General features: G+C 39.1%; 1 protein-coding gene across 2 annotated transcripts; it reads left to right on the top strand.

Annotated features, from left to right (window-relative positions):
• The first annotated feature begins 78,902 nt into the window (after positions 1-78,902).
• Positions 78,903-202,382, top strand: LOC136857128 (integrator complex subunit 15). 2 transcript variants are annotated; one of them, XM_067135537.2, is made up of 7 exons: positions 78,903-79,067; positions 113,940-114,049; positions 144,867-145,082; positions 145,169-145,337; positions 166,566-166,710; positions 192,907-193,190; positions 202,227-202,382. In XM_067135537.2, exons 1-7 carry the CDS (start codon positions 78,974-78,976, stop codon positions 202,316-202,318), a joined length of 1,110 nt encoding a protein of 369 aa, XP_066991638.1. In that variant the 5' UTR covers positions 78,903-78,973; the 3' UTR covers positions 202,319-202,382. The 2 variants fall into 2 exon arrangements, with proteins under 2 accessions (XP_066991638.1, XP_066991639.1); XM_067135538.2 differs by having other exon boundaries at positions 78,965-79,294.
• The last annotated feature ends 85,976 nt before the right edge of the window (positions 202,383-288,358 follow it).

The following is a 288,358-nucleotide window of genomic DNA, read 5'->3' as shown; positions in this document are numbered from 1 at the left end:
TAGACAAAGGTGAAGCTAGTAAGACTCTTGGACTCCTCTGGGACTCAGCACAAGATTGCCTTCAGTTTCGAGTTGAGCTGACAAAGCAGTCACCAAGATCCAAAAGAGAAGTCGCCTCCAAAATCGCACAGATTTTTGATCCACTAGGACTCGTGGGTCCAGTACTGATCAAAGGGAAGTTGTTGATGCAACACTTATGGGTAGATGGATTTGAATGGGATCAGCCATTGTCTCGAGAGCACCTTCAGATTTGGAACGAGTACTATACGTCATTAGAAAGACTGAACAACATCAGAATTATGAGAAACATAAATCCTGGGAATTGCTCTGGCTCTTTTGATTTGTTTGGATTTAGTGATGCTTCAGAGAAGGCTTTTGGAGCATGCATTTATGCAGTTTGTCAAACGCAAAGTGGTCTCTACATTTCCAATTTACTTTGTGCGAAGACGAAAGTAGCTCCTTTAAAAACCATTTCGTTGCCAAGACTCGAATTGGAGGCAGCCCTTCTTCTTGCACAACTTGTCAAAACAACAGTGAGTGCTTTGAAAGAAAAAATTGGTCAGATCAGATTATGGAGTGACAGTACAATTGTTTTGGGATGGATCAACACTGAGCCAAGGCTGCTGAAGACATTTGTGGCAAACAGGATTGCAAAGATTCAAGAAGCCACTGATGCAACCACCTGGAAGCATGTTCCTTCGACTGAAAATCCAGCTGATCTTCTCTCAAGAGGAATTACTTCAGCAGAACTAGAAGATAAAGAGCTGTGGTGGAGTGGACCTTCTTGGCTTCGCACACAACGTCAACAACCAGAGCATTCAGAAGAATTTGAAACAGAACTACCAGAGCTGAAGGTCACAGCAGTTACGTTGACAGCAACATCAACCAGCATTCTACTGAATAAATTCTCGTCATTTCCGAAATTATGCCGTATAGTAGCATATTGTCAAAGATTCATTTATAACTGCAAACTCAAACCATCGGAAAGGAAAAAAGGTTCACTAGAAATACAAGAAACTTGTAAAGCAGAGAAGCAGGTAGTCAAATGGACACAATTAGAAGCATTCCCTCAAGTACTACATTGCTTAATTAATAATCAAGACCTCCCAAAGAAGAGTTCTCTAAAGTCACTCAGTCCGTTTCTGGATAGTGACGGATTGATTAAGGTTGGAGGAAGGCTTCGTTTTTCTGAGCTAACATCAGAACAGAGACATCCTGTGCTTCTACCAGCAAATCATCACATCACCAGAATGATCATGGAAAATGAACATCGTCGTCTGAAGCATTGTCCCCCAGAGCAACTGCTACATGCAACTCGACAACGATATTGGCCTATCAGTGGCAGAAGAGAAGCGAAAAGGATTGTCAAGAGGTGTCTGAAGTGCTTTTGTTACCATCCTACAGTTCCAGAGGTACGCATGGCAGATTTACCAAAAGAAAGGGTTACGTTAGTTGTTCGACCCTTTGTTACCACAGGAGTGGACTATGCAGGTCCAATATCTGTAAGAGAAAGCCACAGAAGGGGCCGCATTCATACTTACAAGAGTTACGTAGCTGTATTTACATGCTTCAGTACCAAGGCAGTGCATTTGGAGTTGGTGTCGGAGCTAACGACCGAAGCTTTCTTAGCTGCATTGCAACGCTTTACGGCGAGAAGAGGTTTGTGCAAGCAGCTTTTCTCTGATAATGGGAAGAATTTCATTGGAGCAGCGAACGCACTACAAGATATCCAATCCTTTTTGGAAAAGGGGTCAACGACCATTACCTCCTCACTCGCACAGCAGCAGATACAGTGGAGTTTCATTCCTCCCCGGTCACCCCACTTTGGGGGATTGTGGGAAGCAGCTGTAAAGATGATGAAAAGACATTTGCTGACTGAAACACAGGGACGTGTGCTAACTTTCGAAGAAACCTACACTATTCTTTGCGATATAGAGGCGGTATTAAATTCACGTCCCCTTACTCCCTTGCCAAATGATCCAAATGATTTAGAAGTCTTAACACCAGCACATTTTCTTCTAAGTGACTCGATCGTGCAACCCGTGCAAAGGGATTTGTTGAGAGAACCCGATAACCGCTTGTCACGTTGGCAGCACTTGCAGAAAATTCGGAAGCGGTTGTGGCAGAGATGGCAGCGAGAATACTTGCAGGAATTGCAAAAACGCGTCAAGTGGCATGATACTAATCGACGTATTGATGTTGATTCTTTGGTGCTATTAATTGAGGACAACATCCCTCCTCTAGAGTGGCCCAGAGGTAGGATAGTTCAAGTTCACCCTGGACAAGATGGTGAGGTGAGGGTTGTCACCGTTCGGACGGCTGGTGGAACTTTTACCCGAAGCATCAAGAAAATATGCCCTCTTCCCATTGAAGGGGATGACAAGGAGAACTGAATTCAAGATTTCCTGTGATATCTTTAACTTTGTGTTATTTTTCATCAAAGATATAATTTCAATATTATTTTCTTTTAATGATAAAAATATGTATGTATAGAGTTTTGTATTAATGCATATGTTCAGAATAAGTGTTTTTACAATAGGTATAAGATTACAATGTTACAATAGTTTAGTTGAAAGAACTCCTTTCAAGGGGGGCAAGATGTTATGAAGAGACTTTTCATTTTTGTAAAATTATTTCATTAATTGAAGTTGGCACTTTCTAAGCCTATTTCCGATTGGTCAGATGATTTTGTATTGTTGAAAATGGTTACGCATGCAACAGTCATGTCCGTCATCAAGTTGTGATATCGCATCATTAAGACATATCAAATGCAATAAAGTATTGAAGTACCAAGTTGCTTTACTTCAAAATCAAAAACAAACAATTACTTCTTTGATGGCCTTATAGAGGAAATAAATATTATTAGTGGAAAGTACGAAAAGGATGGACTGATTTTGTTAGGGGACTTAAATGCAAGAAAAGGATGTTCTTGTCCAGAGTATGGTAAAGAGGTAAGGAGAGTAAAAATGGGAGATAGGAAAAGTGAAGATAAAGTGAGAAATTTTTACGGTCAGAAGTTGTTAGAAGTATGTGGGGCGTGTGACTTGTATATTCTAAATGAATGGTGGCATGGCGACAGGGAAGGGAAAATGACTTATATTACATACGAAGGAGGTAGTGTTATTGATCTGATTATGAGTTCGGATGATATGTTGGACAGAATTAATAGGATGGAAGTGGTCGACTGGTTAGAATCCCACCACTCCCCGGTATATATAATCCTAAATAGAGATGAGGTTTCAGGAAGAGAGCGGAGTGTGAGAGGTCGTAGAGTTCCTAAGTATATCTGGCCAAAGGAGGGGAGAGCAATGTTAAGCAAATACCTGGAGGAGGAAGAATTTCGGATCATCAGGGTGGGAATTGAGGTAGCAGTTAAAGGTAATAAAATAGACGGAGCGGTAGAGCTTTTGGAGTATTCCGGGAGGAAAATATCGGAGGAGAAATCATACAGGAATAAGAATAGAGAGGTGGGATAGGGTTGGTTCGATGAGGAATGTAAGGCAAAAAGGAAGGCAGTGTTGAGAGCGTTGGCTGAGTTCAGGAAACATGGTGGGAGGGGGTTAAGGGAAAAATTTGCAGGATGAGGAAAGTAATAAAAGAATGATAAGAGAGAAGAAGAAGGTTTGGCAGGAGGCTCAAACGGAAGCTCTAAATAGGGAGTACAAGAACAGGGAAGGTGATAAGGTGTGGGCGAGGGTTAAAAAATGAATAGGGGGACGAGTAGTGTGACGAAACCGAAAATCGGATGTGGAACATGGCCAGAGTATTTCCGGAAACTATTAGAACAGGAAAGGTGGACAAGGGTCGACGGAGGTGATAAAGTAGATAGGGGGCTAGAGAGGGGCTGCCAAGAGCTGGAAAAGAGAATAACAGGTGAAGAGGTGTCTGGCAACACTCTTCAGCAAGATAATTGAAGGGGCGAAATTCCCTAAAGAATGGCAGAAGGGGATTATATGTCCTATTTATAAAAATAAAGGGGACAGGACTAATCCCAGCAATTATAGAGTTATAATCCTGCTGGACTCCCTGAGCAAGGTGTACACGGGTATTCTAGAAAATAGATTGAGGAAGTGGGCAGAGGATTGCTCAATTCAATCGTGCTTTCAAAATGGATTTAGGAAGGGGAGGATGGCGGCTGATAATTTAATGATCGTGAGAACCATAATTGATATATATGTGAGAAAAGCAGGCGCCAAAGTATTTATCGCCACAGTTGACTTCCAGAAGGCGTTCCATACAGTGAGTAGGGAGGCCCTGTTTGAAAGATTGGGGTGGGTTGGGGTGGAAGAGAAGATGGGAAGAGCGATCAGAAGTATATATGAGAAAGTTTATTGTAGCATCAGGGTGGAAGATGGGGTGGTGAGTGGAGTGATTGAGTCGAAAGTTGGGTTGAAACAGGGATGTAAATTGTCGCCAATCCTTTTCCTATTGTTTATAAACGACCTACTAGGTGGCCATGTAGAAAGAAAATGGGCTTACCCTGTCGCGGATTGACATTGGTTATGTCAACATTGAGATATCTATGTATTCTTTGTATTTGTATAGTTGCCTTTTTCACTCCGTGACGTATGTGTTGATAATAATAAATGTGATATTGTGAACACGACGGTGAAGTCCTTTTATAATTCAGTAGTTACGATTTATATAACATAAATTTTGGTGCCGAAACCCGGGAATATTATGAGTTCAACGCGACACGAGAGACCAGAAGAGGATTTTCACACCATGCACAAGGATGTTGAGCGACTTAAATCTCGACATATCTGCGCATCTCTGAGGAGAAGAAAGGATCACCAACGCAGAACTAGCTACAACTTCAAACACAACAGATAAGACGAAACACAATTACAGTATACGTAGTGTTGACCGTAGATTGGTAATTTTTTCTGAACATTTAATGCATAGAAGTTCGAAGGAATTTCAATATTACTCGTAACAAGACATATAACCCCACCTACGTCAAAATATCCGTAATGGCTTCCATTCATTTACACAATAGTGTATGACGCAACGTTGAACCGTGCAATCATTTCACATGTTTATTTTTTGTCTGAATATCTCAAGGAGTAATAGTATTCAGATCAGTGAAGTATTAATTTACTAGCAGGAGACATTATGGAAGGCAGTATAGCGAATCAGCTCACGAAATTGAAACGTAGACGAGTAACTCAACGTTCGAACACTACGTGTTTTATTAATCAGATTCATTCGTTCAATCAATCCACGGACTTAGATGAAATAGAACATATCCGCGACCGTCTACAGGAAACTTTAGCGTCCTTAAATACGTTGAATGACAATATCCAAATTTACTCGATGACGCGGAGTACGAAGACGACGTGGCAGCGTGTGAAGTATATCTGGACAACTCCAAACGGGCGATTAGAAAGGCCACGGGCCTCATGCAACAGAAAAGCGCGAGGAATGAGGGCGACTCTACCACTACGTATCCGAGTGTCCTTGTTCAACCCACGACTACAGCGGAGATAAAGCTTCCTACCAATATACTGCAGTCATTCTCAGGGAACATAGAAGAATGGCCGGGATTCTGGGAGCAGTTCGAGTCCTCCATTGACAAAAATTCGTCGGTGTCCGTCGTAAACAAACACGTGTTTCTCCGTGGGTACTTTTGGAAAATCTCGAAGTTGAGTTTCGGAGGGCCCCGAAGTATTAAACACCACCTACATTGAATACATCGCCGGATACAAGCATTAAGAGCACTAGGTGAAGACGTCGACGCATATGGTCGAATTTTAGCACCCAAACTATTACGAGCCTTTCCAGAGGACATCTCTCGCCGTTGGCTCGTCCACGCTAAAAGACTAGACATACAAAAAGGGGACACTACCCGACTAATGGCGTTCCTTAACGAAGAAGTGGAAGGAGCTCTTAACGCTCAAAGGATACGGGGTGACGCCCCATTAACGACCTCTTCATTACCCACAGCAGCCACTCTTCACGTAAACACAAATCCAAACAAACAAAAGGGGAAGCAGACACCTCGACCAGATCCTTTCTGTGTGTACTGCGAAAACCGAGGTCACTGGGGTCAGGATTGTGAACAGATGAAGGATCCCCAGGTGAGAGTCGAGAGACTGAAATTCACAAACCGGTGCTTTCTTTGCCTACGCCGTGGGCACAACAAGACACAGTGTTTTAAGAAGGGGAAGGCATCCTGCAACAAAAGTCGAGGGTCACACCATGTATTCATTTGTACCGAGGGCAGCAGTCAACACACTTCCGTGGGCAAGGGGTCATCACATCCGATTTCACACACCTGCAAACGGCCCGTGTGTCGATCAAGGGGCCGACAGGGCGAAAAAGACTAACTCGTTGTATCCTGGATGCAGGGAGTCAATCGAGCTTCATCCACAATTCTCTGATTGATGCGCTGCAGCTTAATGTTACTGATCGCAAGACTCTTGAGATAAGCACGTTTGAATCACCCTCCACTATGTATGATATTAGACGGAAGGTTTGTTTTGACATTATGGGCTACTCGACCAGAACTTAAGTATCGATTACCGCCTTTGAAAGTCACAGCTCCTACACTTTTCAACCAACTGCACCCCAAGACATAACCGAGCTAGCATCGCTAAGGAAGATGAAGCTGGCTGATCCGAGTGACGACCGTGACAAAGATCTTCCGATCGAGGTACTTATAATTGCGGATTCATACTGGAAGATAGTAACAATGAAAGAACCTATCAGAGTAACAACATCACTGGTTCTTCTTCATACTATATCCGGATACATTCTCAGCGGAAGTAGATCTGGCACTACGATCAACCAAATAATGGTCCATCATGTCTCACTCACAACGGATCAGATAACTGATGAAAGCGTGCGAAGGTTTTGGGACTTGGAAACTATTGGAATTGTGGATAACCAGGAGCGAAAATTATCCATTAAAGAAAACACTATTTTTCAAGAGTATCAAGACTCTTACCGCATCGAACATGGACGGAGAGTTGTATCATTACCTCAAAAGGTTTGCATTCCCTTAGCTGACAATCGCACCACCGCTGAAAAATGATTCTCTCAATTAGAGGCTAAACTGCAGAGAAAGAAGAACTTGAAACACATCTATTACAACCATATGTAGGACTACATCAGACAAGAGCACGTGGAAGTTGCACCCGAGGACGTCACTCCTAATAATGTTTACTATATGCCACACCACATTGTAAAGAAACAAAGGGGAGACATCACAAAGTAGAGAATTGTCTTCGAGGCGTCGTCACATGAACCAGACTTGCCTATGATAACAGAGATATTCATAAATTTGAATTTTTGTTGCTAAGTCCATATCAGTGCCGAGCTATGAGAAAATGAGTAAACAGAATTTAATGTAAATCAGTATGTAAAGTCTGGCAATAAGGAACTAGAGCCTACGCTATAAATAATTTTATTCACCCTGGCTGAAATGGTAGTTTAGGGGAAGATGCCTAAATTAATTTTTAATTACATATGTTATTGGTTCTGTCGAAAAGTACTACATAAAAATGTTATAGAGAATAAAATTTCCGACCATGCTCTATAGAACACTAATCAGAGAAAAAAATTGAAGGTGTCCGACACTTCGAAGAACGAATGTATCGACCTAAGAAAGACAAGGGCCATGAAGGATGTGAAAATGAAGGAATCCCTGGGCATCCATATGTAATACTGTCGGAGTAAGAACGGAGGATTCACTTTACATTAGTTGCCCTAATATCACAGAGGCGGAAGAAAACTAAATATGAAGGCCTACAATATAGAAAGTTCATGAAATTGATCAACAATAACATTTCATTGACCATTGTTTGTTGTGGTGTACTTTGTGTCTTCTGCTGCCAATCATCTCCGATAGATGGGATTACTGCTGCGTACCGAGTATAACAGCCTGCCTGAATATTGACAGGAAGGAGTTGGATGGCTGTATCTCTTCCTTCTTTAGCATGCCATTCCTCTGGTTCATACATTTTCTTATACCACTGATACGTAAACACACTGGTTCATCATAGCAATCCAGCTATTCAGTCCTTTCGCTGAGGCATTGATTGGAATGAGCAGTGTGCAGACTTACCGGTAACAGAATAATGGCAGAAGAGAATGTGCAGCTGTCTGCAGCCTGGTCATCCAGCTCTGGAACTTTCGACTGTTCGTTAAAAGTGAGAAAATGTGCGGCTTTCCATTTGATTGAGTATTTCACATGAAAGCATTGCTTTTAATCGCGACATTCCTTCTGATGTCATTGTAATGATCCATGTTGACTTCAGTTTGAAAACCACAAAGATGGTCTTTTTGAGAATACCGTACCGAAGTACGGTTACATCAGCTAGTTTTTTCAATAATCTAATAGCAAAAGTTTACTCCTTATAACAGCAGAGAATAATGTGCTCCTGTCTGTCAGGAGTGCTTGTTCTTAGGGACTTACTTTCAGCTGATTGCCTTTTTGTGGCAGGAAGTGTATTTTTGCAGTGACGATTTTAAGATCTGGGGAATCTATCGTATTCATAGACCAAAATAATTGGTTACACACTGTCGTAGATAGGTACTTCACGTGTGAGTGTATTGGGCTCATGACTAAGTATATACTAAGCCCTAATATAAAACTATATTTGAGAGTTTGCTTTTAACTTTTTTAAATGACATGGATGTGAACACTAAACAAAACAGCAGAAACAAGCTACACTCTTTGAATGCTACTCAGGTAATGGATTGCCACGTTGCAAGCATCACGTGGCTGGAAGTGAGAAAGGCATATCAACACACTCGACCAGAATATTTTGCAAATAATACATAGGTCCGAGGACCAGTCTGGATTTCGTTAGAAAGGCATTGGACTTGTCTTATTTTTGTAGAATCTCCAATATTTCACTCTATATAACCTGACCTGTCTGCTTTTTAGAGACAACAATAATATATATACTTAGAGCTTGTCTTGGAGAGAAAGAGATCTCAAAAAATATTTTTGATCTTTTCTGGCTTTTGGAAGGAACCGGAACTCTTCAATTCAGTTGTGGCTATATTGCTTGGAATATTGTCAGTTGCAAGCTGGTAAGGAAGAGATAACCAAAAGCTGTAAATAGAGATACCCTGAATTAGGTTTAATTGAAAATATACCCAACATACCAACTAGATATAGAGATTGCATTTTCCTAACAAGCAGTCAATCATGTTGAGAATTTCTGCATTATCTAGTTTCAGCCACCTCCTACAGTTGCTCATCATTATAGCAGAGCGCTTGGAATCGACATTTGAAGTAGGGTACCACGCACCATTGTAGAGCAATCGTAAATTTGGGATAGACCTCTTTCAGGGAGCACAAAGACTGCAAATGTTGAATGGATAGGTACTGTATGTGACTGGGGCATTTCTTGTTTTGCAACTTTCTGGAAGACTGTGTAGCTCTCAAAGAATGTTTGTGGACTAATTGGAACTGCAGATGACACTTTTCTCGGTTCATTCTCTACACCATCTAGAGTTAGGATCTTGTTGCATCCTTCCTTGCAGGTGAACAGCTTTTGAAGGGCTTAAAAACCGGCCTTTGAAGGATTATCTGCCATCAGCTGACTTAAGTTTCGCTTTACTTGGTGAGAACCAGGGGAACTCACGAAAGCGCCGGCTGTTGGCCACCCACTGTACGGCGCGTGAGCATGAGTGAAGACGAGAGATTCAGCAGCTGGCTTTACCTCCCAAGTGCCGGTTGGCCTTGGCCGTTGCCATGACAACCGTGACGTCACCCGCGTACTTAACTCAGAGCGAAATGTACAAGTGAAGTTGCGGGAAGATCGGAATGTTTTTTCTTCCCTGCGTCATCCTATGTGAAGTACGAGTACTTACGCATCGTGGTTCATTCGTAGTGTTGTGCTGTTTTATTTAAACATGTATCCTGTTTATGACATAGTGTGTATTTTATTAGAAACACCATTTTCACATTGGAGAAACGAAGATCAGAATGAAGTTCTACGTTTTGGTCGCCCTACTGAATCACTGCGAATTTGTGCTACAAAAGAAGTGAAACATTCCGGTAAATCTTAAATCTTAGTTTCAAACGATCGCAGTTTAAGCAATTTCCATGGTTGTGCTCCTCTCCAGCTCTACAGAAGTTGTTTTGTTGGCCCTGCTTGCAGTTTAGAAATAAAGATAACGTTTGGAAAAAAGAAGAATTTTCAGCACTTTTGAACATAACACGTTCTTTACATAAGCACTCAGACACTGCAGAAAATATAAAATGCCAGCTAGATTTGAGGACTTTTGAAAGAAACCAAAATACGATCTCTGATGCCCTGAAGGAAAATGTTAGACTGTACACTTCAATGAAAATGTGCGTTTAAATAGGCTTTTCCTTCAGTTGGTAATTGATGTAGTGCTCTATTTAAGTAAGCAAGAACTAGCTTTTCGTGGTCATGACGAAACATTAAATTCAATAAATCGTGGTAATTTTAAGGAATTGTTAACATTGCTGGTATCAAGCAGCCCTGCAGAAATACAAAACCAGTATTATAAGATAAAAAGTGTGTTTAGTGGCGAATCAAAGAGTATTCAAAATGAGTTAATCGAGTGCATTTCAGAATACATCGATGATTTCGTAAAAACAGAATTGACGAGTGCTGATTTTTTTCTGTTTCAGGTGGACGATACGACAGATATCACACAGGTGTCTCAGTGATCTGTAATTGTGAGGTTTGTTAATTCTGACGGGGCTATAGTAGAACGTTTCTTAGTTTTCCATGACGTAAGTGCTGACAGATCCTCAGATGCTTTGTCTGCTTTATTGGACAAAATTTTGGGACCATTCGATTACGAGCACAAATTAGTAAGACAGTGTTACGATGGTGCTAGCGTGATGTCTGGCCATTTAAATGGACTCCAGAGAAAGATGAAAGAGAAAGCTCCTCTTGCAGTATTTGTACACTGTTTGGCGCACCGATTAAATTTGGTCTTACAGCAGAGTTGTAAAACAATACGAAAGTGTCGTATATTTTTTCATCAATTTCTGGAATACCATCCTTTTTCCATCACTCGGCGAAGAGAACTTATGCCATTTCTGCGGTATCGGGGCCACGCATTCCAACCGCGACTCCTGTCCGCTGGAGCTCGAACTCGAAATTATTGAGTGTAATTGTGGATGACTGGGAAAAGCTGAAAGATGTTTTCGAAAATATAGTTACCAGTGAATAGTCCGGTGACAAATGTATTCTACTTGCCAGAGGCATTCTTCAGGACACGAACAGTTTTGAATTCACTTTTCTGGCAGTAGGGTTTCATGACATTTTTGTTTAACTGATATTATTTATGATATTTTGCAAAAGAAGTCATTGGATGTGAACTATTATATATAAAACATAAGAACATGTGATCTTCTAAGAAACAAGAGGACCGATGAGCATTTTCTAATTATATATGAAAAGGCCAGCAAAATGACGGATATGCGCCAAAAGCGAGAGTATAGCACCCTTACTCAGGACGAATGTGTTCAGATGTATCGAGTTTTATATTTTTAAATTTTGGATAATATTTTGGTGGGAATTGATGAGAGATTTCGCGATTGTGAAAAAAATATTTTTTTTGCTTAGCCGATAACACATAATTTGAAGAATACAACACGTGATTTCCTTCTAGCGCTCTTGAAAACGTGCAAAATTTAATTGGATCTGTGTTTCCCAAGATGCATCGCTTAAGAAATAAACTCTCTATTTTGTATGCCGATGAAAAATACAGACATATTTCTACTGAAAAAATGTTCCAAATGCTTCACAAAGATAACGACATTTTTACGGACGCTTATAAATTGCTCTCCCTTATTCTGTCCATCTCATCTATCACTGCGTCAGTGGAAATAAGCTTTTATTGCCTAAAACGTATAAAAACATACCTTAGAAATGCAATTTCAGAAGAGAGACTTTCCTATTTGGGGAATATTGCTATTCAGAAAGAACTACTTCTGCAGTTAATGAACAAACAACCATTCTATGAAGAGATTACCGACATGGTCTTCAGCTTTAAAGGACCAGAGGATCGACTTGATGCACAAAAAATAGGTGAGTTCAATTATTAATAAAAACAATTAACGTAAATATATATTTTCTTTACTACTATAACATTTTTGGTTTCTAGCGTCAGTAAACAGCTATGCATCGTAAATGAAAATACGACAAAATGTCAAGCTCTTCCTGAAGGTGCCCCGCTTCCATAGTTGTTAGTCTCGCTGTCAGGTATTATCTGTACTTTGCATTGTAGACCAAAGGCCGTCACATGGTTGTCGCGCTGTGACATTACACAGCGCTCCGGTCTGTGTACATTTTGTTCACGTGCCGGACCCTGCGCCAGTGACAGGTATGAGGTACGAGTACAAAACAACACGAAGTTCCTAAATCTGTCGCTCGAAATCGAACGGGTTATAGCTCTTTATTATACTTTACAGCCACGAGCCGCCGAATGATTCTGGTCAGCGGATAATTTTGGCCATTTAAGTTGTTAATTTCATTACATTGCGTCTCATTTCGGACCATTAGGGGCTGATGACCTAGATGTTAGCCCCCCTTTAAACGAGAAGCATTTTCTTAAATGGAATAATGACAAAGGAGTGTTCGCGGCTTCTGCGGCGGGGCCTGTTCCACGAACGAACTTTGAAACTTTTCAACTTTGTACTTTTTAATTCTTGCAAAGTATTTCTGTTCCACCATGATCTAGGTTGCTCTTTTCAATTTCTACGCAAAGTGAAAAGTCTTTGCGAATGAGTGGTCCGATCATGTTTATTCCATGGGCAAGCTGTATAGGCCTAATACTCTAATGGTTTTATTGCTTTATTCTTCGCGGCGAACTTGACGGTATAATTGTGATACCGTTAGTTTTAAAGTTTTTATCATGAGAAAGAAAGGTTATTACAAGAAGCTGGCTGTGATGGAAGTTGCCAAGGAAAAACGGAACATCCTTTTTGACAACTTTAAAAATAACCTCTCAAATGATGACACGCACCAATATTAACGAGATTACCGCCAACACATCCACACACAGAGGGAAATTCACCCTTCATTAGAAATTCCGTCGCCGGGCTGAGTGGCTCAGATGGTTGAGGCGCTGGCCTTCTGACCCCAACTTGGCAGGTTCGATCCTGGCTCAGTCCGATGGTATTTGAAGGTGCTTAAATACGTCAGCCTCGTGTCGGTAGATTTACTGGCACGTAAAAGAACTCCTGCGGGACTAAATTCCGGCACCTCGGCGTCTCCGAAAACCGTAAAAGAGTAGTCAGTGGGACGTAAAGCAAATAGAATTATTATTATTATTATTATTATTATTATTATTATTATTATTATTATTATTATTATTATTATTATTATTATTATTATTATTATAAATCCCGTCTCTATATTTATTGGGTTATCAGGCCAACGTACTATGTTAGGAAATATTATATTTACTGTAACTTCTACCACTTTGGTAACAGTTCTGCAAATAATTGATTTTGGTGTCCCATTAATTGCTGCTACACCGAGCAGCTGGGCACCATTTCCTAACCATTGTAAGCATATAAGAATTTGTTTTTTTTCGGAAAGGGATTGACTTCCTTTTGTTGCATGTTTCAATTAATGACCGATCATTTCAAGAATATAGTCAGCCTGTGTTTGGAGTAACACGAAATCACTCGCGAAATTCCGTTGAAGTAAGGTTATGAAAATTGATCCTGTCTTGGCATGTTCTCTTGTTGGATTTTTCATCACTGTCCTCACTTGATGCTAACAAAAGCTTTCGTCGTAACGTGTTTATATCACTAAACCAAATTCTACGCCGAGAAATTATGGTACATACTTGTTAATTGCCACATGAAAAGGGAATCATCTCTTTGCAAGATTTCTGAAAACTTTTCAATTCATTTCTTTGCACTTTACATTTCTATACCAATGGAGGAACATAACAGGCTTGAAAAGTGAAAAGATTCCTAACATTTCACTTTTCACCTTGCAAGCTAAGTCTGAAAAGTGATGGTGGAACAAAATCTGAACTGAAAAGTGCACATTGCAAAGTAAAAAGTTGCAAAGTTCGTTTGTGGAACAGGCCCCTGGTCATTCTAGCTCTGGAACTTTGAACTGTTAGATCGGCACCGTAGTGCGACGAATAGAAATGAATAGTGTGACGAATCCTCTGAATCACATGTTAACAGATTAAAAGTCCAAGTACGCGCGCTTTTTGTCGGCTGAATATGGAATTGTGTAAAGAGTTCGTGGTATTTTTTCAGTAGTTTTATACGTTCTCCAGTTTTATACGTGCAAAATATCTAGTGTTATCTTTTCATGAACTGAAAAGAGAAAAAGATTAAGCGTTTGAGAAGTAGGACGTATACTTTGGTATATGGATCAATTTATTAACGCATGTGAATATGCCTACAACTTGCTATGTCCCGGGTTGGAAGTCGGGTTACGTTAAACATTCGAATGAAAGCGGCAATTTTTTCACGCTCAAAAGATCCCACTCTATTTTCAATGTGGTCGAAGGCTATCCAACATCAAGATCTGCATTTAAGTGATAGTACCCTTAACATAATTTTTCAGTCAGATTAGAGCTATGGCAGAAGCTGTAGTCAAAGTGAATGCCAAAATCATAAGTACATCTTTAAATAAATGACAGAAATCTTTACATTGAGCAGCCACTATTATCAAGTTGGGAAGATGAACAAATACTTCCTTTCACCAGTTCAAAAATGAATGTTATCACTTCTGTGGGGATACTGTTTAAAATGAAAGCAAAGTGACAGATTTTACAGCATGTATTGGTTCTCTGCTAAACAATGCAGAGGAGTCGGGCTCCATGGCTAAATGGTTAGTGTGCTGGCAGTAGTATAAGTGGACAGCTTGGCGACCTCCAACTCCACCGACCCTCCCCAGAGGCCTCCAACACCTCCACATGCTCCTCCGTAGAGGCCTCCTCCGCCTCCACCTCCACAGGACCCTCCGCAGAGGCCTCCGCCGCAAGCCACTTGCTCTGGTTTGTAAAAAAATCCACGTGCTTTTTGACAGCCACGTACTTTTTCTGACAGCTGTCAACCGCCATCTTGCATCGTTAACCTCAGTGCTGCCCTCTTTACGGTACTAAACCTCATCATAGTGGTGGGTAATTTAAAATCCACGTGATTTTTGACACCTTTCATCCGCCATCTTGTATCCCTAACCTCAGTACTAAACTTAACGAGCGGGTAATTTAAAATCTACGTTCTTTTTGACAGCTGTCATCCGCCATCTGGCACCGCTAACCTTAGTGCTGTCCTCTTTACTGCACTACCTTAGGTTATTGGTGGCAGGCAATTAGAAAAATTCCACCTGCTTTTTGAAACCCATCACCCGCCATATTTAATTAACAGAGCAAACAAAGCCACTGCTTTTCTGCCAGCTGTCATCCACCATCTTGCATCGCAAACCTCAGTGCTGCCATGTTTAGCTACTACCTTTTAAATGTGGTGGCCGACAGTTTGAAAAATTCCACGTGCTCTTGTTTGGAAACAAACCCACGTGCTTTTTAATAGCTGACAATCTGACAGCAGCCATCTTTAATCAACAAAGCACCGAGCTGCTATCTTTACGGCTATTACCTTAAGCACGTAGTAGCGGACAGTTTGAAAATTTCCGTTAGCTATCTTCATTAAAGAGTAAAACTTTGGTGCATTCGCGAAAATAACCTCTTACCTACGATCTAGAAAGAGACTATCCTTAGTTTACGACAAGATGCCCTTCCCAACGTTAATTAAACAAGATAGCGCTTAGAGGCTACTACACAAAATGGCGGCGGCTGTTATGGCCTCCTCCTCCTCACCTCCTCCACCTCCTCTTCCTCTCCTCCTCTGTCAAGGCGTAGCTTTATCGAACATGCATCGCGAAGGCAAGAGTGTGTAGCGATAACATAATTGTGCATGTTTAGACTTGCAGATCACAAGAGAAGTGAATCGAACACTGTACTCGATGTCGTTAACTTCAACATGTGATCAGAACATCGATTGATGTGTTCAGAACACTCAATAAGTGATTAAAATATAACAAGACTAGAATCGAACACTGTACTCGATACAACATGTGTTTAGAACATGTCAGGGGATACCTTTGTTCTAAGAAGATCAGATTACGAAAGAATTGATTGAAACATAACAAGACTAGAATCGAACACTGTACTCGATGTTGTTAACTTCAACATGTGATCAGAACATTGATTGATGTGTGCAAAACACTCAATAAGTGATTAAAACATAACAAGACTAGAATCGAACACTGTAGTCGAAACAACATATGTTTAGATCATGTCATGTGATGCCTTTGTTCTAAGAAGATCAGATTACGAAAGAAGTGATTGAAACATAACAAGACTAGAATCGAACACTGTACTCGATGTCGTTAACTTCAACATGTCATCAGAATATTCATTGATGTGGTCAGAATACTAAATAAGTTATTAAAACATAACAAGACTGGTATAGAACACGATACACGATACAACATGTCTGGGGATACCTTTGTTCTAAGAGAGAAAGTAATAAGGCTAATATTCTGAACAGCTTACGCAAGATAGCGGCTGTTATAACCTCCTTTTCCTCACCTGCTGTGTCAAGGCATAGCTTTATATCTCTATCGAGCATACGACGCGATCTTATGCATAAGGCAGTGCACATATCGCGTAGGCAACTCGCCCAGTAAACGAAAATATGAATATAGGAAAAGTACAACTTCAATGATTTGCCTAGTGCGAATATCAAAAACTACGGAAACCCACTGTGCACATGTCGCGTAGCTAAATAGTTCAGTAAACGATCATATGTATACAGCAATACTACAACTTCAATGATTTGCTTAGTACGAAAATAAAAAGCTATGGAAACACACTGTGCACATATTGCGTAGCTAAATCGCTCAGTTAACCGTAATATGAATATAGAAAAAGTACAACTTCAATGTTTTGCCTAGTGTGTAAATCAGAAACTACGGAAACACGCTGTGCACATATCGCGAAAGTGTCTCGCTCAGTAAACGATCATATGCATACAGCAAAAGTACAACTTAAATGATTTGCCTAGTACGAAAATAAAAACTATAGATACTCACTGTGCACATATCGTGTAGCTAAATCGCTCAGTAAACGATAGTATGAATATATCAAACATACAACTTCAAATGAATCATACCGCGTACCTAACTCGCTCGGTCACACAAACCGCACTGCTAAGACGTCAGTGATTGCAAATACATCACAACACGGATTATCGACTAGAACACTGATATACTGAAACAGGAACGCCCGTACTTCAGTTTTGCGGAGAGCAAACCGCCGACAGGCGAGTACGGTTCTTGCTTTAGAGAGTATGAGAAAAGGGTAGTGAAATAAGTTCATTTTAAAGTGGAACTTTCACTTTATACAAAAGAAATCCATAGAAATTATATCACCTTTTACAGACGAATAGTTAAGAATGCCCTTCAAGATGTGGAGGAGGCGTCGTTCTGCGGCGTCGGCGTCGTCTCTCGTCGTTGTCATCGTCCCACGTCGTCGGTGTTGACCCACAGCTTTTGTCAGCCCTTTATGTTGACGGAGACTCGAACCTGGGGCGGTCTTCTGATGATAATGCAGCGTGGAATAGTTGTTAAGTTTTGTATTCCACAAAATCCACGAAAGGAGCAGAGAAATGTAGAACTTTCGCACAGGATGTCAATGGAATCTGATACGACACTTCTCTACCGCACTGCACTGCGAATTAAGGCGAGACACTGTTAACTGGTCCAATAGGTTCCACATTAAATGGTGTTGGACGTACTTTTGAAAAAAAAAGATGAATTCAAAGTCACAGTTCTGTGAGAATAATGCAATAGACACTATCGAACTTGAAATAATAAGCAATAAAAATAATTTGGAACTTTCTGAGATGCGATAGTTTAGCACTTCACTCAATCTCAAAAGAAAATAAGTTAAGTTCTTTGGCCACAGTCTCTGCACTGTTTGCAATGAGTACGTGCAATGTCCTAGCACACACACTCGTAGAAATAAATTAAAGCTTCTGCGAAGACAGAAAGAAACAGTTTTATGACAGTCTTGTGGAAGAGATCCAAGTTCTGTTACGACTTAGTTTTAACAATATCACGTAATTTCTCAGAGGTAAGGTAATCACTGAGGCACAATATTACACGTAAATTTAGACAGTCTTTATGAGGGGAATTGACATAGTCCCTCGAATGGAAATGAAGGTTCCGTATTCCACAAATCAGCACTGTCCTTGGAAGGAAATATCGGCAGTTTTATAAAAGTAAATATGAGCACAGTTCTGTGAAATGGACTGATACAGTCTTTGAATTAAATGAAGATTGGCACAGTTTTATGCAAGGAAATGTTAACACTGTTTTCACGCGGAGTGATTGACACAGTCTTTGAAAGAAACGTAGGCACTGTTCTTTACGAAATAAAGAGACACTGTCCATAAAAGAATTGTTCAGTCACTAGGGCACAATTCTTACGAAACAGCCTAACACAGTCTCTTGTAGAGGAAACAACTAAAGCACAGTCTTTATTGCCCTAAGCCCTTTAAGCACAGTTTCAAAATGTATAGTCTCTTCAACTACACAGTTCACAAACGAAATGAAGTTACACGGCTCGACAGACTGAGAATAAGCTTTCGCTCACACACGAAGTTAGAGTCCACAGAGAAGGCCTTCAGCACTAGTATTACGTACTTTCGAACCCCGGTCCTCAGCCGGACAGAGTAACGGACGGTATCACATAGCGAGGCGACTGGTTCACGACGATGTGCTTGCTCGCGCACACACACTGAGACATCCAGTGACACACTGACTCACTCAATTTTTTATACGGGGGGCCCCCGTAGCCCGCTCCCCCGCCGTGAGCATCGACTCAATCTACATGGCCTCCGACATGCTATTAATTTCTAAGAAGAAAGAGATAGCAGGGAAGAGTGGGAAAGTGATACAAGGAGTATCTGCCGGTTTCCGAGTAAGACACGCCACCACGGCAAGAGTTTGTATTGGTAAGGTAGTGTTGAGGTGTGGTATTGAAGGGTCAGGGAAAAACCACATAGGCAGAAAGAGAAAGAGCCTACAGGTAAAACCTGACTTTTTGTGATAGCACATGCAAGGATGTGGACTGGGAAAGGTCCAGTGGTAGTGTTAGTTGGGAAGAGGTATCATGCACCAGCTAGCCATGAACCATAGTCTCGCCGTTCCATCTGCCATGGGATCAGTCCGTCTGGGCACTGCCGTGACTAGCGCGGGCCTTGCCTGCTGCGGAGCCATGCTTCGAGTACCACTAGGGCACGCCGCACCGCACCACCTCCTTGGGGTCCCTCGTACCCAGTCTCTGATCCCGGAGAATGAGGCCAAGCCCGCCGAGGCGGGGGCCTCCTGGAAGGAGGTGGGTCGTGACGCCGGGCCTCCTTCCTCTCTGCCCGCGCCATGGCCCTGTAGACTGGGCAACTGCGATGGGAGGCCGGGTGGCCCCCCGCGCATTTGCCGCAAACCGCCGCCTCCTTAAGTGTCGCGCAGGCCGTGTAGTGGTGATCACCCCCACAACGGTTGCACTTCACTTGGAGCCCACAGCTCTCCTGCCGATGGCCCCACCTCAGAAAGCTGAAACACTGCAAGAGCTGCTGAGGGGGACGTTTCCATCTCACCTGGCTGCCGCTACCCGCTGAGGTCCTCTCCTGATTTGTTCCTCGACTGACTGCTGTCCTGGGAGCAGTCGTGGGTTGCGGCTGGGCGGCCCTCTCCTGGTGGGCCGGCGTCGTCTTCTTCTTCTTTCCAGGGGTGGCCCCGGGGTAGCTGGTGGCTCTGCTGCGTCGCCGTCATCTTCCATATCCTGGTTGGCGGCGGCGGCGTCGGTCGGTGCTAACACTCGACTGCGTTCCCTGTCCTGAGGGGCGCATATCGAGGTCTGTAGCTCGACAGACATGCAGGCAGGCTGGGCCTGGGCAGCAGTCTCAGAACGCCAGGGGCCGTCCTTCTCCACTGCTGTGCTGCTGTCCACCATCACGGGCGCGTTCCTGGCTTGCGTCCGGGTAACAGGCCCTTCCTGGTAGGCCTGCGTCTGCGACCACTTCGCCTTGGTAGGTGGTTGACGATCCTGGTTGGCGGCTTTGTTGGTCTGCGTGTACTTCGTAGAGTACAGCCTTCCAACTGGGGTCGCGCCGTCGCGTCGCTCGGGATTGCCGTCGTCGTACTCGGTCCTCGGCTCCGTCTGTATGGCTGCCTCCTGGTAGCCTGAGACGTCCAGATGCTCCCTGAGTCCTGGTAGTCGGGCAACCTGGAACTCCTGGGACGCGCGCTCCTCGTAGACCTTGAAGCTAGCTGCGTCATTAGGGCGAATGATGATCGCCCAGGCAGAGACCATATGGCCTATGATCTGCAGGATTGGCTCCCCGATGTACTCCGCGATCGCGTTGAGGTGGTCGAATACTCTCAGCGTCCCCTGCTGGTTGTCCTCCCCCCACCGGTTGAACACCACCAGCCCCGAGCGTTCGTAGTGGGGGGCTTCCATCGTGTAGAGCGCGTCTTGTAGTTTCTCGAAGGCTGTCTCGTAGTCGTGGTCGACCAGTCTCACTGGTAGGGTCGGCTTCTCCATCCTGGTCCTCCTGAAAATAAAGCTCCTGAAAGAGAAATAGCGAGCACTGAAAAGTGCTCAGCTCTGACAAATGCTCTTTCGAAGATGTACTAACAAGTACAGCTGCCTGACTAGTACTGGGAAAGTACAGAGCGCCTGGCGAGGAGAGAGAAAGCGAGCGAAAGGAACACGTCCTTCCACTACGGCTGTCGAACTCGTCCTCTGACTCACTCAAGGCTGGCGACTTCCTTTTATTGCCGAAGGTCGGACGGCATAACTGTAAATGTGAGCATCTTTAAAAATTCATATCTCGGTCATCCTTCCGCCGAATTTAATTAAATCTTGGCTAGTGGCATTTATTGTCCCGGCCTACCAGGCTTTTGGCGCACAAACTAGTTATTATAAATTGTATACCACCATCTCCCCGAGAATGTAGTATACGACAGTTCGGAGAGGGTAAAACCCGATGCCGACACATAGGCTACTCCTGTCGAATAGCACCAAGGAGCCTGCTCAAAGCTTAACGTTCCCATCCGACAGATAAAACAACATCAACAGCGTTATATGCCCTCACCCTTTTGGAAATTAATGCAGGGTTTTGGCACACACTCCAGTCATTAGAAATTGTATACCACCACCTCCCCTACCCTGCCGGTTAACATTCTGATGTTTCGATCAACGGGACTCGAACCGTGTCAGAGTGTTAACGCCTCCATCCGACGGATGAATCACCATCAACAGCGTTATGCATCACATTTTAGTGTGGCTAGTATTCGGGAGATAGCGGGTTCGAACCCCACTGTCCGCAGCCTTGAAAATAGCAAATCCTATGGGGCCCTTTCTTGCACGGTCTTCCTGACAACATATAATTAAAAGAAACGCCGAAGTTATAAGTACGTTAAGTTAGCAGGATTTAAATCGCAGTATCCATCATTTTATTTCAAACTAAATGTAAGTGTGTGACTTGTGAATGCAGGAACAAGGTAATGTGTATTTTTTGCTGAGATAACATGTCACTTCAGTTCACGTTCGCAAGCGGTAGCAGAAATTCACGGTACTGCTCCCATTTGGTCTTACAACTTGGAAGAGACACCATGCATACAAAAATTTTATGATTTACATTTTTTCCTATTCCCTTTTTACATGTAAGTACCTTAGGTGTAGTTTATTGAGAGAAAGAGTGACGTGTATGCGTATATCAGTGTTCTGGACGATAAACCGTGTTGTGATGTATTTGCAATCACTGAGCGTGTTAGCTTTGCGGCATGTGTGACCGAGAGTTGGCTACGCAGTAAGGTTTTTGATTTTCGAATGATGCGTATACGTATATCAGTGTTCTAGCCGATAATCCGTGTTGTGATGTATTTGCAATCACTGAGCGTCTTAGCAGTGCGGTATGTGTGACCGAGCGAGTTAGCTACGCAGTATGGTTTTTTCTAGTTTTTGATTTTCGTACAAGACAAGGCAAATCATTTGAAGTTGTTTGTTTGATATATTCATATTATCGTTTACTGAGCGAGTTGGCTACACAGTATGGTTTTTCTGTAGTTTTTGATTTTCGCACTAGGCAAATCATTGAAGTTGTACTTTTTCTATATACATATTATGGTTTATTGAGCGATTTAGCTACACGATATGTGCACAGTGAGTTTCTATAGTGTTTTTATTTTCGTACTAGGCAATTCATTTAAGTTGTAGTATTGCTGTATACATATGATCGTTTACTGAGCGAGATAGCTACGCGATATGTGCACAGTGTGTTTCCGTAGTTTCTGGTTTTCACACTAGGCAAAACATTGAAGTTGTACTTTTGCTATATACATATTATCGTTTATGAGCGATTTACCTACGCGATGTGTGCACAGTGTGTTTCCGTAGGTTTTGATTTTCGCACTAGGCAAATCATTGAAGTTGTACTTTTGCTGTATACATATTATCGTTTATTAAGTGAGTTAGCTACGCGATATGTGCTCAGCGTGTTTCCATAGTTTTTGGTTTTTCCACTAGGCAAATCATTGAAGTTGTACTTTTGCGATATTCATATTATCGTTTACTGAGCGAGTTGGCTACGCGATATGTGCACTGCCTTATGCATAGGATCGCGTTGTATGTTCGATAGAGACATAAAACTATGCCTTGACAGAGCAGGCGAGGAAAAGGAGGTTATAACAGCCGCTATCTTGCGTAAGCTGTTCAGAATGCTAGTCTTATTACTTTTCTCTTAGAACAAAGGTATCCCCAGACATGTTGTATCGTGTATCGTGTTCTATTCTAGTCTTGTTATGTTTTAATCACTTATTTAGTGTTCTGAACACATCAATGAATGTTCTGATGACATGTTGAAGTTAACAACATCGAGTACAGTGTTCGATTCTAGTCTTGTTATGTTTCAATCACTTCTTTCGTAATCTGATCTTAGAACAAAGGTATCCCCTGACATGTTCTAAACACATGTTGTATCGAGTACAGTGTTCGATTCTAGTCTTGTTATATTTTAATCACTTATTGAGTGTTCTGAACACATCAATCGATGTTCTGATCACATGTTGAAGTTAACGACATCGAGTACAGTGTTCGATTCACTTCTCTTGTGATCTGCAAGTCTAAACATGCACAATTATGTTATCGCTGCACACTCTTGCCTTCGCGATGCATGTTCGATAAAGCTACGCCTTGACAGAGGAGGAGAGGAAGAGGAGGTGGAGGAGGTGAGGAGGAGGAGGCCATAACAGCCGCCGCCATCTTATGTAGTAGCCTCTAAGCGCTATATTGTGTAATTAGCGTTGGGAAGGGCATCTTGTCGTAAACTAAGGATAGTCTCTTTCAAGATCGTAGATAAGAGGTTAGGTTGGCGAATGCACTAAAGTTTTACTCTTTAATGAAGATAGCTAACGGAAATTTTCAAATTTCCCGCTGCTACGTGCTTAAGGTGGTAGCCGTAATGATAGCAGCTTGGTGCTTTGTTGATTAAAGATGGCTGCTGTCAGATTGTCAGCTGTCAAAAGGCACGTGGGCGTGTTTCCAAAAAAGAGCACGTGGAATTTTTCAAACTGTCGGCCACCACATTTCAAAGGTAGTAGCTAAACATGGCAGCACTGAGGTTTGCGATGCAAGATGGCGAATGGCAGCTGTCAGAAAAGCACGTGGCTTTGTTTGCTCTGTTAATTACAGATGGCGAATGATAGCTGTCAAAAAACACATGGAATGTTTCTAATTGCCTGCCACCACGTACCTAAGGTAGTACCGTTAATAGGCAGCACGAAGGTTAGCGATGCAAGATGACGGATTACAGCTGTCAAAATGCACGTAGATTTTAAATTACCCGCTCGTTAAGTTTAGTACCGTAAAGAGGGCAGCACTGAGGTTAGCGATGCAAGATGGCGGATGACAGCTATCAAAAATCACGTGGATTTTAAATTACCCACCACTACGATGAGGTTAGTACCGTAAAGAGGGCAGCACTGAGGTTAGCGATGCCAGATGATGGATGGCAGCTGTCAAAAAGCACGTGGATTTTAAATTTCCCACCACTACGATGAGGTTTAGTACCGCTGTCGCACGTGGCTTTGTAAAGCATGTGGAATTTTTCAAATTGCCCGCCACCACCTGCCTAAGTTGGTAACCATAAAGTTTAGCCCCGTCAAGATGGTGGCACTGAGGTTAGCGATTCAATATGGTGGATGTCAAGAAAGCACCACATGTCTTTGTTTACAAACAAGAGGACGTTGCTTGTGGCGGAGGCCTCTGCGGAGGGTCCTGTGGAGGTGGAGGTGGAGGCCGCCGAACTGTGCACTTATACTACTGCTGGCATTTGGTCAGTGGGTTACCGGGTTCGATTCCCGGTAGGAAATTAACTACATTTGGTTAATTTCGCTGGCACGGGACTGGGTGTATGCGTCGCCTTCATAATCATTTCAACTTTATAACGACGCGCATGCCGCCTACGGTCGTAAAATCAATATACCTGCATGTGTAGTCCTCGGACACTCCCGGCACTAAAAGCCATCCGCCAGTTTATTTAATACAGAGGAGGCAAAATGCAGTCCAGCTTCAGTCCTAACAAGTCTACCGAAATATAGTATCTCATTCAACTATCCCATTTACCCATCGAATTAATTATTTATGTCTGCTCTTGTAGGGGAAGTGAGAAATTTTAGTATACAAGAAGCATTTTGAGGAGAAATATTTCAAGAATGCCTGGATAGTTTAACTCCAATTACTGTTTATCATGGACTTGGGTGCTGATGCGGATTTTATTTCCGAATAAAAGAAGTATGAAAGAAATGCAAGCTCGTACGACCGCAAAACATACACGGAAAATGTCAACTGACTGATGGGGTAAAGTGCTGACAGGATTCATTATACTAAGCATGTTAATATATTTTTAACTAGTTATATAGGAATTAAATGCGTATGCAATACCGGTACGTAACAATCAGAGTTATAATATGGTTATATTACGTAGCATATACACTAACAGTTGAACATGGGTTTTCAGGGTTATAATTGATAATTGCAACTGAGTACGATTTCGGGGTCAATTAATGAAAGATCACAGCTCTATAAACTCATACATATTTGAGATATTCGTTAAGATACTTACGAATCAATTTCGTAATTAATGTCATTAAATCATTACTAAATGCAAAATATTTCATACGTATTTTTTACTTATTACTTTCAAAACAAGGAACACTATATCTTAATTTCAAAGAAACACATATCGCACATAAACACAGACATCGGCCAGCAAACAGAATACACAGTCCTGAAACATCACAATAATTAACACACGGTTTTAAATCATTTATTTAAACGATAAATTCCGAATTAAATCACATCAGATCTAATTTAGAATCACATGTTCGGGGACAGCTGATCACCTGTAGTGTAGGAACATATCAACCAGCAGAAGTCGTCACACTACGCATTTCTATTCGTTCCGGTAGTACTGTGCCACACAAAGGTCTCCTTGGGTCGCGCCTTTCTATTGTAAGGAGTAGGCTGAACTTTCCCGCTGAAATAAAGCGTCTCGAAGCTGAGTTTGAAAAGTGGGTGTTAATAATGTATCAACTGTCTCTTCATGAGGTGGAGAGGGTAAGATCTCTCGTAATCTAGATGACGTACTTTTCCTGGAACTGGGCTGAAATTAGCCTGCTGACTCTGGTCACCTCACAACGGCTATTGGAAAATTTACTGCATATTATAAATATGCGTGATGTTGAAATACTTTACCCAATAATTTGTTCGTTCAGAATACGTTATAGCCGCGATACAAAGAAATGAAATGATGATTGAAATGGATGATAAAAGCCCTATATATATACATATTAATTTAAAATGACCTATCAGTGATTAAATATATACATATTATCAATTAAATATATAGTTCAATAATTAAAAACATTCAGTGATGTCCCAAACATCACACTATTATTGCATTCTTTGGCGATGTCACTGACAAGAATTCTATACAACGTTTCCTAATGTGACGTAATATTCACTTCTCTTTGACAGATAGCGATCTCTGACCATCTGAAATTGTCAATGCATTTTTCTCTCTCGATTGATTGTTATTCTTTTGCTCTCTCTTGGAGAGGCAACAATGTCTGGTGTGGTAAGGATTGAGATGTTGGACCGCATTGTAAAAATGTACGAGTTTAAATGGTATTTTGTGTGGAATTACTGCCCGACCTACTGGACTCCCTGCCTTGAGTCATTATTGACTACTATGTAGAGCCTACGGGTTCAACTACCGAGCTCGATAGCTGCAGTCGCTTTAGTGCGGCCAGTATCCAGTATTCGGGAAATAGTTGGTTCGAACCCCACTATCGGCAGCCCTGAAGATGGTTTTTAGTGGTTTCCCATTTTCATACCAGGTAAATGCTGGGGGTGTACCTTAATTAAGGCCATGGACCCATCCTTCCCACTCCTAGCCCTCTCCTGTCCCATCGTCGCCATAAGACCTATCTGTGTCGGTCCGACGTAAAGCAACTAGTAGAAAAAAACGGGTTCTGCTCTTCAAAATATAAGATATTTATTACACTTTGGGGTCTGTCATAGTTATCCTGATATTGTGTTTTGATTTTCTGTTCTGCAGACTTTTATGTATTTCGCTCGATTGCGAGCCATATATATATTTTGGTTTACGTGCCATTAATTTTGTGTGTTTTTGTTCTATACGTGAGAACGGAGAGTGATACCGGTTAGCGTAACTGGTGTGCATGCATGTGGCTTCGATCTGAGACCCCTGATTATTTTTCTTCGAATCTTCGGCAGGCTGAGCTTGGTCGATATTGTTTTGGGTTGACGCTAATTCTGTGCATTTCATGTTCACCTTTGAGTTAGGGTGATATGAATTTGACATGTGGTGTGAATTGTGTGTGATGGTTATGATTGTGATTGGATGAGCCTGGGCTATTTTTTCGGCGATCCATTGTCACAGTCTGGGATTTTGTTCAAGCTCAGGTGCCTGCGATCTTGTCTCTCATGCTGTACGGGCATGTGCGTATCGTGTCTTGACACTGATATTATACTGGGTTTGTTTCACCATGGTCTCTATGCTATGCGTGCATGTATGTTTGTGTGTATTGTTTGTGAAGATTTGTGTTATTTTCCATCTCTCACGGGTCCTAATTTACCTCCATAGTTCTTCCTTTATTTACATTTGCTCTCGGCTTTAATTGCCTGATTAGTCATTTATTTTAAAGATTTTTCTTTTCTGTATAGATGTGTCATTTTTAGGAATGCTTGTTAATCTCAGTAACTATGGCAACATCTCATCCTCCTTGCTTTTGTTTTGTGCTATCTACTGGTTTTGTCCTTTATTTGCTCTCTGGGGAATCAGTCGCTTTGGAGCCGATTGTTTTGGCCCGCGCCTTTTGAAATGATGATGGTGGCTCTAGTTTAGCATTACCGTAGGTCCCCTTTTTGCGTGATATTTTCTTTTAGAGTGAGATGTGATCTTTCATGCGAGTACAACTCTTTATTGCGGAGAAAGGAATGCTTTCTGTTACGAAATAATTCGTTGTTCCGGGAAACATTTAGTTTGATTGCTAATGCATTTATCAGGCTTCGTAACGTTACTACAGCAACCTTATCGATGTTTGTTAATACGATGTGTGTGGTCAGAAGGAGAGATGACTGCGTGCATAACACTATCAGGGACTGATTATGTATGTAAGTTGTTTTCTGCATCCACTGTTTCTCTTGTTCTTTATACATTTGCATTTTATTTGTGTTAATATACCTTTTCATTTGATTCAACCTTTCACCGGGGATTTATGCATCTATTACTGCCTTCCTGCACGGGTTCAGTTCGAGGCAGTTTCGGGCCTGTTCCGACCGAGTCCACGGAGGTTAGTTAAATTGGTGAGTACCGTATATATGTGTGTGTTTTATGTTTGTCCGTGTGTGTCCGGTGGAGTACTTTTCTTTAAAAGTGAGAATATGTGCTGTTTCTCATTCTATCGAATATTTCATATGACAGTATTACTTTTAATCGTGACATTCGTACTGTCGTCATTGTAACGATGTGTGTGGATTTTAGTTGGGAAAACTATAAGGACAGCCTTTCTGAGAATTCCGTAGCGAGCACGGATACAACAGTTAGTTATTTGATACAAATAGCATTGCGCTGCGCATAATCGCGCGGGCGCTTGATGCATTTGATGCCATTTTCGGAAGGCTTATCAGAGACCGATCGTCTCACTCACATACTCCCTGTGAGGCAATAGTGATGTGTAATTTTTAGCCTTGTAGTCTCGTATAGCAACATTCGGGCTTTGAGACAATAAGTGTTATTAATATATCATAGTACAGGATTGCGCAAGACATGTAGAATAAGCAATTTTGACCAATTGTTTCTCCTAATTTTTATTTTTGTGAAGTTGGCAGGTATGGGTATGTTATAGTGTAAGATTTGTATTGAAACTGTTTGTTCGAAAGACTGAAGAGCTTTTACGTTACTTTTCAGCTAAGTTCATTGAGGATGCATTCTTGTATATTGCCACAAGGTTAACTTTGTTAGCGCAGCATTGCAGATGATCGAGGCTATCACCAAAAAGACCCCTTAAGGTACTTGCACATGCACCCATATAACGTGCCACATCAAAAATAACTGCCCAAAACAGTGGCGAATTGAACATTGTATGTTCAGGACGTCCACAACACTTTGTGAGTAAATGGTATCCGTGGCTTTATCGAGCACTACACTGGCAGCTAAATACACATCCTGTCTGTTCATTGCTTCCAAATGGTGAAACAACAGATTAAAAGCACAGTTCCCCAACGTGCGTGTAGTTTCGTAGCAATGCTCAAAAAGTTCTTTAATCTTGAACGCGCATCCTCAATCTTGTTCCCTTTTTATACCTTACAATAGCAATGTAATGCTCCCAATCATGCAGTGGGCGGGTGGCTATTCTCCGCTATATTTTATATTCTTTGGTTACCACTCCTGTATGTTTGGGGTTGTCTAACTTCTCAACACTAAACCCAGCACTCAAGAACGCCTCAGTTGTGTCATCAGGGTGTCCCTTTTTTCAAATTCCACCTTTTGTCATAAAATTTACTCATCAATACTCATCCAAGCTGGAATCACTTACCTGTGAATATGCCGTAACACCAGTCTTAGGCATTGCACCCAGACACATTTCTTCTTTTCATTTTCAGTTTAAACATGCCAATCACTGAATTTGTGAATTATTAAACTTAAAAGAACAGCGAGATCTTCTTGGTCTTGGCGAGTGCTGGAGAGCGAGTGGCATGGCACGGGTAGCTGGCGCGAGGGCGAGTACTGGAGAGCAAGTGGCAATGCTGGCGTGGGCAACATTATAGTGTAAACTGTACCGAAAATCGTAACTCATTAGAACAAGCGTTGGAGAATTCCAGTATCTGTTCGGAAAGACGTATTTCTGTTCTTACAGTGATTTAAAACTCCGCTAAATATCAATGTAAACAAAAAAGGAAATTATAAAAGTTATAGCTGAAGAAATAGTTAAATGCAAAAATAAAAAATTCACATTAACGCGTCTCGCCAATTTCATGCATCTCTGGTTGTTTCTTAACGCTTTGAGTATAGGCAGCTTATCATTGTCTTATTGTACATATTTAAATTTGGAATTCCTTGATTACTGCTCTGGATTTTAAAATATGACAGACTACCCTATTTTCAGCAGCATTCCTTGCTTTATTTCATTATTCAAAGTTATCAAGGATCTCAGAGAATTAAAAGGGGTAACTTCTTCGAAGTACATACCACCTCTGGGCTTTACCTGCATATCTAGTAACTTAGATGAATTTTCTCGTGATTTATTGCTACCACTTCTTTTATTTGCACATTAACTTCTTCGATTCCTCTCACTGACCTTCCAGGTATTACAAGATCGTCTACGTAAGTCATTTATTGCCTTGTTCTGCTGAATAGGGTTCTTCCGCCTTCCGAATACTGGGTTAAAGTGGTCTTTTGACAATGCATTTACTTGTCATTAGAAATGCCTCAGCCATCTGCCACCGAATTTCATCTTCACTTCTAGAATTTTCCAATTTGAGTCTTGTGTAAGTTCACCATTTCATTTCGGATGCCAAATTCATTGAAGGTTTTGAGAACATTCTATCCACTGCGTCATATGCCTGCTTAAAATCATAAATAATATAAGTCACGGTGAAATTCAAAAGAAATTCCACACACTATCCATAACATATGTACTACCTATTGTGGATTCTCTTCTCCTAAAACCACATTGGTTGTCCCCTAATACTCTTCTGATATTCTTAGCCTTTCCTTCTTTTGTTTTTGTATTTCCCACTATTCGTCTTGTTCGTATCTAAAATCATCTATATTTTGATGGCATTCTTCACCAAACCACTCATTCCACTTTGTATCCAATTACTTCCTCAGCTTTATTTCTGATTATTTCTTTAATGCCCTTCCAACTACCCTCAGTTTTACGTGTTGATTCCATCTGAAGCATTTGTTCCCAGTGTCTTTTTATATACGGTACCCTACTTATTTTTACATTCTTCAATTTCTTAAAATCACTTCTCGAACCTTATATTCTCTGTATGGTTCTGTATCTTGAGATTCTGTGATGAAATTTTATTTGAATAACAAAATCATCAGAATCGCAATAAGCACTTCTACATCTTTTATCGCCCTGACTCTTCAGGAATGCCTGTCATACACCACAACATGATCTGTCTGGTATCTAGTGCTGCAATCAAGGGATATTTCTTATGCCTATGAATTGTGTTGGAAAATGAACTCTAAATAATCAGATTATTACTAATTGCAAAGTCAGCTGCACACATCCCATTATCATTTGAATTATCATGCAAACTATGTTTTCCTATAATTAGTCTGTAAATTCCTTCTTTCCCAATCTTTACATTGAAGTCCGCTGTAACAACCCTTGTATCATAAGCTAGAATCTGTTGATCTACCAGATTAAATTTGTATTCTTGGCTCTTTCTTCTTTCTCTTCAGTAGGTACACGCATGCAAACTATAGAGGGATTACAGTATTAAGTTTTCTTTTAACCATTAAAACACAGTCATCTAATTGCTGAATTGGTAAATCAATAAAATCTGTTTAACGGTCACCTCTATTTTGGAGTCATCTTAAGAAATGGTCATTTTGCTCTGGAACAGAAAACATTTCCCGCAAGTTCTGTGTACGCGTGTATACTCTCATTTTAGCGGTCACCTTCCGCTGCGATCAGCGATCATACACACCTTTCTTGCTGACCTGTATTTCATGGCCAGACTTGATTTTGTATTGAATGCAAAAATGTATTGTATACCTCTCCGCTCATCCCAAGGAATGGGGCTTGTTCACATTTGACCAATTGAAATTGCGTATGGTTTTTAGTGCCGGGAGTGTCAGAGGATACGTTCGGCTTGCCAGGTGCAGGTTTTTGGATTTGATGCCCGTAGCCGACCTGCGCGTTGTGATGAGGATATGATAATGAAGACAACACATACACATATCCCGCGTGCCAGCGAAATTAAACAGTGATGGTTAAAATTCCGAACTCTGCCGGGAATCAAAACCGGCGACCCCTGTGGCCAAAGGCCAGCACACTAACCGCTTAGCCATGGAGCCGGGAGCACCTAACTACCTGAATTCATGTTGTAGAACTTTCATTTTTGTGTGGTGCAATAAAAGCATTTCCTCATCCTCTCGACTCTTGTCAGCTATCAGAAAACAAAGTTGTAGAATAATATATTGAAAAAGATCGACCTTAGCTGTGATTTAGTGATGGGCAGTCTGAGACAGGGTATTGAGATTTCTAGAGAGTAGCACAAGCACCTGTTTCTCGCGAGAAATGTCGAGAGATCTCTAGTGTTTTCCCCGCATTGTGCGGTGAGCAGGTAGATGTAGCAGAATGTTGTTTATGTCGAGTATGCGAAAAGTCAACTACGGGCCTTCTATAATCCGTAAATACGTGTCAACAAGCGACTAGGCCGCTAATTTCTACCAAGGTCTATTATTGACGCAGTATAACATAAGGATACATATTGTGGCATGACACAAATGGTTATGTTGAGTACAAAACTGAGGGCTACTGCAGATGTACACCGTTATCAGTCATAATTTATCAGACCCTATATTCAAAATGCATTTACCCAGTGCTTGTGTTTACAAACATTTTGGAGATGAAGGCAATAATTCCTTACAATGATATAGAGTATTCGCGTCATAATTAGGTACTTCAGTATATGATGCTGCAATATTTAATTGTGTCTAATTGTTCTTCGAGAAGGCTTCAAGGTGTCTAAAATACAGTGTAAGTCGTTGACATGGGATTATTTTGAAGAGATGTTACATAGCAAAGTCCGCTGTGTTGTTTATACAAAAGAAGTAAAATACGTCAGCAAAATTACTTCTGGGATGATCCGGCACTTAGAAACACACAATATCACTGAAGGGGAATCGTCACAGAGAACATCTCTGGCCCAGTCTGCATCACAAGAAGCTACATTTTTGACAACAATTGCACTGTATCCGAGTAAGTGTACATTCTATCTATAGTTATTAATAAATTATACAGGGTTATTCAGCTAAGATGTCCACCTGAAATAAATTGTGTACCATTTAAGATACTGACATTCTCTTTTAACTTTCGTTAATGGTATTAAGGGGCTCATGTGCGGCCCCGCAGTAAGGGGGCAGCGCGTCCGCCTGTCACCCAGCGGCCCCGAGTTTGATTCCCGGCCGGATCAGGGGTTTTAATTGTGAATGATTAATATCCCTGGCCTGGGGATTTTTTTTTGTGTCGTCCTTAACGTTCCCTTCCTGATATTCAACACTTTACACTTCCGCCATTTACAAAATACAGGCATGTTCCTCACGTATGTTGCAAGTAGGGTCAAACGATCTTTCTAGGTCGACGCACCGAACAAATAGCATTTTTCTTTAAAGAAGAAAAAGGGGCTCATAGTTGAACTTGCAGTATTTTTCCAGGATTTCGACAAAAAATGATCAGTACATGTTTCCATAATATGAGAACGTTATTTCTCGCAATAACTGCTGATGATATGATAACATACTGTCAAGCTTACGCTCGTAGTTACTGGAACGCCGCACAGATCATAAACACAGGAGAATTGGTCTTGATGTTCTCGCGTGAGCATTGCCCATTACTACTATGATTTATATGGTATAGACAACGTCATTTAAGTCTAGAGATTAGAGTTCATTAGTCGGTGAATCTTCTTTTCAGCTACATGTTCAATTAGTCAAGGGCAATTTTTAACATTGGAGGAGGAAAGGAAAGTGATTGCTGAAAGTGAAAAAAGAATTTCTGCAAGGAAACTCATTGAATGTTCAAATATGGTGGAACTCACGTGAATAACATAAGGTTTATTCTTCCAATATAATATTATCTTAATATAGCAGCTACCTGTTCTAACGTCCATTTTCTTGAATGACTAGTGGCCGCTTAAGACAAGTTTCACTGTTCGTCTATTTTATACTTTTCATTTATATTTTCAGTTGTTACAGAGCTCCGGCTTTATATTGTGACCTTTTGCTGGCATGTGTGGCGGCGATCCTCTCGTTGAAATTTGCCTCGGCTGCTGAAAAGAAAAATACTCGCCGCAAACACAGAAACTTACTTCAGGGCTGACCGTCCGTATTTCCTCGAACTAGGGCGAATTGGGGATACAAAAAGCTAATCTACAATAACGTAGCCCAGACCGGTTTAAAACCAAATATTAACATTTGTTAAAAATAATAAAAAGTGAAATCAAACAAAATTTTAAAGTTAATTGAAATTAGGATAATGCAACTGAATAATGAAAATAACCTGAAATCTAGGCCAGATTAAAACAACAACAAAACCGTCACCTAACAGTACTAAGGAATTACTCAATATCAACTTAAATAAAATAATTACACTCAAATAAAATGCTAATAAGAATAATTCAACTGTTAAGGGAGTTGACACAATTAATTCCTAAGACCAACATGAAAAATAAAATGATCATTACAATGATAAACCAATTAATACCAAAGAGTTAGGTAACCTAGCATTGCAGACTGTTAAACGTGTGAAACCAATTCGCCCATGAACACACACTCTTATCTCTAAAATATAATTTATTTTGTTGTTATGATAAACACACACTATTATCAAATGGCTGGTTGTTGCCTTTCATGGCTGTCTTTAATTTTAATACAATGAAAAGTGAAAACAATTTATCAGCAATAAAAAGTATAAAATCGCTCACTGTAGCAGTCATTGGACACTTTAACGTTATTAAATACATGTTGTTCTGCCATTTCCTTTCTATACATAAAGAAATTATACCGCTGCACAGAGGAGTATTTCACCTCGAAACCTGGCCAAAATTATTTACGGGTTTTATTTAGCATAATTTGCAATAAAAAGTGATTTAGTGTAGTTAGTACATAGTTCATATATAACCAAGAAATCTGACCATCAAATACATATTTAGTACTTGTGCACGCTTGTATTATTGATAAATATGAACATATAATACATGACGAGTTTAAGGATGTATGTATGTTCAGTGGAACATATATATATATACAAAGTGCATTTGGAATCCTCTCCGAATTATTTTCGTATAATTTCATATAAAAATTAACACAAATTTTTCATAATCATAAATAATAAACTACAGGAGTTTTCATAATTTACGAAAATAAGCACACATACTTATATCCAGCATCTTCTTTGAATCGGTGTAGTGCCTTTGTGTATAAAATATGACTGTAGAAATGTATCTAATCAAACTCATGACTATCAGTTTCTTCTGTCTCTTCGCACAAGGGCATGAATGAAATTTGAAAGATATTTGCGTCTCTATCCGCACAATTTTGGAACACTGTTTGAATTGTTGCTTTTTTTATTCCATCGCAAGCCATTTGGGCAAGTATTCAAGATTATGTTTTCCTTCCTCATTTAAATTTAAACTTTCCAGAACATCCTTCAGGTATTCGCAGAAACGTAAAGACGTGTGATTTAGGAGCTCCTGGAGATTGATTTCGGCACAGGTTTCGGTCAATGTCATGGACTCTTCTCGCGGGTTACAAGCTTTCTTTGCTTCTTCCGCAAGTGAATAACATGGAAATATACCTTTACTAGAAGCGTGCATAGTACCATATTTTTTCGTCATGTCAGCTTCCACAAAAAATGCTAATTCTGTTGCAGGAGTGTGCTTTTGGATGGCATCTCTGGAAGTAGACGTAAGGTTTTTTCTGTACCTTGTGGCGCTTGTTGGTGATGAGGTCATGTCTTTCTTAATTTTGGAAGCTGACTCATCTGTGCTGCATATGTCAACTGATCATGAGGTTTCTGCTCCCTTAAGTCCTTAGTTTTTCAGCGTTTGCTGCGCGCACTGGACGCTTCAAATTCCTTCGATGGTCGACCTGGTTTTGTGACTTCCATGTAGGTAGTTTAATGCTCGATTTGAGCCGTTGTTCATTTTTCTTCAAAAACCGTTCTTTCTTATTACTGGCGCTGTCCACTTTTGCTTAAAGTGAAACTTTTAAGGGAACCCATCGCACTTTCCGGGCAGTAAGTCATTTCTATAAGCGTATATTCCAAAAATGAAAACTTTTCGTCCGTCTTCCGCTTTGGACATTACTTTAAAATGACGTAAAGTGATTTTCTGGACATCTCTAGAGCCGAAACTGGAAATAATAAAGCGGAATATGTATGATAATCTATATATATGCTTGGTAAACAGTAGACATCATGGCGCCCAATACCAGCAATACTATGTGCAATCCTGGAAAGTGTCGCTCAAGGATGAGCCAGTCCTACGATCTCCGAAAATCGCCCAGACCGGTCAGCAAATATATTAAACAAATGTGGAAGCACATATCACCATAACAGCACAACAAGAAGAAAAAATATAAATAAATAAGAACTTACCATGAACAGTGCAGGTGATAACAAACCGTGGAACGTGTTTACTGTATTAAAACACGCTTAACTACTCCAAGAATAAACACAAGACCATTCAACTGATAAAAATGAATTTATATAAAATATGCAATTAATTTTGAAGCCACTGAACATCCCCAGAAGAAAAATAAATCTTAAGAAAATCATACCCACACAAATGACAGAATCGCCCGATACCCCAAGGATATTTACAGTAAAACTTACAACTACATTAGTAAACCCTACGTGACATCACCATCCTCGATCTTGTACATAATTTCAACATATCTTCATTAAATGGAGTTTACAATTTCACTAATTTTAAACATCATACTCATATTTTGTAAAAAAACTCAAAATTAAATAAATTTAATAAGTTTCAAAACCCACAGCTCGAGGAGTTTCTCACAAGAAAGTCTTTACATCGTACCAGAAGATCAAATTTAAAAATCAGGAGACTCACAACAACATAGAAAAATAGGCAAGAATTAACACAAGAAACGAACAGAATTAACAGAAAGAAATTCATATCAGGTGACACCGCCAAAACAATCACCCCCAAACAATAATCTTCATCAACAAGAAGGGGTGACGCCATAATACACGGTTTACCCAATCACGGAACACAATCGCAACAACGCCGCTAAAAGAGAAACAAAGAAGGAAATGATATAGTAACTCAAAGTTGGTAAAATAAATAAAATTTATATACCAAAGAAACCCGAAAATGATGCAATTACTTAAGTTCTTGTGGGAACTTCCTCACTAAATTACCTTGCCTCGGACAGTTAAAGTGTTACCAAATGAAACGAGGCAAAATCCAAATAACACAATAGAATTATACAGTATTTCAAATTACTAAAGCTGAACAGAAAATTATTAGTTTGATCCCAAAACCTAAACTTGTACAGATACCACTTTTCATAGTTCCAAGAATTTCAGTAACTATTAGAACTCAAGCGAAAGTCAGTTCTTAAAGAAATGAAAAACACGGTTTTGAAACGGATTGTATGTCAAACACAAGTTCTTCCAGATTAAGCCAGCACTATCGCAGTTGAAGAGGCGAGGTATCCAATGTGATGAAACACCATTAATTATAATATCATGCAGAACTTACAATTTCGCTGTCTGGTCGAGGTATTCCATACAGTTGTAGTACTTACGAGGACGAAGTTTGTGAGTCACACAATTCAATCCATGAAAAAAATGGAGGATGTATCAGTTGCTAAAATAAATGAAATCCAAGCAATACTCTTCGGGCCAATAGCCCGTGCATTTGCAATTAGCCGTTATCCATATTAGCACTGAATCTCACGGCGAACAGCCAGCACCGAGCGAAACGATCCTCCATCTTCCAAGGCGGTAAGCAACTCAACTCCTCCCTCCAAGCCACACTTAAACTGCCTGGCCCTGCCGGGGAAGTTGCGCGCGCATTCTGCGCCCTGAATAAGCGATCTGACGGTAAGTTCATAACTGCTCCGAGACCGAGTAGAGGCGATTAGACTCACAAACATTGAAAAAATAAATTTAGTCAATGCTTCGGCGAAAGTTCAGTTTTACAATTTTCTAGGTTAGAAGTACCCAGTCGAAAGGGATAATACAAGAGAGGTTTTTCACTTTAATTCCGTCACAGTCCTCCCTCCCTGAAGCCACACATATTCCCATACGTAATCAGCTTAGTAGGCCAATAGATCAGAAGTAACCCAGATTTAGACGTAGAAACCGAGAAACAACACACACACGCATATATATATGTTTAAAATTACCAAAGTTGAACAGAAAATTATTAATTTGATCCCAAAACCGAAACTTGTCTAGCACGGTGTTCATTGTCCAACACCAACTGAACGCAGAATGTTTTGCCTTTGAATCACTAAAGCACATGCAAACTTGTCCAATACTGTTGGACGCTTTTAACCTGAAATTGATTAGCACTTCACCTTCTTAGTAGAAAGTTCTTTGCACCATGAAGGTGTCAAAATTGAAATTACAAATTACTAAGTTACACTCTTTCAATAAGTGGTATCGCACACTACGATGATCTCTCATTAAGCTCCTCACTTCAAATTAAGATGCAAATACTTGAATAATTCCAAACTGGCGATATTCTTTACAATTTCACATGCGTACGCAATATGAATTTCCAAACTAACAGTGGTAAAGCCACTTACCAGATTTTTAACCCACTAGAATTACAATTCCTGGATTGCAAGCATTACTTTCAAGTGAAGTTATCAAACAATTAGTTTTTAAGGAAATGCACTATCTTGTTTTCTTGGTCCCGGTAAACAGTTAACATCACATCAAGGTGAAGGGAAAACATAGCGCGGAGGAGGAAAGGAAAAAGGGGAAAGGAAGGGGGGTTGTTAGGTGAGTTATAATTTACTGGATCACATAAATCCAAAATTAATCCACAATTTTTTGTTAACACTCGATTTTGCCAGGACCAAAGTATACCACAGAATATACCCTACAAATACATAACATGGACAGAACCTAGGCGGCCAGAACTCAAACACCTAGAACGGCACGCAGGCAAACCATCAACACAGTGAGCTTTTTAAATTTCACAATTACACAAATATAACTAGATTTATTTCATTTCCAACTTAATTTGGCTTATCATTCCACATACACACCATACATTACCTAATTGAACAAGAAGGACAAGCAACAAATACACAATTAATAAGCAATGCTTCAAGCAACCAGACATAGGGTATTAAATATGGAAAATGCAAGGCTAAAAGGGTAAACATATTTAGAGAAAGGGAAGGATTGACTGGACCAGTTGGAGACCTCTTAAAATATCCAGATGGTGGGTTCGCGAACAGTCTGTCATCGACAACAGATCAGCCAAGCAATAGCAAGCAACGAAAATCTTATAGATCGCAACTAACACTTCATTAGACACTCATAAGCAAAATGGAATTAACAGGACAGAAATAGGGATAGAAGAACCTCAGGAGGGACCACAATCTGGAATCAAATAACTAACCTACTACACAGGCTCACTAACACAATTCATTCCACAGCGGGACGTCCAATCAAATTTAAAGGGAATGAAAACCTCAGAACAGAAGACCCAACGGAAAATAACTAGCAATGACCCACGCAGCGTACACTACCCGTTACCCCTTAGGGTCTCGGTATTATCCGGTCTATTAATACGTGGATTTTCTCATCACACTGTCGTTTCACAGCAAAACAGGTGCCTCCTGCTTTTCCCCAGGAGACCAGGCAAATAGAATATAAGCGGCGGAATACGAGGCAAGTCCATGGAAAATGCTCAAAGCGCATTGAAGAAGCCAGTTACGCTGATAATAGCCCCATAAACCATCAGCAGAAAGATTCCAGTACCGGCTAGGGGGTACTAGGTAGTCCCATACCTAACTAGGAAACCCATAGCACGGTAAGATGGTAAATATCCATATCAACAGACACAAAGGGATCCACAGTGGAAAAAAAAACACCATAGAGTGGCAGATAAACATTAAGTGAGCTTTACAGGAGGAAAAATTAAACACTAGACGACGTCAGATCAATAGAAAATGCATGGAGGCGGGAAAAGAAAAAAGAACACACCAAACCAACACATTACTCGTAACAAGATAAACTAATTCCAAGAGTAGCAGATTCGTGTAAGAAGAAATGGCCATATCCACAGGACACGGAGGTAAGTTAAAGACAAGACACTTGCCCATACCAAGGTGCCAACACCACCCAATTAAATAACCCGATAAGAACAACACAACCATGATAAACCCCAACGGACATGTGTCAGCCCAAAAAGGAGATTAAAGGTTCACCGACCATCCTCAACGACATGCCGTGAAGTCGCCATGCCACCCCAAAATATATCCCCAAAACAAACCACGGTACCGTCACAACAGAATCACCCCACATAGGACCAAAGCCATCCCAATTAAGGTTCAAAGAGGCATATACCGCCCCTCGGGCAGAGGATCCTCACTTGCACAGCGCAAGACCACAATAATCAGATATGGTAGAGAATACATGGAACCCACGACTCAAAGGAATTAGATAAATGATAATAGGTTAGCAGAATTTTTCAAAACACACGTTCCAGGTACAAAATGACCACGGCAGTGCACAATACCAACAATACAGAAGACAATCATGCGTAAGAAACACCAGAGCACCACGTAACGTTTACACCAAGATGAAAACAGAACCAATAGCTCAGAAAAGACACGTTAGGTTAATTAATACACAACAGGAAAAATTACGCGTAGGAAAACTTGAGATTGGGAATCGAACCCGGGATCCATGTGACCAAAGGCCAGCACGCTAACCATTTAGCCAAGGAGCCTGACTAAGCCATGCTTACACAAATCTTGTCAATAAATCGGACCCTATCGGAATTGCTTAATTTTATCACCAACTGACACCGGATTACGTAGAACCCTCCTACGAATATAGTTTCATACAATCCTCAGCAAAATTCTCTAGTCTCCTTCAAAATGTCTCCCTCTATGAACTCGACCATCGAAAATATACTAGTCCGGGTAGAGATTATTAAACTTATAAAATGTTGAAGTATCTACCGTCCCACGCTAAGTATACGCTATTAAATAAATTGAACGATATAGTCGATGACCATACAATTCCTATCTATTGGAATTATTTTCAAATCATAGTCGTATAGTGGGATAGCGTTGGGATCCTGTCTTCGTAAAACAGTCCAACGAATTATCTTCCATCGTCTCATATGGTGTTTAGAATATTATAATATACTTTCAATCTATCAGTTTGGTTTTTTGAAAGACAGAAGTACGGCAGACGCCCTTAATATATTCTTTACTGACTTATTACTCGCTAGAAGTTGAAGTGACGTTTTGACAGCTCTGTTTCTTGATATCAAAGGGGCATATGATAATGTGGATATCGGAGTTCTCCTCGCCAAATTACATAAGTGGCATTTTCTATCTAGTTTATTAATATCATAAGACAATTAATAACTAACCGTCACATTTTTGTAAAGTGCAACGGGCAGATTTTCGATTCCAGGTACACTTCGAAACGACTTCGACAAGGCGATATTTTGAGCCCGATCTTGTATCTGTTATACCTTCGAATTGGAGCAGGTGATCACTCAACACGCTAGAATCATACAACACGCCGACGACGTCGTCATTTATTCCATTAAAGAATCGGTAATAAAATCACGCACTGCCATTGAAAATACATTAACGATTCTCCATAGATGGCTTCTACATCATGGTTTAGAAATATAATATAAAAAATTCACTGCAATGATTTTTACGAAGAAATGTAATTATGATCATACGCCAATAAAATCAGGCCCCCTTGGGATTAGTACAAAAATTCGACCAAACATCTAAAATAATGTTATTTGCTTTACGTCCCACTGACTACTTTTACTGTTTTAGCAGACGCCGAAGTGCCGGAATTTAGTCCCACAGGAGTTCTTTTACGTGCCAGTAAATCTACCGACATGCAGCTGACGTATTTTAGCACCTTCAAATACCACCGGATTGAGCCAGGATCGAACCTGCCAAGTTACAATATGTTACAAACCTTAAAACACCCTAAATACTCCATGACCTTCCGAGCTAGTTCATTTAAACCCGACATTATGCACACTATTTTCGAAGACAGTACTTCACCACTAAAAATAGTCACGTTACGACAAGTGTCATTCTCCTAGTTTTAAGCAATCACGAGCAGTATATTACTTTCTAAACGGATGCTTCAAAACATCTATCTCCAAATGGCGTAGGCGCAGCATGTTACTCGCCCCACTAGCTGTGAAAAAAATACACTCTACCACACCTAGCTTCTTCTTTGAGGCCGAAATATTTGCAATCCGTCAGGTCTTATTGTATATAAAATATTCCGGAATATTAAAAGCCCTAAAATGCTCCGATTCATTAAGCACTCTGATGGCATTAGACAACACCGAACATACAAATAACTAGTATATCCAGAATTTACGAAAATTAAGGTATGACTTTTTTCTCCGTAATGTTAAATTAATCTTCACGTGGATTCCAGGACATTCTGGAATCCCAGGCAACATCAAAATAGACACACTAGTAAACGAGGCAGCGATGAGTACCAGACTGAATTATTACGTAGCAGTTCCGCACACAGACTTATGGGAAAACTGTCAACGATTCATCAAATACCAATGGAATGCGGAATGGCGTCGATTCTCACAGACGAAAGGTTAACACCTATTCACTCTTATGAATGACATTCCTAACAAACCGTGGTTCGCTTTTGGAAAATACACTCGCCGTCATATTACTACCATCGGATCCGTTTAAATCATGTATGTACGCCTGAACATCTCTATCGCCTCAATATTATTGAAAGTTATATATGTCTATGTGGACAGGCACTTGGCAGTATTAATCACATCTTTCCATGTCAGACATATGAACATCAACGGCGCGAGTTCATAACTAACCTTCTTAATGCGGGCTACCAACGGCCGTTAAATGTTTCGTGTACCATCCGACAGTTCGCATTGCAGAATTAATAAACAATTTTATAATTGTGTATAACATCCAATTATAACCCTTTCCTTTCAACCAGATATGCACCTTAACATCCCACTCCTTATTTGTCGTCCGGTCTAGTTCGTTTGTAGTAAGCCGTCGTTACGGATCACACACGTGAAGATTGAGAACATTGTGTCCCAGTATTTTGTGTCATGTCCGTATAAGACATTCATAGAAAGCCACTAATTTAATTATTTCTCGATGGGAAATAGCCCCATTGAAAAGGCTCCCTCCTCCTCTTTGCACCCATTTTATTTAAGTTGGCACCTCTAACCCGCTAACCAGTGACTGGACGTAGCGTTTTATTACGAAGTCCAACAACTAAGCAAGGCTGCGTTCACAAAATACGACTCCGAGTAAAGTTGGAGTAGAGTATCGCGGAGTAACTGGTAAGGTTAACTCTGAGTAACGGTATTTCGTGAACGCTTGGAGTGAATACAGAGTAACAGAATATAGTTAATAAATTAAGGAAGGTTATTTGTTTTACCATAACTTCATTTGCGAGGAATTTAATGTATAATTTCCAGGCGAGTTTCTTCATAGTAGCGTGCTATATGCGTTATTACTACTTTCCTCACCAAGTTGTGCCTTAAAACAGTATCCGTTATTCTTTACCTTGTAGAAACAATCTGATTACATTGATGATGAATACTAATACATCGGCTCCACACTGGTGCACGATAAGCCATTTAGGACAACTAACTGTAAAGATTATGTTGTTAACAGCTACGACGAAACTGAATTTAAACAACATTTCCGATTGCCGGATCAGCATTCGAACATCTACTCAGAGTCATTGGCCCTAAACTTTCTAAATCTAAAATCGAGGAACGAGGAAAACAATAATTGCAAGACCCACGAAAAAAACTTCTGGTTGTAATTCGGCTCTTAGCAACTGATTCGTACAGAACTGTTCCGTGAGAGTTATAAATGCACTGTGTGGTATTTCTGATCGTATAATTAAATGGTCTCATTCAGGCCATCTAAAATATTAAAAAGTTACGTATTATACATTTCCCAAGGAGATCTCATAAAGTTGAGGTTAATAAATCAGCTGATTATTCATAACATGAGTATTCTTATAAAAATTCAATCATGTTATTTCCGCCGAACATTAAAATTGACACGGTACCTATTTTTCCTATTTTAAACGAAAATATCCCCTTCCTTATTCAATACATAACGCCCTTCTTTGTCAACAACTATAAAATAATTTGAATTCATTGGCATGTGGATATACTCCCAGTTAATATTTTTCACCGCCACCAATGAATGCATTACTGCGCATGTCGAGTTAAATCAACCCACCTATTTACGCGGAGTAAAAAGAGTATACTCTGAGTTAAATCGAATGCATTTTCTGAACGCCTTGTAGAGTTAACTCTTTACTTTTATGAACGGATAGAGTTAACTCCGAGTTTACTCGGAGTTGGGGAGTAGTATTTTGTGAACGCAACCCAAGGAGAAGAAGATGGTGGTGGTGGTGGTGATTGTTTTAAGAGGAAGTACAACTAGGCAACCATCCTCTATATAACACTAATCAGACGGAAAGAATGGAAGGGATCCGACACTTCGAAATATGAAGATATCGGCCAAAGGAAGACAAGGGCCACGAAGGGCGTGAAAAGGAAAGACTCCCTAGCCCTCGCAAACCTAATAGCGTCGGGGTCGAAAAAAACAAGATTTGACCAAGGGAGGTCGGATAGAATTGATGAAAGTGAGGAGCCTGGCACAAGTAAGTGGAAGCAATGCCATGACTCAGCTGAGGGCCCCGTGGTCGCCAACCCACGCTCCAAAGTTCAGAGCCCCTGGGTGGAAAGAAGACCAGCAGCACACACGGTTGGAATGCATTTTAATTCACAGATCACGCGCAACATTTTTTACATGTTATTCTTGACGCTTATTCTGTGGTACACACTACTTACAAAAAAAAAGTTATACAATTACCGTCTTACTAATAAACGGTGTATAACATTTATACAAGGTTTATACAGTACACCGTTTATGTGAATTTCGTTACTAATAAACCGCGTATAAGCCTTCTGTGTATACATCTGTTATAGTTATTCATTGAATTGCTTATACGGACCAGGACTCTTGTATAAGCGCTGTATAGCAGCGAGTAGCGAAAAAAAACCCGAGTGAGCAGTTTACTTTCGTGGTAGTTATTGTCTACAGTAATATAATCGTGGTGAAATATTCGACTTATCTATATAACATTGGACACACATTGAATGCATGGACGATAACGTTGATGATCTTCACGGTATTTTAAACATAGAAGACATACACCATTCAGAGGTTATGGAGTCTACGTTAACCTGTAACTTACACGGTTGGCTCCCTGGGACCCATGAGTGTTTTCTTTTGTAAGTAATTTTTCACATGTTGGCCGCACTGCGCTTACCCTCCATGTACTCTCCTTTCGTCCTCTACATGACCTTGGCAGGTGCGGACGCGCTGAGGTTTCCTTTTGTCTGTAATTACAGCGTTTGTGTCTCTGGGACCCATGTGTGTAAGGAAAGTAATTCATTTTTGTGTACCCTAAAAAGTTATTTTTGGAATAATATGTCACTAAGTAGTGATAATGTGAGAACTTTGTTAGAAAAAGATTTAAGTGATATATCGGACGCAGAAAGTGAGTTTGAAATTAGCGAACATAATAAAATTCAAGTACTAGTGAACGTGAGGAGGAGGAAGGCTTGTCGTGCATGTGTTAAGTGTCGATTTCCACTGTGCGGGTCTTGTGGAATTGTCATTTGCTTGAAGTGTGCTGAATTATAAAGGCTTAAAGCTTTCTTATGGTGATTAAAAGAGTGATTTTCTCCTTCTTTGAAGGTTTGATCCTATAACTCTTTGCTTGAACTTTATTAGAACAGACTGATACAGACATTTTTTCCCCATTGCAAATCTGTGCAAATGTGACTATTTTGAGAAAATACTTCCGTAAATATGTCAATCGTATTTTTTATGACAGCACTATATAACTATTAATAATATAAAAGCAAAATTTGAGTATGGTTATAGGATATAAAAGTAAGTGATTTTAGAATTTTAATTCTTTTAAATAAATCGATATGAAGAATATTGTACAAGAGGAACTGTGAATTAAATGTATATTTTCATTCAAAATGAGTAGTTAAATCGCGTGCAATTTCATAAAAGTTTCCAAACCTGATACGATATGTGGTAGAAAAAATTATTCACACTTGGGTCCCTTGGACCCATGGGTGTAAGCAACGTAATATTTTTTTCACCGTGCAAGCTACGGGTTAAAGAGACGGAATGACAATGAATGACTATAAAAGAAATGATGGTTGGGCGTATTTTTGTGTAATAATATGTTACTGCTTAATAGACTTTTGAAATTGCGAGTTTATTATACATTATCTGCCTCTACAAAGATCTTTATCACATTTGAGTACCCTAAAAAGGGACATATTCCTCGACATAAAAAAATGGTGTAACTTGAAATCCGTACGAAATATGATTTCCATACTTTGTAGTTGAATACGCAGAAATATGATGTATAAATGCCGAATAGAAACTTTTTTGATCAAACCTTTCTTTTGGCTACAAAACAGGTTTTCATTTCTCCTGAAAAGTAAGGATTTTGGAATGTGTACACTTTTCAACTCTCCGATTCAATTACAATTGCCTACGTTTTCCGTACTATCCCAGTTAGGATCTATTGATCTTTTCTTAAGCTTTCCCATTTATTTTTTGGCGTTCATTACACAAGCAAGCTGAAGAAATGTTGATATCAGTACAAGCCAATTTCCAGCTGTCTCACTTTGTGTTGCCACTGCCTTTTCGATATGCAGTGCTACTGCGCGACTTTCCGGAACGTTTTGCTCGTAGATAACCAGCAGAAGCGATCATAAAGGCGACGAACGTGTGAAAAACGCCAGTGAACTGCAGGAAGAGATTCCTACGCCTTGGAACGAGTGTATACGTGATGTATAGTAATACAATTCGTATACCACGTTTATTAGTAAGAAAAATATAAAACGCTTATACAGGGTTTATTCACTGTATATAACTACAGTCGCTTAAGCGCGGCCAGTATCCAGTATTCAGGAGATAGTAGGTTCGAACCCCACTGTCGGCAGCCCTGAAAATGGTTTTCCGTGGTTTCCCATTTTCACACCAGGCAAATGCTGGGGCTGTACCTTAATTAAGGCCACGGCCGCTTCCTTCCCACTCCTAGCCCTTCCCTGTCTCATCGTCGCCATAAGATCTATCTGTGTCGGTGCGACGTAAAGTAACTAGCAAAAACAAAAAAAAACTATTCACTGTATAACTATACAAGTGTTAAGCAACTGTATAAGGACTTTTATTAGTAAGACGGTTAGATTACAACCCAAGTTTGCATCTGGAATAAAACGTTTCACCTAATCGGCATAATCCTTTTTTCCGATCAGCTGTTCACACCTCTTCTGCCTCTGCAGATACTGGCTCTCGTTATTTGTTTGTGAACAGAAGTTAATGGTCATTACCCTTCTCTAGATATTGGACTCTCCTTTGGAATGTCTCCTTGACCGTCTTTGCTTACAGCTATGTGAATGCTACCGGCTATTCTTATCTTGTACAAACCGTGACGTTAATGAGCTTACCCGTACTGTCTTTAAAATCCTTCCTTCTTTATTTAATTTTGTCACTAGCTAGATTATTATGGCCGCTTCTCTGACAATCTACCTTCAATATTCAGCATTTTTTTAGTTTGTTAAATTAATTATATGACTGCATCCCACATTACTTTTCCAATAATGCAAGTCTGATTAAAGTTTATGGAAGTACCACTTACAAATGTTCGCCGAGTCGGACCCGTCGAAAGGCACTGCTCCACGGAAATCTTGGTATATTTCCTACTCTCTTCCTAGACGTAGTTAATGCTGCGAAGCGACTGATACCAAATAACCGGCAAATCCTGCTGATAAAAAAATCATAGCTGAATGCTGACTGACTGTAAGACGAAGGAATGAATGTAACCCCACGGCACTTTACGCCCTTGAAAGGGCCTTGGCCTGCCAAGCGACCGCTGTTCATCCCAAATGCCTGCAGATTACGAGGGGTCGTGAGGTCAGCACGGCGCATCCTCTCGGCTGTTATTCTGGGGTTTCGAGACTGGGGCCGTCATCTCACTGTCAGATAGCTCCTCAGTTCTAATCACGTAGGCTGAGTGGACCTCGAACCGGCCCTCAGATCGAGAGAAAAATCACCGACCTGGCCAAGAATCTAACCCGGGACCTCCGGGCGATCTACACCACAGGGACCAGCATGAATGTATCACACTGTTAACTTCACGACTTAAGACTGTAAACAGACTGCCTGAGTGTACAGTTCTTTTTTTTGCTAGTTGCTTTACGTCGCACCGACTGAGATAGGTCTTATGGCGACGATGGGACAGGAAATGGCTAGGAGTGGGAAGGAATCGGCCTGGCCTTAATTAAGGTACAGCCCCAGCATTTGCCTGGTGTGAAAATGGGAAACCACGGAAAACCATTTTCAGGGCTGCCGATAGTGTGGTTCGAACCTACTATCTCCCGAATACTGGACACTGGCCGCAATTAAGCGACTGTAGCTATCGAGCTCGGTAGTGTACAGTTTATAACTGACTATTCGTAGCCTGACTTACAGCTCCTTGACTCCTCCTTTCACGGCGTCGTCGGCATATTTTGTGAAATTCTCAAACCACGCCCCGGAACTAGTTTTTGGAGAGGGGGTAGCGGAATGATATGGTCAATTCACGTTGCTATCTCGGATGTCTGCAGCTTAATTAATCAACTAAATAATTATTTTCTATGATTCCAAAACTTGGTGCCATTGCACAGTTCCAAAATGCATGAAAACCGTTCGGGAACATTTAAATAAAATTATAGGCGTCACTGGTGTTATTTCTCCTAGTGGATTTGTAACGGCTTACCGCCATCCGGCGCCTTCCCTTGGACGAATCCACTTCACACATTTTTACGACGTAGTTGCATATAATTAATTATCCACCTTATAGTTTAGCACTTAACTGAATGAATGAATGAACTTATCACAGGCATTATTCGTAATTATATAAAGACATGAGCATTGTATTTTGTCCTTAATTCACCTCTCAATATCGAAAACGAACTGACTGAGATTATTACTTCCGTAGGGCGGTTGAAGTTTCCGATTTTATATTCGGTTGAATAATGCCTACGACACTTATGACGTCGTGCACCTAGGACCAACCACTTTATCAAGGGGCGTCTCTCTGTCCTCTTCTGATATCTTCTTTTCTCGTTTTTCTTCTAGGTGTGACCCTATTGTTCCAACTCCCACTTTCACGTGGGATGATTTCAGCTGGAGTTGTCCACAGTCGGTTCATTAAATTTTATTGGAGGCTTTTATGGGTTTAGAGTTTTACCGAAACGTGCCTATAACCAAATGCAGGGGATATGCTTGGGCAATGGGACTTCTCTTTGTGGCCGTCCAGTGAGATGCCCGAACTGACTTCACTTTATGCGGTATTCTCATATCCCAATCCGCTAAATTGATCAGTTTATCCGTGAGCCTATTCGCTTTATGGGTGCTGTATATACATCGAACTTTCCATGTTGCTAAATCATTGATCTGTTACCGGGAGGACCGGGGACTCTTCTTTTACCCGACCTTAGCAAAGATGTCTCCATTAAAAGGCGTTGCGGACACGCCCTTGGCCCTCCCCACACAAGGATAGGACTATTAGGAAGCACTAGCAGAAATGCTGTTAGTATGTAACCATTTCTTGAGTTTTACCAGACTTATAGACTTGACCTCCCGGAAACCTTTGAGATCAAAATACTGGTCTTTCATCTTCCCAATTATCCGGGCTTGGAACTGGCGCTTGGAAAGGTTGGATTACACCCCAGGTGGCTAGGTTATTATCTGTAAGGGGCGAAATGAATTTGTCTGCTGCAGATTTTTTCAGACATACAACCTGTGACAATAAAGTTCGGTGAATAGTGTTGTACTTTCAACATAGATGAACAATGCACCACAGTGACCTTTTCTGCCTTTCGAAATAGTCCTCCCATAACTATGCACTGCTGAGATCGGCAATGCATGTCCTGGAAACTTTGCAGGAAGGCTTCCTTTGGGATGGTGATCAAAAGCCTCGTCTTGTTTCGTTGGATGTCAGGAATATCGTCAAATCTTTTTCCTTTCAAAGCGATTTTGATGCGTGACTTTTCTGCTCTGACCTTGTTCCGACGAGGGTATCCCGGAGAACGCCATTCTATGCTTTGCCGTTTAGTTTCAGAGTCGTACCTGAGACAGTCGATTTCATCCTCAGTGAGAATACAGTTCAAGAAATTTGGTGTCGCATCCGCCATTTCGACAAAATCCTGCAAAGCCTCTAAACGTGCCTGCTTCTGATCGTCAGTCAAGTGATGTGGCACAAGACGAGAATACATTTTCCTCTTCCCTAACTTCTGAGTAACGATTTGTCGCACGGATTCACGGTTAATCTGCAGTTCATCCGCTATCATGCGCACAGTTAATCGGCGATCGTTCGTGATTAATATCCTCACCTTTTCAATGTTTTCGTCACTGACGGCGGTCGCCGGTCTTCCGCTACGGGGGTTGTCAGAAACACCTTCCCGGCCTCCTCGCAAACGGGCGAACCACTTGTACACACACTTCAAGGACAGTGCTTGATCTTCATAAACACGTACCGGCATCGCATGTGTTCCATTCGGCGTCTTGCCAAGCTTAAAACAAAACCGTACATTGATATTTTGGTCGTTCATATTCCTATTGGCAGTTCAAAACTAACGCACTGTATCAAAGAGGTCTTACACGGCACGCACGCACGCACGCACACACACACACACACACACACACACACACACACACACGATGTTCAACTGAACAACGTTGGGAGCAGGTGGTCAAAACCGGCTGCTACGCAGGTGCAGCGTTGTGTCATCAGTGTTGCCGGATCGACCGTTCTGACTTCATTCACCGAACTTTATTGTCACAGGTTGTATGTAGTATTTGCATATACACTGCTCAAAAGAAAAGAAATTTGGTCACACCTTTAGGAGTTCCCAACATGCATGGATGCATAGTGGGATAGGGGCAAATAAAGTAGACAATACGCGACAATTACGGATTTAGCCTTGTTGAAATGGGAGACAATTCGACGGTGGCGCTCCTAGTGACTTGACCCGAAAAGTCGCACTAAATTAAAATATGAATGGAAATGCATATACGAAAATGGATAAATAAATTACGTCTAGAAAGAAAGTATTATTGAGATATTAACTTCGAAGTTGCTAAAGCAATTCTGGACAAATGAATGAAGAATTATTAAAAGGTTATTATTTAAAGACTGAAATTAGACATATAAACAAGATGTGAAATGGGTTGATCTTTCATTTATGCATTACTTTCTTGCTTTAGCATTCCTGCCTGAACTTTTATGGTTAGATTTGTCTTTTTTGTCATTTAAAAACATTGTATCATCACATTAAGACACTTGTCAATAAAAATATCGGCAATTCCTTACACACATGGTGCAATGAATTAACATTTAAAAGCTGGACAATTTTCCTCTTAACATGAAGCCTACTAACAGAAAGAAAACCTATAAAATCCCGGCTTTAATCCGAGAAGAGGAATAAAAGAAAGAAAAGTATGAAAATGTTGTCGATGTACAATTAGAGTAAAAATGTAACATACCCTTGGCTGTATAGTCGAGGATTTTTAAAGTCTGCTGGCCTGAAAATGATCTGAACAGATCTTATAATTCTTATATAAGCGTAACGTCTCTTCTTTCTTGTACACCTTATCCAAATCACTTTTGTGTTATTTCAAAACCCACAGATCACACCTACAACAGCACATCGGTATTGAAGGTTAACTGCTGCATTAAACAATAAAATATGCGTATTATATTTTAAACCAGTTAAAAGATGGGTCGAACAGGTCAGAAGATTATGAAGTACTATAAAAATCTCTGTCACTAGAAGAATATACGTAGGTGGTTTGAAAAGTTCTCGGAATGTACTAGAATTAAGTATCTTACCTCGGTGAAACTGCTTTTATTTTTCAACATAGTCTCCCTGTAGACTAATGAATTTGGTCCAGCGATGTTCCAATGCCTTGAGTCCATCTCAAAAATGAGATTCCTCCAGGCCTGCAAAATACCTCTCCAATTCGGCTGTCGGTTCTTCCCTTGTAGAAAATCTCCGCCCACCGAGGACAATTTTCAGCTTGGGGAATAGATGAAAGTCTGATGGTGCCAAATCAGGTGAATAAGGTGGATGTGGCAACAATTCGTACCCCAGTTCATGAAGTTTTGCAATGGCAATGACACTTGTGTGCAGCGGAGCGTTGTCCTGATGAAAGATGACTTTATTCCTTGCCAAGCCAGGCCTTGTTTCGCGTATCTTTTCCTGTAGTTGGTCTAGGAGGTTTGCATAGCATTGCCCCGTAATTGTTTGGCCACTAGGAAGATATTCTATCAGCAGAATGCTTTTTGCATCCCAGAAAACTGAGGCCATGACATTTCCGGTCGAACGCACTGCCTTTGCTTTCTTTGGTGGTGGTGAATCAGCATGTTTCCACTGCTTTGACTGCTGTTTTGTCTCCGGGGTATAGTAGTGGACCCAAGTTTCATCTGCAGTCACAAACCGGTGCAAAAAATCTTGTTGGTTGCACTGAAAACGGGCCAGACTTTGTTCGGACATTTCCAATCTGGTGCGTTTATTGTCCAATGTCAAGAGCCGCGGCACCCATCTTGCGGATAATTTTTCCATATCCAATTCTTCGGTTAAAATATAATATTCCCGTTCAGAAGAAATACCTACAGCTTCAGCAATCTCCCGCACTTTGTCGACAATCCTCCATGACCATTTTATGCACTTTTGCGATAAATTCTGGGGTTGTAACACTTTTTGGCCGTCCAGTACACTCATCATCATCATCCAAGCTCTCCCGACCAAATTTAAACTCGCTGGTCCACTTGGCAACAGTTGAAAATGAAGGAGCAGAGTCCCCCAGTGTGTTCTGAAAGTCGGCATGAATTTCCTTTGCTTTCATACCTTTCTTTACAAAGTATTGATCACTGCTCGAATCTCAGTTTTTTCTATTTTCACAAATCACTACGCGGGAACAACAACAAACAGTCGTCACTACCACACTCCTGCAGCTAGAGCACTGACGCGCCATGTGTTCACTCACAAAGGATGTGATTATTGCGCGGGAACCTCGTTGCTCTAGCACTGACATCGAGTGGTGATTCCGAGAACTTTTCAAACCGTCCTCGTATATGCAAACACAATATTACTTACATTTTCTTGTCACGACGGAAGCGAAAGAAAGACCGCGCATTCTTCTCTACTTCATAGTTACTGCAGCCAAACACAGCACATACCTTTCCTTTCATGTTGAGAGGAGATATCAAGGAATGACACACGCTACTATTTAATTATGTCAACTCACTGAAAACGCATAAATAACACCAATAACTTCACACACAAATACACGTGCTCTAATGACAGAATCAGTAGTTCTCAGGTCTACCTGCTAGGGAGAGCTCTAATAGCTGTCCCTCGATATCTCGCTGAGTGTCGCGTACCGTATTGTCTCTACTGTATTTGATAGGGGTTGGACCTATTACGGCAATAACATGTCCTCTTGAATGATATGTTTTCAATGAAAATTTTCACCTTTAAATTTACTCAGAAAGTTTAATAATTAAAACAGAGTTAAAGGAACATGTTTTGTCCCTCTTGCGGACACCATTAACCTTGTGAAGTACAAAAGTTAAATGGTAAAGGTAAAAGCATATTTAAAATGTTGTTACAATACATCCTGTATGTTTTCAATAAACTTAAATTTATTAAGGACTATTCACTATTGAGTCTTTATGTACAATTTAACAACAAAGTGGCAACAGCAATTAAAAATTCACTTGAAAAGTTTAGTCATTACGGTAATTAAAGTATTAAAATATGATTGCCAATACAAATAGGTTAATAATGAAACAATAACTTCTTGTACAGTCTTGATTTTCCTGCTACTATTTATAATAGAATGCGTTCCATTGATAGGTTGATAAAATTAAAAACAGTGCATAGTAAAATCAAACTTATTTATACAGTAGATCACACTCAGTACACAGCACAAGGCCACACAAAGGCTTGCCAAGACGAGGATGGAACAGTGAGGAAATTACTTTTCATACGAGACTGTCTTACCAAGCCTGGCAATTCAAATTCCAACACAGCATGAAAAGTTCTCCAGTGTAAATAAGTTTGATTTTACTACACACTGTTTTTAAATTTATCAACCTATCAATGGAATGCATTATACTACAAATAGTAGCAGGAGAATTAAGACTGTGCAACAAGTTGTTTCGTTAATAACCTATTTGTACTGGCTATAACAAGACTTTTTTTCATATGCGTACTTTGATTAACGGCTGAACTTTTAAGTGGATTTTTAATTACATGTTGCCACTTTGTTGTTAAATGGTATACAAAAAACTCAACATTGAATATACTTTATAGACTTTATGTATTGTAACAACATTTTAAATATGCTTTTATCTTTACCATTTAACTTTTGTTCTTTGCAAGGCTGAAGATGTCCCCAAGAAGGACAAAAGATGTTCCTTAACTTTGTTTTAACTTTCTGAGTACTGTAATGGTGGAACTTCTTATTGATAATATCATAAAACTGTTCAATGTTGACAATATAGCATAAATATTACTTATATTACATGTAACATGTCCTGTTTCCATAACAGAAGAATCCACACTCATCCGCATATTTGGGAGGTGTCTGCGTCACTTGAAAAGAACAAGTGCCTCAATTCGAAGTGTGTTGGTTGGTGTAGTGTGTGGTTTTTCAAGTCGTGGCTCATTGTGTGATCTGTTGTAGGCAACAGGGGAAGCAACAGTCATTGAATGAAGCCACTTGTGCACTTACTCTGCTTCAAGAAGGTTACTCGCATAAGTATGTTGCCAGAATGCTAGGGGTTCCTCGGAATATGACTTGGTATCTGCGGAAATTTTCCCCAGAAAACTAAGTGTTGCCAGCTGTCCTGGCATGGGTTGCCAAAAAAGAAAACAACAAAGAGGACAGGATTGTTGTGTGTCTACAAGTTTTTTTTTTACGTTGCATCAACACAGATAAGTCTTATGGTGACGGTGGGATAGGAAATGGCTAGGAGTGGAAAGGGAGTGGCTGTGGCCTTTATTAAGGTACAGCCTTTGCCTTGTGTGGAAGTAGGAAACCACAGAAAACCATCTTCAGGGCTGCCAACATTGGGGTTCAAACCCACTATCTCCCGATGCAAGCTCACAGCTGCGCGATCCTAACTGCACATTAAACTCGCCTAGTTCTACATGTTCTCTGAAAGTGCCAATTTACAGGATGAGGAATAAAGGTAGACCTATGACAGGCTTCTGGAATACCAGTTAGTGACCAAACAGTCAGAAACAGGCTTTGAGAGGCCAATTTAAGATCCCAACAATCCAATGAAGAAGCTCCATTAGATAGACATCATGACAGGAGAGTGCAGTTTGCTAGACATAAGCTGCACTGGTATCCTGGGCTGTACTCAGATGAACCCCGTTTGGTATTATATTATTCAAATGGTCGTGTGTGAGTCTGGAGTAGATGTAGGGAATGATTTTGTCTGACAGCTGTTCAATCTACCATTGCTTATGGAGGTGAATTTGTTATAATGTGGGCAGGCATAATTCCTGACAGGAAAACTGATATCCTGAGCGTTCACAATGGAACATTAACTCCTCGAAGTGCGCTGATGAGATCTGGGTGCCACATGATTATTCCTCACGTGAGGCACCTTGGAGAAAGTGCAATATTCATGCATGAGGCCAACATCCTTTGGAGATTTCTGCAAGAGCACTGCGAGAAATGAATGGATTGGCCATCCAGAAGTCCCGAATTGAATCTGATCAAACAAGTCTGGGACCAACTGGAGCAATGCACTCAAGTGAGAAATCCACCACCCCAAACACTACAAGCCCTTGAAGACTGCCTTCTAGAAGAGCGAGGACATCGACTTCAACTGAACGCCTGGCACTTCGTGTCGGAAGCATGAGAAGGCATTGTGAAGCCATTATTAATGCAACAGATGACAATACTCCCTATTAAGATGTTTAATGACAGTGCAGCCAGGGACCACATGATTTACGATGTGTTCAACATCTATATCATCTGATGGCCAAGCAGGCATCAATTTTTGGTAAGGAGACAAAGTCTCTCATAGTGCATTGGTACTGCCGGTGGCTCCAAGTAGCCTACGCAGTGATCTCCACAATATGCACTAGCCGTGCGTCTTGGTGGGTGTGCTAAGTACCAACTGATGAGCCCAACTTAGCACACTGTGGTGAAACGCTGGCAGCCAGGAATGAGTTAGATGGAAAATTTATAATGTCCAATAACCGACCAAAAGAAGCCTCCGTGGCTCAGACGGCAGCGCGTCGGCCTCTCACCGCTGGACACCGTGGTTCAAATCCCGGTCACTCCATGTGAGATTTGTGCTGGACAAAGCAGAGGTGGGACAGGTTTTTCTCCGGGTACTCCAGTTTTCCATGTCATCTTTCATTCCAGCAACACTCTCCAATATCATTTCATAGCATCTATAATTCATTAATAATCACTTTGGGAGCGGCGACCCCATCGTACTAACAACCTATATCTGCTTCATTCATTACATTCCTGACCCGGTCAATGACTGGAAAACAGGTTGTCGGTTTTCATTTTCATTTTCAACCAACCAAATTAATGGTTTTCATTTCAGTTGTTGTTGCAAAAAGGAAAGTTTGTTTTCATAGCAAGACTTATATTTACCATGGAGGTATGAACATTATTATAAGTTGTACCATGATTTTTCCCTCTATTGCAGCATGTGTTTCTTGAATGAATACCAGATCAATGTCCTTAACATGCAACAATTTTGATAGGTCACACTTAAGACTAATAAGTGAAGGTACTAAGATCAATTTCAAGGCAGAATGCTGGTTAGGTATTCAATTGTAGGTGGATACATGCATTTGAACTTCTTGTAATCACAGGAAATAATTTTTAAAACATATGGTGTTTGTGGTGATGATAATTATTTTAAGATACAGTACAACTGGGCAAACATTCTCTAAAAATAATACGAGACATGACTACAAATCACTTTCAAGGAATATGACGGTAGAAAGACAAGCAGAGCAATGAAAGATTTACAGAAAATAAAGAAATAAAATTTGTTTATTTTAAGAAATTACAATTATCACAAATCCTTGCTGACGAGGAACACTGGATACAAAAATCAAACTATTTAAGCTTTACCAGTACACAGGCTGATTCTCACACAGATAGTAGCAAAGTCGATAATATGTGATAGAAAATCGCAGCTGCTTCTTATATTACTACCCAATGTTTTACAACAGGGAAGTACATTTTTTTACGTAATCAGCAATAAACTGAGTACATTGTTTTATACAATACCTCCTAATTCACAATTTTAAAAATCCACACCAGGAAAACATGAAGTAGGTCTCAAGAAACTTGCCCAGAACTATTCAACAAAGGAGGTATCCAAATCAATCTTCTCACCAGAGACGTGCTATATCCTATTTACAAAGCAGATAAAAAAAATGTCCATTAAGGGTTCCTGGCCTATTCCCTAAGATGAAAAAAAAAGTCAAAGCTCTTTAGGTAGGAGGAAGTTTATATTTGAGAAGAAGACTGACTAGCAGTACTGAGGCAAAACTGGCATACACAAAGAAATGTTCTGTGCGGTAATTAACTGCTCTATAGCTGTCAATTTAGCCAGCAAATGAATATTGCAAAACTTGGAAACAAGTTACTAATTTCATTTCAAAATCAGATCAGTTCTCTAAGATGTCCTTCATTGTTCATAGCCTCCAAAAGGGAGGGCACACATTATATTGTATAAAACACAGAGAGACCGGCTCTTTGCCCGAGTGGCCTTTGGTTCAGAGGGGTCCCAATTTGATTCCCGGCCATGCTGAGGATTTTTCCTCAACCTGATGGGCTAAGTGTTTGTGTTTGCCTTAATACATATCTTCATTTACAATAATAATAATAATAATAATAATAATTGCGTGGCCTCAGCTACCATTTGCAGACATTTCAATTTGACGCCATCTGGTTGTCTGCTCGTCAATTTCAACGTTCTGTTTTACTCCAGGCCCACTAGATGGCAGACCGAGTAAACCAAAACTCTCTTGGGCGTCTATGGCTGAGATTTAATGAATTTTGTCAGGTAAACACCAAATGTGTCACCAGAGATCTTTTACATGCCGACATCGTACGACATGGAGTGTCGAATGGACTTTTTTCCGCCCTTCAAAAATATGACTACCTCTGCCAGGTTTGAACCCGCCATATTGGGATCCGGAGGCCGACACTACCACTGATCCACAGAGGCAGCTCTTCATTTACGTACAACACATAAATGTGTCCCCAAGTAATTGGGAAAAGGCCAGGAAAGAGAAGATTGTATAGAACTAAAATAAAATCAAATTTTCAAGTCAGCATTCCTCAGTATATTCTCTGTAATCCCTACACTGCCCTGCACCATCAACAACAGTCTGAAAGTGAAATTACAAATTTCTTGAATCAACAGCAATCATAAAGTGTTGGAAAAAAGCTTATGGTCAGCTTTCCTTAAGTTATTTTTGACTGTCAACATTACTTAAAGCTAATCTTCCCACTAGATTTTCATTGAAAATACCAGAGAAATTATTTTGTGTTAGTGGCTTAATGTCATACTATCAAGTAGCAAAGGAACTATCTCTTTTGACATGTATACATTTCTTTCTAATGAGCTGAGCTAGAAACTTTCTGTATATTGTTCTTTTAATGTTATATCAGATAAAAAAACCTTTAACAAGTAAAATATCATAGCCGGAAAAATGTTCAGAAGGTCTAATTAAAACTTCTAACCTTTTAAATAGCCTTGTTATAAATGAAGAGTGCCAAGCTCTCCTCTTGTCATCTTTATTACTACTGTGGAATGTCTAACAGCCTACATGCTCAACCTTTGCACACTCACTGTTTCAAAGGCATACATTTTTGACATTCAAACAATGAGCAATTTTCCCATTTTCTTGCTGACTTAATGTCCTAAATCTATGTGCAAATATTCTTTCTTGTTTTTTTGCTGTGACAGAATGAAAACCTTCTGACAATATTTGTAACACGTCAAATGGATTTTAAGTTACGATTTCTTTTTTCCTGTTAACAAAACCAGAATATAATATTGGATTTTAAAATGTTATAAAAAGTCCCTTTCAATAAGGATTATATATCAAAACAACTTTTTTACATTTTTATCAGAAGATTGGATGTCAATATAAGGTTGACAGTCGCCAAAATTATCTTTCAATGCGTGATCTTAAACTTCATTTACCACTGTTGTATACTCAACTTTTGTACCGTAAAGCTTCTAGTGTTTTACAAGAATTGTTACGTATGTTGAAAATAAAAATTAATGGCCTTTTGAAATGTGTAGTAGTGGTCTTCCTTAAACAGCATCTACTTAATTTACTTGTATACTTCTGCAGACATAAAATCACCCTGTACCAAAGCTGCATCATAACTCAAGTCTTATCACATCTTTGGTTCGCTTTGAGACAATAGTTCGGAAAAAACAAAAACTTAAGATATGAAACCTGAGCTTCAGTCACTTAATTGCACTAAAAACCTACCATTTTATGTATTGCTGTCTTCAATTATTTTATAAAAATAAACAAATAGCTTGATACGACAGTTGATATTGTGCCCATAGCCAAGGGACCTGTAGTTTTTCATGGAATCTGAACTATAGGCCTTTTATTTTAAAAATCACACCTGCATTGGGCAGATTTTGAATCATGACCAGTCTGGTGAGAAGCCAGCAGCAATGTCACTTGGCTATCACACCCCCACATGCGGGCAATGCCTTGAAAGTGCATAAAATAGCTCTTCCAGAGAGTAAATATGACAGTTAAGTACATGCCAATTAATTTCATTTTATTCTATTTTGTTTTTCAAGTCAAACAGAGTATTTTGTATTAGGTTATATTGTAACTAGCAATGAATTCATTCTTTTATTCTTACAAATATAGTTGTAAATTGAATTTTTAATCACTCTTCAAAGGGAGGTATCTGTGCCAATGACTGCAAAAATACATAAACTAACCATTATTTTATCATGTCTGTTTGAGGTTGTGTGTAAAGGGTCGTTTTGACCCAGGAGTGGTCACTCTCATAATGCAACTTAATGCGGCTGCAGAGGATCGCAGTGACCCTTCATTTGTTGGATATTTTAATCCTGCTGATTTATTTTATTTTTGAAAATCCTATTCTGAAAAAAAAAAAAAAAAAAAAACAAACACCTCATTATGTACATATTTCAGTAAGGAAACTTAACGTATACAGGGTCCCTCATATAAACCCAGACTGAGCACACGGTGTTTGCACTCTGCACTACAGCATTGTGGGAGGCACAGGCATAGTTCATGACCTTGCAAGCAGCCTGCACATGTTCGACCTGGCAAGTATGAATCGCCCGTCTGAATCTCAGCTGTTAACATGGTGAGAGACTCATCATTGCAACACCATATTTTCGTATGTAAAAGTTCTGGTTTCATCTTAATGTCGTGTGAATAGTCATTACTCTCGCTATTGGTGTTCAGAAAATCTTAATAGTGTTTATGATACGAAGATTGGTGTTTGGTGTGCTGTTAGTACAAGATGAATGATTGGGTCTATTTTATCGAGACAACAGTAAATGCAGAGAGGGAGCAAGATGACATTTTGATGCCGTTCTTCCATCAGTTAACGGAAGAAGAAAAATCACGTGGGTGGTTCAACAAGATTCAGCCCCTGCTCATGCAGCAGAAGATTCCCTTCTTACAATCTCGGAAGTGTTTGCAGACAGTGATCAGAGCTAGTATATTTCCCCCCCCCCACCTCATTCTCCAGATCTAACAGCGTGTGATTATTACTTGTGGGGTAAACTGAAAGAAAAAGTGTATCAAACAAATCCTCACAAATTGGAGGAACTGAAAGAAAACATTACGAATGAAATCAGAAACATTACAGTGGCAGAACTCACCTGCGTCAGCTGGAATGTGGTTACCAGATACAATGCCTGTATAACCCAGGAAGGACGACACTTCCAGCATCCTTTATAAGGTAAGATTTCATATAAGACTGTATATACGCTTAAAGCACGGCGGCCGCACGTGACATAATTTCGGCTGAGGCAGCTGCAGTAGCACAGAGTACAAACACCATGCGTTCAGTCTTAGTTTATGTGAGAGACCCTGTATACGTTAAGTTTCCTTACCGAAATATGTACATAATGAGGTAATTTTTTTTCAGAAGAGAACTTTCAAAAATAAAATAAATCAGCAGGATTAAAATACGCAACAAATGAAGGGACAATGCGATCCTCTGCAACTGCATTAAGTTGCAATATGAGAGTGACCACTCCTGGATCAAAACGACCCTTTACACACAACCCCAAACAGACACGATAAAATAATGGTTAGTTTATGTATTTCTGCAGTTGTTGGCACAGATACCTCCCTTTGAAGAGAGTTGTTCCTTTTCATGAAATGACACAGCCACACTCTGCTTGCTTTAAAGTGCAAGGTTCTTATTCTGAGTTCCTATGTGATCTCCAGTGCCTTTAAAAATGTAAGCATTTTGTGTGAATCTGAATAGCCATCCTTTCTTAATGTAGTTATAGCTTTTAACAGTTCTTGTTCAGTTTCTACATACTGGCATGATTTTGGTCCCTGAAATGACATGGCTGTCTTATTGACACACTGCAATTGTTCTTTTTCTTTACATTGGGAGTATAGATATGATGGCTCCTAAAACCAAACTCACATGCTGCACCACGATTGCAGTTATTTTCTGCAAACATGATCACTGTTAGCCATCCAGTATCACCAACAGTACTAACAACATTGTGTCAGCTAATCTGGAAAACCTGTGAATGGCAGCAATCAGTGTTCATACCCATTCCAAAGAAAGGCAACTCTAAAGACTGTTCCAATTATTGTACAACTGCTCTTTTACTACATGTCAGTAAAATTCTCCTGAAAATCATACAGAAACATTTGACAATTATCGACAGGGAAGTGACAGAAGTACAAACTGGTTTCTGAAAAGGCTGAGGTACCACAGACCATATTGCCAACCTTCGACAGATAATGGAGAAAGCCAAAGAATATCAGAAAGGTCTTTTATTATGCTTACTTCATTACTCAAAATCCTTTGATGTAAATGAATATGAGAAGGTATAGTACTGTTTGAAACAAATGGGAACACTAGGACATCCGATCATATCACTTTACACCAATCAAGAAGCAACAGTTAGAACACCACTGATCTGCATTTAGCGCTGTCATCCAGGTGGCAGATTCCCTATCAGTTGCTTACCTAGTCTTTTCTTAAATAATTGAAAAGAATTTGGAAGTTTATTAAACATAGCCTACCCTTGGTAAATTATTCCAACCCCTAATTCCTCTTCATATAAACTAATATTTGCCCCAATTTGTCCTCTTGAATTCCAACTTTATCTTCATATTGTGATCTTTTCTACTTTCTGATGATCAGCTATGATACAATTTTACTACTTAAAGTCTATTATTCTTGCTTATCGGTTCATGGCCCCCGTACAGAAAATACACTGATTACTGAAAACTTTTACATAATCATGGCAGGAAAATTAAGCCCCCCTTTTTTTTCCTAAGGAAGGGGAAGGAGGAATTACAAGAGGGGGTGGGTGGTTGGGGGTAATCATGTGCATAAATACGGTAACTTACTGTTTGCTACAAAAGCTAATAACGCACCTCATGGCATGCCAAATTTTATTAAGTTATGACAAATATATATGAACTATTTTATTGCTAGTGGTTTCTTGTAGCACTATATTTACAGATTAATGAGGACAGTAGGATAGGAAAGGGCTAGGACTAGGAAGGTAGCAGTCATAGTCTTAATTAAGGAACAATCTCGGCATTTGGCTGGTGTAAAAATGGGAAACCATAGAAAACCACCTTCACTTCTGTTACCAGTGGGATTGAACCCACCATGTACTGAAAGCAAGCTTACAACCACATGACCCGTACCATATTGCCACTGAGTGGAAGAAAATTCTATTGTTCCCTTTAATATTATCAGTCATTTAATATTACGCACCTACACACATAAACACCCTGTACCATAGCTGGAATGTATTAGTGTGTTTAATCTACTTGGTTTTCTTGGAATCTGTACTTTCTGATTCCTTTTTCTTGTCAGCATCTTCAGCTTTTTCATCCTCATATCCCTTACATGCATACATCAGAATGATGACATTTATGACTACAACAGCTGCCACAACAGACCATGCAGTATTGGCAAATCCTTCTATATGAAATATGCTCTTCAAGAAATGTCTTGTTCCAAAAAATGCCAGGAAGGGTACAGAGAACATCACCATACTATATAGTAAAAAAACTGCCAAAACTCTAACTGAATCTTGTTGGTATCCAGGAGGGGGTTGACTTGGCTCAAAGGAATCAATATCATCAGCAGCACTGGAATCTGGTCTATTGTCATCCATTTTTAGCAGGTATCTGGATAGAGTGGCTGACTATTTTCTTAGGTCTCAGTGCTTTTGACTTTGAATTTGCAGTAGAATGCAGTCTTCTTCACATGCTGCTTGCGACTTCATTCAAGTACCTTCTTGTATAATCTTGCACTGTAATCAACAAAACATTAAATCTGTTAAGTAATACTGAATTGCAGTTATTTCTTAATAGAATACAGGAAATTGTCATTTTCTCTGCAAAGAGAGGCTGCATAAACTCTTATATCAATTCACACATTTAACCAATTATTCCAGGATGCAGAGTCATAATACATGTGATAAGAAAATAACAGTAGAAATCAATGATCAGAGTAACAAAGACAACATGGTTAAAGACACATTTAGACCTATGTTTGGAAACTTTGTTATTTAATCTGAAACTTCTGAGTAAAGTCCAGTGAACTGTTTTGGAACAGTCTCATGAGCATCGATCATCTAGTCCCATCACCTCAGTCTGTTTGTAAAGGTAGGATTCTATGACATCACAGACATTATATCTCTCAAATACACAATAATCCCAGTGTTCAGAAAGTCTTTACATTTCCAACAGAGCTTCTTTTTAGAAAGAAGAAAAGTGCACATTGATGAGATGTAAAGAACAGAACTAAAATTGCCATTCATTGAATTAGCCCCCAATGAGCAACTTTTGCAAACACTATAGTTGTAATGGCAGTAGTGCCAGACCTGTAGTTTGTATCCTTTCCAACAGAACAAATATGACCATAGCCATCATAGCTGAATGCATAAGAGCATCCAACGTGAAATTGGAAGGTTGCGGGTTTGGATCCCACTGGTGACTAGTTTGCCAGTTTCGTTCCATACATAACTCTTTGATATGTACTATATGAACTGAACAAAACCTTGAAAGTTTATTTCAAACACAATATGACCATTTGTGAAAATTAAATATACCGGGCGAGTTGGCCACGTGGTTAGGGGCGTGCAGCTGTAAGCTTTCATCCGGGAGATAGTGGGTTCAAGCCCCACTGTTGGCAGCCCTGAAGATGGTTTTCCATGGTTTCCCATTTTCATAACAGGCAAATGCTGGGGTTGTACCTTAATTAAGGCTACAACCACTTTCTTCCGACTCCCAGCCCTTTCATATCCCACTGTCGCCATAAGACCTATCTGTGTCGGTGCGACATAAAGCCAATTATAATACTAATATAAATGGTCCGTATTGGACATTGTAAATTTTCCAGCTAACTCATTCCTGGTTGCCAGCGTTTCGCTCCAGTGTGCTAAGTTGGGCTCATCGGTTGGTAAACAGCACACCCACCAAGACGCATGGCTAGTGCATTCCCTATGGGAATCAACATCTATATCATTAAGACAATTGTAAAAAAAAAAAAATTCATTACAAGCTCTATTTTGATCTACCATATAATCAGGTAGATCGAAACATAAATTGGTTAATGTAATAATTTCCTGACTGATAATTTTGAAATTGAGAGCTAACATTTAAGTCTATCATCATCATCATCATCATCATCATCATCATCATTTCCCTTTATCCAGCTGTAGCCGGGTAGGGGCAAATATGGTTCCTCTCCATTTTGTTCGGTCTTTCCACCACTCCTCCTCCAACAGTGTCCCAGTCCAGGTTTCTTTCTATAATACTGTGTTGGATGGTATCCTTCCATCTCAATCGTGGTCGTCCACGGCCTCCCCTTCCTTGGACTTGCATTTCCATCACGTTTTTTGGCATTCTTTCGTCGCTCATTCGCTTTATGTGCCCAAACTATTTTAGTCGGCTCTTCTCTATTCTATCATTCTTTTTTTCCACTCCAATTTCTTCCCGGATTTTCTCATTCCTTATTTTGTCTCTTCTACTCTTCTGTATCATACTCCTCAAAAACTTCATTTCGGCTGCCTGTATTCGACTCTCATCCTTCTTTGTCATTGTCCAAGTTTCTGCTCCGTAAGTTGTTATGGGTAAGTAATACATCTTGTACATAGTATCCTTTGCTTCCGTTGGCACATCTTTGTCCCATAACATGTTTCTTACACTATGATAGAAACAACTTCCAGCTTGAATCCTTTTACTAATCTCAGCATCCAGTCGAGCATTCTCCATTAATTCACTCCCCAGGTATTTAAACGTTTACACTACTTCCAGGGACTTGTCTGCAAGTCTAATCTGACCTTTCCCTTCTTTCTCCCCTCTAGCCATAACAAGAGTTTTACTCTTTTCTACACTTATTTTCAATCCACATTCTTCGATCTTCCCATTCACCACATTCAACTTCATCTTGAACCTTCCTGTCATCTTCTCCCCAAATTACAATATCATCTGCAAAAAACATCATGTTCATTTCTCTTCCTCCATATGTTGCTTTTGCGGCGGAGAAGGTGGACTTCAGTATGGCGGAGATGGCGGAAGGGGCATACCCGTAGCGTTTGTACTCCAGAGGAGTGGCTACGAAAGGCGTCTGTATCCATGTTAGGGGCAGCCTAATTTTGAACATGGCAGTAGGTATAAAATGCCTTTGGGTGTGGCGAGCCCATCGTAACAATAGCCTATATGGACAAAGCAGATATGGTGCCTCTAAATTTAAGTCTATATTGAAGAGAAATTAATGTTCTTAATAGCTGTCAAATTCTGTGGAAGACTTATTTTTATACATTCCACTATTTTTTCCATTCATCTTGTTATGGTATTAAGCTACAATTAAGATTTTAAAAGTTTAGAGAAACCCACCCAACCTGATCACTATGAAATCACAATGATGTGATTTTGACAAGTTACTCAGTTAGTACTTGAGCAGATTTTTCATTTTCTGGGTAATATTCTTTATGAAGACAAGACTGTTTTGCATTGGGAAGCTTTAGTGGTAAAAACCATTCCTTCAGCTCCAAGGAGCATAAGGGACTTGTAACCTTGAAATGTTTCCTCTTCCAGTGGATACTGTTCGATAACAGACAATTGATCTTAACCATACAACATCAGGTTGATAGAAATTTCAAGCTGAACTTTACAGAAACAATGATACTTCAATTCTGGATTTTGGTGAAAAGAGAGTCCTCAGTGATATCAGAATATGCCTTATATATACTGTTGCAGTTTTCAATAATATATCCATGCGAACATGGATTTTTGGCACCGAGCAACATTAAAAATAAGAAACTAGATCCATTTTTTACTGAAGGTTAAGTTTTATAGGCCCAGTCTTGAAAACCAAGAATAATGGCCGAGAGGATTCGTCGTGCTGATCACACACCACCTCATAATCTGCATGTCTTCGGGCTGAGCAGCAGTCACTTGGTAGGCCATGGCCCTTCGGGGCTGTTGCGCTATGGGGTTTGGTTTTTAAGTTTTATAGGTATGTTCATCTGCAATTCTTTCTCGTACAGAACAATAAATTGTGCAAAAGTAAATGAAACCACATTTCTCATTGAATTGTAACAATAGTGTAATTATTAACAGAAACATTTTTAGTTTTTCTGCTTGCATTACAATTTTGCATTCTCAGAGGTTAATTAATAACATTACTAAAATATTTCACTTAATACACATGTGCCTGTTTTTAAAGCAATCATACTTTCACAATGTAGTTTTCTTTTTGTGGCACAGGCATATACATGTAATTTTAGTACACAGTAGTGTGCTGTGATACACCCTTTGAGAACCCCTGGTCTCTATCTTCTTCTCTAATCGACAGGAGTATGGAATCCAGTCACTCCAGAATAAAACATATTTTACTTGAAGCAAGTTTTAAAATGAGGTAGAGAAATAAATAAATGGGGGGTGTGATAGACGGGTGGCATAGAAAGTGGGCTTTCACTAACGTGCCTGTGGTGTGAATTCTGGCCAATGTAAGTAGGATTTTAGTGGTTTGATTCCACGTAAAAATGGAGATATCACAAATTAACCGGTCATGTAAAACAATAACTACCCCCAGTTTCATGCCTGTTTGCAGATGATAATTTCTTCTAATTTTGGAAACAAATTTAACATTAGTTAAGTTCCTTTTGTGCTGATCCTAAGTAAGACTTCATTTTAGACTATTAGTACTGATGAGGTCGCCACTCTCACAAATCTGTGTAGCTGTTCCACCGGAGTAGGGATGGGCTTAGCATATATTTTTGGTTAACGATAAGAACTGTTATGGTTACGCAAAAATACCCATTAAAAATAACTACTAGTACACTGGCAGTCCATTATTAAAGGCATATGTACTCGACGTAATAGGGAAATATGGTGCCAACTCTGTGGTGTAGTAGTAGCGTGCCTGCATCTCGTCTGGATGCCCTAGTTTAGATTTTGGGCCAGGTCAGGAATTTTTACGCACCACATTTCACGAACTCACTAACTATTGTGGAAAAACATAGCCACAGAGAACTGAAATTTGCCCTCTCCATAACTTCTGTAATGCAAAAAATAGGTGTTAACAACTCAATTTTTTTTCTTTTATAGTTATGAATTTCATTGGTTCCGTATTGAAGTGGGATTACAGTAAATAATATATAAATTCTTTCAAGGTCCACCTATTCAATACAATGACGTTTTATTGTGATTTAATCACATGTCAAATAGTCAAATGGTACTAGTTTCGGCATCTATGTGCCATCATCAGCCTTGAATACAAATTAAAACAAGATATATATTCCTAAAACATCTAAAACGCATTTTAACTCATTATAAAATAACATACAATTAATGTGGTGATACATGAAATATGATAAAATTATGATACAATTGATGTGATATAAAATTCTTAATTTCCGGCTGTTCGTTACATAATTCAGTCTGTATGCATCCGGGATAAGTGCATTTTTGCAGTTGTATGCTGTCTATGTGAATGGCATTTGTTCCTTTAGATATTAGGTGGTTCCAGGGAAGTTTACTTTGATCATATAAGATCGTGATGTAATTAGAGATGAATTCCCACTTCAATTTGAACCTGAAGGAGAAAATAGCCAAGTTAGACGTTGGAAGCAATGTATGAAAGTTACTAGAAACATTAGAATCGTTGAATGATGATTGACTCACCTTGAGCAGCATGTAAACGTGTTGTTACACAGACGGAGCCGGACAAAGTGTGTGGGCAACGGTAAAGGAGGCGGAGCACTTGCGGGGGAATGGAACTAAGACCTGTAGTTTGTATCATTTCCAACAGAACAAATATGACCATAGCCATCATAGCTGAATGCATAAGAGCATCCAACGTGAAATTGGAAGGTTGCGGGTTTGGATCCCACTGGTGACTAGTTTGCCAGTTTCGTTCCATACATAACTCTTTGATATGTACTATATGAACTGAACAAAACCTTGAAAGTTTATTTCAAACACAATATGACCATTTGTGAAAATTAAATATACCGGGCGAGTTGGCCACGTGGTTAGGGGCGTGCAGCTGTAAGCTTTCATCCGGGAGATAGTGGGTTCAAGCCCCACTGTTGGCAGCCCTGAAGATGGTTTTCCATGGTTTCCCATTTTCATAACAGGCAAATGCTGGGGTTGTACCTTAATTAAGGCTACAACCACTTTCTTCTGACTCCCAGCCCTTTCATATCCCACTGTCGCCATAAGACCTATCTGTGTCGGTGCGACATAAAGCCAATTATAATACTAATATAAATGGTCCGTATTGGACATTGTAAATTTTCCAGCTAACTCATTCCTGGTTGCCAGCGTTTCGCTCCAGTGTGCTAAGTTGGGCTCATCGGTTGGTAAACAGCACACCCACCAAGACGCATGGCTAGTGCATTCCCTATGGGAATCAACATCTATATCATTAAGACAATTGTAAAAAAAAAAAATTCATTACAAGCTCTATTTTGATCTTCCATATAATCAGGTAGATCGAAACATAAATTGGTTAATGTAATAATTTCCTGACTGATAATTTTGAAATTGAGAGCTAACATTTAAGTCTATCATCATCATCATTTCCCTTTATCCAGCTGTAGCCGGGTAGGGGCAAATATGGTTCCTCTTCACTTTCTTCAGTCTTTCCACCACTCCTCCTCCAACAGTGTCCCAGTCCAGGTTTCTTTCTATAATACTGTGTTGGATGGTATCCTTCCATCTCAATCGTGGTCGTCCACGGCCTCTCCTTCCTTGGACTTGCATTTCCATCACCTTTTTTGGCATTCTTTCGTCGCTCATTCGCTTTATGTGCCCAAACTATTTTAGTCGGCTCTTCTCTATTCTATCATTCATTTTTTCCACTCCAATTTCTTCCCAGATTTTCTCATTCCTTATTTTGTCTCTTCTACTCTTCTGTATCATACTCCTCAAAAACTTCATTTCGGCTGCCTGTATTCGACTCTCATTCGACTCTGGGGTAGTGGGGGTAACTGACGGGAGTGTGTATTCTGGATTACTTGGAAAATCAAACTGTTTTCAATAGTTTGGTATTTTTAAGCCAATCGATTAAAAGATCAAAAAGGATATTGGGTTTCTCGTAAATCTCATTTAAATTGTAATTGGGGTTAAAATATTGGTCGCAGTTGATGTAACAACTTTCAATGATATTCATTATGGGTCCCTTGTTTACTGTTTGAAGAACTTCCATATCTTGTTCAATGTCGGTAAATTTGTGATTAGTGTCGTGCATATGTATACCCATGGCGGAGAACTTATTGTGTCTCATGGCGTTGACGTGTTCTGAATATCTAATCATAAAGTTGCGTCCTGTTTGACCTATGTAGGAGCTGCTGCATTCATTGCATTTTAGTCTATATATTGCAGATTTGGAGTAGATACTGGGGGTATTGATTGATGTAGAGTTGTGTAAAATTTCGGAGGTTCTATTGTTAGTTTTGAATAAAATTCTTACATTGTGTTTTCGGAAAAGGTTGGTGATTTTGTGGACGTCATTATTATAAGTGAAGGTGGTTGAGATAGGAGTTTTTTCGTTTTCTTTTATGAGTTTGGTTTTAGGTCGGTACCTATATTTATTTATTATTTGTTCTATAAACATTGCAAATAAAATTGGCCTCAAAATATCATTTGAAACAGAAATTATGCTCCAAAAACCAACACAACTAAAAGAAGTCACCATAAATGGTAATAAAATCAAAATAGTAACTCAGTTTAAATATCTTGGAGAAGTAATAACACGTAACTTAAATGAAAAAATCTCAATCGAAGTAAGAACAAATAGATTAGCTAAAGCACAAAAATTAACATGGGATATCTTCAAAAAGAAATGTCTATCAATAAATACAAAAATAAAACACAACAACACAGTTATAAAACCGGAAGCTACATATGCAGCAGAAACGCTCTTTTACCTGAATAAACAATCAAAGACTGACAGACTTCAGAAAATTGAAAAGAGGATTGGAAGAATCTGTATCAACAAAAAATATCAGAAAGATGGACAGTGGCGGTTAATACCTAACAAAGTCATGTACAAAGAGCTAGAACCCATTACAGATACTATGCGTAAGAGGAGACTGGGATTCTTTGGACATATCATGAGGATGCAGGACTCGAGACTTCTGAAACAACTAGTACAACACAATCTCGTCTCAAAAAATACCACAACAGGATGTAAATGGATCAGAGAAGTTTTTTTTTTGCTAGGGGCTTTATGTCGCACCGACACAGATAGGTCTTATGGCGACGATGCGATAGGAAAGGCCTAGGAGTTGGAAGGAAGCGGCCGTGGCTTTAATTAAGGTACAGCCCTAGCATTTGCCTGGTGTGAAAATGGGAAACCACGGAAAACCATTTTCAGGGCTGCCGATAGTGGGATTCGAACCTACTATCTCCCGGATGCAAGCTCACAGCCGCGCGCCTCTACGCACACGGCCAACTCGCCCGGTGATCAGAGAAGTAAGAGAGGATCTGAAGGAAATAGGCCTTACAACACAAGACACCAAAAATAAGATAAAATTGAATACAAAACTCAAGAATACAAACCTCCGCTTTGCTCTTACACAAAACAAACCAACAACACGCACATTTTCAACTGAGGAAAGGGCACGAAGATCGGAGCGTCTGAAGAAGTACTGGGAGGACCGCAAAGCCTGAACAATCCCTTCAAAGAGACCTGAACGACGGACTGACTAAAGTGATCCTATGTGGTCATAAAATAAGAAGAAGAAGAAAAACTGCCTGTTGTACCCATTGAACTTGGCAATTGCCCTTACGGTATTAAGTTCGTTATTAATAGTTCTCTTAGCAAACTAGAAATACAAGATTTCATTCAGCTTCTAAACCTGGTCATCAACAATAAATTCTTTGTTTTCGACAAAATTATATATCAACAGAATGGACTGGCGATGGGATCACCTTCATCAGGAATTTTGGCTAATATTTATTTAGATAACTTAGAACATACAAAAATCAATAACAACAACTTTCCAAATATTCTCATGTGGGCTAGATATGTGGACGACACATTCGTCATTATGGATGAATCAATCAAGAACGCGGAATCCACTCTTCAAGACTTGAATAGTATTGACCCATACATTAAATTCACACTAGAATCAGAAACCAATAAAGCAATCAATTTTCTAGATATAACCATTATTAGAAATACATCTGGCCTGTCTTACAAAATATACACGAAACCTACACAAACTGCTAACACTATACACAAAGATTCCATACATCCCATAATGCACAAACGTGCAGCACACAATAGCATGGTATATCGAGCCTTCGCCATACCCATGGCAAAGAAAGATCTTAATAACGGCTCCGTCTGTGTAACAACACGTTTACATGCTGCTCAAGGTGAGTCAATCATCATTCAACGATTCTAATGTTTCTAGTAACTTCCATACATTGCTTCCAACGTCTAACTTGGCTATTTTCTCCTTCAGGTTCAAATTGAAGTGGGAATTCATCTCTAATTACATCAAGATCTTATATGATCAAAGTAAACTTCCCTGGAACCACCTAATATCTAAAGGAACAAATGTCATTCACATAGACAGCATACAACTGCAAAAATTCACTTATCCCGGATGCACACAGACTGAATTATGTAACGAACAGCCGGAATTTTAAGAATTTTATATCACACCAATTGTATCATAATTTTATCGTATTTCATGTATCACCACATTAATTGTATGTTATTTTACAATGAGTTAAAATGTGTTTTAGACGTTTTAAGAATATATATCTTGTTTTAATTTGTATTCAAGGCTGATGATGGCACATAGATGCTGAAACTAGTACCATTTGACTATTTGACATGTGATTAAATCACAATAAAACGTCATTGTATTGAATAGGTGGTGGACCTCGAAAGAATTTATATATTATTTACTGTAACAACTCAATACCGTACTGGTTAGTGAAACACGGGTTACTGGATGCAGTTACTGCCAGAGATTACAGCTGAGTACACATGAGTATTGCAGAGTATTTCAGTAATTGGATATCTCCAATAATCGTTCCATACTGTAATCACTACAAACGCGTACTGGTTAAAAATACCGTATTCACGCGAATAACACCCGCATGTTTAAAAAAAAATTTGAGGCACAAAATTGGGTTGCGGTTTTTTTCGTCAAAGTTGACATTTTTTTTTTCAAAATAAGCCTACCTAAAGTTAGGGTGCGGGGATAATGCGGTGGCGGGCATTATTCACGTAAATACGGTATATGTTACGTTATTCACCAACCACCACTACACTGGAGTACAGATGCTACAGATTTGCTTCTTCCACTACCTACACCTTACAAAGCCTACCATCTCCACTGCAGATGCCATTGCGATCTCACTGAAAGGATACAGCAGTCACATTTGAGGGGCAGACAATGGAATAAAGGAGACCACCAAGACAAACATTTGTTGAAATTAAAGTAAAAGGCACAAGACCCAGAAGAAAATGGTTGGAGCAGGTTAACACAGATCTGGGAGGAAGAGCAGGTGTGGAAAGAAGAGTTTGAATAGGAGTGGTAGACAGATAAAAAGCAGATGGAAGTCATTGATCCACAACCTGACCAAACTTAATTAGGGAAAAACAAAAGTTCCTTTCAGTTACTGGTATTAATTTCCCTTCGTGTTGCATTGATACCTACAACCTCTCAAAACTTCACCAATAATAATTCTAACAAACTATTAAGAAGCGTTAGGGAAGAAAGTCACAATTGGGATCCCTGTGGGGATCAACTACATACTTGTTAACCTGCCCCTATTATGATGAAGTTGAAACAGTAGGTAAAAATATGTGATGCAAGACTCCCACAGAACTTAAAAAAATAAAATCCTTTACAAGAGACTGCGTAATGTTTTGCTGGAGAGCTGTTAAGATCGATCGATCGATCAATCAATCAATCAATCAATCAATCAATCAATCAATCAATCAATCAATCAATCAATCAATCAATCAATCAATCAATCAATCAATCAATCAATCAATCAATCAACCACCATGGATCTGCATTTATGGCTGTCACCCATGTGGCACATTTCTTATTAGCTGCTTACCTAGTTTTATCTTAAACAATTTCTAAGAAGTTGGAAATTTATCTGATGTCTCCCTTCGTAAATTACTCCAATCCCTAATTCCTCTCCCTGTAAAAAATATATTTGCCTCAATTTGTCCTCTTGAATTCCAAATTTATCTTCATATTATGATACTTCCTACTTTTAAAAACACCATTCTAGCTTATTCATCTAATATTATTATTTATTTTCCAAAAATTGTTGCTTCCATTTGTGGACAGGAGCCCCACATACACAGAAGTTTCCCCATCTCTGCTAACTAAATATAGGCTACTGTACACAATAAATTCTACAAATTGGTTTACGTTGCACCGACACAGATAGGTGTTATGACGATGATGGGATAGGAAAGAGCTAGGAGTGGGAAGGAATCAAACATAGCCTTAATTATAGACCCAGCATTTGCCTGGTGTGAAAATGGGAAACCATCTTCAGGGCTGTTAACAGCAGGGTTCAAACCCACTATCTCCCGAATGCAAGCTGATAGCTACATGACCCAAACCGCACAGCCACTTACTCGGTACTGAACACAATAAAATCTGTGTATGCTCCAAGCCTTCTCTCCAATGACAGTTTGAAACAAGCTGCTTTGTTGAGCAACTCGTCTTCTTACTCCCCACCTTCAGGGCCCTAAATTTGCTACATTTTCATAACACTACTCATTTGTCGTAAATAACCTAGTACAAATAGTGTTTTCCTTTGGATCTTTTCTACTTCTCGAATCGAGTGATCCTGGTGAGGGTCCCATACACTGCAACCCCACTCTCATTGGAGTCTTACTAGTGACCGCCCTCTACATCTGTAACTACAACACCTAAATACCATTATAATCACGTGAAGAGATTTGTAACCTTCATTTACAACCTCAATGAAAATCTTTCCTTATATAAACACCTAGATACTTACAGTGATCCCCATGAGGTACTTTCAACCCATCGACACAGCAATTAAAACCACCGACAGGACTTTCCCTCTTCTTGGTGAAATTTTGTATGCAAGGTGGTCACTTACACATTTGTGAAGTAATAACCTCACATGTACAGGGAGGAAGTGTATCAGTACTTATATGGGGAGGGGGTGTGACGTGTAGATAACCTCCTCGTGGTGTACCCTGGGCAATGGACTGCTTATGCAGGACGGCTGATAGTGTACACAAATAGGCGACTGAACCAAATAGTGGATCTCTCACGGTCAATCAAAGTTACATCAGAAGATGAAACCTACCAAAGGCACTTATCACAGCCAACTGACAAGGAAGCTTGGAACCAGCGCTCACATTCTACAAATAAATGCAGAAGGCCTGTCAAAGGACAAATGTGAATACCTTAGTAAACTAGCTGATGACCTGAAAATTGACATCCTAACAATACAAGAAACTCGTTTGACACAGGAAGATTTGGAAAGCAGGGGTAAGATTGCAGGATACAAAATTATAGCGAGTCTTTTCTCACCTGTCCATGGATAAATCATGTATGCCAGAAATATTTGCAACATTTCAGAAGTGAATTCCCAAAGAATGAAAGATATAGAAATAATCACTGCCGAACTAGGTCATTTGACTATCGCTCAGTTTACAAACCATCTCACTCCAACTGACCAACTCCACCACTGCCTTCACTGCCCACTCCTTGTATATACGTAGGAGACTTTAACAGCCGTCACACATCCTGGGGCTATCCAAACAATGATGAAAATGGAGAAAAACTGGCTATGTGGTGTGATAGCCAAGGCCTGTATCTCAGTTTTGATGCTAAAGCAGAGAAAACATCCCACTCTGCTAGATGGCAATCTGACACCAACCCTGAACTGGTTACCGTATTGTTTCCACAGATGAAAGAAAACTCCCCCTAGACCACACAAGAAAAGTCCTTCAACATTTTCCAAGAAGCCAACACAGACCCACTCTTATCAATATAGGTCTTGAAACACTAGTTATCAGATCCATACATAAACAAAGATGGAACTTCAATAAGGCAAACTGGGACCAGTACAGATCAGAAGTAGATAGTAATCTGAGATGGATTCCCCCGAAGGCAGAAAATTACAAGAGGTTTCTAGGTGTTGTCATCGGTGCAGCTAAGCAAAACATCGCCCGGGGATTCAGGAAGCAGTATATTCTATACTGGGATAAAACTACCCAAAAAATGTATAATAGTTATCAGAAAAAACTGGAGATCCTGAAATGGGAAAAAGGATATTAGAAGATCTGAGTAAAGGAAGAAAAGAGAAATGGAGAGATCTAACTTCTCAGCTGAACTTTATTCACTCCAGCAGAAAAGCATGGACCCTCCTTAGGAAACTTGGCGCTGCTTCAAACATACGCAAAGAGGAGCCAGGAATAACACCAAATGAAATGGCACTACATATCAAGTGCTGACAAAATTCCAATAGACCCCACTAAAAGAAACACATTGAGAGAGAGATGAAGAAATTGGACAACAGCCTCCAAAATGACTCTACTTTTGCTAATTCATTCAGCCAAAAAGAAATTGAGAAAGCCATCAACATGCTAAGAATGAGGAAGGCCGCAGGTTCGGATGGTATTTTCCCTGAATTCATAAGATATTTTGGAAAGCATGGGAAAATATGGCTCAAGAACTTCTTCAGTGACGTATTAGAGACTGGAATCATTCCCCCAGAGTTGAAGATGGCTCACACCATGGCAATCCTCAAACCAAGAAAACCAGCAGATGACCCCTCAAGCTACCGTCCTATTGCACTACTTAGTGTCTGCTACAAATTGTTGGAACGTCTCATCCTCAACCGAATCCAGGAAATAATAAATTACATAACACCAACATACCAGGCAGGTTTCAGAACCAAACAAAGCTGCTGTGAACGAGTATTAGCATTAACATCATATATTGAGGTAGGATTCCAGAAGAAGCTACTATCTGTGCACCTTTTCTGGATAGCTTTACACCCTAGTGCTGAATTGGTTGACCTCGGCAACCTTCGTGATTCGTACTGGCAACCTATGAAATGCAAACTATGAATCGCTTATGCATCGCTGTGCGACATCTGGCGTACACTTTACGTACTAGTACAGTTGTTATTTACACAGCAAAGCCAAACTATAGAATTCACTCTAGGAATAAGATTTGCATCGATAAATGTTATATAATGTGTGTGTGACACAGTTGTTGGCTTAACATAACAAAGGTTTAGCAAAATTCATATCGATCGATCATATTATCGATTCAATTCAGATTTCATTTCCATTCAGTTGGCAGTACTACTAGAACCGGAATTGCTCCCTCCTTACTCCTCAAACTCGTACACAAATCTATCGATAAAAAGTGCGCAGATAGTAAAGACATCTGTGTCTTTAGTTGACTTGACAGCGGCTTATGATACAGTATGGCTGGATGGACTACTATTCAAAACTGAAAAGCATACATGCTGCCGAAAACTTACAGCCCTTTTGAAGAACATGTTGACAAATCGTTACTTCAAGGTCATCATAGGGCAAAAGACAAGCAAGTCTTTTACAGTAAAAAATGGACTACCTCAAGGGTCTGTATTAGCCCCATTACTTTTCAACTTGTACACCAGTGACATGCCTGACACCATCAGCAAGAAATTCTGCTATGCTGACGACTTAGCCATCGCTGGCCAAACTGTCACATTAGAATAGGGGGGAAAGCATTCTCTCCAATGACTTGGAAACCATGAATGCATACTACACGAAGTGGAGACTTCGCACAAATCCGGCTAAGACAGAAGTATGCTCATTCCATCTGTGTAACCAAATAGCTCACCAAAAGCTCAACGTTGTGTTCTGCCAACAAAGAATTAAACATAATTTCAACCCCAAATACCTTGGCATCACCTTAGACCATTCTTTAACATACAAAAAAACACCTGGAAAATACAAGTCAGAAACTTCAGTTAAGAAACAACATCATGAAGAAACTAGCTGGTTCGACATGGAGAGCTGATGCATCCACACTACTGCCCTCACCATGGTTTATCCAGTGGCTGAATATTGTGCCCCAGTATGGCAACGTAGCGCTCATATTAGGAAGATCGACGTCCATTTGAACGAATGTATGAGAACCATAACAGGCACACTAAAATCCACACCAATCCCGTGGCTACATACTATCAGTAACATACTACCTCTGGAACTGAGACGACAGGAAGCAACCATACGCAAGTGGAAAAAGTTACACCATCCATAGAATCTCCCAATCCATGAGGTCCTTACTAACCTACCTCCTTCTCGTCTTAAATCGAGGAACCCAATATGGCACGACATAACTGGCTTAAATATCCAGGAAAAATGGCGTCAAAACTGGAGCTCTGCATGTGTGAAACACCAAGGCATCCAAGACCCTACAACTGGACTCCCAGGATTTCACCTGAAGAGACACCAATGGTCTAAACTCAACCATTTTAAGAACAGGCCACGCTAGATGTAATGCCATGCTACATAAGTGGGTACTTCGAGAATCCCCTGCCTGTGACTGCGGAGCCCCTTTCCAGTCAGTGCAGCACATTATTGAGTGCCCTCTGAGGAAGTATGGTGGACTAGCCCAAGATATCATCAGTGCTACACCCCCTTCTTAGAATGGCTACAGGAACTGTATATTGATTTGTAAATGTGAACACTACCAACATTCTTGTCCTTGTGTATAGTGTACATTTTCTTTTTCTTTTGTATACTTGCCATACGATAAATAAAAATATATGGGGAGAACTTTTTATCCAATTGACCCAAGCAGATCCTGGTAAGTTCCTTTTTAAGGTTGTACTACAACTATAATACACATTTCGGTACCTTTTCTCTTCCCATATTAGAGTTACTATTATTAGCCTACTACTTTGTACATTTGTGCGATAGACTGTTTAATAATTAGAGTTACTATTATCCCACTCCCTTCAACGATTTATTACAGAAAATGTAGTAATTATAATTCTCCCCTCGAGCAAAGTTATAGGTAGTAAATACCACTGACCACTGAAATGAGAGGAGGCTACGGAAACATCTTTTTCTATACACATCCGGTATTAGTTTTGAAATTCTTGAAATATTCTCATTCTGGAAATTAATTTTATAAATGTTTTTCACCTGAATGTGGCATGCATCTAGATTGTCACCAAATAACCTTAAAAACTGGAGACGTTCACATAAACCTGACATAAACCACACACACTGCTCACTTGGATCAAAGAGATCACGAGCGATGTATTTTGTAAGAGCTCTCACCAAGACTTCCAAATCGCTCTCACGACCTCTATCCTCTTTGCTCACGACACAACCCTTCAACCTCGTTGCCTTCAACGAGGTATGTCAAAAAAGAAAGCGTCCGTCGAGCTAGTGGTTTCTTCTTTTTAAGTAGTTATCTTTGACTTGTTTTGTTTATGATTGTTTATGATAATCTGCCAGCGATTTCGATCCAAACGTACACATGTTGGAAACATTTATATACACGTACACGCATTTTGTTTTGTGGTGATCAGCGGTCGTAAGTGTCCTAAGAAAATGGATTTTTTTTTGTGTTTTGTTTTGGACTGTTCTACTCATTGACGGGTGATCATTAAGTAATTACATGTGGTTATTGTGCAAGGATATAAAATAGTGGATCATCTCATAATTTGGAAAATATAATGGCTATATCAGCCTTAGATTTGAAGCAGTCTCTCCGGAAACTTGAGTTTCCCTTCAGTGCGAGGGAGGCTCTGTCTCGAGTAGGTAAGTGAAGTTATAGAAGTTCTGCAGTAGTCTTATTGTGACAAACCATTTCGGCATCAATGTGCGAATATCCGTATATCTTGTATTCAACTTTTAAGTAAAAGTTAGCGGTAGACTAGTCCGATGCGATTTGTATGAGTGGGAAAGTGAGATAGACGACTTTGTATCATAACATAACCTAATTTTTTATTTCGAGACTTGTTTGCTGGAATTCATTAAATAGAAAAGCGCACAGTGTGCATGTTAAATATTATTACAGTTCTAAAGTGTCATTCACTGCAAAGTTGCTGTATCAAGATAGTCCTTTTGTTGCTTGCTAGAGAATGGTATTTGTCACATGGTCCCCCACACCTTTCACAGTTGTAATCTACAGCTGTACACAGTTTAAAGTGGAAACCACGCACTGCAAAATGAGTAATTGCGTGTTCCAATTCACCCCGCACCCCACCTCTCTCCCATGGCGCAACAGCCCCGAAGGACCATGGCCTACCAAGCGACCATTGCTCAGCCAGAAGGCTTACAGATTACGAGGTGTCGTGGTCAGCACAACGGATCCTCTCGGCCGTTATTCTTGGCTTTCTAGACTGGGGCTGCTATCTCACCGTCAGATAGCTCCTCAATTGTAATCACGTAGGCTTAGTGGACCTCGAACCAGCCATCAGATCCAGATAAAAATCCCTGACCCTGGCCGGGAATCGAACCTGGGGCCTCCAGGTAAGAGGCAGGCACGCTACCCCTATACCACAGGGCCAGATGTGTCTCAATTCATAGTTTGTACTTTTCCATTCATCGGATGTCGTAGCCTCTGTGGCATAGAAGTCCATAGTAATGTTCCTCTTCTTTTCATACAGCGTCTGGAATAATGCTGTGCATATGGCAACATCGTCTAATAAACCAGTTTTTCCTGGGAATGTTTTGAGACACAAATGACTCTTTTTCAGTGAATGTATTTTACACGTTCCAGTTTTACAGGTCACTCTTGTTTAGAAATTCCCAGTGAGTTCTGGTCCATAGGTTACAATTATTGGGACCATCTTGAGCCTGAAAAGTTTAATTTTTTGCAATTCGTTTTACGTCGCACTGTGACAGATAGGTCTTATGGTGACGATGGGACAGGAAGGGGCTAGGAGTAGGGAGGAAGCAGCCGTGGCCTTAAGTTATAACGCCAGCATTTGCCTGGTGTGAAAATGGGAAACCATGTAAAACCATCTTCAGGGCTGCCGACGGTGGGGTTCAAACCCACTGTCACTTGAATACTTGATACTGGCCGCACTTAAGGGACTGAAAAGTTTAATTTCAGTGTCCAACGATAAAAGACTCAGCCGAGGGATGTCACTTATTGCTGTAATTGCTGCTGTGGCCTTAGGTTTGAAGATGAGACGGAAGGAGGAGTTAAATGAGAAAGAAAACTGAATTCCCTCACTGCTTAAGCTGTCACCAACTATCCTCAATGCAAATGTCTTTGGGCTTTACATAAATGACAGAATAAATGCTGCCACAAAAGCCATTAGTGATATAAGGCAGCTCAGTAAATTGTCTGTTATGAAGCTATTTCAGCTGAAGGTCTTGCCTGTTGTGACGTATGATGTAGAAAATATATGGGTTTACCTCACCGTGATACAGATGGAATACTTAGAGAAAATGAAAGCCGCTTCCTTAAGAGAGTTTTATGTCTGTAAAAGTATACACCATCCTGGCATGTACATGAGCTTGCGAGAGAATGTTTTTACATTGTGGAACTCTGTCTGCAGTTCATACTACCTGTCACAACTTAATATAAAATGTTACTTATGAGACTCATGAAAAGAAGCCATACATATGGTGTGATTTTTATGCAACTGATACCATGTTAAGTAAAGAATGGATGGACACAGACTACGAAGTGAGGCATATAGTTATAAGGTTGGCGGTCTGTGGCTTCCACCACTTTGAACTGTAGGTTACAAGATGGTTCCATTAGCTGAGTGGTGAGTGCAAGTGTTTCAAATGTGGTCAATTTTCAAATGATGCCATGTTGTAAAGTGCATTAACAACTTTCTGTTCACAAGACTGACATTACTTTGACTGGTTACATAAACTTCCACCAAGCTCGATAGCTGCAGTCGCTTAATTGCGGCCAGTATCCAGTAATCGGGAGATAGTAGGTTCGAGCTCCACTGTCGGCAGCCCTGAAGATGTTTTTCCGTGGTTTCCCATTTTCACACCAGGCAAATGCCTGGGCTGTACCTTAATTAAGGCCACGGCCATTTCCTTCCACTTTCTAGGCCTTTCCTATGCCATCGTCGCCATAAGACATATCTGCGTCGGTGCGACGTAAAGCAAAAAAAAAAAACTACCATGCAGTTTGTGCACATTTCGTTGTTGTTGTTGTTGCTGTTGTTGTTGTTGTTGTTGTTGAATGAGAAAGGAATTAAGAGTTAATGGCAAGGGTGTAGGAGTCGATAGTTAAAGATTTTTTTCCTTTCCCATTTTTATTAATTCAATAGGTGGAGCTTCCCCTCACTCCTTCCTGCTCAGTCGAACTGGCCTACCAACATTTGCTGTTCTTCTCTGAATCACAATAAAATTATTGGCCTAACTGTGTTCCCTATTCCACCATGTCCTTACTTTCAGCAGTAGGCCTACCTTGGTGAGAACAGACATTTTAATATTCATGTTCAGACTAAAATTTAGACGACCGGGCGAGTTGGCCGTGCGCGTAGAGGCGCGCGGCTGTGAGCTTGCATCCGGGAGATAGTAGGTTCGAATCCCACTATCGGCAGCCCTGAAGATGGTTTTCCGTGGTTTCCCATTTTCACACCAGGCAAATGCTGGGGCTGTACCTTAATTAAGGCCACGGCCGCTTCCTTCCAACTCCTAGGCCTTTCCTATCCCATCGTCGCCATAAGACCTATCTGTGTCGGTGCGACGTAAAGCCCCTAGCAAAAAAAAGAAAAAAAAAAATTTAGACGATTAACTTATTTGAATTTTATCATGTTAGATTAATTAAAGATTCTAATGATATGTAAGCATTGTACAGTATGGGCAGTAAGTGTCAGTACTCATAAGCTACACTTATGCTATATTTATGAATATTATACTGTATTTATTTGTTGATGATGGTTGTCTAACATTTTCAGTATTGGTTTCAAACAAAAGACATTGTTGCTAGGAGAAAGAAAGCAGAGTAATTAATTGTGAATATTGTGCCGGAGGTACAACCGCGCTGTGTATTTCAAACTAGCGCCTTGTAGAAGGCCATCTAGATTGGGAAATCGGAAACTCATTTTGGAAATAGTTGGAACATTTCTCGACAGATGTCACTACTATCAACTTATGTTGCGCCCTCTGGGGTGAAGATGAACTATTAATTTTCAAAGAAATTTTGTGTATGAAGGTTTCCTAAACTGAATTGTTTATAGTTTGTTTTTGGTGATCAAAAGTTATCAACACTTCTATCTCTTTCCGCCAACTTAAGATGTTGGCCAATGAGAAATATTGTATATTTATTTAAGTAACCAAACACATTTTTAAATATTTATTTGGTGGTCCAATGAAAATTGCGGGTGTGTCAGGGTTTCGACCCAGAGAAATCTGGAACCTACCTCTCCGCTATGAAAGCTGGCACATTTCAGACCACGGGGTCTTTGTGATTGCTCCAGTCTAGTGTGTGTACGTAATGGAGGAAGGGGGAAAGGGCTCCCTCGTCCATCTTCGGGAGGTCCACCAGCTCAAGGTAATGGCAGATTTTGCTTAACAGCGCAATTGTCTTTGGAAGCTAGCTCGAGGGGAAGGTTTCAAATTTCTTTCACAATGTAAGTTTAGTTTGTAATGTAAATTCTCAAACAAGCCTAAAGAACTTACTCAGACTTAGGGAATAAAGAGTGAGGAACCCTCTTGTACTCCCTCTCAACTTGATATTGAGGTGACTGATTTTGTAACCTGTAAGATCTATCTAGTAATTTCTGTAACTTAAATATTTTTCTCCAGCTAGTCACCTCCGTAGTACAGGTTTAGCCTCCGTACCGTTGGGCCATAAGCCCAAATAGGGTTTTAAGAATTTCATGTAAATTTCAAGGAGTGCAAGTGTTCGCCTCCGTACCATTTTGATTTTCGGCCAGTAACTTTAAACCTTTGTTTTACTAAATGCCAGGTAGGATGGATACTTGTTACCCCTGTTAGAGTTAACCTAATTCATTTCATTTTAAGGCAATAAGACTGTTGAGCAGTTAAGACAGTGAATACTGTTTAATTTTGTTAAATGTAGGTTGTGTCTTTGATAGGCCTGAAAAGTGTAAATTTGTAGAGCAAAGAAGCTTTTCTACTGATGTAAAAATTGGTCGTGTGTTATAGATGTTGATTCCCATAGGGAACCTGAAATATTTGTCCTGAATGAGTAAATTTATAATACCAGTATGATGGTCTGTTATTGGACATTATAAATTTTCCAGCTAACTCATTCTTGGTTGCCTGCGTTTCGCCCCCCGTGTGCTAAGTTGGGCCAAATACTTTAATATGACAATACCGGACAGCTTGCTGTTTTTAGCGAGAAAACATAGCTTGGTGTGACGTAAATCACACATTTCATATCACACAATTCAAACATACCAGGTATGCCAAGTCAAGAACATGTTTATTTAAGTACACTTTGAAATAGTACATTTCATTTCAAGTATGCATTGCAGCAGGTTCGTATGTTTACATTCATGTCCTTCAGTGTGCACGTGTCTCCACTACACCGAATATTTATAATAATGCTAATAATAATAAATGTTTTCCTGCATTTCAGTGCAGATGTAACTCCATGGGAACCCACCAAATGCTCCGTCATTTGCAGTGAATGTTTGTTTGAAAGAAAGCCAAGTACTATTGAAAATTATCCATCATATATACGATCTCTGTTTCATGAGAGCTATAAGAAGAAACCGAAAAGAGAATGCGATGTATCCGGTTTGAAAGAGCGAGTAAACAAATGAAATGCTGGAATATGCATACATCTTCTAATCAGGAAACTCATGAATTTATTGTGAAAAATCAGTATGAAAAACTACATAAGTCGCTGCAAGCACCATTTGAGATTGAAGCAACGACTTTCAAATTCACTTGTGTTTTAGTGGGAATGATGTAGGCACACAGTGCAACTCAAGCACAGTACCTTCAAGTATTTCGGAGAAGGTGAATAAAAGTTGTGGTCCCAACACCCCCCTGGACATATGCAGAGGATTTCACGGATACCAGAGCATAAAAGTGAGGTACAGTTGAAGGATTTAATAAGTGTTTCATTTAAAACATTCAATTTTTTACTTTCTTTCTTTGTTTCTAAAGTGTCTATAAATATAAGTAATAACAATGTTTGTTTACTCTTTTTAATGAAAATTAAATTGGGTATAACCTTTGCTGCCTTGGCAGTCATATTTGATGTACATCGGACTACTGCTGCGCGGAGTAGTGAAGAAACACACTTCTAATTTTATTTCTAGCCTAGCAAACTATCCATGCAAAACACTTTGCCTCGAGCTTTTAAAACATTTTATCCTGACACACGAGTTATAATAGATTGCACAGAAATGAAATCGGAAATGCCAGCAAGAATATATGAGAGATGTTTCATGTATTCTTCGTACAAGTCATGTTATACATTTAAATTTTTATTAGCTGTGGCCTCAAACGGAACTATTGTTATGTTTCCCCTTGTTATAGTGGAAGAACTAGTGATACTTTTGTTAACAATTCAGGTTTCCTAAATATTTTCAGTGAAGGGGACATTATATTAGCCGACAAAGGATTGCCAGGTATTAAAACATAGTCACCTCATTCTTTACTTGTTATGCCGCCTTTTCTTCACAATGGGAGATTTACAAAAGATGAAGTGTTACAAACTCATAGTGTAGCAAGTGTGCGAATTCATGTTGAAAGATGCATATAGAGGGTGAAAATTTTCAAAATCTTGAAAAATATTCTAAAGATCTGTTTCTGTATATCAGCGACATTGTTTACATAGCTTGTGTGCTAGCAAATTTCTTGCCACCAATAATAAAGAACGTAGAACTGTAAGACACGGCCACTGTCAACTAGTTTCTGCGCTTTATTCACTGTTGACTTGTGACTATTTTGGAAGTGTATGTACTCAAACCCATATTGTATTACAACTTCCATAGCACCACTTCATATCTTGACGACAAGATGCGGCGATATTTTTTGCCGTAACTATGGCGCAAGCCTTCACTTCAGCGGAACGCACTCTCACCGTATTAATTCTCGGGACTCCGCCAGAGTGCTCTGTTACTAGTACCATGCACGCTGCCTATATTAAGAAAATCAATCAAATAGTCTACTGAAATGTTATTGGGACATAAAACCAATAATATTAACAAATATGGAACTCTAGTATACTCAAACTTGAGGGTCCACATTGTTAAACAGTACCATAAAGTTCACAATCAAAAACTTGTGGGCCTGTAGCGTAATGGTTATCGCAGTAGTCTTGAAATTGAAGGCCATGAGTTTCGAATCCAGTCACTTTTTTTTTTTTTTTTTTACTGTAATAAAATAATAATAATAATTTTCTTTACGTCCCACTAAGTACTTTTACGGTTTTTGGAGATGCCTGAATATAGTCCCGCAGGAATTCTTTTACATGCCAGTAAATCTACCTATCTTCCAATGAGTGTTGTGCATTCCTCTCAACTGTAGCATAGACAAGTATGCAGTTCACACCAACATGCTAGATGTCACCACTGTCGCTGTTAACACTCCACTCAATGCTGTTGAGATAGAGCTGTCGGGTATTAGTGTGTTAAAGTATTTGGTTGGGCTCATCAGTTGGTACTTAGCACACCCACCAAGACGCATGGCTAGTGCATACCGTGGAGGCTACTTGAGGCCACCAGCAGTGCCAGTACACTATGAGAGACTTTGTCTCATTTCCAAAAATTGATGCCTGCCTGGCCATCAGATGATATAGATTTTGATTCCCATAGGGAACATGAAATATTTGTCCTGAATAGTGATGGGTAGCTCGTGAATGAGTCGTTCAAAATGAATGCTTCGCTCTTATGAAGTGTGAACTAACCACTCAATTTCAGTGAACTGGTAGTTCAAACACTTCACAGTTCTCAAACTTCATATCATTCACAACTCATTCGATTTGTCTGTCGCTCGCTCCCTCTCTCTCTTCCGTCCTCTGACTAGCTACGTCATTCATTTCGTCCTTTACTCCCAGTCCCATCCTACCTGTCAACTGTGTTATTACACCATTAAAGATATATACGAAGACACTGACAATCCGTCAGAGTGAGCACAGCAGACATGCAAATAAAATGCTTGCCTTGTGAATCTGGAAGTAAAAAGTGCACTGAATCCACAGCCGAAAGAGTATCTTCCTTGCAGGAGTGTTCATCTCATACACAACACTTAATTAATTAAACAAACTGCACTTGGGGAATAGACTAATTAAATAATAAATCCAAATGAACGGACTTTATATCATTTTTAAAGACCTGAAGCTGGAATCGTCTCTTCAAGAGCGCTTTAAGTACAACGATTTAGCTCTTCCACTAGCTTCTCGGCCATCTGTTTCACATCACCATGAATTTCAGAGTTATTGGCAAATCTGCAACACCATCTTTTCAATGACCGAATGAGGAGTATAACTTTTGACGCAGTGACCTGTCTTTCACTGCTCATGTTCTCAGTACAATCTTTGAAAATTTTCAACACTTCGCAGGCTTGTGTTATGATTGCAGTGTTGTCTGCAGAAGCGGTTGTATTGACAATGGATGAGTGGACTTCCATTAAAAATGAGAGCTACTTGTTAGTGACATCACACTATATGAAAGGTGGTGGTGGTGGTGGTGATTATTGTTTTAAGAGGAAGTACAACTAGGCAACCATCCTCTATTAAAACTAATCAGAGGGAAGGGATCCGACCCTTCGAAAAATGAAGGTATCGGCTAAAGGAAGACAAAGGCCACAAAGGGCGTGAAAATGAAGAACTCCCTAGGCCTTGAGTGCTCTAATAACGTCGGGGTCGGAAAAGAACACGAGTTGACCAAGGGAGGTCGGATAGGGTAGATGAAAGTGAGGAGCCTGGCACAAGTAAGTAGAAGCAATGCCAGGGCTCAGCTAAGGGCCCCATAGTCGCTAACCCACGCTACAAAGTTCAGAGCCCCTGGGGCCCCTTCTAGTCACCTCTTACGACAGGCAGGGGGATACCGTGGGGGTTATTCTACCGCCCCTTCCCCCACAGGAGGATAACTATATGAAAGATTCATCAAGGTAGATAAATAGATATTTATGGCAGTGGTAGGTAGTCATATTCGTTCTATTTAGGACTGAATTGTAAGAGGAAAAAATATTACCTATGTTATGATGAATAACGTTCGTAACCCTGGTGTCTTCTGCCAGAGTACAGCTAAAACAGGTATCACATGCCAGATAAAGACACTGTTGAGTGCATTATGCGAATAAGATGACCCTAGATTAAATGTATTTCCTTCTTTCGTTATATCTTTATCTTTTCCCTGTCCCTATCAACCATCATCTAGATGCTGTAAGCAAGCAAGCTATTTGGTCCATAATTACATAGCTCTGCCATCTGTTGGTAATATTATTAAGTATTATGAAGCTTTATTGAGTGAGTGAGATACTGTGAACGAAGTCGCTGCTGAACGACATACTCAGCAGCTTCATCAGGCTTGATTACTTCATGAACAAACTACTTCATTTGAACGGTTCACAGTAAAGAGTGTGAATGAGTGAAGTAGTCCATAGGAATGAACTGGTTCGACCCATCGCTAGTCCTGGATAATACCAATTTAATGGTCCATTATTGGACATTATAAATTTTCCAGCCAACTCATTCTTGGTTGCCTGCGTTTCGCCCCCCGTGTACTAAGTTGAGCTCATCAATTGGTACTTAGCACACCCACCAAGACGCACGGCTAGTGCATACTCTGGAGGCCACTGCATAGGCTACTTGAAGCCACCAGCAGTGCCATTGCACTATGAGAGACTTTGTCTCATTTTCAAAAATTGATGCCTGCCTGGCCATCAGATGTTGATGCCTGCCCGGCCATCAGATGATATAGATGTTGATTCCTATAGTGAACATGAAATATTTGTCCTGAATGAGTAAATTTGTAATACCAATATAATGGTGCGTTATTGGACATTATGAATTTTTCAGCTAACTCATTCTTGGTTGCCTGCGTTTCACCCCCGTGTGTTAAGTTTGGCTCATCAGTTGGTACTTAGCACACGCACCAAGACGCCTGGCTAATGCATACTGTGGACGCTACTGCATAGGTTACTTGAAGCCACCAGCAGTGCCAATGCACTGTGAGAGACTTTGGCTCATTTCCAAAAATTGATGCCTGCCTGGTCCAGCTTAGCACACGCCGGTGAAACGCAGGCAACCAAGAATGAGTTAGCTGGAAAATTTATTTATTTATTTATTTATTTATTTATTTTGTTAGTTGCTTTACATCGCACTGACACAGATAGGTCTTATGGCGACGATGGGACAGGGAAGGGCTGGGAGTGGGAAGGAAGCGGCCGTGGCCTTAATTAAGGTACAGCCCCAGCATTTGCCTGGTGTGAAAATGGGAAACCACGGAAAACCATTTTCAGGGCTGCCGACAGTGGGGTTCGAACCTACTATCTCCTGAATACTGGATACTGGCCGCACTTAAGCGACTGCAGCTATCGAGCTCGGTGGAAAATTTATAATGTCCTATAATGGACCATTATATTGGTATGTTCCGAGCTGTCAGCGGAGAGATGGCGTGGAATGACATTAGTAGACAAATAAGTTTGAGTGGCGTCTTTAGAAGTAGGAAAGATCACAATGTGAAGATAAATTTGGAATTCAGGTGGACAAATTGGGGCAAATATTCATTTATAGGAAGAGGAGTTAGGGATTGGAATAACTTACCAAGGGAGATGTTCAATAAATTTCCAATTTCTTTGAAATCATTTAAGAAAAGGCTAGGAAAACAACAGATAGGGAATCTGCCACCTGGGCGACTGCCCTAAATGCAGATTGGTATTGATTGATTGATTGATTGATTGATTGATTGATTGATTGATTGATTTTAAAAATTTGTAACTAGGGAGCTTCAAGCTCTTGTCGTCAAGTGGTTATTAATTGATTATTCTGATTTTTCCTAACATTGTTACTCTAGCTCACAAGCTAGTTTTATACCTCTTTTGTTATTTGCTTAGCAAGGTGTAAAGTTCAGGGTTATAAATTTCATTATTGGTTCCTGTTGAATTAAGATTACATATAATTTACAAAGTTAATTCTACCCACTCAATACTGTACAATAATTGCAATGTCTATAAATATATTCCAATATGTTATCAAGGGACTAGTTTCAACTCTATGTGGGTCATCATCAGCCTAACTAAGATACACTTATGAATTTGCCGAAGTCCTAAGACAAAATTACATTGTGAAAATAAAATTTAAAATAATGAACTGTGTATGTGATGTGATAATGTACATGTAAAATGGTGGAGTGATGAAATGTTATAGATGAAATAATGTTGTACTGATCATTGACAAATAACATTTTCAGGATTTACATCAATTACAATTAGACTGTAAGAATAGTATCACACAATTTTTACAATAATGATTAAAATATGCCCTGACCCGGTGTGTAGCATCTGGTAAGGGTCCCAGCTCAGGGTTACGAGTGAAGCCCTCAACGGAATCTACAGCAGAGAAGATGGACTTCTGAATGGTGGAGATTGCGGAAGAGGCAGCCCAGTGCTTAGGGAATAATATAAGTACACTTGGCATCAGCAGCGTCTGTTTCCCATGTCAGGGGCGGCTGCAAGGGCGTCTGTTCCCCATGTAAGGGGCGGCCTAAATAATTGCTGGCAGTAGCTCTAAAATGCCTTTGGGAGTGGCGACCCCATTGTAATCAACGCTCCTGAATAAGATTCGGAGTGGCCAACCCTGAAGGCGTTTAGTCTTCACCCCTAGTAAATTTCTTTACTAGTTCGCATACGATGATAAACAACGACGCAGATGTAACTACCCCAGGGAGTATCCAATCTCCCGTCACCAATGGTGGCGCATTCAGGCCTTCGGATTCTGGGGAGCCTGACATCGTGCGGGGAAAGTCGGAGTTCCCCAATATCACCAACCTATTGAGACCCAAAACTGTCACACACTTTGGAACCATCAATATTCAAACCCTCTGTAAGACCGGAAAACTCAAGCAATTGATGGACATCCTGCACAAACGCAAAATTGCAATAACAACAGTCCAAGAAACCCGATTTACTGATGATGTGGCTTTTGAGTCAGAAGGTTATAGAGTAATCAAGGGGAAACCAGCATCTAAGAACACACATGGCTCCAGCGTTTTTGGTACAGCTTTTTTAGTACGACGTGATATAATGGATTCTGTCATCGGATTTACATCAGCTAGCGAACGCATCTCTGTGTTATCTCTAAGATGTGGCAACAAGGGATACTCTATTGTAAATGCACATGCTCCAGTTAATGATGACAATAAGAAGAACCCTGAAAAGGTCGAAAGTTTCTGGCAGATGCTAGAAGACGAGATCGGTAAGATCCCCGGTCACCATGTCAAAATACTCGTAGGTGACTTCAACGCTCAACTGGGAAAAGAACGACAGTACCAAGATATACTGGGGCCTTACACAGCACATAGACAAACAAACACCAACGGCAAGCGCTTAATTGAACTGTGTAGATTACATCAGTTGAAGATCATGTCCACAGTTTTCCCCAGAAAGCCAAAATATCAGACCACCTGGCAATCACCGAACGCAGCTATAGGATCATTTCAAATCGATCATGTTGCAATCAGTGTAAAATGCAGGAAAGAGATCATGAATGTCAGAGTTCGTAAAGGATGGAATGTTGATTCTGACCATTTCTTCACACAAATAAAGACCAGATTACTGCCAAAACGAAATATACCTTCTACCACAGTTCCACCAAGGATTGATCCCCAATTCCTGTCGGAGAATAAAGAACGTTTTGCAACCGACATCTTGCAAAAAGATATGAAAGACTGGAACCAACTGAAGTCCACCATATGCGAAACGACCAATACCTCGGACAACCTCGAAGGAAGAGACGACATAGATGGTGGAATACTGAATGCGATCTTGCAGTTGATGAGCGTGCCGCAGCGTGGACGAAGTGGTACTCGACTAAATGAAAGGAAGATTGGGAGAATTTCAGAATGATGCGGAAACTGTCGAGTAAGACCATCAGACGTGTGAAAAGATCTTACGATCGGTCAAGACTGGAGAAGTTAGATGAAGAATTCAAAATGTACAACACCAGAAACTTTTATCGGGCCTTCAAAGAGGAACTTTCAGGTTATAAACCACAATGTCTTCACTTTAAGAATACAGACGGGGAGTTGGTCACCTGCAACAGCCAGAACGTGGAACTTTTGGCAAACTACTTTGAGCAGCTGCTCAATTGCGAAGATCCCACGGAAAGATTACCTGTTGAAGATCCTCCAGAGATACACCTCCCATCTAACCCACCAACAATGCAGCAAGTTGCTAATGCCATCGGACATCTTAAGAACTGCAAAGCACCCGGGGAAGATGGCATCATTGCGGAAGCTCTAAAAGCAGGTGGAAATAAGATCACAGAGGCCATACACCAGATCTTGATCGATTGCTGGGAGACTGGCAGGATCCCTGATGACTGGAAATCAGCTATCATACACCCTTTACATAAAAAAGGTGACCACAGTGATGTCAACAACTACCGAGGGATATCTCTGCTGTCAGTAGCATACAAAGTGCTGTCAAGGATTTTACTGGACAATGTAGAAAGCCAATGCGATCGAACGATTGGTGAATATCAAGGAGGATATCGGTGGGGACAGTCTTGTACCGAGCAGATATTCAACCTAAAAACCATTCTCCAACTAAAACAAGTAAGGAGTATGAACATCGCTGTGGTTTTCGTCGACTTTAAAAAAGCTTATGATTCCATCGACCGCCAGACACTCTTCTCCGTACTGCAAGAACGAGGTGTTGATTACAACACACGCACCCTCATCCAACAGACTCTTACGGATACAACATCTAAGGTGAAGTTCAGGGGAGAACTATCTCGGACTTTCAAGATAAAAACTGGAGTACGGCAGGGTGATGGCCTCTCACTCATTCTGTTTAATCTAGTGCTTGATAAAGTCATCAAGAACTGGGAATGTACACTGAGGAATCTAGAAATCAAACCAGTTGCCATTGGAGCCGGGACTCGAAAGATTGAGATCAGGTGCCTAGCATTCGCAGATGACATTGCAATCCTAACCAACAACTCTAAGGATGCTGTCATTGCTATTGAAGCCCTGCACGAGATAGCGGTGAAGGCTGGATTACACATATCGTATGACAAAACTAAGTACTTTGAGACTCGGCATCCCGGTAACCCCCCTTTGACGACCATACATGGAACGATTGGGAAAGTCAATCGCTTCCGCTATCTTGGTGAATGGGTCCACCCCAATGGTAGAGACGGTGCATCCATCCTAGAAAGGTGTAACAAACTCAATGCAGCGTACCAACTATCCCACAACCATTATAATAAGAGGTGCATTTCGAAAAATTCTAAGATCTGTCATTACAAAACTGTTGTCAGACCACAGTTTTTGTACGCCTCAGAGACCCTCCTAATGAACAAAAAAGGCACCATGGATGATCTAGAGAAAGCCGAAAGACGTATCCTCAGGAAAATTCATGGACCGAGATTGCTCCCAGATGGAACCTACAGACTTAAATCGAACACTGAGCTGTATCGACAGTTAGAATCAGCCAATACCAGCATGCAACGTAGGAGGCTTAAGTTCTATGGACACCTACAACGAATGGACAGCAACAGGCTTACCAAGAAGATCTTTTCTTTGGTTAAAAGCTACAAGACTGGAAGCTTGTGGCTTAATGAAGTACAGAAGGACTTGGATTCGGCTGGGATTTCAGATATTGATATAGAAGTTCGTTCCAAATTTTGTGCTATGGTACAGTCTTGGACCCCACCACCTAGAGTTCCTAGAAGTCGGAAGCCCCTTTCACAGGAGAGAAAGGAGAAATTATCAGCAGGGCTCAAGAGTTATTGGGAACAAAGAAGAGCATCGAGGAAGAACTAGTCACCAGCGCTCCTTAGTGGGCTTAAATCAATAATAATATGCCCTTGTTAGTGAATACTCTAAAATTGCACTTTAAAAGTGTAATATGCCAGTTGAATGCAAAGTCCAGATACTTCTATTGGGTTCTAAATTTCAAGTGCATCTTCATGTAGAGAATTGAAAGCTGAACATTGGCGCAGAGGGTGTCTGTCTTGCTTGAGGTCCAATATTTCTGATACAGAAATTAAATGTAGATAAAACCATACGACATTCTTATAATATAATGGATTCTTGCCGTGGTGTGAGGAAAATTCCCAATCCAAGTTGGAACCAATAGAACCTTGCGCGCAATGTGAACGACCTGACCGGTAGAGTGCAACTAAGGGAATGAGTACTCACTAACAAGGGCATATTTTAATCATCATTGTAAAAATTGTGTGATACTATTCTTACAGTCTAATTGTAATTGATGTAAATCCTGAAAATTTTATTTGTCATTGATCAGTACAACATTATTTTATCTATAACATTTCATCACTCCACCATTTTATATGTACATTATCGCATCACATACACAGTTCATTCTTTAAAATTTTATTTCCACAATGTAATTTTGTCTTAGGACTTTGGCAAATCCATAAGAGTATCTTAGTTAGGCTGATGATGACCCACATAGGGTCAAAACTAGTCCCTTGATAACATATTGTACAGTATTGAATGGGTGGAATAAACTTTGTAAATTATATGTAAGGCGTAAAGTTTAAACAGAAAAGAAAGAAGAGGAAGAAATATAGCTCAAATTTTAAAGTTTTAAATTAATCTTCTGACTTTCCTATATCCACCCATTCATGCCTGCACCTTTTTTCACCTCTGTAAACCACAGTATCCCCGCAACAAGCAGTAGCAGAGTGTGGTTGAATGGGTCTGGATAACCCCCTTTTGACGGCTACTGATAGGATTCCATACTGAACTCTAAACTTTTTTTCTGTTTGGATTTTTCAAAATTTTGTCAGCTTTTCACTCATGATGTCTGGTTCTCGAGAAGTCCTTGCACCAGGCTACCTGCGCAAGGAGGAATTAATTTACAAACTCTTAATTAGGAATGTCTTGTCTGGTGGCACAGTTGCAGCAGTTATTGTCAAAAAGAATCTATAGAATTTCCCATTTGTATCCCAATATTTGGGGAGAAAGGTATTGATGAGGCTCTGTCGACCATCACTGATAATACCACCAAGCTAGCGTCCGTTGTAAGTTTCTTTGAAGTAAGTGACCCTTCTACCAGTCAGCTTAAGTGCGTTCAAGCTAGACTGTTCCATTTTTACAATAGGGCTAGGGACCCATTGTCTCTAAAAATGAAGGATGATCACGCTAAGAAAGCCTGTAATTTTGTCAAACACCTTTCTGATATGTCGAATAGGGTTAATCAATTGTTGTCCGGGGCTGTTAGTGCTAAAAGCGACCATGTTCCAACTGTAAACTTAACATCAGAAGAGGACTGCTGAGAGTAGGAAATCGGCAGTTACTCAACAAACGTCTGCCCCATCGGAACAAGTTTCTGATCATCTAAAACAACTTCCATCTTTCTTTATTAGCAATGCAGCTTTTGAAACCCTCCAACTCCAATGCCGTCCCCTATTATTTTGCCAGGTTTTAGCACCTTACCCCACCCCTTAGCCATGTTGCTTAAGGGCATCTCCAAATTTTCGATCATTTCAACTAAGGATGTAATTTAATTTCTGGGATTCCTAGTTGAATTTCAGGATCATACCTTCTGTTCACTGGTGTTCGCTCTCTCTCATTCGCAAATTCTTCAAATAATTTACCCATATTCTGTAGGCATCCTCTCGGATAAAATTGCGAAGGCAATAGCTGATAGATGTTCTACTGAAGACTTCCATGCCCATCTCCTGGCTAACTTCATTCTAGCTAGAGCAATGTCATCTCTTACAGAAGTACTACTTCCGAGTTCAGAGGTTGGACGAGAATTTGGGCGACTTCATCCAAGACATAAAATTATACATGCGGGTATTCACTTTCGTTTTCCTGAAGATCAAATTGTACAGACCATTGTTGAAGGAATTTCTCCATTATACAGGTGGTACTTATGTTTTGCTTCTCGACCTCAAACTCTCCCTGAACTTGAGGCAATGGCAGTGTCAGCTGAGGGAGTGAAGTACGCTGACACCTTGTGAGTTGCTAGGGAGCCCCCTCCATCATCCAACAGTTCTCCGCCACCATCTCGCCGAACCTTCCTTCCATACAAGTGTTATGCTTGCAGATCAGCAGAACCTCTTTGCAACAAGTGTCCTCTTATAAAAACTATTGGAACTAGGAACAGAGCTGGCCGCCCAGGGTTGTTTTAAGTGCGGGTCATTCTTCCACTTGGCCAAAAATTGTACTTCAGATAACAGCACACCTTCCTGTTCAACTTTTGGTGCAGCCTCCACTAACTTAGGCGATAGGAGGTGACTAGCGCCGTCGGCTGAGTCACCATCTTCAATTTCCCGAGGTTCAGTCCACGTTAAATCGGGCACTGAAATCTTCAAGGAAGAAACCCCCTCTAAGCTATCATTTGAAGGCCCAAGGGAATGCCTTAGAATTTCTTTTGAGACCTCAGGATTCGTGCCATTTCTTAAAATTGAGGTAAATAATGAACCTGTTACTGCACTGTTAGCTTCAGGAAGCGTTAGCTCCATTATTTCTGAGGAGTAGTACTCTAAGTTGAAAGCCTGCTGTAAATTCCCAGACTATTGTTTGTCTTTTATCAAATGTGTTTCAGCAAATTCTTCACCTTTACAAATTATGGGCTTCATTTTCGCTAAAGTTCGCATTTCAAAATTTACATGGAAAATTAAGTTGTTTGTTGCTAAACACTTGTCTTGCCCTGTGATATTGGAGGCCGATTTCATGTTGAATTCTGGTCTAGTGCTCGATCTTCAGAGCAAGTCGTGCACATTCAAATTTAACATTAATGTAAATATTCCTCTTTTAAAATGTAATTCTGCATCATCTTCATCTATTTCACCTACCCAGAGTGAGATGTCTTTAGATCTTAGGCATCTACCTGAGGACCAGGCTGATGGTATTCGAAGGTTATGTCAATGTAAGAACACTTAGATCATCTTAAGGAAGTTCTAAATCGCCTTTGTAAGGCTGGGTTGACAATTTAGTTACCGAAGGCAACTTTTGCTAAGCCGTCATTTTTAGGGTATATTGTGTTGCCCGATGGAGTTTCTGTCGACCATTCTAGAACGCAAGCAATTTGTGACTTCAAGCCTCCTAAGGACATTAAAGGAATCGCTAGGTTCATTGGCATGGTGAATTTCTTCAGGAAATTTATTTCCAGCTTTGCTAATAGGGCGACGCCCCTAAACCTACTTCGTAGGAAAAAGTGTCAAGTTTGAATGGGGGCCATCGCAGCAAGTTGCGTTTGAAGATCTTAAGTTAGCTCTCTGTAACGCCCAGTATTAGCTATGCCAGATTTCTCTAAGAGATTCGTAGTTCATACCGATGCCTCTTCTTCTGCTGTTGCTGCCGTCCTTCATCAAGAAACTGATCTTGGAAGGTGGCCTATTGCCTATGCGTCTAGGACCTTATTGGCTTAAGAAGCTAAGTACTCCATCTATGAATTAGAAGGATTTGCAGTCCTGTTTGCCTTGGAGAAGTTCCGCCTTTATCTGGAGGAGCATATTAAATTTGAGTTAGAAACTGACAATCAGGCTTTAAGTTGGGTTTTTTTTTTTTTTTTTTGCTACGGGCTTTACGTCGCACCGACACAGATAGGTCTTATGGCGACGATGGGATAGGAAAGGCCTAGGAGTTGGAAGGAAGCGGCCGTGGCCTTAATTAAGGTACAGCCCCAGCATTTGCCTGGTGTGAAAATGGGAAACCACGGAAAACCATCTTCAGGGCTGCCGATAGTGGGATTCGAACCTACTATCTCCCGGATAAGTTGGGTTTTAGCTAGGCGATATAGATATTGATTCCCACAGGGAATCTGAAATATTTGTTCCAAATGAGTAAATTTATAATATCAATATAAATGGTCCGTATTGGACATTATAAATTTTCCAGCCAACTCATTCCTGGTTGCCAGCGTTTCGCCCCCGTGTGCTAGGCTGGGCTCATCAGTTGGTACCTAGCACACCTACCAAGACACATGGCTAGTTCATACCGTGGAGGCCACTGCTTAGGCTAATTGAAACCACCAGCAGTGCCAATGCACTATGGGAGACTTTGTCTCACTACCAAAAACTGATGCCTGCTTGGCCATCAGATGATATAGATGTTGATTCCCATAGGGAATCTGAAATATTTGTTCCGAATGAGTAAATTTATAATACCAATATAAATGGTCCGTATTGGACATTATAAATTTTCCAGCCAACTCATTCCTTGTTGCCAGCGTTTCACTCCCATGTGCTAGGCACGGTATGCACTAGCCATGTGTCTTGGTAGGTGTGCTAGATATCAACTGATGAGCCCAGCCTAGCACACGGGGGCGAAACGCTGGCAACCAGAAATGAGTTGGCTGGAAAATTTATAATGTCCAATACGGACCATTTATATTGGTATTATAAATTTACTCATTTGCAACAAATATTTCAGATTCCCTATGGGAATCAACATCTATATCATCTGATGGCCAAGCAGGCATCAGTTTTTGGTAGTGAGACAAAGTCTCCCATAGTGCATTGGCACTGCTGGTGGTTTCAATTAGCCTAAGCAGTGGCCTCCACGGTATGCACTAGTCATGTGTCTTGGTAGGTGTGCTAGGTACCAACTGATGAGCCCAGCCTAGCACACGGGGGCGAGACGCTGGCAACCAGGAATGAGTTGGCTGGAAAATTTATAATGTCCAATACGGACCATTTATATTGGTATTTTAGCTAGGCCTCGTCGTACAGGACGTATTGCCCGTTGGGCGTATTTCAGCTTTTCAATTCGACATGTGGCACATTAGAGGATCAGAGAATGTGGTTGCAGAAGGATTAAGCCACATGTTTTCTGGTGACATTAAGTCCATTGAACAGGAGGACAGTTCTTCTCCTTCCATTTCTGAACCTTCTTGTGTTAATGCTATTGTGACTGATTCCCTTATGTTATTTCGTGATGTCGAAAAATATCAATGGGAAGATCCAGTGCTGGCTCCTATAATGGAAACCCTTTTCTTCTGGGGTACATGTTGTCCCTTATGTGCTGAGGAATGTGGTTCTGTGATGCCCTTCGAGGTACGATCATAAGATGAAAGTAGTTGTTCCAGGTGTTCTTGTGACCATGATCTTTAAGTACTATCATGAGACCCCATTAGGGCGACATTTAGGCACCTTCAAAACCAGAGACAAAATCAGAGAAATATTCATCTGGAAGAATATGGACGGCAAAATCAGGGAAATGTTTAAAGCCTGCAAATCTTGCTTGCTTAGTAAGCCCACCTTGTCTATTAAGCTAGGGCTATTATCATCTCATCAAGCATCTCACCCTGTGGAGCGTTTGTATTGTACCAGGAATGCCTATGGCCTGGCACATCATTTTTATAATTCATTATTTATTAAAGAACTGCTCAGCTTTAGCATTTGAAACAGCTGTACGGAGAAAGTTCTCGATTCTGCTGCTTGCTGTAGGAGTGAGAGAGAGAGAGCGGGGAACAGGCTGAGCGACGTAATCGCCACATGTTGTCGACCCTCCCCTATGGAATAGTCTGGAAATTTCATAACTTTTAAATGGCTTAAGTTACAGAAATAAGAGCTACACCAGCGTGAAGCCCGCATTTTGAAATGGTAATAGCCGAAATTTGAAGCCAATCCGTTCTGTAACTTCGAAGATATTAAGGTAGAAATTTTGCTGTACAAGACCACTTTTCCATTGCTTGAAGCAGCGAGCCAGTCCACAACGGGTTTATAAGGTCAACGACTCGCCGTGTACACTCAATTGAAATCTACAACTCAACCATGGAAGGCGATAATGCTGTCGGATCGCACTACGCAAAGTCGAAGTGAAAACCATGCTGAAATACTTAGGAGTTCACCATACGAGACCGCGATTCTTAGAAATTTCAACCACGTCATAGACTTGTGAAATATTTCAAAGTGCCTCTAAGTTGAACTCCGTGTATAAAACTTAGGAATTTTTTTTACCGAGTTGTAAACTGTGTGTGATAATTTAAACTTATGATTATTGACGTATTTATGAATTTGGAGACGTTTTGACGTGTGCTTCATCTTTGAATATGACTTCGAACTGGTCAATGTGTTATGATAGTCAAACACTCAGTGATTAGTAAGATTGAATGTGGACAATTTTTCACATATTTAATGAATGTTCGAACTGTGTTAGATACGTATTAGAAAAGAGACTGAACCTTAAGGACATTTTATGTCGGTTATAGGAAATATGGATTCTTGTAAGGCTAACTTACACAGAAAATCTACTTAAGAAGTGTGTTCTAGAATTTTAGAGACTGTTGAATACGTCGTGTATGAACTGAATTTACTTGTGATTTTCCATTAACTGTGACATTCATTCTGAACTTATTACTTGTTTCAAATGTCATGAACTGTGCCCAGTGTTAAAATCTCACGCTACATGAACTGTGCATTTAAAACTCCAGTGACTTAAGAAGTGACAACATTTCTACTGTAAATATTCTAAACAGAGACCTGTGTTTTAGGCTGTGCTACGTTTCGTATTACCGTGTCAATTGAACTTTCCCATGTGTCTATTTATCTCTGACAACACCAGAAATCTTGACAAAGTGTTGAAACCTCGTATTTCTTCAAACATCAAATTCAACACGGGACAGGCTACATTGTTGGAGGAGATGCGTGGTACGTCGAGGTATTTGGAACGTGGTACGCCGCTGTTGGTGCTGAGTTCGACCTCATCGTGGGAGTTCCAGTCACCGATCTGCGGAGCCGCATTTCATGTGTTCCTGTTTGCTGAATTCAGGTGATATAAGTGCACTTTACAATTTTTCTCTGGTGAATAATCTCAGCATAATGCACTAGACAATAACTGACTCATTGCAAAGGCACTTTATCAACCACAATTCTTGAGTGCTACATTAGTCAAGTGCAAGTGCCTAATTCATAAAAAGATTTTATCATGTGAATTTCAATTTTACAACCTAGATAGACTGTAGGAAGTAAATTAGATGAACTCTAGGTCTGTGTATGACAACAAATCAATTTAAAAAGACTTAGGGATTTTCTGAGGCAAGTATGTATTTTATATTTGATCCATTTCAATTTAAATAGACTTTAGGATTTCACAGAAGTGATTTGCAAGATTCAGTGTTTAATTTGAACTTTTGAAACCTTAGTCCATTGATAAATTAATTTCAACTTCAGGTCTTATAAGAAAGGTTCATGAACAAAGTGTTTACTTTGAATCATATTTAATTTTGAATTTATGAGTGGAGATTTAGTTGGACTTTAGGATCAACCTATATGAACTGTAGTGTTTATTTAAGTGAAGTTATTAAGAATAGTAATTGATTTTGGACATTTTCAAACGTCAAGAGAACATATGCGATGAAAGATTATATTTTGTTCAACTTTACCAGCATTTAAGAATTCTGGAATTTAATTTTTATTTGAACATGTTAATGGAAAGACATATTTTCAAGACAGTCTCTAGTATTTAAATGTGAGCCAGAAGCAGGGTGATTTTTATTCAGATCTTGAATACATTTATTAGAAAAAATTATACCATCTATTATTCATCCTGCGAAACTTCCTTCTCTGTACCGGCTCCAAAAGTACCGCACACTACCTGAGATCCTTCCCATGCTCATGAGCCCAACAACTTTTCCTGGTACAGTATATAGATTACGTCGGACCCTTCCCTCAATCTAAGGGAAACGGGAATAAATTCATCCTTGTGTGTGTGTAGATGGTTTCACCAGATTTTCATGGTTATTTCCAACTAAGCTGGCTACCATTCAGTCTACTATTTCTTGCCTTAATACTAACTTCTTTAGGTCTTTGTCAATATATAGTTTCCGATGTGTGTCAGGTCAGGATCACCCTGCTACCGTATGTGACAGTAGATGGTACTACCTGCGACTGTCTGGCTGAGGGTCAGGCGGCCAGTACCAAACCTGGCAAACTAGGGGAGAACCAATGGCTACGGGCGGATGAGCTCTCCCTTAGTAGGTTTGATGAAGCCTTTGTGTAGGAGATGACACATAAATTCATCAAGTTCAGGGCACTCTCTTGCCCTTGGGGTGGAAAACTTCCCCTAAAGGCGGATGAACCATATTTGGTCAGCGGCACATAAAGTCCTCAATGGCGGACCAGGCATAAGGACAGTAGGTCCCTCCTCGGCTGGAATGGCGGACGAAGGCTGCAGTGACTAGGAACCCTTCAATCGTCTTGCATCTGCTTGCCATTGAAAATAGTTCTTAAGTCATCAAGTACAGTGCGTTTGCTGAAGTGCAGCAACACACTCACTCTAAAAGAATCTCACGCACAACCGTCTTCCAACAACGGATTGACACTTCCAAAAGTCCTGCAACGATCAGGAAGTTGCGACGGGGGCAGGATTGTGATGTCTGGAAGCCTCTAGTGATAACTTGGCACGTAGGTGGTAGATGTGTGATTGGTCATCTTGCTTAGGATTGTGGCTGTAGAGCAATTCGGTTGCTGCATCTACGACTGAGCAGTCCCATTTAGAGTCCAATCTGCTCACCTTACATGGGGAAGGGCCTAGAAAAGGTGCCCTAAACATAGTCAGCCATTTCTAGTACCGATTGGATAACCGCGTCCAATGGTATCACCTCAATGCGGTCGAACAAGAAAGAAATTATATTTTGCTATATGGAACGTAAGAACACTTAACGAGAGACCCGAAAGGAGAACAGCCCTTGCAGGTAGAGAGTTATGAAGATACAATATCGGCATATCAGCACTCCAGGAGACCCGTCTTGCTGAAGAAGATCCGTTGAATTAAAACGGAGCAGGATACACTTTCTTCTGGAAGGGTAAACCTACCAGCGAATACCGAACATATGGAGTAGGCTTTGCTATCAAGAATAAGCTTCTCAGAGACCTGCTGGAGCTTCCAACTGGACATTAGGACTTTGATTAAATGGTGACCAGCATGCCACAGTAATTTGCGCATTGACATTAGGACTTTGATTAAATGGTGACCAGCATGCCACAGTAATTTGCGTATATGCCCCCCCATTAGACTCTGATGATGACATCAAAGAAACATTCTATTCAGATCTGGATTACATCCTATCAAACATCAATCACCTAGATAAAATCATCTTGCTTGGCAGTAAAAACTCCAATGGTATTAGACTCCTTTCAAAATGTGCTGAGCATGGGTTGATAATCACCAACACCATCTTTCGCCAAAGGGATTGCTTCAAAACATCGTGGCAGCATCCTAGATCGAAACACTGGCACCTCATTGACTATATAACACTAGCCAACATGATTTTGCGGTAAAATAGAAAATATGTCATTCTTATGGAAATCGCTGCCCTGATTCCGAAAATGATGCTATTTTTTTCCTATCACGTCTAGTTTTGACGCAATTCAGTGTTTTAGTATCTGCATGAATTCGTAAGATGTAATGTTGAGAGATGTTCTTGCGCAACTGTTTTTTAGAATACAATTATGTGAATTGATTTGTTGTTGTTTGCATTTTATTACAGGTTTATTGCTGTCTAAATTTTCATTTTGTAGTTGGGGGTTTCCTGGTAAATTCATAACAAACTCCCCCAGATACACAATAGACCGCGAGGTATGTAGGATTGAAGATAAGACAGTTTCAAAATGTGCTGAGCATGGGTTGATAATCACCAACACCATCTTTCGCCAAAGGGATTGCTTCAAAACATCGTGGCAGCATCCTAGATCGAAACAATCTAAGGGTCTGTTTTAACAGACATGTTAAAAGCACCAGCCCTTCTGCAATGTTTATGATGGACTGATAAAGCAGTTTCCTTGCAAAGATAACAGTCTGAAAGTATTATACTCACGAAGATGAACTTGTATTTTGTACAGATGTTTCAAATCTTCTATGTCATTTGGGAGAGAAAGAGTATGATCCTAGTAACTGGCGTGTTTTTATTGACTCTTCCAAAAGAAGTTTAAAGACTGTTTTGTTTCATAATACAAATATTCTGGTATCCGTACTACCTGCACATTCCACAAAAATGTCTGAAACATACGAGACCTTAAAGTTGGTGCTTAAAAAATTAAATATCACGAGCTTGGATGGCAAATTTGCGGTGATTTGAAGATCATTCGATTGTTGCCGGGACAACAAAAAGGCTATACAAAATTTTCCTGTTTCCTATGCAAGTGGGATAGCAGGGCATGGGATAAACATTGGGATACAGTGAATTGGCCAGAAAGGAAACAACTACAACCAGGATCCAAAAATGTCTTGAATGTAAGTCTTATTGACTATGAAAAAAATTCTACTTCCACCCTTGCACATCAAATTAGGTTTGATGAAACAGTATGTCAAGGCATTAGATAAAAGCAGCCTATGCTTCCAATATTTATCCAATAAATTTCCTTCATTATCAGATGCAAAAATCAAAGAAGGCGTATTTGATGGACCACAGATTCGTAAACTGATGAAGGAAAAAAATTTCACGAACACGATGACCAAAATTAAGAAAGAGGCATGGAACGCATTCAAAGATGTAGTGACTGAATTCCTTGGCAACATTAAGGACCCTCAGTACAAAGAAATTGTAAGGAAAATGTTGGTAAAGTTTAAGGAACTCAGTTGTAATATGAGCCTTAAGCTTCATTTCTTAGCTTCGCATCTGGATTATTTCTCTCCAGATTTAGGAGCTGTCAGTGAAGAACAAGATGAAAGGTTTCACCAGGATCTCAAAGATGCAGAACGACGCTATCAGGTACGTTGGGATGTGAATATGATGGCCGATTACTGTTGGTCAATTGCACGAGACGACCCTTTTAGAGATCATTCGGAACTTCAAAAACCCGGAAATTCCACGGAAAACGGGAAAAGACGGAGGTGTGAATCTAACGTGCACATAATGTAAGTAAAAAAAAACTATGCACGTTTAACCATGTAATTTTTATTCAAGTTACAGTTATATTAATTTAAAAGCAACTGTACAGCCGAAACTAAATAGGCGCTTTATGCTTCAGTTTCACGAATTTCAATATACATTTAAAATATAATACAAACCATCTACTTGCTTACAAAGCAGCATTTATGTGTATTTAATGCATGCAAAATATGATTATGTTTTGCAAGCTGAAATTTACATTAATACATCAAATTTAATCAATACTAAGTATCAACAATTTTACGTAAGAACAAAATAACATTTTGTAAAATTGCCACTAAACCAGATGTGATACGCCAAAACTGATTTTTTCTCGGATTCTGCGTTAAGAAATTCATAAAACCCACCTATTTTCGTTTTTACCGCACAAAAAGTTTTTTGCAGGCTAGTGTAATCGTCCACGAGCAAGATCTACGCGATGCTCTCATCACCAAAGCAATGACGGGAGCTGATGACTGTAGGACAGATCACCGACTTATTAGATCAGTGATGCATTTGTCACTGTCCACCCAGAGGAGGAAACAACAGAAGAGCTTCAGACATACTTTTGACACCGAGAAGTTTGGCAATACAGAAATTACTTCAAAATACAGAGAACTCCTTCATCGGATTTTGCCGAAGGAATATCAGCCTGATGTAACGCAACACTGGGAGAGTCTGAAGACCACTATTCAAAATAGACCTCTCTATATTGCCTTTATTGATCTTACTACGGCATTTGACTCTGTGAACCGAGAAGCTTTGTGGAAAATTTTAGCTCTATGTGGTTTTCTGCAGAAATGTATTGCCATCTGGAAATTGCTCTACACTGATATGATGGCAGCTGTCATTGGCAACGCCTCTATTGGAGTGCCATTCCATATCAATACAGTTGTTAAGCAAAGCTGTGCGATAGCCCCCATGGTTTTCCTTGTATGTTGCTGCTGTCATGGGAACTTGTCAGAGATGATCTCCCCCCAGGAATACATAATATAACTTACAGGATGAATGGTAAACTTTTTAATTTGAGCCGTTTAAAGGCAGAAACTCGGACGTTCTCTGCAGCATTAGTTGAATTACAGTATGCTGATGATAATGCTGTCGTAGCTCAGACACAAGAAGAGCTTGTGATAATCCTGAATGCTTTTTCTGCTGCATACAACAAGATTGGACTCAAACTGAATACCAGCAAAACACAGATCATATACCAACCAGCTCCTGGGGAAGGTCAAAGAGATATCAATGTTTTTGAAGAGGCACACACCACCAGTATAGAACTGATGGTTTTAAGATGCCAGCCACGATGGACAGGGCATGTAGTTCGGATGCCCAATAATTGCATTCCCAAACAAGTGTTTTACTCTGAGCTATCAATAGATAAATGCTGTGTAGGCGGTCAGAGGAAGCAATTTAAAGATGTAAGCAAGACTAACTTGAAGAAATGTAACATTGATGTTGATAACTGGGAGAACTTAGAGCCCTTGACCGTTCATCCTGGAGATCACTAGTCCATTATGGCACACTGTCTTTTGAAGAAAACCGCCGACGTACAGCGAATGGCAAGAGGCAATGTAGGAAAGAAAAAGAAGTGCTGAGGAGACATAGAAATAACATGACTGCTCCACCTGGGACTACCTGTCACCACTGTGGCAAATTGTGTAACTCCTGCATTGGACTGTATAGTCACCTCCGAACGCATAGATGAAGAGGCATCCTGCCTGGAAGACAAACCTACTTGATTACGAGTGTTTGCTATCATCATAGTCTCTGATAATGCTAAGGCTTTCACATCTAATTTAATCTGAAAATTCTGTTTTGACTTATCCATATCCCATGTCACTACTTCTGCTTATTACCCTCAACCATCTGTGGCTGAGCGCATTAATCGTAATTTTTGATCTACTTTGATCGCGTTTCATCATGAAGATCATTCTAGGTGGGATACTTCTCTGCATTAGTTATCTTTTGCTCTAAAATCGGCTGTTCATGAGTCACACAAGTTTACTCCTGCCTCTCTCATGTTTAAGTTTGTTCCCAATATGCCGCTGTCTAATCTAGGGTCCATCAATGAGATTTTGGCAGAGACACTAGATCCCGATAATATTAGGGACCTGTGGAAGAAGACTAAAAGTAACTTTAAGGCATCTCATGAAAAAGTTAAAGAGAGATATGATCGTGGATGGAGACCCACCAATTTAAAGGTCGGAGATCAGGTCATGGTTAAGAATTTTGTACCTGCAGGCAAGCTAGCCCCTAGATTTCATGGACTGTGTATTATTTTGGATTTGTTAATGCTGGCCATTCTTTTGGTGAGCAATCCAGCCACTGAAATAATATTTACGGTTTATTTGTCACAAGTAAAACCCGTATGAAATCTCTGTTTTACAAGTATTTTTTAAAATTTATGTATTTATACTTAGTTGTGAATCTGTGCAAGTGCGATACGGACCATGAAGCTGATTTTATGAAATCTCTGTTTTTCAGTATAAGCTGCTAAGTCATGGCAGTGAGAAAATAGTTATATTTCTTTCCTTAACACCATAGAATCTTTAAATTCTTTAAATTCATAAGTTAGTTTGTAAGTTATGTAGAGGAGGCCTACTGCCCCTCTAAAATACATATAGGGTATTACCTTTTATGTTCCACCTGTGTACAAACCTTCCCCTGTAGTAAGATTTGCTTTTCTTCTGTTGCCCGTCTGCCATTACCTTTCCCCTGCCTCCAAAACTGAGCCTGCATTTCAATGCCGTCAGCCTTATCTGCACCTCCAACGTACATTTAAACAAACTCTCCCTCTCTCCATAAATAAAAGTCACTGTCGTCCAGAAAATTATTGTTTCTGTGCCCTAATTGTCATCTGCGGTCGGGTCACAACAACTGGTGAGTGATGATGGTGCGGGGTAAGGGCCTACCCTGCTCTGGTCCAGTCTCCTTCATTACGGCGAACTTGAGCACCATCTTTAATGGCAAGGGCTGAGGTGCGGTACCACAACCGCCTACTTCTTCATGGGGCAGTACTTCAATATCTGATCTGTGGCAACCATCACCATGGCTACCCCTCTCAAGGTAGCGGGAGAGATATATCTGAGGGTACGGGGGGGGGGGGTTCAGAGGGACCCCACCTGGGTATCGGCAGCGGTGGCCGCTCTTGCCGTCAAACTTGGACTGTACCTTCTGGACTTCTACAGCTTCATGAATACTTCAAGACTTATTTACTGCATAACAACTTACAAATGAACTCTCCATCAAGAAACATTTGACTACAAACTTCAACTTCAAATTTTTATAAAAAGTTAAATTTCTAAACTGTGCCACCTGTGTAAGAACATTAGTGGGTGTATCGGAGGTCTGTTACCTGAAGACGACTCTTTGTTGGTCCAATAAGTGTTGCTGCTTCCAGGCCATACGTCAATATAGGTACCAGATATATTTTGTACAAGCTGATCTTGGAAAATAATGGAAATGTTTCATCCCAAAGTATTTGATGTACAGCGTGATAGAATTTGGAAGCTACACTAAAGAAGGAAAAACCCAACGCCTCCTTATTTTCTACTTTTACCTTTAATAAAGTTACCAGTATCTTCAAGAAACATAACGTAGAAATAGCTTTTAAAACCAACAGTAAGAATGCTGAAATCCTACACAACTCCACATCAGTGAACAAATTTAATAGTTTCTCAAAGTCAGGAGTTTATAGATTAAAATGTAATAGTTGCAATTCTTCGTAAGTGGGGCAGACCGGGCGTAGTTTCAACACTCGATATTTAGAACATGTAAATGCTTTAAAATACAACAAATTCTCAGCGGTTGGGCAACATATGTATGATTACAAATACAGTTTCACTAACATAGAACAGGACATAGAAATCCTTGAGATAATAAACAAAGGATCTCTTCTCAAGATAACAGAAAATTGTTTCATACATTTAGATCAGTACTTGAACATAAACTATAATCTCAATGATATCTCAGAGAAATCCAATAGTTTATTTTACCTCCTCATTAACACTTTTGAAAGTGCATAGCCAAGTTTTAACATCACGGTGACCATCCCTCACAGATAATTTTAATCTTTTTATTTAATCAGTTTAATCCATGCATGTTTTATGTTCTGTGCTTGTACATTGTTTTTGGACTTTTTATGCCTTGTATAATTCAATCAATCAATACTGATCTGCATTTAGGGCAGTCGCCCAGGTGGCAGATTCCCTATCTGTTGCTTTCCTAGCCTTTTCCTAAATGATTTCAAAGAAATTGGAAATTTATTGAACATCTCCCTTGGTAAGTTATTCCAATCCCTAACTCCCCTTCCTATAAATGAATATTTGCCCCAGTTTGTCCTCTTGAATTCCAACTTTATCTTCATATTGTGATCTTTCCTACTTTTATAAACGCCATTCAAACTTATTCGTCTACTAATGTCATTCCACGCCATCTCTCCGCTGACAGCTCGGAACATACCACTTAGTCGAGCAGCTCTTCTTCTTTCTCTCAATTCTTCCCAACCCAAACATTGCAACATTTTTGTAACGCTACTCTTTTGTCGGAAATCACCCAGTACAAATCGAGCTGCTTTTCTTTGGATTTTTTCCAGTTCTTGAATCAGGTAATCCTGGTGAGGGTCCCATACACTGGAACCATACTTTAGTTGGGTTCTTACCAGAGACTTATATGCACTCTCCTTTACATCCTTACTACAACCCCTAAACACCCTCATAACCATGTGCGGAGATCTGTACCCTTTATTTACAATCCCATTTATGTGATTACCCCAATGAAGATCCTTCCTTATATTAACACCTAGATACTTACAATGATCCCCAAAAGGAACTTTCACCCCATCAACGCAGTAATTAAAACTGAGAGGACTTTTCCTACTTGTGAAACTCACAACCTGACTTTTAACCCCGTTTATCAACATACCATTTGCCTGCTGTCCATCTCACAACATTTTCGAGGTCATGTTGCAGTTGCTCACAATCTTGTAACTTATTTATCACTCTATAGAGAATAACATCATCCGCAAAAAGCCTTACCTCCGATTCCACTCCTTTACTCATATCATTTATATATATAAGAAAACATAAAGGTCCGATAATACTGCCTTGAGGAATTCCCCTCTTAATTATTACAGGGTCAGATAAAGCTTCACCTACTCTAATTCTCTGAGATCTATTTTCTAGAAATATAACAACCCATTCAGTCACTCTTTTGTCTAGTCCAATTGCACTCATTTTTGCCAGTAGTCTCCCATGATCCACCCTATCAAATGCTTTAGACAGGTCAGTCGCGATACAGTCCATTTGACCTCCAGAATCCAAGATATCTGCTATATCTTGCTGGAATCCTACAAGTTGAGCTTCAGTGGAATAACCTTTCCTAAAACCGAATTGCCTTCTATCGAACCATTTATTAATTTCACAAACATGTCTAATATAATCAGAATGAATGCCTTCCCAAAGCTTACATACAATGCATGTCAAATTCGTGTCTTTGGCTGATGGTGACCCAGATCTGGAGTCCAAAACTAGTACCATGTATAAACAACTTATAATGTAACCCACATTATAGAACAATTTGTATTGAAAAGGTGGAATCAGTAGAAAATAATTAATTTTTTTAATGTACTCTCAGTTCAATACGGACCGGGCGAGTTGGCCGTGCGTGTAGAGGCGCGCGGCTGTGAGCTTGCATCCGGGAGATAGTAGATTCGAATCCCACTATCGGCAGCCCTGAAAATGGTTTTCCGTGGTTTCCCATTTTCACACCAGGCAAATGCTGGGGCTGTACCTTAATTAAGGCCACGGCCGCTTCCTTCCAACTCCTAGGCCTTTCCTATCCCATTGTCGCCATAAGACCTATCTGTGTCGGTGCGACGTAAAACCCCTAGCAAAAAAAAAAAAAAAAAAAGAAAAGAAAGTTCAATATGGATCAATCAATATGAAATTTATTTCCCTGTATCCACCTGTTCAAGCTCGCACCTTCCTTCACCTCTGTAAACCACAGTATCCTCGTAACAAAAATCATCACATTTCAAGAGTTGGATTATGGTGGATACGAGTATTTTCAGTTTGGAGGAGAAGCTTGTGGCTTCTGTGTGGGTACACTAGCGACCTTATGCCGGAAAAACTATAAGTATGGTCGTGCAGGATTTTAGAGCTTGTTTTGGAAAGGGGCTGCTGAGCAGAAGTAACTTATTTGAAGTGGGAGAGGATAATGAAAAATGACCAGGTTGCTCCTCATACTCATGTAGCCCGTGATATTGTGATGTCTTACCCACAAAACATGACGTTAAAATTAGGATTTACCGAGCTTGATAGCTGCAGTCGCTTAAGTGCGGCCAGTATCCAGTAGTTGGGAGATAGTGGGTTCGAACCCCACTGTTGGCAGCCCTGAAGGTAGTTTTCTGTGGTTTCCCATTTTCACACCAGCCAAATGTTGGGGCTGTACCTTAATTAAGGCCATGGCCGATTCATTTCCATTTCTAGGCCTTTCCTATCCCATTGTCTCCACAAGACATATCTGTGTTGGAGCGACGTAAAGCAAATAGCACCAAAAAAAAATAATTAGGATGTACCCCCATCATTTGACTACAGTGAGTGTGGATTACAGTCCTACTGAAATGAACTAATACTCTCTCCTCAGTTTTGGTGATCTGGAACTGGGGGAGAGGAGTATTCTATTCTATTCTCTGAAGAGATAATGATGGAACTCACATTGATTTTCTAGATGTATAACAGGTGTATTTCCTTTCATATATATATAAAAAATAAGAGGTTTGTCTGTACATTGCTCAGAATTTGAAAATAATGGTATTTCTGTATCAGTCATGTCCACAGTAACAAGAAAATGCACTTTTTTCTTTTCCGTAATTTCTGTCTGTCTGTCTGTCTGTCTGTCTGTCTGTCTGTATGTATGTACACGCATCCCGAGAAAATGGCTGAAGAGAATTTAATGAAAATCGGAATGTAAAGTCGGGTGATGAACCCCTACAATCTAGGCTATAAATTATTATTCACGCTAAGTGAAATGGTAGTTTATGGGAAGGCCTGAAATTTATTCTCAAATATTTATGTTATTAGTGGTCGTGTCTTAATGAAAATCGGTATGCAAAGTTGGGGTAATAAGTCAATATAATATATGCCATAAATAATTGTATTCAGGCTGAGTGAAATGGCAGTTTAGGGGAATGCCTAAAATTTAATTTTCAAATATTTATATTATTAGTGGTCGTATCTTAATTGAAATCGGTAGACAAATATGGGAAATAAGTCGCTACAATATAGGCTATACATAATTGTATTCACGCCGAGGAAAAGGGTAGTTTAGGGGAAGGCCTAAAATTTAATTCTCAAATATTTATTATATTAGTAGTCGTATCTTCACGAGAATTGGTATGCAAAGTCGGGGAATAAGTCCCCATAATCTAGGCCTTCAGTAATTTTATTCACACTGAGTGAAATGGTAGTTTAGGGGAAGGCCTGAAATGTAATTCCCAAATAAGTTATTTATGTTATTAGTGGTCGTATCGATAAATACTACATAACTAACATAACTATACTTAAGTCGTAAGTTAGTAGTAGTTATATAAGAAGTTATTAAATTTCCAATCACTTATGTCTTATACATTGTTACCGTACCGCATATAACCACAGATATATTCATGAATTTGGATTTTTGTTACTAAGTCCATATCAGTGCCAAGTCACGAGAAAATGGGTAAACAGAATTTAGTGAAAATAGGTATGTAAAGTCTGAGAATAAGGAACTACAGTCTACGATATAAATAATTTTGTAAGACGCCCTAATATCACAGAGTCGAAAGAAAACTAATGTGAAGGCCTGCAATATAGAAAGCTCATAAACTTTATCAACAATAACATTACATTGACCATTGTTTGTTGTGATGTGCTTTTTGTCTTCTGTTTCTACTCATTCTCGATAGATAGGATTACTGCAGCGTACCGAGGTTTTTAAAATTTGTTTTACATCGCACCAACACAGGTCTTATGGCCACGTTGGGATAGGAAAGGAATAGGGGTGTGAAGGAAGTGTCCTAGGCTTTAATTAAGGTACAGTCTGGTGTGACTGGTGTGAAAATGGGAAACCACGGAATACCATCTTCAGGGATGCCGGCAGTGGGTTTCGAATCCACTATCTCCCGGATGCAAGCTCACAGCTGCGCACCTCTAACCACACGGCCAACTCGCCTGGTCGTACTGAGTGTAACAGCCTGCCTGTTATATTGGCAGGAAGTAGCTGGAGAGTTAGATAACTTTCTTCTTTAGCATGCCATTCCTCTGGTTTATACATTTTCTGATATTACTGGTGTGTAACACACTGGTTCATCATAGCATTCGAGCTATTCAATCCCTACTCTGAGGCACTGATTGGAATGAGTAGTGTGAATATTTAACGGAATAATGACAGAGGAGTGTTCACGACAGTCTGCGACCTGGTTATTCCAGCTCTGGAACTTTGGACTGTTATATCGACACCGTAGTACTGTTCGTAGAAAGTGAGAAAGTGTGCGGTTTTCATTTGATCGAGTATTTAATATGATAGCATTGCTTTCAATTGCTACATTCCTACTGACATTTTTGTAATGACCTATGTTAATTCAGTTAGGAAACCACCAAGTCAGTCTTTCTGAAAATCCCGTAGCGAAGCACGGGTACATCAGCTAGTATTTAATAAATATGGTTTTATAACAGGTGTGTGAAAACTCACAAATTTTCTGCAGAAATGACACATAGAAGGTCTACAGCAATTTCCGATGAATAGAAAAAATTAGGATTGGAAAGAATGAAAAAGTACTGGACGGATCACAAGAACCAAACAGTAGCCTAAAACCTTCAAAGATAAAGTGAATGCGCAACAACTCATGTGGTTCAATATGGCCAATAAATTTAATAAATAATAATAATAGTAATCATAGGTGTATTGTAGGTGTTCTGGGACTTTTTGCCCATACTGTGAACTTTTAACTTCTGTGCTTATGTAGCAAGTAATGGTCAATCACATGGGCGCCCATATGACAGCTTCTAGAGGGGGTCCCAGACCTGGGGGTACGTAGTAATTTTAATATTTTGGAAGATAAATGGCGATTTGTATTCTGCGCTAGAATAACCCACGGTATCCCCTGCCTGTTGGTGGTGGACGGTACTACCGCTTTTACATAATACTGACTTTTAAATCATTTTCTTGAAAGGAAAACCCGTGACTACACTAGATTTTTGCCTTTTCCGGAGAGCTAGAGGGGGGCCGCGGCCCCACCTTGCCCCCGGGTATGGGCGCCCTTGGTTAATCATTATTGGTGTCTGTTGTTATTTATTGACTTTTTTTTTTCCAACACCACCATCATTCTTAGTTACTGGCTGTGTACATTACCACTAAATTATCATCATCATCATCAATGTCCCACTCCAGTCGCCTGGATGTGGTTATTAAATCATCATAATTCTTGTAATTATTTCCTTTACAGAACAGATTTGTGTCCATCAGGGTGGAGGACGTTTACCTGGTCTTGCTTCAGAAATTATATCTGAATTCATATTTTGCGAGACGGATCGAAGAGGAGGAAGAAAGAGAGCGGTGAGATTACTATCTTTCTTATACATCCTAGGCTGCTCCTGCAAATCTCAATTCAAATTATATATTTTTAAAAAATTCTTCCCTGCATTATATATCTGATTCAAGTATTTGGGCTGGTTGTTTAGTGTGTATAGGTTTAAAGTATCTAAGTCATCACTTCCTGTTTGTAATGTGCATGATATTAATACAGTTATTATTTTACAGTTCCTTATTTTATTAAACATACAATTAAGATCATTAAGATCTTCTCTGATAAAATATGTTTGTGTATATCTGAATACTAACTTAAAAACAAGTTATATACAAAAGAGAGTAAGAAAGGTAAATGAAAAGACTAGTATTATAATATCATTTACTTGATATAGTGTATAATTATATTGTATTGAAAGGTGGACCCTCTTGTCAATTTATTTCTTATAAGAAAGGACTAGTATTCATTATGGTACTGGACAGCAGACCTATTTACTTATTGCAACACAGACAACAACATGTGTATTGTAGGAGTACTGGGAGTTTTTGCCCATACTGTGAACTTATAGCTGGCTCCATGGTGTAGGGGTAGCATGTCTGCCTCTTACCCAGAAGTCTCTGGTTCGATTCCTGGCCAGGTCAGGGATTTTTTGCAGAATCTGAGGGCTGGTTCGAGGTCCACTCAGCCTATTGGTTAGAATTGAGGAGCTATCTGACGGCGAGATAGCGGCCACGGTCTAGAAAGCCAAGAATATCGGCCAAGAGGATTTGTCATGCTGACCACACGACACCTCGTAATCTGCAGGCCTTCGGGCTGAGCAGCTGTTGCTTGGTAGGCCAAGGCCCTTCAGGGCTGTAGTGCCATGGGGTTAAATTAAGTTAGTGAACTTATAACTTCTGTGTCTATGTATAGCTCATTCCATGTTAAGAAAACAGTATTGCTCTTCTGAACCTACAAGGAGTGAACACACCCCCTCTTAGACATCCATAATTCCTCTTGGTTAAGGAATATTATACTGTACTCTGTAATGTATTATGAAAGATGGATGAAAAGGATGAGACAGTTTTGCCCGTGAGTTATTAAAATAACTAGGCCTACATAACATTTCCTTTCTAATAAGTACATTTGTAGGGAGGAAGCACAATGGCGGGAACAGCATCGCTTCGTTGCTTTCCTTCATTTTCCTTCTTCTGTGTTGCCCTGGTACAGGTGTATCATGTAGTCTGTCACTCTGTGAACCGCCGGCAGTTCACTTCTGTAGTGAAATCATCTGCAGCATTTATTTGTTGCTTCTGTGTTTTTAGGCTTTAAATCAGTGCGTACTTGTCTCATGTTGAGTGAGAGTTATGTGATAAGCCTACGTGTTTGATTTCTTTCTTTAACATTAATACTGTGATCTTTTGTAGAGTCATCTACAGTATTTATTTGTTGTGTCTGTTTTCTAGCCTTTATATCACTCTTGTGTTGAGTGAGTGTTCTGTGATAATAGGGCCCGGATTCATATGCACTAAAAACTCCAAAAATATGTATGCACATATTCACTAAAAATGTTTAAAATATGCATTAAAATAAAACAGATACATTTACGAAATGCATTATTTAATTTTAACTCCGTGATAAATTGATGAACATATTTCATTCCTTGGAAAATGATATAGGGCAGTAGGTTTTCAACGGTTTTACAATGTTTACAGGAGCCAATGATTTTCTGTTGCTGAACAAAATTAATTTATACGCTGAAAATGATCGTTCTACGTCGACGGATGTAGCTGGGCAATACATGTACATTGGCATTGCCTGATTCCACTTATGTAGTTGCTTATGGATTGAATCTTCTTCGGTTCTGGTTTTGAATCTAACACTGCACTGAGTTTCCTTTTAACTTTTATCTCCAGTTTAACCAGCGACACCATTTAAAGAACTAATGGTGTTTTGAATTAACTGAAGGGATTCATATAGGGGTGCATCGCGAGTTTCTAGGCCGTTAATCTCCTTCAAAAGTGACAAATAATCCACATGTCAGATCGTATCGAATCCAAGACAGAAGCATGCATTGAAAGTAAATAGTTCTTCCTATGGGTAGATTCATCTGGTGTCTTTTGATTAGCACAACACATTTGCAGCGAAATGTTGCTGCATACAAAAGCTTTACAAATATCAGCGGAAAATGTACTAACTTCACACCGTCTTTCCATGTCGGTTAAAAGTAGCTGTTGCATATTCTTAATCTGTTCTTTTGATTTGAAATGTAAAGTTGTTTTCGAAGGCTGTTCAATTTGAAATTTTTTATCACATTTTACACTCTTGTCACTTGTATAGTCAATATTGCCTGTTTAATTTAAAAAACCTAGAGCTCATATCTTTAGGTATTTTTACAGTTTAATATGCGATAGGCGTTTGGACGCACTGGTAGAAACTTCCTAACCCGATATAATGAACACATAAATGCGGTAAAACACAATAATTTTTCCTCAATAGGCCAACATGTCGTAGACTATAAACACAGTTTCACAAACATCGAGAACGACATGCAAATCCTGAACATAAACCCCAAAGGCCCCCTGCTCAACATAACAGAAGAATTTTACATCACTCCAGATCAGTATACCTATCCAAATTACAACATAAATGAAATTACAGAAGAAACTAACATCAATACAGTTATCCCCGCCCTAAAAAGCTCTTACCTTAAGATAATCAATAAACAGAACACGACACGCGACAGAAAAACATCAAACAACACACCCAGCTCCACCCCCACAACAGCAACTCTCCCTACCCCTCCTTCCCTTCCCCTCACAGCAGCTAGTATGAGCCCTAGAAGAACACGAAGTAGTGCACAACAAGCTCGCATATCAAACACAACTCAGCCACACCAACAACAGTAAGTACATATTCAAATTAGCACCCACAACCCTTAGACATTCCTCCAACATAAATATCACTTGTAGCTCAATCTTATCTTCCACAAATAAATATAACATCACTGCACAGCTACAAATGGGAAAGGAGCCACTACATTGAACCCAATGTCACTCAAATTTTATGGACGTCACAGGACAACATGGTTCGATTTTAACATAAGGCAACAGATTCAACACACAGCAGAGCTGAACATATTTTAGCCTAATTCTATCCATACGTCTGGCACCTTTTTAAAATTGGAAAGTGTTGTATTCTATGTATATACATGAAGACAAAATCATTTACTCATACCATTTTACAAGCAAATCATATCATTTAAACTCCAGGAACAGCAACTAAGTGTACAACTATGTAAATAAGAATTGAACACAGAAGTCAACCGATGAATTGAACAACAAGCAAGACACAAACGTTCATGTGCATGAAGTGTTCCTATATACTGTATTCATCTTATATATATATATAAGTTAGTTTTAAGTAGAGATGTGTTTTACAAACTAATTTTAAGACCTTAAGCATATTATTTTAGACATACAATTGCATTGTTGCACATAGTGACATATACGCCAGTTCACGTTACGACATGCCCCATTTAGATGTGACCAAATGTTTGTTATCATATGGCATTCCTTAGACAATACAATCTTAATCATAGCTTCATCACATATATATGAATGTATGGTTCAGCTGAAGATGACCTTATGTAAGGGGTCGAAACCGGTCCTGTAGCATAATAAGTGCAATAATCAGGTATTGATAGATGGAAATCCTTTTGTATTTCTAATTATGATTAGATTAATACAAGAACTGAGATCTGGTTTTGAGAAAACAAGATCCCAGTTGATTGAACTGACTTCAGCCTCAGGTTCAGTTGCCAGTTGTAAGTGATGACAATGCCAAGTGAACTCCAATTGTAAACAGAACAAAACATCTGACATACTCTTCATGCAACAAAGTAGTCTGTGGAAAATGTTTGCAGAAGGTAAATTGCTTGAACACATCTGTAAACAAATAGGGACTGTCATTTTTATCATCTTATAAGTTTTTGTAAATGCATTCAATAGCATGTATGCCAACATATTTCATTGTTACCTAGTAGAAGTGAAGAAAAATGAGCAATTTAAGTACAGAAAATGTCAATGTGCTCTTGTTGCTGTGCTTTAACGTTGTCAGAGTGCTCCTTCAGCCGAACATCTTCAGACACTGAAGATTTATTTTGCTTTGCCTTGTATCCAGTTCCATAGATACAAGTGCTTATCAACTGGTGCAGTTGAGGAATTTGATGAACTGCTGTTTCAAATCACTGAGAAATCCTTGACCAGTGTGAGAACATATCTGTGAAAGATTTAATTTCGAGCTTTGTAAGTATGGTTTCAGAGTAGTAGGGTGGATGGTAGCTGTTTCGCTTTTCAAATGATTTTCTTGTTGCTGAGGGAATTTAATGTCCGTGATCTTCTTGTTTGTCATTGCAACCAGCTTTTGTCCCAGCTGACAGTTTTCACATTCTTTTGCATCTTGTTCATTTTCAATGTTTTCCTTCAACTTCTGAATCCATTTCTGAATTTTGTTGAGATCTTGCAGAAGTTTGTACAGTTGCTGAGCTAGTTCCATTTCAGTATTGTCTGTTCCATCTTCAATTGCTCATAGTAACTTGTTAATGACCCTAGTTATCGAAGGGGATTTTTCTGCTTCTAAAACGTGTACATATGCTGCTGCTGCTGCTGCTGTCTGAACAGTGGCTGTGTTTACAGTGCAGTCTCCTTAGATGATGTCGTGTTTCACTGATCTTAAATTATGCCATGTAATGCTATGGCATATAGAAATTTACTCTATGAGTACGATGTAAATTTACCTAACAATTGTATAATTTATTCATACATTAAGTGTAACTCTGTTCTTTTGGTTAACCCTAAACCAACTGTAAATAATGACCCCTGTGTTTACAAAGTACAGTCCTGTGCGAATTAATCGAAATGCGGCAATAAAGTACACATTTTTAATTTTTTCATTTATTTACATAATTCGTACCTTGAATACTTTCTAATTTCTAATATGTCCTCCTTTGTGTTTTCATACGATTCGGCATTGATTCCCCAAGCATTGAGAACATATTTTTCAGTTCATCATCATGAAACCACACTTTAATTAGAGATTTTATCATGTGTACTTTGGTGAAATAGTCAAGTTTTGCGAGTCTCTTTTTGGGTTGTGAGTGGAGTGGTTGGGGAGTGAATCTGCATGTTTCTAATGTTTTCCGCAGACATCTGTTAGCTGGAAGGAAAGCTTGCAAACCTGTAAAGAACATGGGAAATGTGCAAGAAACGTCCTTTGTGGGCATGTAGTCATCAGGAATGAACAATAAAACACTGGAACACAGTTCTATTCTCTGATGAGAGTCATTTTCAAGTGCAGGGGTAGAGGGTTCAATATGTACGCCGAGCAAATAATGAGGCAATAACTTCACATCATTTGCAACAGACCGTAAAACACCCTGTGCAGAAGATATTTTGGAGGTGTTTCACACATGAAGGATTGGAATCCTTGGTACCAGTGAAGGGATGAAGAAGTCTGACCAGTACATCCAAATAATGCAAAAAAGAGTTGTTCCTGAGCTGCAGAAGAGGTTTCCAAATGGAGATAGAATTATTCAGCAAGATCTGGCTCCTTGCCATATTTCAAAGAAAGTGAAAAAAAATTTCCATGATAACAATATTCATGTTTTAGAGTGGCCAGGGAATTCTCCTGACATAAATCCCATAGAAAACTTGTGAGCTATTTGCAAAAACAAACCTATTACAGAAAATAAAGAAAGTAGTACACAACAAAAAGTAATAACTAATCTAAAAACTAAAATCAAAAATAATAACTTGATTGTAACTAAAGCAGATAAGGGTAACGTCACAGTTATCATAAATAAAGACGACTACATCCAAAAAACAATTGATTTCATAGAAACAAATGGCATAAAGGAAATAAAGAAGGACCCCACCAAGAACTTAAACACAAAAATAAAAGAAACTCTAAAGGACACACAGTTCATAATAAATGAAAAAGAGAAACAAAAATTAGTCCTGATGAACCCAAGATGCCCAACTTTAAAGTCTCTCCCAAAAATTCACAAAGAGAATTACCCTGTTAGACCTATAATTAATTGTCGTAACAGCCCCACATTTCAATTATCAAAATATTTACTTAAACACTTACAAAACCACATTACACTAGAAAATAGTAATTCAATATCGAATTCTCTGGAAGCTATTTCCAAAATACAATCAACAGAAATAAACGAAGAAACTGTAATGGTATCATATGACGTGACCAACATGTATTCCAATATTCCTATTAAAGAGACCATAAACTTAATAGAAGAAAACTTAAAGAATCAAGATAGACTAAGTCACATAGAAATTAATGAAACGATAAACTTATTAACTCTAATATTAGAAAATAATTACTTTACATTCAACGGGAAGTACTACCAGCAAAACACAGGTTTACCAATGGGCAGCCCACTATCAGGTTTCTTAGCCAATATTTATTTAAATAATCTTGAGAAAACCATTTTGAACATATATCAGAAAGAAATAAAATTATGGGTCCGTTTTGTTGACGACACGGTGGTATTTTTAAATGGAGACCTCATTACTCCCGAAACATTTCTGGGTTGTTTGAATTTGCTTGACAGCAACATTAAATTCACTATGGAGAAAGAAATCGATAAAAAGTTAAATTTCTTGGACCTCACATTAACAAAAAACCAACAATAGGATAGATTTCGATATTTTTAGGAAACCCACACAGGCCATCACTACCATCAATAAAGATTCCAACCACCCAGGAACCCACAAACAATCAGCTTACAACAGCTACATTAGTAGATTACTAAAACTTCCCTTGAGTAATGAAAACAAACTGAAAGAAATTAGAATAATAAAACAAATTGCTAAAGCAAATGGCTACAACCCAGAAATGATAGACAATATTATACGTAAGAAAGAAAATGGAGAAAAAAAGAAAAACCATGAGAAAAGAAAGAAAATCCATGAACATAATAAATGTGTGACATTTACATATTTTGGAAGTCAAGTTTTTAAAATCGCGAATATATTTAAGAAATTTCAACTAAAAACAGCTTTCTGAACCAGAAATAAAATATCAGAACACATATATAATGCACACAGTGTCAATAAAAAAGATATATATACTAATTCGGGAGTATACAGGCTCACTTGTAACAACTGTAAAAAGTTTTATATAGGTAGAACCGGGCGAACCTTAAATCAAAGATATCAAGAACATTTTAAGGCAATAAAGTACAACAAGTATTCAGCTTTTGCGGAACACATTTATAACAATAACCATAGCTTTTTAGGGATCGAAAAGGACATGAAGTTAATTTTTAAAGGTAATTATGGATTTGAATTAAATACACGTGAAAACATTGAGATATTTTTAGCGCAGACTAGGGAACCAGATAAAATTTTAAATGAAACAGCCGCAAGCAACATCTTGTTTACAATCTTGAGTTGACGTAAACATCAGGCGCTCACTACGTAACCTTGAGGTGACGTAACATCATGTGCTTGCAGTGCGGTTCCGTAGTTAAAGCTGAACGCTCGTTAGTACTCGACCAACAGCCTGAGCACGAAGGAAAGCCAGCCTTAACATGTTGATGTCAACAGGGCTACAAATTTAAACTCATTTTTAACTCATTTTGACGACACACTTATGTGAAATTAAATTTAAATATTAACACTGATGATGGACCTTAGTGTCCGAAAACCGGTTATGTTTTAAAAACGTGTGTGCTGATACGACTGTATATATCAATAATAATAATAAAATGTGCATCACCCAAACAGCTGTTCAGAAGGAACCAACAACAACATGATCCGCGAGAATCTTACGTTACATTGTTCTGAAGGAACAAAACTGCGAAATGCAGGAAACACTTATTCATCACGCATTCAGAAGAAATGCCAAGCACTGAAGTTAATAAAAAAGTGGTAAATCACTTGAAAAGTATTATTATCGAACCGATTTTCAGGTTAGAAATGGTTATGTTACGCTTAATAAAATTACCAGTCCACATTGAAAAATACAACAAACTTAAGGAATTCTTTCCTTTGAAAACAATGACTACCATTACAGATCCATCTACTTATTGTTTGTCCCAACACATTACTTACACAGTTAGCACTTAATCGAACTCAACTACATATAAAAATGAAAGAACGACAAAGATTGAAAATAAAAATAATATTACTGGCTGACGAATCAAAACCACATTCGCAACTCAAGTCTCACACTAATACATTGAGCGTCAATATGCACACTATCAAAACGAAACGGATGTCAGAACGACAAAACAGTTAAGTCCATAAAATAAAATAAAATATCGAAGTCATTTAAACTCAACACGCATGGAGATTTACAGTACCATCATCATTCAGAAGAAATCCAATGTTGGGCAACCTTCATTCGCCGATAACGGTCCCATATCTTAGGGAGCACCTTCCAGCTGTTGGAGCTGCGCACAAGTTGGCCTCATTATTACCGATCTAACCCTCTTCAGATTTCGTAGATTACTGTAGATGCTACCTTCGCCCAGGTCACTTCGCAAAAACAAAAAAGCAAAAAAAACATTTAATCTGAGACTTGAGTATGTACAGCTGACATCCCAGACCTATTGTCGGGCTCACTTAAAATCTGTACATCCTAACACTAATCTCTATGTACACAATACCTTCCTTATTCTGTTGTCGAGCGTGAACTAGGACATCTCATCATCAATATACTCCAAGGATAACATGTGACGTCCTAAATCTATTGTCGGGCGGAAAACTGGGTCGTATTACACATCCCCTAGCATATCAGGCGAACTAGCAATTTCAAACAAACTCTGACATATCAATTGTAAACCTGGTCAGACTAATAACACACAATAGAACAACGTCTCTTACTATTAAACAAACGCAAGTCGGAAAATGCAGTAAGTCTCTATCTCGTTACAAAACGTGAGCTCGAAAATAAATATACGTGACGAACAATTCCCCAACTCAAACACGATCTCAGCATGTGCAATGAAGTTTTAGGGAAGAAATAATAATTCCCAACACACGTCTACCATTTAGTGGATGTTGTCCAAAAAAAAAAAACAATAATCATCACTACCGCATTGGACACCCTCAAATTGCCTACCGTCAATTCCAAATATTTATATCTATGACTATCCAGTGAAACGAAATTCAATACAACACCAACCGTGTATCCTAAATGCTCTTTTATCCTTGAGGTCACATTATCTTAATATTCATACTGACTTTACGTAACTAGTCACTTGACTTTTACTACCAAGATTTTAAATCTTTACTAGAATCGATTTCACTTGGGATCTTACTAGAAATCTATGGTGCCTCACACAGTAGTCGTCTCAATTTTCGGATTGTTAGCGGAAAACACTACAGCCTGCCACAATACAGCCGGTCACACAAATCCTTCCTCGGCAAACATAGCCTGTCTCAAAACTCATTCTCCTCGCCTTATCCCAGCAGTATTACTTAAAATCCAGGCTCCCTTTCACCTTCAGTATTCCTATCCCTCTCATCTCCACATATATAAATTCTTCGCTCTCAATCCATCTTACTTATATTTCCAAGACCCTTTTCATATTTCAATCCTCTTGTGAAAACAATAACCATTATAAAATACACCTCTTTATTTTACTGTTACTACAACTTTCGGACCTCGAGAATACAAGAACACACCGCGATTTTCCGTATCATCGACATACACGATGTCACAAAATTTTACTTCCCATGAATAAAACATAACTCTATCGAATTTCACTGGAAATTTTCTAAATGCCTGCGATCCTTGTAAAACATACTTGTTAAATGCACTTCTAACATTGGAAAATTTTTATCCCACGTTAAACATTATTATTATTATTATTATTATTATTATTATTATTATTATTATTATTATTATTATTATTATTATTATTATCATTAATTTTGACACACATTTCTGAATTCAAATGATATTTGAAATTAAGACATTCGCCACGACTACTTTACCATTCAACAATGATAAAGGTGTTTTAATTTATTCCACCTATTCAATACTTATATTATCACGTATAGTTGTTACATAATTAAATTCTTAGTTACATGGGACATGTTTCGCCCTCAATTAAGGGCATCTTCAGCCTAAATACAATAATCAAAAATACAACTAAATTAAAAGTGGAAGTTAAATATAATCATCAAAAATACAACTAAAATAAAAAGTGGAAGTTAAAAGTTTAGTCTGTTCTTAAAATTCAGAACAATAAAATTGTGAAAAATGATAAAATAAAAAGATGCTAATGGAAAACTGTCTTATGATTAAACTATAATCTTGTCGGAGACTAAAACTTCTATTAAAATTCAAATTAAAACAGTTCATATAAAATATTGGAAAATCAAAGTGGTAGTAATAAAAAGCCAACGACATGAGGGCGTGTACACAAGCATAAACTTGATTGTCATGAATACAATCTTTTCAAGGCCGCTGATGAAATTCGTAGTAAGTAAGGCAGAAGCGTCTATTGAAAAATTGTAAGAGGCCGTTATCACCGGTAGGTAATAAAATGGCTGAATCCTTGCCAGAAAATGTCAACAGATGCAGAAATAAGTTTTCTGTAAGAGAAGGAAAAGAAGAAATAAGAAATTGAACGTAAGGAGAGAATTCAGTCTTACATAATTTTGAAACAGATGAGGACTTACATGTAAGTGGAAGTTGTTATTTCTTAACTACTGTTGAGTTGGTTGCTGCCCGTCTGTTGGCTCTAAGTCTGGTGTTATAACTGTGCTGCAGAGGCGGTAGCGAACTCGGAGGGGAAGGAATAGGGGAGTGCGGAAGGGAGGAGAGGATGGGTGGAGTCAAATGTGACGAGGCTGACAAAGGGGCGGAGTCAACTGCATTCCTGGAAGTAGGCCTAATATCTGTAGTTATGGGAGGAGTATTAGGGTTTGAAGAATTAAATATATTAGGTATCCCAAATTTATTCGAACTAACTGACTTTAATAATTTCGGCATTAATTCATGTAACATACTTTTATTGTCCGTGGTTTCATTGAGATTCTTTTGCTTATTGTACGTCTGATCTAAATAGATGTATAAACTTTCTAATTCATTCAGCATTCTTCCTTTTTGTATGTTTCTAATTATCGTTAAGTCTTTCTCTATGGATTCAAATCTGTGGCCAGTCTCCCTCATATGCAAACTCATCGCTGAGTATTTCCTATGTTTTTCCGCGTTAACATGTTCCATGTATCTTGTCATAAAATTTCTCCCAGTCTGTCCAACATATGAAAAATTACACTGAGTACATTTAAGTCTGTATACTCCCGATCCTAAATAACGATTCTTATCATAATTAACTTTTTTATGATTAAAGAATATGGACTGGTTAGTATTAGTAGTTTTAAAAGCTATATTAAAATTATGTTTCTTGAATACGCTAGTAATCTGGTGTATAGCTGGATTATTAAAAGTGAATGTAGCATACTCAGTTTTTTTGGTCTTTTCTGGAATCAGATTCGTAGATAATTTGTTCTTAATTTTATTGATTAATTTGTTGATCATTTCTATTTTGAAACCATTTTGTTTAGCGAGGTATCTAATATAATTTAATTCTTTCTTCAAATTCATGGGAGATAGAGGGATTCTAAATGCTCTATAAATTAGACTGTGAAAAGATGCTTGTTTATGTGAACTCGGGTGTAAAGAGGAATTGTTTATAGTTGTAGATGATTGTGTCGGTTTTCTAAATATTTGGAAATCAAAAGTGTTAACCTTACGCGTAACTGTTATATCTAGAAAATTCAATGAGTTATCGACTTCGTCCTCTTTCGTGAATTTCAAATTAGGTTCGATTTCATTTAATTTATTTAAGATTTCTTGACTATTAGTGACATCTTTGTTTATGATTACAAATGTATCATCTACATATCTCAACCATAAATCTATTCCTTTAATTTTTGCTATTATTTCATTGTGTTCGATTGAATCCATAAATATGTCGGCAAGGATGCCCGATATTGGGTCACCCATTGCTAATCCATTCTGTTTATAAATATTATTGTTAAATGTGAAGTAGTTATTGTCTAATACGAACTTTAACAATCTAGTGAATTCTTCTACTTCCATTTTACTAAGATTACTGTGTTTACAAATATTATCATGAATGATATTAACAGTTTTATCTGTCGGAATATTCGGGAACATATTCACTACGTCATATGAACACATCATCTGGTTTGGAAGTACGCCAAATCCAAGCATAATGTCACACAAGTCAATGGAATTTCTTAATGGTTGTTTATTATTAAAAGTGTAATGTCTTTTCAAAAAATTGTGAATGTATTTGGAGACTTTATACGTGGGAGAATTACGACAATTGATAATCGGACGAATCGGAATATCTTTTTTATGTATTTTGGGCATAGCTCTAGTTTCCGGGAGCCTAGGATTCATATTGACAAGTTTTAATTGTTCTTGTTCAGTAAAGAGAGATGTGGATCTTTTAAGTAAGGCTTTTAAGTTGCGTTGAATTTTAGTTAGCGGATTTTTTTGTTACTAATGTGTATTTATTATTATCAAAAAATCTTCAGTTTTTTTGATATATGTATCTTTATCCATCAAAACGATCGCACCCCCCTTGTCAGCCTTGGTTACTATAATATTGTTATCTTCAATTTTCGATTTCATGTTTTTTATTGTTTTTTGTTGTTTGGGATCAAAATTGGAATAAATTTCTTTAGCCAGTCTGGGTAATTTCTTCTTTAACTCCAATCTTACTTCATCTTGTACATCGCGTGGGAGTTTTGATATGTTCGCCTCCGCTTCTGCAACTGTGTTAATGATATCTATTTCTCTATCTTTATTAGGCCAATTGTATTTTGGACCCCTTTTAAGTAGGTCATTCTCTCCTTCCGTAAATTTTACCTTGGTCAAGTTAACTACCGTGGGAGTGACATTGTCCGATGGGCCCTTAATTTGTTCTTGTTTCATTTGTTTACTACGACGTATTTGTGTGTCTAAAATCAACACAACGTAAGAACATAAGCAATCCAAGCCATAATGTAACCCAAAATAAGGTAAATGAATTATGGCTTAAAAATGAAATCAAGGCATATTACAGGAAGAAGTCCAAATTGAATTTGCAATTATATAACGTTCACTTAGCGGTGACACAGGACTTAGCCCCATTAGAATGGCAGTCTTTTTATCAACACATGGAACACAAATTAACATACGCACTTAGTAAGAAACAGGATACATTGAATAAGAAATTGAATCATTTAATAGACACACAAATACGTCGTAGTAAACAAACGAAACAAGAACAAATTAAGGGCCCATCGGACAATGTCACTCCCACGGTAGTTAACTTGACCAAGGTAAAATTTACGGAAGGAGAGAATGACCTACTTAAAAGGGGTCCAAAATACAATTGGCCTAATAAAGATAGAGAAATAGATATCATTAACACAGTTGCAGAAGCTGAGGCGAACATATCAAAACTCCCACGCGATGTACAAGATGAAGTAAGATTGGAGTTAAAGAAGAAATTACCCAGACTGGCTAAAGAAATTTATTCCAATTTTGATCCCAAACAACAAAAAACAATAAAAAACATGAAATCGAAAATTGAAGATAACAATATTATAGTAACCAAGGCTGACAAGGGGGGTGCGATCGTTTTGATGGATAAAGATACATATATCAAAAAAACTGAAGATTTTTTTGATAATAATAAATACACATTAGTAACAAAAAAATCCGCTAACTAAAATTCAACGCAACTTAAAAGCCTTACTTAAAAGATCCACATCTCTCTTTACTGAACAAGAACAATTAAAACTTGTCAATATGAATCCTAGGCTCCCGGAAACTAGAGCTATGCCCAAAATACATAAAAAAGATATTCCGATTCGTCCGATTATCAATTGTCGTAATTCTCCCACGTATAAAGTCTCCAAATACATTCACAATTTTTTGAAAAGACATTACACTTTTAATAATAAACAACCATTAAGAAATTCCATTGACTTGTGTGACATTATGCTTGGATTTGGCGTACTTCCAAACCAGATGATGTGTTCATATGACGTAGTGAATATGTTCCCGAATATTCCGACAGATAAAACTGTTAATATCATTCATGATAATATTTGTAAACACAGTAATCTTAGTAAAATGGAAGTAGAAGAATTCACTAGATTGTTAAAGTTCGTATTAGACAATAACTACTTCACATTTAACAATAATATTTATAAACAGAATGGATTAGCAATGGGTGACCCAATATCGGGCATCCTTGCCGACATATTTATGGATTCAATCGAACACAATGAAATAATAGCAAAAATTAAAGGAATAGATTTATGGTTGAGATATGTAGATGATACATTTGTAATCATAAACAAAGATGTCACTAATAGTCAAGAAATCTTAAATAAATTAAATGAAATCGAACCTAATTTGAAATTCACGAAAGAGGACGAAGTCGATAACTCATTGAATTTTCTAGATATAACAGTTACGCGTAAAGTTAACACTTTTGATTTCCAAATATTTAGAAAACCGACACAATCATCTACAACTATAAACAATTCCTCTTTACACCCGAGTTCACATAAACAAGCATCTTTTCACAGTCTAATTTATAGAGCATTTAGAATCCCTCTATCTCCCATGAATTTGAAGAAAGAATTAAATTATATTAGATACCTCGCTAAACAAAATGGTTTCAAAATAGAAATGATCAACAAATTAATCAATAAAATTAAGAACAAATTATCTACGAATCTGATTCCAGAAAAGACCAAAAAAACTGAGTATGCTACATTCACTTTTAATAATCCAGCTATACACCAGATTACTAGCGTATTCAAGAAACATAATTTTAATATAGCTTTTAAAACTACTAATACTAACCAGTCCATATTCTTTAATCATAAAAAAGTTAATTATGATAAGAATCGTTATTTAGGATCGGGAGTATACAGACTTAAATGTACTCAGTGTAATTTTTCATATGTTGGACAGGCTGGGAGAAATTTTATGACAAGATACATGGAACATGTTAACGCGGAAAAACATAGGAAATACTCAGCGATGAGTTTGCATATGAGGGAGACTGGCCACAGATTTGAATCCATAGAGAAAGACTTAACGATAATTAGAAACATACAAAAAGGAAGAATGCTGAATGAATTAGAAAGTTTATACATCTATTTAGATCAGACGTACAATAAGCAAAAGAATCTCAATGAAACCACGGACAATAAAAGTATGTTACATGAATTAATGCCGAAATTATTAAAGTCAGTTAGTTCGAATAAATTTGGGATACCTAATATATTTAATTCTTCAAACCCTAATACTCCTCCCATAACTACAGATATTAGGCCTACTTCCAGGAATGCAGTTGACTCCGCCCCTTTGTCAGCCTCGTCACATTTGACTCCACCCATCCTCTCCTCCCTTCCGCACTCCCCTATTCCTTCCCCTCCGAGTTCGCTACCGCCTCTGCAGCACAGTTATAACACCAGACTTAGAGCCAACAGACGGGCAGCAACCAACTCAACAGTAGTTAAGAAATAACAACTTCCACTTACATGTAAGTCCTCATCTGTTTCAAAATTATGTAAGACTGAATTCTCTCCTTACGTTCAATTTCTTATTTCTTCTTTTCCTTCTCTTACAGAAAACTTATTTCTGCATCTGTTGACATTTTCTGGCAAGGATTCAGCCATTTTATTACCTACCGGTGATAACGGCCTCTTACAATTTTTCAATAGACGCTTCTGCCTTACTTACTACGAATTTCATCAGCGGCCTTGAAAAGATTGTATTCATGACAATCAAGTTTATGCTTGTGTACACGCCCTCATGTCGTTGGCTTTTTATTACTACCACTTTGATTTTCCAATATTTTATATGAACTGTTTTAATTTGAATTTTAATAGAAGTTTTAGTCTCCGACAAGATTATAGTTTAATCATAAGACAGTTTTCCATTAGCATCTTTTTATTTTATCATTTTTCACAATTTTATTGTTCTGAATTTTAAGAACAGACTAAACTTTTAACTTCCACTTTTTATTTTAGTTGTATTTTTGATGATTATATTTAACTTCCACTTTTAATTTAGTTGTATTTTTGATTATTGTATTTAGGCTGAAGATGCCCTTAATTGAGGGCGAAACATGTCCCATGTAACTAAGAATTTAATTATGTAACAACTATACGTGATAATATAAGTATTGAATAGGTGGAATAAATTAAAACACCTTTATCATTGTTGAACTGTTAAATTTTCAATACGGACCTAAAATGAGGTTTGTAACATGTAATACTTTACCATTATTGCTTTCCTAATTTTCCTCACTTTGGACAATATCTCATAGAACATTAACACCAGATTTAAACGTCGCATTTACAGTTTCTTGACGTGAAATTTACAAAACTAAAATTTTCACACGCTGATCAAAATTATAACACTTTTCGCCTGATAACTACAAATATCAACCCGACACTCGTCTTGAAAAAAATTGGTTGGGACAAGCAAAAAAAAATCTAACTACAACATAATACAAAATATAGACAGACCTGCAATTGACGTCATCTTCAGTATTCTGGCTACATTTGTCAGCTGACCTCGTGCTTAGCCGCACATTGGTACAGGGAACATCATCTTCTCAAACATATCTATCTTACAAATACTGCCTTTTTCACACGTTATTAAATGACAACACAAATCACGCACTTTCTTCGTTATAATTTGTACACCAAACCTCCTTCATTCTGCAGTCAACTGCGACTGTCTCCCTTCTCCCCAGACTTGGGTTTCTGTCACCCTAATACAACAGGTGTTCAACAGATAACGAAATCAGAACTACTCTGACTAGCTTCCCAACTCCCTTAACACTTTCCAACACACACGAGGTGATACAATAAAAATCTGCTGTGTACTTTAACAGACGCCTATGCTTTCACAGTTTGTCGGCGAAAGTTCAGAAAAATTTCTATCACCTTCCCTTTCTAACAGAAGATGTGGACCTCAGCTACGAACATGTACTAAGTTATTTGTAGATCAATCTTGTACAATTTTCTGCTGACGACGGGCGTAAGCTTCCGCTGCTTCAGAACCCAGATCGACACTGAGAAATATGCATAGGGGGGTTTCTTTTATAGTCTTAGGAGTGACACTACTCACACCACTAAGCTTGATTACGTAATCTGCTAATTTCGCGTCCAATAGACCAATTTTCATTAAACTTGTTCCAGAATTCCGGACAGACTTGTGATTTATTTAGATGTTAATCTTATAATTTTACCACATTCGCAACAGGTGAAATAAATTATTTCTGCCCGGGCGTTTCGCGGGTTTTCTTCATCCATTGACCTTGGCACGTGGAGCTAGTCCTCTGATCTGACGCTGTTTTGTACTTAGGCTTAACTGCATTTATATTTTACCCTGGGGGCTCTGTCTTCACGTAGGATTTAAGAATAATTTAGATTATTTATTTCTGTATTTACTGTGTTGCCAAAATCTCTCGTTACGCAGAATTCCGTGAATTTGAAGAATTGTTGTGTACTCGAAGTCCACCGAGGTGTCACGGTATTTCACGAGCTTGCCGTGGGTGAGATCGTTCCCACGCGACAGCGAGGCTCTGGAAGTGCAACATGGCTGCTCTCAAAAATAAAAGTAGCTTGTTATTTTAAACAAATATATATTGAGAAAAATGAAAAATATTTTTCTCATCATAGATTTATGGGTTCACTGCCAACTAAACTGCTGATGCTCCCTTACGCAGCAGCACATAGGCACTCCGAAAATCATTTCCTGGTGCCCATTATTAAAGTAGCAAGTATTGATTTCAGTTTTTGTCTGTTGATATTTACAAGCTCTGTGATCCCACTGTCTTAACTGTTCAATAACATTTTTTCTCTCTTATTTCTAAGGTCTCTTGAAAACGTTTGGCCTAGCTTATAGATTTGAGATGCTAACTGCTCTTTTCATGGCCTTGAACATCTGCATGAAAGTGTTTGTAATCTTGATGAGCCTTTATCACATAACCGCCAGTTATTCCTCTCTTTTTAAAACTGGTTTGAAAAGAGTACAAAACTTACAAAGCTCTCCCTTCAACATGGGTGAGTATACTAGCCATGAGTACTTTTCTAGCCACATTTTTTGAAAAGGCCTTTTTTTATAGTTTATTCTCATCGATGTCATTTTTGAAATCATGAGACAAATTTAGAGCATGTAGGTTTGTTAGTAACTGATACTTGAGTTCGTCTGACACTGAATTGCCTAAATCAAAGCTGTGATTAACTGCTAATGAATGTAGTTCCTCCAGCTTGACAGTAGTACTGTAGTTGATGGTTAACGTCATCCCACTCAGTCGTGTCAGGAGTAGTGATATCAACTGACGATGTTGAAGACTGGCACAGTTTAAATAAATCAGGCGAATTCTCTTTGACGAATTGACAGCTGACAGAAATCAAACTCAGCAGACTCGGTACTAATGGTAGAAGAACTTTGTGACAATGACACTTCTGATGACTGGCAACGGTAGAGATTCTGCTCGACAGATAATGTGAAGTTAGAAGCTTGTGTTGAGAATAAACTAGAAGTTGTTGTGGGACGCACTTTTAGAGGGAGCTTTTAATGAGTCGTGGGAGTTGCTTTTCTGTGAAGCAGAGATACTTTTTTGTCCAAAGAAATTCCTGATATCCATCTCTGAAATAAATTCAAGGAAATCAGTATCAACATTTAAATACATGTTCAGTACTTAACTTCAGAATATTTAAGAGTTATCCCCTTAGAGGATCTCTAACCTGCCATTGTAAACCTGCTCAATAATTTAGTGTATTTTTTATTAGAAACAATAACACTGTTCAACATTGAAATTTTTACATAAAGGAAAATACCGAATCCTTATAGATTTTGGTATGCTTAATTCGAAAATGAAAATTTTTGTTTTTTACCTCCCTTTCTTTACATAGAGGAAAATACCCAATCTTTACAGATTTTGGTATGCTTTTGTATGTTTTTGTGCTATAGGAAGTTTGTTATGTCCTTATTTCTGATTTTAGCTCTTGTTTTCTTGTCACGTCAGGAATGCTGTGTTTCACACAGTTATAAAATACGCACATTGTAATGTGAGGCGACAACCTTGATCACATCCGCAGATATATCAGTTGGTGAACACATGCTCCATGTGATATTACGTCAGTGTTTTGTTTCTAGCTAACACAGTCTGAGGTTGCTTGCCTTCCGGAGTGCTCCATTGTGTTTTGTGATGTGAGTTTCTGAGTTACTGTGTGGAATCAAAACTGCTGTTATAATGCCCTGGAGATGTGTTAATAACTCCAACAATTTTTGTTACATTTTTGGACAAAGGAAGCAGACATTGTCAGAAGCAGTGAAAAAGCATATTTTCTATATTTCGGGTGCTGTGTTGGGGACCAATCAAAAGCATGGGCTCCTCATGTTTGTTGTACGATATGTTCATCAACTTTAAATGCATGGATGAAAGGAAAGAAGGTTTCCATGCGTTCTGCAGTGCTAACGATTTGATGCGAACCTACAAACCATGCAACAAATTGCTACAAGCGCAGATTGGAAAGTAACGCACAATAATTTTTTCTTCCCTGGTATTGCAGCTGGAATGTTGAAATTTCATGACGATATAGTTTGAAGTTTGCGCTACAGAGGGTATTTTGTTTTCATGTGCAGCTGTACTGAGAGAAGCATGAACTATGGAACAAACATGGCACGTATGTTACTGTCGTCCACGTGTGAAGAGCAGTGAAGTGTAATTCAATATTTATGGGCTAAAGGGCATACACCGAGTGAAATTCAGAGCGACATGTGTGGCGTAGCATTGTCTCCAGATGGTGTGCATTCTTCCAAGAGGGCCGCTTGAACCTTAGTGATTCGCCACGCACCGGGCGGCCAATAACAGCTTCAACTCTGCAGAATTTCTGCGCCATTGAGGCAGCAATTTAAACGACCGGTGTGTACGCCTGCGAATATTATCACAGACGTTCAACATATCCTATGGTGCGGTGTACGTCATTGTTCACGTCACATTGAAATTCCGTCAAGTTAGTGCTCTCTGGGTACCTAAGAACCTAACAGACAACCTCAAGGGCCAGCGAATGATGACAAGCGTGGATCACTTAAGGCGTTATGCTGCAGAAGGGTATGAATTTCTGAAAGGAATTGTCACTGGTGATGAATCGTTGGCATACCACTATACACACAAAGCCAGGTAGGCCTCTATGGAGTAGAAACATGCTGGTTCCCCCGTACGAAAAAAATTCAAAGTGACTCAGTCTGCTAGGGAAGTGCTTGTAACAGTGTTCTGGTACATGTTTGGTGTGTTATTGGTTGACTTTGCTGAACACGTGACCACTGTGAATGCTGCAGACTGTATTAAAACTTTGGTTAAGTTGCATCATGCCCTTCATGACTAACGCCTCAACATTAATGTTGACAGTGTCAAACGTCTTCATGACAATGCCTGTCCCCATGTTGCTGCTCCTGTTTGTGAGAAACTCGCCCAATTTGGGTGGGAGGTGCTCCAGCATTCACCATACAGTCCGGTCCTGGCACCGTCAGACTTTCATCTGTTTGGTCCCATGAAGAAATTCCTTTCTGGCCAAGACTTTGTGACAGATGCAGTAGGAGTGAAATCAGCAGTCCGCAGATGACTATACTCCAACCAAGCGGACGTCTATGAACAGGGCATATTGAAACTGGGAGAAATGTGTTGAGAAACTTGGTAACTAGGTAGAAAAGTAGGTCAAAGATGTAAGTTCTTTCGTGATTTGTTTGGTTTTGGTATATATTAAACTTTTTAGAAAACAATTATTGTGCGCTACTTTCCAATTTGCCCTCATACTTCTGCTTGGTGCCTCTGCTAAGTAAAGGATTTAACAAGACAAAGAAGAGCATTATACAGTATCCTAATATATCAACTGTGATGCAACCAGTGCCTCATGGAATGGGTCTTCCAGTTCTAGATTCTCAAGTAGCCACAACAATAAACTTTTGTATTGACAGTGAAGATGAAGACCTGTCAGATACATGCCATCCTTCCAATCTAACGATCCCACCTTTACACCAACATCATGTAGTGAAATGCACAAAATCACCCAAAGTGAACTCAATGATCTTGTTAGCGACTTGGACCTTCAAAAACATTAAGCCGAAATATTAGCTTCTCGTTTAATGGAGTGGAATCTTCTGGAAGATAAAGCTTGAGTGTGTACTTTTCACCAGTGTCAAAAGCCACTCGAAAGGTTTTTCAACACAACAAATGAAATGACAAACTGTATGGTTGTTGAAAGTTTGATGCAAGAGCTCAATATCTTATACAAACAGGACAATTGGAGACTTTTCATAGATGGTTCGAAACCTAGTTTGAAAGCTGTGCTATTACATAATGGCAATATGCTTTCTTCCATCCCAGTGGCATGCGCAGCCCTTGCAAAGGAAAGTTACATCATGATGAGAGGTATTTTAAACAGCATTGACTGTGATAAGCATTAATGGCTCATATGTGCTGATTTTAATCGGTATGCTCATGGGCCTACAAGGTGGGTACACTAAGTACTCTTGCTACATTTGTAAGTGGGTCAGTTGTGCTAATGATTTACATTACAAGCAGAGGGACTGGTCACGATTACAAGCTTTATTGTCTGGCAAGAAAAATGTCTCATGGGAGCCAGTAAAGCCCTGTTACCACCACCACTACATGTGAAGCTAGGATTGATGAATTCATTTGCAAAAGCAGTGAATACGAGCAACAAATGAATACAAATGAAAGCATTTGAATACTTGCGTGGAAAGCATTTGAATACTTACGTGGAAAATTCCCTGGACTGAGTGCTAAGAAGACCAAGCAAGGAGTATTCATTGGTCCACAAATACATAAGGTCCTTGGAGAGCAGTAATCATTCCCAATTAGCTAAACGCGTGGCAATGATTTTGGAAAGTTACGTCATTGTTCTTGGGCAATAGGAGGGCAGAAAATTATATTGAACTTGTGAATGACCTTATACGAGGACGGTTTGAAAAGTTCTCGGAATCACCGCTAGATGTCAGTGCTAGAGCAACGAGGTTCCCGCGCAATAATCACACATCCTTTGTGAGTGAACACGTGACGCGTCAGTGCTCTAACTGCAGGAGTGTGGTAGTGACAACTCTTTGTTGTTGTTCCTGCGTAGTGATTTGTGACAATGGAAAAATCTGAGTTTCGAGCAGTGATTAAATACTTTGTAAAGAAAGGTTTGAAAACAAAGGAAATTCATGCCGACTTTCAGAACACACTGGGGGACTCTGCTCCTTCATTTTCAACTGTTGCCAAGTGGACCAGCGAGTAAAATTTGGTCAGGAGAGCTTGGATGATGATCCTCGTAGTGGACGGCCAAAAAGTGTTACGACCCCAGAATTTATCGCAAAAGTGCATAAAATGGTCATGGAGGATCGTCGACTGAAAGTGTGGGAGATTGCTGAAGCTGTAGGGATGTCTTCTGAACGGGTATATTATATTTTAACCGAAGAATTGGGTGTGAAAAAATTATCAGCAAGACGGGTGCCGCGGCTCTTGACACTGGACAATAAACGCACCAGATTGGAAATGTCCGAACAAAGTCTGGCCTATTTTCAGTGCAACCAACAAGATTTTTTGCACCGGTTTGTGACTACAGATGAAACTTGGGTCCACTATTATACCCCAGAGATAAAACAGCAGTCAAAGCAGTGGTAACATGCTGATTCACCACCACCAAAGAAAGCAAAGGCAGTGCGTTTGGCCGGAAAGGTGATTTGTGACAATGGAAAAATCTGAGATTCGAGCAGTGATTACTGTAAATACTTTGTAAAGAAAGGTATGAAAGCAAAGGAAATTCAGGGATGCAAAAGGCATTCTGCTGATAGATTATCTTCCTACTGGGCAAACAATTACGGGGCTTACTATGCAAACCTCCTAGACCAACTACAGGAAAAGATATGCGAAACAAGGACTGGTTTGGCAAGGAAAAAGGTCATCTCTCATCAGGACAACGCTCTGCCGCTCACAAGTGTTATTGCCGTGGCAAAACTTCACGAACTGGGGTACGAATTATTGCCACATCCACCTTATTCACTTGATTTGGCACCATCAGACTTTCATCTATTGCCCAAGCTGTAAATTTTCCTCAGTGGACGGAGATTTTCTACAAGGGAAGAACTGACAGCCGAATTGGAGAGGTATTTTGCAGGCCTGGAGGAATCTCATTTTCGGGATGGAACATCGCTGGACCAAATGCGTTAGTCTACAGGGAGACTATTTTGAAAAATAGAATTAGTTCCACTGAGGTAAGATACTTAATTCTAGTACATTCCGAGAACTTTTCAAACCACCTACGTATGTGCCTATGAGAAACTGAAATGTCACTCAAAAATCACTTCATTCACTCACATACCAACGTTTTCCCTGAAGATTGTGGGATATTTTGTGATGAAAATGGTGAGAGGTTTCACCAAGAAATATCTGTAATGGAACATCGATACCAAGGAAGATTCAGTGCATGAATTTTGGCAGATTTCTGCTAGACTTTCCAGAAAGACTCGCATCTTCCCAATAAGCGGCTGGCGAAGAGTAAATGCGTGTTGTAAACAAGGTAGGCCTAGTTGTTAATTGTGTACCGTATCTTTAGTTTAACCAAATTTACTTTAGCATTTCATGTGCTTAGTCTAAAGCACTTTGATTTATTTTTCACATGATTTATAAATACATAGATTTCACTTTACGAGTTAGTTTGCTAGTTTGCACTGTAAAACCAGAGCCTATCTGACAGAAGTGATGTTATATGTGAATCAGCACCATGTAAATTGTATAAATCCATTTAGATATTCTTGTCATAAATTTTTTTTGAATAGAATATGAAAAATATATGTATCAGTGTTTTAGTAAAAATATAAACTTCAACACCCTGTATCTAAAAAAAAAAAAAAAAAGCTAGAGCCATTCTAGAAAAACAGACTTCACATTTTGATCAGTGCATCGAATTAACCCCAAAACCACTGTCAAATGTTTGGTAAGTAAATGTGTATTGGTTAGTGCTATGCTTGTTAGACTATGGCCTAGACTATGTGAAGAACATAAAATTTTCAATAACATCCAAACCTGTGCTAATCTAGATTTTTAATTGTCATTTTCAACTTCAGCATACTCAAATTCGTATAAATCCACTATTTTGGCCTTTGTAAAAAAGAAAAAGTTAAAATTTGTTGTCTAGTGTAATATGCATTATTTTATAAGATAAAATATATCAAACGATTCTTCATTCTTGGGAGAATGCAAAAAGTTTTTTATTATTAAATAACGCCATATTTACTATTTTTTTTATCAACCTGGTGAAAATAATTTCTGTGCATTTCTATTACGAAAAATTATGACATAGTATATATTTCTCACTAAACTATGTATTTTTCTGACACTTGACACAACTCTGTACTTTGTCTTTAGAAAAGTGTAAAAGAGTATATATTTCTACTTTTTCTAGTACAAAAAATTCAAGTATGTACTTAAAATTGTGCATTTCTACATGTTTATTTAAACATTCTGGACCGAGCTCGATAGCTGCAGTTGCTTAAGTGTGGTCAGTATCCAGTATTCGGGAGATAGTAGGTTTGAACCCCACTGTCGGCAGCCTTGAAAATGGTTTTCTGTGGTTTCCCATTTTCACACCAGGCAAATGCTGGCGCTGTACCTTAATTAAGACCATGGCCGCCTCCTTGCCACTCCTAGCCCTTCCCTGTCCCATCGTCGCCATAAGACCTATCTGTGTCGGTGCGACGTAAAGCAACTAGCAAAAAACAAAAAAGAAAAAACAACAACATTCTGGATGTTCAGGTGTTGCTTTTCAGTCAACATCTACATGATGAGTATGATATTGATATCCTGATTTTTCAAGATGACAACAGCAAATTTCATCGTGCTGGAGGCATATGTGACTGATTTTAAGAACACTTCCCATCCTATTACATCTTGATTGGCCTGCAAAATAATCTGACTTGAACCCCATTGAAGATCTGTGGAACATGTTGGAACAGCAGGTGAAACGCGGACATCAGCATCCCCGCAATTTGATGGAATCGCACAGTCAAATCCTCAGCGAGTGGCTTAACTGGATGTGATGTACCTGCACAACCTTGTGGACTTAATTCCTAACGAAATCCAGGCGGATATCAGGTATTAAATGATGCTTGTAATGATTTCTCCAGGCATGACTTAAATTTTTGTCCGGTGAGCTTAGGTTATCTTAGCTGGGCGGTTTGTGAAATTGGCAGGGTGATTCGCCCATTAACCCTCTAAGCACCAACATCTTTTTGAAAGCCCGTTTGGTTTTCATCTAAAAATGCCAACGTCCTTTCAGAAGGACGTTCAGTATTTATATTTTAATATTAAAAGTAACAGTCATTTCCCGTCAGAATTTCCCAATATAGTTAGTTAAAGACTTACTATTTTTGCAATAAACAGCCTCTTTTATATTCAAGGCCATTATTTCAGTATATCAGTCCAATCAGCAGGCATATTTATTGGTGCACTTTACTTGGCGTGGTAACAACACTAGCAGTCTTGCTATGCACCTTGTCCGTTCTATGTCTAGTTGCTCTCGATCTTTTACTTGTTCATTTATTGCTGTGAAAATGATTATATATCCATTGTGCTTGACAAAAACCTAAGTGTGTTTGAGAGGTCGTGGAAAATATACTTGTACTGAACTTGATTATTGTTATTATTATTATTATTATTATTATTATTATTATTATTATTTTTTTTTTTTTTTGTGGTATGTTATGCAAGTGTTGTGTAAAAGAAGTTCGTACCGTATTTCATAAGTATTGACATATAAACCAAACGAGTGTTTGGCTCATTTGGACATGTAAATTAATTATTTTTACTACAGATTCATTTTAGGTGCACAATGAATGACATTTTCATATAGCTTTGTACTAGGTTGTACTGTTCAATAAATATGTTCAAGATGTATTAAAAAAAATTGTTTTACCTAAATTTTATTACTAAACTTTTGTTTTATTTTTAAATAATACTTTTGGGTTTTGGCTGCCAAATGTTTAGTAGTGGTCTTAAATTAACTGAGTAAGGCTTTATTTGTATAGGCAATATTAGTAAAAACAAATATTCAAGTTTCTACCTGCAATAACAGCTGAACTGTGAATGATCAAGCAAAAGCTTGTAAAAAACGGAAACTGGCCTTGGCACTCAGCGGTAGGAAAACCGTAATAGCATGCGGCGCTCAAAAGGTTTAAAAGTTATTTACACTGACTGAATACACTAAACTAAGTACAGACCAGATGTAAGAAACTATTGACCTATATTGAAAAACTCGGTTTTGACACGTTAATAGTAAACATTAATATGACGAAAAAGTTGCAAAACATTGTGCCGTCTGTAAGCACATGCGCCATCTAACTCTGACTAGTCGAAGCCTGTTATGTTGTTGCGTGGGATTGGGGAGGGGGAATGACTCGTCAAGGATGTTGTGCTTGCACGCTCTTTCTCGCTGTGCACCATATCTTGAGACCGCAGCAGCAGCGACTCGTGCTTGAACTCGTATTAAAATATGTATACTCTATATATAAGAAATGGTAATGAGGGAATGGTTTAGAAAATGTCCCCCCAAAATAAAGATTGGCCGAAAAATCAAAACAAATTGCCTGGGTTTTGCTGACGATTTAGCATTACTAGCAGTGGACATAAAAGAAGCAAAAACCCAGATATCAGAACTTCAAAACATTGCAAATAAAATTGGCCTCAAAATATCATTTGAAAAAACAGAAATTATGCCCCCAAAACCAACACAGCTAAAAGAAGTCACCATAAATGGTAATAAAATCAAAATAGTAACTCAGTTTAAATATCTTGGAGAAGTAATAACACATAACTTAAATGAAAAAATCTCAATCCAAGTAAGAACAAATAGATTAGCTAAAGCACAAAAATTAACATGGGATATCTACAAAAAGAAATGTCTATCAATAAATACAAAAATAAAACACTACAACACAGTTATAAAACCGGAAGCTACATATGCAGCAGAAACACTCTTTTACCTGAATAAACAATCAAAGACTGACAGACTTCAGAAAATTGAAAGGAGGATTGGAAGAACCTGTATCAACAAAAAATATCAGAAAGATGGACAGTGGCGGTTAATACCTAACAAAGTCGTGTACAAAGAGCTAGAACCCATTACAGATACTATGCGTAAGAGGAGACTAGGATTCTTTGGACATATCATGAGGATGCAGGACTCGAGACTTCTGAAACAACTAGTACAACACAATCTCGTCTCAAAAAATACCACAACAGGATGTAAATGGATCAGAGAAGTAAGAGAGGATCTGAAGGAAATAGGCCTTACAACAGAAGACACCAAAAATAAGATAAAATTGAATACAAAACTCAAGAATACAAACCTCCGCTTTACCCTTACACAAAACAAACCAACAACACGCACATTTTCAACTGAGGAAAGGGCACGAAGATCGGAGCGTCTGAAGAAGTACTGGGAGGACCGCAAAGCCCGAACAATCCCTTCAAAGAGACCTGAACGACGGACTGACTAAAGTGATCCTATGTGGTCATAAAAGAAGAAGAAGAAGAAAAAATGCTTCATAAAATATACCTTAGTTTTGAACCACTTATATGTAATACCAACTTTTAAATCATTTTCTTGAAAGAAGAACTCCTGACTACCGTATTTTTTTTCCTTTCCCTAAGAGCTATATACTGTGTGATGTATTCATTTGTGATGTGGAAACTGTTGATAGGAAGTAACTAAGCCATTAGGAACAAAAGACAATAATACCATGGCGGGTTGCAGCATGCTGCAGTGGAGCACCTAGCTGCTAGTCTGCTGAGCTGATATCAAAGTTCTACCACATTGTATTATAAACAACTAACTGCAATTATTAGTAATGATTACAATCAATGAATACTCTCTCCCCAATTGCTGGTCATCTGTGATTGGGAGATTCATTCATTCATTTATGTTAGAAGTAAAGCCAGTATAAAAAAAGGATGGGTGTTGAAGAAGTTGATAAATTTTATTGGTTGAATCGCAGTCATGTTGACTTGTTTACAGTGATGATGTGAAAAGGGACTTCTCTAGGTTGTTATATATTATGTACTGACTCCAACATTCTGTTTCTGAATTGCTTGTATGTATTTTATTTTTTTCTGTATTTGAAGTTTTGTATTATTCTAAGATTTGATTTCTTTGTTGAGATAATTGTTAACATTTCACCAGCATGCTATTTGAGATGGACTGCACTTGTGCAGGTTTTAGGTTTCCAAGATGACATAAATTATATAACTGTTGAGAACTCATTATAAGTTAAGTGAAAGAGTGACATGATCAATCTGAAAGAAAAAAAGATGCTTAAGATAGAGCATATTCTGAGTTCTCTTTTTGAATTATGGTGTTGAATTTACTCTAGCTATGTATTAATGAATGTCTCTTATGAGGGAAGTACCCTGGCTCGAACGGTTAAAACTGACAGAAAGTGGGCTTAAAGTATACAGTTGTACCTATGTCAATAGCTATCAAGGCCATTCATCTGTAAAAGTACGTGTTCGGTCGCCAGCGCCATCTGACGATCAGCGCACAGGCTGCGCTGCATTGGAGCTGTACGCGCAATGCCTGTTAGTCAGTTGCAGTTTGTCGTAGTATAGTGCACACACAAACGTCCGACGTGAGTAGGTGGAAGCCAATCCCTATGAATGTTGTGAAGTTGCTGTGCGAAAGGTACGTAGATGCTACACACTGGATAGTGAAGATGTAAGTGGAGTGGAGGATGGGCCATTTGCATGCATGTTATATGATATCATAACACAGAAATACAATGGATCTGTAACAGAACTACATACCGACACATTGGAGAGTAATGGTGACTGTGAGGCAGACGGTGTAGAAGAAACAGCACATGAGTATGAGGGTTCCAACCATACCGACAATTCAGCAATGGAAGGAACTACATGTGACAGTGATTTCGCTCCTTCACCCCAAAAACATGTACGAACAAGTGTGATAAGGAGTATTGATGATCGAACATTGGATAACATGTATGAGGATTATTAAAATTGCGGTTACAATTCTTATCAGAAACTAATAGCTGGATTAGGTCGAAATCAAACTGCAAGGTAATTTTAGATTATGTGACGCGCCAAAGGCAAGACCCAGGTCTGTTCAAGGGCAACAAAACATTAAAATTGAAGGCTTTAAAAGAGTCTGTAAAAGCACAATTTGACAGAGCTAGAGATAATGGATCAGTGGTCCACTATTGGAACATTCAAGCGTGGGCTCTGGAGACCGCTAGAACAGTTTCTGTGGACAATTTTAAAGCGTCGTTGCATTTTTTCAGGGCCTTCAAAGACGAATATATTTCGTCCAGACATATCACTATGTTCATGGCTCGCAAAGAGATTGAAGAAGAGCATGTTATTATACAAACAGCAGAAACATTTGTGGCAGACGTGAACTGTTTATTCAAGACGGGAATATAATGAAGGAATGCGTGTGGAATAGTGATCAGAGCCAATTTTTTTTAATGAACTAATGTCTTCTGGAACACTTTCAAACAGAGGGGAAAAAATCATCAGTTGGTCTGGTACAGTCTGTGCATAGTTCTACGCATAGTTACACAATTGATGTGACTGTGTCCATGAATGGCAAATTAGTGAACAAGCTTTAAATTTGTCTGCAGGAAAAAGATGGAAGGTTTGGTCCGTAGGTTGCAAAGAAACTGACAGCAATATGTGCACGGAACATCCATGTTAAAGTGAGTAAAAGTGGAAAAATGACTAAAGCACATATGAAGAGCTTCTTTAATTCGGTCCTCGCTGAACATGTTTGTGAGAGAGGTCTATTACTTTGCGATTCCTGGTCAGGACACAAAGACTACAGCGTCATTGAAGAATGTTTTCCAAATAAAGATATTACATTAAAGATATTGCCACCAAAGACAACCAAATACTGTCAACCTCTGGATGTATATTTTTTTTAGGCAATACAAGCTCTATGTCAGACGTCTTGTTGATTTTGTACGTTTGCAAGTAGATACCACGTAGGCCACGTTACATGATTGATACTTCATCATCTGTCTTCACTCCGTCATCTACAACCAATTATCTGCACTAAGATACAGACCTATGTTAACATACATATGCCAAAGATCAGGTTATGATGTGCATGTTCCTGTTGCTTCGTTTGATAATGTGATCACCATGGCATTTGAGTTTGGACTATTGCAATGTGGGAACATTGTAAATAATGTAGTATGTCTACATGTTGCCCTCGTTAAGTTGTGTATACTGTTCCATTCCGCTGTGTTTTAATTTCATTGAAACTCCACATTTACACTTCTACATCAAATAAAGGACAACACAGTATCTACTGGTGTGGGAAAGATGACTATGTCAACATGGTACTGCACGTGTTAAGAGTTCTTGTTGCAAGCACGTGTTCAACCTTTTGCCAGATGATACTGCACCACATCTGTTTCTTGTTACTATAATGGTCCGAAGTGCCTGTTGCACGGTAGTTTCTGCTGAGAATTGTGTTTATGCAATCTTTGTACGCCATAACTTCCAAACATTGATTGTACACTAATGCGGGGTTTTACAGATAAGTGCCCTTGATGGGTAGTAGTATGTTAAGCGTACTTCCAGTCGGTTTTAGCCATTTGAGCTGGGGTACTTCCCTTGTTAGAAGGACAGTTACTTATTTCTGTTTATTCCAGTCGACTTTTGTTACTATTTCTAATTTTTTTTTTTTGCAGAGACTTACTTACATACATGAACTCCAATTGTTAGAAGTGCTGTGTGATTACTTTGCATACACTGGTGGAGGGAATGATGCTATTCGGAACATAGTGTTCATGGCTCTCTTTCCTCCTGGACATGTTTCACGATCTCGTCTTCTTGCAAAGCTTGTGTCCATGGCAATATCAACGAAAAATACTCCAGTTCTTACCGCTACGGGAATCTGGATGCAGGTATGTATGTACGTATGTATGTATCTGTAATATATATTTGTATCTGGATGAAATATAATATTAAAACAACATTTAATTATTTTCAGCAATTAGGTTGCACATCCCAAGTGTGTTTGGATCTAGCTCAGGGGCTTGTGAAAGATTACTTTGTGTTAGTTCCTAAAGCTGTGAGTGGATTGCAAGATCTTCCACAATTAGCACCACAGTTTACTGCAAATATCCTGACAGCTGTGGCTGAAATGTTTGGCTGTGATGGTATGTAGATAGAGAACATATTTAGGCCTACTTAAATGTAATTTTTTTCCTTCATGTTAACAGCTATTCCAATATTACAGGGCAGTTTGTGTAACGTGAAAAAGTTAATAATGTGACCATCCTTGCGATTTTGACTTGAATAGTCTGGTTTCTTACAGCTTTGCAGCTGGTAGTACTAAACTGATTTCGCATCATCTTTCCTCTGTCCAGCTGGGCTTTGGTCACAGGGGTCCCGGGTTCGATTCCGGCTGGACCGGGAATTTTAACCATCATTGGTTAATTTTGCTGGAACGGAGACTATGTGTTTGTGTCGTCTTCGTCATCATTTCATTCTCATCACGACGTGCAGGTCGCCTACGGGAGTCAAACCAGAAGACCTGCACCTGGCAAACCGAACATGTCCTCGGACACTCTCGTCAATAAAAGCCATATTTCATTTCATTTATCTTCCCTCTCACTCTCTCCTTACTCCATTGTTCTCCACCTGGTGTGCTGATGGACAATATGGCTGCCAGAATAACTAATACCGTATTTTCTTGCGAAATTAACACACTTTTTTTAACAAAAAATACAGGCGAAAACTACGGATGCGTAAATTATTCAAGGAATTCAGATATTTAAAAATTATTTACAATTCATTTACATTTAAAAGATACGTCAAATAAAATATAAACACAATTGATTCAACTCATTTGCGGTTATCGTCATTTGACGTAAAATTCCGGCGTGATGAGCTGACAGTATGACCTGAAGTGAAATAAACTTGAACGAATAAAAGTACAATTCATGCAAGTACATAATAATGACATACCGGCAAAAAAAAAAAAAAAAACCCTGTCTAACACGAAAAGGGCTGGGCTTCGAAGGAGGGACCCTTTTAAATTTCACCAAACTGTTCGTATCCAATCATGTAGGAGTGACGTGTGTATCCACCTTTTTCTTGGATGCGAATGCGGAAATTTTACTTTAGGCATTGTTTTTCGTTTTAGAACAACGTAAGGTGGAAGCTTTCTGCCATCAGCTGTTACAGCAAGCATTGCAGTACATCATTATTTTTCGCTTCCATTAATGCGTACGATAACACTCGATGTCCCTTTCTTATCAATTGTCCGACTTTGTGGCATGTGGAAACTGATAGGCGCCTGACCTGCGGTTCCTATTTGGGAAGTCAAATATTCTGTACTTTACGCTTTTCAATCACAAAGTGATGAAAATCAATTACTTTTTGGTTAAAATCATTTGGCATTTGTTGGCAGAATAGTGTTCTTCGTCGAAGAGAAACTTCATCTCTCCTCATAAAATTAATCACCCAGTCGCTGCTAACCTTTAAATACAAGACACTGATTCCATGTGCAGCAGCTATTTCTTGTCCTATAAAATACAGCATTTCATGAGAAATGGCATATCCAGCATTGCGTAACGAAATCATGTATGTTAGCAGACACTTCTGTACTTTCGGAAACTTGCCACTTTGAAATGCTTTGCAAAACTTGTTGGTCGCTTGAAGTGCGCTTCTCTGTTACCGTGGTAGTGCAAGTTGCATTTGGACACTGAATACTTGCGGCCCGCTACCCTATGCCCGTATATTTCGGCGTAACTGATCACTGCGAGTTTATATGATGCAGTATTACTCGAATTCTTCCTCACTGTGGATTAACAAACAATTTTGAGATCACAGAAAACGCACGTCCCATACCCGAAACACTCATAAAATAGGTTTGTACCAGTCTGGTGCGCCTCATGGTTACTGTTAGTGATAGATTAAATTCTTGTTGACCGGAAAGCACAGTTAGTGACAAGTTTAGGTTAGAATTTGGTTAGGAGCAACCTGTGGCTCGCACAGGGACTATCACCACTTGTTGACAGTCCTGACAGTGCTTCGTGCCATAGGACACCTGAGTAAAGAGTGGAGGCTGGATGTGATGACATTTTTGTTACTGGCCAACTGTTCTGACTCAATGGTTTGAGATTTATTTTTTCCATTGAGTGTGAACTATCATGGCTGGCCCCGTGGTGTAGGGGTAGCGTGCCTGCCTCTCGCCCGGAGGTCCCAGGTTCGATTCCCGGCCAGGTCAGGGATTTTTCTCTTGACCTGAAGGCTGGTTCGAGGTCCACTCAGCCTACGTGGGTAGAATTGAGGAGCTATCTGACGGTGGGATGGCGGTTCCGGTCTCGAAAACCCAGAATAACGGCCAAGAAGATGCGTCGTGCTGACCACACGACCCCTCGTAATCTGCAGGCCTTCGGGCTGAGCAGCGGTCGCTGGGCAGGCCAAGGCCCTTTCAAGGGTGTTAAGTCCCGTGGGTTTTTTTTTTTTTTGTGAACCATCATGATGGTGGTGACTTTTGTTTTAAGGGGAAGTGCGGACTGTCCTGGCAAAATCAATTATTTCACCAAAACTGGTTGCATTTCCAACTCAAATGTCCTAGCAGCCACCAAAAGATTGTCTTCAACGACAATTGAAACATTCTTAAAAATTACGACGTCATAGTTCCGAGTAAGCTGAAAAAAGATAATGACTCAAAATAAACTTTTAATATATTAGGTCGTGTTCAGTACATACAGTACAGTATGTGCCAAAGAGATGTTAAGTACAGAACAAATATGACCAACCAGACACTAGTGGGATATGAACTGACAACCAACAACCTTCCTATGTCACGTCAGATGCTCTTATCAGTTGAGCTGTGGTGGCCTAGATCATATTTGTTCTGTTGGAAAGGATCTAAGCTACTGGTCCAGCACTACTGTTGTAACCACTCCTACCACTACTGTTGCTATTAATTTCTTTCACACATCATCATCATCATCATCATCATCCTAAACCATCTCCAGTTTCCCGGGTGTGGTATATGAGCCTCCTCCATCTCATCCTGTCCTTGTACCATTCTTCCTCCACCAACTTGTCCTAATCATGACCTCTCAGCAGTACATCGCTCTTAACTAAATCTATCCATTCCTTCGTGGCCTTCCCACGGGTCGTCTTCCTTCTACCTTTCTGTCAAATTCCTTCCTTGCAGTTCTGTTTATTGGCATCCTCTTCATGTGACCAAACCACTTCAGTCTTGATATCTGAATCTTATTGAGGAGAGAATCATCTATTCCTACTTCTTCTCTAATTTTCTCATTCCTAATCTTGTCTTTCCTGGTTTTCTGGATCATAGTGCGTAGGAATTTCATTTCAGCTGCCTGAAGTTTGGAATTATCTCTATTGGTCAGTGTTGTGGTTTCGAGATTGTACGTAAGAATTGGTGTATAATAGGACTTGTACAATGTCATTTTTGTTTTCATGGGTATTTGCTCATCCCACAGCAGGTGTCTTACCTGGTGGTAAAATTGTGTTGCCTTATTGATTCGATTGTTCACCTCATGTTTTGCTAGGTTGTCATTTGATATAACGCTACCCAAGTATTTGAAAACTGGCATGCTGTCCAGTTGAGCTTCATTTAACATGACTATTGGTTCTGCTCCTTCCCCATACACTTTCATCACCACCGTCTTGGTCTTGCTGATGTTTAAACCATATTTCTTAAACTCCTCATTCCAGCTTTGTATTCTCTCTCCCAAATCCTCTTCTGAGTCACTCCAGATCGCAACATCATCTGCAAATGTGAAGGCTTTGATATCTCCATGTTCTTTCCTTTTAATTGATTTCATTACTACATCCATTACAATAACAAATAGAAGTGGTGACAATGAGCTGCCCTGCTGCACTCCTCTCTTTGTTTCAAACCAGTCCGACAAACCACATCCTACTTGAACACAGCTTCTGTTCCCACTATACAACATTTTCACTTTGTCTATGAGGCTGTCTCGCACTTGAAGTTCTTTCATGCATTGCCAAATTCTTTTCCTTGGTACATTATCGTATGCTTTCTCAATGTCCAAAAATATTAGAAATAAAGGCTTGTTCTTCTCCCAGTATTTTTCCATTAGCATCCTAATTGCAAATATAAGGTCTGTAGTTGACCTTCCTGGTCTGAAACCATACTGCTCTTCTTCCAAAATTGGTTCAACAATATCTCTGATTCTGGTCTCTGTTATTTTTTCCAATATTTTCAGGACATGAGACAGTAGTGTGATACCACAGTAATTAGTTCATTTTCGTCGGCTTCCTTTCTTGAACAGAGGTACAATGATGCCCGTCTTCCAGTCCTCAGGAATAGTATTTTCCTCCCATATCTTGTTGAGCATTCTGTAGAGCCATTGGATTCCTGGAATTCCCGCTGCTTTCAGCATATCTGCACTTAGTTCATCTATGCCTACTGCCTTTCCTTTCTTCATGCTCTTGAGCACATTTTCAACCTCAAGCCATGTAATTGGTGGTTCAGTTGTGGTTCCTCGACTTGGCTCTCCTCTATCCGTTGTTATGTTTTCTGTATCTCCATTCAGCAGCTTTTCGAAATAGATCTTGAGTTCTTGTTTAATTTCTCCCTCTTCTTCTGCCAGAGTTCCATCATCACATTCTATTGCTTTTATGGTCTCTTGATCCCTTCACTTGTTTTTCACTACTCTGTATAGCAATTTCATATTTCCTCTACTGTCCTCTTCCAGTTTGTCTGCAAACTCATTCCATTTCTTCTCTTTTTCTTCCCTTACAATGTTCTTTTCAGCAAGTTTCTTGTTCCTGTATACTCCTTGAAGTCTTTGTATTTCTTGTTCTTTTCGTTCTTGTCCCTGTTTTTGTTTTTCGTTGTCCAGTGCCTTCTTTATTTGGTTTCTTTCTTTCACCGCTGTTTTCACTCTATCATTCCACCATGGTGTCTCCTTTTTTTTTTTGGATAGAACTTGTAACTCCACATAGGTTTTTGGCTTCTCCCACAAAGGTGTCTTTGAAGGCCTTCCATTCTTCATTAACGCTGGTTACTTCACACTTCGGCAAACTCTGTTGAATCCTTAGTTTGTATTCTTCCTTTATTTGGACTTCTTGCAACTTCCAAGTTTTAACACAATAGACTTTAAATTAGTTGAGACCGGGCGAGTTGGCCGTGCGTGTAGAGGCGCGCGGCTGTGAGCTTGCATCTGGGAGATAGTAGGTTCGAATCCCACTATCGGCAGCCCTGAAAATGGTTTTCCGTGGTTTCCCATTTTCACACCAGGCAAATGCTGGGGCTGTACCTTAATTAAGGCCATGGCCGCTTCCTTCCAACTCCTAGGCCTTTCCTATCCCATCGTCGCCATAAGACCTATCTGTGTCGGTGCGACGTAAAGCCCCTAGCAAAAAAAAAAAAAAAAAAAATTAGTTGAGTGCCATCCGGAGAGCATGCCTCTTATCTTTATTATTCACAATGCGTGGAGTGATAAACTCACATACCTGGCAATATACAGGAAATGGTGGATCAGGACAAATGTAGATTGTGGTCGCATTTCCACAATTGAGGATTGTACTTGGACATAGAATCTTCTATTATTATTATTATTATTATTATTATTATTATTATTATTATTATTATTATTATTATTATTATTGTTGTTGTTGTTGTTGTTGTTGTTGTTGTAGTTATTATTATTATTATTATTATTATTATTATTATTATTATTATTATTATTATTATTATTATTATTATTATTATTATTAAAAGAAAGCTGAAATCATTACTATCCTTTACACTACAATGAATTTGCATTGCCGTACTTTAATTTAATACTATAAAAAATATACCCTGTGAGATTTGTTGTTACATACACAGAAACGTGATCTAAATTTATGGAAAAGCTATTGGAATTTTACATGAATTAACTGTGATATCGTTGCTGACAAAATTTATCATCATGTTATTTATGCATAACATGTCTGCAGCCACCGCTGTTGAACTTGGTACTCCTGAAAAAAAGTCCGGTTGAAGTTGGAATATAGCAACCCATTCAGTTACTCTTTTGTCTAGTCCAGTTGCTCTCATTTTTGCCAGTAGTCTCCCTTGATCCACCCTATCAAATGCTTTAGAGAGGTCAGTTGCGATATGGTCCATTTGACCTCCTGAATCCAAGATATCTGCTATATCTTGCTGGAATCCTACAAGTTGAGCTACAGCACAGATTTATTCGAAAGGAGTGGCTTCTGCTACATATACATCAACTGGGAATATCAGAGACCATCTGTTTAGACTCTACAGTCGGGAACAAAATTATTTTTAAAAGGTTCAAAAAGACGGGACCTCGTATGCTCTTGATCGCGGTGCATGGCTCAAAGAGAATGAAGCAAGGCTGATGCGACTGATGAGAGATAGCAGTGAAGATGACATCACTTAGAATGCTGACACGCCGGTAGCTAGGCAGGGAAGTTGGTGGCGTAAGGCGATAATTCAAATGAAAGCAGTGATCAGATTTTCTGTGTTGTAGGCCTACTGCTGAACTGACAGGGACAAATGACTGGCCATTAAGTTCTTTTGTATCAATATTTGATTATATGATAACACGATACCCTTATCCATTTCTTCTATGGGATCGAGTATGAAGTGAGACGAATCTTCGTAGTAAGTTTTTATGGCTGTATGCCCTTCCTGATGTCAACCTCACCAGAGGAATTCATGAGATGTAACGAATGACATGATATGAGTAACTAAAACCGACTTTTATATGTACTGTAGGCCTAAAAGTCGTGTTCACCATTTTTTGTCTTTTTACGTTTAGAAATACTGCCTTCCGACGAAAATAGGCAGTATAACTTAAATACATTCTAAGTTTGTTAAATAATAGTATAGAATGTTTACACATACAATTTATAGCTCTTTATAACCTAGAAGTCATGTGTTCGCTGTACAAAATTTTGAGGTTATTGCATATTGTACCCCCTTTATTATTTTTGGCTGTAAAAGTGGGGAGAAAAGGGGTCTAATACGCGAGTAAATAGGTAATTGTATCACAATAAATAATTAAATATTACCTGAATTAAAGCCACTTATTTATTACTAAAACAAAGCCGAGCATTCTGCCAAATTACATTGGCCTTCATCAGGGCATGGAGGGTCTGCTTCTGACAGTGATCATAGAAATTTCGCAAAGAATGTGGAAGTCAGACCATACTATCCACGGTCCTCCCACTAACTGGACTCAGGTATCGTCGCGCTGTGCTGTGGTGGTTGGGAGGGAAGGTACTGATTCACCGCCTTCTATGGACAGTTTTTGGAGTGTGTCGCACTGTGCCATGGTGGTGTTATGCCTGTATTGATGGAGTACAAGTCTCCATGTATTTGATAACTTGAAGTCGTCTTCGCTGTTGAAGTTATTTGGGCACAGCTCTATCTTTATGGCTTCCTTCACAAATCGAGCATAGAAGTCTTTTACAGGCTCAGTGACCTGCCACAAAAGGAAGGAATACTTTTTTTTCTTTTTTCTGTAGTCCTGGCTTGTACTCTCCTGGTTAGGCTCCTTCATGTTCACAGCTCCTAATGTCTCCTAATGTATTACCGTTTTTCTTCATAGATGTTGTCAGTTCTCTATATGCACTCGAGCAGTTATCACTGTCAGTAATGTTATTCATCCCAGTAAATAACATACGAAGGAGAGCTGCCTTTTGGCAGGGGTGGTGGTGTGAGGACTTTTGAAGGTACCTTCAGAATGTGAAGGTTTCTTGTACATTGCATGGCTTAGTGTACCAGCGTTCTTCTTGTACACTAGCACATCAAGAAAAGGTCATTTATTTCCCTTCATTTTCTATTTCCATTGTGAACTTGATCTTCCTATTAATGGAATTTAGATGCTCCAAAAATTCATTTAATGTTTCTCTTCCATGTGGCCAGACCAAAAATGTCATCTATATCACGATAGAAGCACTTAGATTTCAGTGGCGCTGTAGTTAATGCAGCTAACTCAAAGTGTTCCATAAAAATGTTTGCAGGCATTGGTGACAGAGATGACTCCATTGCTGCTCCTTCTGTCTGTTCGTAATAATCCCCTTTGTAGTAGAAGTAAGTAGATACTAAACAAACTGCTGCCAGATTGGTCAAGTCCTCAGACAGGTATTGTCTGATGTAAGCAAGCATTTTTTCTACTGGTATATTAGTAAAAAGTGATGTAACATCATAGCTTACCGGGCTGTCTCCTTCATCCACCCATAGCTCACATAACTTCTGCAAGAAGTGTTTCAAATCTTCAACGTGATGTTCTGTCTTCCCTGTTTCTGGCTGTAACAGTGATGAAATACAGTGGGCTAACTCAAGGGTTGCAGAACCATGGCACTCACGATTGGTCTTAGTGGCACGTCATCTTTTGTATTTTTGGGAGGCCATAAATGACTGGAGATACTGGGTCTGAATTTAGTAAGGTCTTCTGGAAGTCTTGAGTATATTAACCCCTTAACTGGGGAATAGTTTCATAACGTCAACCAACCAGTGGGTAATTATTCAGCGCAATGTGAACTTTTGAAATGGGTACAGTAGTGTGCGGCGGATGTAAATACTCAACAGAAATATATATTTTACTTGATTTATTTAAATTATTGGTGATATAGTAGAAATTCAATAGCATTATTTTATTACCGTTTTTCTTGTAAACTCGTCAATATATACATATATACACAGTATGTTCATAAAAAGTGAATATAAAAAGTGTTCATTTCATTATTATGATGACATTTTTCACGTTTTCAGATATGCATCAATAGGTTTTACATATTTTCTGGTTCATAGGTTATTCAGAAATTGCGCACAGTGTGGTAAATACGGAAGCACGGGCAAGCGCAAAGTGCCACATCACATTCCTCACAGTAGTAGACGGTTTCCCATCGCCTCTGGTTTGACAGGCACACAACACAACGTTTTCTTGAGTGATTCCTACTTCCGGTCGGCGGGTTCTCAGATATGAAGTGATGTGCGGTTAGTCTTTGAACTGGATCTCCAGAAGTTCTCCCTGGACGTTTTGGTTTCACTGTCGAATCACAATACTTTTCTGTCAGTTTTGATACCAGATTGAGACGAAAACTCAGTTGAGAATCAGTCCCACCTTTCTTTTGGAAGGGAACAAAAGAACTGAAAATAGCAATGTCCAATAAGTGCTGGAACATTTTCATGTAGTACTTCTTTAGTCTCCTCCGTGCCAGAGAGTAACTGGTGATGCACTGTTCAGACAAATCGACTCCTCCCATTCCTTTGTTGTACTCTGTACTCAGAGTAGGCTTGAACTTATTATTTCCTCTCTTATCCCGTACAAGTTGAACACCGTTATCATGGACGGTACTGATCATATGAACATCTTTCTTGTCTGCCCACTTCATTATGTTTGTTCTTGTACCAGACTGTAAACTCTCCCTTTTGGAACTTTTGAGTCTTCAGATCTTTGGGTACATGCTTCCTGTTTACACGTAAAGTGCTTGCGGTGTCAGTTTTCTTTTCAACCAACAATTCAAACAGTCGTGGAGAACAATAGTAATTGTCCCTGTATACCATATACCCTTTGCCTAGTAGGTCGCCCATTAGTGACAGCACGACTTGGGAAGGCTTGTCAAGAGTCTTTAGTTCAATACCGTCAACTTCAGCTTGAACCTTTGTAGATTTACCATTGTACACTAGAATGTTCCAGACGAACCCAGAATCAGATTCGCACAAGTAGAAGGACTCCATCCCAAACCGTGCTCTTTTCTTCGGAATAAACCTTTTCCAGCCAAGGCGACCTTTCCACAACAACAGACTCTCGTCATTGGCAATGTCACGTTCAGGGGTGTAGGCTGTTTGAAATCGCTCAACAGTATATTTAAACACAGACCGAATTTTGTAAAGCTTTGGATTAGGCTCACTTTCTGGATCAAAACTTGCATTGTCGCTGAAGTGCAGGAATTTCACTAACAAATGAAATCGTGTAAAAACGGAGTATAAACCAGTTTGTTTTTACTGAAAAACATCCCCATTGTTGGCTTCTGAACTATGCCTTGTAGTAAAAATAGGCCTAAAACAGTTTTATTTTTGAGCTATTAGTAGGTTCCCACTTTTTGTCACGACTTCTATTCTTCATTTTTCCAGCTTGAGTTTTTTGTCTTCAATTGATTGTGTGGCATATACATTTGTTTGATCAGCAATTAGAGTACATAGTTCGTCAGTTAAAAAAATTCAAAAATGTTTAGCGGATCACATTCCAGTACTACGTGTATACCTGCATCTCCAGTGAAAGGAAATCTAGACCTAGGCTTACTTGGAATGTCAGTCCAGACAGTGTCACTTTCCACCACTTCTTCTTCTTCAGGATCGTCGTTTTCTGTGTCACTTTGCCCATCAGTGGACGCGTCACTGTCAGTGTCAGTATCTTGTAATAAATGTTCCACTATTTCATTGTCACCGATATAATTCAACGTCTTTCCTAACCAAGCCATGTTCACATCACACACAATAGTTTACCACCATACACAGACGAATTTATAAAAGTTATCAGAACATGGATAATGGAGTTCGCAGAACAGCTGTATTGTAACAACAAGAACAACGACAACTACTTGCAAATTTAGTAATTTCAATGTATATGTACACATAAATATACTTTATGAACAATTTGGCGTGGACTGCACGAGGTAACACGAGACACTTGTCGGACTGCCGCTTAGGTGTGAACTACCCGACTGACGTGAGACCAGATAAGAATGAATAGGACAGCAATAATCACATCTAATATGAATGGAATTAGTTTCAAATTATGATAGTAGATGGCAGAAGTGATTAAGAATAGCCAGACGCTTATAGGCAGCTAACCCAATGTAAGAACACATTTAGAATTACAAGAACGCCTAAAGACATCAAACCCAATACTCATGCGACAGCTATTCATGCCTTTAGGTGTCAAACCCAGTTAAGGGGTTAATTTTTTAGTGGGATTCCTTACTTTCTTATAAGTTTCTTCTTCTAGTAGGTTGTTCCTTTTTTGTTTTGTAATCAGTTGTATTCATGTTGACTTCTTGTTAGCACCAGGGTGAAAGAACACATCAGGTCAGTCAAAGATGTTACTCTTTCATCCTCCACAGAAAATGCTATCAGCCAGAGTGCTATAGCAGAACATTTCTACAATACAGACCATAGAATCTTCTTTGACCAGGCAATGGTCATCGAGCCTGTAAAAGACTTCTAAGCTCGACTTGTCAGGGAATCCATAGAGATAGAGCTGCGCCCAAATAACTTCAACGGGGAAGGCGGCTTCAAGTTATCAAATACATGGAGACCTGTACTCCATCAATACAGGCATAACACCACCATGGCACAGTGTGACACACTCCAGAAACTGCCGATAGAGGGCAGTGAATCAGTAACTTCACTCCTAACCAGCACAGCACGATGATACCCGAGTCCTTTTAGTGGGGGGGGCATGGATAATATGGTCGTGACTTCCATGTTCTTTGAGTAATTTCTATGATTACTGTCAGAAGCAGACCTTCCATGCTCTGATGAAGGCCAGTGTAATTTGGCAGAAAGCTCGGCTTTGTTTTAGTAATAAATAAGTGGCTCTAATCCAGATAATCATATTTAATTATTTATTTCATATTCTGAGTTGTTTAATTTTGAATGAACTATGAAAGCTAGAAAATGTGGTCCAGCCAGTGCTTGATAATAACATTTTTCAAACATCTTACCTTTTGTGTCATTAATTCCAGATTTCTATAACACTTGTAATTCCTCCAAGTCATACTTTGGATTTTTTTACACTTTCACTGGTTGTCCAGTGGTACAGTCACTTCTTTGGGTTACAGCAAGAGCTGGTGCTATTGGTTTTAACACATTGTCTTCAGCATTTCGTTTTATTTGAAGGTCACTAACCTTTCTCTTAATGGAATTTTGAATCTTGTCTCTATTTTCTTCAGAAATCTTCACAAGCGGTAGCCATTTTTTAATGTAAGATTGAAGGCAGTCAGACAACATATTCCATCAAACTTCCTGAAGCAGGATTAATGATTGTTCTCCTTCACTCCTAAATTTTGCATTGGCAAAATTATTATTGTGGTAGTATTTCACAATTTCTGCTACATGTTCCTTTATGTTAGACCCTAGGAGAGAAGATTCAAGATATGAGCAGAGCAGCCATATGTAATTAAACCGATATATTCCCTTTCTTTCAGAGCACTCCTCAATTTTTCCATATTGCTTACATTGTCTCTACTTTAATTTGCTCTCACAACTTTTTACTGAATTTATTGCAAGTTCAATTAAGTAGTTGTGTGTGTGGTGATTCCCAGATGTATGAACTTTGTTGAACAGATGTACATCCTTGTTTTCACTAGTCACTGTAACCCACACAATGGGCTTATTATGCATATTTGACCATCCATCTAAGCTCATACAAACTGTATTTTCAAATAAATCCTTGAAACACATCTCTCTGTAAATTTGATAAATTTCTTAAAGAAGGGGTTCAGCTACTGCAGCAGATGATGTTGCCTGGTTGCAACATACTTACGAGTCTTCTGAATTCTGAATGATTAATGGAGCAGAAGGAACTGTTGGTAGCATAACCGAATTTTGCAACCCATTTATCTAGATCTTTTTGATTTTTCATTAGTTCGGACAACTAATCTCACTTGCTTAATTTTTAGAGAGGGTCCCTCATTAGATAACTGGTTCATAACTAATGATCTCTTGTTTTGATACTGAAGGTGAAACTACTGGATCTGTCTCTGAAATTCAATCTTCATTGCCAGATTTTACAGTATCAACTTTTTTTCTTGATTATCTTGTGCTGTTACATTTCTGAATATGTAACTTCATTCTAGCAACTAATCCCTGCATTTATTTCTAAACCATATGATTTGCATTTAGCTTTCATGCCCTTTCTACTTGAAGTGGGAAGTTTTTAAAATCTCTGCCTACTGGATCCAGTTTATGTCATGGATTACTCATTTTAAGTTAATTGCAACAGACTCAAGTTTGTTCTTTAATACGTATCTCATCTCCTCTTGATTTTCTAAGGGTAGTTTACCAATAGCCATTTCTGTCTGCTAAAGTAGTGATTAAATTGTATTTAGAGAGGTTGTGCCAGTTACGTTTAGGTGCACTGTTCAGTATTTCAAGATCATCTTTGATATATACAGAAAACCAACTTACACTATCAATACTATAAAGCAAAATTCTTTACACCCAGGCGAGCATAAAAAGGCAGCCTCTAATAGTATGATTGAGAGAGCACGGAAATTCCACTATCTAAGAAAAATCTCATAAAAAGAAATCAGGACCATTCATGAAATAGCCTTGAGTAATGGATTTTCCAGTAATAGGAATTTTATAAATAGATTAATCAACATGTATAAAAATAAACATAAGGCCACACTCTAATTAAAGAATCCAATGCAAAAGAGAAATTCCCACTCTTCATGTTCAGCAATAGCAAAATATATTGAGTCACTAATGCCCTTAAAAACAGAATATCAAAATAGCCTTTAGAACTAGCAACACTAGTACGGGAGTAATCTTCAATTCGCACATGGTAAATAATAATAACAAGAACACTAGAGTCCCGTTAATCCGAACCCCGTTAATCCGAAAGTCCGGTTAATCCGAACTGAAATATTAAATTTTAAAAAAAGTTATACTTATTGAAATCAAAGAACATATTATAGAATGAAGATTTACTTGCATTTTATTAGTCATAATTTACTAGAATATCTTAATGTAAACATAATTACACATCATAATCCATCAATCACTGGTGGTTTATCTTTAAAAAGTCTGTTAGTTTCTTTTGCCGTAGTGATTAGAACCTACTCGAAGATGCAGTGTTAAACCAGCGTCTCATAAACATCACATCAATGGGCGTAGCAGCGGAATGTTGCTCGACGTAGCGTACGGAAAGTTCTAAGGCTGCCGCGGCATCTGAATGTGACGCTAGTTGTTCATTGTGGTCTTCTTCGTCGTCACTCTGTTCCTCATCAACTCCAGATTCTGTCTCCACCATAGCTACAATTTCTTGGTCTGTTTTTAACTTATGGCAGCTTCCATCCACTCGCTAATGTCATTTTCATAGCCGTTTTCTCCTCTACGGGTCTGTACTGTACTGTACTGTATTGTAGAAACTAGTTTCCTCAGACGGTTGAGGCGCTGGCCTTTTGACCCCAACTTGGCGGGTTCGATCTTGGCTCAGTCCGGTGGTATTTGAAGGTGCTCAAATACGCCAGCCTTGTGTAAGTAGATTTACTGGCACGTAAAAGAACTCCTGGGGGAGAAAATCCCGGCATCTCGCCGTCTCCTGAAACCGTAAAAGTAGTTAGCGGGACGTAAAAAGAATAACATTATTATTAGAAAATATTTTCCGGTTAATCCGAAAATTTCGTAATCCGAACAGACTCCGGTCCCAATTAGTTCGGATTAACGAGACTCTACTGTATACTAAATCTAGGATTTCAAACTCGAATGCCAGGTCTGTGAATCAACATAAATTTAGGAGAGACAGGTAGAAACTTTTCAACAAGATATATTGAGCACCGAAACGCTATCAAATACAGTCGCTTCTCGGCCATGAGTAATCATCACAAAGATTACACTCACTGTTACACTACAATAAATCAAGACAAGAATCCTACGACAGGAACAAAAAGCATATTTTAGAGAACATATACATTAATATTGACCAATATAAGAACCTGGCAGGTAATTTAAATGAGATAAATGAAAAAAGAAACATAAAAAAGAAGCATGGCTCAAAAGCTCCAAAGGGCCATGGCCTACCAAGCGACCACTGTTCAACCCGAAGGTCTGCAGATTACGAGGTGTCGTGTGGTTAGCACGGCGGGGCCTCCAGGCGAGAAGCAGGCATGCTACCCCTAATAAACCACAAGGCCAGCTAAAAAGAAAAGAAACATACTGTGGGAAATTTTTATTCCAATTATCTGTGAACAAAATCACAATTGGAATAAGCCCCGCCCTGAGCGCACAAGTTCAGGAGCTTCCCCCACATTCCCGGAAGTTACGCCCTCCCCCTCCACACCAACCCTCTCCAATAGCACTACCTGCACCTCACCTGTAAGAACATGGCAGTGAGAGGGAAACTCCACAATTAGCAGACGCAGGACTGTCACGTCGACATCAGAATGTAAGCAGTTTATCACAAAAATAATTTATTCTATTATCACCACCTATTCCATACAAGCCATGTGCTACGTGGGTGAAATCTACATAATATTATATACACTTCTAAGGGACATGTTTCGCCCCTTGTTAAGGGCATCATCAGCCTGTAGGTAACCTTAAGGTCATATGTCTGAAACGTTATCTTCATACAAGGATTACACTGAAAAATACATTACATATTAGAAATATACAAAAAAAAAATTAAAAAATGCCACATTACACATTAAGAATATTGAGATTTGAATAGGGAACATGCATGATCCGGGGTTTTAATTAAAAATATGCTAATCTGATTCAAAATTGCATGCAGAATTCAAAAATGTGATCAGAATGTACAAATAATAACTCCAAACATTATAAAAATCTACGAAAATGTCACGTCACGCAAGTACGCGATCTCATTGGTCTGACGTCATCGTACAGGTTGACTGAACTAGCAGACGAAATAATACACAATGTGCTGTGAGAAGCAGGATACACTTCGCGTATTTCTACTTTACGTTAGTGTCTAGTATGGTTAAATTCGAGGTCTATACATTGGATAATAATCTGAGTGGTATATTTTAGACTTAAAATGAATCCTGCGCAGACAGTGAGGCAGAAAACTTATAAATGGTGTAGAGTTCCGATGTGCAATAGCACATCGCATACCATACCAAACAAATTGTTTATAAACATTCCAAAGACGCTAAAACTAGGGAGAAATGGATTTTGGCGAGCTGGAGAAATGCTGGTGATATATCGGAAAAGTCTACAGTTTAATTTTTTTGAAGATTTTAACGTAAGATGAATTTGTTGGAATTTTCAAATCACTTTTCCATGTCAGCTGTTCTAGTGGTAAAACTTTAAATTTTAATGTATGATGCTTTATTTAAATGCTTCAATTACATCTTGGAATATGAAAGTAATAAACAGTGCATTAAATAATGCTGATTATTAAAGTATTCTCCAAACCTAACCTATGTTTTGGGTGATCCATGTCACGATAATAAATCAAAGGGGTTATGAACCATTTTGACAGCTTTAATTCTACCAATATATCTTGTCATGGGACAGTTAGGTATGTCTTTATTGAAGAGCTTAATTAGTAAAGAAATTTAGGCTATATCTAAATACTCTATAATGTAACAAAGAATAGGCGTGTACATCATGAAAGGAAACAACGTGAATTTAACAAATGTATAACTCTACACAAAACCAATCCTTGTCTGTTGGGGTCTTATAAGTTAACAATGCTCAATTATAATAATTATAATATTAATGAAATAAATAACATAATTGCACACAGGTGAAAATAGTGATGTAGGTGTTTAAAATATTATCCAACTTAGCCTAAGTTTTAGGTTATACAAGCCAAGTCAATAAACCGAAGGGTAAAAATACCGCGCGAGTTGGCCGTGCGGTTAGGAGCGCGCAGCTGTGAGCTCGCATCCGGGAGATAGTGGGTTTTGAACCCCACTGCCGGCAGCCCTGAAGATGGTTTTCCGTGGTTTCCCATTTTCACACCAGGCAAATGCTGAGGCTGTACCTAAGGCCACGGCCGCTTTGTTCCCATTCCTAGGCCTTTCCTGTCCCATCGTCGCCATAAGACCTATATGTGACGGTGTGACGTAAAGCAAACAGCAAAAAAAAAAAAAAAAAAAGTAAAAGTCACAGCACCCGAAGACATTCCTGTATTGAGCGACTAAAATGTCACCAGGACACTTTTCTTTCCTGATATGCTCAGCTTGTTAAAAGCCAAATGTAATTAATGTTATTGACTTAACGCCCCGCTAACTACTTCTACGATTTTCGGAGATGCCGATGTGCAGGAATTTAGTCCTGCAGGATTTATTTTACGTGCCAGTAAATCTACCGACACGAGGCTGACGTATTTGAGCACCTTCAACTACCACCGGACTGAACCAGGATCTAACCTGCCAGGTTGGGGTCAGAAGGCCAGCACCTCAACAGTCTGAAACACTCAGCCCGACTTGTGAAAACTAGATGAAGTCATATTTATCTTTATCATGTTTAACTTTTTCCCTCCACAAAGATATTTAATTCTCTTTCATGGGCCCCGGAAGTGGGTAGGCCAGTTGTCCCAACCATAAATATATATTTTTTGGGAATGATAGATTATAGCCCTATAGTACAATGATCTTTCTTTCTTTCCTTCTTTCTTTCTTTCTTAATCAGTTTATCCTTCAGGGTTGGTTTTCTCTCGGACTCAGCGAGGGATTTCACCTCTACCACTTCAAGGGCAATGTCCTGGAACGTGAGACTTTGAGTATGGTGATGAAACTGGTAAGGAGGGCCATTACCTCACCCAGGCGGCCTCACCTGTTATGCTCAACAGGGGCCTTGTTGGAGGATGGGAGGATCGGAAGGGATAGACAAAGAAGAGGGAAGGAAACGGCCGTGGCCTTAGGTGCCTGGAGGAGAAGTAGGAAAATACGAAAAACCACTTCAAGGATGGCTGAGGTGGGATTCGAAACCCTTCTATTCAGTTGACCTCCCGAGGCTGAGTAGACCCCGTCCCAGCCCTCGTACTATTTATTTTCAACTTTCATGGCAGAGCCGGGAATCGAAACCGGGCCTCCGGGAGTGGCACACATTAACCACTACACCACAGAAGCGGACTAGTACTATAATGCTACCTATATGTTTATGGTAGTGCTGAAATCCGATTTCTTACTTTACTAATGCTGAAAGCCCGAAAATGTAATGTTATTCTTTAATAGCGGAATCAGTCTAGAAGGAAATGTTGAAAGTGATGTGATATCTATCCAGGTTCGTTGTTATCCTAATACTATGGTTTACAGTACATTGCACGTATATAAAAGACACCACTTACAAACTTGCTTGTTATCCGCGAATTTCTGCGGCCACAAAAGTCACTATTTTTCAAGAATGATGACATTTACACATGATAGATTGTCTGATTGTGCTGTTTTGAACCTTTCTTCTGTCATTTTGAAGTTATTCGCGATCATGAATAATAAACAATCGGCTTTTAGCAACGGCTGATGCACAACGGCTGGTAGAGCTCCGTGCGGTACTGGATCGTGACGTCACAGCGCGCCGCTTACGTCAGAGGCCGTTTCACTCGCCTTGCGGAAAGGCACTATTAAATATTTTTTAATGGTAGAAAACAAGGCAACATACCACAATGTAATACGTTTACGTACTATTTCATTGGTGTACTTTTCAAAAAAAATATTTTTGAAAATGATGCATGTTCCCAATTGTCTATACTCGTGAAAATGAAAAATGAAAACTAAAAAAATTTTTTAGTTGAAAATTAAGAATTTGCAGATCATTGGGTTAGTAACAGACTTGAGTAAAGATTGTAATCTTCTTTGGTTACATTAATCCCGAATGTTCTGTATCTGAACTTGATAAAAACAATGTTTTTTAGTTATAAACAACAGCTGGATATTTAGAAATAAATTAGATAAGTTGAGTGTTTTGATTAAAATGTTGTAAATTTGAAAAATGATCATATGTTTTCTGTCGCGTAAAGCAGTGTCAATTGACATATTAACTACATGAAGTTTCTTGTCTATACACGTGCTTCAAAATACTAATTTTAACTTCTCTTTTAATTCATTATAGACAATATCCCTCTCAAAGGCTAATAATCACATCCATGTACCCAAAGAAGATTGCCATCTTTACTCAAGACTGTTACTATCCCAATGATCTGCAGATTCGTAATTTTCAATTAAATTTTTTATTTTTAAGTTTTCATTTTAATTTTTAATTTTCACGAGTATAGACAATATCAAATCTCAATACTTAATGTGTAATGTGGCATTTTTAAATATTTTTATATATTTTTAATGTGTAATGTATTTTTCAGTATAATCCTTGTATGAAGACATTTGACCTTAAGGTTACCTACAGGCTGATGATGCCTTTAACAAGGAGCAAAACATGTCCCTGAGAAGTGTATATAGTATTATGTAGATTTCACCCACGTAGCACATGGCTTGTATTGAATAGGTGGTGATAATAAAATAAATTATTTTTGTGATAAACTGCTTATAGTCAGCTTCAATACAGACCAATCATGATTGTCTCTTGCAATCAGAACGTAAGTTAATGCAGTTAGCTGAGACGTTTAGCTTTTTGTTACACTTATTTCTAAGTAATTATTTAATTCCATTACAGATTATAGTTATTGATGGTTCCTCTCATGGGAACACATCTATAATTGAGACCTCCGGCCTATTATAGAGACATATGGATGGAAAATATTCAAGTTTTTACTCGTGGACAAGAGGCTGAGCCTCACAGCATTGAGACTGGAACACACAACATGCCCATTTGTACCGTCCCTTTTACTTTATCATGAACGTTTAGCAATATTTTATTTATTTACATTTTATGGCCTTCAAAGAATTTTTCAGTTTCCTGTCAGCCCAGTACTTCTTCATTCTCTCTGATCTTATCATCTTTCTTCATCGGAAATCACCCTTCCTATTGTCTGTTTATTGATTCTGATTTGCAGTCTGGTTTGTTTGTTTCTTGATTTTGTCGGTTTTGTTTCTTAGGTCTTCCACTGTAATTTGTAGTTCATCCATATCTTCCTTGATTTCTGTAATCCACTTAATGTTGCACTTACTATTCAATAATTTTTCTATTATTCTCCTGATGATCCTGTTCTCTGGTGTCCTGATTAGATGTCCAAAAAATGAAATGCGTTTCTTCCTGATTGTGCTCATTACTGGTTCTATTTCCTTGTAGGTTGTTTCATTAGAAGCTACTCTCCAGTGTCCATCTTTTTGGTATGATTTGTTGATGCACGTTCTAATGATTCTTCTCTCTATCTTGAGTATTTTGTCTATTTGTGCAGTGTTAGTTGTTTTGAAGATGGTTTCGCCTGCATATGTTATTTCTGGTTTTAATGTATTAATTTTGTTGCTATTGACAGGCCCTTTTTGTTGTAGGTATTCTTGGTGACATATTGTGCTCTGGTCAGTTCATTTATTCTGTTATGCCATGCTGGCTTTTCATTGGGGTTATATGTTATGATTTCTCCCAGATATTTAAATTTATCTACAATTTTGATTTCTTGGTTTCCTATGGCAATTTTGTTTATGAGTGGTGAGTCAGTAAACATGATTACTGTCTTTTCAAAAGATATTCCAAGACTAATTTTCTGTGCTATTTCCTGTAGTGATATAACTTGTTGTCTGGTTTCCTGAATATTGTTGGACAAGAGAGCAAGGTCATCGGCAAAACCGTTGTCTTTGGGTCTTCCAATTCGGATGTTCTTTGGGTTACTCTTGTACCATTCCCTCATTATATATTCAGAGGCACAGTTGAACAGCAGTGGTGACAAGCAGTCTCCTTGTCTTAAACCTGTTTTTATGATGAATGGCTCAGAGAATTCCCCTTTGAACTTGACTTTTGATGTAGTGTTGGTTAAGGTGAGTTCAATCAATTTGATTAATTTTGGATGGAGGCCAAAATTTCTTAAAATTTTCAACATTGAAGGTCTATGGATACAGTCGTAAGCTTTTTTTAAAGTCCACTAAGGTTATTGCAAGAGGTTTTAATGTATATTCCATAATTTTAATCTCGTAGTGAGTTGAAACATGTCTAATTGACACTCATCTTACAAGATGATACTAATGTATTGTCTTAGGAGGATGATAAATACTGTTTTAGCATTAATGTAAGAGTAACAAGATATACCTCATACCTATGGAATTATCTTCATTCCCACATTTTATATAATAAAATATGTTTCTATTTATTGAAACGTGATCTAAAGATCTTGAGTCCTGTTATAGTGTATGTTACAGTCTGATGCCTCGTGTTCGTACATTTGCTTGCAGCTAATCCTGCTGCACCATCAGTATTGGCATGTTGAAATAGCAAATCCCGTGAAATTTCCACAGTTAAGCAACATTGTGTGTGTTCAGCACTGGGATGAGTTGCTACATACTGTTGGCTAGAGAAGGAGCAAAAAGCAACTGGCCACCTTACCATATGTAAACCCTGGCTCATAATGACTGATCATTAACCTTTGGCGTAGCTGAGAGCACTAGCCAGATCGCCATTGTACATATTTGGATATGGAACTGTTTATTTTCTTCTGCTGCTGCCTAAACATTGTACAGTTTTTTATATGGCTCTTGTGCTTTTTTATTACCATTTTTGTTCCAAGTATGTTGTCAACACTACATATAGTCATTATTTGTTGCAGACAAGAAGCAGATCTTGAATTCTCCTCCAGATGCTCTCTTAGAAGTTATTACACAGTGGGTAGCTGATAACCCAAACCTCTGCCTTGCTGCTCTATTAGTTAATCAGCCAGCAACTCCGGTAACTCCTTTTGTAGGACTTTTTAAGTGAGTATTTGTAATATTTATATGTGTAACTCATGTTGTACAATTTTAGTTGATATTTTTAAGACTATCTTACTGTGTGGAGTCAATTGTAGGTGGTTACCTGAGATCTTATTCATAACCCATAGGCAGTTGACATCCTGTTGTCTTAATGAAGCTTGATTTTAGTCATAGCCATGTAGAGAGTGGGCTTCAAGCATTTTTGTCGTCTTCAGTTTGCTTTTTGCAGCTCCCTCTCATTGGATGTCAAGAAATGTGTCCGGCTCCATGGCTAAATGGTTAGCATGCTGGCCGTTGGTCACAGGGGTCCCGGGTTTGATTCCAGTCATGGTTGGGAATTTTAACCACAATTGGTTAATTCTGCTGGCACGGGTGCTGGGTGTATATGTCATCTGCATCGTCATTTCATCCTCATCATGACTTGCAGGTCACCTGCGGGCATCAGATCAGAGACCTGCACCTGGCGAGCCTAACTTGTCCTCGGACACTCCCGGCACTAAAAGCCATACACCTTTCTTTCTTTCTTTCTTTCTTTCTTTCTTTCTTTCTTTCTTTCTTTCTTCTCCCCGTTCCAGGAATTGTGATCCCAGCACGACAGTTAAGCTTCTCCAGGCCAAAGATATCTTTTGGTGACAAGTGACAAGTGTGATTATAATGTCAACTAGTTTAGCAAATGTAGAATTGTTCCATGCTGACATGCATACTCAACTGCAGAATAACAGTGCGAGAGCAGAGGTTCTCATTGTGCGTGGATGTGCTTCTCATGTTGATTCTGTCATCTTCCGTGTAATATTATTCCCTGATGCCACATCTTGATAGTTGAACGATGTTTCTTCTAGGTGAGACAACAATGTGCATTGTTGTGCAGTGTTTCTTCCCATGTGATCTTTTGAGTCCTAACTACTTCTCACTTCCTCAGATGAAAAGTATAGGTCTGGGGTCTACTGTGGTTTGTTAGCCGATTCTCCGTCTAGTAAGAAGTGAGGTCATTCATGTTAGCTTTAGATTCTTTTTAACAATTTCATCATAGTTGATCTGAGCAGTGATAGCAATCATATGTTTAGATGAAACTGCTTTCCTTTGGGTAACGGCTGGTTGTTGAATTGAACACTGACAGTGCAAGCACTCGTTCCTGAGGTAAACAGTTCTTTACTTCTCCACCTACTTATCTTCCTTCTGTAATTTAACAAAGAATCTTGTTTTCTAGGAGATTTCTATTCATGAAGGTAGGCTGTGATGCTGTAGATTTTCTGCATAATTAGTTCTATGATTTATATACAAGTCTAGGAAACAGATGGAGAGCGGCGACTTGCCATGTAAGACTGCACGGATAGAGTACACACAAAAGAAAAACATAGATCCAAAATTTTTGGCTGCAGTCTTCATCAGTGGAGGATAGAATAATAATGGTCATTATTGGCAAGTAGACACTGTGTGAGGTGAGGTGAGGGGAGGGAGACAGACAGACAAGATAATGGAAAAACGGAACATTTATTTTATTTATGGCATACATGAAAATTATTTATAATTCTACATCAAGATTACAAATGTATTGAAGTGCCTGTGGTGTCTCTAGGAAGAAATCTCTTAATTCACCACTGTAAGATGTTTGTGGGCATTCTTGAACTAAGTCCCTAACAGTCTGTCTTACAGCGCCACACTTGCAACATGATGAAGATCTTTTCCTCCACTTGTACTGTACAAGAGATTCCCACATACACTGTGATTGGTCCAAATTCTATTTAACCCTTTCAAGGTCAGGTTTTTTATACGCTGACATACCCCACAATTTAGGTTTTTACAGGCACATTAATAAACCTCTCTAAAAATAGCAAAATACACTCATGGGACACTATATTCACAAAAATAGATAAAATACAGATGAATAAAATTGAAAATAACAATATCATACAATTTACCTGCTTAAAAGTTTTTTTTTGTATGATATTCCTCAAAGCATGGGGCTGGGCACAGAGTTTTGTTGCAGTCCTTGCACTGGTAAATTGTCCTCCTGGTCTTCTTCTCTCTTCTTGCAGTGTGTGCACACACATGGCACACTCTGGATGGTGGTTTCCCTCCTGGTTGGTTTGGGGGAATAACAGAAAGGAAATGTCGCTGGGTTAACCTTGCAGGTGTATCACCATTTGAAGGTCGGCCTCCAGTAGGTCGTGTGGCTCTTGGAGGAGCATTCTCTGCTAGTGATCGGATGACTTCCATTCTGAACGCCTTATGAGGTCTCTTTAGTCCTTTCAAAACCCTTTCCAAAATGAAGCTGTTCAGAATTACAATCTCCAGCAGGTGGAAGAATAGCTTTTTATACCATTTTATGGATTTTCGTGATGGCTGCACACCCGTAATCATCTGGTCGGGTCTATCAACTGGTCCCATTTTCTGGTTGTAGTCCTGAACAGACACTGGGATAATTCTCCGTTGTCCTGTGGCCCTTTCAGTCTTGCCTGTATCAACCATTCCATTAGTATGAGCAGTTGTGAGCATGTTTACTTCCCTCCTATCCATCCATTTGACAGCAAGCAGATTTGAGGTATGCCTCTCCTCTACCTCACCTCTTCGTAGTTTGGTAGTGGACCCTGGCATTCCCCTTCTGTTTTTCCTCACTGTTCCACAGGCATGAGTACGCTGTGCATGCAGAGCTTCTAGAAGTTCTGGACTGGTGTAAAAATTGTCAATGTAAAGTGTATGTCCCCGATTGAGATATGGTTTCATAAGAGTGAGGACAACAGAAGCAGAAAACCCTATCTTTGAATCTTCAAGTTCTGTTGTGGCTCCAGTATATACAATAATATCTAAAATGTATCCAGTCTCACAGTCACAAAGTACAAATAACTTCACATCAAATCTACTTCTTTTTGAGGGAATGTATTGCTTGAACGCTAAGCGTCCTTTGAACAGAACTAGACTTTCGTCGATGCATAAATCTCTAAAAGGCTGAAATATGGCAGGGAAAGTTTGTTTCAGGTGGTCAATAATAGGCCGGATTTTGTATAGTCTGTCGCCTTGAGGTTGGAAGTTGTTGTCATTGAAATGAAGGAACCGTAGAATTGCTTTATATCGATTACAGGACATGAACTGTGAAAATGCAGGAGTGTGAATGAGAGGATCGGTAGACCAGTACTCTTCGAAGGTGTGTTTGTTTACATGACCCATTAGCATACTTATCGCTAAAAATAAATACATTTCATCGACAGTAACATCGGTCCATTTTGACGCTCGGGATGTGGGAGAAATGACCAAATTTTTCTCTGCGTATTGAGCGTGATACAAGTTCGTTTCTATGACTATTTTTTCCACTAAGGTATGCGGAAAAAGTCTTTTGAAAATGTCTACTTCTGGAGAGTTTTCAGTCAAAGATTGATCCTGGATTCCTGCTAGGTCAGGCTTATAGCCGAAATCAGTAGGTAAAAATTTGTTATTACCTGTTTCTTTTTCCCAGACCCGGTGATCAGTTGATACATTTCGTTTCTGCCTTTTCGCGGTAGCTGGTTGTAATTCTTCATCACTGTCACTTACACCTTCATCGTCGACAGTTGAAACTTCGGGTAAAATATCCTCAACACTTTCTAAATCACTTTCACACAAATCTGAACCCTCACTTTCATCATTCATTAATATTTCAAACACTTTTTCATCACCTTTCAAAACTTCTGCATGCCTGCGAGCTGCCATGTTTATCAGACTGCATTGACTCGCAAGTGTAGTAGACATTCACATTAAAAATTAAAGATAACAGTGCTTCCAAAGAGAATACACATTAGCGCAAGCTTCCGTAATGTAGCCGATAGATGGCAGATACAACAAATTTTTCAATCATTGCTGAAAGTCAAAGAGAAGCGAAGATATGATGCTCGGAATTTCGACACGCAATATATTGCGCCGTAACTGCTGTGTCACTTCCTGCGAGACGCAATATATTGCGCCGTGACCCGGAAAGGGTTAATTTCGACCAGGTTTTTCTAGGCTGAATGAACCCTGGCACCTTCTCAATTATGCAGGACATTTCCGAGCTCTCTGGAGGGGCATACAATTTCCTATCATGAGACCATCTCTCAGCCAGATTGAATTTGTTAGCTACAAGGTTCTCCGGTGTGCAGATAAGTTGATGTCTTGAACGCAATCATTTCACATGTAGTTCGGCAATGTCACCATGAATAGGTAGTTGGTCTGGATTTTCCGATATTCTCTTATCAGAATGTTGTATTGCCGCAAATGAGGTAGAGGGATGTGGCTGAGAATAGGGAGCCATAGTGTGGGAGTTGACATAATTGTTCCTGTAATCATGCACATGGTGTTAGTCAGTTGTACATCTATTAATCTTATATGAGGACTGTTTATCCTCACCGGAGCACAATACTCACAGAATAAACTAAACATAAAGCTGAGCAACGGAGAGTAGTTGCACTGGCACCCCAAGTGGTACCGCATAATTTCCACAGGGTGTTGTTTCTTGTCTTCATTTTGGCAGCAGTCGTTCGTAGATATTCGTTGAATGACAGTGTTGTGTCCAGTGTTGCATCCAAATATTTGGGATGTCTGTACTGGCAAGGGAGGGTGTTATTAAAGTAAACTGCAAGTTCCCTTGTAGCCATTTTATTGTTCAGGTGGAAACAAGCAACTTCGGTCTTAGTTGTAGTTGGCTGAAGTCTCCATTTTCGGAAGTAGTTTCCCAGAACAGAGAGATCATTTGTCAGCATCTCTTATGTTCTCTCAAAACATGGATCTCTAGCAGCAATTGCCCAATCATCAGTGTATCCAAACTTCCTGAATTCTGTAGAGGGTAAATCTGATATATACAGGCTGAACAAGAGTAGGACAAGCACTGATCCTTGAGGAAGTCCATTGTTTAATTTACTTGCCTTGTTGATTTCACTGCCAACGATGACCTGGAAACTTCTATCATTCAACATGTTGCTTCTTCTTTTCTTTTCAATTGGCTTTACGTCACACCGATACAGACAGGTCTTATGGCGACGAAGGGATAGGTAAGGCCTAGGATTGGGAAGGAAGCGGCCGTGGCCTTAATGTACAGTCCCAGCATTTGCCTGGTGTGAAAATGGGAAACACGGAAAACCATCCTCAGGGCTGCCGACAGTGGGGTTCAAACCCACTATCTCCCAGAGGCAAGCTCACAGCCGCGTCCCTAATCACATGGCCAACTTGCCCGGTAACATGTTGCTTACAAGACAAGGCAATGTCTTACAAGGGATAACCTGAAGTAAAATAAAACCCTCTCTCCAAACAGTGTCAAAAGGTTCCTAAGGTCTATGAATGCCACAGATTTTTTTGGCGATTCTGGAACCCTGCCTCAATGTAGGTTGTTATGAGAGTACAGTAGAACCTCGATAATTCAAAATCGATTAATTCAAAATCTCACCTAATTCGAAGCAGCTCTCGTTCCTGGAAACATGAGGTTCGGTTTTGCATGTTATTTAAATCGTTTAATTCAAAATACAGATAATTCGAAGAACAATATCGGTCCCGTTACCGAAATTCAGACTTTTCATTCAAAACTGCCTTTACATTTTGAAAAAAAATAGTATTTTACAGAGTAATTTAAATTCAAAACTTCTCCGCATCTTGCGGAATGTGCAGGGGGTAACTTTGCGCACTTTCACCCTCTTCGGCATGTCTACAGTGTGCTTCTTATCTGCTAAGTTCAAGCGGAATCGTAATTATTTTGTATTCAGCGTTTTAAGGAACGCCACAATATCACGTAGCAGGCAGTGTGCGGAGAGGTAGGATCCGCGAACACTGGCGAAAAAGCGTGGCTTATAGCCTATAATCAATTCGTACGTACCAAACAACATTGTCATTGCCGATGAAACTGCATTCTTTTATTTTTTTAATGCTGAGGCCAAACGAACTTATGGTTTTAAAGGAGAGAACTGCCAGTCAGGAAATGTACTGTGCTGCTATGCAGTGCACACGGAAGCGAGACTTCCTTCCCCCGTCATAGGAAAGTTCAAAAAGCCACAATGTTTTAAGGGCGTTGGGCACTTTCCATTCAAGTACAAGGCATCTAAAAATGCAAATAGTACAGTAATCCAAAAGATAAAGCATTTGTACAGGGGAGTCAGCATCATTTTTTCTCGTCTTTGAATCATGTTTTTCTTCCTTTTGTTATGTGAGGTTATGTTTGCCATTGTTTTATCCAAGTGCATTATTTGAATAATGTAAATGCATCTTGTTGGAGCCATTGTTTTATCCAAGTGCATTATTTGAATAATGTAAATGCACCTTGTTGGATACATTTCTGAAATAGTGTTTTTCATGGCATTTGAAAAGTTTAAGCTGAAAATCAAGGTGATTGCATGCATTAATAGGTCTTAGAAGCGTCATGGCGGGAAATCGTACCAGTATATTCACTGTACTGTTGTAATGTGGACGGAAGTGAGAGACATTCTCCCCTTGTCGTAGGAAAGTTCGATAACCCGTGTTGTTATCAGGGAATGGGGTACTTTCTGTGCAAGCACAAGGTATCTAAAATGCATACAGTACAGTAATCCAGTGAAAAAATGAAATGGCGTATCTCTCTTAGTGTGGGAGTGTCCGAGAACGTGTTCGGCTCGCCAGGTGGAGGTCTTTTGATTTGGCACCCGTAGGCGACCTGTGCATCGTGATGAGGATGAAATGATGATGAAGACGACACATACACACACATACACCCAGCCCCTGTGCCAGCGAAATTAACCAATTATGGTTAAAATTCCCGACCCTGCGGAATCGAACCCGGGACCCCTGTGACCAAAGGCCAGCACGCTAACCATTTAGCCATGGAGCCGGACAGTAATCCAATGAATAAAGCACTAGCACAGGGGAGCAGGTATAGATTTCTCCTCATCTTTGAATCATGTTTTCTTTCTTTTGATTTCATTGCATGAGGTTATGTTTGCCTGTGAGTTATCCAAGTGCATTATTTGAATGCTGTAAATGCACCTTGTTGGACATTTTGGAAATCCTTTTTTTTTTTTTTTCCCATTGCATTTGAGAGGATTAAACAGTAAATCAAGGTTAATTGCATGCAGTAAGGGGTTTTAGAATACATTGTGACGCCGCAAGGGTTGGCATTTCGTAATTGCGTGTTGGCAGTTAATTCAAAATCATGTAATTTGAAGTCTGATTTTTGCATCCCAACGACTTCGAATTAACAAGGTTTTATTGTACTTGGTCCATGCAACTCCGTTGTGGTCTGAATCCTACTTGTTCTGTGGTAATTACCTCAAGCACTTTTGAGACGATTCTGTTCAGGATTATTCTCTTAATTAAGTTGTAGCATACACTCAACAGTGAGATAGGTCTATAGCTGTTTGGTCTGTCACTGGGTTTTCCAGGCTTCAATATGGCAACGATCTTCGTCAATTTAAACAAACGAGGTAGCTTGTCAGTGTGAAGAATATTAGTGGCTAGCTTGGATAGCCAAAGTCGAGCATGTTTACTACAATGTATCAAGAATTCGGGGTGTATTCTGCCAAACCTTGGTGCTTTACTGCTTATGACATCTGTCAGAGCTGTGTCAATGTCCTTGGTGTTGAAAGGTCTAATATATTCTGAACCAGAATTACTTGTGGCTTTTAGGTTGGAGCTGTTATCTAATGTTAAGGCCAGGTGCATCTCTGAACCTGAGCATCAGTTGTTGTCCAACTTCAGATTCTGTAGGGGCGAGAGGGTGGAAAGTCAGGGGTAAATGTTTGAAGACTTCAACTGTGAAACATTCATCAAACTTGGTTTAATGGTACGTGGTGTGAATGGGGACAGGAAGATCTACATTCGAGGATTTTGCAGGTACTGCGGTGGCCACATATACGTTCAGCGTGTTGCTAGTTAAGCCAGTGTAGAAAGCTGGGCAGAGTCTGCATTGAATCTGGTGTTGAAGTACGGTCATAGTGACCTAGTATGGGGGTAAGACTTGTTGGTGATGCTGCTACCAAAAGTAGTGCTAGGTATATGTACACGGTAGGTCTTATAGCATCTGTATTCTGTAATGTTTGATAATAATATGGAGATATAATGCAAACAGATCAAGGAAGCGTGTGAATACTCAGAGGTTCTGAGGTAGGTACATAAAAATGAGAATTGATGACAAGAGTATTTTAAACCAGCAAAATACAAATAGAAAAAAGGAGGAGGACCGACAAGTTGCAAAGAGTGAATAACACACTGATTTTAATGCCTTAAAAGGGAAAGAGCACTGACCATAAAGGGCCACAACAAATTAAATAACAAGCCAGAATTAAACATCAAAACCACCATTTAACAAAATTGAACAAGTCATAACATATGAAAAAGAAAAGAACCCAATAGAATTAAAGGAAAGAAAGGACACAGGCAGGAATGGAAAGCGAAGAATTCATCCGGCGAAGCAAAAACCTGGAATAAAAAGACTACTATCACCACTTGGTGAAAAAGTACATGAAGCAGTGATGGAAAATAATACTTAGAAAATTCCAAGTCAGTCATCACGATGTCTCAGTTTCCAAAGTTTACATTAAATTTTTAAATCACAACACTCGCAACCATTACACAGTGAGAGGACAATATATGATTCCTTGAGTAGAGGCGAGTAACAAGAGCCTGACTGGCTATGAGAATCTAAGTCCCGGCAGTTTAGAAAATCTTTTGCTCACCGAATGTCTTCCTGGAAGTCCAATAATAAAAATGGAAATTGCACGTGACAGCGTAACTGGATCCTCAGTTTTGATGGCCAGGCAAGCATCAATTTTTGAAAATGAGACAAAGTCTCTCATAGTGCATTGGCACTGCCGGTGGCTCCAAGTAGGCTACGCAGTGGCTTCTACGGTATGCACTAGCCATAAGTCTTGGTAGGTGTGCTATTTACCAACTGATGAGCCCAACTTAGCACACTGAGGCCAAACGCTGGCAACCAGGAATGAGTTAGCTGGAAAATTTATAATGTCCCTTAACGGACCAACTATATTGGTATTAAGAGTAAATGATGTAGAATCTTGAATAAACTTTTGGTGGAATGTTATATATTTTCCCCACCAGAAGAAATGTGAAGCATTTGGAGAAAACCATGTCCATGGCTGGAATAGAAGACAGGCGAAGAATATGGAGGAGTCAGTTACCAGTGAGAGGCGCCTTCTGGGAAGAATGACGATCATTCATGAAGAAGAGGAGATGAGAAGAAAAGAAACTGATAATAGGAAACAAATCACTAAGAGAAACAAAGGGGGGAATAGGAAAGAGGAAGGGAGAAACTTAGAAAAGAATGGATCAATCAAGAAAAAAAAGGAGGGGAAGTGTTGAAAAGCTATTACGATATAGTTTACAACAAATGTAGTTAATATTATTTTTAAAAATGTGGCTCCTAATTAAAGAAAAAGATTCTCTTTGAAATATAAGAGTCCCATGAGGCTGTAATTAGCAAAGAAAATTTGGACTGCCCTTACATGGGAGAGTCCAGCTCGAGCCAGTGTGGGTGGAGGTAACAAATGAGCAAAAAAAAAAAAAAAAAAAAAAAAAAAAGAGGAAAATTTACATTAAAGGGAAAATGTCGAGAGAAATGAGCTCTCTTGATTTCAGCAGAATCTGAAATTAACTGAAGCAAGGCAGGACTGGGGTTGGAAAAGAGAGAATACGGTAGTGGCCAAGCCAATGAAGGCAGAGTTTAGCGGAAATGTGGTTCTCTACAGAACTTTGGGGGTGGTTTTTCGAGAGAACCAGGTCCAGTAGTTTAAACTTTGCCGGATGATGCCGTGCCTCACACACCCGCCTATGGGTCTCCCTCGCCTGATGCAGCCTATTTAAGGCCAATTCAAAATCAGAATTGGTAAGTTGATTAGAAGGGGTCTCCAAAAGGGAGGGTAAATTCCAATTAAGAGACAAGTGAGTGTGAAAATCCCTACCTAAAAGTAATTTAGCAGGGGAAAGGAAGTGGAGTTATTTATAGTAGCATTGAGTGCTAAAGAAAAATGAGGAAGTTCAAGATCCCATTAATTTTTTGTCTTGGGAATGAAAAATAGAATGAAGAACATTCAAATTTCTATGATACCACTAAAGTACATTAGCTTGGGGGTGATAAAGTGTGGTACGAATTTTCTTAATGTCATTACAGAAGCAAAAATTATAGAGAGGTGAATATAGTAGGATTGTCAGAAATCAAATATTTGGGTAGACCAGAAATGGGGAAAATTTGATCAGTTGGCAAATTGATGATCTGAGAAGAAATTTTACGTAATGGCTGTATAACAAGAAATTTTGAAAAACCATCCAATAAAGTGAAAATATAAGTAGATTTGGCAAGGGGTCCTATGATATCAATATAGAATTTTTCTGCAGGATATGTAGACGGAGAAGCGGCAAAAGAACCGAAGGGTTGAGCATTAGGAGGCTTATGTTTATGGCATAGTTCACAAGATTTTACTCATGAGCAGATAGACATCTTTGCACATGTTAGGCCAAAAAAATTGAGAGGATTTAGCCATACCAAAGTGTCCACTGGTAGGGGAACCATGAAAGTACTGAAAGACCATAGGTCATAAAACAGAAGGGAGAGGTGGGTTTGAATACAAGTAAGCGGTTAAGAATACGAAAGGGACCAGAATAATCGGGAGAAGCAATTGCAGTTTGTGTTTCCACACAATATGGATCATTAAGCTGATGTTGGCAAGATTGAAATGAAAGTGAAAAATCAATAAGAGAAGAAACTGCATTTACCATATCAGAAAGAATATGATCTAATTCAGAATCATTATCTTATTGATTAGAAAAAGACGAGACAAGGCATCGGCAACAGAATTTTGATAACCAGAAATAAATTTAAGAGAATGTTTAAAGCGAGTGAGTCTTAGTAACCAACGACTAGTTCTACTGATTTTAGGGGCATTATTAAGTAATCAAGAAAGAGCTTGATTATCAGTCTTTACTAAAAATTCCGTATGGTCAAGATAATCAGCAAAGTGTACAATAGTTAGAATCATGGCAAGGGCTTCTCTTTCATAAATAGAATATTTATGTTCGATGGGAGACAGTATGTGGCTAAAGTAAGGTATTGGGAGAGTCTGGCCATTTTTAGTTTGATACAAGATGCCACCAGTAGCTACATCAGATGCATCTGTGGAAATGTTAAAAGTGGCATCAAAATCAGGAATTTGCAAGAGGGGAGCTAGGACTAAAAGAGATTTTGAAGTACGAAAAGCAGTGTCTTGAAGCTCTTCCCAATGAAACTTAACACTTTTACGTTTATTAAGCAAGTTGAGGGGCTCAGAAAGTTGAGAAAAGTGTGGGATATTGCAATGGCCCAAGGACAAATACAGTAAAACAACAACAAAAAAAAACCATTAAAAGACAAAATTACTGACCTTACTTACTTGAGGTGTTGCCTGGTCAATGTGACTATGACTATTAAATGAAGAGACCCAATGAGAATTGGAGTAAAATATTTACTTAATGAATAAGATTTAAATTTCATGAATATTTACAATTGAATTACCTTTTTAACAAAATGAAAATTACAAGAAATTTTTTAACTAATAACTTCAAATAATATAAAATTTTAGCAATTCTATAAAACAATAAGAATACTGAAAGGTCGACTTCTTTCTAGATTATTACTATGAAACTGATACCCTTTTAAAAAAGATTAATATTTAATTTTAAGGTGTACCTTTCTAAAAAAAAAAAAAAAAAAAAAAAATACTGGCCAGTGAGTACAATTAATCTGCTAAAATTGAAGTTTGTTTCACGCACACGAAACTCAAAATGTGACTAGAACACGAATTAAAATTACACGCATAAATAATTAAATGAAATGACAAATAAATTGAAGAAGAATTCCCCACTCAAGTTACAGATTACCAAGGGAAATCAATATTAATGTTACACAATTAACAGAACAATGACACACGAACTGAAGCCTGCAACAAGCCAAACTGTCATTAATTAATAGTAGCGAAGGCCTTCCAAAATTTAAAGCGTATACACGAGATAAGGGATGTGATGCAACAAACAATAAAAGATAAAACCAAAACATGGACATGAATAAGTCAGGTGAGCGTAAACCAAAGAAAGATTTAAGAAATATGAGAAACAAATTACAATTTCCTACAAACCGCAGTGTTGCAAAAAAAAAACAAAAAAATTGGCATTGGTACTGCTGGTGGCTTCAGGTAGCCTATGCAGTGGCCTCTACAGTGTGCACTAGCCTTGCGTCTTGGTAGGTGTGCTAAGTACCAACTGATGAGCCCAACTTAGCACACGAGGCAACCAAGAATGAGTTAGCTGGAAAATTTATAATGTCCAATAACAGACCGTTATATTGGTATTATAAATGTACTCATTCAGGACAAATATTTCATGTTCCCGATGGGAATCAATATCTATAATATATTCTTCTCCAAATAATCCATGGCAGTAGAACAGTTTCAAAACAATTAAAAGGTATCAGTACTTACATCCTTGAGTATTAAAATTAATGTAATCGAATAGCTTACGTTCTTAGGTCATGTTTTGAAGGCACACACACCCGGCAATTCAGAGCTCACATATTCTATGAACACACTAAAGAAAATTATAATTAAAAAATAATATGAAACACAAAATTTAAGGCAATGGCCTTAGTTTACAAGCCACAAATTCTCACATATCTCTTCCCAGGGACATGCCAAGCGACCTCCATGTTGTACAACGGATGAAGGACAAGTCAGCGGCTAGCTGGAAGCTCACAGTTCAGAAACGAGTCATGTGCATGCATGGCAGTATTGATTTTCTTATTGAACGAATAGAATGATCACAGCTCTATGTAATAATGGCAAATTGCAGATTTAAATACATTGACATTGTAGATCACTCCAATGAACAGCCATTCAAACAATGGATGGTAAGGGTCAAAGTCATAGGGTACATCTGTGTTTTGTAGCTAAGAATTGTCCGCCTCGGTAGCATAGGCCTACTGCAGCTCTGATGATGTCGCACAAACAGATGAATAGTTTCTTCTCTGATCTGCTCATTACAAGCACGCATCAGTCACGTACTACATATATGTCTGGGTTTTGTAGTTAAGAATGTCCGCCAGCGTAAGGGTTAACACAATTAGCTGTCGTTCTCGGGAACCTGACCTCGATTCCCAGTACCACATTTCCAGAGATTTATGAATGGCGGGAAGGTTGATGTGCGGTAAAAATGGTACATGCAACTCCCTTCCACTGGGGGTCTGTCTAAAAAGAGTTGCACCACCTCGAGACAAGGAAACGAGTTTACTTTAATTAAGTAATATTCACGATTGTTGCTATTAATATAGCAGGCAAAATCATTAATCATTAACAAAGTGATGTTGAATATCTCGTAACTCGGGCCAATATAGGTTTTTGTTTTGGAGAGAAGTAGGTTTAAAACGTAATAAAAACAATCAATTATTATTATTATTATTATTATTATTTTACGCTAAACAAAACATATTACGGTATGCATTAATAAAAATGGAGACAACGATCATACGAAATTAAACATTATGATAATAAAACGCATTGCCGCCACACCTGTAAATATTGATAAATGCAGCAAACTTTCCTGTTATTTATTTTTAATCTTCCCGTCAGGGAACTGCTGCCACTATGTGGGCACTTGGTAGCATATCTATCCTAAACAGTGCGGGCTCTCTTATCTCATTTACAGCTGTTTAGGAAAATCCTGATGTGATAAATGTGGAGAACAAGCATGAAACATATTTAAAAATAAGGGTTTGGCTTTTAACATCAGCAGTTATCCAAAGAACGCTTCCAGTTACTATGTATTACATTCGGAAGAACAACTCGTAACATACACTTGTTATTGGCTGGTTGTTTGACACGCTTTCTACCAAAGCACGACTTTATTCAGAAGGAGTGGCTTCTGCTACACATACACCAACTGGGAATATCAGGGACCATCTCCGGAAACCAATTTGGAATATATTTTCACTGTTTGGACTCTATAGTCGGGAACAAAACTATGTTTAAAAGTTTAAAAAAAGATGGGACCTCGAATGCTCTCGATGCATGGCTGATGAGATGGCAATGAAGATGACGTCATTTGGAATGCCGACATGCCGGTAGCAGGGAAGTTGGCGGCACGAGACGATAATTCGAATGAAAGCCGTGTTTAGGTTTACTCAGGTTTACTATGTGGTAGGTCTACTGCTCAACTGACAGAGACACATGACTGGCCATTAAGTTCTTTTGTATCAGTATTGCATAATATGATAATACAATACCCTTTTCCCTTTTCTGTACGGGGTCGAGTGTGAAGTGAGATGAATCTTCGTAGCCAGTTTTAACGACCACGTGCCCTTCCTAATGTTAACCTAATCAAATGAATTCATGAGATGAAACAAATGACCTGATAAGAGTAACTAAAACTGACTATATTTACTTTATATGCAGGCCTAAAAGTCGTGTTCACCTCTGTTGTCTTTTTTACATTTAGAAATAGTGCCTTCCAACAAAAATAGTCAGTATAACTCAAATACAGTCATAAGTTTGTTAAAGAATAGTGTAGAATGTTTAAATGTATAATTTATGGCCTAGAAGCCATGTGTTCACTGCACAAAATTTGAGGTTATCACATATTGTACCCCCCCACCCCCTTACTTTTTTGGGCTGTAAAAGTGATAAAAAAAGGGGGGTCTAATATGCGAGTAAATACAGTAATCGATGATCTAGGAGTAGGTGTGGTAATAGTTCTAGTTGTCATGAAGTGGTATGAACAGTAGGTCGATTCCGGTGCTGAATCGATGGAGGGATAGACATGTGGTACGATACATCACCAAGAGAATGAACAGTGTGGGCTTGGGCTATATTATACAACTAGAGCATAGAAGTAGGTGGACTAATTATATTAAAATAACTGATGAAAAGAGGGAATAGCATAAAATTGGACAATAGAAATTAATTCATGTAATTCATGTGTAGTATGTAGTATGTGAAATATTTAAGACATCTAGATATAAGAAATAAACTGACAATACACTATATCAAGTAAATAATATTACATCAGTCTTGGGACTACTTTCAGCCACTTAGTAGCCACCTTCAGCCAAATAAAAATTAAACAGATTATGTAACTAAAACATATGTATACCAGACAAAGACAATGTTGCAGGAATAATTATAACATTAAAATACAAATTATGGTTATGATCTTCTTGTCATAATATGATGTCTTTAAGTTAACTTAGGACCTCAGGCAAAAAAGTAAATCTAGAAATGATAGCCAGAATAAGGAATGAATAAACATAGAGAAAAGAAATTTTAAAAAAAAATTATGAGACTCATCCCTCTAGTGAAATGTACAGTACATCCAATGTCTGATGTAGACATAGAAATATTGCGATAAGGGTTTTGAAAGGATAGATTGGTGTCATCTAATGTCGGAAAGTTATCGGAAAAACAAGCCATTATGAACAACAGAAAAATGGACAGCGAAATGGAAAACATTGACTAGTGCCGTGAACTAACACTGATAAAAGTAACAGAAGTCTACAAAGAAACTTGTAAACTAAAGGTAATAGAAGAAGTGACATGTTCTGCTATCATTCTGTAATGTTTGATAATAATAAGAATAATATGGAGATATCACACATACAGATCAAGGAAGTGTGTGGCTGCTCAGAGGTTCTCTTTTTTTTTTTTTTTTTTGCTAGGGGCTTTACGTCGCGCCGACACAGATAGGTCTTATGGCGACGATGGGACAGGAAAGGCCTAGGAGTTGGAAGGAAGCGGCCGTGGCCTTAATTAAGGTACAGCCCCAGCATTTGCCTGGTGTGAAAATGGGAAACCACGGAAAACCATTTTCAGGGCTGCCGATAGTGGGATTCGAACCTACTATCTCCCGGATGCAAGCTCAGAGGTTCTGAGGTAGGTACATAAAAATGAGAATCTTAAACCAAGATTGATAACAAGTGTATTTTAAACCAGCAAAATACAAATAGAAAAAAGGAGAAGGACTGACAAGTTGCAAAGAGTGAATAACAACACACTGATTTTAATGCCTTAAAAAGTGAAAGAACACTGACCATAAAGAGCCATAAAAATGAAATAACAAACCAGAATTAAACATCAAAACCACCATTTAACAAAATTGAACAAGTCGTAACACCTGAAAAGAACCCAATAGAATTAAAGGAAAGGAAGGACACAGGCAGGAATGGAAAGTGAAGAATTCATCCAGCAAATCAAAAACACGGACTAAAAAGAGAACTATCACCGCTTGGTAAAAAATTACATGAAGCATTGACGGAAAATAATACTTAGAAAATTCCAAGTGTCAGTCATCACGATGTTTCAATTCCCAAAGTTTACATTCAAAATTTTCCATCACAACACTTGCAGTGTAGAGGCGAGCCTGACTAAGCTACGGGAATCTAAGTCCTGATGATTTAGAAAATCTTTTGCTCACCGAATGTCTTTCTGTGAAGTCCATTAATGAAGATGGAAGTAGTGTGTAACCAGCACGCAGCGTAACTGGTTCCACAGCTGTCGACACCACAATCGAACCTAGACTGAGGAATAGGCAGAAAAGCCTTAGTTTATGTGGGGTGTGTGGATGGTGCCAGAAGTATTGCACAGTTTGTTTGAGAAAGTAGACCAGAGATGACGTAGCACTGATGCTGTGAGCAGGTGATAGGAAGCTTGCAATGTTTAGTTGTATGACAACCAGCAGTGTGAGATGTTGGTGAACTGGAGCGATGTAGTAAGTTGACGAGAAAGGTAAATGATGTTGAATCTTGAATAAACGTTTGGAGGAATGTTATAGTTCACAGGGGAACGTGCCGGAAGGGGGTGGATGTTGGTATGGTTCATAGTGAGTGAGTAAGGTTTTTTAGATTAGTTAGCACCTGGATGTGACTGTGGGGCTTTTTGGAAGAAGATCCCAGGTGAAGGGTGAGGATGAGAGATGATAGAATTACATACATACATATCTCCTTCTTCGATGCTTTTCAAAGTATGTCCTCGCTGTTGAATGTCAATCTTCACCATGTCCTTGTAACTGAGTCTTGGTCGCCCTCTTGGTCTTTTGTCTTCAAGTTTTAGATCATACATTTTTTTGGTAATCTGTTATCTCCCATGCGTCGCATATGTCCATACCATCTCAGTCGCTGCGTTGTTATTCTGTCCTGCAGTCTTACAACTCAGGCCTGCTTGCGGATTTCCTCATTACGGACTTTGTCCCTCCGTGTTTTACTGATCATGCTATGGACAAATCTCATTTTCATTATTTCTCATGGTCCATGTTTCGCAACCATAGGTCAGGATTGGTATGTAATAGGTTTCATATTTTGTTGGTATTTTCTTGTTCCATATGATGTTTTCTAACTATTTTTGTAAAAGTTGCTACCTGCCTGAATTCTGTGGGAAATTTCCTTTTCTATAGAACCAGTATCAGAGTTAACACTTCCAAGATATTTGAATTGATGGCTCATCTGTAGCTGTTTCCCCTCCATTTCAATGTGTCCCATTGGTTGTCCGTATCTCTTCATGACCATAACCTCACTTTTCTCTTGGCTGAGGATGAGTCCATATTCTTTAGCAGCTTCTGTCCAGGAGTTTATTTGTCCTTGAAGGTCTTCTTTAGAGTCTCCCCACAAGCATATATCGTCCGCAAACAAGATAATTTTCATTTCCTTACCTACAATGGTCTGGTGAACTTTTCTCTGAATCTTATTCATCACAGTAATGAAAAGAAGAGGAGACAAAACACCACCCTGTCTTAACCCAGATTTTATATCAAAGGTTTCAGTCATTCCTGCAGGTGTTTTGACTTTACTTCGGGTATCTTCATACAAATTCTTGATCCTGTGTATCATGTCATGCTGTATTCCAATTTTCTTCAGTATTTCCCACACCTTCTCTCTGTTCACAGCATCAAATGCTTTCTTGATATCCAGAAAGGCTAACCACAAATCTCGGTTGTGTTCGTAGTATTTTTCCATTAACTGATGGACTGTAAAGATTAAACCAGTTGTTGATCTCCCCTTCCTGAATCCATACTGTTCTTCGAAGAGGTTCTCTTCAATAAGGGGTCTGATTTTACGCTCTATAATTCTTTCACGAAGTTTACCAACTTAAGATGTTAAAAGTGATGCCTCTATAGTTGAAGCATTTCTTTCTATCTCCTTTCTTGTAAATTGGAATTATGATGCCTGTTTTTCAATCGACTGGTATGTCCCCTTCTTTCCAGATCTTACGAAAGAGTCTGTAGATCCAATGTTTTCCAGAAATGCCCATAGCCTTGATCATTTGTCCATTCATTTCATCAGTACCAGCTGATTTTCCAGTTTTGATGTATTTCCAGACATATTCTACATCACTCTATGTTAAGTCTAACCCATTGTCACAGGCAGACTTGCATGAGATAGTTCCAGTACTGTCTTTTTGTGTAGGCTGCATGCAATTCACATTTAGCAATTCATCAAAGTAACTCCTCCAAGTCTCTTTGATCTCATCTTCAGTGATTAGATTTTCATTATCATCTATTAGGTATTTGGTGTGTTCTTTCTCTCTTTTTCTATTTTTCATCATCCCATATAACATGTTCTTATTACCATTAACATCCTCTTTGATCGCTCCACTTGTTCAACCACTTCTCTAGTTCTTCTGTAACAACTTTGTTTACTTGTTTTTTAGCAACCCTGTATAGTTCCTTATTATGGTCAGTCCAGTCCTTGAAATATTTTCTGAACATGTTGTTCTTGTTCAGGACAGCAGTTCTTGTTCTGTCATTCCACCATTGAGTTTCCTTCTGTCTTCTTGTGCCACTGGTTCGTCCACATACCTTCTCAGTTATCATTACTAGATTTTCTTTCATATCCTTCCCAGAAGAAATCAAGCTGCTTTTCTTTGGATTTTTTCCAGTCCGTCAATCAAGTAATCCTGGTGAGGGTCCCATACACTGGAACCATACTCTAGTTGAGTTTTATGCCCTCTCCTTTACATCCTTACTACAACCCCTAAATACCCTCATAACCATGTGCAGAGATCTGTACCCTTTATTTACAATCCCATTTATGTGATTACCCCAATGAGGATCTTTACTTATATTAACACCTAGGTACTTACAATGATCCCCAAAAGGAACTTTCACCCTTTCAATGCAGTAATTAAAACCAAGAGGACTTTTCCTATTTGTGAAACTCACAACCTGACTTTCAACCCTGTTTATCATCATATCATTGCCTACTCTCCATCTCACAACATTATCGAGGTCATTTTGCAGTTTCTCACAATCTTGTAACTTATTTATTACTCTATACAGAATAACATTATCTGCAAAATGCCTTATCTCTGATTCCACTCCATTACTCATATAATTTTTATTGTATAAGAAAACTGAAACAATTAAAGTACAAAACTTACGTGAGAAAGTGATACAATATTGCTACACTGTTATTGTTACAAGTAATAAATTTGTTTAAAACATGAGACCATGAGATTGTAAGTCGTCCATAATAAATTCATCGATCCTGGTTGTTAATCAGTTGAAAATATCCGACCCAGGCAATATTTCGTCCATTCTCTAGCTATTTTACCTCAAGACTGAATCATGGTGGTAGCCTGTTATCTTCTGATCTGTTACAACCTTGAACTCCACTATGCAGAGCCTTTTTGGCATGGCGTGCACACTGGTAATTAGTTTATTGAGTATGCATTGAGTCTCTTAAGTGTTAAATAATCAAGCAACTGCATGTCTTTTATTACTGTTAAGAAAAATATCATTATTAAGGAAGTTCAATAAAATAATTTCTGGGATTGAACAAATATACCCCAAGATATCAATTTCCACATCACTGTGGATTCTGTCCAAAATATTAATTTAAAGTCCGCTTTCTCATGTTAAAAGCTACAACCCAACATCAATTCCTGTTGACTGAAATCCATATGAAACACCATGAAAAGCAAATGGACAGGTCAGTCAGAGTGAACAAGATCAAATGGTTCAAGATGAGAAAGCCAGAAAGTGTGCAGTTTGTGCACACAGCTATGAAATATTCAGACTGTTGTATTGAGCTTGCCAGCAGATCGACTACAAATCATCTGTGGGACACATCGAAGGCCCACTTATTCTAAGCATTAGAAAAGAGGCATGGTTCTGGAACAGCACCATAAAGGAAACAGTTCAGGAGAAAAAACAGGCGGCCCTGCCCCTGTGGGTGGGGGACGCAGACGAAGAATTCACCCAAGTTATCCCCTGCTTGTCGTAAGGGGCGACCAAGGGATGATCAAATTAGAACTATGAAACTACTTCTGATTAGTACCACCATGTGGGGAACACCAGGGGTCGCTTTTACTTGCGTGTAGTACCACTATGTTGGGTATCAACTAGGTTTGTGATTAGTAGCAAATGAGAGCACGACGGCTTTTACAGCACCTGTGATTAGTAGCACTCTATGAGCGACACCATGGGATGAGGGAACCCATGGTTCTGGCTTGCCTATGATATGAGGAACACCATGGGATAGTACGAGTCCCTGTGGTTAGAACCCTTATGTGATGAACACCATAGGTTTGCGTTGCCTGTAAATGGCAAAGTGTGACATACTCGCAAATACTTGGGAATGAGTGATCACAAATTGTGTGAGAAAGTTTGTTCAGACAAAGGTACAAGCTACCCAGTGTGGATTTGTATAGGGAAGTCCACTGTAGATGCAATTCAGATCATGAGGATTCTGATGGAAAAACATAGAGATGCCATAAAGACCTGCACATAGGTTTAATTGATCTTCAGAAGGCATTCAAAGCGTACCGAGAGATCTGATTTAGGCAGCATTACGAGGTCATGATATTCCAGAATCTTATGTGAAAGTGATCCAGGATATGTACAAGGATGCAGTACAGTGCATGTATATGAAAACCTTTTCCAGTTAAAGCTTGTGTACATCAGGGCAGTGTTCTCAGCTCACTTCTTTTTATCATTGTCATGAATTTCCTGACATCAGAAATGATAGATGCACTTCTTGAGACATTACTTGTTGCTGAGGTGGCATTGATCAGCGACAATGTGGTGTTGCTTCGGGAGGTATTTGAAAATTAGCAAAAAGTGCTAGAAGATAATGGACTGAAAGTGAGCTGCTCAAAGACTGAATGTCTTCACTGCACTTACCTGTGGCTTCATTGCCAGATATTTTGCCTGACTCCCAACCACTTCCATAATGGCTCCATGGTAGAAAAACTAGGTGTATGTGATGAGGATGTAAATCACAGGATTGGTGCAGGCTGGCTGAAACACAATCAGAATTTGCCAGTGTTCTGCAAAGTCAGTTGTGGTGAAGGTTCAGTTCAAGTAGGTGACATGGTTCAGGTGAATAAACATGATGAAAACTATGTAGGCAGAAAAGGCCTTAACCTTCAGTTACTAAGGGTAGGAATAAGAGGAAAGCCTAAGAACGGCTGGGTCCAGCAGATGAGGTGACATCAACAGCTTTACAGCTCCACTGATGTTGAAACACAAGTAGCTGCCAACAAGAAAGTGCAACTGTATTCTGCTAACCCTGGAGGACTTGCAACAGCTCCACAACCAGAACATCATCAACGGAGTATGTATGTATGTTGGGTATTCAGCCTGAAGGCTGGTTGGACCCTCAACAGGTTCACCATTAGCTGCCATAGATGGCCTAGGTGTCACTGAAGAGGCGTACTAGGGAATGAGGAGTGAGGTAGTTTCCCTGTTGCTTTCCTCACTGGGCCAGAAGTTGCTATTGCACATCAGTCTGCCAAGCCCACTGGTATGCATGCACCAACCAACCCTATGAGCAACATTTTCACACCATTTATAGCAGGGACTGGCTGCATAAGGAATGGCATTACTAGCGTCACTCATACCTCAGCCACTTTCATATTGTCAAATCCAAGTATAAGACTGAGACAGGTCAATGAAAGTAACAGTTTTATTCTAGCCCATACCAGAAGACATAGTGCACTGTAAACACTACATCTTGCCAGCAAAGGCCTGCAACGGAGTATATCAATAACAAAGTGAACTTGAGCAGTCTTCTTTGCTTTTGGGGAATGTTTGGTTATTAATGGCATTGTAGCATATCTTTGATGTGTTGCATCAGTTTCAACACTTGCAATGTGTAGCTTTTCTCTGACCTGACTCCAGTCTATTGCAGAAAGAGAAGTATTTTTAACCTATGCATTAGTGGATTCAGGATAAGTATCTCCAATAGTTTATAAAGGTGGTATAGAAGCAAAATAGATTGGAAGCTTTTAGGATCATTGTCATCTTTGCTTGGCAGATGTTAGTAACCTTATCCTCTAAGGCACACCTGATGCACGTAGGTCGTAATTCACAAGGTACAGGGCATAATGCTGACAGGACATTGGGATGTAAAATTACTTTCTTATTTTTAGATTATATCCTTCATATTATATGAACGGATATAACACTTGGTACTGTAAGATTTGAGTTTCATCAATAACATTGATTTCCCGAAACTGAAATTTCTCTTCCTACCCTTAACCACTGTCAGCTTGTCTTGATCACCAAGTTTCATCCCAAAGTAAGTATAGTACACGTTCTTCACACAGTCAGTAATGTTTCCTTATTATTTCATTATAACAAAATTTCCACAAATGTAACAGAAGTTATTGGGTGAATTACAAAGGGCACTAGGAAAGTTTTGCAATGTGAGTGAACGCTTTTTCAAAATAATTTCCACCACACTCAATACACTTCTCCATACGTTGAAACCAGTCACTGAACCAACTCTGCCACTTTTCTTCGGTTACATTTTCACACTCTTGATCCCATGCTGCCAGAAGCTCCTCGTCAGATGCAAAACGCTGCCCTTTCAGCCTCATCTTCACTTCTGGGAAGAGTGCAGAGTCACGTGGGGCAGGATCAGGACTTTATGGAGGATGATCAAGCACAGTAAACCCTGACCTGGCAAGAAAATCCATTGTTACATTAGCATGATGTGCTGGAGCATTGTCGTGATGCAAGATCCAAGTGTTGAGCCGTGACCTTGGACGGAGCTGCTTGAGAGTCTGGATGACCTGAGGTAGACAAGTCTCACTGTACCACTTTGCAGTAACTGTCCTTTGTGTTTCTAGCATAACCCAAGTCAGGATGCCCCGTTTAGTGAAGAATACTGCAATCATCCTTTTCTTCACTGACTTTGACTTCCGCACAGTCACAGGAGCACCCTCATTTTCAAACAGCCACACCTTCTTCTGGGATTTTGTAGGGACATGGTAATAATAAAGAAAAGTTTCATCACCTGTAACAATGCTATTGACATTACAGGAAGTCCCATTTTCAAACTGTTTTAGCATTTTTTGGCACCATTTCACTCAATGTGCTCTTTGTTCATCTGAAAGTGAATGGTTTATCCAAAGGGAACAAACCTTTCTAACATGGAGATGGTCATGTAGAATTGAATGAATAGCTGGTGCAGGGATGTGGAGGGTCTCTTCTACCTGCCAATATGTCAACAGCCTCTCTTGCTGCAGCATTTTTCTCACAGCTTCTGTGTTTTCCTCGGTCACTGATTCAGACGGTTGCCCAGAATGAGGATCGTCTTCAACCCCAAAATTTTCCCTCGGGAACTTTTTGTACCAGCAGAAAATTGTTGTCTGATGTGGACAGTCTTTCCCCAGCACAGGAGTCATTTCCTCCAGGCACTGGTCAACAGTTAACAGACTGACATCTTAACTTGCTTTCATTCCCACTGCTTGGTAACAACTGGTGTGAAGGTCGCGTCTTACTGTCTTCTAGACCGGTTTTCACCCCTCTTTTCATCCCTCACCATAACATGGGTGTCCAGCCAACTGTTTTTGCGTATTGCAAAACTTCCGTAGTGCCCTATGTATGATAACTTCTTGCAGCCATGTTGCAAAACTGAAGAAAATAGTTTTAAAAGTTACGTGGCCGGGCTTAGTGGCTCAGACGGTTGAGGCGCTGGCCTTTTGTCCCCAACTTGGCAGGTTCGATCCTGGCTCAGTCCAGTAGTATTTGAAGGTGCTCCAATACATCAGCTTCGTGTCGGTAGATTTTCTGGCATGTGAAAGATCTCCTGCGGGACTAAATTCTGGCACCTCAGCGTCTCCAAAAACCGTAAAAGTAGTTAGTGGGATGTAAAGCCAATAGAGTTAAGTCCTACTGAAATTACACAAACTCTGGAATAAGAGCCGTCCCACACAAAGATCTATATACAACTGAGTCTACAAAGGAACAGTAATTTAATTGTGGCTGTCGAGAAACAACACATCAGGTCATTGTTTTATCATTGTATCAGTAGGAAGAGAACAGCTTCTAAATAGCTTGGGAGTGACATTTACTGGTTCTCTAGTCACTAAGGTTAAAAATGTTGGGTGTATAAAACTATGTCACTGTTTTCTTTTTTACATTTTAGACCTGTAAGTTCATTTGTATTTTGTTCCTATTTGTGTTGCGGACAATCTTTTAATGAACATCACCATTGTTGATGTCCACCTCCTTAGTGCAACATTAATGTTATTACCTGTTGTCGTTGGAGACGTGGGTTCGATTCCTGGTACTGTCAGAAAATTTGAGATTGGCAGGAGGGCTGGTATGTAGTTAAAAAAGGTACATTCAGCTCCCCTTCAGAGGGAATGTGCCTGAAAAGTGCTGCAACACCTCAAGAATTATGAGGACATGAGTGTATTTACCATTGTTGATTGCGCATACAATTACAGTTACCTGGAGTGATTTTTTCCAGTTATATCATCATAAAGAACTAGCTTATTCCTGCAGCTTTGCCTGCATCAACCAGGTTTTGTGAAACTGTTGAGTTTTGTAAAGAAAAACACTAAATGAGTCATAGAGGTGTAGATGTTTTAGCTATTGCAGTGAAATGGATTTTAATAAGCCTAGGGTTAACTTTGCTGTCAGATGATAGATGAAAACTTCTCAGTGGTAACACTTCCAGTGTTGACTAACGTTAAAATATATGCAGCTGTCTTTGTTGGAGTTTGTTTATTTATTAATCAATGACGAATTATTATATTTCTGAAAATATAGAAGTTGGAATGGTATAATTTGCAATTTGTTAATGTTAGCTTTTGTCCTTGTCTTCATTTGTGTGGAAATACAGTAATGATTCTGCCCCCATCATTGTTTTAAAACTAATTTGGGTCACTTGGACGAAGATTCATATTTTGAATGCTGAATAACTAACAAATAGACTAAAGAGCGTTATTATGATTATTACGGCATGAAGTCTGTATGGTCTAATACCATGGTTAACTAGTTCAAATCCCATTGGTGGGGAAAATTTTCACCATCAGAATGTTGGCTGGCAGGATAGGAGAGATCAAAGATTGTGTGTCAAAGGCCTGGATTCAATTCCAAACCTCTCTGCAGTCTCCGTATTGAGTTATCGCATATGGCATTATTGATGGTGATTCGTCTGTCGAGTGAGCTTTAAGCCTTGAGCAGACCTTGATGTTATTCGACAGGAGTAGGCTCTATGCTGACATCAAGTCCCCCACACCTTATCATCATCTTACACCCAGATGCCCAGGTTGCCCATGGGTGTCAAATAGAAAGACCTGCACCAGGCAGGCTGAACATGTACCCACCAGGTGAATTGCCCATGCAGTTTGAACCTCATTCTCGGCCTTCTGAAGATGGTTTTCTGTAGTTTGCCATTTTCACACCAAGCAAATGCTGGAGCTGTACCTTAATAAAGGCCACGGCTGCTTCCTTTCCACTCCTAGCCCTTTCCTATCCCGTCATCACCATTAAGACCTATCTCTGTTGTTGCCACGTAAAAAAAAAAAAAACCCCAACATGTACCCGGGCATTCCGGCATAAAAAAGAGAAAGAAATATAAAAGCCATATGCTGAATAAATCAGAACCACATTTTACTTTTTTCTTTTCTTTTTCCAGATGATCTGCGTGAATGGTACATTATTCTCATCTTCACAACATACATACATACATACATACACATGTGGGTGGGGGAGTATATTCTGTTCATCATAAGAGGCGACTAAAGGGTGACTTTATTACTTTGACCATTTTTACAACCTGTGTTGGTCCATATTGACTAACTACAATCAGGTGTGGGTTTATCAAATGATTTACCTGTTATTGTAAAAAAAAATGTTGATTTTTTTCTCTGTAATGTTATTGTTAAATTTACTTTATTTTTGCATATAAATGGTGCTCTTATTTCTCATTTGCTTCTTGTTCTAAAGTAAGTCTTATAATTTTTTGTGTTTCAGGTGGTGCATTCTGGCACCACTGCAGAATGGTCGTCGACCTGATCCACAACTATATTCTCGTTTACATTTAGGATTACTTGAAAGCCTATTGGAATGCTCCACTATACGGGTGCCAGCTCTCAGAGAGAATGTTATAGCAACTCAGCACTTCACTACACTTGTCAAAGTAGTGGCGCGAATGTGTAAAGGCAGTGGCAGTTCTGATGAAGTTCAGTTGTCCCTGGACAGACTTGCTCAGGCCATTGAAGTTGCTCTTGCTGTACAGTGTACTCAAGGAAATACAGGTGAGTATTCTGTTGGAGAACCAGCATTGTGATTCAAAATGTGAAATCTTATCCAGGATTGGACAAGCAAAAAATATGTTCAATACCATGAGGACCTTATTCACCAGCCGAGAACTCAACCTCCAGCTCAGAGTTCGAATGCTACGTTTTTATGTCTTTCCTTTCCTTCTGTAAGGTTTCGAAGGGTGGACGCTCAGCCCTTTATTGGAGAAGCGGATTGAATCTTTTGAAATGTACTTATACAGAAGAATACTCCAAATATCTTGGGTAGAAAAGAAGACAAATGAAGAAGTCCTCAACATCTTGAACAAGAAGAAAGAGCTTCTCATAATCATCAAGGAGTGTAAGCTCAGCTACCTCGGGCACATCACAAGAGGTGAACGATATGAACTTCTCCGACTGATCATTCAAGGGAAGATTGATGGGAAAAGATCTGTGGGAAGATGGAGAAATTCCTGGCTGAAAGACTTGCGGCAGTGGTATGGACATACGTTGATAGAAATCTTCTGTGCTGCCGTTTCGCGTGTAATCATAATCAATTAGATCGTCAACCTTTTGAGGGAGACAGCATCATAAGGAGAAGAAGAAGAAGGAAAAAGAATCATGTCGGTTATGTTTCCTGTTTCATTGTTTTTATCTTGTGGTAGGTTATCAGTTTGGTCTTGCTCCATACCATCAGTTTCTTCTTTCATTACTACATATAGTATTTGCCCAGAGGTATGCTGATAATTAATCATCACTTTTGTGACATTGAGAAAGTTTGGAAACTCATTTTGTAACTTAAGAGTCACTGTAATTACAAGGTGTTACAATTATAAAGAGAAATGAGATTCATTAGAACTATGAATCAGACTAGTCAGAAGTACAAAATGAGGAATGAAGTTAATAGGAAGGTAGCTGGTACTGAGGTCCTTATTACCTGTGTGATAAATAAAGCTTAGACTTCAGTGGCAAGGGTACATCATGAGAATGAATAGCAAAAGATCTGCCAGAAAATACTTTGACCTTATTATCCAAGGGTCAAGGAAATGCTGGATAGAGACAAAAGCATTAGATGTGAAAGAGAGAGGCCTCAGATTGGAAGATACTCTGGTACAGTAGATGGATAAAGATAGGAGGAGATGCAAGTGCTTGTACATCACACTCGGGGAAACTAGAATTGAAAAATGATGATGATGATGATGATGATGATGATGATATTATAAGTCAAGTGTTCACTTGCTGAAATATGTTTGACAATACCAATGCTATATAGATATATGTGTAATACTGGGAATTTAGTATTTTCCTGTCGCTATGAAACATCTCTGCTGCTAATGCCCACTGTGACAGATCAGTAATAATACATACCATTAAGTTTTCAATTATGTGTAGAATATTTATAGGACAATCATACAAATATCATTCTGAATGGAGATAATTGTTTTCCTATCCTGGGCACTAGAGGGTTAAGGAGTGTGTCCTTAAGGGTAATTTTTTAAACGTTGCTGTGAATTCTTCTTCTTCTTCTTCTTCTTCTTCTTCTTCTTGTGTTGTTCTCTCAGGTTGATGATTATTATGGAGCAATTATTGTTTCTAATTTGTGCTGTGTGTATCAGGATTGCTGCATCGTAATTGTTGAACCACTGTCAGAGATTGCACGCTCAGGATAATCTTCGACTGTGTCCAGATATCAGTTGTGTCAGGCTGTATAAATCACAGCCTGAGCTGATTTTTTGCATTTTACGAGGGTTAAGACTTTGCATGAATTCCTGGTGCGACGGAGCACCTCTTCATTGGTGACTCTGTCTACCCATGAGATCTTCAACATTCTGCATTACATCCCCATTTCAGAGGCCTGCAGTCCATTCGTTGACAATCCTTTAGTGTTTAGTAAAATATAATTACTGTATTAAATTAATGTAGTAATGGTCCACCTTTCAATACTATAATATGTAATATTCGAAATTACATTAATTAATTAGGGACTAGTTTCGGCTGGCGCTGGCCATCTTCAGCCTTAATGTAAAACATCTAATAACTAAACAAATGTACATGCACACAATTGACATAAAACAAATAAAACAAATATATACAAATTGACATTAAAAAATAGGGATGAAATTATGATTAAATTTGAAAATAAACTAGGTTCTAACTTCTTGAGTATGCTCATCATTGAGAATATTTCAAGTGTTAATTTATATACACAGAACATCTAATCATTAATAACACTAGACAACATGATTTTGCGGTAAAATAGAAAATATGTAATTCTTATGGAAATCGCTGTTCTGATTCCGAAAATGATGCTAAATTTTTTCCTATCACGTCTAGTTTTGATGCAATTCAGTGTTTTAGTATCTGCATGAATTCGTAAGATGTAATGTTGAGAGATGTTCTTGCGCAACTGTTTTTTAGAATACAATTATGTGATTTGATTTGTTGTTGTTGTTTGCATTTTATTATAGGTTTATTGCTGTCTAAATTTTCATTTTGTATTTGGGGGTTTCCTGGTAAATTCATAACAAACTCCCCCAGATACGCAATAGACCACGAGGTATGTAGGATTGAAGATAAGACAGTTGAGCGTTTGTCTTTCATCTTAGACCACTTGAATAAACAGACGTGTTAAAAGCCCTAGCCCTTATGCAATGTTTATGATGGACTGATAAAGCAGTTTCCTTGCAAAGATAACAGTCTGAAAGTATTATACTCACGAAGATTAACTTGTATTTTGTACAAATGTTTCAAATCTTCTACGTCAATTGTGAGAGAAAGAGTATGATCCTAGTAACTGGCGTGTTTTTATTGACTCTTCCAAAAGAAGTTTAAAGGCTGTTTTGCTACATAATGCAAATGTTCTGGCATCCGTACTACTTGCACACTCCACAAAAATGTCTGAAACAAACGAGACCTTAAAGTTGGTGCTTGAAAAAATTAAATACCACAAGCATCGGTGGCAAATTTCCGGTGATTTGAAGATCATTGGATTGTTGCTGGGACAACAAAAAGGCTATACAAAATTTCCCTTTTTCCTATGCGAATGGGATAGCAGGGCATGGGATAAACATTGGGATACAGTGAATTGGCCAGAAAGGAAACAACTACAACCAGGATCCAAAAATGTCTTGAATATACTGTAAGTCTTATTGACCGTGAAAAAATTCTAATTCCATCCTTGCACATCAAATTAGGATTGATGAAACAGTATATCAAGGCATTAGATAAAAGTAGCCTATGCTTCCAATATTTATCCACTAAATTTCCCTCATTATCAGATGCAAAAATCAAAGAAGGCGTATGTTGTTGATTGATGATGAATTATAGACCTATCTCTGTCGTTGCCACGTAAAACAAATTGTAAAAAAAAATAAAAAAACAAAAACAAAACATGTGTCCAGGCATTCCGGCATAAAAAAGAGAAAGAAATATAAAAGCCATATGCTGAATAAATCAGAACCACATTTCACCTTTTCTCTTCTTTTTCCAGATGATCTGCGTGAATGGTACATTATTCTCATCTTCACAACATACATACACATGTGGGTGGGGAAGTATATTCTGTTCATCAAAAGAGGCGACTAAAGGGGTGACTTTATTACTTTGACCATTTTTACAACCTGTGTTGGTCCTTATTGACTAACTACAATCAGGTGTGGGTTTATCAAATGATTTGCCTGTTATTGTTGATTGATGATGAAACAACATCTAACAGTTCTCCGTCAGCTAATGGTTATTTACAGCGGTGTCCAATGGCTTGCATATGACAAACACCACTCACATAGATTTGGTGATGAACTACGGGATCAACTTTTACCAGTTCCCATTTACTATTGAATTATTAATGATTAGATGTTGTGTGTATATAAATTAACACTTGAAATATTCTCAATGATGAGCATACTCAAGAAGTTAGAACCTAGTTTATTTTCAAATTTAATAATAATTTCATCCCAATTTTTTAATGTCAATTTGTATATATTTGTTTCATTTGTTTTATGTCAATTGTGTGCATGTACATTTGTTTAGTTATTAGATGTTTTACATTAAGGCTGAAGATGGCCAGCCCCGGCCGAAACTAGTCCATAATTAATTAATGTAATTTAGAATATTACATATTATAGTACTGAAAGGAGGACACTTACTACATTAATTTAATAATTATATTATACTTACAATTCAATACGGATCAGAACCATGACGTTTATAACCTTTAGTGTTTAGCCTTCAACACTTTACAACACTCCAGTGAGTTTCATATTACGTAGAAGTCATGGCTGCACACAAGTATTTTCATTTCAGAAACACACCACACAACTGTCAGAAAAATGTCTTGTACAGATCTAAATTGTTTATAGCCTTCAGTCAGGTGGTTTTAGTTGTGGAATATATCCATAATATCTAGACAGAGTAAGAAAGTGGCTGTAAGATTGTCATTATCTATCGACACGACATGACATACAGATGAGGCTGTCAACTACACGACAGAGATTTTGAACAACTTTGGAGTCACCTGGAGTCCCCTCGAACATCTGAAATTTTGACATAGGCACATTTTCAGATGAATTTTTATGCAGGTAGAGACCTGCTTTCATTAATTATATTACTTTTAACCCTTTAACGCCAAAATTATTTTTTTCGTCCGTTTTCTTTGAAATTCGTCTAAAGCACTTCATGTCCATAGTATAACATAACTACAAAATATTAAGCTCATACTTTTCACGGTTTCATCGTTAGGTGGCGTGTTCATATGATCACGCTAGGCAGATGTGTTAGCATTTCATTCTGTATAGCATTTCTTTGGTATTTATAGATTTTATGTATTGATATTGATAAATTATGAACAAAATACACTAAAATAAACTAAAGATGATAATTTACGAAGAATATACATTAATTACAATATGTACATACATAAATAAAGCAATAAAAATCTCAAGATATTCGTAATATATTACATTCAAGTTATCTAATTCACAGAAATTACCGAATAGGAACAAATATAAGAACTGTATGTTTCACACTGTATGAAATAGGACAAAGCATGGAACACAGAGTCCAACATTACATTTTGTGCACTCGGTGCGAACATTACTGGAGCATTCCTTTCCAGCACAGCGTCGTCGATTGCAGGGCGCTACGAGGTGCCCAATCCCGTCAAGTCATACATCGTCAGTGACACTACTCTGCTGGATACTGTATCTCGATGTGATAGGGCGCCCTCTTTCTACTGGCGTTATTTTGAACTTATGTAGATATGTTTGCACGATGTGGCGACGAAATTCTAGATGTGACAAATCACATCCAGACCTCCTTAGCAGTAACCATGAATATTGTGAATGGATACGTCCAGGAGCCATGTGAATAGCGACCACCACCATTTCTTTCCACGTATGCCTACTCTGTAGTACGACACATTCTGGTCCATCCTATCTCTTCCTGCTGAAACGGGATCATCGTCTGCGCCTCCTATACGATCGTTGCCAGCGAGTACAATTTCTGCCTTAGTTGAAAGCTGGCGACCTGTGAGGTTATCAACCAAACCACCGACATCTTCATCTCCTGAATCTTCATCGGAGTGAATATTAGCTTCCGGAGGTTCAATAAAAATGCTGTTAACCTCTCCAATTGGTTCGTCCGATTCAAGAATATCTAATACTTCTTGGAGCGTAATGTCCCTGTAAAAAGGGAAACAAGGTTTTGTAGCTGCATATATGTTAACAAGTCGCAATTTATTTAAATGTAGAATAAATGACCGTAAATTGAATAAAGTTGTTCAATGAAAATTGATGTATAACAGTAATAGTAATAGGTAGCATAACGTCCACCATCAAATACCCGCACAGGGTGAACAGCTAACACAAGCGCCTAGCGTGATCATACGATCACGCAATGTTTTAAGTGCCTACGGGAGTAATATTTACTGTTAAGTGTAAATTAACTGCATCATAATGTGAACATAGATCACTCCCAAACTTGTTAAGCATATGAGTTGTGTAATCTAAACATAAACATATGTGAAATATCAAACTTACTTGAAGCGCCCCATCATGATTCAGCTGCTGTGACAATGACACAAAACTAAAGTACGCCGAAACAATGAGTAGATATGTATCACGTTACAATATGCTCGCACACAGTTGCCACATGCTTCTTGAATTGATCTACACAGTCAGCAATCAATTCCAGTGCTATACAAAGCACTGAGAGCAATCTAAATGAAGGAATGCAGGCCGTGATCATATGGATACGCACGGCGTTAATGGGTTAATCATTTTAATTATGTATTTAGTTACTTATTTCATATTTACCCGATATTCACCTCATTTACTTAAGATTTTAGGCTACACAAGGATTTTGTTATACCAGCAATAAAACGTGAACCATATTTTCAACTCACTCAGTCTTACATTTTATTATTTCATTTAGAGGAAACATACAGTACCCAAGATAGATAATAATAAACATGCACAGATCTGAAATTTTTAACATTCATCGCCACAGCATTTCACCAATTACACATTGCTGTGTCAAAGAGCAATTCCTTGCTCGAAGAAGTGAAGCTTTCAACGTCATCAACAAACAACTTCTACAAGAATTACCTGGGGTTCTACAAATTTACAAGTCTATTGACACAATATGTAATACAGATGATGCTGTCAACTACACAACAGAGCTTTTGAAAAACTTGGAGTCACCTCGAGTACCCTCGAACATCTTGGAGCGGATGAATGTATCACCGACTCTCCTTCTCAGGGATATGAATCCTGTTTCCTTCTGCAACGGAACACGACTCCCAGTCCAGAAACTTTTGCCGAATATTATTGAAGCCACTCTCATGACTGGACATGCCGTGAGCGAATTAATATTAATTCCCCGGATTCACATAATTCCTTTGGATATATCGATTCAATTTAGATGACTGCAGTTGCCCCGTTTGTTTGAGTTTCGCTATATGCATCAACAAGGCACAAGGGCAATCGCTTAAAGTTGTAGGACTCCATCTTCGAAAATGGTGCTTTTGTCATTGTCAACTGTACGTGGATTGTTCAAGAGTTCGAAAGGCAAACACAATACATTATACATCTTACTTCCAAATGGAAGGACATTAATATAGTTTATCCCGAAGCTCTATAAGAAAACAATATATTTTGTATTATATAACCTGGTCTTTTACATTGTTTTAATATTATTTGTACCATCCATCAACCCGGTTACTTCAGCATTGAAAGCAACAATATAATAAAAATAAAAGAATGTATTTCATGCAGTCAAAACGATGTGAGTTAATAAATATGTTTTAATTTGCTTTTAAATAAATAGTTTAGAAACATCTAACTGTTGAATTAATAAGCGCGGGCAAAGTCGCAGGCGCATGCTAGTAACAAAATATCCTTCCTTTTCAACTGATTCTCATTATGTCAGAGACCTGTCATAGAAACAAGATTAAAATAAACCCTTAGCCCCATTAATGTGTTGCAACTCTTATTATAAGTTCCATATTGTTGTCTTCCCTTTCAGTACCTCGTAGCAATTTGTGATACCTTTCCAAACTCATTTCTGTATAGGAGGTAACTTTGCTTTTTTTTTTTCGGAGGAGTTCTTGCCTCTTAGACATCCTAATTGAATTCTATACATAAGAATTGTACGAAATAAGACCATATTAATAAAATGCTGCATTCATCATTTCATGCTAAGTATGTTATTAAATGCACATGCCAAAATTCTACTTATCTGATATTATCCAAATAGATTTACAATTGTGCATAAAAGGAAAATATGCTTTACTTAAACTTACAAACATAACAGGAGTGATTTTACCACATGGCAGTGGCAGTATGTATAATCTCACAAGTCATGAAAAAATATGACTACAGTACATAGTGCCAACATGCAAGATGAATAGTAACCATAGCACGATGTCGAGTAAGAGATAAATAAAGATGTTCAATAATTAAGTCTTTTATCAAGCTGTAAGAGGAAAAAAACAAAATAAATAACTGCCTTTATTTTGTTATACACATTACTCTAACTGTATTCTTCCAGTGTTTACCAGGTATAAATAATTCAGCTCCGTTCTTGAAATATGCTATTACTTTACAAGTAATCATGCTCATATTGATCCATATTGACTATATAACTTGAGAAAAAGAAAATAGATTAACACACAAGCAAATACAGTAGAACCTCGATATCTCGAACCTTCATTCTCGAATTTTCAATATCTCTAAGTAACTTAAATTTCCTGGTCATTTGTCCTATTCTTCACATATATTTATTCCTCTGTTACTCAAAAATCATTTACATGAATTTCTCGATATTGGCAAGTAGGGTCTCTGAACTCTATGGTTAGCGACAGTGAATTGAACCCAACAGTTGGAAAATAACTATAAATCACTACCTTCAGTATTTTGTAGGGAAGAAAGAGTAAGGTTGTTCCCTCAGTGTATTTGTTTACATGGAGAGTAGTATACACAATGTACTAAGAGATTTTAAGCTTTTGGAGTCTTGAAATCTAATTCACTAACTTTTATACCATATAAATTGGTACAACGGTTTTATGATACTGAACTTCTTGCTTCTGCAGTTGAACAATGACTTGCATTTTGATTTCCACCAGGAAAATTGACCTTGACCACTATGTGATCATCTACCATCAAATGTTATGGCAATATTTATGGTATACCAGTTAGTGTATTTTGACAGAAGTATCAGATTTTAAAAAGTACTTTGGAGCATAGTTTTTCTCTGGGCTGAATATTGGAAGTAGACTAGCGCTAAAAATGTTTGATATCCTCTAAGAGACTGCCATTTGAGAGATCTCATATAAGCGAATGTCATCATTCTACCAGAGAAGCTATTGCATTCTAGGCTAGAAGAATAATTGAGGTTGAAGGTCTGTCTGTATTATGATATTAATATATATATTTACAGTATCTCATACATTAACGTCATTCAGAATAGTTCAGATTCTTGCTGTTATTCTGGTATCCATGATTTGCTTGAACCATCATTTCTGTGATTAACTAATGATTTGTTTTATTTTCTTTGCAGAAGAGCTGATGAATCAACTGGAAAAATTGCCAGAAAATAGACTGATGACTATTCTGATAGATAAGCATAAAAACGTTATAGTGTTGAATTAGTTTATATTGTATGGATTTTGTAAATACAATGTAAATAACAACTATTAGTTTGACACCTCCTCTATCTGTAAAGTTTGGTTTAAGGTATTACATTATTATATTTACAGTGGAATCTGTGATATCAGTTATGATCCATTCTATGTTAATGAAAAGTGTACTGTACCATCCAGTTCTATAGCTTCAAGAACCTCAGCTTATAATGTTGTACCTTGTAGTAACTGACTAGTTTGCAGAATTATGTGAGGAATGATTTTTCCTTATGTAATTATCAGTGGACTATAAAGCAAACTACAGTACATTTATTTCCAAATCGCCTCTTAACATTTCCCATACAGCTGTTTTAAAAGAGTAAATGAAGTAGGATGATTTGTATCTATAGCCAGTGGTAATAATTTGTTTCAAAGCCTTTCATAATCAAGCTGTTGTTGACCACTGTCATCCTTGAAATAGACGTCATCCATCTACACCTATGCTTGAAAAGAAAGTCTGATAATTGTTGCAGTGGTGGTTACTTGCACCAGTTTAATGGGAAACACTAAGAAGATTTCTTTCTTTCCCTCGGTGAGAACAAAGTCACTGCAGAAAAGTATGCCCAGCAGCAAGAAGGTCGTAGTAGACATGATATCTTGAGTGTTTTTACTGTGCAAAAGAAGTGAATAACTGTTGAATTTCTTTACATTTCATTAAGATGTACTGAACAGGATAGGCAAGATGTGAGTTCAGCTGATTCCTTTACAACTTGAGGCTCATGTCAAATGTCTTTAATTGTATATAAATTTTACTGGTGTTATGCACAGCTATTCAGTCTTTATATTAGTGACATGTCAGAAACAGCACCTAAGAAGTTCTGCTGTGACGATGATACTGCCATAGCATTTCAAAGCAGGCACCTCATAGAAGGGGAACGTGGTCTGACACAAGTACAAACTCGATCACTCTTACAGGGTATGGAGATTATGTCCTAAACCAGCAAAAACTGAAGTTACAGCTTTCCATCACAATAACTGCTTAGCGGGCCATCCGTTAAATGTCACTTTTTTTGTGATGAGAGAGTCAAGAACAATCCTCACCCCTAGTACCTGGGAGGAGTAATCCTTGATTGTTCTTTAACATACAAGACACATCTCAAGATGGTTGGAGAAAAGGTGAAAATAAGAAAAAATAGCAGGAACAACTTGAGGAGGACAAGCAGAAACTTTACAGACAGCTGCTCTGGCACTGGTATGTTCTGCTGCAGAATATTGTGCACTACTGTGGTATCAAAGTGCTCGCATTGGGCGAGTCAATGTTTACCTCAACAAAACAGGATAGTATCGGGCCTCTTGAAATTACCCCAATACCTTCACTTCACACCATGACAAATATATCCCCCTCCACAGCTGAGATGCCATCAAGCAGCAATTCATGAATGGGAGAAATGCAGTAACTTGAAGTTCCCGTAACATCTACCCATCCAAGAAACTGAGATCAGTGCACCAGTATTTCACCTCAAGTCATGAAAATCATTCTGGACTGTCAGCCAGCAGAGGGATTTAAGATCGATATGTGTAGAAGACAACATTTAAGAGCATCCCAGACTTCCACCACCAACAGCTTGATGACCCCACATATCTACCAAGACTTGAGTTACCCAGAAGAACTTGGTGCCAATTGAACCATTTGAGGACTGGTCATGCCCAAACTAAGGCAACACTGTGCAAATGGGAAATAACCGACTCCCCAATATATGACTGTGGATTTTCACTACAGACAGTGACCAGCGTTTTTGAAGAAAGCCCTAGGAGACATTTTGAATGTACCATAGCTGGAATGAACTTCTGGATACTACACCAAGAGCAGTAGAATAAAGTCACTGGACACCTTTAGTCTGCTCAGAGATAAATGTATATGTTACCTGTACATTTTGTAAATATATTTCTGTTCATTACTTTGTAAATAGCTGTCATGTTCCATATGAAGAATAATAAGATGAAGGTGAATTTCAGTGAGTATTTTACAAACACTAAATTTGCGCAGGTAGTTCAGTATGCTGTTTATGTTTATGGATATTTATAATTACATAAAGAGTTTTTAAAATTAAATATATTAGGGGTTCTTCTTATTGTTTTATTGGGGCCTCTTTACGGTACCAGTTATGGTTATATATGCCATTCTCTGGAGACTATTTGGTTTGCTGTTGACTTTTCCTTAACTTACCTTCATCCAGACGACTGCTGCATAGGTCATCAGCGATCTAATGATCATTGTGTAAATCCACATTGTGCCATTACCGGCTTTAGACCCCATATCTTCCCGACTGTTCTCCTGTATGCATACACTAGCAAGATACCCGTGCTTCGCTACGGTATTATAATTGAATGCTTAACGTTTTATATATAATCCGCCGAAATTCGCAGTCTAACTCGTTTTCTGAGAGAATCCGCCATAATTCGTGATCTGACTCATTTTCTGAGAGATTACGGCAAAGTTCCTCCCATTTTTCAATCTTTCTTTCCTACAATCAATTTCGTACTTCCCAGGCTAGGTCCAGGTATTCCACCCAGCCCTTTGGGTCCCTAAATCTTTGCCATCTTTTCGTATAAGCATTTTAATATGGATCAAATCCTTGAGGAGATCTGGCATGGTGTCGTCTTGGGTGCCTTGGCGGTACTGAACCCGCGGCCGGACTGCAGTCGTAGTCATTACCCGGCCAGGACCCGTTTCCAGCGCGGTCCAGAACATTATTATTATTGATGGTCTGGAACCCACAGCAAGATGCAAGACCGCTACTTGGCAGTAAATTACATCCTCTGCCATTGTCATTGCTGACAATGTGACCAGCACCATTGTCGCGCGTAGGCAAGTGCGCGAGATTTCTGGCGACACGAATGATATACTTCCGTGAATTATTGACCTTATTATAGAGGTGAACAATTACACGGTCAATATCATTCATATCGTTTATTTCAAGTGTGTTGAAATTTTTATTTATATGCCAGGAGAATCCACTGTAATCTAACTTTATGTACTCCAAAGGAAAAGATAGTTCTTGAAAACGAACCCAGGAAAGATTAAAAATGATCAATTTATGATCAGAATAAGTACATTATGAACAGTAAAATCAATTGGTCTCAACTCCTTTTTCACCCCACCGTTGTTGATTTATCCCCCACCCCCAGTCCAAAAAAAGTTGGCAGGTTTCCTTATGTTTGAAGGAGATTCCAAATACCAATGTTCAAGTCTGTTACCTTCAGTTCTGAGATATAAGTATCCCCATAAAAAGAATTAACTTTTTTTCACTTCCTTTCACAGTCCCCCCCCCCCCCCCCACGTGAATTTCCCGTTAAAAATACTTGTCTCTTTAATAGTAAAGGATCTTCTAAATATCAATTATCACGACTCTAACATCTTCAGTTTTTGAGATATGTGTTCACATAAAAGGAATTCAACTCCCTTTCACCCCCGCCCCCAAAATGATTTCCTTGTTTTTAAAGGAGATCGAAATATCAATTTATACGTCTGTAACAACTTTAATTTTTATTAGATGTAAGTATCCTCATACAATTAATTCAATTAATTTTTCAATTCTTCACCTACCCCCCCCCCCCCTATTGGATTTTCCGAGAATACGGGTTTGTTTAATTTTAAAGCAGATTCCAAATACCAATTTTCACATCTGCAAGATCTTTCGTTTTTGAGGTAATAGTATCCTCATACAAATAATTCAACTAATTTTTCAAATTCCCCCCTCCCTTTAGGCGGATTTCCGAAAACAAAAAAATACGTATTCCTTTATTTTTAAACAAAATTCCAAATACCAAATTTCGCGTCTGTAACATCTTCAGCTTTTGAGATATCAGCATCCTAATTAATTCATCCCCATTTTCAGTCACATTTACCCCTCCACCTAAGTGGTTTTTCAGAAAACAAAATATAACTTACAGGTTTCTTTATGTTCAATAGAAATAAAAAATACAACGGTAACATGTTAAGTTTTTGAGATATACTTTAGAAAGGCTCATTTTAAAATATCACCTCCTTTTTAGTTCCCCTTACGCGGAGTTTCCAAAGACAAATCACCCATGTTTCTTTACTTTTACAGGAGATTCCAAATACCAATTTTACGTCTGTAATATCATCTGTTTCTGAGATATAAGTATCCTCATTTAAGGCATTCAATCCCTTTTTCACCCCTCCTATTGGGATTTTCCGAAAACAAATAATACAGTAGAAGTCCGCTATAGCGAGCACGGCATATAACGAGAACCTCGTTATAACGGTAACTTTTGTCCGTCCCTTCAGAATTCCTATATTAAACTGTGTATTATCCTTCGGTTATAGCGAGAGCCCAAATCACTGACGCATCCGTTATTACGAGCGATTTTGCGCGCTCGATATTTTCCGTTGCCGATATTTAAGCACGCAGTCATTGTACTGCATGCGATCGATCATCTTAACGGTACCGAATCGTTCTCTCGCTATGCCCACCAGCGAGCTCTCTCGTCGACATTCGAAGGCAATGTCGGAGTTTATTAATAATACCCGGCGACTGCTCTTACGCAAGGAAAGTGAAAGAAGAAAACATGTTCTCGTAATAAATGCGTAAATAAGTGTCCGATAAACGCTGTATAAACGATCGCTTAATTTTAATGCTAAATACCGCAATTACGTAAGAATAAGAGAGACCTACACCTCAAGATATGGCAGAGTGCGTCGTTGATTACGAGGTTAGTTTATATTTTCTTGCGTCCCGTAAATTACAGAAAGGCTGTCATCATGTCAAATAGCGAGAAGGTTATAGTTTCTCTACTGGCACTTGAAGTATGTTTTCATCATACATACAGTACAGATAAGTTAGGATAGGTGACGCTATTTGAGTAACAAAACTGAAACGTTTGCCACAAAATGCGATCGATCATCTTCGGTACGGTATAATTTTCGATCTATGTGCATTTGCGAGCTCTCTCGTCAACATTCGAAGGCGATATTGGAGTCGATTAGTAATACCCGTCGACTGCTGTTCTCTAAAGAAAATTCGAAATGAAAGAGGATAACACGTTTTCGTAATAAATGAGTAAAGAACGCGGCCGATAGCAGTTGTTAACTTGTTAAAAATCAGGTCTGAAGTAAACGATCGCTTAATTTTAATGGTATACCGTATACTGAAATTAAGTAAGAATGTGATACACCTCAAGACATCACTAATTTCAGAGGATAATTTATATTTCTTCGCGTTTAGTTAAATTTCGGAAAGCTATTCCCATGTCAATTTTTAGCGAGGAGGTTATCATTTCTCTACATGCGTGTCTAATAAGTTTCCATGATACATATACGGTTAGGTTAGGTGATGCCGTTTGAAGAAGTAAACTGAAATGTTTGCCACAGAAGCCTCTGGAGTGATACCGCATTTCTCCGAATCCAAGACGACTTTTTTCCTCAGAATCTCATGTGAAAAATCAAGCAAGGTTCGCTTTGCATTCGCGGCCGGATAGTAATGAACACCACTGGCAGCTACGATACCGCAGTGACCACGCTGTTTTTTCTTCACTCCCGCGCGCACCAAAAACTCGTCAATAAACGACCGCCTCTTTATCATACATCGCTAGCCGCGGCGAACGGTTGTACAATGCCTTTGTGTAACGAAATAGTGAAGAGAGAACGACATTCTATTATCCTCTAAAAAATATAATAAAATAAAATTCTCAAATCTGCAGAATGGCATCAAAACATACGAGACTTCGAATTCTTAGAATGGCCACGGCTACTCAGTAGCAAAGTTATAACGCGTCTACTGTACTCAACGCTCAGTAAAAGTTAGTTTTGTAGACAGCAAGAATATTTTCGTGATGAATTCGCCGTATTGTAAAGATACGTGGAACAGGTATTGCCGGCAAATTTTCAACGGGTTCTCGTCGATGTTATGATGCCAATTTTAAGTTAATGGCTATTAAACACTCGGAAATGTGTAATTATTGTGCAGCTGCAATAAAATACGGCATAGGCCTAACTAAAGTCAATATTCGGCGTTGCCGTGAAGACAAAGATAGCTTAAAAATGCGTACTGCATAAAAAATGTATTCAGTGACCCGCAGCAAGGACGCTTTAAAGAAGTCGAAGATGTATGTGCACAAAAATGCAAGGGCAGAATTGACATACCGCGGCGCAATAAACTCGTTCGTTGACTTTCCAAGTCCGCGATTAAGACCTATTTGTACATCGTTAGCCGCTGAAGTTGGCCGAATCCGGCAAGCAAGGCGTGCGTGTACCGCCTGAGTGAAAGTAACAGTTTTATAGTAAGCAAGAAAATTCTCCTGATGATCGTCGTATTATAGAGACGCGTGGAATGTGTATTGCCGGCAAACTTTCAACGAGTTCCCTTTGATATTATGATGCCAATTTTAAGTTAATGGTTATTAAACCCGCTGAAATAAACCATAATTGTACGGCCGCAAAAAAAAATATGGCATAACTAAAGCCAATGATCGGCGTCTAGAAATAGTCTAAAATGCGTACTGTATAAGAAAGACATTTATATGATTTTATAAAGCACTTTTTAAGCCTGATTAAATTTTTTTGAAGGAAATAGCGGGGGTCGTCTTGGATTTGCAGAAATGCGGTAATATATATATTTTCAGAATGAAATTAAACACACGCTTTCACTTAGTATCGGATTTCGGAAAACACACAAGTAAGCCGTAGTGTGGATATTATCCGCGAAAACGCAAGTTTTGAACAAACTGATTGCTATTTCATACTGATTTTAATGTGCATCGGGGTTTTCCCGACTTTTACAAAAATCGGATATAACGACAATCAGCTATAACGAGTAAATTTTTCGCCGTTATGAACTCTCGCTATAACGGACTTCTACTGTATGTGTTTCTGTATTTTCAAAGGGGATTCTAAATACCAATTTTTACATCTGTACACTTTAAGAGTTTTGAGATATATATACTCATTTTAAAAATTCACCCACCTTCTCAACCCTCTATTAATTGGATTTTCCAAAAACAAAAAAATATGCATTTCTTTATTTTTAAAGGAGATCCCAAATACCAATTTTTAGGTCCATAATATCTTCACTTTCTGAGATATAAGTATCCTCATTAAAGGCATTCAACCACTTTTTCACCCTTTTCCACCCTTCCCATTGGGATTTTCCAAAAACAAAAAATATGCGTTTTTTGTTTATAAAAGAGATCAAAAGTACCAATTTTCAGGCCTGTAATATCTTCAGTTTCTGAGATATAAGTAGCGGTATCCTGATTAAAGGCATTCAACCCATTTTTCACCCTTTTTCACCCCTCCTATTGGGATTTTCCGAAAACAAAAAAAATACGTGTTTCCTTATTTTTAAAGAAGATTCTAAATACCAATTTTTACATGTGTAAACTTTCAAAGTTTTGAGATATAGATACAATCATTTTAAAATTTCACTCCCCTTTTCACCCCCTTAGTGACGGAATATCCAAAAATCCTCTCTTAGCGAGCACCTACATCTTAATATGAATGTATCCCCAAAATTTCATTTATGTTCAGTAGTTTTGGCTCGGCGATGATGAATCAGTCAGTCAGTACAAGTTATTTTATATATATATTAGGTTCTTGGCCTGGGGTTCTATTTCTTTCATTATGTGGATTCCAGGTTAACTTTCTGTCCAACACTACATTATTTCTCCTTCCTTGTAAAAGGGACTAGAGTAATCTTGCTTGGATTAACTGAGAGTTGCTCTTCCTGACATCAGTTTTCCACAAGGCTGAATGGTCTTTGCATGAGGTCCTGTATGACGCTCATCACCTTACCTCTCACTACAATTACCACATCATCTGCATATCCTTGTGTATAAAATCCCTATGTGGATGGTTTTGTTGACCACAAGGTTTCAGAGAAGAGGAGATAGGAGCACAGCCTCAGTTAGCTCTTACCATTAGCGTCTCTTCAAACAGAGTTGCCTTTATTATTCTCCCGTCTAACATGAACCTAATCAATTTCACGGCAGTTTTGCTCACACCTCTCTTCAATGGCCTTCATCCAAATATGCCATTATCTTTTTTTTATATACATTTTTTATGATATTCAACTAAAGTAATCCTTACAGGTACAGAATTCATACTACATGCATTAAGTGATGTTATTACACTAGCCTGCAAAATAAAACATTTTTTGTGTGGTGAAAACGAAACTAGGTGGGTTTTATGAATTTCTTAACGCAGAATTTGAGAAAAATATTAGTTTTGGCGAATCACGTCTGGTTTGGTGGCAATTTTACAAAATATTTTGTTCTTACGTAAAATTGTTGATACCAGGTATTGATTAAATTTGATGTATTAATGTAAATTTCAGCTTGCAAAACGTAATCATATTTTGCATGCATGCAATACACATAAATGCTGTTTTGTTAGCAAGTAGATAGTATGTATTATATTTTTAATGTATAATGAAATTCGTGAAACTGAATCATAAAGCGCCTATTTAGTTTCGACTGTACAGCTGCTTTTGAATTAATATAACCTACCTTGAATAAAAATTACACGGTTAAAACATATATAGTTTTGTTACTTACATTATGTATGGGTTGATTCACACCTCCGTCTTTTCCCGTATTCCATGGAACTTCCGGGTTAAGTTCTTGAATGATCTCTAGAAGGGTCGTCTCGTGCAATCGACCAACAGTAATCGGCCATCATATTCACATCCCAACGTCCCTGATAGCGTCGTTCTGCATCTTTGAGATCCTGGTGAAACCTTTCACCTTGTTCACTGACAGCTCCTAAATTTAGAGGGAAATAATCCAGATGCGAAGCTAAGAAATGAAGTTTAAGGCTCATATTACAACTGAGTTCCTTAAACTTTACCAACATTTTCCTTACAATTTCTTTGTATTGAGGGTCCTTAATGTTGCCAAGGAATTTAGTCACTACATCTTTGAATGCGTTCCATGCCTCTTTCTCAATTTTGGTCATCATGTCTGTGAAAATTTTATCCTCCATCTCTTTACGAATCTGTGCTCCATCAAATATGCCTTCTTTGATTTTTGCATCTAATAATGAGGGAAATTTAGTGGACAAATATTGGAAACATAGGCTACTTTTATATAATGCCTCGACATACAGTTTCATCAATCCAAATTTGATGTGCAAGGGTGGAAGTAGAATTTTTTCATGGTCAATAAGACTTACATTCAAGACATTTTTGGATTCTGGTTGTAGTTGTTTCCTTTCTGTCCAATTCACTGTATCCCAATGTTTATCCTGTGCCCTGCTATCTCATTCGCATAGGAAAAAGGGAGATTTTGTATAGCCTTTTTGTTGTCCCAGCAACAATCGAATGATCTTCAAATCACCGCAAATTTGCCACCCATGCTCATGATATTTAATTTTTTCAAGCACTAATTTTAAGGTCTCGTACGTTTCAGACATTTTTGTGGAGTGTGCAAGTGGACGGATGCCAGAACATTTGTATTATGAAGCAAAACAGCCTATAAACTTATTTTGGAAGAGTTAATAAAAACACGCCAGTTACTAGGATCATACTATTTCTCTCCCAATCGACGTAGATTTGAAACATCCGTACAAAATACAAGTTCATCTTCTTGAGTATAATACTTTCGGACTGTTATCTTTGAAAGGAAACTGCTTTATCAGTCCATCATAAACATTGCATAAGGGCTGGGGCTTTTAACACGTCTGATTATTCAAGTGGTCTAAGATGAAAGACAAACTCTCAACTGTCTTATCTTCAATCCTACATACCTCGCAGTCTATTGCGTATCTGGGGAAGTTTGTTATGAATTTACCAGGAAATCCCCAACTACAAAATGAATATTTAGACAGCAATAAACCTATAATAAAATGCAAACAATAACAAATCACATAATTGTATTCTAAAAAAGGTGCGCGAGAACATCTCTCAACATTACATCTTACGAATTCATGCAGATACTAAAACACCGAATTGCGTCAAAACTAGATGTGATAGGAAAAAAAATAGCATCATTGTCGGAATCAGGGCGGTGGTTTCCACAAGAATTATATATTTTCTATTTTACCGGAAAATGATGTTGGCTAGTGTTATTTGTATTTGTTTTATTAATATGGGTTGTTAAAGACCTGGTGGGCAGACACTGTGTCTTTAGAAATTAAGATGACTTTTTCTATTTCTTTGGCTATTTTTCAGTTTATACATAACAATAATTTCACATTTGACACTTTTCACTAATATTTGATTATAAAATGTGATTGAGTCAAAATTACTGATCCATATGCTCTAGTACCACGTACCATACATAATAACAAGTTGTGATAGAAGATGTTCTCTTCCTTTGAAAATGTATCTTTACAGTTGTTTGTTTCTGTATCCAGGAAGATTGAGAATTCAGTCAGAATTCTCTTAAGCCCTATGTAATTAAAAAAAAAAAACCACTTAACATACCGTAGAGTGCAATGCCGTCCTTTATACAGGCCTTTGTTGTCTCTTTTTGACAAATAGCACACCGCCATCGTGGTTGCTGCATGACAGTCTGTCTTTTCCCTTCGTACTGACGCAAGTATTATCCAAGGAGTACCTAGGAGGCAATTTGGTCCTGGAAGTGATCTTGGTGAGCCATATTTCATTAGAAGTGACCTTGCAACTTCTGTGCGGAACTTCAACATGTCTGATGAATATCCCATTGATTTTGCCAGTTGAAAGGCATTGTTCTGTGCTATGTCAAACATCCAGGAGATTAAAGGGATATACCACTTCTTTCCTCCGATTGCAGTCGGGTAAGTTAAAATATTGCCATCCATCTGATCAACATCCCCCATGTAGGTGTTGTACGTTTTAGTTACATTTGGTTGATGTACATGTATCTTACTTTTAGTGGCAGCAGAATAGCGTTGCACAGTTCGTAAGGGATGCATGCCAAATTCTCTGGAGAAGAGGATAACAACACTATTGTCTTACCAGCGTACAGCACAAATCTTGTTTGCTTTATCCACACAGCAGTCATAAGAAACTCACTCTAATTTTTTCATGTGTTTTTCATTCATTAGAGGACACTTATTGACACGGTTTACTTGGGCAGTGCCAGTGAACTTGACATCTTTCGATTGCAATAATGAAATCAGTTGAGGTGAACTGAAACTGTTGTCAAGACAGATAGGAAGACACTGGGATAATAATTTTGTATACAGTGAAACCTCGATTCTCCGGTTTTGGAGGGACCACGGGAATCCCCCCCCCCCCACAAAAAAACGTGCAACACAGGAAAACGGAAAATCCGGGAACGAAAGAACCATCAACAATTTGGCTAAACATCACAAAAATGAAATATGTATAATAATCTTACAAACACCCCTAAAACAAACCAAACTACAGCCCCGATGGGCTTTCCGCCTACCAAGTGACTGATGCTCGGTCTGAAGGCTTGCAGATTACGAGGAAAATGGTCAGTGTGACGAATCCTCTAGGCCGTTATTCCTGGTTCTCTAGACCGGGGTCACCATCTTACCATTAAATAGCTCCTCAATTAAAGGTAATCGTAGAACCAAGTGAACCGGGAACCAGCCCTCATATCGAGGTAAAAATGCCTGACCTGACCGGGAATCGAACCCGGGCCCTCCGGGTGAGAGGCAGGAAGTTAGACCACGGGGCCGGCTTCAAAGATTAATTACCGGTACGCGACTTTAAAATCTCGAAACTTCACGTTCAGTTTTACCGGTGAAACTTCGTCAGTCTCCTCTGAAAACTTCTTTCAGTTCAGCAACTTTGATCAGCCAAACTCGTCGAAAGCCGGGCTGAATGGCTCAGACGGTTAAGGCGCTGGCCGTCTAACCCCAACTTGGCAGGTTCGATCCTGGCTCAGTCCGGTGGTATTTGAAGGTGCTCAAATACGACAGCCTCGTGTTGGTAGATTTACTGGCACGTGAAAGAATTCCTGCGGGACTAAATTCCGGCACCTCGGCGTCTCCGAAGACCGTAAAAGTAGTTAGTGGGACGTAAAGCAAGTAACATTTTTATTATTATTAAACTTCGAAAAATCTAATACCGTACCCGTAACGCCAAGCCAAACAACAATCGACCACAAGTAGTTTTTAATTCTCTAATCTAATAAAATAAAGCACATTTGATACAAAAGCGCCCAACATTATGGCGAAATCCCTTTTCTTTCTTCCTTAACTTCCACTGTAATTTGGTCACCGGTATACACTGACTGAGCAAATGTCATGGGATAGCGGAGCACTGACGCGCAGGTGTGTTGTCTGCGCACCACATGCCACCTGTGCCAGCGGCAGTTGTATAGGAGACCTTGCGAGTAGTGGCTGTGCATGTGACAGGTGTAACATGGAACGTCGCCGTGAGCTGACACTGTTCGAACGGGGTATGGTGGTCGGTGCCCGACGGATGGGAAGTGCGATTGAGAAAGTGGTGCGGGAATTCGGCTTCACACGATCAACCGTGTCCAGGGTGTATCGTGAATGGTTGAATGTGGGTGTCACCGTCCAAAACAGACGAACGACCGGCCGTCCAGCCACCCTCGATGACCGAGACCGGCGACATCAGAGACGGATTGTCACTAGTGACAGACGGGCAACCGTGCAACAAATCACGGCTGAATTCAACTCAGGCCATGCTAGACACGTCTCCCAGTGCGCAATCCGTAGGAACATGGGTTCTATGGGGTATGGGAGCCGGCGCCGCACACGGGTGCCACTGTTAACCCAACGTTATTGGGCACAACGACGCGGATTTGTCGCCAGTCATCAGGGATGGACACTGGAACAATGGCGTAACGTAAAGTCAAGCCCACTTATTTTGATTTTAAAGAGCCACAATAACGGCCTCAAGTGATAACACTTTCATTCCATGAAGAAACAAGTTTTAAGAACATAAATACAAAAAGAACCTGAATATTCACAAACATTAAATACCATATATGAGCCTTGTTATTTTATTCACTGCGATTTTTATGACTCAACATGTTATTTTCACCTAAGTGTTCATTTTATCTTAAGTGTGATAATGTGAATTTTTAAATGTTGCAAGCCTTTTTATGTAATATCTTTAAGCTTAGCCTTAAGTCATTCCTACTTCTCAATTTTAACCTTAATGTTAATAATACTCGTAGCATGGCTGATGATGCCTACATTATAGGTGAAACATGTCCCAATTTTAACATGTACTTTAGTTTTTGATTTCTAATGAATCAAAAAACATGGTATTGAAAAGGTGGACTTCCAAGAAACACTGCTTTCATAAGCTAACATGTTCATTGTTGACAATATGCAAAAAGCGAAAGATTTCCTCAAACCTGTTGCATTGTATGGAGTCTGATATCAATTTAACTCCCAATACATAAGTCTCCTTGGTAGAGGTGCAAAAGCTGCTTAGAAGTAGAACATCAATAAATATTTTCACTGGATAAAGTGAAATAGTGGGAATTCTTTGATCCAGCATACACAACACTGTTTTTAACAAACTGCTCTATAATACCAGCATTCATGAATAGTTCAAGAAGGTCTACAGCATCACTTTCTGCTGTTAATGTATGAATTGTTCTCGGCAAAGGAGCAACCCATTCAGTAAAATGCACAATGAATGTCTCACTACAAGTCCACTCTAATGGGAAGGAAAGGGATCGGGGGGGGGGGGGGGGGGGGGTAGTAATGTAGAAGACAGGTGGTTATTGTTTTAAGGGGAAGGACCTTGCAGGCAGAGGGCTCTATTCAGGGTGAGAATTTAGGGCAGGTGTCTGTGATAAATTGGTATGAGTCACTGCAGATAGCACTACAGAGGGAAGATAAGGAACAGGGAACTGTTGCTGAGAAGTGTGGAAGTAGGAGGAAGGGGATATGAGGATATGAAAAGACAGGTGGAACAGGATCATGGGAAGGAGCAAAGGGAGGAAGAAGTAGCTTCTGCCCCTGTGAGGAAAGATAGGGGAGACCAGGAGGGGAGGGTGTTAAATGAGGTGGGTAGGGTTGAGGCTCTGGTCATGGGGGATTCCATTGTTAGACATGTGGGGAAAGTGTGTGGAGGAAAGGGACCAGGGTAGATTGTTATCTAGAAATTAGGTTAAGGCAGATGTTGAGGAAAGTAGAAGAGAAGGAGGAGGGAAAGGAGAAGGTCATAGTGTTTCACTTTAGTACCAACAACGTAAGGTAAGCAGGTACAAGTACTAACATAGTTGGGAATGTGTGTTATCTGGTAAATGCAGCACGAGTGAAGTTTAATAAAGCAGAGATTGTTATCCATGGAATACTGTGCAGGAGGGGTACTGACTGGAAGGTGATTGGGGATTTAAATGAGACTATGGAGTGGGTATGTGGGGAAACTGGGAGTGAGATTTCTAGATAATGGGTGGGAAGGGGATAGGGATCTGCGCTCAGATGCCCTTCACTTAAACCGCAGTGAAAATTTGCTTAGAAGGGTTACAGGGAGGTACATTTAGGGAAACAGGGTGGTCTAGAGAGCAGTGATAAGGGTACAGGGATCTGGAAGTCAAGTAGGGATGACATAAAAGAGTTACTGTTGAACTGTAGAAGTATTATAAAGAAAGGAATAGAATTAAGTAATTTAATAGGTATATACTTATCAGATATGCATCTTGGTAGGTGTGCTATTTACCGACTGATGAGCCTAACTTACCACACTGGGGTAAGAGCCACACTGCTGGCAACCAGGAAAGAGTTAGCTGAAAAATTTATAATGCCCAATAACGGACCAACTATATTGGTATTATAAATTTACTCATTCGGAACAAATATATCAGGTTCCCTATGAGAATCAACATCTTTATCATAAGAGGTATGTTCCGAGCTGTCAGTGGAGAGATGGCATGGAATGACATTAGTCGACAAATAAGTTTGAGTGGTGTCTTTAAAAGTAGGAAAGATCACAATATGAAGATAAAGTTGGAATTCAAGAGGACAAGTTGGGGCAAATATTCATTTATAGGAAGGGGAGTTAAGGATTGGAATACCTTACCAAGGAGATGTTTAATAAATTTCCAAATTCTTTGCAAATTATTTAAGAAAAGACTAGGAAAACAACGATAGGGAATCTGCCACCTGGGCGACTACCCTAAATGCAGATCAGTAGCGACTGATTGTTCCTTAGCAATAACAGTAATGTATATAATCATCGCTGTGCTAAGGAAACCTCGTAACTACTTTGGAGTAAAGTTTACAGAAGCAGTCCAAAACTGAGCGCTCAGCAATGGCCGGAGGACTGTTCCTGGCATTTTCAATTGTTTAATGATAGCCCAATTATTCGACCATTGTAATCTTCTGTTCTCTTCTCAGGCAATACAGCAAGCCTTCACAAGACAGATGGAGAAACGTTGTTTCCTCGTGAGTGGGATAGATGTTTTCATTGCCTCTCTCTCTCTCTCTCTAGTATTATTACTGTTGTATTATATACACTGATACTGAAAAGAAAATGGAATGAGTGGATTTTGAAAAAGAAAGTTAAAACAAGAGCAATGCAGCATAAGCAAGCATTTTCACATACCAAGTCAATGGGAGGTACTAACTGATACATATTTTAGAATTATTAATTCAGAAAGGTGACCCTGTGTAGTGATATACAAAAACACTAAATCAAAACAAGATTTTATTGAAAATGAGCAGGGTCGACTCTTTTCTGAACTTTGTTTGTTCAGTCCGTCAGCACTAATGCTGGTGGGATCATCAACAGCTCTGCCATCAGCTGTCATAGATGGCTTAGGCATCACTGAAGAGGCGTACTAGGGAAATGAGTGAGGTAGTTTCCCGTTGCTTTCCTCACCGAGCCAGAAGTTGCTATTACATATCAGTGCCAAGCCCACTGAAATGCATACATCAACCGACCCTACGAGCAACATTTTCACACCATTCATAGCAGGGACTGGCTGCATAAGGATTGGCATTACTAGCATCGCTCATACCTCAGTCACTTTCATATTGTCAAAGCCAAGGATAAGACAGAGACAGGTCTATGAAAGTAACAAAATTGCTCTAGCCTATACCAGAAGACATAGTGCACAGTAAACACTAGGTCCTGCCAGCAAAGGCATTTTTCTGAACTGCTCACTGAAAACAAGCTACGATAAATTTGCGTATCCCTTGAGACGACACTTTGAATTACCACTGACTCAAACCACGTAGCAACTCACTCTGTACACATATTAGTTTTCTAAAATATTAAGGCCCAGAGTATGTGATGATTAGTCCTTGTGAAAGTTAATAGAAATTTTCACTAAAAGTATCAGTAAATCAGAATAAAGAATGAAACATTTGAACACTCAAGAAAGTGATGCAGAATCTTAAGGAATGCCTCTGACACTTTATTTCGTTCATACTTACCAACAGTCAAGGAGTTCAAATGTAGAGGTTAGGGAAAGGTGAGAGTTTATTCATGTGGCAGGTAAGACTCATTTGCAACTAATTCTGAATACACTTAAATTTATTGTTTCTACAAAAGTGTTATTAAATTATTACAATACAATTGAATCTTTTATTTTGAAAAACAAAACAGTTACTGTACATTAGGTGCAATGTTTATTTTCTAGTTACTATATCTCAGAAACGATGTAGGTATTAATGAAAGAAATAAGTGCTTTTAGCTATCTAATCACATATATAATTTTAAATAAACTCTACTTCACTCAGTAGGTAATACTTAGCAAGTACAGTAAATTACCTTCACAAAGATAAACTTAAGTAGGTACTAATAGCAAGAAGTTTCCATTTAGCAATATGTAGGTCTAGAGAAGACAATCCATGTCTGGAGCACTAGTACTGGCAGATGAAAAGTACATTGGTAGCATATGCAGTAGAGTATGTTGTTTTAAATGATGATTTTTTTAAATTGAGCGCATAAAATAAATTACTGGTAATATTAAAATACCAAAAGGATATTGACGGTGCACAAGCAGTACCTCATATCCCACAGCGCTCTTCCTATCCATTATCCTCCTCAAGACTGGTTACGCCTCCCAACTACACATGGATATGCAGTCCCTCAGAACAATGTTCATTGTGTTCATTTTCCTGTTCTGATGGGTAAAGGAAAACGAACCCTATATGCATTATACTGTAGGAATGTGTAAATACTTAATGAACATATACATTCTTACAGTACAGTACAATAAGGTTCATTTTCCTTTACATGTTGGCATAGGAAAATTAACGCAACAAACCATGATCTGATGGACTGCATATTCATGTATGGCTGGGAGGCATGACCAGTTTTAACAAAAAGAATGGGCAGGAAGAGCATTGTGGAATACGAGGTATTGCATGCGCCGTCAATATAACGTTTTTATCTTCCCATTTTAAAATGGACATTGCTCTAAATATTCCCATTTTAATCTGCCTATTGCATATGAGCACAGACATTGTCTCTTGATTCTTGACTACTTCACAGTCTGTTGGAACTGGTCCACCACATGCTACGTCTCTTGTCAAATTTCCTTCATTAATCTTTACTTGAGTAGCATAAAGTAGCTTTTGAAATAAAGGTACAGTTAGCTGGGCATTTTCTTCCTTCATTTAAACCACAGCTACTACTGGGACTGTGTAGTCAGCAAAGAGAGTGGAAGTACTGGTGATAGTCTTCGTGGATTTACCGTAATCAAGATTCTTTGCAATGTATGATCTTCTAATTCCCAAATTACCTTCTGCAATCACAGTGAATTAATTATTTATGAGGCTTCTAGCAATTTTTTGATTGCTTCAATTTCTGGAGATATATGGTTTTGGATCTACAATGTTCAACCGTTCAAAATTTCTAGAACACCATACATTATAGCTAATTCCATTACAACCAACCATTTTGTCAGACATCTTAACAATCAATCATATCCAGTGGTTGGGATGGTCCAAGACAGCAGGGGTAGAATTCCCCCTCATTTTCCCCTACAAATCGCACACTGGCATTCCTTCACGTTTTTCTGAAGGCTACATGTTCACACTGCTGGGTCTGTAAATACCGTACACACTGACAATACTGTATGCCATAAAATAGAGTGAATAGGGACAAAAAAGAAAAAAATATAATTTAATATTCTAAATGTCAACTAAAATTTCCCCTTAAATGAAAAAAAAAAAAAATCTTAAGTTTTCTCCATTCTTTTATCTTTCAGGAAAGTTTAAGAGTTTATACAAAAACAATTTTTTGTTGGGGTGGCCAGCCTGCAAGACAGCTGATATTTTGGTGCCAATTTTTTGGTTCAGGAAAACTTACGTTGGTGAGCTAATTGCAGAGGCTGAAACAGTTTGTTAGGATTATAATTACATTCAGCGATATTCTTTGAACTACTTCTGAAGTTTCTAGATGATTCCTGTGACTAAACTGTGCATTATTTAATTTTTTTAAGAGACTTCTACCATATAACTTGAAAGTGGGGTGAATAGGGGCAATGGGAGGAAAATATAAGAGAGCCTCATTCAAAAACCCATTTACCTGTGGATGCTGAAATAGTGAAAAGGGCAGTTTTGAAAGTGAAAAGTGGTATGGCAAGACATTCAGCAGCGGAGAAATTCAACATTTCAAAATCTGCTTTACAAAGATATGTTGCTAATGCAGAGATGGAGCCGTAGTGTCTATGAAGAAGAAAGGTGGGCAGGCAAGTTTATCACATGATTTGGAGGAGGAATTGGTAGAGTATATTCTGACATGTTGTGAGTGGGGTTACCCACTGCGTACTTTTGATTATTTAGACAGAGAAGGATCAAACTTTGCTAAATTCAGAGACAATATGCCAGGAATTGATTGGGCCTTCTCATTCCTGTCTTGACATAGCGCTCGCCTTTCCAAAAGAATGTGTCAGATTGTGAAACGTAGCAGAGCAAAGGTGTGGTCAGCAGACATCAGGAAGTATTTTGACGAACTGGAAAAGACTCTTGAATGTGTCCCTCCTGAGGCGATTATCAATTACGGTGAAACCTGTCTTGCTGATGATCCAGGTCGTCGCAAATTGATCTTCAAGAGAGCGTGCAAATATCCTGAATGAATGATGAATGAAAGCAGGTCTAATACATCCGTGATGTTCGCAGCAACTGCCGACAGGACACTTTTACTGCCTTATGACATCTACAAGGCTCAGCATCTGTATAATTTATGGACAGGAGGAGGGCCACACGGAGCTTGATACAACCAAAGCAAATCAGGCTGGATAGAGGGATGCTGCTTTCTTGATTAGTTCGAGAAGATAATTATTCCATACTGTAGGTGCCTGGTTAGGAAGAAGGTGGTTATTGGAGATAATCTAAGCTCTCATTTGTCTCCTGCTGTTATAAAAATATGCAAAGAGAATGACATTTCTTTAGTTTTTCTGCCTGCAAATTCAATGCACATGACCCAGCCTCTAGATTTGGCACTCTTCAGACCACTAAAAAAGTTGCCTGGCGCCAAGTGATGGAGTCATGAAAACTGAAGGGAGGAGGTATTTTGACAAGAAGTAGTTTCTAAGGTTGCTGAAGCAGACTCTTGATAATATGCAGGATAATATGGAAATGAACATTGGGTTTGGGTTCAGCAAATCTGGAATATATCCATTAAACAGGAAGAGAGTTTTGGAAAGACTTTCAGGCTGCGAAGAAGATACTTCTAGCAACCTGGATGTTATGATAGTTTGACAAGTTTCCTCGAAGAAATGCGTTGCAGTGGTGATGAAGGAACTAGTAATTTGCCAGGCAGGTGGAAAAGACTGAAAGTACTGCCTGGAAAAACTGTTTCGGTACAAGACTGACTTCTGATGAAGAGCAAGGAAGTGAGCCAAACAATTCAGTACAAGGAATAGAAGAAGGAAGCTGGGTGAAAGTGATAAACCTGGGATGAAATTACCTATGAATATTTCTGACAGTCTACGAAAGTGTCTGGTATTTATCTGTTCCCAAATGTAGCTGAGGAGTTTGAGTTCGAGCAGACAAAGTTGATGACTATTCTGAAGCTACCATTGTAAGAAGGGGAGATATACTTTCAGTGAATTGTGAAGAATTCTGGTTTGTTTGTGGTGCCAAATATGTAAATGCTGCACCCATAATATTAGCATTGTACATTAAAAGCTGTTTAGAAACATACATTGTGTCCCAATCAACCTAAACACCGGTTAGCAAAGGGACATCCATTTAAAAATACAGTGTCCCTATTGACCCCATCACTGGATTGAATGGGGACAGCCTTTTAAAATAATATATCCAGTTCTACAACTACAGGAGAATATTCTGTGTGTATAAAATATAAATACACAAGTTCCTTTTTAACAGAACAATTTACCCCATTAAACCACTTCCTTCAAAAGTTACTAAGCAAAAACAAAAACAAAAAAACTGTCCCTATCCACCCCATTTTACGGTACTGGTATATAAAACTTTTAATATCATCACAGATAAAATAAGGAATGAATGTGCAACGGCTTTTAAATCAAGCAGTGTTGTCATAATGTATTTACTTGCACATTACAGTGAATACCTTTCTGTGAACATTGTAGAACAGAATAGCAGAATGATGGTGTCTTTTTAAGACTGGTAATAGCTGAAGATATATTTAAAACACAGTATTATCATTTTAATAATAAAATCATCATTTCAAATTTATGTATCATTCTAATATATAAATAGTAATGAATGCAAGAACTGTTCAGAGGAATAGTATTTTACAAGCAATAAAAATACTTGTGTGTGTTATTGTATCATACTAATTCCTCCCACATCAAATACTACATCATCAGCTTATGTATTTACCTGCAACGTACTGAATCAAACTTTATATCCACTTGAATGAATCACCTGAACTAGTACAAGAATTCTATTTAAGCCCTCACATCAAAATGTAAACTAACAAACTGTCACAAAACATATTTGCATTAGCTAGTTTTAGCTTTCCTTTCTTTAAAGGCACTGTTGACAGCTAGGTCTAAATACTACAAAATATTCCAATATCTATTGAATGCTAATTTTCTTACTGTTGGAACCCATTCACATTCCAGTACAGGAGAGTTATTGTGTTAATATTAAAGATATGTAATGATATTCTGTATAGAGATTGCACACACTCATAGCCTGGAATTCTAAACCATGTGTATATGTTACAATGTGAGACAAGATCATAAGAAGCCACAGTTGACATTACAAGGACTGTTTTAGTATCCAAGTTTCTTTGGAAACACAGACAGTTGTTTAATTTTAGTAAATTCACCAAATATAAAGGTTCCACTATCTGAAACTGATTTATTTTTAGTAAAACAATACTGCAACAAATAGGAGAGCACTTACAGACTTTACAATAAAAGAAAAATACAATACGAGTATTACTTTTTTTCTTTTTTACATAGGTGTGTGACATTTTCTCAAATAGTATTTATAGTTTTGAGCTGTTTCTATTAAAAAGATCTCCAAAAGTTCAGTTCATAGCCTTTAATAAATTGTTTCAGACCTCCTCTATATTCTGCCTAACCTTTCAAGATAGGCCTACTGCTGTTTTGAATGTTAGCATATCATTTATTGTATACATGGCAACATTTAAAGAATATTAACATACTTATGCTGATATTTCATTCTACTATTTTACTTTCATAACTGACAATAGTACACTTTTGAATAGGACAATATATTTAGCATCACTCTACTTGAAGTTATAAAAAAATAGATCTATTACACCATTTGTGGATAGATTTATATTTCCCATCTGGATTGTTGAGTACCCCTCAGTCTTCCAAGTTATTTCTTTTGCTATTGGATTTACGGTCACACTGACTAAGAGAGGTCTGATGGCAACGATAGGAAAGGATGGGGAAGGAAACCAATATGGTCTTAGTTACAGTACAGTTGTATTGCCACATCTGCCTGGTGTGAAAATGATAAATTATGAAAATCATCTTCAAGGCTGCCGATAGCAGGGACTGGTCCAACATCTGAAAGCAAGCTAACACTTATATGGCCTGAACTGCATAGCCTAGTCGCTCGGTCCTTAGGTTTGATCATCAAATCCAAGACTTTATAATATCAATTAAGGAATGGTTATTTGATTTGCAGTATGTTCAAGGACTTTCATTCTGGCCTAGGGCTGAAATGGGGTTTGCTCAGCCTTGTGAGGTTAACTGTCGACCTGTTTAATATTAGAAGCAGTGAACCTATTCAGAGAACTAAGCAGTACAGCTAAAGAAATCGTGACACTCCAATATCTGCAGACCAGCTTCACCAAGCCCAAGGCTGTCAATGAGCTTTCAGGCCACAGATTCACCACACGTACCTATGCAATAGTCTTCTTTTAGTTAACCAAAAAATAAGGTGCATAATTTGAGGGAAGAAAATGTTACATCATGAAACTACGTACAATTACAAAGAAACAGTGCATACCATTTAGATTGATTTCTGTTACATTAAGACACAATGACTCGCTGGTCCTTCGGTCATCAATGTCCCCTTCAAGTGAACTAACACTACTCTCCATTAGAGATTCACTTTTGCCATCATTCTGTACGTTATCCTCACTGCCATCCAGGACATTAGAAATTCCCATTTTTAGGAAACTTCTTAATAATGCCTGCTGACACAAAGTCCCATCCTTGTGGCTATGATTGCAATATCAACAGTCACATAAAACTACTAGCTTCCAAGTCCTATCCTCATACTATTCAACTGCATATGGTTTCCATCGATGTTCATCACATCTTTCCCACAGGTGTCTTCTAATGTTCACACTATCTGCCATTCATTGTGCACATACAGGGTGAGTTATAAGTCCACTGACAAACTTCAGGGGGTGATTTCTGACTAAAAATGGAGCATAAACATTCATATTATCACCTTTTGCCCAGAAATGCATAGTTTCCATGATAAATGGCACCAATGACATTTTCTCATAACTTGCTGTGTGTGTAGCAGATAGTGTGATTTAAGTCCGGCTCCATGGCTAAAGGGTTAACATGTTGGCCTTTGGTCACAGGGGTCCCGGGTTTGATTCCTGGTAGGGTTGAGAATTTTTACCATAATTGGTTAATTCCTCTGGCACGGGGACTGGTTGTGTGTGCCGTCTTCATCGTCATTTCATCCTCATCACAATGCACAGGTTGCCTACGGGCGTCAAATAAAACACCTGCACCAGGCCTTTCCTGAGGCCTTACACCACTGTATATAGCAGTGTTCATGTATGGCCAAGCAGGTGAAAACTGTCAAGAGGCAGCACGGGTGTACCAGGCCACGTACCCTGACTGACAGCACCACCCACATCACACAATATTTGGAGCCATTTTTCAACATTTGTGTGAGCATGGGTCCTTTGTGACACAAGAATGTGCAGGGCGGCTGCAGATTGTGCACACACCAGATGTGGAGGAACATGTTCTCCGTGATTTTGAGAACAACTCTTAGTACAAGCTCCAGGCAAGTGGCCCGCCAACATGGTGTAATTACAAGTAACAACTCTCATTATTGTTCCGTATTGAAGATGACGTTAGGCATAGATATCCTTGATATCTATGCCTAACATGGTGTAAACCAAAGGATGGTTATCCGCATCTTACATAACAACCGTTATTATCCCTATCACCTCCAACATGTGCAGGGATTATTACCTGCAAATTTTCCTCCATGGGTAAGATTCTGTCACTGGTTTCTGCAAAAAGACCATCACCATTACAGAATTTCTGCCTTCAATCCTCTTCACCGATGAAGTGACCTTTGGTAGAGATGGAATAATTAACCTACATAATCGTTATCTGTGGGCTACAGAAAATCCTCACGGAATGGTTGAAGAGTCTCAGCAGCAACAGTTCCGCATCAATGTTTGGGAGGGGATAATTGGTGAATGCCTACTTAGATCAGTTCTTCCACAACGTCTGAATGGAGAAACGTATCTGGACTCCCTGCAAAACACTCTGCCTCCATTGGTGGAGAATGTGCCTTTGGCAGTTCGGTAAGGAATGTGGCTGCAGCACGATGGAGTGCCAGCCCACTTCTGCATTACTTTTCGACACCTCAACATCTTCCCCACACGTTGGATAGTACATGGAGGACCTATTGCATGTACTGCTCGATCAATGGATTTTTACTTGTGGGAGTATCTGAAAGGCATTGTGTACGGTGAGCCGGTTCCTGATGTTGAGACCCTTGAACAGCGTGTCCTCGTAGCCTTTGATGCTATTCGGACACAGGCCGGAACATTGGAATGAGTGAGGCAATCCATGATGTGACGTGTGAACGCGTGCATTACATGTTATGGAGGCCACTTTGAACATCTGTTGTGACATGGATGGGATTCAGGCTGTGTACTGTGTGCCAGGGCTTTTTGTGCGATGTCATTCTGCAGTGCCATCTACTGTGGAAACTATGCATTTCTGGGCACTAGGTGATATGAACATTTGTACTCCATTTTCAGTCAGAAATCATCCCATGAAATTTGTTGGTGGACTTAAAACTCACCCTGTATATTCTATATAATTTTGTCTCTGAAAGGCTTCTTCACACACATGTCCAAGAACTGTAACACTGAAGTTAAAACCACCAGAAATTAATGCCACATTACTTTTTATCCATCACATGGTAATGAAAACTGTCCTACACAAGTAGGGATCACGGGTGTAGTAATGCATCATATCAAAATCCATCCACTCTTTCTCCTTAATGTAAATACGAATGCCTGTGAGGAAACCATTTCAGGACTGCTTTTCTTCTAAAAATGACATATGGTGGTTTCTTCTGCCTGCTGTCAAGGTTGGCACCACCATGTACAGCAATTTCTCATAATTGGTCTTGCGTATCAATACAACTTTATCTTCTTTCCCAGCATTTTTTTGAAAACATAGCGAAGAACAAAAGAGTTTGGTTCATGTTACCAATTTGTGATAGCTGAATTGTTCCTTTTTCTCTGTTCAAATATAAATGTCTGAAATTCTAATTATGTTTTCATCAAAATTTTTAAATATGTGTAGACATACTGATATGTATTTCATTAGCAATAACTCTTTCCTCCTCATAAAGAAACTAATCCACTCTTTATTTGCTTTAAATTGTGTAGTACCAATTTCCTTTTCTCTTGTTATAGGAGCATGCTTTGAATCATAATATTTTATATGATGCATGACGCCACTGTTGCTGAAATAGAGTAGACCATTTTCTTGGACAATCAAGTAAACAGCTTCACTTCCGTAGCTCAAAGAGATCATAAGAAATAGCTTGAACTCATTACTAGTCTTATGAAGTATGGTATGCGCAAACTATTCAAGGATTAATTTTTCCAAATATCCTGGTAAGAAATGCACGTGAATTATGTGAGTAAATAAGATAATCGTTTTATTTCACAAAATTCCCAAAATATAGAAATCACAAGAAACCATCTTCAACTTATCCCAGGTATTACTATTGTTGTTGGAACCACTCTGGCTCATCTTGATTTTGGCCAAGAGTTTTAGGCCGGATGCCCTTCATGTTGTCATGTGACTTTTCAGGTGAAAATTCTAGCTAGAGATTTACTGAGATTCGAAACTTAGCTGACCAGGTGGAATACCAGCAGCTAAGCCACTGCATTAATCAATCCCTCCAACGACAGCTACAGTATCTAACCATATCTTCAAGTCTTCATGAATATTGTTAACTACAGTACCGTGCAAATAAATCAGAACAAGGTTCCCCCCCAATGGTTGGCAACAATGTGCTACACATTGCTTATTCTTAGCACTTGCACTCTATGCATTCTGTACAGAATTATTCATAAATAATTAATCTGTGACGATTGTTTTAGGTTAAAAGTGTATTTTGATGTGTCACTTTTGAAGTTTTCTTTTGCAGTTAGTAATACCCATGTCTTAAACAGATACAACTTCCAGGAAGCGTAGTGCGACTATAACATTATCTTGGAATACTTCCATGACACAAAGAGTTGGCTGCTAAATTTGGTGTTTGTGTAGGCACTATAAATATGATTATTGAGTAGCACAAACAGACCGACTTAATTTCACCAAAGAAAAAAGGTAAACTGTGACAGGAAAAATAAAACAACAACGGATGAACGTTTTATCCTCAGAAGCAGCAAATAAAACTCCAGGCTCACTGCTGTGGACTTGGCTCATAAACTGGAGGGGAAGGGGAGAGAATCTGCACATTTGTAATGTTTGATATAGATGTTGATTCCCATAGGGAACCTGAAATATTTTTCCCGAATGAGTACATTTATAAGGTATTATGTATTTGTAATGTTTGTCGTAGACTTCTGACAGCTGGAAGGAAAGCCTGCAAACCTGTACAGAAATATCTCCTAACAGAAGAAGTGTGCAGGAAACGTCCTTTGTAGTCACACAGTCATCAAGATTTGGACGATGGAACACTGGAAGATAATTTTCTCTGATTAAGAGACATTTTGAAGTGCAGGGGCAGAGAGTTCAATATGTGCGCTGAGTGAAGAATGAGCCAACGGCTTCAGTACATTTGCAACAAACGTAAAACACCCTTTGAAGGATGATCTGAGGGTGTTTCATGCATGAAAGACTGGAACTCTTAGTTCTAGTCAATGGGATGATGAAATCTGACCAGTATATCCAAATACTGGAAAGGAGAGTTGTTGATGAGCTGCAGAAGAGGTTTCCAGAATGTGACGGAATTTTTCAGCAAGATTTTACCCTTTGCCATACTTCAATGAAAACAATAGAGTGTGTTTAGGGAATTCCCCTGACATTAATACAATAGAAAACATGTGAGCTATTTCAAAAGGAGACTCGCTTAACTCGACTGTTCCACAAAAATATGTATGACAATCTTGAGATAACGTGTGATTTCATAATGAAGAAATAAATGCTCAAAGCTGGTGAATCCATGCCAAATCATGTAAAGCAACTTATAACACAGAAAGGACATATTAGCAAAGATTAAATGTATGTATTAGGTGAATAAGAATAAAAAGATATAAAATGTGTATGATGTTGTTGTGTTCTGATTAATTCGCACAGGACTGTAGAACATGTTAACAATACTAGCATATTATTGCAGGATCTCATACATACCAAAGTAACAGACTCGTGTCTGGAGGTGTATAATCAATCAATCAATCAATCAATCAATCAATCAATCAATCAATCAATCAATCAATGAATAATAATAATAATAATAATAATAATAATAATTGGAATAATGATAACCTGTTCAGGTAGAGTACTTTCAGGGCCATAGGTAAAAGATTCCTAATCACAGAAGGTGGAAATAAGGTTTAGCAGTCTATTGAAGCTATTAAAAAAAAAAACAGGTATTATTCCATCTGTTGGTCAGGTACATTTTATATCTGAATGAACAGTCAGGCTGAGAAGTACAAAATAGAGTGATGGGCTCTTAGTCTCTTGCCTCAGTTTCACACAGTTCATAGCGTGCAGTACTTAGAAGAAAACTGCAGTTCAATGCTTGCTGCCTACTGTTGCTTCGACATCCACCAAGTCCTCAGCTTAATAAGGAGTTGTGCAATATGTTAGTATTAGCAAATATTGTACTATTTAAACTCTCTAATAAAAAAATTGCGTGCATTTTTGGAAAAAACACACAAACCAAGAATTACCAGACGAGTCTACTTTACATAAGAATTATTTATTGCAGTGCTCTGAAAAAACTAAATAAAATAAGGTGCTTCACTTATAACGTCTGCTACGTAGCGTATACTGTGCCCATTCTCCACTAATGCTACGACACTTGCTGCGTTTCTTTGATGAATGCTCAAGAGCACGCACATGCTTCTTGCGACCACTATGCTGGTCATAGTAAACCATCTTTCAGCCAATATTTTTTAGTTTCACACAGCTTACAATGCTTCCATCAGTAGAAAATACACTGTTACCAAACTCAGCTATGTTTGACAGTTTCTTCTCTGGCTTGATGGCATAAAACATGATAATTTGCTTTTATTTTTTTAAGTGATGCAGCAGCATATACAATATAGTATGAGCAGGTAATTCATTGAAGACACATTACTATAAAATGGTAGATACATACATAGACATAGGGTTTGCGATTAAGTGTGAGGAAATTATCCCAACATGGATAGGCTTGTGGAGAACGTTAAAAAGGTGTACTTAAAAGCCCCCTCACAAATTACAAAATTCAAAGCAGAAGTTCCACACATTGTGTTACTGCCACAATCTAGAATCGCACACTGGGGAACGTGGTTAAATGTGTGCTTGGAAAAATAGTACAGGGTTTTGACTGTGAAGAAGCTCTTCAATACAGTTTGCTCTCTGAACCAAACATAGAGGGCAGTTTGACATTTATTAAGTCATTCGCATTATTGTCGACTATCACTTCACTGGAAAAGAAAGGTGAGGCAATGGTAAATTCCATTTCACTAATTAAACAATTTTAAAAAAAGTTGTTTTTTTTACGTCTCACTAACTACTTTTGATGGTTTTTGGAGACTAATTAAACAGCTCAAGTCCGATATTACTAACACTCGTGGTGAAATTGCTACAGCAATTGCATTTAAACTTAAAAAAGTGCTGGACAGAAATACCAGATATAAAACTTTGTGTCAAATCTAAGACATACTCTGTGGCAAAAACTGCTCCATGCATGAGATTGAGGAAGATTTAACAGCAAACGATCTTCCCCACTTCAAGTATGCTCTAATCTCATCAGCTGATATAGAACATAGCTTTTCAAGGCATAAAAATTTGTTGGTAGATAATTGCACATCTTTCACTTGCCAGAACTTGAAAAAGACGTTTGTCGTTCAGTTAAACTCAGGCTACGGTGAATTTAGAAGAACACATAATGAAATACTTTTATTCTTGTTCTTTCATGTCTATGTTTCTGAATCATATTTATTTTTTCAATCCATATTCATTTTATTGTGTATTCTTTGTCTGTGAGTAGCCTCCAAATAAAAGGCCTATAGTATGTTACTGTATGTACCTTGTAAGTTTGTGTCTAACCTATTATTTTCAGAAGAACTTCTTTTATTTTATTTTAAAGAATTTGCTTTACGTCGCACCGACACAAAGTCTTATGGCGATGCTGGGATAGGAAAGGGCTGGGAGCAGGACACTTTTTAACATTTTACAATGCATTTCCTTAACTTTCAGATCATTTAATAACCATCTTCAACATTTAAAAGTGCAATTTTTTAATGTTCTTTACGTCTTCAAAATCTGGTCCTTATTTAGGACCAATAAAAGCATCCAATTTCAATAATATGTTAAAAGCACTCATTTCAAGTTTCCAGTGGAAATAAGGAAAGGTAAAATTATATGATGTATCATAAACATCCAGACTCTACTTGTCACCAACAATCAGGTCAAAAGTGTTGAAATTTCACTTAGAGGTTTATTACTGAAGTGACAACACATAACTAGTCCATATTTGAAGTTGGTAAACTCTTTTGGTGTTCCTATTCTGCTCATACTTCTTATTGAAGAACAACACAAAGTACTCTGCCTCCTTTCATACTAGTAAGTAAGGTCATAGTGACATGAAGGCTTCAGTTTTTCATTTACAGAGAGATCCCTGGATATTTTTTGTAAGGTAATATACAAAATATGTTCAAAAAATAACTCTCTAGAGTGCTTACATTCCGCCTAAATAACACTCTCCTTTGAAGTGCAACTCTTCTCTATTAACACAACGTTCCCAACACTGTTTCCATTGATGGAAGCAGTCTTGGTATGTAATTTGGGGTATCACACACAGTTCAACCTGCGCTTTGGTCTGAGCTCTTCATTCGACAGAAATCATAGTCATTTCAGAATAAATTTCATTTTGTGGAATAGAATAAAGTCTGCTGGGGTTAGGTGAGGTGAGTGGGCTGGATGATGAAGCAGTTGCGTTCATAAATAATTCACGAATCAACACAATGTTTGAGCCAGTGTGTTGTCATGGTGGAGGGTCCAGGAGTTGTTTCTTGACAAGTCTGGTCTTTTCCTCCCAACATTTTCTCTCTAGCATCTCAAGACTTCAAGACAATACGAGCTGTTCACTGTATGAACTTCTGGTTGGAAAATTTGTGTTGCATAATACTGCTGATGTCAGACAGTGTTAATATTTTCACATTCGACCTGACCTGCCATGCTTTCATCACTGAGATAATTGTGTTTTCGTCTTCATCATTTTGTATGTCTCCGTAAATTTTTTCCCAATTTGAAGCAGAAGAGAATAATTATACCCTGTTCATAAAATTCGGACATCTCGATAATTGCAAAATATATTCAATATACTCACAAACTAACAGCTGTTAAGTGATGACTAATTGTTTCATAAATGCATGGTAAATGGTTAGAGACTAAGAAAGGATGACATTATAAAGCCCTCCTTACAGGAAAAAACAAAGATAAGAAGAATTAACTGCATATGTAAAGTGTAGAACCCCACCAGACTGCATTCGTGATGGCACCGTCCTGCATTGATAAGTTGTTACCACCAGTCAACGGCTGTGGGTCAGACAGTTAAGCAAGAGGTGCAGAGAGAACTACGTACAGTATGAAGCACCCGCGATGCCTCGCAGACGCGTTAGCCTGTCCATCAATTGACAGCATTTGACCTAGGCCGTATAGTGGGACTGCATAAGGCTGGTTGGTCGTATTGTGCAATTACCAGGCATGGGGCCATTCAAATGTCACAGTGGCCCGATGTTGGACTCAATGGGTACATGAGGGCACCCAATCACTTCGTGCAGGTTCGGGTTGACCAAAAAAACACCATCCCGAGGGAGGGCCATCGTATGGTATGCCAACTATTGCAGGATCCCATAACTTCGGCACCCGCCATCCACAAACATGTACTGGAGACTCTACAACATCCTGTAAGTTCCTGCACAGTGTCTTGACGACTCGCATCCACCAGATTGGGGTCTTACCGCTCGATGCGTCGGTTGCCATTGACACCAGAACACCAACGCCTGCGTTTCGAGTGGTGGTATGGACAGAGGACAACTGGCATTGCATCATATTCAGTGATGTGTCTCGCTTCTCCATAACCTCCAATGACAATTGCGTACGGGTTTGGTGGCATCAAGGTAGTGGTGGTGGTGATTTTACTGTAGTTTTAGGAGAAGTACAACTAGGTAATCATCCTCTCTGAACAAATTTAGTGGAAAATAAATTTAAAATAAAACAAAATTATTTATTCAACAAAGGAATTTAGAAATGAAGTATAAAATAAATTAAAAAAAAAAAAAATTGTATAAGCCCAAACGTTCACTAATGAATCCAAAGGGGATGCGAGTTCCCTGAGTAACAGAACACTTGCAATTTACATACCTTTGAATAATCCACTGTTGCACATAAAGTGGATGACGAGATCAGCAGTAGTCATGTCATCGGCTAATATGCGTTCAAGTGTTTTCTGTAGGCCAAGGCTCCATCTTTGGCCAGAGAGACTGGCACACACTGTGAGGATATGGGCCACTGTGAAGTCGGCACCACAAGAACACACTGGAGGATCTTCCCTCGTTAGGAGGTAACAGTGTGTAGATTGTCCGTGACCTATCCTCAGCCTACACAATGCTATGGCCTCTCTCCGGTAAGGCCGAAAAGAGGACCACCACAGGGTAGTTATCTTCTTAATTTCTCTCAGCTTTTTGCGAGTTTGTATAGCTAGCCACTCTGATTCCCAGGATACCAAAATGGTTCGACATAGCTGAGAAAAATATCTTTAGCAGGTACATTAATAGGTCTTTGAGGTAAAAGTGCTGCTTCCTTTGCAGCTTTATCCGCAAGTTTATTTCCCGCAATCCCAACATGGCTTGGAAGCCACGTGAAAGTGATTCTGGTGCCAGTATCACTTAACCTGGCTATAAGGTCATGTATCCGCTGCACCAGTGGGTGTTGCGAGAATCAGGTTTCAATAGACTGTAGAGAACTTAACGAGTCAGTACACGAGAAAATGGTTTCTTTCGCCACTCAGTGCAAACTGCTGAGCTTCTAAGATGGCGCAAAGCTCCGCAGTATACACGCTACATACACTTGGAAGTGAGATCTTCATGCTTATATCATCGGTGACAAAAGAGCAACCAACATTTTCTCCGATTTTAGAACAATCCGTGAAGATATGTCTCACAGCCAGATACTGGTGAACGAAGTCCTGGAAATACCTCCAAATAAACGGAGGAATCCGTGTTCACCTTGGGTCCACGGAGTAGATCTAGGCATATATCTGGTTGTGGAACTAGCCACGGAAGTACCTCGCTGAAGTCTGTTCAAGACAACCACCGATATTTATATTTAATCCACGTCACAATCTATCAATTAGAAACCCGACCAGCCGTGTGGCAATTGGCCGGTCTTTGTACCTCTGGTGGTATTGGGTACTAGTTTGGATGTAGCGGCATTTCATGAATTATAGCAGCGTATGCGAGGAGTAACTGCTGCCTCCTTATTTGTAAAGATGGAACTCCCGCTTCAGCGAGTAGGCTGGGAATGGGGCTAGTACGAAAAGCTCCTGTTGCCAGCCTAACTCTACTATGGTGAACACCGTCTAAAAGGCTCAGCGTAGATTTTGATGCTGAGCCGTACGCTGCACTACCATAGTCCATTCGGGAGAGGACCGTTGACGTGTAAAAATGTAGCAGCACCGCATGGTCAGCCCCCCCACAAAGTGCCGCTGAGAAACTTAGCCATATTTAGTCTCTTCATGCAAGCAACCTTCAGCTGCCACATTAGTCTCTTATCAAAATGGAGACCCAGAAGTCTGCAGGTGTCTACCACTGGTAAGAAACTGTTTCGCAAGCAGAGCTGTGGTTCAGTATGCACAAGCTGACGTAGACAGAAGTGTATAACTGAGATTTTCACAGCTGAAAATTGCAAACCGTGTTGTAGGGCCAATCTGTTGACTCGGTTAATAGCTTGCTGTACCCGTCTCTTAGCAAACGCCACCCTTCCGGAGCTGTAATGTAGAACTGAATTGTCTACATACAGCGATGGAAGGACTGTGGGCCCAGCAGCAGCAACTATGCCATTGATGGCGATTGTGAACAGCATGACACTCGGTACAGATCTCTGTGGTATTTCATTTTGTTTAAACGTAATATTGAGAAAATGCATTCCCTACTTGAACTCAAAAGAGCCGGAAGAACATGTTCTCAAACGTTGACAAATTTCCCCAAAATCCCTACTGGTGTAGTGTGGAGAGAATCCCATATTGCCCGGTAGTATCGTAAGCTTTAAAAAACATGGCGACTAGGTGTTCCTTCCAGAGAAAGGCCTGCTGAATGGTGCTCTCCAGTCTGACCAGATGATCAGTGGCAGACCGATGAGAACAAAATCCAAACCGCTAGTTAGACAAGAGGCCATCCTTTTCCATGGTCCACACAAGACATCGGTTAACCATCCTTTCAAATAGCTTACAAAGGCTTTTTGTACGGCATATTGGCCTGTAACTATCCAGAAGTTTTGGATGTTTACTGGGTTTGGGAATTGGTATCACAATTCCCTGACGCCATTGAGATGGAAACACTCCCTCACTCCATATTCTGTTTAATAGGGTGAGGATATCCTTGAGACATCGGTTGCTCAAATGCTTAAGCATTTGATTGTGGATTTTGTCCAGTCCAGGAGCCATATCTCTGTACAGCGCTAGTGCACTCTGCAACTCCCACTCCTTGAAAGGCATGTTATAGGATTGCAAAGCACTAGAGGCGAAAGAGAAATGGTGTACCTCTGCTTCGCGCTTAATTGGTAGAAAAATGGTCGTATTTCCAGAGCTGGACGTATCTGCGAAATGTGACTCAATGGGGTCTGCAATGACTGAATGAATCGTAATAATATCTCCATTAATGGAGATTCCAGGGACTGAGGGCAAGTTGTGAACTCAGACAATACGGCGGAGTTTTGTCCACACTGTGATGACGGAGTATGTGCTGTCATGGAAGACATATACTTTTCCCACGTAGCTTTCTTACTTTCTCTAATAAAAAAATGTCTGGCCCTTCACCGAGGCCAATCCAGTGGGGGTAATCCTGAGCTGGCACAGCCCTCGGGATCAACAAGCACACAAGCCCCCACACCGACATCAAGGTCATGGTGTCCCTAGGGGGCAGTGTCTAGGGCAGAGGGCAGATCCTGCCCATATTGTGGAAAGACACACAAGTGTAATCCTTGGCATCATGGTGCGGGGAGCCATAGGATATGCATTCAGGTCACTTCTAATAGTGCTTCAGCAGACTTTGATGGCACAGCGATACGTCAAATACATTCTGCATCCACACGTCCTACCCCTTATGGTACAGCATCCTGAAACAGTGTTCCAACAAGATAATGCACGTCCACACACAGCACGTGTGTCTACGGACTACCTAGGGCATGCTGAAGTCCTCCCATGGCCAGCAAGATCCTCGGACCTCTCCATCATTGAACACTTGTGGGATGACTTTGGAAGAGGACTCTGTCCCAGTACCAACGTGTGTGATCTGGAGGGACAGCTGCAACAATTGTGGATGAACTTGCCTCAGAAGAGGATCCAAAGGCTGTTTGACACCATTCCAAACTGCATGAGGGCATGCATTGCAGCCAGGGGAGGTGCAACACCCTACTAACCTGGCGCCAACATTCCACCTATAACTGCCAATGGCCTTGTATCTTTCATACCATATTGTAATCAGTTCAAAAAAGGAACACGGTCTTTCAGCATATGTAGTTTCATTCACTTCCAACCACTCCTTCTGAGTGCTTAACTTATTTATCAGGCAGTGTATGTTAAAGGTAACATTACAAAACTTTTCAGTGAGTGACGTGTTAATATCTAATACCAATATATAAATTTACTCATTCGAGACAAATATTTTGGGTTCCCTATGGGAATCAACATCTACATCAATTGTTAATATCTCTCAACAAATGATTTGTAACAGAAGATAGGAACAGTAAAATGTATTTAAAAAAATAGAAAAGGAACATGAATTGTAATTACAGCAAAACCTGCCTTTAGCGGAACTTTAATGAACTCCAGTTCATATCGGAGAATTTTCCTGGTCCTGCGAATTATGGTTTAACATTCATATGAGTTTACCTGTATTTTGCAGAACTTGTCTGATGCGGAAACAGATGGAAATTTTGTGACTATAATGGAAAAAAAAAAAGCTGAAAATCCTTCTTAACCCTTTTCAGTACATGTGTATTCGAAATGGATATAAGATGACCAATATAACATTCATACAGGAAATGAACTCGGACAGTCTGGTTGTAAAGTGGCAACTCGATCTGTAGACCATGCCAGGGATATTCTGTATGGTTTAGACATTCTTTACTGTAGGAATGTGGAAAGACCAAATGTTGAGGCAGGAAACTTGGGGGGCCTCCTTCATCCCTTATTTAATTTCATCACCATGAGAGTGTGACCTTAATGGGTTTTTGACTAATGGTACGCAGGAATTTGGGGGGGTGGGGGTGGGGACACTACCTGATTAACAATGCAATGCAATTTTCCTAGAAAGGTCACAAATTTAGTGAGCTTACAGTTAGCAACTGCGGAACTTTGTGGTGCAGTTAGTGTAATATTAAAAGTGATGGAAGGAAAGAAACATGTAGTTTTAGTTTGCAACACTAAACTTAAGGTTTTAGGAGGTAGTAAGAAGACAAACTCTGCTAAGCAGATCGTAGCAAAGTTTAAGATTGGAAAAATGCAAGTATATGACATTCTTAAGGGCAGAATTAAATAAAGAGGGGTTACTGGGAAACAAAGCGGTTAAGTGAAAGTTCAGAGTAATTGGGAATGAAGAAATAAACAAAATTGTTAGGGAATGGTTTGTTAGTGCAAGAGAAAGAAAATTGTCCATATCAGAGACAATGCTTCAACATCATGCAAGAGAAGTTGCAGTAAAGGTCGAAAAGGAAGATTTTACCGCTTCCAATGGGTTGTTGGAAAGTTTCAAAAGATAACATCAGATTGATAGTGTTGAAAGAGGTCTGCGGAGAGGCTGGAGAAGTCACTAAGGAAACATTGGCAGATTGGACTTCAAACATTAGCTCTCTAATTAAAGGCTATAAAACCTGGAACATAGCTAATGGTGATGAAACTGACTATCTTTCCGAGCACTACCTAACAAAACATTATCTCTGAAAGGAGAAAGATGTACAGGAGGGAAACTTTCTAAAGAGACAGTTTTTTATGTGGATTTCTTTCTGGGGAACTTGAAAAGCCATTATTTATAGAAAAAGCAGCAAACCCAGATGCTTCAAAAACATTGATGTAAAGAGTCTATGAGTTGATTGGATATCCAATAAGAGGACACGGAAAATGTTACACCTAATGGATGAATGGTTGGTGTCATTCAATTTGAGAATGAAGCAACAAAACAGGAATGTCATTCTATTTCTCGACAATGCTACATGCCATCCAGTGACAGCTTTCTAATGCTGAGTCCACATGGTTCCCTCTGAATACTTCAAGTGTAACTCAGCTAATGGACCATAGCGTCAATTGTTTTGAGATTAATTACAAGAAAACTGATAATGGCATCATTGCTTCCAAACATGGAACCAATGGCCTCTGCCACCAAACTAAGTCCGTCTCTGAACTTGATGCTATAATTTGGATTGCAGAAGCAGTGAAAGGGGTGTTGCCAAATATAGCACGCCTGGGCTTTCACAAATTCAAGTTTGTCTCACACCGTGATGAAGGAACCGTAATAAACGAAAATACCGATGTGCTCCAAGAAACTCTTGAGCAAAATAATTATGGTAATGTCAGTGCAGAAGATTATGTGGCCATTGATCTAGAAGTTGAGACAGGGCCAGCGTTGGTAAACATTGAAGAGTTTGCCACCCATTACCTTTAAAAGAAAACAGAAATGGCGATGATGAAGATGGTTTATGTTAATGTAAAGTCCTTTCGATATGCCCTATCAGCCGTAAAGGACATTCAGTCTTTTTTGAAGGAAAAAATGATCCAGAATTGTTCGATTTGCCGTGCTTGCATTTAATTGAGAACTATGCTACCAGGGATAGTTGTGTCCTGTGTACAATTCTGGATTATCGGAAGAAGTAAATGACAGTACCGACCAGTATTACTATTGGTGTTATTTCTATACAACATGCACTGTGTATTAAATACGTTTATGTATTATACTACTGTGCACTGTGAGGAAGTTCAAAACAAGAGATTTGTGTTAGTGTTGGTGAAGTAGTGATATAAGCGTGCGATTATTGTCATTATTGTATCTACTACCACACAAAATCAGATAAATCTATTGCCGGATTATCTAAGAGGTATGTATTTTATATTTTTATTTCATTTTTTAACCACCTTTATGAATCGGAATACTGCATACAGCGGAAACGTTTTCTGGTCCCTTGGGTTTCCGTTGAGGACAGGTTTTACTGTATTAAGAAATTATTACTATGTGATTCCTAACAATGAAAGCTAACCAGAAAATATGCAGCTGGAACTTAACTTTTAAGAAATTCAATATTTCTAAAATACTTTTATTATTTTACTAGGGAATGGCCTTGTGCTATACCTAAATACGTAACACTGTTTATTTTTACCCAGTCTCATGATTCACACCAGGCTAATCAGCTCTGTATTTCTTTCATTTCTCAAGGCTCCAAAACAAACATCAATTGCATGAGAAACTTGCTAGAAAATTTGTGCACGAAGAACAGTTTCACAGAGAATACGTACTGTATTTTAAATTAGGAGAAAAGTTATATTTAAAGCTTTAAATGATCACAAGCTGAAATTTGTAAGCAGCAACTCAATTGGTAATGTTCCGAGGAATCATTAGTGTGACATGAATTCAATAATGGACATGTGCTGTGACAGAATTATCTTCCATATTTCGAGTCAATACCACAGACGAGACTGTCATACCTGGTGGCATAACAACAGTCACATCTTGTCCGTAGTATCGCAGTATACATTGATACTCATCTATACTCAAACCTGTAATTTCACGAGCTATTCGGAAGACCTCTTCAGGAGGAAGAAATTCATGCTTATCATCGATTGAGAATCTGCGAGGTATGACAATTGGCTGACGATCTGCCCGTGGTATTTCAGGTATCATTTGTTCACCAATACCAACTCGATTTTGGTTCATCACCCATTGTTCAAAGGCTCCAATCAAAAATGATAAAAGTACAGGATTTTGAACATAATTTTCTATAACTATCATACAGAAATGCTTAAATCTCTTGCCCTCAATTTGATAATTTCTGTCAAAATCCTCTTGACAGAAGTTTGAGCGATATAAATTCTTAGCATACTTCAGATCGTCTTGATATTTGCTTTCCATCTTTAATGCAATGTCAAAGACAGCTTCACACACAAATTTGAGAACATCATGGAGCTTGTGTACCCAACGCATCAATCCTGATAATCTCACAGAAAGCTCAATTAAAGCATGATGCAACACTGAATCAAAATGTTTCATTATTTCCTTGAGGATATTCACTTGCTCAAATGAACTGATATTTGAAAATGCTCGTTGCCCATAACTATAGATCTTTTTAGTATTGTTGGCACCAAGAAGTTGGGAAACATCATGTCTAAAACTCTCCGTTGTTTGGGGTTTCAATTGTAGATTATGCTCTTGGGCAATTGGTTGTACTGCTGCCTGGAATTGAGTTTCTGGCCATTTGCCATCAGCAAAATTCTTTGTAGCTTGTAATATAACCTGGCGTTGGTCTTTGCTTATGTTAGAAAATTCCATTGGATGGATAGATAAATTCTGATTAATTTCCACATGGCCTGTTTCTGTAAATACCACTTTACTTTGTGTGCTTTGGAACTGTTTATCAACTCTGACCAATCCAGCAAAGAAATCGTCTGGGTTATCAATGTGCATTAATCCTCTAATCACTTTAGCATTTCCTTCTACTCCCTCTACATCCTTACTGGTGGTGCTGGCTATCTTACGGAACATTTTTCTGTGTCTATTGCTTTTCAAACTTGCCTCATAGTGTTGCAATACACTGCTCTGTGTATCCTTAATGATCCTATCTGCAGTTTTAAGAGTGACTGCAGCATGGGCAAAAAAGAGTATGGATGAGGAGAACTGAAGTACATCTAGCCGTGTAAGTTCATTACGTTTATGTTTATCATGAAGAACAAAGGCACCATTAACAACTCCAATTCCATTGATGGCCAGAGAACTGACATTTAAAGCATTCAGTGCTAAACGACCAGTCTTACCAACTATCTGTCCAGATTGAGCCAACTTTGTAACTGTATTAACAGCCTTCGCGGATGCTGCTCCAACAGCATTTCCTACCAATGAAAGCCAATGGTTGCGTGCTTCCGAATTTTTTATACAAACACACTGTCTATGTTTCTTTCTATCCACTAGTGCACCAGTTGCACGGGCAGCCCCGTACACACCGACTGATATTCCACCCCACACAGAAGCTGCAATGAAAGGTCCTGCAATTGGGACAAAGAGGGAAGCCACAGAAACAGCAGTGGTTCCCACAACCAAGACATTACTGGCATGGTCAAGAACTGCAAGCATTTGCTTTGGTATATTAGATGCTGGAGACCTCCCAAACTCAACCACAACGTTGCCATCACTATCAGCAGTATATATACCATCCTTGGGATAACAATAGTTACAGGAGGGCAGTTCATTATGCCTCAAGAAATCCTTCCAACTTACATACACACGAGCATTAGAATCAACAAACAGCGTTGTTTCCTTAGACTTACTAGAAAACTGAGGGATCCTAAACACAGGGACAGGTTTAACATACGGTTCTTTTCCATATTTTACCGGTATTTCTACACATACAAACACAATTGCCATCCATGTGTCTCCAAAATGCCCTTGGCCATGAATGTCTGCTTGTACAATAGCATCACATACTTCACGTATCTTTTCCAGTTGCTTACGAGTGTAACCACTTCCTTCATGGTCCCCTTTATCTGGGATGCTATCTGGGAGTCCATGCAATGCATAACCTACTCTCTTTTCCAACCAGTCCCGTTCTGTATAATCAAAAGCATCCCAATCACTCTGTCCCAAAGTTTCTAAGAAACTCTGTTGTAAATCTAAAGCTACCTCTCTCCAGCATACTTGTTTACTGCTCTCACCCATCGTCTTCAATATAAGTAGTTTTGTTTATCTTCTGGATTTTACAAATTCCTAAAGGAGGGGAAAAAGAAATATGAAGTTATATTGACAATGAAACCTCACAAAAAATATTATAAATTTCAACAGTATTACCTGTCGTGATCGTTGTTGTTAGGTCACATTGGTTATCTCGAATATTCATAGTTCATGCCATCATTGATAACTAGAACAAAATAAATGAAACACATTAGAGAGTAGGCTATAACATACTAAATTTCAAGATACTGGAAACTTAAAAAAAAATATATAGTCCAAGTAATATTTATAATTCCCAAAGAATACACAAATATGATAAAATGAAATCACATATGCATCTTAACCCTTTCATTCCCAGTGTTGTTCGTAGACAACATCATATTTAAAGCTCTTATATACAGTATTATGTTCATCAATCCTTGAAATCCCCTTGTTGTTGAGGGACAACAAGCTTCTAGTATGGTATTTTGCCACTTGGTGGTGCATGAATCTACTTCAGATGTATTAATCTCTTTGACTTGGATGTCAGGTTAAGTTGCTGTCTAGGGATGGCTTTTTGTGTGGTGTATTTATAATCTTTTATTGTTATTTCAGCAGTGAATTGTTATTTATTTGTTTCTTTGGTGAAGGTTATGCCTGCATTATTGCTGTGACATAGTAATTATCAACTAAATAGTTTATGAAATGATAATACACCTTAATAAACATGTGTGTTGTCCATGAACAACATTGGGACTACAAGGTTACTAATTGTCAATATCAAAATAATACTACATTTTGCTGTTTCGATTGATAAAATGAGTGATAAGCGGAGATTCAATTCTCACAAGTATTCCATTTACTTCATTTCAGGTGGTACTATTACTGGACTACTAGATGGGTTTCAATTATAGGCTAAAACTATGAAAGCTTGTGTATATTTATAACTTTTGGTAAGCTAAAGGCAGTTTTACAATGGAACGTTTGGATTTAGAAAATATGACTATTGAGGAAATTCACGAACTTGTTGAGGGTGTAAATGATGGAAATTTATCTGCAATTAGTGATTTCTCAGATTATATCGATGATGATGAGCTCTTCCGTATATGTGGGCAAAGGTACCTGTGGTGATTTCGGACTTGGCTTTTCTGGGGACATCGTAATGGCACTTTGTCAAGATTTACCCAAAGGACAAAATTTCAAAGTTTTCCTTGATAACTGGTTCTCATCCTTGCAACTGGCAGTAGCACTAAAAGCTAGGAGTATACTCTGCGTTGGCACAATTAGACAGGATAGAATGGGAAAATGTCCTTTGGCAAATGAGCAAGAACTGAAGAAATTGGGGCGTGGTAGTAAAGACTGGAGAGTTGAAACCAAGTCTAACCTTTCCCTGATCCGGTGGTTCGATCGGAAAGCCATCAATTTCATATCATCACATGCTGCCATAGAGCCTGAATCGAAATGCAAAAGGTGGTGAGCTACAGAAAAGAAGGCTATAGAGGTGGATCGACCGTTTGTCGTAAAAGAGTACAACACGTTCATGGGAGGGGTTGATAAAGCTGACATGCTTCTGGAGCCTTATATCATTGACATACGATCGAAGAAGTGGTATATGCGACTGGTATTCTGGTGTCTGGGGGTAGCAGTCGTAAGCAGCTGGCTGTTGTACATGCGATACCAAGAGCAACGAGGGAAAAAGTGTGAGTACTCACTGATGCAATTTCAGGCTGATATATCAACAGGCCTGACAAAGAGTGGGAAAGTCGATGTGAAAAGGAAAGGGGGACCCAGCAGTAGTGAGAAGAATCCAAAGAAGAGGAAGGTGCAAGTATCAACAAATCCAATTGCTGATATCAGATATGACAATATTGGCCATTGGCCAGGATATGATGTGAAGCAAGGCCGGTGCAAACTTTGCCCAAAGGGCTTTGCACATATCATGTGCAGAAAATGTGGTGATCATTTGTGCTTGACAGCAAAAAATAATTGCTTCAGTGACTCTCACAAGAAATAGTCGTTGCATGTTGAAAAACATTGATGTCTTTATTTCGTTTGTAATTGTTTCATAATGTTTGTATTTTATTTTTCATAATTATGTTAATTTTTGTACTTAGTATGATTAAGAGTGAAAATTTCACCAAAGAATGTGTTTACTTATTTCAAAATTTATAATAGTTTCCATCTGTTGTGTTAGTATTATATTTCGCATTTCATTTGACCGTCGAGTCCCATTGTTGTTCCTGAACAACATGATGTAAAAAATAAATTATTTGATAAAAAATATTAAACAACAAATGTTTGTGTTTAGTGCATTGTATTAATACAGAAAATACTGAATAAAAAATTTTCCACAGCTGAATTCATAATGTGGGAATGAAAGGGTTAACAGATCTATTTTCATGCACTTGATTAATATTACCAACACAAATCTCTAAAAATCCCTGTAAATTTCCAATCTAACTGAAATAAATTTATCAAGATACAAAAAGCAAGCAAAGCCATAAAAATAGTACGTTTACGAGTGTTGCTAGTTTTTTTTTTTTTTTTTTTGCTATTTGCTTTAAGTCACACCGACACAGGTAGGTCTTATGGCGACGATGGGGCAGGAGAGACCTAGGAATGGGAAGGAAGCAGCCGTGGCCTTCATTAAGGTACAACTCCAGCATTAGCTGGTGTAAAAATGGGGAAACCATGGAAAACCATCTTCAGGGCTGCCGACAGTGGGGTTCGAACCCACTATCTCCTGGATGCAAGCTCACAGCTGCGCACCCCTAACCGCATGGCCAACTCGCCCAGTGTTGCTAAAGTTACTCTCTACATCTGAGTTACATGTACGGTACAATGTTACACGAGACATTTAAATATTTAGTGGTTAGTATTCATCATAATTATCCAGCTCGAGGACCTGAACACATCAGTCACTTCTTTCTATCTAGCTCTCTCCTTCAAATCATTTAAGACTTGGCCCTGCAATTTCATTCTGTGTCTTCAAACAGGTTTTCTTTCTACAAGGGTGTTATTTAAGAAGTCTTGATTTATTCTCTCAATCTTTGAACTTATACCAGTAATTACTTTTTCAAGATTTTATTACTCATATCTCTGCTGGCCTCTGTATTTGCTTTGCTCTATATTTGCTGTACATACTTCCAAACTTTTTGCAAAGGGGTTTGTTTCTTTTCAATGATTTTCATTTGGTTTCTTTGTTACCCATCAGAGATCACGGGAAATGAGAGCTACCTTATTACAACCCCATTGTTATTTGGAATTACTTTCTTACTTCATCACCATATTATACCACCAGTTGCTCGGTCCCTCCGGTCAACGTTTTGCTAAGTTATTAGGAGGAGAAACATTAGGACATGATTTTTAAAGACCCACTTTATTATAACAGAGAAATAAAGAGACTAAGAAGGAGGTGCAGACTGGAAAGAAATAGAGTTAGAAATGGCTGTGGACGTAATGAGAAATTGAAAGTACTTACCAGGAAATTGAATCTAGCAAAGAAGTCAGCTAAGGATAACTTGATGGCAAGCATAACTGGCAGTCATACAAATTTTAGTGAAAGATGGAAGGGTATGTTTAGGTATTTTAAGGAAGAAACTGGTTCCAAGAAGGACATTCCAGGAATCGTTATTGAAGAAGGGGAGAGAGAGTGCGTGCGTGTGTGTGTGTGTAAGGATCTTCAAAAGGCAGAAGTATTCAGTCCAGAGTATATAAAGATTGTTGGTTACAAGAATAATGTCCAAATAGACTTTTTTTAAATTTGCTTTACGTCGCACTGACACAGATAGGTCTTATGGCGACAATGGGATAGGAAAGATCTAGGAATAGGAAGGAAGTGGCCGTGGCCTTAATTAAGGTACAGCCCCAGCATTCGTCTGGTGTGAAAATGGGAAAGTATGGAAAACCATCTTCAGGGCTGCCGACAGTGGTGTTCGAACCCACTATCTCCCGGATGCAAGCTCACAGCTGCGCGCCCCCAACCGTACGGCCAACTCGGCCGGTAGGAGGAATTACTCAAGGCAGTATTACTGGACCTTATGTTTTCTTATATATTTAAATATGAGTAAAGAAGTGGGATCTGACATAAGGCTTTTACAGATGATGTTATTCTGTATAAAGTAATAAATATGTTACAAGATTTTGAGCGACTGCAAAATGACCTCGATAATGTTGTGAGATGGAGAGTAGGCAATGGTATGATGATAAACGGAATTAAAAGTCAGGTTGTGAGTTTCACAAATTGGAAAAATCCTCCGAGTTGTAATTACTGCGTTGATGGGGTGAAAGTTTCTTATGAGAATCATTGTAAGTACCTAGGTAGGAATTTAAGTCCAGGTGCATTTAATGAAGTACAGACTTGTTCACAAGGAAACTCACAATACATTTGAAATCTGTGGCAACAGGTACACTGCATACCACTCTGACTGTGGCAGTTATATGGGAGACCTCACTTATGGTTGAACACCCAGTTTACACCACAGTCACACTTTGCAACTCTACTTCTAAGAAAGCTTACATGAAATGAATTTCATGTTAAAGCCTATATTGTAGACCATCCGTTAACAAGGTTTCATAAAACTATATTGACACATTTGACTAGAGTGTTAAAGACTAGATCATCATCAAGATTAAGATATATATATATATTTTTACAATTTGCTTTACATCACACTGACACAGATAGGTCTTATGGTGACAATGGGATATGAAAGGCCTAGGAGTGGGAAGGAAGCAGCTGTGGCCTTAATTAAGGTACAGCCCCAGCATTTACCTGGTGTGAAAATGGGAAACCATGGAAAACCATCTTCAGGGCTGCCGACAGTGGAGTTCGAACCTGCTATCTCCCGTACGGCCAACTCGCCCGGTACCAAGATATGTTATTTAAGTAATATGTTAGTATATTTTAATATGTTTGTGTATCTTTGATGTTTGAGATTGTTCCTTTTTATGGCTGAGGATGTCTTAAGAGACGAATCATGTACCATTAATGTTGTCATTCTGAAAGGAATAAAATAAACACAGTATTGTAAAGGTGGAATTTCCTCAAAGAACCATAATACTTGTTCTAAGAATGCGACAAACTTTCAACATAAACGTGAAAAATTGCAACAACCAATTTGGACTTGAGAAGAAGAAATAATAATAAGAAGAAACTTGTACCTAAGCATTACCTAATTAATCCTTCTCTTGACCATCCCTTATAATGCAGTACCTTGAAGAACCCTCCCTCAGAGCACAAGTAAATTCTTCAGTGTTCAGTGGCACCAATCAAAGCCAACCGGCCAATGCCTGCATGTGTTTTATTGCTACTTTGTTAGTGTATGGAGTCTAGAAATTTGCAAAAGCTGTAAATTCAGTTGTCACCTTATTCCAAGAGAAGTGGTGGTGGTGGTGGTGGTGGTGGTGGTGGTGGTGGTGGTGGTGGTGGTCGACATTAACTTGTTTCTAAAACTAAATCACTTATCATTCTAATAACTAGTCCAGTACTGGTTGTATTAATACACGGTGGTTAGAGGCGCGCAGCTGTGAGCTTGCACTCTGGGAGATTGTGGGTTTGAATTCCACCGTCGGCAGCCCTGAAGATGGTTTTCTGTGGTTTCCCATTTTGATGATGATGATGCTTTTTGTTTAAAGGGGCCTAACATCTAAGGCAATCGACCCCAGGTTTCCCATTTTCACACCAGGCAAATGCTGGGGCTGTACCTTAATTAAGGCCACAGCCACTTCCCATTCCAAAGCCTTTCCTATCCCATCATCGCCATAAGACCTATCTGTGTCGGTGCAACATAAAGCAAAAAGTGTTAATACACGAGTTAGGGGCATTTTTTCTATTTTTATTTTTTTTTGCTAGTGGTTTAACGTCATACTAACACGTTGAAAGTTGGCCTGTGTGAAAATGGGACTGCCAACGGTGGGATTCGGACCCCCACGTTCTTCCGAATGCAAGCTTACAGCTACGCGACCCTAACTGCACAGCCACCTCGCTTGGTAAGGAATGAATAAGTTCTTAATCAGAAATATGAAATGGAATGGAGCCATAATGCCAAGATACAAAATGATAGTAAAGTGGAAGTGAAACTAATCTGTGAATAGCCAAACAGTTAATTAATAGGAAAATGGATATCTCTATATTTTTAAGAGAGGAAATCAACCCTGAAAGTAGATGAACATTGTTACTTGGGTTGTAAAATAACTAATGGTGGCAGAAGTAACGAGAGCATAAAATATATATTTTTTACAATTTGTTTTACGTCACACAGACACAGATAGATCTTATGGTGACGATGGGATGGGAAAGGCCTACGAGTGGGAAGAAAGCGGCCGTGACCTTAATTAGGGTACAGCCCCAGCATTTGCCTGGTGTGAAAATGGGAAACAATGGAAAATCATTACATCTCTGTGTTGTTACGCTGTTGTTACTAGCGCACTCACTGTATTATTATCTTTAAATACACTATAGTCTCCCCCACTTAGAAATGTGTTATACACTGAATTTTAAATAAACACTTTGAAGCTGTGAACTTATCAGATAAGGAATATAGACGAATTAAAAAAAGGGAAAACCAGATAATCTATTGAATTTTGAAAAAGGTACTTCACTTCTCACAGAACAGTTGAGCTGAGTTGGTTCACAAAACAAAATCACGAAACCGCACAGGCAGTCGAGTATGTCTTGATGATCTACGGACACGTACATTTGTTGGAACATCGGGATTCTGTCGTGGTGTCACTGCCGTATCTGGGGTTGATGGATTTTCTACTGGAACAGCTGGATCTTGGCGTGGTGCTGTTAAATCAGAATTAACCGAGACATGGCATTCTGGAGCTCTAGGTACGTCGTATGACTGGGCTGGTTCAAATGTAACTGATTTAGGTTGAATCAGTGTCCCACGCATTTGGTCAATATGGCGTTTCAGTGTCCTTCCTGATTCGTCCAAAATAACTAGGTAGTGTCGCTGACCATACTTCTTTACAACCTTTCCAAATTTCCAAGTGTACTTGTTATTGCAAAAGAAGCGCACCTGGACTCTCTCCCCCACATGAAACGATCGTCCTGGTTTGGCTACCGATAATGAAGGTTGAGGTCGGGTAGGGAAGAAAGCATCAAGGCGAATCCTCATTTTTCGGTTCAGGTATAGCTCTGCTGGTGACTTTCCACATGCAAGGGGTGTAGCACGGTATCGAAACAGAATCTTTTGTATTTTCTCGTATATTGGGACATTATCATCAGAGGCAGTACGGAGACGATTCTTCAATATTTGAACATGTCGTTCTGCTAAGCCATTAGTGGCTGGGTGACCAGGTGCAATGAATTTTTGAAAAATTCCATTTGTTGAACAATAGGTGCGAAATTCATTGCTTTGAAAAATGGCTGCATTATCTGAGACAATGCTTGCTGGAAATCCATGAGAAGCAAATATACGGTTTAGCAACATGATTGTGGAGGTACTTGTTGGCGAATCTCGTAAAATTTGCACTTCTGCCCATTTTGATTTAGCGTCCACACAAATCAGAAAGTTGCAGTTCTCAAAAGGTCCTGCATAATCAATATGCACTCTTTCCCAGTTCTCTTTTGGTTCGTCCCATGGATGCACTGGTGATTTCGGTGGATTTGCTCTTGTCAATGCACATGTTTGACATCCTTTTACTAGGCGTTCAATGTCTCGATCAATTCCAGGCCAATAGACGTAGCGACGAGCCAGCTGTTTCATCTTCATGATGCCCAAATGAGTTTCGTGAAGTTCATTTAAAACCTGATCTCTTAGTCTGGAAGGGATAACAACTCTATCTTGTCTAAACAGCACACCATCATTCAGAGTATATTCCGAAACCATCCGTTCATTCTGTAAATCAAAAACAAGTTTACTCAGTTCATGATCTTTACGTGTTTCATCCTGGATGGTGCGAAATGTGATTCGTTCGCTTGAAATTTGAAAAATTAGGTGCGTAAATAACTGGTTAACTTCATCCCCAATTGAGATATCTGTTGAAGAATGGACTTGCTGTAGGGAAGCCCGCGATAAACAGTCAACATTTTGGTTATCTGCACCCTTCTTAAATTGAACTGTGTAATCGAATCCCGACAAGAACGAAGCATATCGTAGTAGACGAGCAGATGTCATCTGTGGTAGAGCTTTGTTTTGCTGAAAAATACGAGTTAGCGGTTCATTGTCAGTCACTAGTGTGAAGTGCCTGCCAAAAACATAGGCGTAAAAGTGGTTGACAGCAAACATTATTGCCAAAGCCTCCCTGTCTAGTTGGCTATAGTTCTGTTCTGATACAGTCAGTGATTGTGATGCATACGCAATCGGCCTTTCTTCTCCATCAATTAGATGGCTAAGGACAGCGGCAACACCTGTTGGACTTGCATCTGACGTTAGAACTATTGGTAATTTTGGATCATATGGCGTTAAGACCCTATCGCTACACAACTCTGCTTTTAACTTGAGGAATGCGGTTTTACATTCCGAAGTCCATATGTAACGTTGGCCTTTGCGGAGCAGGAGCCGTAATGGATATGACATGGTGGAGAAATCTGGTATAAACCTGGAGTAGTATGTGATTAGTCCCAAAAATCTGCGTAGTTCATCAACGCTTGTAGGATGAGGCATGTCATTAACAGCTCTAACTTTTTCTGGGGACTTACTAATGGTATTATGCTGGATAACATGGCCCAAATATTCAATTCTCTCTTCAAAGAAAGAACACTTAGCTCGGTTGATATGCAGATCAAAATCAGATAATCTCTTCAGACATAACCGCAAATTGTGTGTGCACTCCTCCAGAGTTGATCCATGTACGATTAAGTCGTCAAAATAGGCTTCTGTTTTTGGAAGTCCCCTGAGGATTTGTGAAATGATTCGGTTAAATTCGGATGGCGCTGTTTTAATTCCGAAACTTAGACGATTCATTCTATATGTTCCATGATGTGTAGATATAGTCTGGATTGTAGCACTTTCATCATCAACTACCAAGTGTAGAAATGCTTTGAACAAGTCCAGTTTACAAAAATATTTGGAATCACGTAGGCTGTTCAACACATTATCAATTCGCCTTATGGGGTAATTTGCAGCAACAAGTTTCTCATTTACACCACATTTGTAATCAACACATAATCTAACTCCTCCATCTGGCTTGGGAATGACGACCAACGGTGACCCCCAATCACTTGATGATACAGGAGATATGACCCCAGCTGCTTCTAGTGAGTCCAGCTCCCTTTCAACTCGTTCACGAAGTGCATAGGGAACATCCCGTTCTCGTGTAAATACTGGTTTAGCTCCCTCACGTAACTGTAACTTTACTTCAAATTTTGGAACACGTCCAATTCTCTCTTCAAATACATCAGGAAATTCATTAATTATGTCATCAACTGAAAAGATAGCGTTAACTGGATATGACATGAGTGGAGTTTCCTTGCTAGCATCTATTTCCTTTAATTCAATACCAAGTCTCCTAATCCACAATCTTCCAAGTAATGCCGAGTAGCCCTTAGGGACAATATATATATCATCTTGGATTTCCTTGTCTTTATATACAGCTGAGACTGTAACCTTTCCCATAGGTGTGATAATATTGCCTGAATATGAACGAAAGGCAATTCCAGATTGTTGTAAGGGTAAACCTAGATCCAATTCATTAAATGCATCTTCAGGAAGCAAAGTAAAACATGCACCAGAGTCAACTTCAAAACACTGTGTCTTATTGTTTAGTGATACAGTAACCATATATTTATCAGAGTCGGGAGTAACTTCAAATAATTCTACATGTGACGGAGAGAAGGTAGGTTCTGCTTTACTCACACCGTATGAATGATCCTGGGCATCACATGGGATAACTGAAATTGATTTAGTTGAGCTGGAACTATCTGCTTTTGATTTGGAATTTCGCATTAGGCTGGTGATACACACCTTGGCGAGATGACCTTCTCTTCCACAAGAATCACATCTAATATCATACCTACTAACTCGGCATTCTGACACACGATGATTCGGCTTAGCACATCGGAAACAGAGGTTATCAATTCCTAATCTTCTGAAATCAGGTCTGATTCTTCCACTAGAGAGAGAACGTTGACCATATCGGATATTTTGATTCGGTGAACGTGTGTTGCATGAATGGTCAGGGCTCAACAAATTGTTACTCTTGCTATAACTGGGGCTCGGAGAACGATAACGCAAACTGTGATCCCGTCGAGATCGGTGATCTGAGCCAGCAGTAACCTTATATGTATCTCTGTTGTCGAATTCAGATGCCGATGAAAAGGCTTGTCTGGTAAATTCCCTACTTTCTATTCTAGACGTTTCCAATAATGTTGCCTTAGCTAGGATTTCATCAAAAGTGGTGATATTAGATTGCAGTAGCTGTTCGCGTAACCAATTGTCTCGTAAACCTCTTATGAACTGGGCTCTTAGAAATACATCCGAAATTGAAACTGTACGTTGACATTGGCATTTGACTGTGAATTCGCACTCAGCTAAATTACGTTGAAGAGTTGCGACAAAATCGGCGATAGACTGTCCCTCTTTCTGATAGACATTTAAAAAATAATGCTGAGAAATAATGGCACTTTTCTTGGGAACAAGCATTTGGCTGAACAGTTTAACCAGATCTGTAAATGACTGAGTTCTGATCGATTTTTCTGGGCCTAGAAATGCAGATAGACTGTTGTAATGCACAGAACCTATAGAGACGCATAGTAGCTGTGCTTTCTTTTCATCATCTGTGATATTTTTCATTGCTACGTAATTCTCAAACCTCTCCATATAGCATGCAAATTTTTCCTTCCTAGAATCAAAATTTTCAAATGGTTGTATGCTTGAACAGTTACCTGAATGCGACATTTCTCTTCCTGATTCTCTTTGGAATGTTGTTATAAACTGAGTAAGCAGGGTTTGTTGTTGTCGGTTGAAAGCATCTAATAGTTTAGCAAATTGTTCTGAATCCATTCTTCTGAGTGTAACGTAATTGTGTCAAAACGGCGGTAAATATTTTCGGTGGTCGATTGATAGTACTGTGCAGGATATTAGCAATACTTATTTATACTTTCACCTCGTCGCCAACTGTTATGTTCTGAACACTCTACTAAATATACTTATCCAGTACTTAACATTATTTTATTAGGAAAATGCATTTGTCACAGCATTGCGTAACTATTCACTACAAAGAATGTCCCAATGAGAAGAACAGCTGTTCTCTCCAGAGAGTATACATCTCTGTGTTGTTACGCTGTTGTTACTAGCGCACTCACTGTATTATTATCTTTAAATACACTATAATGGATATCTCTATATTTTTAAGAGAGGAAATCAACCCTGAAAGTAGATGAACATTGTTACTTGGGTTGTAAAATAACTAATGGTGGCAGAAGTAACGAGAGCATAAAATATATATTTGTACAATTTGTTTTACGTCACACTGACACAGATAGATCTTATGGTGACGATGGGATGGGAAAGGCCTACGAGTGGGAAGAAAGCGGCCGTGACCTTAATTAGGGTACAGCCCCAGCATTTGCCTGGTGTGAAAATGGGAAACAATGGAAAATCATCTTCAGGCCTGCCAACAGTGGGGTTCGAACCCATTATCTCCCAGATGCAAGCTCACAGCTGTGCGCCCCTAACCGTATGGCCAACTCGCCCGGTAACATAAAATACAGATTAGCACAGCCATAAAAGGCCTTTCAAAAAAAAAAAAAAAAAAAAAAAAAAAAAAAAAAAAAAAAAAAAAAAAAAAAAATTAAAATTGTTCACCTCAAACATTGGTATAGGAATTAGAAAGATGGTTTTGAAATCTTTTGTATAGAGCATAGCATTGCATGGAATTGAAACATGGAGAATAACTAGCTCAGAAAAAAAAAATAGAAGCTTTTAAAATGTGGTGTTACAGAACAATGCTAAAGGTGAGATGGATAAACCGAATGATGAATGAAGAGATACTGAATTGAATTGGTGAGAGGCAATCTATTTGGCTAAATTTGATGAGAGGGAGAGATAGAATGACAGGACACATCTTAAGACTTTGTTGAGGGAAGTGTATGCAGTAAGAGTGGTAGGCGTAGACCAAGTTATGAATATGACAAGCAGATCAGAGAAAATGTAGGATGTAGTAGTTCTGTAGAAATGAACAGACTGACACAGGATAGGGTGACCTGGAAGCTGCATCAAAACAGTCTATGGTCTGATGACTCAAACAACACAACAAGTGTTGTAGAGTTCAGTACAATATTTACGTGCGCTGTATGAAGGTCTACTGTGGCCTTTGAAATGGAATTGTCCCAGCATTTACCTGGAAGTAAAAAGGGGAACTGCCTCTGCTGGCGAGATGTAGTGTTTATAGTGCAGTGTATCTTCTGGTATGGGCTAGAATAAATTTGTTACTTTCATTGACCTGTCTCGGTCTCATCCTTGGCTTTGACAATATGAAAGTGACTGAGGTATGAGTGATGCTAGTAATACCATTCCTTATGCATCCAGTCCGTTGTGAATGGTGTGAAAATATCGCTCATAGGGTCGGTTGGTGCATGCATTTCAGTGGACTTGGCAGACTGATATGTAATAGCAACTGACTCGGCGAGGAAAGCAACGGGAAACTACCTTACTCCTCATTTCCCTAGTACACATCTTCAGTGATGCCTAGGCTATTATGACAACCTTTGGTGGAGCTGTGGAGGATCAAACCAGCCTTCAGGCTGAATACCCAACATACAAAAATGGGAAACCACAGAAAGTCATTCTCAAGACAGCCAACAGGATTCCAAACTCATTTTTCTCCCTAATTCAGTGTGTGCATTATGACAAAAATAAATAAACACATACATACACACATCATCATAATAGACCATTATGCCTTTCAGCGTTCAGTCTGCAAGCCTCTGTGAATTTACTAAATGTCACCACAATCCCCTATTTGCAACTAGTGCTGTAGCTTCATTTAGTTCCATATCTCTTAAGTCTATCTTTAAATTGTTAGAAACTGAGTCTAACCATCATCGTCTTGGTCTCCCTCTACTTCTCTTACCCTCCATAACAGAGTACATTATTCTCCTAGGTAAACTATCCTCCTCCATTCGCCTCACATGCCCCCATCACCAAAGCAGGTTTATGCGTACAGTTTCATCCATCGAGTTCATTCCTAACTTACCATTTATCTTCTCATTCTGAATACCCCCCGCCATTATTCCCACTTGTTTGTACCAGCAATCATTCTTGCTACTTTCATGTCAGTAACTGCTAACTTATGGATAAGATATCCTGATTCCACCCAGCTTTCACTCCCGTAAAGCAAAGTTGTTCTGAAAACAGACCGATGCAAAGATAGTTTAGTCCAGGAGCTGACTTCCTTCTTACAGAATACTGTTGATCGTAAGTGCGAGTTCACTGCATTGGCTTTACTGCATCTTGATTCAAACTCGCTTAATATATTGCCATCCCGGGAGAACACTCATCTTAAATACTGGTACTTGAAATTATCTAACCTGTTCCAGCTTTGTATCACCAATCTGACATTCAGTTCTCTTGGATTTCTTACCTACCGACATCAATTATACTTTGAAAGGCTAATTTTCATACCATACTCATTGAACCTATTTTCAAGTTCCAAGATATTAGATTGCAAGCTTTCGGCACAATCTGCCATTAAGACCAAGTTGTCAGCCTAGCTTACTACATTTCTACCTAACTGGTTCCCTCCCTGCCACTTTATACCTTTCAGCAGATGATCCATGTACACTACGGACAAGGAAGGTGAAAGATTACAGCCCTGTAAGTACCCTGAACCGAGAACTCATCCTGCCATCAATTGTCACTGCAGCCCAATTGTCAACATAAATGCCTTTGATTGATTATAATAATCTACCCTTAATTCCATAGTTCCCCAGTATGGCGAACATCTTTGCCCTCAGTACCCGGTCATATGCTTTCTCTAGATCTATGCAACATAAACATAACAACCGTCTATTCCTCTCGTAGTATTTTTCAATTACCTGGCGCATACTGAAAATCTGATCCTGACAGCCCCTCTGTGGTCTGAACGACACTGGTTTTCATCCAACTTCCTCTCAACCACGGATCAGACCCTCCCTTCCAAGATGCCAGTGAATACTTTACCTGGTATACTAATCAATGAGATACCTTGATAGTTGTTGCAATCCTTCCTGTTCCCTTCCTTCTAGATAGGTGCAATTACTGCTTTTGTCCAATCTGAAGTTTCCTTACCAACACTCCACGCCAACCTTACTACTCTATAAAGCCATTTCAACTCTGCCTTCCCACTATACTTCACCATTTCAGATCTATGCTGCTTTTTGGCAGTGGAGTTTATTTACCATCCTTTCCACTTCCTCAAGCATAATTTCACTAATATCATACTCCTCTTTCCCATGAGCTTGGTTGTTCGCAATGTCACAATTTCCTTTTATGTTGAGAAGATTTTCAAAATATTCCCTCCACCTGCCCAGTGATTCCCTGGGATCTATTATGAGTTCACCTGAACTACCCAAAACACTGTTCATTTCCTTTTTCCCTTCCTTCCTAAGATTATTTATTGCTGTCCAGAAAGGTTTCCCTGCTGCTTGACCTAGCCTTTCCAGGTTATTACCAAAACCTTTTCCCACGACTTCGTTTTGGATTCAAACAAATATTTGTTGCGCTCTGTTTCTTTCATCTACGTACAATTCCCTGTCTGCATCAGCCCTTGTTTGGAGCCATTCCTGATAAGCCTTCTTTTTACGTTTACAAGCTGCTCTCAGTTCATACTTGCACCAAAATGTTCGCTTTTTCCCATCTTTACACCCAGTTGTTCCTAGGCATTCCCTTGCTGTTTCTACTACAGCATCCTTGTATGCCACCCATTCTCTTTCTATACTCTGAACCTGCTCACTGTCAACTGTTCGGAACTTCTCACTAGTCATATCCATGTACTTCTAATTTCCTCGTCCTGGAAATTTTCTACCCTTATTCCCTTGCAGACAAGATTTCACTTTCTCTATCCTAGGCCTAGAGATACTTTGTTCACTACAGATCAGATAGTGGTCTGTATCATCGAAAAATCCCTGGAAAACCCATACATTCCTAACAGATTTCCTGAATTCAAAGTCGGTTAAGATATAGCCTATTATAGATCTGGTACCCCTACCCTTCCATGTGTAGCGGTGAATAGTCTTATGCTTGAAGAATGTATTTGTAACTGCTAAACCTGTATTAGCACAGAAGCCCAGCAAACGCTTCCCATTCCTATTAGCTTCCATATCTTCCCCACATTTACCAATCACCCTTTCGTATCTTTCAGTTCTATTTCCAACTCTCGCATTGAAATCGCGCATTAGCACTATTACCACCATCCTTGCTGTTGACCCTGACTAAGATGTTATTCATGATGATGATGCTTGTTGTTTTAAGTGGCCTACCATAGAAGGCCATTGGCCCCACGATGTTATTCAATGCTTCATAAAACTTATCAATATCATCCTCATCTGCACTCTCACATGATGAATACACTGAGATAATTCTTATCCTAATTTCTCCAACTGCCAAATCTACCCACATCATTCGCTCATTTACATGCCTAACAGAAACTATGTTGCATGCAATAGCACCCCTGATGAACAGCCTTACCCCATACTCTGCCCTTCCCTTTTTAACACCGAACAAGTACACTTTATAATCTCCTATTTCTTCCTTGTTATCTCCCATTACCTGAATATCATTTACTTCTAACACATCCAAATGCATCCTCTTTGCTGACTCAGCCAGTTCTACTTTCTTCCATAAGCTCCATTAATATTGATAGCTCCCCATCAAATTCAATTTGATTTGCTAAGTTGTGCCTCGTGTGTCAAATGTGAGTGGGACTCTGTTACTACCATAGGTCAGAGGCTTGCTTAAAATGTTCTGAGCTTGGTAAATTCATGAAGCAGGATGCTACCCTACTTACACATAGTCCAAGTGAGGATCTCTCCTCTAACAGGTTAGGGACAACAGTGAATTTTATAGTCCTAGCTGCCTGAGCACAAGGAGGGCCATGACTCAGAATATATTCGAGAAGCCCACTCCCATTCTGTAGCAACTGGTACCTCGACTCTCACGACCACTTACTAGGCCACTCAACCGTTGCCCATAGCTCACGAACTAGGACGTGACTACAGTAACCCACACCATGAACCATAAAAAATAAATATAAAAAGAATAAAATATAGGCTGTTAACATGATCACCATCATCATTATGTAACTTTGTAAGTAATAACATCGGCAGCCCTGAAGATGGCTTTCCGTGGTTTCCCATTTTCACACCAGGCAAATGCTGGGGCTGTACCTTAATTAAGGCCACGGCCGCTTCCTTCCAACTCCTAGACCTTTCCTATCCCATCGTCGCCATAAGACCTATCTGTGTCGGTGCGACGTAAAGCCCCTAGCAAAAAAAAAAAGTAATAACATTCTTAATTATAAGTTCGATAATTTTTGTTTCTGCAAACCTTATTCGCTGTACCTTTCTGTGTAATATCGTCCACTAGCTTTCCGCAATTTGCACTATTATAATTTTTCGTTTGCGCCTTTCTGCAACTTAAAAAAAAAAAAAAAAAAAAAAAAAAAAAAAAAAAAAAAAAAAAACATTCTAGCTTAGGCATCATTTCCTGACAGTTGGGAAATTGGTTAAATAGGTTACATTTGGGTTGAAATAGCGGACGTAGTGAAATATGAAGTCATTGTAAGGGTTAGGTTAGGGCAAGATACTTACTGCCAACGACACGTAATTATAATATGCATGTAAACCGGAAATCATTGTCAGTAATATGTGCCTTCTGCTAATTATCTCCAGTAAACAGCCTCAAAAACTTGCTTTAGGCTCGAAAAAGAGCATAATTAAGCATTATACCTAATCCAGCAATTCTCCAATAACACTAAATTACTTCACCCCAGTTCACACAAGAAATTACATCAGAATTACAAAAGACTAGAAACTGACAGTAAAATGTTGTTTACAGTTGTTTAAAACTGGTATCTGGAATTTTGCAGGTAGGAAAACCATGGAACATTTCGTCGCTTAAATATCAAAGAGTTACTTGAGTCGTTGCCTGCGTGCACTGCCTGCTCGATCTGCATCCGATGGCTGCTTAAACTGCCTGCTTCTTCTTCTTCCTGGTTAGTTGTTTGGACATCGTCGTAAGACGCTACGTCCAGTCACTGGTTTGCGGGTTAATTAATATCTGGGATAGGTGCCAACATTAGAAGAAAGTAGTACACTACGAAAGAGGAGGGTTAGCTATGTAATGAAGCTAATTGCAGCAGGTAATGATGAAACTTAGGAAGATACCAATGATATATAGGCTAAACTATCAGGGCATAACACAAAAACACTGAGGCACAGGGTTCTAATTCTTCACGTCTGTGTGGTCTGTCACGACGTCTTACTACAAACAAACAAGACGGGACCACAAATAAGGGTTAGTATGTGCAAGTCCGTACCTAGAGGAAAGGAAAAGGTTACAAATGGATGTTACCTGTAACTAAAAAAAATGATGATCAAGTCTACAACGTGAAAAGTCGGTTAGAACACTAAACACGAAACGTTTAACGGCAGTTGGTAACCCGCATGAAAAAGCTTACCTATGAATTCGCGACGGTGATGTTCATATGTCTGACAGTGAAAAAAGATGGGAGTTACAGTACTGACTGGTCGGCCACATGGACATAAGGTACTTTCAAGAAGAGTAAGGCGATAGAGATGTGTGGGCATACAGATATGATTTAGGCGGAGTCGGATGAGTGTAGAATGCTCCTACAATTCTATTGCAATAGCCGTATGTTTTACTTGGAAGGAGTGGAGTGTCCCAATAAAAGAAGAATCTCATCCTGTAATGACTTTAACCGATGCTTCACTTGGACATTTTGTCCCATGTGTTCTATTAACTCTTCAAATTTCTTAGAGACGTTGCGACATTTGTCGGTAGAAGTAACATTTGAAGTACAGTGTAAAGCCGTGACAGAGGGAGATGCTGATAGTTGTGCGTGGGAATCCGAAGGTTGCCCTTGGGGGCTTGACTTCCGTGTTGTAGATGCAGGCTCGTTAGGAGTAGCAGGTATCAAACGCACTACTGGAGTGCCAGAATGTTCTGGAACCGTCTTCGGATTACTTATCAAATTCAGATATGATGCCCTGTCATAACCTGGTTTAGCGGGTGGGCGGGGAGGGTTACTAACCACCATAGTAAATTTACGCTTTCGAGGGAGAGTTTCTTCCGATTGGGAAGGTCTATTGGGTAAAGGAGGGAAATGTTGTGGCATCAGAAGGGGGTTGGATATGGACTGTAATGGGGCAAATTGTTTTTCACTTCTAAATATGATTTGTTTTCAACACTCATAATGCGTTTAATTTCTTTCTGTTGTTTGTGGATTTCACAATGTTCTGCTCCCGCAGGATGATTTCCGGCACAATTAGCGCATTTAACTAGTTGGTGAGTAAGGGAACATTTTCCACATCTCGGCTCCCTGGAACGACAATTAGCGGTATGTCCATACCGCTGACATCGTTTGCATAATAAAGGAGAGAATATAAAGGCCTGAACCTCTAAAATGACTTTAAAAATGGACACACTTTTCGGAAATCGTTGACTTTCAAATACAACCTTCACAGTACCTGTAGGGATATATTCAGTTTTTCCCTCTTTGGTTGAACGTCTATTTAGACGTTGTACTTTCACTACAGGATATGGTGAGTCTAAATAGGTGAGAATGTCGGATTCGGAAATAGTATTGTCTACTCCCCGTACTACCCCTACTCGATGAATATTCGAGGACGGAATAAAAGCTGTCAATTTCTTTTCTTTAAGAATGGGATGAGAAAGAAAGGCGTTTGCAGCCTTACTAGACATAAAAGTAACTTGGATCCTATTTCTTCCCTTCCTATGGATGGCCTTGACTTCTCTAATTTGCCTCTCGTAGAAAACCCGACCCAGAGTCATAGGGTGAATATGTCCTATTTTATTTTGAGATTCGGTCGATTCGACATATACTATGTAGGGGCCAAGATGAGTGTTAGAATATGTAGATACAGGAACGTGCTGGCGCTGATCCATGTCACGTATTGTATCTTGAGAACTGCCTCGTTGGGTATCAGTATTACTAGCGTCCATGTGTAAGTCCTCACTCACGGCATCATTACCAATATCAGGAGGTCTTCCTAAAGGGCCACCGCCACTATCTACAGACATAGTACTCCGAAAGGGGATTACACTATACTAGCACCGAAACAAACACAAGAGAAGAATTACTAGGATACAAACACAAATATAAAACACTCTACTTATCTACAGACGTGAAAAAGCCGCTGCACCAGTGACCGGAGAGAGACGTGTGCACTGCACAACAGCCGAACAACGAATGAAACTGCCTGCTCATTCCATACTCAAACGTGTAACACGCCTTACAAACAATCTGCCGCTAGATGGCAGCACCAAACGTACCCATTTACCGCGTGAATACAACTAGATAAGCATACCAGCAAAATTTAAAATCTGAAAGTAAGAGAAATATTAAAGAATTTTACGTATAAAGTGGTGCTCTAGAGAGTTATAGCTTCAGCACTTTTCGAGAAAGAGGTTTCGACGAACAAGAAAACCTGGAAACTTTGTCTGTATGGTACTTCCTTACATTACTAAGTAGAGGTTTCACGACTTTGGCCAGCACAGTTTCTGACACAAGTTCCTGGTGCTTATTGTTACTAAAACACTTTAAAAACTTAGATTGGCACAAAGAAGGTAGAACATAGTTTTTTATAATCTGGAGCAGACTTGCAGATTTCTTGCAGTACGGTAGAGCCGCCTCAACAAATTTCTGAAGCCTCATAATTAGGCCAATAAATCGTTGCTAGGGCTAGCGCAGCTATCAATGGGGATTAATTAAATGAGGTAGAAACGTTATTCAAGCACGTGCTGCATTCTGTTTTTTCTTCGATTACACGCACTAAATAACCACACACTAATCCCTGGTAAGCAGTTTCCGAAGTGACACACACTGACTCAGGGGGCTCACGAAAATCTTCCAGTAAATCAAGTACATACTCAGGGAATAATAATAATAGACGGCCTATTAGGCGACTTGCATATCTGTGAAGATGAAAGCCCTACCTAGGATGATTTCTAATGCTGAAGATGCCATACACACCCCAGTCCCCGAGCCACTGGAATTAACCAATTAACTAAATAGGCCCTACTTGCGTAAATAATAATAGTAATAAAAGGAGCAGTATATTGACACGATATTATACTGCTAGCAAGAGACTCGTAATGGAATCTTAATCTGCTTACCCTCCAGGGTTGGCTTTTCCCTCGGACTCAGCGAAGGATCCCACCTCTACCGCCTCAAGGGCAGTGTCCTGGGGCTTCAGACTCTGGGTCGGGCGGATGAAACTGGGGAGGATGACCAGTACCTCGCCCAGGCGGCCTCACCTGCTATGCTGAACAGGGGCCTTGGAAGGGATAGACAAGGAAGGGTGAAGGAAGCTCCCCACATTTGTCTGGAGGAGAAGTGGGAAACCACGGAAAACAACTTCCAGGATGGCTGAGGTGGGAATCGAACCCACCTCTACTCAGTTGACCTCCCGAAGCTGAGTGGACCCCGTTCCAGCCCTCGTACCACTTTTCAAATTTCGTAGCAGAGTCGGGAATCGAACCCGGGCCTCCGGCGTTAGCAGCTAATCACACTTCACCACAGAGGCGGACAATGGAATCTATGACAGCATATTATTCTGTTTTGTACCTTCACATTAACAGTACAGTGTCCCCAGATATTATATTACTTAGTATGTAATACTTCAAACCTTACGCTTACCATTTTCTGCAATGGTGTTTGAAGAGCTCTTGTTAGACGTCTCTGTGCTTGAATCCCTTCTCTTAATCATCGCTGAAATTAGCGGTTGTTTATAAGCTGGATAATCAGGGAAAAGGCTGGGTACAGATCCTGTTTTTAATTTTCGCGTTTTGCTGGTCACTTTGAAATCGTCATTTACGAAATGTAGACTGCAAACCACGGAATAATCAGGAATCCATTTACTTCCCTTGCTGTTTCCTTCCCTGGATATAATACTTAACCACTTTCGACGCAATTGTGTACTTGAAGGTATATCATGGAATGAAATATCACGGCATTCTGGTTTCCCATTCTTTGATTTGCAGAAAGGCACACAGCAGTACACCATTTTCACTGAAAACAAGTACAGTCTATCCTATTTCCCGCTATTTCATTCCGACAGGTCTGGAGCCGGTTAGTGCTGCCACCTGCTGTGGGTATTTGTAAACGGAGTGTTTCATTTAGTGCCATGTTAAAATGTTGTAATGAGCAGGCAGTATAAGCAGCCATCGGATGCAGATCGAGCAGGCAGTGCCTGCGTGATATCTTTCTTTGTTCTCTCTTGCAGCTGCTTCTTTACATTTTTCCATTAGTTTAGCGACTAGTAGAAAATTATGCAGTTGCGTTGATAAGTTCTTCAATATCAGTGGGTTATGTAGTCTAGCTTGTATAAATACACTAAAAATGTTAACTATGGGAGCACTCGTTCTTCCGTCAACTTCTTCTTCTTTTCTTCCTGCAAGTGCGACTAACCGGGGATAGTATCTTTACTATGAGAGACGTGGAACATGTAATATTCTTGAAGGATTACACAATGAAAAACACAGGGACACAAGGTGCTAATCTTCACGTCAGAGTGACCCTTCTTGACGTCTTCTCTACTTACACTAACTGGACCGGGTCGACATATAAGGGATATGCGGGATATAAAATACAGTAGAGACAATACGTTACGGATTCAGCCTTGTTAAAATGGGAGATAATTCGACGGTGGCGCTCCTAGTGACTTGACCTGAAAAGTCGCGCTAAATTCAAATATCAATGAAAATGCATATACGAAAATGGATAAATAAATTACGTCTAGAAAGAAAGTATTATTGAGATATTAACTTCAAAGTTGCTAAAACAATTCTGGATAAATGAATGCAGAATTATTTAAAAGGTTATTATTTAAAGACTGAAATTAGACACATAAACAAGATGTGAAATGGACTGCTGTGAAATGGGCTGATCTTCCATTTATGCATTACTTTTTATTTGTTTAGCATTCCTGTCTGAACTTTTACGGTTAGATTTGTCTTTTTTTCTCATTTAAAAAACATTGTATCATCATATTAAGACACTTGTCAATAAAAATGTCGGCACATTCCTTACACACATGATGCAATGAATTAACATTTAAAACCTGGACAATTTTCCTCTTAACATGAAGCCTACTAACAGAAAGAAAATATATAAAATCCCGGCTTTAATCTGAGAAGAGGGATAAAAGAAAGAAAAGTATGAAAATGTTTTCGATAGTGATGCTTTGAGGAATATGTACGTACAATTAGAGTAAAAATGTAACATACCCTTGGCTGTATAGTCGAGGATTTTTAAAGTCGATGGCCTGGAAATGATCTGAACAGATCTTGTTATCCAAATCACTTCTGTCACATTTCAAAACCCACAGATCATACCTACAACAACACATCGGTATAGAAGTTTAACTGCTGCACTATACAATAAAATATGCGTATTATATTTTAAGCCAGTTAAGATATGGGTCGATCAGGTCAGAAGATTATGAATTACTATAAAAATATCTTTGTCACTGGAAGAATATATATGCAAACACAATATTACTTACATTTTCTTGTCATGAGAGTAGCGAAAGTAAGACCGCGCATTCTTCTCTACTTTATAGTTATTGCAGCCAAACACAGCCTATACCCTTCCCCTCATGTTGAGAAGAGATATCAAGGAATGACACACGCTACTATTTACTTACGTCAACTCACTGAAAACGTATAAACACCAAAAGCTTCACTCACAAATACACGTGCTCTTATGACAGAATCAGTAGTTCTCAGGTCTGCCCGCTAGAGAGAGCTCTAATTGCTGTCCCTCGATATCTTGCTGAGTGTCGCGTGTTGTCTCTACTGTATTTGGTGATATACAAGTCCGGGAAGTGTGCGCTAGTTCAGAGCACATAAACCGTCCCCAACCAGGTTCGCATTATCGCCGCAAGATGTCTCGACATCGTGCTATAGTTTGCATTTGCTTTAGTGTGTTAACATATGGAGAAGATGTTTTTAATACGTTTACGTATAGATCTCACTTATTGTTAGTGTTCAAATGAACTCCAAGTAGATTTCATATACACTATAAAGTACGTATATATACCATATATCGTACTGTAAGTCGAATTCGTTAAAGAAAGGAGAACATTGGAGTTTTCAATCGTTTCCTGCCGATCCGGTTTTAAAGAAGTGGAGAATTGCTATATCCAGACAGGGGGGCAAATTAGGTTCCATTTGGTCGCCTGGGACGTCATCTAGATTCTGAAATTTACACTTTAAATATTGAGCCTTGAGTTTATCGGCTACGGATTCATTAGATCACTTCACTGCCTCCGAATTCCGCACCAAAAAAACACTTAAGAATTATGTCGGCTTTTCGAATGGAGAAAATGGAATATCTTCCCTCGTTAAAGAAAGGCTCCATTACGAAGCTATGAATCTGACATGCGTGGAGGAAACGTTAGGTCCCTGATCATAAATGAAATAGCTATCAAGCCCAGAGTACACTATAATCGTAATCTTGACCAACAACAGTTTTGGAATTACTTGATGAGACGCTCGAACGTAAGCCAACTAATCAATTCGCGATCATTGTATTTTTTCAGATGTACTGTACTATTTTTAATAGGCCTAAGATATCTGCAAGTTTTATATTATCTTGGATGCTATGGATATTAAGAATGACACCATGCTTCTTCAGAGAAACCTGTCACTCTGGAGTTGTCTTCCTTGGCCATGATAGGTGGTTATCTTGTTCGAGTTGCGGAAGAAAATTCCAATTGTGAATCATGCTTGGGACAGATATCCTCGGCCACTACTGACAGTCCACTGATGTACCTCATTAGGATGAAAGATCGTGGAGCATTACGCTGCCTCTCAAGAAAACTTGTTTACTTCTGCAAAATATGTTAAATTTTACGTGTCACTCCGTACGTTATCTGGGCAATACGAATTTAGTTTAAAAACATTAACGTTTTTGTTGTTCAAAATTTCATTGAGGAATTCAAATGTGACGAGTGTGATCAGAGAGCACTGACTCTACGGTAACTCTCATTACAAAACTTTCAAAAACCAGTACTCGACAATGAAGCTCATAAAATTACAGATGCTCTTCACTTGGAAAAGAACTTCAGAACAAAGCATTGAAGTTGGAAGATCTTTAAAACGTGAGTGATACGAGCAGTGATCATGGTAAGTCATTTTAATATATTGTTTTTTATTATTTATTGCACTTGACTAAAATAATTCCAAATATCACTTAAATATGCTTTACTTTAAAACTAATCACTCTAAATCACATTTAGGTAGTCCTAACTTCATTATTTGTCGTGTTTTACGTCTTTAAAAACCAACATGTACTATTAATTGAATGTATTTCGCACGAACAGCATAGCATAATGTCGAGACCTCTGGGGGATGTTCGCAAAACTACTTGCGACACGCATTACTATTGGTCCACTTCGTAGGCAACGCTTGAGTAGACCTTAGCCTACAAGGTATACGAAGCCTGCCCACTTGCAGTACTCTCTTCAGAAACAGTGTCCACCTGGCAGTGCGCGTCTTGACCACTGCAGCGCTAGTATAATACCTCACATCAGCACTCACTAGCATTGCTAACGGGAGTTAAAACCAGCACAAATTTACCTCTACACTGCACTCCCTGTATATTATATACGTAACTGAGTGAAGAAGAACGACTTTAACCATTTTCCTTGATATTTTCTTCTGATAAATTGTTTTCCTTCTCAAGAAGTATTCTCGGCAGCTGTAATGCCATTAGCGTAGTTAGTGACAGAGGGGCACAGAAACGTCTGCAGTATTATTCTGCTCTTTCCTCAGGATTATCACTTTTCCCACACTGTAGAATAAGATTTTTAGCAACATGTGGCAACAGTATTTCGGTTAATGTTTGTGCTATTTTTGGACTGCCCATTTCGTCCGTTACTTGCCCCAGTTTCATCAGCAGTGAAACAAAACTTGGCTTTGGATACCTGAGACCAACTCTGTCTTTGATATTTATTAATGACGTTAGTTGAGATGGAATCTGGATACTACTAATTTTATCAACACACTCTTGACATGGCATGTGGTCTTCAAAAACTCTTAGCAAATACCCTCCAATATATCCCATTGCAGCACTCGACCTAGAAAAGGCATCCTCGGCTTCCTTTTCGATGCTTTCTAGTTGTGTTTGAATTTTTTTTGCTAACACAGGGTTTGTTGCTGCCGGTTCATCCGCGTGTGCGATTTGTTCACTAACTAACGGCTGAAGTAGGAAAATATTAATTTTATTTATTTTGTTCAGAAAATTTAGAATAAAGCCATTTAGAAGCTTATAGAAGACCATTTATTCCTTTTCTGTTTATTTTTCACGAAAAACTGAAAGGTAAAATGGAACTACTTATATATTATGTCACTTTACGTTCCACAACTACTCTCTTCCTCCTGTATAGACAAAGACATTAACTTACGCGCCGTGATAAGAATGGGCAGCTGCACTCTTGCAATATTCCACGGTTCAAATCACAGTTTCGACACTGGCAATTCTCAATGTGAGTTTCATGTAGAGTATACCAGAGAAATAATGAAAGTATGAGAGAGCCTTCAAATCTTGGGGTACCTACTCCAATATTTGTGCCAAATACGATGGCCAAGACACACAAGGAGTCTGGCATTGCCTATACCTTCCCAAATAATATGCTAATGTTGACGGATCATGTAACTACTAATTCATTCCTCCCCTGAAGAGGGAGGCGGGCTTCCTAGACGGTGACACCGTCTCTCGGGCCAGGAGATTTATATCGAAGATAATATTATTATAATCAGAACAATAATAATAATAATAATAATAATAATAATAATAATAATAATAATAATAATAATAATAATAATAATAATAATAATAATAATTGTTACCGTGTTTTGGTGGTAGGTAGAGGTGAAAGAAGGTGCGGGCGTGAACGGGTCTCAAACTACGGAATCAAAGTTAATGTAAAATTTAACAAGGTTATATTTTCTTTTCAAAAACAAAGAAATAACAAGTATGGCAGGTACAAGGTAGCAAATCAAAGGGGAGTCACAATATTTACAGGATTTGGGCTTCGAGCCCCGAAAACACAATGCTTGGGCAATCAGCCCAGTTTTACCTCCAAAACACAAGTTTCAACAGAGGGGCAGAAAAACCCCATTCATACCTCGGAGCCCTTGCTCCAAATTACACTGAAAAGCCTCCACGAGGCATACCACAATCGATTTTTAAAAGAGCCACTCGCTCTCAGATTTAAGCCTTCTCCCAGGCCACACCAAACTCCACCTTCAAGTTGTCCTCAACGGACCTAAACACAGGGGTAAAATACCCAATCTACTGAGGTCTAGTAAATGAAAAGACGGTTAATTAAATGACCTCTAAGGTAACAATTTGAGAGGAGGCGAACTTGCACTCCTAATACACTTGTTTAAGACCTACTTGGCCTTAGGCCGTGAGTGCAAGGGCTAATCCCATACTACAGAGGTGACTTAAGAAAATAACAATTTACATTACATTACCAAAGAATTGGTTGAGAAAATAAGTTCACCTCAAGACAATGTGAGTGGGAGCTCGAGAGGGTTAGCACTCTCTATCCCAGTATGTAGCTTTACAAGAGAATAGAAGAAAAGAGAAGTTACATTTTAGGAAAAGGTTACATAGTGGAACGCTTAGAACCCGCCCCGAAAGTTAAACTGCTGAGCTAGCAAAGAAAGAATTTATTAATCGGCCATTACCTGGTTGTTGACCGCTGCCGAGGAAAGAGGCGCTTCCCGCCTCCTGCTATGTACTTAATACACTGAAAGATGGAACAGAAGTGGCTCGGAGACCCAAAAATCAGCAGTTTAAATACTCTCGCAGAAAGTTCTAGGCGTTAGGGGAAAGAAAACACCCTCCCACAAAGATTTTATTGGGTAGGACCCCGCAACAGATTCAAGTTGGGGGAAGATACATCTGATTGGATAGAAATTAATTTAAGAAATTCGGGATTGGCTACATGCAAAACAAGGGGAAAGAGAGGGGTATACAGCCAACTTAAACAATAACAGAAAGAAATTTAGCAAAGAACAAACATTTGAAATAAAAATTTCTTCAACAAAATAGTTCTTTGACTCCGCACTAGGTTGCACTATTGTTGATCTTCAGTAGTGTCCTCTAGAAGAGAAAGTTCACACTTCTTACTTCAAGCTAAACTAAAACACATCAAAAATGACACAGTTCAAAAACTCAAAGTTTTCCACGTGGTGACATCTTCTGAGAAAGTAGAGAATTAATAGCGTAGATAAAGTTCAGACTTCCTCCAGCAGAGGAGTTTCAACTGGCGCACATTTTAAATTAGCGGCGTGTAGGTGTACCGCCCGGTACAGACCTCCCCCCCCCCAAAGTTCCACCAGGGGTGATATATGAAATTTGTTTGAAAACCAGGACCAAGTTTTGATGTAGATATGGAGATTGATTGCCCCAAAAAAAATTTATAAGATTTTCTTAATTTGGTTTGTATCGGTTTCAAAATTTTCTTGTTGCAGGTGAAGTATAGTCTTTAAGTTGTAGAAGTTGAATTCTGAAGATAACTTTTAATACTTAAAAGTGATGAAGAATTTTGCAATGTCCACCAAATATTGCTTGTTGGTTTCCAAAGTGTAATCATTACTTATAGTAACTGTTCATGTAGTTGAGGTTAATGAAGTTGGATGGCCAGACCGGCCGTTGCAGCTTGCGTCCAAATGAGGCCGCTCGGACCCCTCAAGTACCCTGAGATACCGCTCGCCCGCACTATGAGGGGAGCAGAGGTGTTGAAGCACGCCGCGCCCGCGGTGAACATATACAGGCTGCGGGCAAGTAGCAGGTTGTGCGCCGCACATCAGCCTTGGCCGGGAGGAGAGCTCCGGCTCGCCGTGCACATGTCGTCCTCGCTGGGGCCGAGGGGGCCCGTCCTCGGACCCAGCCGCGGCACAGCGCCACGCGGCTGCGGGGGCACTGAAACATAAAGCTAGGCGGCAGAATTGTGTTGGACCATCGACTTTTTTGAGGGTACAGGCTTGTGGAGAGGTTGAGGGGCCAGCGGCGTGCAAATATCCATGGCATAAGTTAAGCCACTGTATAAGGTGAAGCAGGAGACGGGAGCGTGGTAATGGCCGTGGCAAGGACAGGATGGCAGTTTAACAATAGGGGGAGGTTTACAAGAAAAGCTTACATATAAAACAAAATATTATAGAAGGAGCAGAATGCCTTAAGCGTGGAACTCAAAAAAAATATAACCATCATATTCCTATCAAATTATATGAAGCAAGTTGACACAAGATTTACACCGGTTTCACCTGGGACAGGTGAACTCTAAATATTCTCTCGGTGGCTGGATTACTTACTAACAATGTAACCGGTGTGAGAAAATCGAGAATGATGCATGGCCCATGGAATCTGGGGGCAAGCTTGCCCGCGGGAACAAAATTTTTGACCATAACCTGGTCACCTACCTTCAAAGGGGTGGATCTCCGTCCACGATCATACCTTTCCCTAACCTTTTCATGAGACACTTTAAGATTGGCTTTAGCCTTCTTCCAAAGATCTTTAATGTTATCCGGATCTATTGTCTCGGGTAGAATGTCATTCAGAGACCAGAGGTTAGAGAGCGGCGAGTTGGGAACAAACTTGAACATCAAAGAAGCTGGAGTAAACTTGTGAGATTCATGAACCGCCAAATTCAAAGCAAAAGCTATCCAATGCAGGGACGTGTCCCACCTGGAATGATCTTCATGATGATAGGCAATAAGTGCAGACCTGAGATTACGGTTAACCCGTTCAGCCAGAGATGGTTGAGGGTAATAAGCAGAAGTAGTTACATGAGAGATGGACAAGTCAAAACAGAATTTACGAAATAAATTAGATGTAAAAGCCTTAGCATTATCAGATACAATATATTGACACGGACCAAAAGAAGCAAAAATAGAATTTAAGCAGGTAATGGTAGACTGAGCGGTAGCCAGCTTAGTCGGAAATAACCAAGAAAATCTGGTAAAACCATCTACACACACAAGGATGAACTTGTTGGCATTACCCTTTGACTGGGGGAAGGGTCCTACATAATCAATATACAGGCGTTCCATCGGGCGCGACGCTTGATGCGAAGACAAAAGGCCTACCTTGGTGGACATGGTGGGTTTACTCAGCAAACATGATTTACAAGCTTTTACAAGTTCACGGATTTCACCGTCCATACCTTTCCAGATGAACATTTCACGAATCTTTTCACGGGTTTTAAAGATTCCAAGATGCCCTCCTAATGGGGTCTCATGATAATACTTGAAGATCATAGGTACCAGAACGGCTGGAACGACAACTTTCATCATCTTGTCATGCCTCGAAGGGCAACATAAAACACCATTCCTCAGAACATAAGGGACAACATGTTCCCCAGAAGAAAGGGTTTCCATTATCGGAGCCAGCGTCGGATCTTCACGTTGGTATTTCTCAACATCTCTAAAAAGCATGGGAGCATCTGTTAAGATGGCATTAACACCAGGTAGTATGGACTCGGGAGGTGATGAACTGTCGGCCGGTTCCTGGGTCTCGACGTCGTTAGAAAACATACGGCTGAGTCCATCAGCCACAACATTTTCGGTACCTTTGATATGCCTGACATCGAATTGGAAGGCAGAAATACGGATGGCCCAACGGGCTATACGACCAGTACGACGCGGTCTACCTAAGACCCAGCTTAAGGCTTGATTATCTGTCTCCAGGTCGAATTTGACGTGTTCCAGATAGAGACGGAACTTTTCTAAGGCGAATAAGACTGCCAAACCTTCAAGCTCATATATGGAGTACTTTGCTTCTTGAGCCGAAAGAGTCCTAGATGCATAGGCGATGGGGCGCCTCCCTAGTTCAGTCTCTTGGAGAAGGACTGCAGCTACCGCCGACGACGACGCGTCGGTTTGGACAATGAATTTCTTCGAGAAATCAGGCATAGCAAGGACAGGGGCATTACAAAGCGCTAATTTAAGATCTTCAAAAGCGGCTTGTTGAGAAGGTCCCCACTCGAATTTGATGCCTTTCCTACGAAGGAGGTTTAAGGGCGCCGCTCTATTAGCAAAGTTAGGAATAAACTTCCTGAAGAAATTCACCATACCAATGAACCTGGCGATACCTTTAATGTCCTTGGGAGGTTTAAAATCACGGATGGCCTGAGTTCTAGAATGATCGACTGCTACCCCATCGGGTGACACAATATGCCCTAGGAATGACATAGAGGGCTTAGCAAAGGCAACCTTGGACAACTTTACAGTTAACCCAGCCTTACGAAGGCGATCGAGAACTTCTCGCAGATGATCTAGATGTTCTTCAAAAGTCTCTGAAAATACGACGACATCATCTAAATAGTGATATAAGTACTCGAATTTGATGTCGGAGAAGACCCTATCTAGTAGCCTAGTGAGCACAGCTGCCCCCGTGGGGAGCCCGAAAGGCACGCGGTTGTATTCATATAAATTCCAGTCCGTGGCAAACGCTGTGAGGTGTTTAGACTCTTCAGCAAGGGGAATTTGATTATAGGCCTGATTCAAGTCCAAGATAGTAAAGAACTTGGCCTTACGAAACCATGAAAAGCAAGAATGAAGGTCGGGAAGGGGCACAGATTGTAACACCACCTTCCGATTGAGAGCCCTGTAATCAATTACAGGCCTGAAGCCTCCTTGGGGTTTCGGGACTAGAAAAATAGGCGATGAATACGCCGACTTAGAGGGCCTAATAATACCATCCTTCAACATCTGATCGATAATTTCTTTCAGAGCCTTCATTTTAGGTGGAGATAGCCTATAAGGTGGAAAACGGACAGGAATCGAATCCGTGACCTCAATTTTGTATTCAATAAGGTCAGTAACACCAAGAGTATCAGAGAACACCTCTGGAAATGACTGACATAATTTACGAATACTATCAGCCTGCTCCTCAGGTAGATGTCTAAGGGCTAACAACATCTCATCCTGGGTAGGCGAAATAGATGAACATGACACAGAATTACACTTTAACAAGGGAATTTTACAATTGGACGCAAATTTGAATGTGCACGACTTACTCTGAAGATCGAGCACAAGACCAGTGTGAGAAATGAAGTCCGCTCCCAGTATGATGGGGCAAGACAAGTGCTTAGCCACAAACAGTTTGGTTTTCATGTAAAATTAAAAATACGAATTTTGACCAGTACGGAACCTAGAATTTCTAATGGAGATGAATTAGCCGAAACGTATTGAACAGAAGAAGAGACATAGTCGGGAAGTTTACAAACCGATTTCAATTTAGAATACCATTCAGCCGAAATAATCGAACAAACACTGCCTGAATCTAAGAGAGCTGTTATAGGCTCGTTATTTAACTCAATCTTAAGGAAAGGAACAGGTGCGGGGGTATCCGCCGCAATCCTAAGACATTCTTTAGGGCATTCAAAAGATGAATGTGAAGGCTGATCGTTCTCTGCATTTACAACCTGTTTACTAGGGGCTGAGTCTCGGGAAGATGGATTAGTCGACTCAGCCGAAGCCACTAGTCAATTTTTATTATTGGCATAGGTGGAATTTGCACCAGAAGTTGAGCAGGAGGGGGTGCTATTTGAGTTTGGGCAATTCTTGGCGATATGTGAGAAGGCCCCACACTTAAAACAGCCTTGTGATGACCCGGCTCCATTCCTTGTCCCACTTGACTTGATCAGTGGACACTTGTCGCGCAGATGGTCAGGCGACCCGCAAGCATAACATTTACGGGGATTGACTGGTCGGCGAGGTGGAGGCCGAGTGTTACTAAAGGAAGGCGGGGGTTCTTTCGCCACACGCAAGGAATCGGCGTATCTAACTCCTTCCGCTGAGACGGCCAATGCTTCAAGTTCCGAGAAAGTTTGCGGACACGCCGCGAAACACAAATATGACCTATAGGATGGTGAAATACCTTCCACAATAGCTTGTACAATTTGATCCTCAGGGAAGTGAAGAGCAAACACCCTAGTATAAAACTTAATGTCCTGTATGAAATCAGCCAAGTTTTCATCCAAGCGCTGTACACGATAATAGTACTTCTGAATAAGGGAGGACCTGGCCCTAGCCGGGATGAAGTTAGCTAGCAAATGGGCATGGAAATCCTCAATAGATGATTGCTCGGCAATGGCTCTTACGATTTTATCAGAGAGAATACCAATAGCATACGGATAGATAATTTGCAAGATCTGACAAGGGGAAAGAGAAAACACAAGGGCATGATCCTGAAATTCCACTAGGAATCTTAAAAATGAAATTACATCACTGGTGGTATTAACGGAAAACTTAGAGATACCTCTGAGCATCATTGCCAATGGATGAGGCAAGCTGCTAAACCCGGGTGACATAGTAGGTAAAGGTTTCAGTGGTAAGGAAGTTAATTCAGAACGGATGTTACTCAATGATGCCCGACGTTCAGATTCGTTGTCCAATGGGGCAGGGATAGTTTGAGCAGCAACGGTTATCCTATTGACTTCTCCCTTGGGAGGCGCTTCCTCACTACCTGCATTCACAATGGTGGGTTGATCAGATTTGGGAGGAACTTCCCCAGTTAACAATTGAGTGACCTTACTAGATAATTCGGAAATATTTTCCAGGAGCGTACTAGCTTCCTTCCTCTGAACGTCATTCAGTTTTAGAGACAACAGATCGTTAACCCTATTCGAAAAATGATATAGCCTGCCTTGCACACGCTTAATTTGATTAGGAGACGGATCATTTTCATCAAAAAAACTAACTACAGAAGCTAGCCCAGTAATATTCTCCGTGATCGTGGAAAGAGAATCGTCAATTTCTTTCTCTCCCAAATTGGGGATGGAAATGGGCAAATCAAGGGACTCTCTAAGCTTGTTAGTGTCTATTGCAACCGTGCCTCCAGATTGCACATTTCTGATAGTTAATTCATAGATCAACTCCTCCTTGCGCAAATAGTTAAGAAGGAGAACATCGCGAGGGCCGGGCATGATGACAGACCAATTTTGAAAAGGTCAAAAATTACAGCAACTGAGAAAATGGTTAGAGTTCGGATCAAAACAATGTCTAGCCGTCAAAAGGGGCTAAATTGAGACCCATTCAACCACGCTCTGCTACCACTTGTTACCGTGTTTTGGTGGTAGGTAGAGGTGAAAGAAGGTGCGGGCGTGAACGGGTCTCAAACTACGGAATCAAAGTTAATGTAAAATTTAACAAGGTTATATTTTCTTTTCAAAAACAAAGAAATAACAAGTATGGCAGGTACAAGGTAGCAAATCAAAGGGGAGTCACAATATTTACAGGATTTGGGCTTCGAGCCCCGAAAACACAATGCTTGGGCAATCAGCCCAGTTTTACCTCCAAAACACAAGTTTCAACAGAGGGGCAGAAAAACCCCATTCATACCTCGGAGCCCTTGCTCCAAATTACACTGAAAAGCCTCCACGAGGCATACCACAATCGATTTTTAAAAGAGCCACTCGCTCTCAGATTTAAGCCTTCTCCCAGGCCACACCAAACTCCACCTTCAAGTTGTCCTCAACGGACCTAAACACAGGGGTAAAATACCCAATCTACTGAGGTCTAGTAAATGAAAAGACGGTTAATTAAATGACCTCTAAGGTAACAATTTGAGAGGAGGCGAACTTGCACTCCTAATACACTTGTTTAAGACCTACTTGGCCTTAGGCCGTGAGTGCAAGGGCTAATCCCATACTACAGAGGTGACTTAAGAAAATAACAATTTACATTACATTACCAAAGAATTGGTTGAGAAAATAAGTTCACCTCAAGACAATGTGAGTGGGAGCTCGAGAGGGTTAGCACTCTCTATCCCAGTATGTAGCTTTACAAGAGAATAGAAGAAAAGAGAAGTTACATTTTAGGAAAAGGTTACATAGTGGAACGCTTAGAACCCGCCCCGAAAGTTAAACTGCTGAGCTAGCAAAGAAAGAATTTATTAATCGGCCATTACCTGGTTGTTGACCGCTGCCGAGGAAAGAGGCGCTTCCCGCCTCCTGCTATGTACTTAATACACTGAAAGATGGAACAGAAGTGGCTCGGAGACCCAAAAATCAGCAGTTTAAATACTCTCGCAGAAAGTTCTAGGCGTTAGGGGAAAGAAAACACCCTCCCACAAAGATTTTATTGGGTAGGACCCCGCAACAGATTCAAGTTGGGGGAAGATACATCTGATTGGATAGAAATTAATTTAAGAAATTCGGGATTGGCTACATGCAAAACAAGGGGAAAGAGAGGGGTATACAGCCAACTTAAACAATAACAGAAAGAAATTTAGCAAAGAACAAACATTTGAAATAAAAATTTCTTCAACAAAATAGTTCTTTGACTCCGCACTAGGTTGCACTATTGTTGATCTTCAGTAGTGTCCTCTAGAAGAGAAAGTTCACACTTCTTACTTCAAGCTAAACAAAAACACATCAAAAATGACACAGTTCAAAAACTCAAAGTTTTCCACGTGGTGACATCTTCTGAGAAAGTAGAGAATTAATAGCGTAGATAAAGTTCAGACTTCCTCCAGCAGAGGAGTTTCAACTGGCGCACATTTTAAATTAGCGGCGTGTAGGTGTACCGCCCGGTACAATAATAATAATAATAATAATAATAATAATAATAATAATAATAATAATAATAATAATAATGATAATAAGTAACCTATGTTTTTACTGTACTATACCTAGTCTGCTTATTGCTTTAATCCACAATTATGGATGACATCAGAAAAGGGATGATAGACAGGAAATTAACACTTCTAATTCTCCTAGACTTCAGTAGCGCTTTCGACAATGTTAATATTGGCATTTTACTAGCTTAGTTGCAAGTACTTCATCTAATTTCGACTGCAATACGACTGTTCTCCTCGTACCTTACAAACATAGGTCAGCGTGCAGTGTTAGGAGAAGTAGGAGATTGTATGTTCTAAAATAAAATGTGCTGAGCCAGCATTTTCCCATGAGGTCATTGACCCCTATTTGAGTAGTAAGGCTATGACGGTTTTTCTGCGAGGTCATTGAACCCTAGTTGAGTAGTATGGCTATGATGATTCGCGGAGATTGCTTACGAGTGCAAGCCTAACCTCGCAGTCTCCATTGGAGGAGCTAATTGGTCAGGGAAATGATCAGGGGTACTTTCTAACCCCCTAGATGAGGTTATGACGTCATAGACATGCGTACGAGGGCAATGCTAACCTCACTGGCCATCCTGGAATGTTTTTTACTGCTAGGTGAGGTTATTGCGTCATACCCTTACGCACGAGAGCAATGCTGACCTCACGAGCCTCTTTGGAGGAGCCAAATCAGACGGGCCCCTTGGAGGAGCCGAGTCGGAACGTTTATGACTGCTAGGTGAGGTTATAATGTCATACTCTTACGTACGAGGGCAATGCAAACCTCAGGGGGCACTTTGGAGGAGCCGAATCGAACGGGCCCCCTGACGTGTCCAATTGGTAGTTGAGGTGATGACGTATTAACATAACCTCCCTATGAGGAACGCTAACCTAATCTCAGACGGGTTCCCTTGGAGGAGCCGAACTAGTGAGGTGACTTGTAGGTGTGGTTAACACGTGTGTTAACCTATAACTTGCCCATGAACGGTAAACTAATCTCACATATAGGCTCTTTGTCGTCTCCCTCCTTGGACTAGTGACAGAGCTCTGACGTAACAAGCTTGAGTGATTTTAAAATGCATGCTTATCTGTACCCTTATAGTGTTGGTTTTGTGATGAGATGAATCTGTTAGGATGAATTATTTATAACCGGATGCCCTTCCGGACGTAAACCTTATCACGAACGGTAACCTAACCTCACACATAGGCTCTTTGTCGTCTCCCTCTTTGAGTAGTCTAAGAGCTGTGACGTAATAAGCGCGGGTGATTTAAAAATGCATGCTTATCCTTACCACTACGGTGTTGGGTGTGTGATGAGATGAATCTGTTAAAAGTGGTTTATTTATAACTGGATGACCTTCCTGACGTAAACCTCATCATGGAAGATAATAAGATGAACTGAATGACATAATATATGGTAGTAGGAAGGGAGAGGGTAAAACCCGATAGTGGCCTTCTCCTAGCGAATAGCATCGAGAGGTGTGCTCAAGGCTTTACGTCTCCATCCGACGGACAAATAACCATCAACAGCGTTATATGCCCTCACTCCATATGAGCACTGCGGAGAGGATTGGAATTTAATCAAGGCTTTTTGAGGCTCACAATCTAGTAATTAGAAATTGTATACCACCACATACCTCACCCTGCCAGGCTGAATGGCTCAGACGGTTAAGACGCTGGCCTTCCGTCGCAAACTTTGCAGGTTCACCTTTCATACACGACACTGTAGAGAAACGCGACAAGGGTTGGACCTCTCAAGATCGATTTTTTATAACCGGATGCCCTTCCTGACGTCAACCTCATCAGGGAAGATAATAATATGAAATAAATTACATGATATATAATAGTAGGAAGGGAGAGGGTAAAACACGGTAGTGGCACATAGCCTTCTTCTGTCGAATAGCATCGAGAAGTCTGCTCAAGGCTTTACGTCTCCTTCTGACGGGTAAATAACTATCAACACTCCTCCTCTTCCTCCTAAAACGCATCTCTACTTAGTTGAACACCTGTACCAGAGTTGATTCCCTTTCACGCCTTGTACCACTTTTCAAATTTCGTAACAGAGCTGCGAATCAAACACATTGTACATACTTTTATATGTAGTTCTATAATAGCGGGACTGAGCATGTGCCATACTAAGGTCATACTGTTTTAACATGCAGCGATCACGTCGACATGGTTATGCATGCTTAGATTTGTTCGTTATCAAGATAAACTAGTAAACTCAAGCCTTTATACATGCTATAAGTGAGAATATTTTCTTTAGTCTCTCAGATACTGGGATAGAGAGTAGAGCGCTTTATTCCATCCTGACAAGAACATTAATAGTTGATGTAAAAGGCTTTAAAGTGAAGGCAACATATTTGTGTTCAAAGAGGTGGCTGTGTTGGATTGCACCGCGTTGTGGGCGTCAAAACTCATCAGTTTAGTATTTAGCCCACCTTTTCATTACTGTTTGCAAACAGATGAAGACAAAAAGCAGACACAATGGATAGAAAAAGTTAGGTCTGCAATGGGAAGAAAATGTAATACCTTATCGCTTTTTAGCTATGATCATGAACGCTCATTTTTCAAGAGCTGATCTTGTTCCTCAAACGGTTGTGAAAAGAAGGAGTCGTTGCGTGAGTATCTACCATCAACACGTGAAATTATCGACATGCATGAGTTAGGATGTTCATCATTTAAAACTCTTCCCAAGGAACATAGTAAAGAAACAATTAAACAGTCTTCACGCCATGTGTGTGTACTCTTTGATTAGTTGTGTCGCAGTGTATGCCGAGGGGTGAACAACATATTGTGTAAATTGCAGTGTCGAAATGACGACAGTGTGAAAGAAACATTAAAGACATCATGTCATTTCTCTCTGATACTAAATGTAACGCAGTTGAAAAGGCAATCATAAAGTTTTATGCACGCAAAAAGAAACTAAACACTTTTAATGAAGAAGAGTTGAATACATTATCAAAGGCATTTTTGGTTAATGTACCTGCCAATAAAGTGCGTCGTGAGTGGACCCAATATCCTGTTTTGCCAGAGCTTCAAGCGTGTAGCTTACACCATGAACAAGTGAGTTTAGCTAGGAGACCTTCAGTGAGACAGTGTCGTACATGTCAAGTCATTAAACTGTATCACGGGCCTAAAACTAACGAGTTGTCTTCGCTTATATACACTTATCATGGCTGCGAAAAATTAAGCAAGCTGTCTCAGAAAAAGATGAAGAAACGTGCTTGGAGAAAGGTGAGGAAGCATGCCGAATATGGACTCATCAATAAGGTGATTATCTTCTTCCTTTTGAGCTTCATCTTCCTAGTTACCAGTACTGTGGCTCTGGAACTCGACTTGTCCTCCGTTTGGCACGAGGTGATCCTCCTATTAATATGTTAGATGCTGCTTGTAAATAGCATGACATTGCTTATCGTCAAAACAAACCTGAACTAAGACGTGTAGCTGATAAAAGTCTGCTTCGTAAAGCTTTGCAGCGTGTGTCGTCACCTAATCCACAGTCGCTGAGAAGAGAGCAGCACTTGTCGTTGCCGGTGCAATGAAAAGAAAACTATTACTAGGTAGTGCCATTTAACAGCGAAGTCAGTAGAAATAATCTATGTAAGAAAGGGCAGAACAGATTTACTTGAAGAAAGAAAAATGTATATATATACAAAAATAAATACAATTTGTGAAACATAATGCTTGTGTTATTTGATTTTTTAATATTAATCCTTCCCTACACCATCTACAAAATTAACTGTTAGTAATAATGTTGACTTGCATGTTTAAACTTGACTTATGCAGTAGAAGAAAGGAGAGGTAGAGGTTGCAGAATTAAAAAATCAAGTTTTTAAGCACATCCTCCTTAATAATCCATGAATTGAAGTTGTTACTAAAACCAAGCCATTTTACATAAATTTTATTTCCACAACAATGAATGACACGTTCGATTAAATAGTGATTAGGATATTTTGTTTTCTGCAGTTCTTCGATGTAGAATCCTCCAATAGGCTGTCCTGAGAGATCGCGAAGTAAATATGTAACTGGATTAGTAAGCTTAACACTCCTGATTCGAAACATTTCTGTGCTCCAGTTAGGGGTGTGTCCTTTTGCAGAGATATACTTGTTTTTGCTGATGCGGACGAAATTTCTTTTTAAAGCGATGGCGGCCCAGATTAGCCGTTTCCATTACAAGATGAATAGCATCTAAGCTTGGTGTATTCTTAGTAACAAGACATAGCTTTGTGCCGATAGTGCGATGAGGTGTATTGTTGTAGGTAGACACGAGTCTAGGTAGCTATTCAATCCAACGATAAGAACCTTGAGCTGTAAATTCTCACCACATTATTGTTTTGAATGTACGATTAAAGCGTTCTGCAACACTAGTCTTGAGATTGCTGTACGTAGAGCAGTGATGAATATCAAGTAACTTGAGGTAAGGAGAAAAATCCTTGTTGTAAAACTCTTTACTTTGATCGGTTTGTAGAAGCCTTGGGGAGCGTTTCGATTCTTCAATAATATGTTTGAAAGCATCTTTGACTTGAGCTGCTGTCTTAGAACGCACAGATTGTGCAAAAGCAAACTTAGAGTACACATCGATAACAGTAAGTAGATACTCATACCCCTTATTGCTAGATATACATGAAATTTTTTCTACTAAGTCTGCTTGCCAGAGATTATCTTTTCCGCGTGTAATAATGCGTCTGTGACAGTAGATGCGACGTGCTGGTTTATGTAACTCGTGTGCGATGCTTATCGTTACAGGCGAGGTTTTATCTTGACGAGCCAATACTGAAAAATATCCGCATGACGTAATTCTCTCTCTACTTCTAGAATTCCTGATTCGTGGCCTGTGTGACCAGCATCTTGCGAAGCTCTTAGAAGTTGTAATCGTTCAACGAGTAGTTAGGGTCATTCCAGTATCTTACGTGTACACACGGCAACAAAGGCTTGTAGATAACATTAAGATCACGTGTTGTTGGTTGTTGTGACGGAAAAGGCTTAGAAATAAATTCTCGATGCGTGTGACTTTTAGTTGCATTTACAGCTTCTGTCCTCTTGTATTTACGTCGTGTTGCGTCAGTAGCAAAATGTATTGCTTTATATTTTTTAAGATCATCTTGTGAAATTATATTCTTGTCAGGTATTCGTGAGAAAAAAAGTTCTAACAGACCTTTAGTAGGTTTATAAGTAACGCTTTTTACAATGAGTCTGTTGCAATTAATCTTAACATTTGCATTACCTATCCAGAAACAGTCGTCTTCATAGCGAATATCGTAGGTTGTGTCAGTTTGTCTTGTAAATATCTTTTTCCATATAAGGAGCAAAGAGAGATCTATAGATATTTCGAATAAAAGTCTAAAACTGATTACGATACTCTGGCGTGATCATAACTTCAGACAAAGAAGGTAGATCTTGTGTTGATGTAGTAGGTGTTTCAGCAATAATATCTGTAGTTAAAAACTTAACTCGCTTAGATGGTGAAATATCGTTAATTTCTTCTTTCTCATCCTCTTCTTCATCCCTATCCTGCTTCTCTTCTCCCTCGTCCCTCTTCTTCTTCATCATCATGGTTTTCTTATTCATGCTTCTCTTTATCATAAGATGTTTGCGTGGAAACAGAACTTGTAGTAGAATGGGGCAATGAAGTAGAATTAAAAATTCTTTCAGTGGTGTACGTAGTTGCGTTTTCAAAAATAAATCAGTGCTTGAATACGTTTCATCTCTTTAAATTTTCGTTGAATATTTTTTCGAGCACGGATTATGTTTTGTAATCTCTTTGCTGGATGTCGACATGATGATGGTTATCGTCCATAATGAACATCACTCCCTTTATCAATAACCAAAAAGCCGTAACGATGTGATGAACAGCATGTAGCACACATACGTTTAAATTCATTGAATGTCATATCAGTGTTAAGATGATCATCATACACATGCCGCATGTTGCGCTCATCTTGCCGAAAAAGCACAATAATATTTGCGTTGTCGCGTATCAGCTGCTTAGGCACACAAGAACAGGCTTGACATAAATAGATGCAATCTACACATTAATGTCGCCCCATACTAAAGTATGCACGAATAACATTTTGCTGTTCTGTAGCGATATCGTCAACGATCATAAGAGAATTGGAAAGCACATCGTCCGGTGATGGTACCTGCTCATGTGCAATAAATTGAAAATATTTCAATCCATCTTTAACCATATCGTACATTACAATTTGTAAAATAGTATATAGCGTTTGATAGAGTGACTATGCGAAAACATAAATATTCTCGAAACGTATGCCATTTAAAGAGGTAATGAGTTTGTGTAGAATATTTGTCTTTCCACATCCCGATGGGCCAAATATAATTCATCGAATAGTAAAAGGAAACAATGTTCCGTGACGTCTTTTGTAGTTATACTAGATCTAGGTACGTCACTATTTCACTAACAGGTAGTGTGTCTTGCTGCTTTATATCACTCAGGGTAACTGAATAATAAAGTAGCCAATAGTAATATATATATCAAACGAAACAACTAACTGTCAGTTCATACATAATTCGCTCTTGACGAGTAAAGTCGTACACAGAATGGTGAAACAACGATATCCAATCGTTGTGAAGAAAAACTAAAACTTTTGGATGGAAAGGAGTTGTAAAGGCTGTACGAAAAGCTACTCGAGGGGAATACAATCCGCATGTAGCTATTACAAAGGCACCACGCACAGCAAAAGCGAGAATTTCTCCAAAGTGCAGAGCAATGTTTTGTAAACGTGCACGAATTATTCTTGTACCGAAACGAGGAGGATTTCCTCCTGCGCTGTTTGCTGGACTAGCATATTTAGGGTCTTTGCTGGGTGGTGCTAGTGCTGTAGCAAGGACTGTTAAGGCTGTGGAAGGAGCAAACCAACAGTTGAAAGAGAGTGAACTTCATAACAAGACAATAGAGGCAATTGCATTACGAGACAAAGGCGTTCACATGAAGCTTGCGCCATACAAAAAAGGGCTTGGCATCTACATATCTCAAAAAACGTCTACTGAATGCACTACCACATCGACCTCTAACCCACGAAGAAGTTTTTACGTTTGCTAAAGAACTAGGAATTCATTATTTTCGAGGTGTGTATATGCGCGATCAACTACCAGCATGCCCGCGTTAACGTGAGAGTGCCGTAATTAACTTAGACTACAGTCACGGACCTGGAACTCACTACGTTGGCTACGTAAAACGTAAATATAAAGTACTGTATTTCGATAAATATGGAGACTTTCCTCATCCATTTGAGCTCATACGCTATTTCGGAAGTAGTGCATACATTGTTTATAATAAAAACCGTGTGTAAAAATTCAATTCACGCATGTGCGGGCGATTATATCTTATGTTCTTATATCAAACCCAGACAGTAGACAAAGAGCATCAGTGTGCACGTGATGACCAACGGTGTAAGAACGTTCACTGTACGCGGAGAAGGACCTGAAACAACCGTCTACATTAATCCACTGATCGAACTCCGCCAGCAGCCACATAGTCTTGGACTTGTGTCGTTTGAAAGCTACAATAAAATATATAATGTGCCTGATGGCGTAAACAAGTTATATTACGATGAGTATGTGCTAACGCTACCATCAGGCAGTTATTCAGTAGACGATATTCATGACTACATTGAAAGTACGTTAATTGAACTGTTTACTGAAGAGAGTTTTGGTAATAATAATTACAATTTCTCAATTACTGTGAGCATCATCACTCATAAATGTGTTATTGTGTCTTCATTCAAGATTGATTTCAAATCACAACCTGATTCGATTGGACCATTGCTTGAATTTTTTTACCAAGACAGCTCATACCGAACGTACATTATGAGTTTTATCAACCTATAACACGCTTCGATGATCATCATGTGAACATTACTTGTAATATTATTACAGACTTGAATAGTAATCAATAAACTTCACACGTCTTGCACGACTTTATTATTACAGAGGAAACTGGATATACAATCAGTGAGAAACCGTCAGTAGTTCTTCATCATCCTGTTGAACCATACTTATCGCATGTTCCACGATTTGACATTTAATTATGTAAATGGCTTCCTTCAGTTTTGTGTGTCAGTCTAATGACGTCCAGCAGGGAGCAGCTCACGCTATGTTTTTATCTGCGAGGTCGTTCGTTTTGCTGAAGGGATAATTTTTACTCTGTGGAGTTCTTCTGCTGTTCTATGTGGGACGGTTACTAACAATGGCTGCCGCTATGTTTGGTGTGGCATTTTTATGCTTTAAATATTCTTTTAATGTGTTCAAGCCTGGACCTTTCACGCTAACTGCTATCCGATTTTACCATTGATAATCACAGCTATGTGATAGTTCAGTTTATATTTAAATTTGGTGACGAGTTATTCCCGTATGTTACGGTCGATGGCATACATCTTTCCGATCCGTCGTACGATGTGCTATGAATGAATGTGTTTGTGGTCTTGTAGTTATAATTGAAAAAGGGTCTCTGTGGTTATGATTTGGTGCACTGCGTGCTTTAATACTGCGTGATCCTCGTGATGTGCCCCTTGTCTCGACCGCAGGAGATACCAATCCAGGTTGTACAAGGCGCAACATGCCAGTGATGTGAATAAAGTAATGTTCAGTTCTGACCTTATGTGTAATTGCACGCCGCACGCAAACATTTGAATACGTGAGACCCGCTGATAATGACCGTGGAGTCATAATTTATGGTTTGTATTTGACTACGAAATCTGAACGGCCGTTCGTGTTTTATTTTCCCGATACCCTCATTGTGTGTGCGTGAATGTGGTATGCATGTGAGTTCGGATGTGTGGGGAAGGAAAGGGTGATATGTCGATCGAACTGTTGTATTTGTCTTTCAAATTCTGCGCCTTGTTTGGTTCTCAGCGCAGAGCTATATATTTCATTTATTATTCATGGCTGATGCTCAGCTTGAGTACCCGCCATGTTGGTTTCATGTTTGCACATGGGCGTACCTATTGTATTCTTGGCTTTGATTGGTCCATGGAGGCTGTGCTCAGTCTCATCTGTCGTTATTCTTATCTGCCTTTTGTTCTCCGGCACGGCTTATTGTTGTGCTAACGTTTCTCGTTGTTAGTTGCCTGATGTAATATGTGGTGCAGTGCCTTGTATCCTGGTAAAACGGGTGACCTGGTTGAATTGTTAACGATGGAAAGGAAGCTGCTGGTAATGTAAGAGTGATGTGTTGAGAGGCAGTGAGCATTTTAAATTACGTATCAATATTTTTTGAAGAGTATTAGCTCGAGTTCACACCATGTTTCAACTATGTGAAACAAAACAAGGTATGTCCATGAGTATTACGATTAATTTCCCTATTTATTTTGTGTGATTTTCTTTTCTTGGTTTAATTTTTTTCTCATATTTATTTAATAAATCCCCTGGTTTAAACAATTTCTTCTTTTATTTCAAATAGATGTAGTCTTGCCCTTGTTGCCTGATTACAAGGGGGGTTTTCAGCTCAGGGTTATGTATGTGCCTTGCCCAGTCGACACGATCCGGGCCTCAAATATTGTTCCCCATGAATATTTCACTAAGGTATTGCTTGGATCACTGATTTATGTAGTGATAGTTGGGGAGGGTGTGGCTCACTGTGTCTGTAAAACACATTACTCTTAGGCTTGTGAATAAACATAATCAGCTTATTAATTTAGATCGGCACCCCTACGTAGCTTAAAACTTCATCTTAAACCAGTCTGAAAATCTATAAAATAGGATGTACATTCCGAAGACATACCGTACTACATGTTTGGAAAGACTCAATGAGTTAACAGATAACCATAAGCAGATACTCCAAGATTTTGGTTATACGCTACTACAACCAAATGGAAGAAATGCTAGATATTATGAACACAGTAAAAACTCATGAAGGTGTAGTACGAAGTGAGCTTCATTCTTATCAACCTTTTACGTTTGTACTGAATAACAATGATGAGATTCGCTTTATCATTAATCAGCAAGATGCATACACTCTACCACACGAAAGCTACCTCTATATTGAAGGACAACTAGATAAGTCAGATTGAAGTGGACCATGTACATCTCAACTAAACAACCATGGTCTAGCTTTTCTCTTTTCTGAAACGCGATATAAAGTAAATAATGTGGAAATAGATAGATCGAAGAATTTTGGTATTACAAGTGCAATAAAACTCTACCCTTCTTTTAGTGATGAAGAAAGTAATCTTTTACGGATGACAGGATGGTGTCCAAAAGCTACTAACAACTGAATAATTAATGAGGACGGAACGTTTACAGGTATGTTATCATTGAAACATATGCTTGACTTCGCAGAAGACTTTAGACGCAAAACAAGAGCTAATTCTGATCCGTGATCGAAGTGATTACAATTCTCTTAAAGCAGCAGAAACACCAGTAGACTCGAAAATTACACTTCATCCTATATTGTGGAGGATTCCACATGTAACATTATCTAATCGAGGAAAATTCGATCGCTCAAGATTGTAGAAAATGATACACCATTACCTATACGTTTCCGAAGTTGGGAGCTGCATGAATATCCTGTGTTACCACCTACAATCAAGCATGGCTAGGCTGTTAAAACGTCACGTTCACAGTTTGATAACTGTAAATTAAGACATATTAGACTATATCTCAACGGAATTATGTATCCGTACGAAAGCATGGACATTAATTTTGAAAAATAAATAAATTTGGTTTGCTCGATTACATGTGTTGTAAATTCCAATCATTGTATTGTCAGAAAGAACATCGTCCGCTATTTTCGCCTGAAGAATTAAAAGTAAAGCACCTATTGTAGTTATAGACAGCTCTTATCATGAAGAATCTATAAAAGAATCACCTGTCGACATTCGTTTAGAATTTGAAACATCTGAAAATATTCCTGCTAAAACAACAGCCTATTGTCTTATTATTCATATGAGTGATGTTACTTACCATCCGCTAACGAATATTGTTACAAGACTATAAATAAGGATAGCACTTTATCACAAAAATTAGTGAGTGCTTTTACATCGTACACTGTGGAACAGAAATAAGAAAAAGTCTACACGGTTACAGACAATCGTCTTGATATCAAACGAAACTGTGAATGTGCATGCTGTTCGCATGCTAATACGCTACATCTTATTAATCTCACAAAAGTAAGTGAGGCTATTAAGGTGTTCTATAAACATAGAATCTTATATCAGATGCCAAAACATCTGATTCAATGTTTACCACCAAGATTTTTATCTACGTACGCTGCTCCTTTCGCAGGTGCTTTTTTGGGACCTCCTTCCTCTCCACAGTAAGATGTCAATCGATGTAGCTTTATGCAGACGCTGTCGACGTTATTACAAGCATTGAGGTATAAATGG

The sequence above is a fragment of the Anabrus simplex genome, chromosome 1, assembly GCF_040414725.1.
Source record: "Anabrus simplex isolate iqAnaSimp1 chromosome 1, ASM4041472v1, whole genome shotgun sequence".
Classification (NCBI taxonomy): domain Eukaryota; kingdom Metazoa; phylum Arthropoda; class Insecta; order Orthoptera; family Tettigoniidae; genus Anabrus; species Anabrus simplex.
This window is presented reverse-complemented; position numbering and strand designations above follow the sequence as displayed.

Bases quoted from the DNA above. Each gene is read 5' to 3' on its own strand.
- LOC136857128 (XM_067135537.2), top strand. From the start codon at position 78,974: ATGATAATCTGCCAGCGATTTCGATCCAAACGTACACATGTTGGAAAC. The intron at 79,068-113,939 runs GTAAGTGTCCTA...TTTCCTTTACAG, and splicing joins TTTTGTGGTGATCAGCGGTC to AACAGATTTGTGTCCATCAG. The intron at 145,338-166,565 runs GTATGTAGATAG...TATTTGTTGCAG, and splicing joins TGAAATGTTTGGCTGTGATG to ACAAGAAGCAGATCTTGAAT.